The sequence below is a fragment of the Embiotoca jacksoni genome, unplaced genomic scaffold (assembly GCF_022577435.1).
Source record: "Embiotoca jacksoni isolate LCO1_2020_lvr unplaced genomic scaffold, fEmbJac1.0.p SCAF_2, whole genome shotgun sequence".
NCBI lineage: Eukaryota > Metazoa > Chordata > Actinopteri > Embiotocidae > Embiotoca > Embiotoca jacksoni.
Window position 1 is genome coordinate 3,858,556 of NW_027185340.1, and position 223,034 is coordinate 4,081,589.

Genomic DNA, 223,034 nt, shown 5'->3' on the forward strand with positions numbered 1-223,034 from the left:
CATCTAGAACACACCAGGGACAAGAGCTCTGTTGTTGTGTCCTCACCTCGTTTCATCTGTGTGCGAGTTATCAGGATCCCTCATTTAAAGGAATTGAAATGTAATTTTGTGTGTTGGTTATTGTTGGTCAAATGCTCTTAGGAAAACATGAAATAACACATTTTCAATCGAACGGATGAGTAGATCGAGCTCTCAATTCTGTCTCCTCTCAGCTGAATCTTTAATCCTGAGCTCATCACACCACACGTATGATGTCAAATGGATCTCCAAGCTATTCATCAGTATATTCATAAAATAACATGTCAGTTTATTAATAATGCCACTGAAGTTTTATTGGGTCTCCGTTCTGCTCTGATAATCCCATCAGGTCACCTGAACTATATTAAACAGATTTTCAAAAAAACCAGCTGATGCCTGATGTAGCAGGTCTGAACTACCGTGGGGTTCCGTTGAGACAGATGACATGCTGAGGCAACACGTTTGGTCTATGCTTCTTGTATTTGGTAAATCACTCCTTCATAACCGGGGACGGCGCTCTCCTGTTCCGCCTCCGAGCGTCTGCGTTCCGGGCTTCCTCTCCTCTCCTCTCCTCTCCTCTCACCAGGTCCTGCTTACTTGTATAAGGGCAGACCCAATTTTCCCCGATTCAGAACAGCTGTGTCAATTATCCTCCTCCCAGCACCGTTCCCTGAACCACTCCTCCCACTCTCTACCCCCTGCAGCTGAGCTAAACCACACCCCGCCACCACACCTGATAATAAATGGAAAAGAATGACAAGATCTTATACTTATGATGTCGTGTTCCTGCCGTGTTTCCAATTGTTGCAGATGTGAAGAAGGATAATTTATATGCATGCTCTTCCAATAAAAGATTTAAAATAGGATGGACAGCAGGATCCCTCAAAGTGTATACTAACTGTTCCCCAAATATGACGTCAGCCTTTCAACAAAAGTGTATTTATTTACTTGCACATATGAGCAAACATATATTCTTAAACAGAAGAAAGACTTTGGCACAGCGGGGAGAATTGTTTCCTCCCGGCTTCCAATGTTGAGTTTTGTTTAGACATTGTCAATCTCTGTACCTAATGCATGGAAATGAAATTGATCACACAGCTAGGTTAGACAGAAAATAAGAATAGCGTTTCATTTGGCTTCAGCAACGGTAGTCACGGGAAACAAGATCTGTGGATGGAAAATGTTTCCATTCACCTGTACATTGCAGGATGCGTTGCTTGAATGCAGAACGAGCGGTGTGAATACATAATAAACTGCATAGCAACATAAAGTTGTAGTTCCTAAAGTTTCCAAAAGTAAAATCAGAAACAGGCTCCTCTCCTGTGAAACCAGCTCCCATGATGCACTCCTCTCCTCTGTCTTTCAATCATCATGCATTTATATGTCACCATTGCATCTCCTTATCTTTATGGGCTCTCTCTCCCATAGTTGTCTGCTTTCAACTGTGACCCTGGAGCTGCGTGTTTCTGACCTGCGGTTACTGGCTAACTGGTAACAGCCAACCCAATGTTTATCATTTGTTGTCTCTCTATGCTGTTCTTTTCTCTCTCCGCTCCCCTCTCAATGCAACCGAAGAGATGACTGCAGATGACTGCCCACCCCGGAGGCTGCTTCTTTTGAAAGCTTTTTTCCTGTTAAAGGGGAGCTTTTCCTTACGAGTGTCACTAATGTGGGAATTGTTTGAATTGTTGGGTTCCTCTCTTGTTGTAAAGTTCTTTTATAAGTACATCACTGTGTTAGTTGCTCTGAGATGATTTGTGTTGTGATTTTTGCAATTCAGTATAAATACAATTTAAAATTTTAATTTAAATACAAAAACAAATTAAATAACCGTATTTAACTGCCATGCTCTTCAGAGTCTCATTATAGGATCTTTTTGTTCCAAACCTATTTGGTAATGTTCAAATGAAATGTTTGATTTGTTTTTTTACGCTGCGGTTACATTGAGGTCTGGAACAAACCCGATGTTGTTGTGTTCACAATCAAGCAAACTGTCATTGTAAGAAGGTGGGGGGGCTTAAAAGGCTTCAGGCCGGCACTCTTGTTGGTAGATTCTCTGTTTCAGTTCAGTCCTGTCATCAGTCCATAAAGGGCATAAGGCACACAAGCACACACAGACATGAAAACACACATCAGAACCATCCATGCAAGCATCCCCTTTGATGTCTATGTAAGCTTGTGACAAAGGCACTCCTGTTGAAAATGGCATTATGGGAAATGGCTAAATTATGGGACCTGCTCTATCCAGTTTGATGTTGATAGTGAGCAGTATATCTTCATAAAGCTGGTGTTTATCAATTTAATAACATCAACACTGCGAATATTGTCTGTTCCTTTCAACTGAGTATTTCTATTTCAATTAACAGTGTCAAGTTTTGGGGTTGCACATCAACTTTTAAAGCCTATTTATCTGATAATGGATGATTTTACAATTTTACTGCATTTTGGTCAAAATTATGTGTTTATGTGTGGATTACTGTAGATCCATGTAGAGACTACTCTGAGTCCACATAGAAACAGACGACTACAACGGAGAAAGACTGTACGATTACGTGAGGGGATGAGAATCAACATGGAGAGAGACAGAAAACCAAAGTGAGACAGCATGAACTCGCTCAGTCGTTATGTTTTCTCACATGCCAAGAGATGTAAATTGAGTGTATGGGGAGGTGAATGCAGCAGGAACATGTGAGGTGTGAGATGTGCGCACGGTATGTTCGACTGAGGATGCATGCTGGAGAGAGTGCTTCTGCCCGGCAACCGTGCACACGGTGATTCATGCCCTGTAATCTGCCCTCTGACAACACAATAAAAGGTTAGACAGGAACATATTTACAATTTCACTGTGTTCAGAAGAGTCCACAGATTGGAGCACTTTGAACTGAAGTATATTCATTCCAACTGCATTCGCACGTGGCTCCTCTTGTTGACCCAATCAAAGGGCTGCTGCGATCTCCATAGAGCAGCTCCACCAAGGAGTCAAGATTTCAGGACGACACGCGTCAATACTGAGCGATGTAGCTGTGGAACTGTGCAGGACAAATGCAAGACACGTAAATACCTCGTGTATCAAATTACCTCCTGGGCCACAGAAAATGGTATATTACACATACTGCTGCCTCAAAATGTGAATCAGTCATTTCATATTATTATGTATGGACTGGTTCTCAAGGTTCTGTAGCTTCTTGGTGCTTATTTGCATTTAACCGCTCTGATATTCTCTCCTTCTTAAGTAAAATCAAGGGAGAACTGCAGATCGGATGTACCTTATCAGCAGATGACTTCTCTGGCTGTGACTGACACTTGCCATAATGCCACTCTGACCCACTGTCCAACTCTGCTCGAGTAATCAACTGCGCTTAAACATCTGTTTAATTATGCCTCATTCATTAAGCCTTATGACCAACAGCGACCAAACCTGATGCTCGTGGATGGGGAAGAGTGCAGCAGAAGGAACCCTCGTTTGTTTTTTTTCACATGTCGGCAGTGATGTGAATGAGACTGCTGCGTCTGATGGGTTGGAATTTCCTCTCAGGCAGATCATCTCCCATAAATCCCCGTAGTCCTAATATTGCTTTCCTCCCCTCCCTCTTGTCATAAAGCCTAACTGCACACAGTAACACACACTCTGCTGCAAAATCAAGTGAGAAAAAACAACAACAGGAGGATGTGCCAGGAATTTGGCTTAAAAACAGTTATGAGGGGACAATTACATAAGGACCTCAGAAGCTTTAACTTTGCAAAATATTAAACCAGATTGACTTTTCTCAACTCATCTCAAGAGAAGATTATACTGGAAGTATAAGTAGCAACATTTCCATGAAAGATACAGGAAATAAGTGAGGCTAAATTAAAACTAAGTGGTGAAATATCATGTGTGCAAGCTTTTATGACCCATATCAGTATTTAATCTAAACATTGTCCTCTCGTGGCTACACAATGGAAGAGTGACTTAGCTACAGACACTTTTTCACTGCATCGTACGACTCCAACTCGACTCACTAATTTGAAATGAACACAGGGAGTCGTTGCTGTGAGCTGACGAACGGTGTAACTTTGATCACTCAGGTCTTTTTCTCAGTGAGCGAAAGTCACTGGCGGTTATAGGCCTGCCTCTGCTGTCTCGCCAAAATCACGTTTTCTTTACCACAGAGTGGGATTGATGTTTATTGTGGATTTATAAACCAGCATAAATACTATTTACATTCACCACTGGTACATCCAACCACCCATCCACACAGAGTCTGTGGTTTGAGTGACAGGTGGAATATTGGATGCTGACTATTGGCGGGCTAGTTGAGGATTAGTCAGTTGAGCACTTCATCCCCCCCAACAAACTGAAATAGAAATGAGGGCTTTAATCCGAGACGGGAGGGCCAACGGCACAGAACGGAAGGCAAACAAGAATATGCAATTTGTTATTGTACTTTAGTTTTCATAATCCACCATTACAATTGCAATTGAGTTTTGAGCCTGTCAGTAGTGAAAAGTGAAGCTCAGGCAGAACATCTCGGTGACCTGCATCATTTATTCCACACGTAGTTAACAGAGCACAAAAGGCTGAAAAGGAAACCACTTTCAGAGCTTGGCACATTTTTTTGCAAACTCAGTAGAGTCATAATGTCACTGATGCTCGATAAACAGCAGAATAAATGTATGTGCCGTGACATTGAATATTAAAAAGATGAGTGTGTATGCAATTGACCTACAGTAAGTGGCCTCAGTGGGTCTTGGTCAGCAGTTTCATAATGTATGATCGGAAAATGTATCTCATCCGCTGCCTTACCTCTGAGCTCCCTGTGAAGGTATCCGCTCACTACTTAAACAACGTGGTAAATACCTAATGAGGTGAACTCATCTCTCTGCTGATGTGCACATACGCTTGAGTTGAGCTCCGTGAACGTGTGTAGCTTTCATTTATGATCCCTGTGGTTATGCACTTTTTTTTTTTCCACGGTCTATTTTTATGCTTTTGGAGTGACGCCAACACACACTACATGTAGTATGCGTTCACTGCCATCTCAAGGTTTGTGGTGGAACTGCATGCAACGTCTGCGTAAAATACTGTCAGATACTACAACTGTAGACTGGGGGGAGTTTGTTTGAGGTACTACAGCCTGAGAATGTGGGTGCCATTGAAGAAATATGGTGCTGAGAGAAAATCTATTATTTGCTCGATTGCTGTGGCTTCAAAACTTTTTCAAAATAGCTGTCAGGGTTTCACTGGCATTGTCGGTTTTTATGTCTGTTTTTTGCCAGTTTTGTCTGGCATTGTCCATTTTTAGTTCCCATTTATATTTCTGGACCTCTGCAACACAAATTTTGATTTCTAGAAAAGCAAATAGTGATGTTAGAAGGGAATCAAATGTTAAATGAATCATAACTTTTTAAGTTGATGTGATGATTAAACGGTTGAGCATGTGAACTATTTCTCTAAGTTTTGTTGTTTTTCTGTTGCTGCCCTGTAAATAGCCTACAAATGTGTGACGGCGTGACTGACTGATGAAGTCACACTGTTAGTCGGCTTCACGCCGCGACCTCTTGTCTTTGTTTGAAAGTAAAAGCCCTCGAACTCTCATACACCTTTTATTCTTTTTGTGCCCAAGCAACTAGCAAACATGTCCTTTGTTGAACGGACAACCGCAGAGTGCTTTAGGTTATTTTAAGACACCAACACTTCTGAACATCATCTATCATATTAATGCACTCTGTTTCCTCATACTTCTGAAAACTGCCTCTGTTTTAAGACTCTGCGCTTTTGAACAATAGTTCATCCTCCTCTATAAAAGTACAAATGTAGCTAGTAGATAAAAGTTTGCTCTCTTTGTGAAAATCAGTTTTGTGTAGCTAATAAAATCTTGATTAAAATGCTGAGACTATTTTTGTTGCAGACCGTGACAAGTTGTTTCCAGCGCTGTTTTTCTATCTTGATCGGAACAAAGTCACTTCATTCAAAACCACAACAGAGGAACAGATTATATGTCTGTATTTATTTTCATCAGAACACAATTTTAATCATTGTAGCAGTAGTTTTCATACTTTTCGAAAAGATCATGACTTGTGAGACTGTTTTATAAATCATTTCATCAAAGTTGTTTGTAAAAAAATTAAAGAAGTTACTTGAACTAAAGCATCTATAATATTACAATATACTGGTAGTATAATAGTAATCATAATAATCATAATCGCAATGATAATTCTATATGCCTTTGAACCTTTTTCATTTCTATTATCATAAATCTTCCGCTTTCACACACACAGAGTCACAACCTTTAACAATAAGGTTGCGAAGCTGAGGACAAGTCTATTGGTTAAACCTCACCACATTCTCTTAACATCAATGATTTCAGACGCTCAAAGTAAACAAAAGGATTAGAAGAAGAAGAAGAAGAAGGAGAAGAAGAGGAAAGTAACAGCATGACATCAACTGAAAATACACAAGGAGAGACATACATTGTTCAGCATACTAGGGAACGTATTTACAACCAAAAAAGGAATGGGCTTCTGCATAGATCCACAGGATAGAGAACAGAACTATTGTGAAAACAGAGAGGCTGAGAAAGAGTGAAAGAGGGCAATATTTGTGTACATAACATTTGGTGGTGGGTGCACAGGGGCGTGGGAAAGGGGTATAGGGGGGGCAGGAGGCATACATAGTCTACATGTGCAGGGGTCAGACACAAAATGAGCTTCTGTAGGTTGGCGTGTTATGGAACCTGACAGATCATAGCCTACGACTGCTACAGACCGTTGTCGGGGGATCAAGACTGAATCTGTAGGACCCTCACACATATTTCTTCTCAGTGTAACGTACAAAATGTACAGAGTAAAATTATCACAGAGCAAGTGTTGCACGCATGCCTGCATTACCAACACAAGTCAAATGAGAGATTTACATCAGTCTGATCTAATTCTAGTATCGTTTGGAAGAAACCTTCGAGCACAAGAATGTCCATCCTTGGTGAAAACGTGTGTGAAGGGGTGTGATGGACGACACGCATGAAAACAGCCTTCGCACCCATGCAGCCGCAGCAAGGACGCATTCCTGCATGTCAAGGAAAACGCGGCCTCTGAATGCAGGTGTGTTGCATGAACGCATGTCCGACAGTTGGCTCGTGATGGTTGTTGCATCACCACCGACATGACAGGCAGGATGAAATCACGTACATGTCATCTCGTACATGTGCTTGTGGCGTGGGTTGCGTGACGCACGTGAGCTGCAATCCACATATTGCTAACATGGCACATGTCTACAGCGCTGGCAGACCCTGTATTAAGTTTGATCACCAGATTTGGATTCGGTTTAGTTTACTCAACGCAAAGTATGCTTTGGCACCAGTTTCGGGTTCTTTCGGGTCCGATTCATCCACCTTGGGCTCATCTGCACTCTTTCTGACGTCTTCTACCTCATTTCATGGTAAAGATCGGGGGGCATATTCTGTTAAAAAACAGGAGCAGGGAAGATATAAATCATCCCTGGTCTGTTTTAGGGTCTTGGGGCAGTGATACTGTTATTACACACTGTGTGGTACGATGGCTTCATACTACAGTCCAGTGCAGCTTCAGGGCTGCAGTGAATGATGGGACAGCTAATGCAGCAGGTCCCTGTGGCGGCTCTCCACGTCTGTCCCGCAGTCCCCAAGGTCACGGCAACGCCAGCAATCTCCCCAGAGGACACACAGCAATTGGCTTACGGACATGGACACACATCTATGTATATGCACTTAAGCGGAGGTACGCACACAACAACACACTTTTACCCACAGACTGGCCGGCAGGAGACTCGCTTTCTCTACCAGAGCCGTTCTGATCCCTGTATGTCTGACAGGACTGGTGGGCCTTCAGCAGCAATATCAGTGTAAAAGAATAAATATATTTCCATCTACTGGTGGACATTGGCATAGCAGCATTTTCTTTTTTTTTTTTTTTTTTCATCACTGACTGCAGTCATCCAAGATGGACATGGGTGTGCTGGGCCAAATGAGCAGCGATAAGTTTCATGCAAGCAGGAAAGAGCTAAATAAACCAATATGCCCTTTTTTTTGTTTTTAAAATATAGACATGATGTGAATGATGATGAATTTTAAATCTTCATTTATAAGGTGTGTAATAAAACTCTTGACATCAGATATTTGATTGGACATCTCATATCAGTAATAAACGTACTTGAGAGTGGGAAAGGATGCACACATCTGCTTATCTTTGTCGGATACCTGATCTCAGCCGTGTTCATCAACAAAATCAAACTGGAAACTAAAGAAGAAGTCAGCCCTTTAAGGTCACACCATTCCTTCCTGTTCGCACACTGGTCAACATTTATAAAATAAGAGTCAGCTGACTTGGACGATTATCCGGTAATGCTATTAACGCTCACACAAAGAAGGACGTGCTCCTCTCTCTCTGGATGTGTTTCTGTTCGTGCTCTCTAGTGACGGTCAGTCAAATGCTTCCAAAAAAAAACAAGAAAAAAGAATCAAAACAACAGAAAATGAGCCATGTTTTTACCCTCTGTCTGTGAACAATTTGGATGCACGTGTTTTTTTTTTTATGTCTGTGTCGATGGTAATGTTTGTTCTGTATATCTTAATAAGCCCTTTACTTAATGAGACATTAGTTTGATGTTTGGAGGTACGAGACAGTGGGCATGCTACAGGAGCTGATTGGGGATCAGATGTGGTGCCTACAGGGAGCGCAGCTGAGGACGATCAACAGAAGAGGCTCGTCATGACCTCGCAGATCCTCCACATGCGGTCCGAGTGTCGCACAACAGGGATTCAACAGAAACAAAGTCTTTTAACCAAACTGCCTCGGTGTTGGGGAGAAGGAGGATGTCGCTCAGGACGCAACGCAACGGGCCAGGGAGCCGGGTTATGATGTCATACACATGTATACCTGCAGATAGACAGCTACCTTTCCTCAAAAGATGTTGACATTTTATTCTCTTTATAACTGCATGAATGTCACAGTTTAGAAATGATGAAAAGTCATTAAAGGCAACATCCAGTCATCATGCTTTGAATAAAACGGCCTGAGGTTTAAATCCCACCACTGATGTAGGTTCAGTTCAGGGACAAACAGTAAATTGAGTTTTTGTTTTCAAGTAGGTGTTGATATAATAAAGTGATTTATTACTCACGCTGCAGTCACGTTATATTATAAACCCCAACAAGGTGAAGGAGAGGAGCCAAGGCTCCAGGCTGAGAGTAACCTTCAGTAACTATTATATGTTGACTGCAGACACTACTTGACTGGATGGCACCTTTACAGCTTTTTTTGTCTGGAGCAACAGTGGTAAATATATTGATTATTATAATTATTATTATTCCAATCTCAGTTAGCTTTGCTGAGCCATTTGGCTGAAAAGTGACCAGAATCTAACAAAGGGGTTTTGGTAAAGAACCTGAAATAACAAGCTTGTAACAGTTACACTTTTGTTTAGTGAGATAAAATGATCCTATCTGTGCTTTTTTTGTTGTTGTTCTGCATTAGCATTATAAAAGCTTGAACTTAAATGAACCCTTTTCACTGACCCTCTTTTACACGTCAGTACGTTTAATAAAAGCTCTTTTGTTCATCGTCAGTCAAAACATGACGCTTATAATCCAAATGCTTTTCTTTAGTTTCTCTAGCACAAGCAGATGTGTCCGAGAATCTGGTCGGCAGTTATAACGACTTTTATTTCCACCTTTTAAAGATGTAATGTCTGTTTGTCATTATTGAGGTACATCTGTTAAACTATTTTGTTCACATGGCTCAGCTCTATCACAGTGTTGGCCCGACGCCTTGACGATCATTCTGGCTAATTACAACTTGGGCTTTACTTTTGTAGTTTTAACCATCAACTTTCTATTCATAAAACTAACTGTTAAGATGTTAGAAACATGTCAGCGTTGCTAAAATAACATCCGGTTGGGTAAGAAAAACAAAGAGCTAGAAGAGTGGACATCATCATTTTCTATACGGCTTCACTTGGTGTAAAACTAAGTGATTGCTCCTGAAATGTTTATAATAATTCCTTAAATGAAAAGTGTGCACTGAGCCTTAATTGTATTTTGTAAATACCTTTGGATGAACAGGACTTTGTGGAAAAAGAAAGCTAGTTTTTCTTCGACCCTGAGATGTAATTTTATAATTGAAGTTATTGTTGGATTGTTAGTACAATGCTTTGCCGGAATAACAGTCAAAACTGAAACAAAAAGACCCAAATTATGATAATAACAAATGTAGATATCATTTTGGGGGAATGCTTCCTGTTTGTTTCCTGATGTTTTAACAGCTGAGCCTCCTTGAAAAAAAGTGTTAATAGGTCAATATTATCTCACAAAACAAAGTGAGGGGAAACCATAAACCTGTGTTAAACACAGAATTTATTGTGGACATCAGAACCGCATCCAAAACCCGGAAAAGTTTTAATGGGGTTGTGGCCTAAAAAACAGCATGGCGGAGCAGAGACATCTGAAGGTGGGGGACGGCGGAGGGGGGGGGACGGGGACGGCTCTGAAAAATCATCAGCTGCTGTTAGGTAGACTTTAAGGAGACGTGTCAGCAACACACACTCGATCTCTCACATCACAGGTGGCAAGACATGCATGCAGGCACGCCCACACACACACACAGCAAATCTAGAAAACAAACCCACTCTCACTCTCACACACACACACACACACACACACACACACACACACACACACACACACACACACACACACACACACACACACACAAATTTGTAGCTAATTATTATGTTTTTACACATTATCTGTCTGATTTTTGAGAACACATTTTCTTCCTGTATGAGAGACCCAGAAACAAAGACAAAGGATGAACATTAGAAAGAGAATATGATTGTGTTATTCCATAGTCAGCCAGTGCAACAGAAACCAATAATTGGAACACAGTGTAAAAAAGCGTAGTGAGAGAAACTCAGCCGTGAGGAGGCTGACCTTCCCTCTCAACAAAGGCTGTGGCGTTGTCCCCTTTTCCTACCGAAGGGACCGGTTCAATCCCTCAGTATGTCTGTTTGTTTAGTTATTTATTAGTTTTGATTGATTTGTGTGTTTTTCCTCTCAAGGCGTCCCACATTTTCCATTTGCCAGAAAGCGTTGCAGAACGTCCACCGGCGCGCAGCTCCAGCCGTTTGCACAACTGTGGCTGTATTTTTCCACAGCGGTTGCCATGGTGAGGGAATCCCCCCGCCCCGACAACCTCACCTCCTCCCAGCAGCTCAGTCACTCCTCGTTGCCAGGGCTCTCCTCCAGAGGCGTGATGGCAGGGAGGCCCAGTCCAGTTGCATTGTGGGATGCAGTGAGGCTGGCAACAGTGTGTAGGAGGACGAGGACCAGCAGGCAGAGTTTGAGCCGGCAGTTACACAGTCTGCAGGCTGCCGAGGAGCTGAGGGAGGTACGGTGCTGGCAAGGCGGGTGAGTTCTTTTCAGGGTACCCCGGGAACGGTTGTCCACTTTTAAGTCCCACCGCACGTCACAGCACTGTGCATCCGGGTCCACACCTGATGGGTAGTCCTCCAGCAGCCCTGCAGGTGGTTTGGGGGGAGAGAGGGGGTGTGGAGGTATATAGAGTGAGATGCACCTTGAAATATGAAGCGCTTTTAAAAAAAAGTGTGATATTGTTGCGTCCTGTAAAGGGAGAACCTTTCTTTCACCAAAGATTTTTTTATATTTTTGTAATGATTGATAATTAGTTTTTCAAGCAAAAATGCCAGAAATTCGTTAGCAGATTCTCAAATGTTAGAAAGTGTCGATTTTTTTTTTTTTTTATGATAGTGAAATGAACAATGTGTGAATATGCCAACATCTTCAATTCAGGTAATCAATCAGGAGTAAAAAAATATTTTTTAATACAGGCCTATTGTGTTTATTTTTTAATTTTGTATGTGACATACAGAATGTGATTGCAAAGATGTTTTCTTTACTTATTTATATAGTCTATATTCTGCACTCAGTGTCTCTCTCGTTAATTAAATTCAGCTTTGCCTTCGCATTTAAGCCTTCTGTTGTATGGAAGCGCCACAAAGATGCTTTTGATGTATGAAGTCTGTAGAAAACATGTCTAAAAAAGCACAAACAAAAGATACATTCAGTATATGAAGAGAAACATTGCGTCTCAAAATTGACTGCATCAGATAAGAACAAAAATCACAGACTAATATCATAAGCGATGGGATCACAGCCTGCGTGCATGATAATGTGAGGAGTGAACTTTGAATAATTCTCTACCCACTCAGTTTGACTGTCAACAGTTTAAGTGTGACAAGAGGAGCCGTGTAATTACTGCAGGTCTCTGACAAAATCTGCATTTCCTTTAACGTGTTGACACAGTCAGCCAAAGTAGCAGATTTAGCCTGAAGAGCTACAACAGCTGCTGGCACTCATGACTGATGATATTAACTTGTATATTTCATCACGGGTTCAACGACTATGTATTTTGGAACGGGCTGCCACTGATAAGACTGTTTTACTGTGATAAAAAAAAAAAAATGTCACATCCACCATCCTGATCCTGCAAACACTCATTAATCCATCGCTGAAGTAGTCCCAAACATATGTACGATGAACTCCTCATCTAAACAATGTGGTGACAATATTAAAGGAAAAAAAGTTGATATCCAGCATCTGTTTTTCTTCAGATTAATGTTAGCATGAGAGCCACAGATCAAAAATGAAAAAAAAAAACAAATATTTATAGATTGACGAGCACATAACTGGTCCTCTGGTCTTCATTTCTGGGATTCTTATATCACATAATGATGAATATTGTCACATTGCAGAAATGTAACCTGAAGATCAACACGACCAGCAGAGGGCAGCATCAACATGTGATAGAAGTCTTTGTATTAATTATGTACACCGGGACAGAAATCTGCTCACACAGGCATAATGTGGGGAACAAAAATCAGTCAGTTAGGAATAATGCATGTTCTCCTGTATCCTGAAAGCATGTGTGTATTCACTAACACTGGTCAACTTAACGTGTGTTTCCACAAGAACCTGTTCACAAACAAAGTTGAATTTAATTTTAATTCTGTAGGACCAGGAACTATCGGGGGGGATTCCAGCCCTGAATGTCCTCTCACAAACCTGCCGTTCTGCAATACCTGCAACTGCAAACACATTGCACATTGCTTGTAGTTTGAGGCCAGATGGAGCCGCTCAAGACACTTGACGACTGATGGACCAATGAGAAATGTCCAGTTAGTGTTCTCCATCATCTTCAGAGGACGACGACGACACTGGGGACGTCACACTTTGCATATGTCAGTCGACTAATTTGCTTTTTATTCCCAACATGTGGAAATGCAAATCACAAAAGGGGGCTGCTGAACTTGTATCCTTGAGCCTGAACACTAGAGTCAAGGAAATGAAATGATTTTGTTGGAAAAGTACCTGGAGTGATACAGTATACGCTGTTCAGGACAGACACAGTTATTGTCACAGTGCTCCACTGGGCGGCTGCCTCTGTGCTGTAAGTAATTGGCAATCATTTGTCATTGTGGTGTATCACCCTGTTGGTCTGATGATTAAACAGAACGTCCTGTAACTGTAAAGTCACAAGTGTCCATCAGTGGTGGCATGTCCTGTTGAAGTAAGCAGTGAGCCCGTGTGCTCACACATCCTACCGTGAGTTAGTCAGGCCAAGATCTATTGTAAATGAAGCAGTAGAGGTCAGAGTAGCTTGATACTGGAAGCTTTGCATCCCATCATTTTGGAGAGTTTATTTTCCAGACACCTGCATGCACTCTACTGAGGCTAATCTTTGAAAAAAAAAAAAAAGATTGAAAAAGATCAAACACACGATAAAATTACAGAGAGAATAATGCATGAAATGAACAATGATTATTTTGTACCTGTGCATATAAAACTGGGGCTGCCTCCATGAATGAGATCATCATTGTCGGGCAGGACGAAGGGGCACCGCTGCTGCACCTCCAGGCAGTACTGACCACAGGGGATTCGATTGCTGCAGTGCATCTGGGTGGTCTGGAAGTACTGAGAACACAGCCAGGGCTTATAAACCATCTGGGTGGAAGACAGAGAGGTGAGAGGATATTGATGAGTTAGTGGAGGGTTGTGCCGGATGATACGCGCACACGCATGAACACTCGCGCGTACGTGCATCATTGTGACCTCTACAGCTATCGATCCACACAGGACCGAGCACATACCCTGGTGATTCTAATATCCACTGTTTAATGAACGTGGTCGCTGCGGTCAATATACAGTATTACCCAACCTCCTCTTCAGAACAACACAGTATTTGGCTGTGTACTTCAGCTGCTTCGTGTCCTTCTTAATGTTTTTATGGATGATCTTAAGTGGCATCAGTGCTCCAGGAACTGGTTTTACATTTCTTCAAAAGCTAAATCTGTACAATATTGTATAAACAAATTGGTACCACCGTCTCCATCAATGTACAGCTGTATAAATATATTAAAATAATGTAAATTATAAAGTCAGATTCCAGCGCTTTATCATCCATGAGATGTTTAAGTGTTGACTTTTACCCATGAAGATTGTATGTTTTCTGTGCTGTATATGAGTTGCTTTATAAACAAACTTGCCTTTTCCCAAATTCAAGCTCTCACTGCTGCTGTTTTTGTTTAAAGGATAAATTGTTACATTGGATATTTCTATCTAAACTGGATTAAAATGGAGGCTCTTCTCTGTATTTACCCGTTGCCATGGTGAATCAGAATATTGGAGCTCCATTCATGATGGCTTTTTTTCATTCATTATGCACACACTTAACTCTGAGAGTGAACATGATCTGAGCTGATAGAATGAACACTGATCAGCTGATCTGGAACCACTTTGCTGTTGTTAGGTTTGTTTACATCAATAACATTCGTAAACTCAGCAGAAAATAAGTTCCTAAAGTTTTAATAACACAAAGGCTGGCGTTTGTGTTCACACAAATTACGTTGTAAATCATACTTTGTATTATGTACTCGACAGCTTAAATTATACAGCATTTATTCAAAACGGTTTATTGCATAATGTTAATGTTTGTTTGCGGTAATTTGTTTAATTTTTCTCACCCACTCTGCAAGTGCACAAGTGGGGACAAATGATTTACTTTGCACCTTATTGTTCTTTTGTCATGTGATACGGTGGTCGCCTCATCGTGTGGTTTTATCACCGGCAGCAATTAGTTTGTTTCTTGTGAAGCAGTCCGGCGACCGTGAGGCAACTCACACCTGCTGTCAGCTACTCATCACACTTCAAACTGGGAACTAGGGAACTGCAGATCATATCACTGCACCATGTACACACAATACATGTTTCCAGTGTGTGTGTGTGTGTGTGTGTGTGTGTGTGTGTGTGTGGGGGGGGGGGGTGACAAAAGATGTGCATGTTGATATATGTTTCTCTGTCTATATAAGCAGTGGCAAGTCTTTTGTAAATCACACTCTCTGACAGTCCTTGAACACAAATGAGAGAAAATAGAAATCCATAAACACAGGAACATTATCAAATATAATTCTAGTTAGATATGCTAATCAAGGACAAAGTACTAAAAATGGCCTTTTCAAAGTTTCTAAGGGACGCTTTTAAGTCTGAGCTGAACTTTTACTCGCATATGGTTGAATAACAGACATGGCAGCTGATGACTGGCATAACTTTCTAAGGACAAAATTGTGTTCCTCTTGCACACTCTTCACTTCAGATGTCTTGACTGCTTTGTGATATGGCATTCATATATGTCTGGTTTTACAAATTAGCCTCAACATCTTGAGACGAACGACAGGGAAACAAATGACAATGTAGTATATTATATATTATACAGTATACTATAATTGCAGGATTATTAATCTGTCACAAAATTGTGCTGAAATTGCTCTTGATCCATTTTAGCAAATTATTCCCAATTTTGTGTGGGTGCACATTACTCCATTCTGACAAAATACTTATTGTCTGCTGCTGAAATACTCGTTGATCTTACAACACTTCATCTGGGATCTCAAACTGTAGTATTTGAAATGTACAACGTAACATTGCTTTAAGATAATGGAGTAAGTGGTGGGTTGCAACATCTGTCATGCATATCATAAACTGAGAGGTATGTAATGTATGCATGACTGAACACGTGCACACAATGTGAACACATTCACAGTAAACTACAGTAAATTGCAGCGTGTCGCCCCCCCCCTCCCACCCACACACACACACACACACACACACACACACACACACACACACACGCACACAGCCCTGTTCTCTCTAATCTGCCATCCCTGTGTGAATCTCATGGTAGTCCCGTGGTCACATGACTTTATGTGATTTATCAAATTATGCGAATATTTCTGCTTTATCAGCACATTTATGTGTATGTAGAGTACTGTGTGAACGTTTTAGGGATTTTAGATGTTCGGATGGTTATCCATCGCACAGCGCCAACAGGGAGGTGTCTGAACATCCAGCTAGAGTCAAGAAGAAGAAGTCATAAAGAAGTATCTTCAGCGAGAAAAAGAAGAAGGAGTCCTGCAACAGATGGTGATCTCAATATATAGTTAGTCTGGAATGACGCCAAGAGACGGAAACAATAGAGTCAGCGTTAATACACAGAAGATCTGCGGCAAGTCCTCCAAGTAAATCGGTAGGTATTCATGGTATTATTTCTGAAAACATCCTTACTTTACTTTTAGTGCTCAAAAGCTTTGCACAGAACTGCATACATACAGTAAGTGTGTGTGTGTGTGTGTGTGTGTGTGTGTGTGTGTGTGTGTGTGTGTGTGTGTGTGTGTGTGTGTGTGTGTAAACAAGACTGTCTGGGAATGTGTGAGGCTGCACGGTTTTTGCATTATGCTTGTGCAACAAATGTCCTGTCCTCTTGCTCTTGGTGTTTGGATAACTGCTCATCCTGTAGCTGACAGCCCGGGAAGATAAAGACAAACTGGGTGAAACTCTGGCTTTCCCCTCATTCTGCACGGTATCACATCACATGGTAGAGTCGGTTTTCATATTTGTCAGATATTTTCTCCCGACTTAGCAGAATCTCAGAAGGCAATGTTAAAGTGCAGGTCTGTCTGGTCATCTGCACCACTGAGACTCAGACATGAAGAAAAGTCAAAAGATGAATAATCAATAACATCAGATCCACAAGGCTTTTCTTTAAATGCCGCCTAAATCAGCCTCTTAGTCTTGACTTGAGCTCAGGGGAAAAGGTCTCATAAAAATCGAAACTATTTTCCCCTCCGTTTCATATTTTCTTATATTGGAATCACTGTTAAGTGATGCTTATTTATAAGATCAGAGAGCTGGTAGGCCAGTCAGCGGATCATCTGTCTGAAATGCAAGAGGTGTGATGACGGATGTGGGGTAAAAAGCGCAGCTCTTTTTGGCCCTATGCCACACAGTCATGTCCTTTTGCACTCAGCCCCAGTTATTGAAGCCCACTGCTGCTGCTGCTGCAGCTGCTGCTGCTGATGCTGCATGCCAGATCTCTCCCCGCTCGACCATCAGTCCACTGCAGACCCAAGACTGGTAATTTATCATCCTTCAGTCAAATCTCTGAGAGGACGAAAGAGGCAGGGAGAGTGAGTGTCTTCATAGAGACAGTGGTTGGATGGACTTGTTCTCTCCTTTATATAACTTTTGTGTTCCCTGAGACCCCTCGGGGAAAGAATAAAATACTGCCTTCTCCTCAATCACAGACTCGGTGAGTTAGAGGTCAGCCAGCTGGCGCTCAAATTTTATATTCTCCGTTTTCTGCCACCGCTCACTTCCTTTTATGTCTCTTTTGCTGTCTTAGAGCTCGTCATTGCGTCGTCTCCCCGGTTGATGACAGTACTGTGATACAGTCTCACTATACAGGCCTCAAGGAAGAAAGCGCAAATAATGAAACTACAAAAATGATTTTCAATATTCAAGTCTTAAATATTAGCCGGATTTACTTTAATACAACAGCTCAAACAGCCAAAAGTGACTGAATCTTTCCTATTGGCAGGTAGATGCCACATAAGTGATTATGCCCCATGAGTTGCTCCTAACCAGGAGACAATGACATGAATTGACACCAAACAAAAAAACGAATGTGCATGGCCGGAATGAAGCGTTAGAGGGATTTACATTTCAATAGGCTGGGAAAAGCGACAGCAGTAATCCGATCACTGCGCTGAACTTTAGTGTTTACCAGTCAGTCTACGTCCCTACCTTCACCTGTGGTCATGAACTCTAGGTCATGACCGAAAGACACGATCATAAATACAAACAGCTGAAATAAGTTTTCCTTGCGGGGGAGTCAGACCTTACTCTCCGCGACAGGGCGAGGAGTTCACTCAGAGAAAAGCTGCTCCTCCTTTGCGTCAAGGTGGTTTGAGGACCTAATTAGGACACCTCCTCCTGTCAGAGGCCTTCCAGGTACCGCCGACAGGGACTACTACATGATAAATAAGGTCCTTTCAGTATACAGTTAAAGAGCTTAACTGAAAAAAAAAGAAAAAAAAAATCCTTATTTATCTGCATAGGCATGAAATATTTTCAGTCTGCGCATAGTAGACTATCAGATCAGAATGAAGAGCACACTGTAAGTCAACAAGCTAATGACAAAGTGCCTTGCATGCATGTGTATGGAAAACGTATGCTGCTTTGGATTAAATAATATTTCAAATAAATACTGGAGCACATGAACTGAGAAGAAGGAAGGTATAACCCGAATGAGAGAGAGTTACACATTTTTTTGCATCCGAGTTGCACATGCTTTTGTGAGCCGCGGTCTGAGTGCGTCTGCAATGCTTTACACACCTGAAACTTGAAAAGAGAACGCACATAAAAGATTGAGACAAAGTATTGGAGAACAGAAAGAAGGAGCAGGAAGCAAATCCAGCGAGTCGGGTTGAAGAGTGACGACTGTGTTGTTTTTGGGCAACTAAAGCAACTAAATTCAGAACACTTACTTATTCGGGTTTACCTTCCACCTGCTCTGTGCATGTCATGGTGCTGCACATATTTGGCACACAACAGGAGCAGTCTCAGAACTTATTGATCCAACCTCGTAAAGACAGACTTTCATGGAAAGAAGAGGTTCGGGAAATCAAAGGAACCGGAGGTCCAAATTAACATCAGCCTGTCAGCTCTGAGGTGTCACTGAGTCGGCGCTTATTGTCACAGCAAAAGTCAGCCGGGGAACTTGTGGTCAGAAGGCTGAGAATACTCCAGTAGGTACAGTGAGATACAAATGTGCTACTAAGTGAGAAAAACAGTCAGGTTGTAAGATTTAGCTGAACTTCCTCGTCGGCCCTACAGCATGCATCGATTTTGTAATGGAAAAGTGTCGCAGCCCAAATGTGGTTGCAGCCCACTCCCATCCCTCCTCTCCCCTGGTTGGCTATGCCTGTTGGTGATCTGCAGAGTTGAGACTCAGCTGTCTCCTGAATTAGATTATTTCATTACGATTAGGGCTAATAAGGTTGTAATTGATGGAAAGCCTTATACCCTGCCCTGTGGCATTGGTTTTAAGTGGCCCCAGATGGCCCTGCCTTGTCAGTGCCTCGTCTTTAATGTTTTATCTGGACTTGTGGCCATGGCTAAACTGCTGACAGAGGCTCAGGCAGGTGGTGGAAACACACAAATTCACTGAAACGTATTCCTCTTTAACATCGCCTTGTCAATTACAACTAATACAGCCGTTCACTGCCTCGCAGCATTCAGACTATCCTCTTTCCTTTCATCCTCTTTTCTGCTCTGTTTATTTAAATTACCTTTTGCTTTAATAATGGATGAGGACAAGTGCACAGCACAGTAGCCTGGAATTGCATTACTTTCAGGTTGTATGAGACTGGGCCTTGGGAGAACGGTAAAACAACAGAGGGCATTGATGAAGAGTGGAGTTAAAATCGCATCATCTTTCCCCTGTTTTTTACCAGAAAATACATTGATTTCCTTTTGTTCTCTGACTTTTACACTGATTTAAACTGATTAGCATCCAGGTTTTGTTCCCATACAGCAAAATGTTGTTATGTTTCCTGCTGCAAACCTTCCTTTACAGTCACAGCGAAGAAATCCTTACAGAGAAAACCTAAATGCACAATATTCCTTCTGGGTACATAAAGGAACTAGAAATGGTTAATGTAGTCATCGCTTTTGGATTTATGCGTCTCTTTTCTGTTAATTTTGAAATAGTCCAAATAATAATCTAATACTGAAATGACTTGATGGGCCCTATATACACCACTACATACTGTCCACTCAAGGAAAACATCCAATATCTTGTCCACAGAAGCAGAGATTATAATTCTGCATGCTCTCCACAGTGTTGGATGAAATGAGCTGTCCATTCAAGCACTGAAACTACAGCAGTCGAGAGATACAAGAGGTCAAATGGAAGTCGTTCTTATAGGAGCCGACGTGTAAACTATCCCTTTCAATCCTGCAGCAACCCAAGCAATGCCTCATGGGAGCCCCACATAAATATGGAGCTTGAGGGTCAAATAGCAAAGGTTACACCAAATATGAACTGGGAAAAAAAACATCCACATTCACATGAGCAAACAAACAAGTGTGCACAGTGTAACATGCCAGCAAGTCAATGAATGTGATCAAGCGTGAAGTCAAACACAAAGGAAAAACAAACCACTGTTCTCAGCAAGGAAAGTGCCTCTAAAATCAATACAGCAACATTTTATTGCTATCATGCAAACTTAAGCAGATAACATTTAATTGGCTGTTGTGTGTGTGTGTGTGTGTGTGTGTGTGTGTATGTGTATGTGTGTCCATTTCCTTGTGTATACAGTTAATTAAGGCATGCTGAACAGCCCGGGGCGCCCAGCACCTGGCACACATACAAACCGTGTCAACAGTGGTTATTCAGAGAAAATGTAACGTAACTAATGACCTGTAACAACCAGACAGACATGAAATAAACAGGCAGGTTTATCCAAGATGGTTTGAGGAGCCAACGAGAATGTAATAGTTAAACAAAAGCCCGAGCGCAGCTGGCAGCAAACTGAAGCCACATCACACTGTCTTGATTGAAGGGAAGTAGAAAGCACTCGTGCAACTCGCCAAGAGGCGCCCATTCAATTATATTCATGTTACATTTGAATGAATGTGCGGACACATAAGGCCCAGTTCCTCAATAATGACCCACTTGCTGCTCGTGACGGACCCGCAGCTAAAACATATGCACGTACAGCAGGGACACACACCACCTCATGTCTTTTAATACAGGCTGCTCGTTTGGTAAACAAAAGCCAGTGCTAATGTATTTACCCCACGCAAAAGAACATACAGTTTCACATTGAGTGTGATTGTTGAAAGGAGACTATACACATCTAAACAAACAAACACAGACAGAGGATGGGACATGTGAGTAAAAATAGAACGAGCTCAGTCTACAGGCAGCACAAAGTTCATCACACTGTTGTGCCGGGACACTTGACAGGTCATGTTTCAATGTAGTGATTCTCGGTGAAACAGAAAAAAATACAAGCATTATGAGCGTTGAATGACAAAACAGCAGCGGTACAGGCTTACATGAAAAATGAATCACGGTCATGGCAGCATGTGAATTAATGAAAGACTGAATTTCGTCCATGTGTCCAGACTGCTGGACGAACTCCACCAAGCTCCCATCACACACACACACACACACACACACACACACACACACACACACACACACACACACACACACACACACACACACACACACACACACACACACACACACACACACACACACACATTATAAAAATGAAATGAGTGTCAACAATGGTGCAATTTCTAAACAAAGTGTCTTCCCAGAAAGTCTGTTCAGGTGATGTCTGTGTTAGGTCCCTTTAATCTTCCTGTTTATCAGCAGTGTCTGCACCTGGTATGGAGCTATTTAACTCCTCAACCCACAAGCTTGGGTTTAGTTTTTAGGTTTTTACTTGGTTGGGGATGTTTCTCTGGTCCAGCACTTTCAGGGATCTCTCGTTGTTGTCAGATTAAAGTAAACAGCACCAAGAAATAAACACAAGAAGGACGGTCGCCTTCCAACTCAATGGTAATCAGGATTTATTGAGCACTTCAATAAATCTGGTACATTTTCATCAAGAATGATCAACATATCTTACGACACTTGGCCCTTTTTATACTCTTCCTTCCTTCCTTGCTTGCAGCCTGGCCAAAGTTCTGCTAAACAAGTTAGTACTTAACTTCCTCCTGGCACGTCAGGGAAGATTTGGCATGTCACTACAGCCAAATATGGACTTGTTTCTTCCAAAAAAACTGCTCTTGGATAGATAACCCTAACAAAACATGAAGGAGGGGAATTTGCTTGCAAAGTGCCAGTTTTAGTCTCAGTTTCCCAGACTCGTTGAGCAGCTTGTACCAAAACAGTATCATTTATCACTTTTGGGAGACAGCTAGGTCTCCATGTCCTCGAAAACCCCTCATTACTTAGATTTCATGAGCATCAAACGTGGATGTTATCATTATTAAGGGTCACTAATGCACTAAGTTTAATTATTGGATCAAAGACCCATTGTTTGGCTTTTCCCCCCTGAACAGTTTGCACACATTCCCAGTACATTCAGCCACACACTGCATTCATTACTGACCTTGATGAATTACATTATACTCTGTGTGTTACTAACTCTGGGCTTTAGTATGCACATACTGTATTTAATGTTTTGATCTAAAAGATCCACAAGCTGCAAAATTCTGATTACAAGGGCAAAAAAACTGGTCTTTGAAAGGTAATTTCTGTCCCAAATACATTCAACACGTGACAAAAGAAGTCTAATACACTACATGTATTAGAACAGCAGACTGTCCTGTCCAGCAGAAAATAGTAAAATAATATAGAATTAAAGAACAACACTCAGAGTCTCCATGCTTGGTGGCTGTAATCAGGCACAGTGGGGCTTTGAGCCAAATGTCAACATTAGTTTACTATACCAAGCTGATGTCTAGCAGTTTAACATGTTCACCAAACTTCCATGCTGAGCCGTCCAATAGCTGTTTGGATTTTTCAGTCTGGACCAAAGTTTACATTCACAGCTGGAGGCACACGGTCCCGTTTTCAGACACGAAGGATAAGAGGCAAAATAAGTCCTCGATGAGAATAAAATGAGTAGAGACAGTGGTGGAGACAGATATGAGGAATTATGGATGCGCAGAGATGAAGATGGATGAATATGGGAGAGGACATTTTGTACAGGGAGGACATCCATAAACACAATACATTTCCCCCAAAACTTATTTTTTTTGATTAATCAAGGTTATCTGGATGTAATTCATCGGCACTGTCATGGTGACACTTACACTGACAATTAATTTGACAATGATAATTATCAACAAGATGGGCCCACTGTGAGTGAGACTGATGAATCAACACCCACTGCAGTCATACAGCCTGCTGTTAGCTCTATATCGGACCACGCTTGTCTGTATGTCTGTATGTATGTGTGTGTGTGTGTGTGTGTGTGTGTGTGTGTGTGTGTGTGTGTACCTGCAGCTCAGTTATCAACCCTCTCTGCCTCTGTGGGGTCCCATGACTGTGTTCCCAGCCATGAAAACCTGTTCAATCACAGTGATCCCTGCGACTGGTCAGCGTAACTGCACAGTATCGCATCATTATCGCTTTCTTTTTACAGCGCCGCAATCTCTCCGGCTGATATCCACGCCACCTCCTACCTCGCCTCACCCCCCCAATCTACCCCCCTCTTGTCTCCCTCTGCAGTGTGTACTGCAGCAGCTGGATGAAAAATGGCCTGGAAGGGGGAGCTGGTGCAAGGTTGCCAGCAGAGACATAACAGATATACACACTCACCTTCAGACACACACTGTGGTTGCTCTCTCTCTGGCTTGCCCTCATCTCTCACACACACGCACACACGCACGCACCCACGCACGCACGCACGCACACACACACACACACACACACACAGGCATGGAAGTAAAAGAGTGACTAAGAGAAGGGAAAGACTTAAAGACAGATAAAGACGAACTGTGGTGTCAGGAGGTCTTTACAGGATTAATACCTACAGTTGTCAGTGTCTTCTTACTAGAGAGTTCTCTTCCCACGAGGGCCACTGACCCAGCCGGGCCAGCCATGCCAGGCGCTGTGGAGCCTCTTCAAGGGGGATTGGTAAAAATTGCGCCCATGTCATAAACTGGCATGCTATACTGTACTTTTTCAGATCATGAATCAGACAAACACACACACACACACACACACACACACACACACACACACACACACACACACACACACACACACACACACACACACACACACACACGCAGTGTGTATCTGCAGCATATTCAGCTTCTAGAGTTAAGACTCATGAAATGTACCCTGCAGGTAATGGATTTAAAATGTATATATTTTACAACGTACTTGACACATGCATATGTCTGCATGCACATAGACAAAACCTCAGCTTCAGTAATTCCATCAGATATTGTGCTTGCCACATCTGCATTAAAAAGATTCATTCCATCCATGTTCATCTGGCACAGACGTGGGGGATAAAGTCAAGAGAGAAAAGGAGGGAGGAATCTTCAAAGGGTGTCACTGAAGTTTATCTCTGCATTTGGTTGGGGGGAGGGGAACCACAGCATTCTTCAAAGCAACAGAGGAGAAAAAGAAGCTGCATCTTTTAATTAAAAGCAAATATAAAAGGCAGGACGGACTTGAGGCAGAGGAAGGTAGAAAGTAACAGAAAGAGCTGCAAAACAACTTAGAAAATTCTGGCTATTCTTTTGCAGCACTGGTAACGAAGGGGGTCACCTGACTTAGAAAGAATAAAACCCTTTAACCCTTATCTAAAAATAAAGATATCCTGCTCCTGCTGTTAAATATGCCCATTATAGCACACAGCTCCTGAAGGACCTGAAGGAGCGAGAGGCAGGCAAACACGCCGACTGCTCTGCACACCTGTGAGTGCAGAAAAAAACCCAGGAGCCCATTAGCAGCGTGGTGCAGTGAATACTGTAAAAGTTAAAAGCCACCGATTTCTAAACATCAATGAAAAGACGTCATAAATTCTTAGTGTTTAATACACCGTTAAAGAAATACCAAAATTATAAGTACCTATCTCACTTTTTTTTTTTTTTTTTTTTGTCAAAAATGAGTTGCTCACATTATTGTCAGTTATCAATGTTTGTGCAGGTTAATTTTAACTTTAGAGCATTATTGGCCTTAAAGTGTGAAAAAGGAAGAGTTTCTCCCTGAAATCTAATTTCACCAGGTAAGAGTTTATCTGAAAATTATCTATCTGTCCTCCTAATGTACACACGAGGACCTCTTTGCCTTGTCACTGTTACTGAGATTAAAGGAGCTGAAGTTAATGATTTTATGAAGGACACTGAGTTCAATTAAGAGTTGCTTTTAAAATCTTGGTTAAAATGCAAGATAACTGGTGTTAATTACAAATACCGACATCCTACTGTGTTGTTAGCAGGAATTGCTGTTATGATTTGTAACATGTGCGCCGAATCCAATTGATAAAAGTTCCTAGGACAAAATTTACAACAGATTGAAATGTCACGTTTCTGTTCTCGCTTGACTTCAGACTGTTCTGAACAGACCAAAGCAAAGATACAGCAAGCAGCGTTTTCACTTGTCAGCCGTACTGGACTTTGGGCACAAACATACACGAGTACGGCAAAGTAGGAGTGGAAACAAGCACCTTAAAGTTACGAGCTGATGCCCAGATGACAGCTGAATTAATAAGCAATCTGAAATAAACTCAGGTTTCTAGTAAACTAATTGCTGTGGTGAATAGTAACTTTACTCAAATACTTTTTCAAATACAGCTATTTATACTTTTACTGCACAATATTTATTTGACAGTTTTAGTTCATTGTTACTGTGCTGATCAGCAAATAAATTATGACTTATTATTGTATGTTTAGAAAAGATGAAAACAACCATTTGCGCCACAGCAAAGGGTCTGAATGCTTCTATAAATGAGAGATTCAGTTTTGCTTTATTATACATTTTCAAACATTTCTAAAAACACGTTTTCGCTTTGTCATTAGGGGTTACTGAGTGTCAACTGATAAGCAGAACTGCCCATTTTTATCTATTTAAACTTAAACAACACAATGAAGTGTGATAAGTGAAGGGTATGAACACCGTCTGAATACACTGTGCAGCATCACAGTCATTCAAATAAGGTCATGTCAGTATGAAAACTATATATTTAGTTTAATGGCATTGTAATGCTACATACAAAACCACAGACAGACAGACAGACAGACAAGACACACACACACACACACACACACACACACACACACACACACACACACACACACACACACACACACACACACACACACACACACAGTCTCTTGGCACACAGCAGACAATCAGAACTATCCAGTGTTTAATTATCAGGTGAACAGCTAACAGAGAGTTTCTGATAATGGAGGTCTTGTCTGGGCTGCACACGCACACACACACGCGCGCACACACACACACACACACACACACACACACACACACACACACACACACACACACACACACACACACACAGTCAGTCAGCCATGCTCTCTAAGAGGTAACCCTTTTTGCCTTTTTTAATTTCAGTGTGATAAATCTTATAATGTTTTTGACACTGTGTCTGAGAGGTTTTCCTTTTCTCTATAACTTATTGGTCATATTATATTGTTATATCAGACTCTGCTACAGTAAAAAAAAAAGTTTATTTAAATACAATAATGCTTTTAAACAAAAAAACAAAACAAAAAGCACTGTAGGGATGATTGTAAATTTACTGTTCTTTAAAATATGCACAGAACAAACCCACAAGTAAGACTTTCAAGATGGTATAAAGATTCATGCATATTTTCATTTTTTTAACCAATTTTCTTTTTAGCAAATATGTTTCAATTTTGATATTGTAGTTTAAGAAAAAAATTATTTCGTATAAATTGGAGACAAATTCGGCTCCACATATTCTCACACTGATTGGAATTGACAAAAATGAGCAATTAAACCCAATCTTATTTAAAAAGTGGGCAAATTAAAGGGTGAATTGAATAAAAAATATTGTTCAAATTAAATGATGAATCAAATTAAATGCAATTAAAATAAATAGTGAAGTGTTGGAACCAATTATCCAAAGTATGTGATTTCATGGTATTAAAATAAAATTGTCAACAAATCATTTCATAATTATGACTGATTAGCTTGACATTTTTTTAACAACATGAAATTTAAATAAGTTGCACCACATCTTAAAAAAGGCTGCTGTTCTTAATTCAATAAAGGAACCACATCTAACTTCATTATCAGTCGAGCCGTGTGTCAGATCTTCTTACCAGCCAACCATGTGATGTTCCCATGCACGAGATAGTATGGCATATCTTTCCATTTGCACATGCAGCTTTACATGCATACTTGAGGGACAGAGACCAACCGTCTCAGATTTTTGAGGCTCAATTTCTAATTAATGACCGAATCATTTTTGGATAATCCAGTCTGAATCATCTGAAAACAATTCAAACTGGATTATTTATTAGTTTTCTGGTGGTCAGAAAACTAATAAGAAGGAAATTATTGACTTGTTCATGAAAGAAGTTGAAGTCTACGGAGACTTTTTGGAGCCGACCCCAAGTGGCACTCAGTGATATTGCAGTTTAAGGAACTTCTGCATTGGCTATATTTTTCAGACCCGGAAGCTACGTCCAATTTTATATACAGTCTACAGTTTTGTATCTACACAGAGTGAAATGCATTTATCCCATTTCGTCCTTCATTAATAAACATTGACATGCTTAGAAAAAGTAAAATGGTGCTTCTTTCAACACAGAGGCTAATTAAAGGTGTGCATGACAGTTTAGGGGAAAAACATTTCCTAAACGAAGGTAAAGTGAAGAAATGCCGTAACGCAGTTTGTGTCTGGTGAGTTTTCTTCAAAGAAAGATTTCCTACATAATTCTGATGTTTCCAGTTTGTATGGCCTCTGTGTAGCTGAGGTCCAACAAAACGTGCTCCGTCAGGAATTCTACCGAGAAGATGAATTTTTAATATTACTAGCCCACAAAGAGGGAGCAAACGCAAGGGCAACTGTATGCTAAGCTTGTGAGTGTTTATATACGCACCTACACACAGAGATATACAGTAAGTACACACGTCACACACGTGCACACACGTCACACACGTGCACACACGTCACTGCGGTAGATTCTTGCTCCCTGTTTTGCAGCTGCTGCAGTTCAAAGAGGAGGATTCCATCGTCCTCACGGGATTCATTCCTAAATGTGCGGGATCTCCATGGAGCAGAGAGGTCAGTGGTGCCTGCATTTGCCTCAGTGACTCATTAATCTCATCTGCAACCCACTCAGTCCTTCACCACATTAATCCCATTCTCATCTACGCTGGTTTCTCTTGCTGCACCCCGACATCCGCTGAAAGATCACCGATTTCTTCTCTTTCATGCATTCATCCTCATCCACAGCACGCGTGTATTAAGCCACACGAAGCAAGCTCTCTGTCCCTACCATTTATACCTATTTTCCTCTCTATCATCACAGCTTTCCATCTTTTCATGTTCTCTTTAATGTTTCTTTCTTTTTTTTTTTTTTTTTTTTTTTTTTTTTTAATCACACATATGGACAGGAAAGTGGGCCAGGACTTGCCAGTGTTTGAAACGTAGGACAAATTTAGAAAGGAATGGCGGAATCCGATGGGGTCACATCGTCTGGGCCAAGCCAGAGACGTCGGCGCTTTGCTGCTCCCAATTAGACTAAAAACGACAGGCAGAAGGTCTGAGTCTCATATATTCAACCAGGCCACATTCTGCCCCGGCGCTTCTGCCTGTCATCGAAAGAAAGGAAGTAGGGAAAGCAGGAGAGAAATGGAGAGATGCAAACATTAGAAGAGGAGGAAAGAGAGGCTGAAGATAAATTGGTCAACCCCCTCCTCCCTCACTCTCTCCCTCCCTCCCTCCCTCCCTCTGCCTCTCTCTCAGGACTACTGTGTGCGAGACTGCAGATAGATTCTGATGTTCTCATTTAAGTCTTAATGATTGGGTTAGTATGCAGCTTGTGCTCTGCAATGCCGCGCTTAGACAGAAAGCAAGATCACAGAGGCAGACAAGCATACATGGACACTCATACACACATACACTGAGAGATGAAAAAGTTAACATCTAATGCGTGCAATTGCAAATACTTATTTGTTTGTTAGAACAGAACCACTGACATTATACTATATTTTTTTATTTTGAATGTATACCTGAGTGTACACTAAGGTGGCGATGGTATCACAGCATTTCATTATTATTATCATTTTTATTATTATTGTTGTCGTTGGTTTTTATGATTTAGAATATTGGAATAGTCGCTAAAATATTATTTTTTTTAAAATCGCACTCTTTTACTCCTGTCAGTAGGTAGCGGTAAAGCACGTAAAAGCTGTCTGCCAACCGCATTAGGATCCTTATGATACAACATAAGGAGAAGAAGAACATGTTGCTGCTATGTCTGCAACTTTTGCCAGATAAAACTGTGTGGCGTTGTGAGATTAAATGCCACGGTGCGAAACAGGAGAAACATGCAAAGAGGACTTCAGCCGTCAAAAGATTCCTTGTGGAACTTTTTTAAATAAACAAATGAAGATGAGATGCAGTGCAAACTGCAGGTAAAGCTAGCAGATTGTCAGTCTACCGCAGCTATGCCCTCATTAGAGGGAAGCACCGGCCAACGGTGATGAACGCTGATCGATAAGGAATCAATAACTACTTGGGGGTGGGAGGTAAATAGTCGAATAGTTTAGTGATTATCGAATAGTATTTTTGCTTGAAATGCCCATCCCTACTTAGTATCCTGCAGTATATTATTCTAAAATATACCATAACTGAAATGACATGCATGTCACAGACTGCCTCAGAGTGGACTCATGAAAAGGGGGAAGGGGCGGGAGGGGGGGGGGGGGATGATGGAAAGAGAGATGGTAATTGTAATGACATGTCATATCATCATGGGTGGTTAATGCCTGAAATTCCAGGATGAACATCCTTTTAGTAAACAGCCATATCATTTGAATATTTCATTGGCGCCAATTACTAGCTTGTTTACTTATTAATCTGATTGCTGCTGCCAGAATAAGCTCTATCCCTGTATCAAGGAGAGAATGAGAGTTTGTGCAAGCAGAGGAGAGCAGAACAGAGCAGCCCCCGCACTGCTTTTAGGCCTGCTGCAGGGAAAAGCATTGCATTTACACTGAATTATAATGATAGCTTGGAGAATACTATCATCATCGAGTTAAGCATCCAAGGTCCTGGAAGATCCGCGGCCAAATGCATTCTGCATGTGCATCTGTGACCACCACAGACAGAGAAACAGCATTCGGGTAAGAAAACACTCAAATAGTAATCAGCTGTGGTTGAAATGCTAACATTGTAGAATTACACCAATGAATTGACAGCTTGAAAAAAACAAAAACAAACAGCAATTGTCCAACTATAGTTAAACAACCGTGACAAAGTACGGCAAACCTGTCAGCGTTTGGATTTCTACACACACGAAGGTGTGTTTTGGGCTCTAACGAGAGTGATACTTGAAGCGTAAGTCACTCATGAATGGCATCCACCGCATGTGAGTTATTGTAGCATCAGTTCCAGATGTTTCCATGTCAGATTCAGTGTAACATAGCACAGCATAACAGTATAAATTAGCATCACATTAGCAGCTTTTTCATAAGTTTTTGAAGCCTTTTCTTGACTCAAAATGAAAATTATTATGAAAGAAAACTTACAGCCAAGCTTGAGTTGAAACCTTTCTGCAGATTGTTTAAATAACGTACATGTTTCTGTGGTATTTGAACACCATACTATGCGTATCTCACTACTGCAGCTGCTAATTAGTGGTGGCCGGGTAATATGAGGCACCTGGCCACTTCCTGTCATCCAGAGAAGAAAGGCTACAGCTCTTCAATATGTTAAACATACTTTAAATGTATTACATGTATGCAAGATAGCTATGACATGAAAAAAATTATATTATACTGTGCACCTTGTGGTCATGTCACCATACATTAAAAAACATTTTTCAAATGCTACTTGGTTGATTTCTGTGTTGGCGCTGGCCAAATGTGTGTGAAGGTCTTTAAAACTTTAGTGAAGGACTTCGACTTTCCCACTTTGGTTGATAGTGCCTTTAAATATTGTGTTTTTTTGTATCTTGTATTAAGAAAAACTGGTTTTGAAATTGTTTTGAATTGTGTAAGTTCTGAAATTCTACATGTTTCTAAGGTGAATGAGGACCACATGTTGAGATCAAGTGATGACGGGTCCATTAATCTGAGCTGCATATCCCATTACAACAGGCAGTGTAGGAACATGGTGGCGTCCCGTTCCCTGCTGGCTCATTACAACTTAAGGGCGCACTCAAACACCTTGGCTGTCGACTCATATCATTAATCTATGCCACGGTATCCATGTTACACAGCACACATATCCCGCAAATGCATCTAGGAGTTAAAAGAGGAAAACCGAGATAATGGCTGAGAGTGACAGAGAAAGGCACACAAAGCTGTTTTTTTTTAAGGCGTCCTTAGACACATCCAATATTTATCTGAACAAGAACACGGCTGTTATTCCACCGGGCTGTGATGACAAAATAGACCATCTAATGGCATCATTGGCTGGAAGAGAGCAAGCCTCAGGGCCCAGCTCATCACTGCTTAGGGGAGTTGATATGGGAGAGGATGAGAGGAGAGCAGAAGGGAGAAGAGCACCTTCGGGGCAGCGGCTGCTTCCTATAATAGCAACACTGCAATACCTGCAACACCCATGATCACTATGTTGTGTGTGTGTGTGTGTGTGTGTGTGTGTGTGTGTGTGTGTGTGTGTGTGTGTGTATGTGTGTGTATAGCGCAGGTGCAGCGGCATAGCAGAGTTTTACATAAATGGGGTGGGTGGAGCATAGCGGTGGGTGCTTATGTACATGTCCCGAGGTCAGTCTCTTCATAATCCAGAGATTTTCCACTCTGTTGCCTCCATTGTGAGGAGGAGAGAACACAGGAACTCTTGGCGCTCTCTGCTCCACTTCCGAACACATGCTCTGTGTGACAAAAGCTAATACCGCACTTCAGCCTCATCAAGTGCATGTGTCCTCTTCAGCTTTAATCACTGTCACCCACTCATAGAGGGCCTGCTTAATGAAGAACATTCTCACCAACTGTCTGCTGTGATGAAAGTACAACACTCTTTTCTGTGCACAGCAATAATAGATAACCCATATCTCACTTTCAATAATTAATAGGCTATATCTCAGTGCTGTTCAGGGTCTGCTCAGCTAGACGTTAGAGCTCAGGGCCCTTTCACATTAATCTTCGTTGGGTTTGGTGACAAGCTGTGGTAGTTGGACAAGTCCAGCCATATGACCACATTCAACTCAGATTTACCTTAATTTTAAATGACTGGTAATATTCCATGAAATGATATAATGCAAGGGCCTTTTCTTCATCTGTGCCTATCAGCTCTAAGCCCATTCATCTCCACTGAAGACATAAATATTTGAATGTGTCTGAATACTGTATACTTTCATTTTTAAGGACACTGTAGCTTTTAGAAAATGCTACTCAAACTGGAGTGACTAAAGCATTTGTTTGACACTATTTTTAGCAGTGAGTTTGATGGGCAAACACGTTTTACGGCAGCAGAATGGTGCATGCAGAAATAACTTCAAACAAACTACAGTGCTTATGTTCATGGTAGTGAAGGAACGTGTCACTGAGTGCTGTGGTATCTCTTCTGGACAACAATGGAGCTCTATAGCAAAAAGTAATAAACAACACCAAGCTTTGCCTACACAGGCAATACAACTTACACTGTGAATACAAATTGCAGGTGCAGGAGAATAGCTGCACATTCAACGATGTTTAGGCCACATTTTCTGAAGTTTTGGGTCGACGTTTGTCCATTAATAAATTTGTTTTGTGTGTGTGTGTGTGGAGCTCAGTGTGTGTGGAGCAGCGTGTGTGTGTGTGTGTGTGTGTGTGTGTGTGTGTGTGTGTGTGTGTGTGTGTGTGTGTGGCTCATTGTGTGTGGAGCAGGGGCTGAGCCAGCCCCATGTGAAACACAGAGAGGACAGTGGATAAACAGGAGAATTAGCACAACCGTCAATTAAACTCACAGAGCTAAAAGCCTGCACACTACGTTGACTTTTAGCCAGTCTTGTTGGATAAATGCAAACGTGCGTCCTCTGGTAACGCTGTATATCAGTATGACGTCACCGTTTACAGCTCAGATTATTGCCATTATCACGTATGAATTTTATAGTGAATTCTTTTGTATTCAAAATGATACCAGTATTATTGTGAATGATATGATATGTCAACCCCCCCCCCCCCCCCCCCCTCGATACCTGTTGACACTTGGTATGAAGTTTGGCCCAAACGGTGTGCACGAGGCCATTCACTGTAGGATCCAAATAATCTCTCCGAGATTAATTCTCCGTTGGTGACACACTATACATTAGGCATCATCTAGAATCATGCACCTCGCTTATTCTGTGGATCATGACCATATCGGTGTCTGTTTTGGACTATTACTCTGCCCTCTCTTCCCAATTTCAGCTCCATTTCTCTTCACCATTTTGTCATCTCCTTCATGTTTCCTTTGCTCATTCATGCCCATAATCTGCTACTCCATTCAATTTTACAAATAAAGGTGGGCATAAGTGTGATAGATTCTGTGTCGCTAAGAAGTATCTGAGTATGGAGATAAGGCTTGCTCAGCCACGACAACCTGTTGTATGAAATTGAAAATTTTGAGCATATTTCTGCACAGTCACAATCCCCAATGAGTCTGTTCTATTCCATTATGTAAATGAGTCTGTAAGAGTTACTCCTGGGAATTTATGAAACAGGGGCAGACATTTATATAGAGTGAACATATGCCGTGTCCTCCACTGGCTGCCGAGGCCCAACTTGTAGCGAGTAACAAGAGTTACCATGACATTATGAATGGACGGTAATAAACAGCTTTTAAAAATGGGATAAAGCTGCGCATGCTGCTGTTGGCAAGACAATGCCGACCTTCTTCAGTTCATTCTCTGGCAGAAAGATGTAATGATCCCACCAGATCATGCCCTTGGAGTTCTTACCAACAACAGTCAATAGTGGGTAATACACTCAGGCCTCTAAACATCCTTGTACACACATACATACCCCACTTCCTTGTCCTCTCCTAGTATCTCTGCACACTTATAGAGGCTCACATTCCCAAAATTTGCATTTAAATCGAAAACAGAGAAAGTAATTCCTTAATTCCCTGAGTATTCACAGTCCCAGATGACCCCCCCACCCACTCCACAGTGTCCTCCCACACACATCTACAAGAACAGAACAATCTTTTCCTGGATACCACTGTGCTTGACACCTCCTCTTCCTCCCCCACATAATATGCACAAAAGGGTGTATATACACGTGTGCACGTGCACATATATGGACACAAACTGACCGCACACACTGGAGTGTGTGTGTCAGAGTGTCAGAAGAGGGTGTGTGAGGATCTGCGCTGTTATTAGGAGTAACACAACGACTGATGCGCTGCTCTGAGCTCTGAGCTCTCTCTGCGGTCACTTTATTATGTGGGCAGTGGCAGCTGTCTGAGGACACCCTTTATCTACTGCAGTTTATTAACCGGGAAATTATGCTTGCGAAGACACAATTAACTGATGCAATAAAAAAAAGAAAAGAAAAAAATAGGGAGTCCCTTTCTGTGATAACACTGCTGGGTGACACTACTGCTTTTGATATAACCTTCCAGCAAAAGCTCATCTTAACTGTTTCATAACAGCTTGTCAGTCTCTAGGCTTGATATGTGTTGACAGATTTTAAAGCCCTCTAACGGTCACATCAACATAACTGACTTAATTGACTTAATGAAATGGATCCAAAGGACAACTGGAGGCAATTATCGTGCATTTTGGACGGGAGGATTGAAGTGTGAGCAGTTACCTGTGTTTCATCTTGTGGCATGCAGTTGTACTATATAGTTCCATTTAATGGGGCGACTGTGGCTCAGATTGTAGAGTGAGTCGCTACTAATCAAAAGATCGGTGATTTAATCCAGTTTCTTCTGTCCACAAGCCAAGCTGCCCTTGGCCAAGACACTGAACCCCAAGTTGTTCCTGACTGCAGGCGAGCACCTTGCATGGCAGCTCTGACACAGTAATAATTATTCATATTTGGCGACATTTGGTAGAGCTAATGGTTACTGTGTGTTTAGTGTTTATATTTATGGCCACTGATCTCACGTGTGAAAACGTTTTTATGCAGAAGATTTACAGAATTCATGTTTTGCATCTAGGCTCTGACCACCAGGAAAAAAAATCAAACTCATCATGAAGGGGAAAGTTAACAACAATACAAACTTCCCCTTTCATCTGTGTTTTTTTTTTTTTTTTTCAGCACAATTTCCATATAGATGTGTGACTGAGGCGTCAGTCATCAAAGGAATAGCCATGCAGGACCGTGACATGTAGTGCATGGTCCTGGATTAAGCAAAGAGCAGCAGCACTGCGGGGCTTTTAAATGACACGTGACGGGATTCTTCTATTGCTCATTGGGACACCAAAAAATATTTAGGGTGTATGAAAGCATAAGCATCTGCTGCCTTGGGTGCAGCGTGCCCTAAAATGTTCCACAGTACACAAGTAGCATACACAGAAATGCCTGATGTCTATTGCCTGCATAGTCTTTTTCTGTGCCAGTTTAGCAACATCATGGCGGATTGTGTCATCTGTATTTGACTAGCAACCCCCCCCCCCTCCATCTCTCAAAAACACTGTCTGTCGACCTGCCAGCTCTGACCTACACGATAAACACCAGCAGGCTTCACTTCTCTTATCATTTAACTGCACAATGACACCACGTCTAATCATCTCAATCACAGGGAGTGTTACCATGCCGATATATATGTACAATTTAGCTATATTAGGACAGAAACAAATCATCTAAGCTGTCAGAAATGCCTCCAAACTCAATCTATTTCCAGCTCTGCCTGTCATACAAAACTCATATATCCTATTTAACAAGTAGGGTGTGAAAGACGTTTGTCAAGTTTTCAAAAAGAAAAAAGAAAAAAGAAAAAAAAGAAAGCAATATAAACCAGGCACTGATATATAATTATTTTCCTCTTTGCATGTGCTTCTTTTTTTACACTACCTCTGTAAAAGAAGCAGTGACGATAGTATGTTAATCGAGCAAACAGGCGTGTCTCTTAGGGATTCACTATACTTCTCCGCGTTACTGGGTTTGATTTTATGACTTTGGTCTGCCAGCTTACAGCACATGTCTTAATGTCTCCATCATCTAAATAAGGTCCCCTGACTCCCTGCTCAGCTAAATGTCATCAGCATGCGAATGCAGTAGCCACAAACCTCCCATAAGTGACTTCTGCCTCTAAGCCTTGAAGGAAAAGGTTCCTGCCTTAATATGCGAACTAAAGATGAGCGCCCCAGTGCTTTCCCTAGCCTGTATCACTTATTAATAAAAGAGCTAAGAGGTCCACTCTCTGGGGTTCTGATCAATGCTGAATCGTTTAATGCAGTTCAGTGAGCTTATGTGTGTACGTGTGTGTACGTGTGTGTGTATGAGCATGTGTGTGTTGTGTCTTTATGCTAACTGGCTAAAATATAAAAGCTTGTTTATGTTGTTTACATTTGTTTACTTATATGAATTTAATAGATGATTATAGTGATTGAGAAGATCAGGGCACACAACATATAATTGCAAATAAGGTCCTAGGTACCACTGAGAAAATTGAGGTCATGACCTCAGTATTTGGGGATTTTGGGTGTTGTAGTGGCTTGAGATACTCAAATTCTTATTTTCTACAAGCTGACGCTACTATTGTGAACTCAATTTTGTTTACTTTGAAAAAATAAACAAGTAAATTATTCAATATTTTCCCATGAGAACCTTTATACAAGTTTAAGCATATTCAAACTCCTTTACTTTAACAAGTTTTTCAACCTAAATATGCTTTGTCTCTACTATAATCCGTTGGAGAGTAACACAGCACAGGTATTTGGTTAGCGTAAGACACAAAACCACTTGGTTGTTCCTGGAAAGATTGGTGTTTGGGTTGAAAGAGATGACCTTTTTTGTCATGTTACAAAAATAAACATGTGGTTAAGGTTATGGAAAGGTCATGATTAAAAGAAATGCTGACCTTCAGTTTGAAAAGGAAAAAACAGCAATCTTCCTCTTTAAAGTCTGATGTTTTGTCAACCCATCCTTCCAACCCGACCTCCTCCCTGTGAGAACACAGTAGTTTTATAGGTAAACCGGTATTATACTTTCCATGACCTCAACAGTCATCACGAAAGGCTCTATGTGGAAATCCGCGTACCTCAAATCTTTCGTGAGCACGCTGACTCGTCCTTGCAGCCACGACGCAAGAAGTTTACCAACTGAAAATCCATTTTAGAAAACCAAAATGGATGATGAATTTGAAGAGCGGCTGCGTGAACAGTTCCATTGCTACTCCTACATCTCCACATTTCGTCTTTAAAATAATAAGCAAAAGTGCGACAATTCTTGGAGGAAAATTGCCCAGAGTTTGCGAAAAAATGGGCGTGCGTGCCATCAATGTCTTCCTGTGGACAAGAGCAGGTGTGAAATACGTCCTCCAGAGTTGTACCAGTAGTATAAACAACGTCTGCGGTCTGTCTACACATCTGCCAGGGAATCCTGTATATTCAGGCCCTCTATGTCACCTCGGCCACTAGAGGGCACTGTCACAATAAAACTTAAGTATGGATCCTTATAGGCTGAATGCACAAACTGAGACCTTTTTTACGTGTTTACTGTAAACGCAAGTGTACCATGTGTCTGTCTATATGCACTTATGTTTACACAGGCTCATACGAGCTTTTGTCAGTGGCTGATCATTTTCCAGCTGACACTTCAATGTCTATTGACATTAAACTGACTATGTTTCGTCTCATTTTCTGATCTGTGAGATTTGCCCTTTATCTCGTCTGTTCCCTTTCATGTGTTGCTCTCCCACCAAGAGTCATTAGTCTTTTATTTCTCTTGTATCATTGTCCTCTCGCAACAATGTGAAGGCTCTACTTCTTTTTTCACTCATGGTCCTCTCTCTTGTGTGCTTCAAGTAAATTATTGTCATGGTAGGTTTATAACCAGGCCCTCCAGTAAATAGCAATCAGAAATATTGACTCAAATTTAAGAAATCTCTGCAATATTTCCGAGAGCTTGCAATATTTTTTTTTAAATTCCCGAGATTCCTTCTGCAAAAAATAGGTAAATCTAACCTATAAATTACATCACAATAATTTAAGAAAAACTCGCAAAATCGCAACAATCAAGAAAAACCTCTCAAGTCTGGAGGGACTGCATTATTAAAGTTGATTTGATTAATTTCTTAATAAATGTCTTTGGCTGCGGCTTTTTTGTTATCGGTAGCTCACTTCAAATAGTAACGACTTATACTTTTGGACTTATCATCCACAGTACCAGGAAAACAAGCATGGAGTAAAAAAGTGTCCTGAAGTGAAAACCACTCAAAAGAAAAGACTTCAACGTGCGACTTCACCACGGCGAGATAACAGAGATAACAACTTCTGACAGCTGGTGAGGGGTATGATGTGAAGGAACAGAGGATAAGGATGCAGCATGGTCGAGATAAATAAACCCATGGGTGTTTTCTTAGCGGACAAAGAGACCAGTTGCCTCAAAGTCATCTTTCTGTCAAACAACTTAACTCAGGTGAAATCGGCCCATTCATTTTCTCAGTGTGAACTGCCACTGGAGCTGTTTAGAAATGTTACCAACAGTAGCAGGTTATCACTCCCTCGGCACACATAAACAAGCATCACAGGCCAGCGTAATACAAGTTGCTTCCAGCTCCTGAAGGTGTGCAAATGTGTGTGTAAACGAGGTGTGTGTGTGTGTGTGTGTGTGTGTGTGTGTGTGTGTGTGTGTGTGTGTGTGTGTGTGTGTGTGTGTGTGTGATGCTTATGAGTCCTACTTTCTATTTTAGTCCATTTCAATTCCTATTTTCAACTGTTTATATAGTTTTGCTGTTTGTTTCTCTTTCCATTATTTTATGTATTATGTTCTGGGGACAGAAGACAAAATTATCACGTCACATATCACATGCATGTCTTTCAATATAGCACCTGTAGCCCTAAAAACGAAATGCTGCCTGTTTGTCTCTGGGCTGAGGAGAAGACAAACAAACAAACAAACAGATCACAGTTCCAGGACCAATATTTATTGAAGTCTGTTTCTCTGTTGTTTTGTGTCTTTGTCTTTCCCAATACTCCCGTGCAATTGTTGGACACGGCTACTATGAGTTTGACTGCATTACAGGCTTTGACTTTACTGTGGCTGGTAAAACGTTTGTTTCCCACAGCAGCTCCTGAGCTCTAAATTGGCGACAGTATTGCAAATATGTTCTGTGATTTTTTTCAATTTTGTTTTTCTTCTTGTTGGCACCACAAATACCTTAACATACGACAAAAATCTGTTCTTACTTCTGTCTAAGGGGGGGACCACAGTGTCACACTTTGAAATCCCCCACACTCTAGAAATCCTTTGGTATTTACTGGGAATTTTCAGCCACAACAACAAATTGTCATTGTGGAGCTGGGTCTCAAATGTACTGTGATTTTTTTTCTGCACTTTAAGGACACCTTTTTGGATCCTGTAAAGATGCAAGAAAAACCTTTTTGATGTTTAATAAAATGAACAAAACCTCTCAAGGGCAATTAGGAAAAAAAATTGTTATTTCTATTTAAAACATTTGTAAGCAAAACAACCATAATAAACTGCCAGTACTTCACATTTGTAGAAAAGCTTGTGTCATGGCGATGTCACTCCACCAGACTGAAACATCTCAACAACTACTGCATGGGCTGCCTTGAAATTTGCGAAACACGTTAAAGCTCCCATCACAATGAATTGTAATCATTCTGGTGTCCTGCTGACATTTTGTAGTGCAGGGTCATCAGGGCAAAATTCAAGTTATCACCAAAGAGCAGCAAAACTAATGACATTTCAGTGTCAGCTGTACTTTGTACTCACCGCTATTTTGCCATCAGGCAAAACGACGCTGGTCAACATGGTAAAAACATTACACCTGCTTATAATCAGCACGCTAGCTCTGTGACCACTGTTAGCAGTAGCACCATAGGTAGAAGCAGAACCTGACAGAGACACTCGTGTGGCTGTAGACTGATTAGTATTAAGTCAGGACTTATCGACACCAAGCCTCGACATCAGTGTTGTTGAAGGGGGGACTGACATCATGATTAACTGACACACGGACTAATCAGTCAACCGCTCACATAAATAAGGTCATTGAATCAATGAGTCTTTCAAATATTGCCTGTGCACCGTAATCACGGTGTTTGCACATGTGTCTGTGCCCGTTTTATTTTTTGTGTGTAGCCTTGCTGTGCTCCAAAGCAGAGTGTGCTGAAGATAATAAGTCTGAAGCCCCGAAGAGTGAGGGAGAGACAGAGAGATATAAAGGGACTAAGAGGGAGGGAGAGGGAGGGATGGAGGGTTTGCTCTCACAGAATGCACAATGGAGCAAGCAATGAGACAGGAATGTCAATACACCCTGTGAGCATTGCCTGGAATACCTAAACGTGCTGTCAAGTAGAGACACAGTAGGACAGTCTCAGCCTAGAGGTGGTGTGTTTGATGTGTGTTGCAGTAGTGTATCCTCCGTGTGTGAGTCAACAGCTAGCACCAACAGCATTTCGCAGACTCTCAGACATCACCTGCACACGCACGCACACACACACACACACACACACACACACACACACACACACACACACAAGAGGGAGTGACACCCAGGACTCTTCAAGTATGTTACAAGGTCAACCGATAATTTCCCTGTCATCAATACTGTAATAGATTCAAACTGTAGGACAAACTGCATTAAATCGCCGCTGAACACAGTCAGAGTTTGTACTGATGAACACACAAACCAGCGCATGTGCAGCGCTTGTGGAAATGACTGAGTGAGGGAGACAGATGGTGACTCATACCCCACTTTAGATTGCCAGCACTACATTTCCCATGAGGCCACTCGTAACGCCTTCTGTCAGAGGCAATGTTCTTCCTGTTTTTCTGTGATTGGAGTGCGGACTCAAGGGAAAAGGTCAGATGTCAGAGCGAGAGAGTGTGAGCAGAAACACTACGTTACAGAGCAAGATTATAAACAGCAGCAAGTTGTTTTGTTCACATGGGTCCGTACAATATTTTCAAATTACGTAGTCAAATTCTTTTGTGCCCGCTTCATGTGCTTCTCCTGCAGTACTTTCATTTACTACATTTCCCAGAATGACTTTCATTAACCTCTAAAGCTAACCTTGTTCCACTTCACTGCCTGTGACTGGGTAGTTAAATCAGCTGGATTTCAGATACTTGCTATTGTCTGATTATAAATTTCCTGTCCAGTAATCAGGGATGTATCCACATTTGATTTGTTTAGGATTTGTTCATAATCAACATCAGTCCGATGTCAAACATGTGCCATCAAGGGAACAATATCGTGGGCAGTAGTTGCCAGTCCAGAGTGAAGGTCACAGCCCTAAAGCAAAACACTGTATGTCTTGTTGATGTGTCCTCTGAGGCAGCTGTCAGTTTTAAGATCAGTATCACTTCCTCTTTTATGAGGACTTTGTTCCTATTGAGCCTTGATGCAGAAGACAGTCTGAAAGAATTCCTCATTTTAAATTTGGTTCATGATTATTTTCATGATGAAATGACCTGTTCGGAGTGTCGCCTTGTATTTGTGTCGCACTGCCAGAAAAGTTACTCTTGAGTAAAATCAATATATTGATGAGTCAATACATTTTCTGTGACTGACATTAACTTCGGACTTTTGATTCTCAAAGTCAGTATCCTACTGCATGTCGGTGTCACTGCTGAAATCTCTTCAAATATTAACACAGTTAAATGCATCTTAATGGCTGTTTCACTGTAATACATCACCAAATACAGGACAACAAATTTGCATTATTGCTCATTTATAAATCCTCTCTGTAACTGGAACATCTACAATGGTTTGATATAATTGTTATAATTGTATTTAAAAACAAAAAAAAAACACAAAAAAAACAGCTACAAATCACAGCTTCGAGTTCATATTTGTCTTTTTATGTTCATCTTTTCTGTCTTTTGTTTACTCCATGCCTTTTTCGATTCCTGTCACTTCACTAGCCTACTTTTTTGTTATGTCAACAGCATATTGTGCTGCTGCGGTATCATTTGAAAATCCGATTGGATTGGAAAGAAGTTTCATCTGCCGTTTGCCAGTTATTCATGAGAATCCAGCGAACAACAATGTCATCTTGTGGCTGTTTGTTTGACAGTTTTGTCAATGACAAGGGTAACTATTCCTTCTCGATCATTTATCATTCACATATTCTAACTGATGGAGTCATACTGGTTGGCTATGGAGGGGCTGAAGGCAAGCTGAAAGGCCTTTCTAAACATTTTGTAAAGCTCTAAGCAATAGCCCCGAGGCTATCGCTTAGAGCTCAGACAGACAAATCCTTACCTTCAGAACCGAGAGCTGACAGCTGCTGGTCAGATACTGTGAGCACTGAAGAAGACATCATGTCTACCTCCATCAAAGAGAGTGAGTCAGCTGAAGCCAAGAGAAACAGTTTCTACAATAACAGACGAGACAAAGAGCTAAACTGCTACATCTCATCCAACTTCACGTGTTTGTCCTCCTCAGCTGCAAAAAGAGAAGCCAAGCAAACGTAATGAATGCAATTTCTTGCTGTTTTAAAGTTCGGCCGTGCTACCGATTTACTGTAGCTTCATATTTTCACATTTGGCCTGTTTCCAGGTGAATAAGCTGAAATGTCCAGGGAGAGCGCAAACAGGAAGCAGCCGTACATCACCTGGCATGAATAGAGCGGTTTCCATGACAACCGCAGACCTAGTTCCACCAACAGCACTTGATGGGAAGTATGAATGTAACCACGTTTTCCATGGTTATACTTTTCTGTAAAAAAGCTAAATTGATAATCTATTAAGAGTGCGTTGTAGTATCCATAGAGGCTAAATATAAACATTAATGTCGCACAATCAATATTTTCAGTTCCACTGTGATGCTCTTTGAACTTTATAATCCATTGAGCTGCATTTACCAATCCAAAGCTTTCAGATCAGATTTATTCAATAGTGTTATATAACATATGACATAAAGATGAATTTAAATCAATCCATACCAGCAGAAAGAGTTTCTATATCCACGAGGTAATGGAGGTATTACTTAGTGCAAATAGGTCTTTTAATGCAAGACTATCACAGTTATATCATCCTTAGATTGTATGGTGCACGAGAACAAGTTTACATGACACCAAAATGGGTAAGATGATTATTAAAATATGTTTTAGAAGTGATGGCATGGGTCAGAGGATTTTTCAGAGGCTATAAGCCCACTGTGCACTGCATGCTCAGCACCAAACGCAAAGTTTGTAACTAGCCAGTGAACACAGTGAAGTCATTTGCAGGGAAAGAGGCCGACATCTGACTGAGGAGCTTGTACCAAAATCCCAGCTACAACCGAGTGAATGTGGCTTTTACGTTCATTAGATGGGCCCAAGCAGCATGAATAATAATATTCCTTCATAGCTGTTTAATGTGTAAATAAGCAACTGTTTGCCAAAAAGTTCAGGTGGTCATATGATGGTGATGAGTTCACAAGATGTTTCAACTGCTCCCAAGGGGTCCAAAAAAATTAACCGTGAATCTTCATAAACTAAGTAAATGTATTTATACACACTCAACATTTACTTTGCATATTTCGCTTTTTTCAGAGTTGGGATATGGGCTTATCCAACACATTGTAAATAGAATGTGGTGTTTTTCTAGTGCCAAGAAAAATACAAAACATTTGCAACACCAAAAAGTAAATATGTGTGCAAATACTTAATGGCAGTCATACAACTGGATCTTCCTGCAGTCTGGGTTAAGTTGGGAGAGGCTCAGGAAGGGAGAGATTTCACTTGAACTGATCCTAAAAACAAACAAACATTTTACAGCTTAGATTTTCGAACAGATTTACGGAAAATATTTCTCTTTTGTGCTGTAAATCAGACAGACAGCCATGTGCCACAGAGAGCCCACAGTCGGCAGGTTTTCATTCCACCAGAGGCGGAGAAGTTGCCAGGTGATTTTACTGACAAGTTCTCCCCCTCCACTAGAACGAGCGCCAATCGGTGGGTTGAGTGTTCAGTTGGAATGAAACCTGCACACTTCTGTTTCTGGTTTACCACGCCTGCTTTGAATTAATTAAAAACTTTTTGGGAAAAAAAACAAAAAAATTCCCATCAAACCACAAAAAGTCCAAACCATGGAGGTAAAATAAATTGGAATATTGCTGTTCTGAAGAAACATTTCACCTGGATCTGGTTTTATTTCTTGCTCGTGCAATGGCACTTTCTGGGGTGTGGACAAATTTGATGTGGGATAATCAAGTATTACCCCCTAAGCATCTCTATCGACCGCCCTCGGGACTATCAATAAAACAATAAGGCGGAGAAACAGGTTTGCAACACCTGGCTTTACATGTTTTATGAGAATTCAAATGCATTCAACACAGTTGGCCTATAAGATGCACGCAATCTGTTTCGCTTTGAGTAAGCATATAATAATAGTTACCTTTAACTGGAACAAATCTTAAAATCCCCACCACAACACTTTGATGTTTCACTTCACTTTATACATGCTACTCTACTTTGGTTGTTAATAACAAGTAAAAAAATTAATTAAAAAAAAAAAGGCCGTCCAGGATTCCTTTTTCAAAGTTGGCAACAGAGCTGTTACAGTATGTTTCCAAGCCAGCGAGTATGCTCCTGATGTTCAAAGAACATAACAGCACCACTGGTGATAATGATACAAGTAAAGAAACAGTAAATGAGGCACATTTTCCATTAAATATATAATGGTTTGCTTAAAATACTCTGGAGCTGTGTTGATTTTATAGTGATAAACAAGTCCATTGCACTGTTTCATGCAATGAGATGCAAAAGTAAAGTCAGTGGTTGCCTGCAGTCCGTAGAAAGAGGAGCTAATGATGAATCAGTATGATGTTATTATAGGGATAAAACTTTGTTGTCTATAATGTTATGATCTCAAACTATACTAAAAAGCATACCAAAGATATTGTTCAGATATTCTGCTTTTACTTTTTTGTGCTTACAGACTTAAAGGTGCAGAGAAGAAGGTTCAAATGAAGTGAATCACATTATATTGAATGATTTCACACTGTTCATAGACACTTATATTGGTGTTGCTTGTCTTTTTTTTCATGCACATTACTCATTTAACACTCTGACTGACTTCTACTGAAAAAATAACCCTGCTGCTTGCGTTATAGACTACAGACCCACATGTGTCTGCTCCCACTGATAATCAAGCAGAGGGACATTTATCAACACATGATAAAACTGCATATTGAATAACATGGTTCTGCTTAAACACAAGCATTCACACAGAAAGAAACACATACTGCTGATCTTGGCCTTTCTAGCAATCCCCACTTAGATCAGTCTTGATTTACACTGCAGTCCCCATTAATGTCAGTTCACCAACTAAACCTTAACAAATGCACTCTACCATTATCTCATTTGCCCTCGTTTGTGTGTGTGTGTGTGTGTGTGTGTGTGTGTGTGTGTGTGTGTGTGTGTGTGTGTGTGTGTGTGTGTGTGTGTGTGTGTGTGTGTGCAGTGAGAAAGGAGGGGGGGGGGGCAGCGAGAGGAAACGAGCCCAATGGTTATATGCTGACATAAGCATTTATTTTGACCTCATTTGCCTAGTATGGCTGTAGACATGGATACTGGTGTGGATTTTATGTTTGTTTTTTGGGCCACGGTTAGTGTCCTTATGTTAAATTCCATATTCTAGTTATGTTACATGTGGCATAAGTATTACCAACAGAGAAAGAGAGAGAAAAGAAAGGAATATGTAAAGATGTCGCTTGCTGGGACCAAACTGGAAGAATATGAAAAATGAAAAAGTTCCTGTTCCTTATTTGATTTAGTCAGACTGTGAACACCGAGTTTCTACTGTGACATTTCTAAGACATCTGAGTCAAAACATGTTCCGCAAACGACCAGCAATGTGACACAATGGCACTTTGGCTCTCCCAAATGACAACCCATCAGTTCACCACCTTTATTCACCAGATTGACCTGCCTGTGACTCTTTCTGTTCCTCAGTACAAGCTGAAGGATGAGAATACAGCAGAAATCGCATATGGTGCTTGACACATTTACAGAACAGGCAGGAAACAAACTCAAAATACTTTGTTCACACAGGTTCAAGCTGTAGTGGTTTTTTTTGTCACAGAAACATGCACTGATTAGACCACTGAGACCTCTTATACGTAATTTAAAGGGTTTTCTAAAAGTCTACACAGGCAAGCCTGAAAAACCTACAGTTAAGACGCTCATTCATTTAAATGGTTGCCATATTGAATTTACATGTTGGAGAGACCACTGCTCAGAGGTGAGTAGTCAAAAAATACTGATCTATGCAATAAGTCATCAAAGCAGCTATAACAATTGTTTTTTTTAGTCAAATATATTTGACTTATACTTTTTAGAAATATATTTTAGTCAAATATATTTCTAAAGCGTCAATAAAAACCAAAGACAGGTGATAGAAGCGTAAAAATATTTGATGGTGTAAATAGATAAGCTTGCCATGTCATCTTTAAATGATGATAATATGTCAGTGTTGCAACTGTATTGATAACTTTCTATTGTAAACATGTACTTAAGAGTCTTACCTCCTGCTCCTCTAACACACAAAACTGTGGTTAGTCGTGTGTGTGTGTGTGTGTGTGTGTGTGTGTGAGTGTGTGTGTGTGTGTGTGTGTGTGTGTGTGTGTGTGTGTGTGTGTGTGTGTGTGTGTTTTGCTAACTAGCTGAAAGATTCACAGAGTTACAGACTGAGGTAAAACACTCCGTCAAAATCTAGAAGCAGCACTGTCAAATTAGGACAAGCTATTTGATTCAGTGTTTATAAAACAAAGACTAAATGAGAGTTGGAAATAAAAGAACATTTTATTTTCTATCAGAGGGATGAAACAATTCCGCTCGTGTCTGTTGGAAGTGAGCAATTAAAAACAAGGCAGATCACAATGAGCACTTGAAATGAAAACTCATTTTCACACACCAAAGGCAGAGTATTTTTTATTTCATTCAATTACAGAAGTTTGTTTAGTACGAAAATACACAAACACACACAGATAAACTACACACACACACACACACACACACACACACACAAACGCGTATTTACCCAAGTGCACACAGGTGCTCTAACCGGTAACTGATTGAATTTACGGCAGCCTAAGCCTGGCGAGCGGAGCCCAGAGAGCATCCATGGCGTGTGTTTAGAGGTCCCCCCAGGACCATTAAATCAGCCCAGAGTGGATCAGGAAGTCATTGCCATAGTGATGGGGAGGAGAAGGATCCTGATTTACGGTGGCCTCACCAAACGTCGTAAACATATCGTGACCAATCACACACAGACACACATCTGGCTCTTTCTGCTTTCCTTCCACTCAGCCATTCAATCATGCACAGCACATTTCTGGAGTGAAATATCCTAGAGTTAAACAAAGAGTTTGATTTTGGGAGTTTATCTTCAAAATTAGACTCCAGCTTGTGTTCGGTGTTACTGTCTGGTGAGGTAATATTGTGGTGTTCATTCTCTAAGTGTTGAGGAACATGATTCAACACGACTCCCGGTGTTGACTGCACAGCTTTGTTGCCGTATTAGCATTTCCCAGGTTGCCTCAGTTATTTCTTCGTAACTTTTGAGAATAAAGCAACCAAATTAAATCGAAGTGATGGGCAGAAATTATATTTTGTTTTGTTAAAACATGCTGTTTATTAATATTTCAATGAAGACATAATGATAAATAAAATGGGGCTATCAGTGTACAAGGTAGGAATGTAACATATATACCAATCACAGTGGCATTAATACATTGGTTAGTTTGCAACTTGTTACACAAAGTTTTCATGCAGCATTAATTGTTGCACACTGCATATAATCCCTGCATATATTAATTAAATATAAATTTGCAACGAATATGTTGTTATCTTGTTGTCAGTCTTACCTAAAACCTTAATAGTGTGATAAAATTTTAACTTCATGAATGTCAATCAATATGTACTTTTAAGTGTTGACTGTTAACACTGAAAGAGTTTCACATTCAAACAACTCAAGGTTAAAGTAAAATGTACTCTTCACGGGAGTCGAGTTTTAACTCCCAAAGATTTCAGGTTCAACTCCTGAAAAGTGTTAAAAATCAACTCCAAGAAAAGAGTTACTTTCACTCTGCTTGAGAGTGAATTCGATGGTCTCACATGTACAAGCAAAAAGAGTTGATTTGAACTCAAGAGTTTATTCCAAAGATGTGAATTTGCTGTGTGGGGGTTTGGTGTAAAAGCTGAGTTCTGTTCAAAACCCCTAAAAAAAAAGAAATCAGTCAGTCGCCTGTCACAGTTCAGTGGCTGAGGAGACCACAGTCTGCCCATCCCGACTCTGCAAAGCAGGCCAAGGCTTTTTGATATAGAATAGACTGAACAACACTGTAAATTTCACGGTTTCAATGGTGCAGTAAGGGCGAGCATCAGTAATGTCTGTGGTTTAACAAAAAAAGGGTCGTGCACCTCTTTGAGACCAGAAGTTTATCAGCACAGATTCAGTCTTTGTTTCTACTCTGAGTCTGCTTGAAGCACGAGTTCCTTGAACTAACTGCAAGTTGTAAACATCAGGGCGATTGAATATAATATCTTTTGCTACCTGACATTTTCCTGAAAACAAAATGTTTTTGGTGTTTATGGTGAGCAAACACTATTTTCAGAAATGGCAATCATATTTATATGTATATATATATATATATATATATATATGTACATATATGTAGCTTTTATCATACAGCACTTACAGAAATTGAAATGTATCTGTCACTGAGATTATTTCTGACCATTTTCACTTTCTACATTTTTGGACAGCGCCTCAGTTTTATATACTGCACTAATGGCACAAGAAGGAGCAGCCACAGGAAGCTGCAAGATGAAGAGTTGCGGGAAACAGGCTGCACTCCTCCTACTCGGATTGACAGTTGAATTAAAACGACATGAGTTTGTTTGGCTGAGCTGTAAAGTGACCCATCCGTGGTGCTGCACGATGTAGGCTATGTTCCAAACGCCATACTTCCATTAGTACACTAACAAATAGTGCTCTTACACGGTAGGTCTTTTTCGACAGTTGTTTCAAACTTCACACAAACGCCACTCTGTCCCAGAAATAACCACAGCATGCGAATGCATCACCTGCCAATTTATATGCAGTGTTTTAATTAATTTACCCAGAAACAAACGTGTTTTTGTGCCCTCCGTTTCACACACTCAATAAACACACTGACTGCTTCTGTCCAACAGCAGCATGGTGGTACTTAGTAAAAAAAAGATAAACACTTTGTGTTGTGTTCTGCAACAGCTGCAGCTTCCTCAGACGCCCTAATGTGAAAATGCTTTACGTCAGTGGTCCCTCCCTTTCCTCTAAATAGCCATGCTGGCAACCGTTGAGTGTGGAAACTGTCCAATGTTTTGCACAAAATATTTGCACTATTTTGAGTGCATCATATGGGTACTTGTAGCGCACTGCATGTTTCCACACTACTCAGTGTCAACGCACTTATGCACTCAAAATAATGAGTGTTAGTACATAAGTACACCACGCAGGAGCAGTATTAAACCTCACTTTTCTCTCACAGTAGATTGTCTTTAATTCAATTTTTTTTCTCCAACTGGAGGATTATCAGCCTTCATTTGCCCTGAGGCCAGCCCACACCTGAGCACACGTGAATCAACCCTGCAGTGTTTACCAAGAGAGAGAGAGAGATAAAGGGACAGAGGGAGGACAGGGGAGGGAGGAGGGAGGACTCCAAAGCACTGAATCTATAGGACAGAAGGAGATGTTAAGTTGGAGGTGAGAAATAACTGGTGCAATGCAGGTGAGTGAAGAAGCGGTTCAGCGGGGGGGGGGGCAGGAGGGGTGAGAGGCGCAAAAGTCAGGCCTCTGCAGTGCTTTACTCTACGAGAACATCAATCCAGAGCCCACTTAGCTGCCATCTCTGCCTGCAGACTCCAATGGGACCCCACATTCAGAGAACAGGGAAGGACATGATTTGGCCCTGCAGTACTGTATACCACTAACTGCACCGTGCAATGGTATAACTCACTCTTATTATTGAACCGACATGTGCATTGCAGTAAACGCAATTATCTTCTGTTTGTTCAGCCCCTTAATCACCCTTCAGGTTTATGCAAACATTATTAAATCTACTGTACTGTGACAAGGGGGGACAAAGGTGATGAAGTTTCTTTTTTCCATCAATACGTTGCCATGGAGTTTTTAACCTCCCCCCGCTAAATGGTTTTGTTGTTGCAGACATTTGGTTTCTTCTTTGTTTTGTTTTATAGAAGTCGCTGCTGTAATGACCCTCTAAAGCTGGCCCTCCTCTTGTGATCAAGCTGCAGCATTCATAATCACATTACAACTGACAGAGTCTCTTTACACTGAAGTAATGATGCTGAAATGTGACACAAGGAAAAGTCCACTTCAGCTGTCCAATGCAGATTCTCAATGCTCCGATATGTAAAACCTCTGGCCTCATATCTGTTTATCTCTGTGTAGTTTGTGTACATTCGTGTCCCATTCCCTGTGTGTTGTTTAGTTTGCCTCCTATTAGAGTGTTGACAGACACTGGATGCTCCCATGCTGTGGAGATGCCGAGAGCGTGGGAGTTTGATGGCCAGGATTATGCCACACAGCGCAGTAGATGCCTGCTTTCTCACATTTAACCATTAACAGGAATGCATTTTAAAGATTGTGTGTGAAACCACATGTACCTTAATTTCATTATGTTTTTAATTTCAGTTTGAGGTAGTTTAAAACATATACATTTATTGTTGTGCGTTATAAAGTAATATAATTTGTATTCTCTCCATGAACTGAATACTGTGGTGCATCCAGTGGAGCCCAGAATATGCCTGGTACCTGATATTCCTAAATTGTTTGTTAAACACGGTGATCAATACCCAGCAAAGCCCAAATGTAGTGTTGTTCATCAGATTTGTTTTTGAACATCGTGTTTTACCATTTTTCACAGTTGCTGATTTTCAGCATGATAAAATGCAAAAACGTTTGTGCCAAAAACATCTGCGTTAACGCCTCACTTAGATTAGCCGCTCATACACCTACAGTGCAGCTCTCCATTTTTCTTGATCTCCCACACTGCAGATTAACTGAAGCTGTTTTTCTTAACATTTCTGTCCACTCTAATTTGCCTCCTTTGTGTTTTGTTTTTCTTCCCTCTAAATGGCTGTTCTGCATTTATCCAATTTTATTCTTATACAACACTCAAATATAAAAACAAATTGCAAATAATGGAGTAATAAACGGTTGATAAATCATATGTTTCAAAGGCTACTGAACTGCGAATAGACAGGCTTCAATGATGCAGCCTCTCTTGAACTCTCACAAACAATAGAGCGCTCTTAAGAAACCAAAGACGTACCATCGCCGGCTTAATTTATCTGTTGAAGTAAAGGCTTTTTGGCATTCATTATCAGCCTCTGTTGTGTAAATGTTCCGTACTGGAACTATCTAATTATGACAGGACAAGTACAGACAGAGTTGGAATTCAATATTTGGCATCTGGTGAGTGAGAGAGGAGTTGGAAAGTAGAGATCAAGAAAGAAGAATGTTGGCAGTTTTTAAAAACGTATTTTGCAATTGAATGATTGTTTATTTCCATGAATTAAATGTAGCCTGTGGATTTTAAGATCACCAGCAGCGGTAAGGAGCCAATGTCAATCCATGGAGCTGATTTCAGGCTTAAACACAGTGAGGTTTGCATATATACAACGCACCAATAACAAAATGCAAAGTTTCAGAGACAAAATGAAGCAAGTACAAAAGATGATATCCTACACAGACAAAGAAATATCACGTGAATTTTGGCCCAGTCTTTAAACCGAGAAAGATTAAATGATGAAGATTCGCTTATAAATGTTGTGAGTAATTCATCCTCTGCAACAACAGGTGGCGATACGTGTCAGTTTAAACACACCTGAGTTATGCCTGCAGGCCCGTCGTGAGACTGTGCACCGCTAAAGTAGCAGACACATTATAAAACGTCAGGACATATTAATGACTCACAAGGCAAAGTACGTGTGTTAGTGAATTGGAGGGGATTTGTTGGTTTGTTAAGGCTATTTTTTTCCAATCGGTTCTGTCTGAGTCGACTTCCGTCTTCGACACGGTTGCCAGAGCTGATCGCCGTCATTAAAGTCATTGCTTCATATCCCACCGGTGGCACCGTGGCACCCGTCAGTTGTGGCCCAAAAGCTAAAGATAGGTGGCGAGTCTATTTTTGACGGAAGCCGCACAGAGATTGTGTCAAGCTGAACAGAGCACATCGGCCGGGCAGGAAGTTAGACAGAGGAAAGAGAATCCAGTCAATTTTCAAAATAAAACACTCATTCGCATTCTTCCAATCATTACAACACATCACTATGTCAACATTTTAGATTTAATACATTTGATACGTTTACCCATGATAGTAGCACAAACATCAAGGAAACATGACCAAATCAGGAAGAGGGCAGACAAAACCCTCTGCTTCTGAAACGCTGCCGGTGGGATATGAAGCCGTGAAGAAGATAGAACAAAATTGCGGTGCACACGCGACGTGCAGGACGGTGGAAAGCAAACGTTTGGTTTTGGCAGCGAATCAGCTTCGTGCATTACATATCACAACACTCATGCATACGTAGCACAATTCATGTTCTGACCTTGAGTTCCCACTATTTTATTGATTGACAGTTGGTGGCGGTAGTTCACCAAGATACATTGAAATAAGCTGACAAAGGACACAAACCTGCAAGGCATTAAACATTAATGTAAAAAGATTTTTAAACTGTTTTGGGTGGGCGGAAACTAATTCAACACGTTTGTTATACCGCAACCATGGACATTAAGTGTTTTGGTGAGTGACACTAAATGTAAGCATAACTTCTTTTCTTTTTTTTCCAACTAGAAAACTCCACAGGGCACTTTTAATTCGCGACATCGCCTCTTCTCAGACGTCCAACCAACCCACAACCCATAAAACATTTTCTTAATATATTCTGCTTAAAATCCAACAGCACTCAAGCAGAGTTAAAAAAGATAAGACTTATGAATCACATATTCCTGCATGCTCACACAGTACATGTAATATTTTGCCAGACTCACAAGCCTACAGTGTAACTTTTTTTCTTTTTTTTTGCTTCACAAAGAGGAACATTTTTACAGACTTGTACGACATGAGAGGATCTTCCTGTTCAATTTGAAATTGGCTTATCTTCTCTATCCTGTGGTGCATTTGACTGCTTTTCATAAGATAGTGATAATGCCTAAATGGCATTTTTGAAGATGCTCTTAAAACAATGAACATGATTTACATTTTAAATCAGTTTACTTTACATTGACTGTACTAGACTTGTGCTGTGTTGGTCGTGTTACAGAAATGTTAGCACTGTTTTATGTATTAAGATTGCATTACAACTTTTATAGATAAGTAACTGAGACTTGAGACAAACATGCAACATTCTCAACAAATTGACTGAACTATTGTTTATCTCAAAGGCCCTTTAAAGAAAAAAAGCTTTCCTTCCCTCCTACCTCAGCAATAATATAAGAAGGTAGCATGTCTAACTCATTGCCAAAACACAAGCAGTTTCCCTTCTCCTAACTGGATTATCAGTAATCAATAGTGATTATGGGGTGGAACTGTCTTGGCCTACAGCTGGCTTGTGTGTGCCAGGAGTCAGGAGTCAGTAATCAGTACAGTGGAGGGTTGGAGGGGGCCACAGTCTTTTCTCAGCCAAATAACACCCGTGCCAGGTCATCACTGTCCAGTCCAACAGCCAAAATCATCCCAGTCTCACACCAGCGTGCACACACACACACACACACACACACACACACACACACACACACACACACACACACACACACAGGTATGCACAGTGCTATGAAAAGCTAACCACATATTTGGGCACATTTAATTTAGGGATATAATGCACATAAATTATTCAAAACATAATTATCACTCACAGATGACACATGCAATGTTGATTATGTGACATTATAATAGAACATGTCCATGTCTGGGATATGCTCGCCGGTACGTGAGTCACTTCTCATAATCAACACGTTGGATATGGGAGATATGAGCAGGCGTGAAGATCTGAGCAAGTCTGTCAAGGGCCAAAACGTTATGGCCAGACGACTGGATCAGAGCATCAAAACATGTGGGGTGCTGCCAGTCAGCACTGGTCTGACGGGACCAACAATGAACCAGCGACGGGTAAAGTCCGATTCATGGTAGCTCCAACTCCCAGCTTACAGGACTTAAAAGCTGTGCAGGTAACATCCTGGTGCCTGATACCACAGGACACCTTCAGAGGTCAGAGCTGTTCTGGCAGCACACACAGGACCAAAAGCACATCGTGGAGCAGTGGTCATTGATGGTTTGGCTCATCAGTGTATGTCCTGTAGAGAAACACCTGAAGTACAGGCGCACACACACCGTAGGTCGCATGATATACCTGGAAGCAAAGGTCTGATCTAAAAAAAAGTACGAACGTGAGTTATCACTCAAGGTTATTTTCTGATGCCCCTGAGGCTTCCTTAGTGCCATGAAGACAATTAGTAGTCCTGAGTCATAGCTGGCTATAACCAGGAGTGTAGGAGTGAACGTTGCTAAAAACAGCAGCAACAACACCCTGATGTGAGACTGAAAGCTACTGTAGAATGTTAATTCTTCAATGTGAAACTAATTCCTCTCAGTGAAACACTGCGAGTACGTAATGAAAACGTGCCCACTAGATCTGAGTGGAAACTTCATTTGCACTGAAGCACTTGAAGTGCAAAGGGGACTCAGGCTTATACAGTTGCAGCCATTTCAAATGCTGAAGGTGTGATGCCTATGAAAGTGTTGCCTCGGATACTCTAACAGTGTGGTGGCTCGGTTGCATAAACCCCTCAAACTCCTCACAGAAAGACTGGCATGCATTTTGTTCAGCTATACATTTCAGGTTCACATGAAATGCATGAAACACATAACAAACTGAAAAAAATAGCTCAAGTAATGGAAGGTTAAATAAAGTGACTGAACCAATGCAAATGTAACACTGTTGGAGTCTATGGAATTGTGAAAAATGTAAAACTGTCCAACAATTGTTAGTGTGAATGTTCAATTGTGTCATATTTTTTGTCAAAGAGTAGGGCTGGGTATTGTTGAGAGGTTTTTTTCAATATAAATTTTATAAAATCCATTTTAACCACGATAAAATTACATTACACATTACAGTACTAATCTTTGGTTTTAATGCATTTAAGAGGTAGAGAATGTAACTCAGGTTATTTTCTGTAACTACAATTAACAGATGCCCCCCAAACGCCTCACATGCAAGTTATCAATAGACGCTACAAGTTATTAATGTCCCATAAATGACCACTAGTAGATGCTAACTGACCGGCTGCACACAAAGAAGCCTCCTTAAAGCAGAGCACACATCTCAGACAGGTGTAGGGCCACAAAGTATTTTGAAATTTATGAAATAAGGTTTTCTAATGTAAAATTTAAGTTACATAAGTTGAAACAGTGATTATAAATAGGGCGCACCACCTGAGTAGAGGCTATGTATTGCTTTTGTTCACTGACACCAACAGAGTTTATTAAAATGGAGCAAAACACTAGAGTTTTAAAACCCCTCTGTTAATTAATGACTTCCTTGAGCTTCCAACCTTTACTTCATCTTGTATAGGTGCAAATTATGTGAACCTTGTTTAATCTTACACATCTCGTCGATATGCTTGTTAACATGCAGACTTTAGCCTCTGCCTTCTTTGGTTTTTATTTCTCTGGTCTTGCAATGAGAAGAGTTGGAGAATTGGGTATCCAGTTCACCTCTGGGTTGATAAGCTCAATAAAGCATCAACCAGAGCTCACGTGCATCAGTCTTTCTTTGCTCTGCTCTCGGCGGAAAACTGGCAAGAAGTTGTTGCACAGGGGACTTGCAAAACAAGACTTAATGCCATATGTGTACAATTAGTTTCCAGAATATTTCCCATTCAACTTGTAATGCTTATTTATTCTAGCACTACAGATGTACTCTCTATTGTGGTATCGATGACTCATTATTAAGAGATCTGTATCTTTTTTTGGACCCAGAGTGATATTATCTCATCACAACAGGCTTTATAGAAAGAGAGGACATATTCTCACCTCTGTCTTAACCTCCATCCATTATCTATACCCACTTTATCCCAAGTAGAGTGTCACAGCAGCTGGAGCCTAATTAATCTGACATTGGGTGTATACCATTGGAATACCCATGGACAGGTTGTCAGTCCTTCGCAAGGCTAATACGGAGAGACTGACCATCATCCATTTGATTGACTGATCAACCTAACAGTCAACTGTAGAAACTCCATGCAGACACAGGGAGAACACGCAAACGTTTCCACAGAAAGGTTTCAGCTGGCCAGCAGCTGCGAACCCAGAATCTTCCAGCTGTGAGGCGCCAGTGCTAACCACCACAACACCGTGCGCATCGAGGCCTCAAATTATAATGAAACTTAATTAAGAACTGGGAAATATTAATCATAAAAGAGACTTCTCTTTTGTCTTTTTTAGCATGCCATGTGTCAAGAGCTGAATCTCTTTCTCCAAATGTTCCACAAACAAAACACATTTTCACTTTCATGTCTCTTTCAGTGCTCTTCCCCAGAAGCCTGAGGTAACTTGTGGCATTTCTATGGCTTCTCTCGGAGGAAGCCAATGCCTCCCACTGCTTTTCTCAATGCCCCTCTGTCCTTGGTTATCCTTACTGCATGTCCTCACTTTCTCTCAGCTCTGTTTCTGCGCAGAAGCAGAAAAAAGCAATGTTTGACAGGCAAAGTTGTATTCCTTTGCTTTGTATTTAATTTGGAGGCTTTGCAGTTGTGAATGCATTATTGACAATCCACACAGCACATCTCGTGTAATTATGATCATTGTGGATTGTCTGCCAACTACCTGCTGAAAACAGATGAACAGTGCACTGCACAGAGCACACAATGGTTTAATTTCTAATTATGTCACATTAAAGTGAAGAAACACTTATATGTATCCCTCTACAATCAACTAACCCCCTCATGTACCTGTATGTCACGTTTTTATGCTTAACTTTGACTATAAATCAGTAAACACTCGTATAACCACAACAAAGTATATGCTATCAAATGCACATCAAGCTAACTGACCTTGATGAGTTGGAGCTATGACAGCTCTGAAGGACTGACAGATCATGAGGCAGGGGAGTTATAATTTTCTGTCTCATTAGTGTATGTACAGTAGAACAGCTAATGTGTGTTCTAAAATTTCTACGATGGTAAAACCTGAATTGTCAAGAGCGCTGAGTTGGCTGCTTTGGGTGCAATTAAAAAAAAAAAAAAAAAAATCAAAGAAGATGGTTTCAACCTGTTTTTGCATCTTGCTGCCAGCACTTAAAGCTATTCCACATATTTATGTTTATGTTTTATAGGTTATTTTTTAGCCTCATATAAATGTTATCACCTCCGTAAAAGTATCACCAGAGGTTGACCTCGGCTGTGATAAACCCCATAACGTGGTGGAACACATTACATGAAGCTATGTAAGTAGTCAGTAAGTCCAGCATAACTGAATCAGGCAGATTAAATTTCTGCATGTCTATTAATACACCACAAATTTATGGTCCGCCTGTTGTATTCTATAACATTAGGACTTAGAGTCTCCTGCAGAATAATACCGCTTTCTTAAAAGGGCAATCTGTGCTGGACTTTCATTACACAATAACAAACTGATGCCAACTGTATCCCACTTCTAGCATGCCTTCTGACAGTCTTTAACAATAAGTTAATTCATATTCAACACTCCATTCGAGTTGACCTGGATACATTGGCCAGAGGTGGCCAATAAGATACCAACACAGCACAATGTTTCACAATACTCAGCCTGTTACCTGTTTTACTGTTTCTGACTCCTAAAGCACTACTCCAGTCCATGTATTGTATTTGTTGTGAAGTACAGGCCATCGGAAATAGGCTGGTACAGTAAGTGATGACTGTGCCAGCCACAATGACACCCAGGAGCCTAGAGCTACTGCACACTCGCTCGGAACGTAACACAGTCTCTAATTAACTAATGAAATATTAACCACCTCTTCATTTTCCTTCTATTCTGTCTTGCCTCCTTCTCCACTTTTCTCTCCATGTTTCTTATTACCCATCCTCTTTACCTCCATTTTTCACTAATGTCTCATGTTCTTACATGCTGTATGGATGAAGTCAAACCTCTGTAAAATGAAAAGATGAACATGAGAATTCCTGGTCATCTTTTTTGGCAATATTGTCATTATTTAGATGGAAGAAATTATGGCATTTCAAAAATGAGAGGCAGCAGCATTAAGAAAATTACCAAATCAAATCTACCGACAGACACTACTGTTTATTGAAATACCATATGACCATCCTATGTTAGGTGCAAATTAATGTCAATGTAGGCATGACTTGGCTGTCAAAAAGCATTTTTCTTCCATGCCCATTAGGGACTTTTACAATGACTGAAAAAGAAGAATGCAAAAGTGCCAAAATACAGATACGCAGCACACAAAGGAGCTCTGACATACAAAAACACACGCTCAACGACAGCCCCGAGGTCCGTGTGCCGCTGTGATATTGGCAGCTCGGCTCGGTGCCTATCAATAAAACTGTGGAACAGGCCAGAGGGCCAAGACCCCATGCTGCTCTCCCAGGTGCCTGATCTATTAAGGTGGGTTTCCAGACCAGCTGAGGCAGCAGGGGGTGCGCAGTGATGGAGATAAGGCAGCCTGAACAGTAGTTGGCTACCTCCTGCCTAGTCTCTCTCAAAGGAAAACACTTCTTTGCCACACAGACACAAAAGAGCAAGTGGGTTTACACATACAGTCGAAAAATGTCCCTTTCTGTAATTTAACAGCGGTTTGGCAAAAAAGACGCAGCGGCAGAAGGAAGTGAAGCATCACTTTCTATCACAACTTATTGTGATAATGGGAGTAAGGGTAAGAAAATGCAGTGTTGATATTTTTAGCTAAATATGTAATTTGACCGCAACATTTTAAACCAATGAGCTAACTGACCAACCGCTCCCCATATGCTGTTGCTCCTTTGCTGGTAAATCAACTCCAATCCTCCAAGCCATGACTCAACAGGACCTCTGAAGGTGCCCTGTCGTATCTGCGCCAAGACCTCAGCAGCAGAGTCCTCTAAGTTATGAGGCGGAGTCGCCACAGATCAAAGTTGCTCCAGCACTTTGCCCAGCACTGTCTAACCAATTCATCGTTTGTCTCAACTCAGGCCAACATTAAAGTAAGTCCTCACCACAGCTCGGCTTCCGAGACCCTCCGACCCAGTCATCTGGTCATAAAAATTTGACCCTGGTCAAATTTTTTCAGATCTTTGAGCCTGCTAATTTCTCCTAAACCTAAAATGCTGGCAATAACAACTGATTGCTTACTTGGCACCCAATATATCATTGACCTTGACATGAACCATAGTTACAGTATTTGTTCTCTCTCTTTAGGGTTATTATGATCACTGCTTTAATATCATCAGGATCCGCCATTGTGATAAAGATCACTGATTCATTCAGACAGCTTGTACAAAAGCCACCACAGGTAATATTTTGCCCATGCTGTTTTCTTACTTTTTGTTCATGCATTTATCCTCAGAAAGCCTCCATGTGTGTTTAGTTCCTTCCTCATCGATGTGACTGCACACTACCAGGTGGGTCAGGGAACAACACACTGCACATGCTCAAGTCTGTCTTTGAGGACACTGAGTTTACATTTGGTAAAAGGTTTGGGTTCTCTCTCCTTAAAAGCAGAAGGTCCAAGGTCTCTAGTTAGAACAGGCTTAAATTAGAGAAAGATCTTGATGCCCTAATGTCTTGTGAGTATCCTTCATATTTTAGTTAGATATCATTGTTCGTTGCAGTTAATTTTACTTTTCTAGCCTTGCTTTGCCCAACTGTTGCTCACAGCTTCAGTCTTCAATGTGATGAAAGTCTGGAAGTAGTTGGGGAGACTAAGAGCAATGACGTAGTTCCAACAATCGCGGTAGTGGGAGAGTTTCGGCAGACGACATACGATAGATGGTGGTCAATACCCACTGGTTGAAGGCTGCTCCAATAGTTTCAAAACTAACCCGAGTTGAATTTTGCTCTCTTGAAAGCATCACATCCTAATTTACACTGAAAACATACCAAGCATTAAGGCAACTCAAAATAAATCTCCCACAGGCATATTCAATAAAATAAAAAACATATTGAAATTCTTCAATAGTTCTGTTAGCACTGTTAGCTTTTAGCCTACAAAGGCCCAAGCTCTAGCAGGTACTCGCAGCCCAAAGATGCGTCATTTACCAGCATAAAATTGAAATTACTGAATGCAGAATACAAATACAATCAAAAATGGGATTTGCATATGACTTAGTGAGCAAATGTATACTTAACAGCAGGATTTATTCATCATATTCGACACACAAACCCATGTGTCTAATTCCATTGAGAGATGCTGATGTTGTTGTTGTTTTTTCAATTCAGTGCTAATAAACAACATGCAAATTAATGTAACTGCATATAGTATATAAAGGGCACCTGGAAAGATACAAGAAAACAACAGGGGCCCCTAATTGCACAGCCGAACATCTGGCATCTTCCAGGTAAAATTAATTAACAGTGGTCATGGTCCTTGGTCTGAATCAATCACTTCAAACAGTGCAGGTGTGAAAGCATACAGTGTTTCCTCTCCGTATCCTCAAATGATTCATCCGCTTTAACATTTTCCTTTCCTTTGTCATCCTTAAAAAACCTCCAGGTTTGTGCGCGTCTTACACAACTTCCCCGCATCTGCGTGTGAGGTTGCAAACAACTGGGCAGGCCAGGGAACAACACAATACGCAGGCTCTCTGACACTTTTCAGGACACTGAGTTTATATTAGGTGACAAAGCCTCTGCTGAATATTTCAGTGATACTGCCTTGCTACTGGGAGGGATAATATTTGAAATGAGGAAGCTGTAAGAAAGAATAGGACCATATGTTACTGAGTAATGCCTGAACAAGCTGTTTGTGAATAAATGTAACAGGTTATTATCCAGTACAATAGTGGATATACTACTGTTTATATTTCCATTTTTTTAATGAATGACTCTTAAATGGAAGGCACACAGTAAACAGTAGTTGTCAGTCTTGATGTTGCACTATGCCACTCTTGCTCTGGAGTCAAAATACCCTAACAATTTTATTTCATCACAGTGATATCAGCCTCACTGTGTACTGTCACACTCCTACAGTCATATCAGAGCTGTATTAACTTTTTTCTGTTACAAACAGAATATTTCCTACTGTTTCTGCTTCACATTAAAAGCATTCTCCTGGCAAAACACGGGTGGCTTTCATTGTGTAGCACTCTGAGGTTAGCCATCTATATCCATTAGCTTCACTTCAAGCAGTCATGTAAGACAGGATCTGCCATTTCAGTAAATGTCCTAAAACAACCTGTATGTTTACAGTCAAATGACAAAGCACTCTAAAGGCCATGGAAGCTGTGACAGGAGCAAAGAAGGACATGGGCTGGCGTTCTTAGAGTGGATGTAAACTTTAACATGGGTGGCCATTGTTGTTGTTGTTGTTGTGTTTCCAGTTCAAACTGAGAGTCTTTTAATCACGAGCCTTCCATCACTGTAACCACATTTTTACTATTACAGCTATGACAAATGTCCTCCAACCTTGACAATTGACCTAAACCAAACCATGATCGGTCCCCAAACCTTACCAATTTGTTGTTTTTAATATCACCACACAGGCAACTAAGAGTATACTCCACATGTTTCACCACATTAACTGTCAGTGTCCAAAAAATATCAAAAGGTTGAAAGAAAAGCTATTCAGCCAATTAAGACCAAATTACTCAATCTCCAGCCACAAAGTGCTTCATTATCATGGTGACTGTTCAGGGCCCTTGGTCCTGTGAGAGATTATACGAAACACTGATAATAAATCCAAAAGGGATTTAAGATTTGATTTACATCCATGCCCAGACTTCAGGCCCAATTTGCATGAAAGTGCTTAGTAACAAGCCGGCCTCCAATGTTCACCAAGATCCATGGAGAATTTGTGAAAGCTCTCGCTCTCTCTCATATCAAGCACACCTGGAAAGTACAAAATCTACCTTTCATCACCAGAGTTTGATAACATCAAGCTTCAGATAGGCCACGCTGATACAGGACAAAACAGACACAGGTGCACTACTGACACGGGCTCTCACTGTCTCTGCTTGTGTTTGTGCAAAGCCACAAACATACTGACAAAACCCACACAAGCACTTACTGGGGCCAACCTCTGACAGCGAAGGGGAACCTTTACAGCTGCAGGTGTGATATGTAACCACAGCTGTTTTTCTGACAGAAACCTCCAGACACTTTGGTACAATGTGACCTTGAATCTAGTAATAATGGTTTTAGCATTTGTTTTGGTTGCTTTGAAAAAACTGAAGTGCATTATAACCTAATTTGGGCTATTGATGAACAGTCAGAAAATGGTTTTGTTTAATGTGAACAATGCATTTCTGGTAGGCCAGCATCTACATTGTATTCCTTGTCGCATTTGTGTTCAAACCCTATTGTCCTGTAGCTCCTACATCTAGATACGCCCCTTTTTTTTTCTTCCATCTTCACCACAAAGAACCTGACAACAAGGTCTCAGTCCATATTTGTTTTTTGTCACCTAATTCGTGTTAGAATCTCAAAATGAGCTAAAAACTGCACACAAAATGAGATACTTTTAATATAACTGATGCAAACTGAGGTTCACACAATTCAAGTTGAAATTTAGTTTTTTGGAGCTGTATGACACATCAGAAAATACAGGAAATAATCTCAAGGACACCCATGACAACAGCTGCTTTTGTTAAGGTTTTGAAATATGTCTATATCACAAACATATCATTACCTGCTGCGGCATACTTGCAAAATGTTTGTTGTTAGCGAGTTAACTTTTGCTCTGTTGATGCAACTAACTGTAATGTGAAAACAAGATGGCTGAAGCTGGATAACAAGCTTCTAGAAAATGCCTCGCAACACAAGCTTTTGTCTAGTTGACGGACAAATGCTCAACTAGCTGCGAGGCCATTCAGTGTCTACTCCCTCTGATAACGTAAATGAGTTACATCTGTTAAACTGAATTTACAGATGCAGCAATGTACTACACATTAAAGATCTGCCTGTTAGAACCATGGACAGCCTCAAAGTTAAACTTCATTAAGCTGTAGCTGGCTCTAATATCGAATATTACAAAGGAAAATAAAAAGATTTAGACCTATGTCTAGTATCATAACTGATTTGGTGTAAAATTTATTTGTTATTGAGTGAAAATAAATTGCTATGGGAGGGAGTTAAGATTAATGGAATAAAAGCAGCCTACGAGGCATGATAAATAAAAAGCTTCCTACATGCTATGATATAGGACATATAGACAGCAGATAAAATCAGTTCCAGAGCAGAGCTGCTGTGCACATGCATTTAAATTTATCAAAAATAGCATAAATAGATGTTAATGAGACGACATGATTTTTTTTTTTTTTTTTTCGATCGTAATCTGTAGCATTAGAAAAGTTGATCATTATTTATCAGTTTTTCAAGAACCATTAAAACTATATGTAAAATATTTTGGAAATACATTTTAGTGAAATGTATAGTTGTATCTATTGCAGAGTAAAAACAAAAGTCACAAGATGATAAAGTCCTGAAGGCAAATCAGTCGAGAAGAACCTGCCAACAAACAACAAAAGGCAGCAGTCGATGTCAGACTGGTGCTACTCTGCACTTCATATATTTATGTTCAGTGGGCCGGGTATAGCAGTTTGTTTACAGTCCAAAAATCATGCTAAAATGGTGGACGTTGGTGGAGTGCTCATCCAGCTTAGTGTCTTAAAACTTTGAGGAGAGACAGGTTGAAGGGACTAAATATATAGTAAGAGATTGAACAAGCAGGGAAGTTGAATCTGAGGCAGACAGCAGGAGTTAATGGAGCACAAGACTTACTGAGTGACTTACAGACAGGTGAATAGATGCAAAAACACTCACTGTATGAGAGAAAGGAGGCCGTAAACAACCAATGCCTTGCCCAGGAATGTAAAATATTTTTAAACTGTATGCAAGAATTGTGCAGAGTGTCTGTTTGCATTGATGTGTTATTGTGGTAGCTGCCACTGTTCAGTTTATATTGCTTCTAAATCTCTGTGTTTTCTGCTTTAATGATGCTCTAGTCTGCTGTTAACCCTGGCCATTATATTTATACAGTGTAAAATTGAGTCTATAAACTTCTGGTTTCTAGTTGGTCCTTTTTTGTTTAATTGGTATCCCAGTAAAACAATAGGAGGGCAGCTGTATGATGTTACTTGGGATTGCCGTTATTTGCGATCAGCGGTGCAAAAAGCCTGCAGATGTCAGACTTGACTGACGCAGATGTTGAGCGAGATCTGTCTACCACATAACTACTAGAATTATATCAATGGTGTCAATCATAGTATTAAACATAGTTTACAGTTGTCATGGCTTTAGATCAACAAGTTAACCCATTGTGACCTCCGCGGGTGAAATACCGAATGTTGAGGTCACAGATGGTGATAAGCAACGGATCAAAACCTCGTTCCAACTGTTGCAGCAGTGCAACCCCGTTCATAAAAGTTACATTTATACACAACTAATTTGAAACAAAAAATATGCACTGAACACCGAATTCTGAGAGAAGACTGCAGACACACTGCTGAGGGCTCACTCTCACATTCATATTACTTCCTGTCTGCCAGTTTTCGCAATCCCGTGGTTCATTTGCATCACATATAAGTAACCAGGTTAGTTATGTTCCCTGCAAACATTATGGTATGATCCACACCCGCATAAATAACAATCAGCAGACAGATAATAGTGTCACACCGTGGTGCCCTAAGCTCGAGTCACAGCAGTCAGTGAGTTAACCGATTTAACAAACGAAAGCCTATGGTGATATTTTTATCATTATAATCTTCAGACTGAAATCAAAACGATGTCGTTGCAAATTGAGGCATTCATCAGCTATGAATCCAGATGTTTGCTCCTGAAATGACAGCTGTCACACTGCACTCCAATAAAACACTGAAAGCAAGTGTGTTTGCTGGACAGTTAATGAGAAGCTGAGAACTGATGAGAAGAGGAAATCAGAATAATTAATATCCTTTTTGAACAAACACTAAAAGCTAGTTTCCTTAAATGTATGATTTAGGCAAATACAGTACCAAAGTCAATTGTTGTAATCAGGATCAACTGAAATGATACATGTAAGTCAAGCAAACACTAACGTCTTGTTTTAAGTGTGTAGTCTAAAAGTAGAAAGACAAGAGACAATATTGCTTCATATTCTATTCATATTGAAACCTGTCTTCACACATTTTGATAATATGGTAGCCATTTTACTTTTATGACTGCATAAGTAAACCTAACAGTCATTTCATCGCTGCAACGGGGAAGGAAACTATTTATTTATCTGGAGCTTTGTGGCAACGAGCTAACACTGCTCTTCCAACATCAGCCCAGTGATGTAATTCCTAACTGGTTTACAGGGTTACTAAAGATTACATCAACCCTTAAATTGATTAATTTATTTTCTTGGGATGTTGCCTGACGCTACTGATGGCCACCCAGCCTCGTAAAGAAACAGTGTTTGTTGCAACTGAATCAAATAATGTCCATTTTTCTACTTTTACCTGTTGTGTTCATATCTAGATTCAGAAACTAGTGAGTCGTCATCGGCCTCTGTACGCACACTTGTATTAATAAAATAGTGAGAAAAGAAGAATAAAATGCTTAATTCTATGGAAGAGCAGATTTGTTAAAGGCCTGGAAAGCCCATTTAAAATTTCACTTAATTTTCTACATTAAATATTGACGAAACTGATATCAAACATACTGAAAGTGAATGTTCAACCAAATGCCCTTGTATTGCAGGATTAAGTGTCCCATCTTGAATGCATTAACCTTTATTAATTAAGCAAAAGTTTTCTGTGGTCCATTTATAGACCCACTCTGAATGGATTATCTTAAAAATGGCTGGTTAAAACTTTAACAAGGCAAAGAGAAAGCACACATTTAATGAACTCTCTGTGGACTTTGGATAAGTCATATTAACAGGACTTGCTTCTTCTACAAACAATAATCTTTAATAAATATGAGCTGTACTTACTAGCTACATTAAGCATGTGATACATTTTTTTCTGAATGTTTATTTGCCAAGTTTCACACCTGTCACCTCTTTCCAGGATTATCAACCAACATCAGCTTTCTGCATTCATCCTTTAATCTCAGCCAAAACTTTCAAACTCAACATCAAAACTGCAGCCCCGGGCTTACTCCCCCTTCCCTTGCACACACACCATCACCCACACACATATATACACACACCATCAAAAACAAAAATGCTGCCTCCATGAAGGCCATATAAGAAATCTATCTGTTCCAACACCAATAACAGGTCGAACCCTTGCTTTGTATTTTAACAAACTGAGTATAAAGACGATATTTGTTAACTTTGTACTTTGCAGCAGAGCTGGCATTGCAGCCAGGATGCTGCATAATGCAAATCAGAGACCCCATTTCCTCCAAAAATAAGAATGACTTCAGCAGCCAAGTCCCACTGCAGGTGTCGAATGTTCACTCCCAGAGCTTCAGTGTTTGTCTCAGCCCCTGACCTTCCAAATGTATTCTCTTTTTTTTTTTGTTTTTTATCATTCTGTGTCTCTGTCTCTCACTCTCTGTTGTTACTGCTGCAGAAAAACTGCAGCTCTGCGTCACCAAGGACACAAGAGACAGAGTCTGATGGATCTGCTATCACTCCTTTTTCTTGCTTTCACTTTTTGCTGCCTTTTTATCAAAAAAACCTCCCGTTTCCGAAACAAAACATCCAGGCAGGGAAATTGAGTGTGTTTCAAATCAAGGCTGCAGTTAACAGGAGAGAAATCAGTCTGCACGTAACATTGCATTCAAGCATTTCAGACCATCAGTTTGCAAAGTACCAAGACCATACGAGCCTGCTTTGAATGAACACAATACCCTCCGTAGGATATCATTTCTGTGTGCGAAAAAGATGATTAGCTCTGTGTTAGCATCTTACATTGTCCTCTCCCCCAAGAACAATTAGTGATGTGGCGTGCTTGTGTTTAGCATGTTAGAGCAAGTGAGGATGCGTCGTGTTAGGGGCTGATTAGCTGGGACGTGTGAAATCAGACAGAAGAGTGCAGACGCCCATATCCTCCCCTGACCCACTTCTCTCACTTGCTCTGCTTCTTTTATTTAATATGCTTGCTGCAACAAACAACTCAGACAAACTTGGTGCAGAGTGCTCAAAGCCATTCGAACAGCATTCAGAGGTGGGTCAAGGGTTGGTTCCAGAAACGGGGGGCTCGGCTGACAACAGAAGGACACAGAAGAAATTCACACAGCAGCTGAGTTTACGATGGCAGTGGTGGAACTCGCAATGTACCAATTTATTGTGGTTTCCACTCAGTAAAAAGGTCTACACCACATCTTTCACTCAATTCCAACCCGTTTCCAGTTACCATAGCAACCCGTCTCTTCCTTCTTCCCAACTATTCCTTCTGTCCACCTCATTTGTATCATTCATTCAGCCTTACTTCAACTTAGGCCACATCAAATATCTCTGTAAAGAGAACCGTTAAGATGCTTAAGGAAAAAAGAAATGTTCCATCTCACCTGGTAAATCTGTGGTGAATCAATCTTTCCCCAACTTTTTCTTAACGGTGCGTTCAATTAAACGAAGCAACCGTGTTCTGTTTTATCTAATGTTGCCTGCATGTGTAATGAAATCAACAGCACATTCCCAACGACTAAGAAAAGAAAATGAGGAGAAGGGGTGCGAGAAATCATTCAAACTGTTAACTTAAGCTTTTACACTGTCTTTCCCTCACACACACACACACACACACACACACGCACGCACGCACGCACACACACACGCACGCACGCACACACACACACACAGGGTGGGTAGACTTTGCTGCAGTGGATGTGTCGCTGGTGTCTTCACAGTGACATCGGTGCTGAGTTACAGTGCTAATGAGAACTTTAATGTCACCCACACACAGAATCCCAGCAGACAGATTAGAACTGTGATTACACTGAGCCCCAAGAACACAGAGACGCACTACACACACTACACACACTACACACACAGCACACACAGCACACACGCCCCCAACACAGTCGCACATGTCTACAAACAAGCATAAATGGGGTTGAAGTTTAACAAGCAAAGATTGGTAATAACATCTAGTGCTTCACTGTGATCTCCTTCTTTCTTCTGATTCTGTTGCCGCTGAAGGAGCAAGACTAAGTGGGACAATGTAACCTAGCTAGTTTTCTGTATCTACAATTTACTGATGTCCCCCTAAAAACGCCTTGCATGCTTATCAGTAGACGTTAATTGGCTAACTTGGCTGCACACAGGGAAGCTTTCTGTTCCTGCAGGGCGTGCAACTCAGACAGATGTGTGGCCAAAAGTTAGTTTGAAAAGAGTGAAATAATGTGTTCTCATATAACATTTAAACTAGCTGAGTTGGATTGGAGTGTTTTTATCAAGGCTATAAAGGCTACGTACCGCTGTTGCTCACTGACATAGATTAGATTTACTCTGACGTAAACGGTGCAAAAGTTAGGCATTTTGATTCAAAAAAAGTGTTTGTGTGAACATAACTTGGGTATCGAAATTTGGTATTGAGTGACAAGGCTTTTTTTTTCAGTTAGATACAACCGAACCAAATCAGCCTGTGCCATAAAAGTATTGAAGTTCGATACCCAGCCCTAATGCAAAGAGGCAGTGGAATAGAGTAGCAATGCACCAGTCCAAACTTCTGGATCAAACAGACTGAAGCAGATTGGGTGTGAGTCAAAAAAAAAAAATCATTGATCAAATTTTTTTCTTTTCCAATGAGAGGTCAGAAACATCACCACTCTCTGTAAATGCATATTAATTTGAAGGCAGGGGCGTTTGGTGGTTAGCTGACATTACTTCAAGAAGGCTTCATAATGGGATTAGCATAGCTTGATGAAGAACAGCTAAAAAAAAAATGAGGACTGATTTTGCATCTAATAGACACCAAACTTTTAGCAAGTGGAATTAAAACACTAATGAAGGGGCTGCATTGTTTAACATGTCAGTTTTGGTGTGGAGAATAAAGAACAGAGCCACACACAGGTGAAACGGTTTCGTAAAGAGAGGTAGAAGCATGTAATTATCCAGAGGGAAATCCCGCTGCTGAGAAAACAGCAGCTCAGCGCTGTTTGTCAGGTCTGTCACAACAGCAGTTATTATACTGCACTATCTGTGTGTGTTGGACAAGAACATGCTGATGTCTCCTTTTTTCAAGAAGTTGACACGTTATAGTTTTGACAGTTTTATAATCCTTCTAAACAAACATAATATGATGGATATTTTTTAGCTCTGTTTTTCAGCTTTGCTTTTGGTGGGAAAAGTCAGATAACTGCATTTTTTTTTTTTTTTAAGTAAAAACAGAGATGAAGAAAGAGGCTGAGCCGGAGAGATGATGGCATGCTGGGTTGACAGAGGTGACCAGAGGACTGACAGACAGGGGAAGATGTGAAAGGGAGGAAGAAAGAGCCAAAGTGACTCTTTCAGTAATAGTCCTGCTGTTCTCTGTCCAGGATATGACCCTCATCATCCTCTCTCGATCAATCACCATCCTCTTCTGTGCCTCAGTTGTGCTTCTAGCATCTGTGTGCGTTGGCTGAAAGCATCAATCTCAGATGGGGGAGGGGAAGGGTCATGACCCTTTACTTCCTCCTACCAGCCCTCCCCCAGTTTGTCCACCCTCCTTCTACATGCGAGTCCAGCGCACTTGGTTTTAAATCATCAGTTTTATTCTGTTGACAATACTGCACACACACACACACACACACACACACACACACACACACACACACACACACACACACACACACACACACACACACTAATATGCCTCCCCTTGTTTCCCACCAAGACTGCTGTTAGTACAAAAACAAATCATTAACACAAAAGTATGAAATTTAGAAAATCAGTTGGACTAATTCACATTTCCGTCTCATCCTGTCCTGATCAAAGACACTTCACTGCAGGGAGGAAATGACACACATTCTGGATTACACCGGCAGAAAGAGGGGACATGATGCGAAGGTGCTGAGAAGAATAAAACAACTAACCGTCACCACCAATGAGAAGTCTACAATTATTTGACAAATTAAAGTGATGAAAATCAAATAGTTTAGTTCATATAGTACACGACACATTTCATCTTTGTCTGGCATGTCTGATGCTGCCATCAAAACAGTCATATATGACTATTACAATAGCCTGGAACAGAGAGGTCACTTGCATTAATTACACCAGTGTGTCATAAAGCCAGTTTACAATTCAAATGTCTCCACTTTCAAAATGTCCTTCCGTCCCCTTTCTCTCTTTAATATGTCTTGATCCCACAAAGCACAACTTTCTCAATTATATTTCACATTATGGTTATTTTTTGTTTTTCCGAGACCCCTGTGGGATTTCTTTTCACTGAGCAGCTGAATTATACGCTCTCCAAAGAGCATGACCTTGCAACAGTAGAAGCTACCATAAGAGTGCTAAAAGGCGGATGTGAAGGGGTACTGCTGTAAATCCTGCCACAAAGAGAAAGGATGGGGGACAGCTTTATCCAGCTAAGAGCCTGCACAGGAGGATTAGGGCTACAGGGAGCAAGATAGGAGGAGGTGACGGACGGGGGCAGCGGCGTCTGTGCGACGGGTAACCACCTTGATAAAAATGGAAGAGGAACGGAATAAATGCAAAGAGGAAATGGGTAGTAGGGGGAAAAGGGATACGACTGTGTGGAGAAAATGTCAATACAGAGGTCAGAGTCTACGGGATTACAGTGGAAAGGCGATATCTTCACCAAAACACATGCATGCCCTCTGGGTTAGAGCAAAACAAACACGCACATAGTGTCTGTGGAGAGCGTTATTAGCTGAATTTTAAGTGAACCTCATTCCAGCCATCTAAATATTGAACAACTGCTGTCTCAGCTGTGCTTTGTCAGACACAGGACACACAGGTGCTGCAACACAGATGAGAAGTTGGTGTTTTGCACATGAACAGGCCCTTCAGTGAGATGAAGAAGGCCCTGGAAGAAAGTCAGCAACTGAATGAAGAGCTAAAAATATGTTTATGCATGTGTCTTTATATTTCCAGCATCAACCCTGTTTGAGATGAAATGTTTGTGCTGAGACGCGAGTCATCAGTATGTTTTTATTTACCGTTGTGCACCTGTGATGTTCGCTGCTGGAAATATGATGTGCAGAGGTAGAAAGAAAGACTGAAGATAATGATGCCTGTTTCCAAAGTGAAGAGGATCTCTCAGGTGATTCTTATTGTGCTTTTCCGCTTTAGTAAGTAACTACAATAAACAGTTTAGATTCTAAAAAGTCATTCCTCTTTTTCCTGAATTTGTCAGAAAATCATAAATGTTTGTTTTAACACCAATAATATTCAACTTCTATTCCAAATCCTAATATAAATACCTCCTAAACCAAGCGCTCTAGAAGCTAAATTAATGCTGCACGAGTATTTTGTAGCAGTCACAGAAAATCAGCATCAGACATAACCTGAAGATTTTTGGACAATTTGAAAGTATTTCCTTTGACAGGAACGGTTCCTGCCAGTAAAACGGCTAAAGGAACATCTGCCAATTACCTCCTGGTTTTGTGCGTTACACTTGCAGTGCCCATTGCGTTCTGTTTTTTTTGTTGGTTTTTTTTTTACTTGCTTTAATTTTCACGAGTGATACAAGACTGAAACGGAGTGTCATCCCGAGTTCTACGCTGCTCCTCGAGCAATGTCCAGAAAGCCGGAAAAATAACACTACAATTGGACAAGGTTATGCAAAAGAAAAACACCCATGTGGCTGATAACTATGTCCGTAAAGGAAGGCTCAGACTCCATTCACAAAGGTACATTCACCACAGGCATCCTAAATGGAAAAGTGTGATGTGACATGGATAAACAAAGAACGATCCTTTCAGCAGCCTTTCCTTCGTTTCGTTATATTCCTTTAATTTCTGTGTGGATCAAATTATTTGAATAAAGCATCTTTTTGTGCTTTTATGTTGGCTGACATCGCCCGTGCCACATAAAAAAATAAAACAAGCATAAACAAGCGGAGTGTCACAAGTTTGGGTTCATATCCAGATGACATGGACAACTGGCCCAGAAAGGAGGATTGTCTGCCTCTGTGTCCGCCATTTCTTCTAGGCTGGGGGACGTGAATGATTGAACAAATACTTAAAACTCTGTACACATGTGTGGTACAAATTGGACAGCGATACTCAAGAGTTCCCAAGTGCACTGATTGGGAAGTCGGCACAGATCGGGCACCGACATCCTTGACATGAGGAAATATTTCAGCGTGCACGTGCCTTTGTGAACAGCAAAAAGTGAGACACAGCACGGCGTCACAGCGTTGTGGGAGCAAAGGAGAGGACTGTTCTAGTTCCTATTTTGTGCTTTTGAAAAGTCAACGATAGATAAATAATTTAGACAGAATCACTGATGCGCCGTCAGTGCCACTGTAAAGAAACACTGCAAAAAAAGAGTCAAATGAGGACATCCATGTCACACAGGTAGACTGCAAGCCGGAAAGAGACAGAAGAAATACGATTCGAAAAAAAAAAAGAAGAATAAAGCACAACAGTCGGGGAAAGATGGCGTAAAAAAAAAAAAAAAGTTGAAGACACACAGTTGCATTTGACAAATGGCAGATGGGGACTGAGGACAAATGGACCAAAGGGTTTTAGACAAAGAGGTGAACTTGAGTGGGTGAAAAAGCCCTCTGACCCTTCCACCATCCGTCCACTTTGCACACAGAGCAGCTGGAAAACCATTACGAAGAGGTGCTGATAATACCTTCATCATCAAGTCAAGCTCCCCTCCATTCCTCTTCTGTCATGTCTTGTTCCTTTTCCTTGTTCTATCTGTACCCATCAATAACCTCTCTCTCTCTCTCTCTCTCTCTGCCCCCCCCCCCCCCGCCCCCCCTTTCCCCTCTGCTCTATCACAATCAAATTACTCTGTCAGACTAGGGGTGTGGGGGTGGGGACGCAGTTTGCTCAGCTTCCGCCCACTCGCAAAAATCCTCCGTCTGACCACACAACCAACTGTAAGTCTTACATTCTTACAGACAGGCGTGTATCACGCTACAGAAAAGGCTCTTCGGTGGCGAGGTGGTTGCTAGGTGCCACTGGAGGAGTAATGATGTGAATAATCAGCCTCTTTGGCTTCATAATGAGGGCTGTGACAGGGACAGCACAAACTCATTTGCATTGGTTTTAATGGAGGCGTTTAGTGTAATATGGTCGACATGCTGTTTTGGAGGTTTTTCCACCCCAACAGGAAAATTCTTTTTTTTTTTTATTTAAAGAAACTCTCATTTGAACATGACTAAATTAACAAAGATCAAATGTTCCACCTTCTAAATTACCAAACACATAAAAGAATCCATTATGACTGACACTATTTAGAGCAAAGCATTGTCACTTTTTTTTTTACCCTTGTTATACTCCAGAAAGAAGAACGGCTGCATCAACAACCTCACTGTGCTTTTATGTGCATCACTGGTCAAATATGTATCAGGACCCTACAGCTAAAGTTTATACATGTTTTTTTATTGGTCAGTTCATTGAGAGGAAGTTAATTTGCTACCATATAAATCAGGGGTTCTTCATTTATGAGTGTCTACTGGAATCTTTAAATTTGGATTCATTTAATTTGATGAATAAAACAAGTTAATCTAAATGTGTTGCCCAGAATTGCTCATGTTCTTCTGACATAAATTTGTGATATGAATAAATGCCTTTAAAAAAAAAAGAAATAGGAATTAAATGGCTGATTACTTTAGAATGAGAATCAGTTGCAACATATACAATTAAAACATTTCCAGTTTCAAGACTCCATTGTTGGAAAATATGTTTCAGCAAACTTATGAATTACAGCAAATAGTTTATGGGAAATCTGTTTATTTGCTTTCTCGGTGGGAGTTAGATGAAAAGAAAAATGAACTCTCATGTCTGTATGGTAAATATGAAGCCAGCATCAGCAGCCATTTAGCTGAAACAGCATATTGACCCTGTCCATAAGGTTAACAAAAATCCACCTCTAAAGCTCACTGATTAAAACATTGATCGGCACAAACGATGAGTACAAAAGACTAAAACAGCTGGTTTCCCCTGCCGCCAGCAGTTCCACTAAAATAAGTAAATGGTCATCTGTTTGCAGCTTCCTTCTTAACAGACAGTGATAGTGATGAGAGTGGCATCGATTCTTTCCTCCACCTCTTGACAACAAAGTGGCATTTTTTCCATAATGTCAAACTGTTCCTCTAAAGCTCCTTTTTCCAGTAACAATGGAAACAAATACAACGTATTGTGGCATCCCACTGTGCATGTACACGCACTCGGTTGACAAATACACACACACACTCATTGAAAGACACACTAGCCTGATTAAAATGGAAAGGATTACGCCAGACCAGGTGCTCAAATCAATTGTTTCTACCAAACCCTGAAAAATACAGTATGTCAGGGGATGTCCGACACAAGCCCATCACGCTGCACACATCACTGGGTATTTCCTCTAATCTCCCTGTTCATTTGTCATTCTCTCTCCCTCTCCAATCCTCTTCTATTTGCATCCGTCAGCCTCTCTCCCATGTTTGCTCATATGTTCACTTTTTAACTATGCGTCTGCATGTGCATGACGGTTGCCTCGTGCATTCCTGCATCGGCTGCGCAAGACACGTGTGAGCTATGAGGCAGTGCAGGGATATGACAATGTCGTCATGTTTATCGGTTACATCATAAACATCCAGAAGTTCCATTTAACATTCTTTGTTCTATGATGAATGGAGTTTGGTGAAATCCTGCAGTAACATGCAAAGTACACAGGCCATGCTGTGAACAACGTTGAGTCTATGCATCATTAACAAAGAGAGTATATGTCCAGCCTCTGTGTCTGCTCATGCGGTTTATGTGCAGTATAATATGAGTGTATAAACAGAGACTGCACGTATACATGTGCGTGTCTTTTCTCCCTGCTCTCTCTGAATCAGGACATGCTGTGAGCGACTGATGATGACGATGACTCAGTAATGTGAGAATGTCACCAGAGTCTTGGAGCTGTGACTGGTTTCTGTCTCTCTGCTCAGACTGCAGCTTTCTCAGCACACTTCCCTACTGCTGTATGAAGTTTTCTTTTTTTTTTTCAACCCCACTTCAACTGTCTCTTCAAATGTGGACAAAATACAGGTATATGATTTTATACACTTTGTTTACACTTAAACCACTTTAGGCTTCAAGGAAATCAAAGTTGGTACTTCTCCAGGATGCTGCTTCAAAGTTGGCACTACTTTGGCTCAAAAACACATTAGAAGCAGGATATTAGACCAGTAACACATGGCTGATCTAAATGGCTGAAATACCCAGACAAATGTTTTACTCTGGGCTCTCACTCTCGATGCCTCCACAGCTGTGAAAATATTTTAAAGAGGGATGATGTCAGTCAGGATGATGCAATATGTGAACCCCACACCTATATGAAAAAGATCTGTATTAATAACATCTGCTGTAAAATGTACATCAGTTCAGCATGCTTTCTTGCATGAAATACATTATTATTTAATAATAATGAATTTATTCAATAAAATTAAAAAATTAAATACAAAAATTAAATTATTATTTAATAATAATTAAATAAATACATTTAAAATAAATTATGCATTTCTTGCATAAAATGCACTGGCTCAAAGGAAAGCCAGATTTACACAAGAAACGGAAATGACAAAACTGCATCCAATGACGCTCATTTACTTGCAAAGGAGGTGATGAGCTGATCTGATAAGCATACACAAAGTACAAACAACAATTAGGGTCAGATTTACAATATCTACAAGCAAAGTAATGGCGCTGGATCAATCTAACAACTAACAGGCTAGTTAATGCGATACGAATCAACATGCCTTGTCTCGTTATTCTCAGCTCTCCTCGTGGCACTCGAAAAACGTAAGCTCCCTGCTCTCTTAATGGAAAACATTCCATCGAGTCTCGACCGTTATCTTTTACCTGCTTTTAGGGTGTTGATTTTGGTCCACTGCAGTTTGCTTTTTGGCCGCCATTTTCTTTCTGTTGGTTCTGTTTGTCCTTCGTCATGAGAGGCTTTTGACCAGATTGTCTGACCCTGAATGTCACTTTCAACCGGACTGAAAGTGTGAAGCCTTTATTTTCCATTCTTAACCACTTATTGAAACCATAATATTTCTACACAATATAACATAACCAACAAAAATCAAGTTAAACGTTTTTTTTTCTTATATTTTTGGAATGCAGGTCCCCTGTCATCCACCAGGGGGTGCTGCAGCGGCCTTGATTGCGCCCAATAGATTAATAACCTCGGACTGGTGCAGGGAGGTTCAAATACACCTATTTACCTAGAGCTATGGTACGAAATGTGTCAGTCACTCACCGTCTGCATGACTTAATACTAGCTGAAATTATAAGTGCTGGGTGAAAATAATTATGCGAGTTTGAGACACGATTGAATAAATCTTAATAAATCTCATAAATTTTCATATATGACTTGGCTATATGATTCACAGAGAAGAAGAAAGCAAACACCAGGCAAAATTTTGATTAAGCATATGGCTTTTTTCTGGAGGAACCGGTGTACATCCCCGATACAAATCAAACTCACAAAAATACGGGTAGAAAATATTTGTAACCAGCACTCATAGATAAAGCAGAATGTATGACCTCATGTTAAAATCACTGTCCTGGTGTCTTTCGGTTGCTTTTAATGTGACAAGAAAAATCTCCCTTGAGCTTTCATACTTACATCATATAGGCCTTAACTTTGCACACCCTACTTCTTATACCTTTTCAACATCTACAATGCTTCTTTAATCAGTAGTTGCATTATATTTAGATTTTTTTTTTTATTATTATTTGTCTGACTGTTGTTTGAATGCTCAGGTTTATCTTGAAAGGTATAGGGCTTAGCTTTAGGTTAGATTTTGACAACCTATGGAATTTTTCCTTAAATATTGTGAGGAGATACTGCCTCAGAAGTGAAGCGCATGGGAAGAAAGTACCCTGTGGTGGTTTGATTTGATAAAAAAAACTGTAAGCTTGTTTAAGATGAATCCCTTCTCGCCTGGCGAGAGGACAAGAGCTGGTGACTGCAGCCGGGGGAGGTGACAAAAAGCTGCAGTCAGCTTGGACGGTTTCCAGAAGCATACACAGGGAGTCACATGCACATTCATCAGAATCAGACTGAATAAAATGCTATTTTTCTGCCTATTCAACTTTTGCAGTTATCAGTAATTGATTTTCTTGGTTACATAGGGATAATAATTGCCATAATCATGTCAGTGTTTATCCTTTAACACTCATTTATTTATTTTTTTCATACTGAAGACCGCGTCCCCTTTAAATTATTTTATAACTCAGATGCATTTACATGTAAATAAAATGTCATGGTGCTGTTTCCTTCCATTTCTTGTCCAAGATGAACGTCATTGAAACTAACTAATATTACTCTAAAAATACTGCCCAAATATCACATACTTCCACTCCCTGCTTTTATAAATAGCTTCCACAGAGCTGCTTCAATGAAGTTCTGATTAAATGGTTTCCATTTTTATCAATGACTCATTCCATTGAAAAGCAATTTTCTCATCCTTTCATATAAACAATCCAGTCTACAGATCTTTGCCAGGCCTATACACAAGAACTGAATTACCATGAGCATCTCCACACAAAGGAGAACTGACTGTCATGACAGCACTTGCATATATCAGATGGTTCGTGTTTCAAATCAGAGTCCTAACATTACTGATTGAGTTAATTCAATAGTCATCTTCCTTTTTTTCACCATCCGCTAACGCTGCATAAAATTTAATGGACAGATGTCAACCAAATCCCGGACACAAGTTCAAAATCTAAATGGTCATTGTTGTTGCTGTGATGCTGATGTTTTCATATAAATATGAGATGTTAGACACCACCAAATATTACCAGCTTAAACAAATAAATTCCTGACGTCTACCGATTTGATGCCTCCAGCATTTAATGCATTTTGTATGGCGTTATCAAGCCATTTCCGCTCTCTCTCTCTCTCTCTGCTTCTGTCTCCTCGCTTTGTCACAGAAAATCGAACATAACACATCACCCACTCGTCAACTCATTCAGCTAAGCATACCAGAGAGACAGAGGAGAGAAGAGACAGATAGCAAAGTGTGCATTTGTAAAAGTCCTAATTTGTTTATGTCATGGCTTTTATTGAATTGGACGCATTAAAAGAACTCATTTAAACTTTTATCTCATTACGGGGGGGCGGGAGGGGATTTGGCTTGTGTGATTGGCTGAATATGTGCAGCTTGTTTTTGCACACAGAAAGTCACACACATGGACAAGCACATAGGTCTCCTCCAGTCTTTTGACTTATTTAACTGCACCCAACACCATGCACCAGAGAAATGGGACATGCATTTACACTGTGAAAGCATAAGAACTCTTTCAGAGTACTGGCATGCAGAAGACAAAGGGGAGAAGTGCATGGAGAGAAAGAAGCGGTTGTGAATGTGTTGATTGGAGTCGAGGCTCAAGGCAGCAAAGGCAGGAGCCGTACGGTCTCATTGTGTAGTGCAGGCGGGGGAATAGAGGATGACGAGGAGGCGTTTCCATGGGAGGGCTGCTGTGTTCTTCTCGAACATACGCATCCCCTTATCTCCTGCCTGGGGAGAAACAAACACTGGCAGCTCATACGAAGGGGAGTTTCCCTGGATCTATTGGAGCTGTGGAGAAGCAACAGAGCCCTAATTGAATTTGAGGAAAGAGAGACAAAAGTGCAGGACGTCTACGAGGGCCAAGCCGTCTGTGTTGATAGCAGAACCATCTGTACATTATGTGCTTTGACAAAGCCGTTTTTAATGTGACTTGTACAAAAAGCTGTTCAGTTCAGCAAATGTGCAGTTTATACCAACATGAATATGCTGTGTCAGTTTGTCCTCTTATAGTTCTTCTACCTAGTTGTCTCAAACAATCAGGACTAAGGCACACACACCCAATGCACCGCACATCGCTCTGACTTTGACTTGTTATTTCTGTATATTTTTAGCCATGCGTGCTGTCGGTCTCTTGCACTTGTTTGATTGTTTAATTATCTGGACATATTCTGAGGATTGCCCTGTAATTTTGCACAGATGTTCGTGGCATTTTATCGACTCCAGATCCACCCACTCACCCACTTTGGTTCTCATGGGAATATCTCCACAACTGTTGGATGGATTGACCAAAAAAAACAAAAAAAACAATTTCACCACAAGGTTCATAGCTGTTGAAACGTTTGTTTGCGTCATAGAGTTTTGCTTCAGAGACAAGGAATAATGTTTCAGACTGGACCCTTATATCAAAATATAGAAGAGTAGAAACTTTAACAAACACAATTATCATAAATGCAACTCCAATGTTCTGGGGATATTAATGCTATTGAGCACATTGCCATGGAATTTGTTAAAAAAAAAAAAAAAACATCTGTGCTCCCTTTAGAATGAATTGTATAAAGTGCCATCATCAGGTCAAAATTTCTGTTTACCCAACATTACATTTTGACCAACAGCCTCAGCTGTATTGTTCACTACTGTGGATTTAACACATAAACTAAATCAAATAGGGGCTGAAATGAATAGTCTTGTAGAAATGGAGAGTGATGGAGGAGAAAAGGTGATTGAATAAGCAAACGACCAGAGAGGCAGGGTGGAGGAGCGCACAGAGGGATTAGTGTGGACAGGCCTGTAATTGAAGGGAAGGGAAGGACCTCAACCTAGATCAGTATCTATCACTCCAGCAGGAAAAAAGAAAAGAGCTCAACACCCACATATTTCCAGAAAAGCAGAGGGAAAGAGAAACCAAGGCCCCAGATGAGAAGAAAGGCCATAAGGACGAGGGAGAGAGGGGTGAAGGCGATGCAGAGACAGACACTGGACATGTGTATGTGTGATGTTGGTTCCTCAGAGCTTTGACACAGATGGGAGGAAGACAAAGAGGGAGCGGATGTGAAACTAAGGGAGAGACAGTGACAAATAGAGGGAGAAAGGAGATCAACATGTAGAGACAGAGCCCTGGAGGCACAGCCACCAGAGAAGCAGAGAATTATGGGAGTGCAAATTAAATTACACCGGAAGGAACAGTCAGGTCTGGACCTGCAGGAAACACTGTGCATGGGGCTCTTTGTTTGAGCGCGCGCGCGCATGTGTGTGTGTGTGTGTGTGTGTGTGTGTGTGTGTGTGTGTGTGCGTGCGTGTGTGTGTAAACATATACGTCTAATCATGAATATTTCATGTACCTAGGTCCCTCTTGAAAAATAAATCTAAATCTCCGTGATACAACCTGATTAAACAAAGTTTATGTGTGTGTGTGTGTGTGTGTGTGTGTGTGTGTGTGTGTGTGTGTGTGTGTGTGTGTGAAAGTGAAAGTGAAACAGAAGAATGGGGGGCAGGGGGTTTACTGGGACACAGTATTTGGTTCTGTATGAAATATGCCGAGCACCTCCACATTAAAACATCATACATATATGATCCAGTAAAACAGTTCTTCCACGTCCCCCTTTTTCATCTCATAATAAGGCTTTCTTTTTGCCGTGATTCTGTGCTACAAGGACTTGATGAACTTTGAACCCGGTGTGTGCTGATCTTTGTCTGTGCACACAATGGCTCTTTTCTTGGAACTTTTCTTGGACCACAACAGAAGTATTAGTTTTGTGTTTGTGAGATTTTGAGTGAATGCGGAGCAGTAATGCCTGTTGGGAGTATTTTTCTACCACATGAAGAGTGTTTAAAATCACTTTTATGTTGTGATCAGTTTTACTTGCATGTTCTTAACTTTCTGCTGCTGGACATTAGACAACACTCCAATCCTGCACCTGGTAAAGCTTTTACAACCCTAGAAGAACGCACAGTTCAATGGACCTGTGGAGAGATGAAGCATCACAGCACCAGAGACAGGAAGTTAACCAGCTGCAGGGAAACACAAATGGAGCAAGCATGGGAGGAGAGCGAGGTTGATGAAGCAACACGCAAGGCCACAACACAGATCCGCGGAGATATCTGACCGAAGCAGACAAGAAACAGGGTCGTCTACCCAGAGGACAAGTCACCCGCCGGAAGGATAAGCATCCTATGTCGTGCCGGGAAGAGTGTAGAGTTCTGCAAGAAGCTCTGGGCAGTGACAGTCATCTGATGAGTAGATGTGCTTGTCGGCAAAGAACTTTAGAACTTGTCACTAGTAGTATACTCTTGTCCCCAAGATATCTGTGGAGGTCAGTCTGACCCGCGATAAAAGAAAGAGGACCAACTCAACAAACAGCCGAGGACAAGCTTCAGCAGTGAGGTTTATGGACACAGAAGTACTCAGTTATCTCTCTTGTCTTTATAAAGGATCCTGAGAAGAGATGTCGCTCTTCTGTCTTTAATTGCTGTGTTGTTTGTCTGTTGAAAAGTTTATTTTTAACTGATATTTTTATTATTTTCAACAGGACTTTGAATAGGAATTGCGGAAGTTACTTATTTGGTATAGTTGGTTTTATCAAATGTTTTTATTAAGTTAATTATTTATTGGTTGTAACCTTACACTGTCACCCATCAGTTTTGACACAGTTCATTTCATGTTGCCATTCTTCCATCTCAGATGACTGATTTTTGAAAACATAACAACCTTGCTTGTTTTGATATAACATCCTAAAAGGGCTTTAAGATGGAGCAGTGGGCTGCACCAGACAAGGCTGCCAAAACTCTGCATCAATAGGCCTTTTTTCCAGTAAACATTTTGACTTGTCATAGTAGGAACATCACGGGTGTTTAATAACCTTAACAATGACTCTGCAGTATTAAAGTCTCCCGGTACGACATGATAGTATGCCAGTGACACATCATGCACAATAACAACACCCTGAGAAGTTGAATGGAATTCAACTGGCGTTACTTTGATTGTGTACATCTGTGCTCATCCAGCAGTGACATGTCAATGCTTCTTTGGCAAAAAAAAAAAGAAAGGCCAATCAAATCATCTTGTTTAGTTAATAGCAGGATGCTGGTGGATGTCATCTGGGACTGCTAATTTAACAGAGGTTTGTGCACAATTTCATCAAGTGGAGCCAGAGAAGCACCGACCTGAGTCAAAGGCAGCATCGGCGACTGAAACTTCCATGTCCTGTCAGCGGATCTCAACTCCAAGGCCCTTTGTTCCTTCTGATGAAGTCGTTTTTTAAAAATCAGTGACAAATATGGTTTCCTCTTGTTTGAAGTAATTTCCAACAAAAATCAAAGGTTACTGAAATAGTAGTAAACATGGGATTAATAGTAGATTCATACACAATTGGAGTACTAATAAGGATTTATAATGTCTTGTCCTTTGAATAACTACAAACTTGTATAACTAAACAGTGGGCTACAAATACTGTAATCGTGACAGTTAAATAGTCTCTGACAGTTGATTTTAAGAAAAGCCCTTCAGAGCATTTTTTTTTTCTGCTGACTATGCCTCTCTTTGCATTTGTCACACATGCGGGAGGTTTGTCCATTGAAGCAGCTCTTTTCCCTCCTTTCACTCACATCCAGTACGTACTGTATACTGAACTAATTCTTGTAAGATATTTAGTTGACCTTCTCACTCATACAAACCCCTCACTTAGCTTTGCAATGTAAAGTTTGGTTCTATCTTAATATAATTCGTTAATGATATGATAGGGTGCCAAATGTTATGCATGTTTTATTTTTGCTATATCAGCTTCATTACACCCACCAAACATCCAGATATATTGGTGTTCTGCTTTTTGTTTTCTTTTCTTTTTTTAATGAATTTAGATTTACATTTTTTTAGCATATAACTAACTGCCAAACTATCATTCCTCAGACAGGGAAATTAGCTGGCCCCATGCCAAACACCATCCAGATGAATACCATGCCTTTGAGTGAAGATGAAAGCCCCTAGTTTACCTCTTTTCATAAAGATCTTTTGAGCTACTTATGCCTTATTATGCATGCAGTATGCTTGTACTCTGGATGTATATTGATACCTGTGCCTAATTGTGACAGTTTCCCTCCTTCAATGCATTTTTTGTTTTTGTTATCTCCTTTATATTCACTTCTTAACCTTATGCCACTTATTTTATTATCTATAACAGTGACAGCAAACCAATGAAGCAAATACCATTTGATGTTTTTGTTTCAATTCACTTAATGTTTGGAAACAAAAGTCTTGAGTAGCTGCTTGAAATGTGGAGAAATAATGCTGAGATAACAGTGAATAGCAATAATTATTGTTTCAAGCTGCTGAATGTCTTTTTATTGTCCAGCAGAGAGGTTCTTCAAGGAGCCATGACTTGTGATGCAGGCCTGGGGTGCTGTACTTTGGTAAAGGTCACACGAACACTGAAGCCGATTAGCAATTCAGATTGGGCTAAAGGGGCAAAAAAGTAGCCCTGCCTGAGTCTTATTGCATTAGCAGAGAGTAGGAGTGCAAAAGCACACTCGTGATTAGATGGCATAATAAGGAAGCAGCTAGGAGATGTCATAAGAAATAGATTCATGCACATACAGAATCTATATGTGACCTTTCTTACAGTGCTGTTGTGATGATGATGCACCTCAGCTGGCATGAGACACATTTGATACATACATATGCATGCACACACTCTCTGACAAACAAGCATAACAATAAGGTATGACTCACAGTAAGCAAACAACATATTACAACACATGATTCCATTGTGAAGGTTTATCCTTGGTATTTCCTCCCACTAACTATCCCTCCACACACAGGGATGATCAGTACTCACAGCCCAGGACCCTGACCATCTGCCCTCTTACAACATCTATCTTGCAAACACAGTATGGGTTGCAGGATCATTAAGACAGATGTTTTGAGGGAACGCTTCCTGCTTTCCAAGGTTCATTCCCTGACCTTTCTTACAGCACTGTTGTGATGATGATGCACCTCAGCTGGCATGAGACACATTTGATAACTGTTTTTTGCTCAAACTCAGTGTTTAGGATGAAGAAAATCTGTGAAGTTATGGTGCATTAAACACAAAAAACATCTCACAGCACACGTGAAAGGGGACAATAAGGCTATACAGACGATGCAGTGTAATGATGCATGTACTGTATTTCTGCCAGATACAGTACAAGCAAGGATAGCATCATCAATCTCTACTGTCCTTGTTAGGCTTTACTCCCACATCCCCAGTGTCTTTAACCATATTGTACAGTTTCCATACCACTGATCTTGTTCTTGGAAGACCCTCACACTGCATATTTTGTGCCTCTCGGGGTGTAAAGGCAGGCAAGACAGCACACTCTTAGAGAATACTTAGAAGAGATGCAGAATATCCTGTGGTCAACTTAGTCAGAGAAATAAGGTTGAACATGACATACTAATTAAAACAATAGATATAATTGAATATGTAGAGTATTAAAAAAAAATCTGTCCCACTGTAAGGCCTTTTTCCTTCATTCAGCACCATGGACAGTGAACACAGGAGCATGCACTTCTGATGCAGAGACGAGCTTCTGCAACAGTCCAGTTAACAGCAAATGAAAGAGATTGAAGTGTGATCTAAAACGATATATATTCACCCTGTTTCACTTTACAGGCTTTTGTTGTTCACCACAGCAGAGGTGGCTTTAATACCAAAGTAGCACAAGTCCAGCTGAGTGTGTGTGTGTGTGTGTGTGTGTGTGTGTGCGTGCGTGCGTGCGTGCGTGCGTGCATGCGTGCGTGCATGCGTGTTTGTGTGTAGATGGTTTCAACCCTGTTTCTACTATGCTTTTGAAATCCACAACATGTATGCAAGTGAAGAGCCTGGGATGCGTGCTCTAAGGCTGCTGTGCTATTGGAACGACAAGTGAACAGGGGACAATGCAAAGCCTGGATTAGGTGCAGAAATCACTGGAGTGCTATTAACAATATTGAAATGGGCACCACTCTCTACCCTCATCTCAGAGAACTGTGGTACAAGCTTGGACCTTCCTCCAAATGTCAAACGTCACTTCTCAGTCACAGTTCACAAAACAGTCAATATTAGAAAGATTAGGCTTAGAGAGCAAAAACAAAGGGAGAAGAGACAGAGCATGGTGGACTGCAGGAGTATGCGTGGACCTGTCCTCCAGTCCTCCTGTGCTGCTTGCGTGAGATGCAGTTGTGTATTTGTGAAAAACAGATCAGAGGATGCAGTGGAGGCACTGGTGGTACTCTGAACTCTGAAAAAATAAATAGCAGTATACTGACAGATATGCCCAACGGTTGCCATGACGACCGTGAACCCACCCTCGTTAAATGTACCCGCGTGTGTATGTGCGCGTGCGCGACCCGGCCTCGTTAGTCCTACCTTGCACTCTTCCATGCACGTCCTAACCGAGTATGCATCCGTCTCGTATTTCTGAACCAGCAGTTCAAACTCCCGGTAATTCTCCTCCGCCTCCTTGTCAAGAAGCTGGTAAGCCCGGACACACTCACTGCATCCCAGCACATCCACCCCCGTGGCCATATCCAGGGTGCAATTCAAAACGTCCGGACTCGTAAACCCGTAAAACAAATCGAAAAGTGAGTAGGAATTACAAAAAGAAAGGTACAAATCGCTCAGATTCACGTACGCCAACTGTGTCCCGTTTTCCCCTCCACCAGAGAGGCCCAGGCACACGGTCTTCGCGTCCGTGAAAGTAAAGCAGTCTTTGGACAGGCTGTCGGGGTGACAGGTGTCCATTCGCCACAGAGGTTTGGTAGAATTCCCTAGAAAAATAACATCTTGCTCTCTGGCGAGATGGTTGGGGTCGGGTGATGTTGGGATATGGTGTCGGTTTAGGGAGTTTGGGTACTCGCCCATGTCCGTAATTCCAAGCCCTTCGTCCGACCGCTTGTCTCGGGTTCGCGTCAGTTTCGCCTCGGCGCAGAACCACAAGTGATCAGAGAGCAGGACGGTGATGAACAGCAGAGAGGCCAGCGACAGTCGCCATCTCTGGGCCCGCTCTGACTCGGTAAATGGCTTCTCGTTCTCTCGGGGTGCAAACCAGTATTTTAAGCCTTCGTCATGCTGCCGACGCATCCAAGCACCCCTGGTCATATTTTAGGAAAGTGCTGCCCTGGCCGACTCCACCGCGGGGGCTGCTCTGCCACAATACTCATTGACTTGTTGGGAGATGGACTCCGGTTGGTTCTTCTCTGTAACAGTGGGGTGCCGTGCCTCCGCCGGTCCAGGGCGCTCCACTATCGCGCCCGCAGCAATCGGTGCTATTCCGAGCCAATTAGCGTGCCCGCACAGATTAAGCTTCGCGCTGCCGCATCCCGGCTCTCCATGGCTCTCCGGGGGGAAACGGCGTCCTCTTTGACCGCATGCCCCCCTCTCCTCTTACCGTCCCTCCCCGGGTTTGTTCTCTCGTCAGGGGCGCAGGGAGACCAGCTGTTGCGAGCCTCTCGGTACTGATGCTGCGCGTCTGCCGCCGTTCGCTTTGCAGATTCACTTAAAGGACAGCAACGAGCCCCTTTGATGCAGGCAGGCTGGTTTCTCTGTCCCGTACCTGGGCGGAAAGCCTAGAATCCTTTCTCCTGTTGTCCATTGTCATCTTGGACCGCGGTTAAGTTGCCGCCATGTTCGTCTTGAAACACTTTTTCGGAGAGCTGGGTCTGTTTGCGTCATCTCCATCGCTGCGATAGCTCCATCGTTGCGCAGTGGCGGAGCAGCTTATTACCTATATGCACGCCACACACGCACTCACACACACTCACACACGCGGACAGAGGGTGAGGGAGAGACCACAGACACAGAGAGGTGGTTAATGTAGTTCTGGCTCTCCACTCTGCTGTTCAGAAGTAATAGTCGCCAGATATTTCCCTGGTAGGAAACAAACACACACTTGTGGCGACATCTTGCTTTTGGTGCAGGATAGATGCATTTCTTTCACAAGAACAACAAGGCAGTTAAGAAATCACGCTCACCGTTTCCATGTCCTCATTAAAAGTCACTGATCCGACCCATTCTTTACACAGTGTAGGCCTGAGCAGTCCCATATGTCGAACCGCAGGCTAAACTGTTCATCCTCAAATGTTTGTCTTCTTGCCCAGAGGAGAAGGTGAAATTGAGATGTAGGAAAGGCTTTGACAACACCGCTGGAAACGAGTCAAGCTTAAGCCTCTGAACACGTGCAAAGCAGCTGAACAAGCATGAGGTTTGTGCTGTAACAATATCATTTGTTTTTTGCATGTGAGTCCAGTCTTATCAGCTCCGTTGTGTTTGGTCAGTGGGTTCAAAACAAGCACATTACATGCAGTATGGATGTAGGCAACGTTCAAGCGTGTGTGACAGAGAGAGGGATGGGGAGATAGATAGTTGCTCTTCGGGTGCTGAAAGTAAATTACAGTATTTATCCCTATCTTTAAAGCTACTAATCATTGTCAGTGGCATGGCTTGCAGTATAACCAAAGAGACAAGAGAGTGTTGCCTGATGTTAATGGGTTGTATATAGGGGAAAAGAAAAGAGATGATTACTTGATTAATTAGTTCTTAAGGCTGTGCAGGGGGCAGCTTATTCCACAGTTTGTTGTTTCGGAGGGAGGAAAACTGCTGGTCGAACACCAATCCAATTATTTTTTAGCGCAGTTCGTGTCCCTCTGCCAAAAACCAAAGATGTAATTGTTGAAATCGTTGGAAAACTTTCAGCTCTGAATTTCAGCACCATGGATAGCTCACCACTCACTGTCGCCTGTGAGAATGGAGGCTGTAGTTTCCCTTTTACTGAGGCTTTTGTAAAAGTGCTCCCAAGCGCAACAAAAACAGGTGTTTATTTACTCATGTTGGCTTGTTGATGGCATTACACCTTCCACTGAGTGCTCTACAGACTTATTTAAGCTCCAAAAGTTGGTTGAATTTAGCAAATTTGCATCTAAAAAGCTCTTAATTAAACAGCTTGACAAGGGCCCATGTGTGTGATGCAGGTACCTTCTGCCATGCTGTCCTGAGTGATCCAGGGATGGTGGTATGGCAAACATCTGTTGTGTCGTTGCTAGGGGTGTTTTATGCATTCAGCGCTCATATATTATGTCACCGCAGGAAGCTGTGATCATGCCTTGTGGGGATAGATGTCTTACATCAGCTGCGATTCTCCGGTCCGCCTATCACTGTAGTCGCTCTGTCTTTGACCCGGATCGTGGTGTGTGCGTGTGGATGTGTGTAATTGTTTCCCACCTACTTCTTTGGTGGACATATGGTGATAAGGACGAAGACTTGCGTCTCATGACACTATCTCCATATCTTAACACCTGACTTATGTCATCAACTGAGAGTTGAGAGGAGACCAATCAACAACAGAGAGTGTGTGTCTGGCACAGCAGAGTTGTCAGTTTCACACCAACCGCCTACATTTCCTACCTGTGTGTGTGTGTGTGTGTGTGTATGTGTGTGTGTGTGTGTGTGTGTGTGTGTGTGTGTGTGTGTGTGTGTGTGTGTGTGTGTGTGTGTGTGTGTGTGTGAAGGAGACAGAAGTAGTGCGAGGGCAAGAGTGAGACCGAGTGGAGAGACAGAGGGGAGAGCGAGAAAGGGAGTGAGTGTGAGATGAATGCAGATTGCTGGCCCTTAAATCTGGAGCCATCACAATAACAGTAAGGGCTGGCAGACATGACTCATCCACTATGAAAGCTGGGGAACGTGTGTGTCTGTGTGTGTCCTCTCTGAAACGACTGTGGCCTACATACATGCGTAGAATTGATTGTACTGTCTCACAGTACTGATAGCTCTCGCTAAATCAAGGGTAATTTGAAGAGTCAAAGGTTTTGTCTCTTTTGCATATTCAAATTTGAGGAGTTTAAAAAGTAGGCAACACGTGTCAAAGGCACTTGAAAGTGTATCTCTGTCATTCATACATGCCTCAAAAATGTATAAATATCTGTTTAAAAATGTTGAGTGAAGAAATCAAAAGTGGACGTCTCGGTGCCTTTTTAGTAATTGTTTCAATGCTTTTTAAGTCAATCTCCCTCTGAGTTCAAACTATAAAATTAACCACATTCGATTTTGTGTTTATGAGTCATATAAGGAGCTTAAACTGATGCTAAAAATGTTTTTTATTTAAAAAAAAAAAAAAAAAACAGGCTTAATAAGCTTTTGAAGTTTGTGTCTAGACTTTTTTTTCCAACATGATGTTCATCTGTTTATCTCATCATTGCAATGTGTTTCCCGCCTATTTGCATTCCTCATCGAGGGAGATGGGGAGAATGAGAGAGGTGGATGCCAGGTTGGACCTACAGACAATCAGAGGAGGATGAGAGTGGGGCGAGAGAAAAGAGACAGGCAACATCATCTAACTGCACATGGCCATTTGCCAAATTGTGTCAAATCACCAACCTTCACACCTCCTACGCACCGTGTCAGCACAGATATATACCTCTTAATCTGTTGCCGTATCTCATTTGGTGGGCTTCAATATGCATGTTCTTCTTCTCTTTGTCTCCTCATCAGTAAAAAGTATTTGTTTCTCTCCTCTCATGCTCTATCAGCATATCATTCCTGTTTTCTACTAACACCATCTCTGTCCTTCCTTCTCTCCCGTCCTGTACTCAGCCGACCCTGGACGACTCTTCCAATGCGTTTCTTTGTTTCTCTGTTCTCGGTCACCAAAAGCCTGTCTACCTCTTTTCTCGCTCTTTCTGGCCTTTCATCTACCTGACGTCAGAGAGGAAAAAGAGACAGGCCAGGCATCTCTGATTGGTTTAGAGAAGACAACCCTCTCGGCCCGAGCTCTATCCTGGGGCGATGTTACAAGCAGACAAGACAAGTGTGATATAAGGTCCACTCAAGAGCATTTGTTTACCATCTCTTACATTGAAGTGTTACATATTTTAACTGCATCTCAGTCTTCATCAGTGAAACGAGTTTGAGCAGTTGTTATCACATAATGCAGGTAAGTAACCTTGGCCATGTGATTACAAGTCCTACGATAGCTATCTCGTGTTTCCACTGTTTTAGCACCTTCAGCTCATAACTACTAACTTACACTTACATGAATATATAGGCCTAGTTGCTAATTTATTTGATATAGATGTCCAGCTAAAGGCAGTTAAATACAGAAATCATGCTTTAGTTTGTCATGGCGTTGTACTGCACTAACATTATATTGAGTGTTTCTAATATTCTGTCCCCTCACGTATCGACAAAATGTTACAAACACATCTTAATGTAATTTAGTGCAGTACAACAATGCCTTTAACTATAATCTCAGTAAAGAACATTTAATAGAATTTACATATTTCTGACATAGTCACCATATACAGTAACTGACACATTAAATGCATATAAATAAACAGAGGTTATGGAATGTTGTTCTGGCTTGTCTTTAGTTATACAGGTGTACTTTATAAAGTGCTATTATCTACTATGGAAGTCTATATGTTTAGACATGTATGTTTTTGATTTTCCAGGCAGGTTTTTAATTTTATTTATCTCTGCAACAAATCAGTGAACGTTTTTATTTTTTTATTTGATTGACTTGATTCTGTAACATTCTATGAGAAAAAAGTCAATCATTGCATAAATAGTTTTGATTTATATTATTGTAAACTATCAAAGCATTATATCTCCTTTTGTATTTTCCACCATTATTTCTAATTGCTGTAAACTCCTCCTCAGAACTATACAATAACTTTTACGAAAAGAAAAGGTGGTCTGTGTGTGTTTTCAAGGGGAGATGGACCAGTTTCCCAACATTGTGACTTGTCACTGTGGGGAAAGAACAGGTGTATTAATGATGGCGGCATTCTACCGCCGGGAGGTCCTACTCTTGTGCATGCTGGTTCATTGTATTGACTTACAGGGACACTTAATGGATCTGAGCCATCATTAGTTCCGCCTGTATTTTCCCTCTGTGACAAGCCAAAATGTCGGCCGTGAAAGAGGTCTAATGATGAAACAAATGCTCAGAGTGGTCAAGTGGTCATTGGACTCGAGGGGGATTAGAACGTTGATGGAGATACAATCATGCCGTTCCAGCTCCCATCCCACCACGCACCACTTCTGCTCAGCCTCAGGGTTCTACTCTCGTGATCGATTGGCTCACCCCATTTCCATTCCAGGAATCCCTAAGCAGCTTATCAGCGCAGCTCACTTTCCAAAGGACACTGCCCATTCCCATATCCATGAGCTGGGATTCCTGACCTGTATTCCCATTGTGCAATCTGGATCTCTGCGTTCACTCAGCCCCCAGCTTCAAAGGAAATGTGCCTGTCAGGGAAGACAGCTTTTACCCTGGCAAGGAAACATACAGAATACAAATGTACATAGTGGAGCAGACTCGTTTATGTTGGTTCTTGCATTATTATGTGTATTATCAGTGTTGTGGAACTAAGAAAAATCAGGTTATGAAAAACCCTCATGACACTATTTCATGGTACACATTTAATTTTAAATATTGTAGAAACTTAAATATTTAAAACCTTCTTGTTAAGAACATCTTCCAGAGGCATCACAATCACAGTAGTTTGCAACGGCTGCATGCATAAAAAACATAGTTGAATATGTGCATAACGAGATTAAACATATTTCCGTGTGTAAGGGTGTGTGTTTGTCTTCATCCTCTCTTACCCTGATGTTACATCACTGATAGCCTGAGACTGTTTCCCAATGCTCACAGAGTCTCTACACAGTCTTCTACATGGGGAATGATTGCTCTCTCTGGGAAAGGACCAGAAGGCGGTAGAAATGTTAATCACACAGTGGATTAAATATTTCACTTCACAAGATTTTTGACTCTTGTGAAGTAAATGTGTAATAAAAAAAAAATGTAATTTAAAATGTTAAATATTTAACTGAAAATGTATGTTTTCAAGGTGGTTATTAAGAATTGATGAGTAGGGTATGATAATATTTTGTTGTTTCCTTGAAATGTTTGATTTTGGTGCACATAAGATAATGTTTAGCCATGCTGGCAGCTTGGCTTTAAGGCTGACAGTGTCGCTTTGTCAGTCTCCACTGAAATATGTCAACAACTGCTGGATTCTCATGATCCACAGGCAGAAAAAACAAAGACATTTCCATTAGCTTCTGCTGTACTTCATTTATATGACTAATTGCTGAATGTAAACGTGCTAAACTAAGATAGTAAAAATGGCCAACACATTATTCCTGTTTAACATCATAGCATTGTTGCTGTGAGCGTGTCAGCCTGTTGATATTAGTTCAAAGCAGAGCTTCACTGTTGCTGGCATGGCTATCGACTTGTTGATTTTACAACAGGGGCACGTGACAAATCTTTGAATTCAAAACGAAGTGGCTTTAGGAAAGGTGAAAAAGCAAAGCAACCCAATTTGCTATGTTTGATCAAGACAGAGATTTGACCACATTTTTGAGAAGATCTTAAACTCAAGGAGTGTCTCGATCAGCGTGGAGCCCAGCATGGTTCTGCCTCCTCCAGATGGAGCGAGCGAGCCCCTGTAACATCAGCTTTAGCCAAAGTGTAAACAACAGAAGGCAGGATTTACAGGAACTCCAGGGCTGAGACTGAGGCTCCAGACTCCAGCTGAGAGAGCTGAGGCCCAGCCCAAAGTGTTTAAGCCACCAAGCATCCCTACGGCCATCAGCGACCTGAGCTGTACCCAGATTACCTCATTTGGTCTCAGTCTCTACATCAATTCTCAGTCTACTCGATTCAATTTACTTAATACAGATCAAACTGATTTGAAGTGTCTGTTCCTCTGCACCCACAGAAGGCCCCTGGCATCATTTGAATTCAGAATTCCTTGTGTGATGTGAGCGAACATACATTTTTTATATGCTGACTTTAATAGGACCAACAGATAGAGGACCTCGGATGAGCCATTTATTATTGCAAAGCATTGGTAAAGGCTCGGTGTGTGAGGAAGGAAAATGAGGCTGGCATTTCTAAATGCATTTGCCTCTTACTAATCTGTGCTGTCAGAGAAAAGCACCTTCTGATGAAAGGGATATGTCTGCTCCTGTATCCAACAGGAAAGTGGTGGGGAAAAAAATGCGCACTTCAGCCTTTGAAGAACTGGGAGTGAAGTTAAATCCTGGCAAACATCTGAGTAGCACCCAGTACCGAGATCCAGTCACCTCTCATCCTGTAGGAGTTATATGTTTACAGGAATAAGCGCCCATCTACTACCCAGATTGTGCTTGGGATGGGGCTGGAGGACAGCCAGTTTAGTGCCGCTCCAATCCCCCAGCTTCATCTCTCCTTCCCTTTCCTCCTCTCCTCTGTTTTGGAGTGTTTAGTATGCTGAGGCTCAGAACATCACCAAGCAGTCACTGCCACTGTGTTGAAACACAGCTCACAGGGCTAATCACACAGGTCCATACCAATTTCTTCTCTTCAATCTTTGTCTCACTGTGTTACTGTGTAATTGCAAAAATGATCTGCAGTGGAAATTGCTCAAAGCAGCTGCAGTATATGAGCAAAAATGTGTTATTTTTTGAATAAATGTTCCATCGCAGCTTTTTTGGCAGCTGTGTTGCCTCTTATTTGGTACTTGACCGGTTTAGCTATCATTTTCAGCCATGCTAGTGGTGTCTATCTGTATGCTGTCTGACAATCAGTCGGCTGATCCAACAATTTGGTTCAACCATTTCATGGATTGTTGTCAAATGTTGTACAAATTTTGTACTTTTTCCACTAGAATGAATCCTTTGGTGATCTTTTAGCTCCACCACAGTTTTTAGTTAAAGTGAAATATCTGAACATACATCAATAGGACCAACAGTTTGTTAAACATTATTCGTTTTCAGACAATGAATCTCAAATCCCAAAGTAATCCTCTTTGGACTCCACACAGGATGAATTGTAACACGGGATGAATTGGAAATTGGGTGACCCCCTAATTTTGTGTGTAGTGCTGTCATCAGGCCAAAATATGAATTTCTATCTGTTTAGCTGACATTCCCATCAGCCTCAGCTGTACTGTTTAGATAGGAAATGTTTTCACGCTGACATGCTAAACTTAAATGGTAAATATGGTAACAAGAGTGTAGGTCACACTTTGCAGATGAGCATCAGATTTCACCCTGTGACATCACCAATGCATGTTTGCTGGCGTATGTTATTATGTCATGTCATACTTTGTATTTCCCACAATAACTGTGTTTACATTATTTCAGTGACTTTGTGCCATTGATTTGGCCGTTTGGAGATTGTAAAATAATGTTATTTTGCTCACACCGAGAACTAGTCTCGGCGTGATTGTTTTGTCAGATGTTTGTGACAGAAAGAGTGACAACTACCTCTAATCTATTTTCTTAACTTTTTATGTCTCAACAAATTTCCCTGACATTAGAGACATGTAAAGGGAAACACAAGCAGCCATTTCCACTTCCTGCCATCCCCATGTGGCATGTCCATCAGCGCTGTAGCCCTAACGTGAAGTTACATTTTGAGGTGCACATTAAAGCCTACATGTTGAATAAAAGCTCTCCTCCTGCACATGTGGGCAGTGGTAGTTGTATAAAATGCAGAATTTAAGAGCACAAAAGCTGCTAGTGAGACAACAAGGTCAGAAAAATCTGTAATTTGTTATCCAATGTTGAATAAATTGGTAGCCCAGGCTGATGTTGTTTGTTTCATTCTGGAAACATGCCATGTGATAGGAGCACAATGAATTAGGGAAAGGGATGCCATGACTGATAAGACCCAATCAGGAAGTGATGGTGGATGTCTGCGTCATTCTTTTCAAAAGTCAAGTCTATAACACAATCTCACCATTTTCAAAGTAAAATTGGGTCAGCAGCATTTTAAAAAGTCTCAGTTTCAGGGCTTGGAAAACGTCAGAGTAGTGGGAACGCTTGGCATTAAAGTAGCAAAGGTATTTTAAAATGAAAACGTATTAGCGTGGATGTAGCCCTACCCGCCACAGGAACCACATAGCTGTTGCTGCAGTGGAATAAGTTTGAATTCCTCCCTTAAGTTTCTTGTTTGTAAATAAAGATAATGGTTCAATTGTTATCTGATCTACTATGTAAAGTGCAAAGCCTGGGCCTGTGTGGCACTGTGCTGTCCTCAGCCTGGGCCCTTTACTCTGAGCCTGCGTCATCTATCTCATCACACAGCCTGACCGACCTCAGATGACTTTGCAGACACACTCTGCAGTCTACCAGTCACGTGCAAATCCCTCCCTCTCCCCCTGTGGTGGCTTGCTCCACTTCTGATCACAGCACACATCTGTGCTTCTCCTGGCAATCTAAAATCTAAGCCTAAGTGAGACAATCAAAGACAGAGTGTCATCCATTAGCAACAGTTCACATGTTTTTTTGTTTTTTTTTCCAAATTCAATTAGCCCGGGCCCATGTTAAATGTAAAGATGGTGTCACTGTAAATTGTGTTATCCTCCCATTTGCAGCTCTGCAAACCGCTCCCCAAAAGCAGATCTGATGTGATGGAAAACCTGCCTTCTCCACAGCAGCAAGTCACAGTCCTATAAACAACCGTTTTCCTCTCTCTCTCTTGGACTCTTCCTCCTCCTTTCTGTCCATCAGTCATTCTCCTTTCTGGGAGACTCTGTAAATATCTGTCACAGACAGAGTAAAGTTCAGGAAAAGGTCAAAAGTGATCAATTCTGCGCTGGCTCGTTCTGCTGTGTCTCAGTGTAAAACCGCAGCTCAAGAATGCGGCCAGTTTTCCTCCTCTAAGACGGCAGCAACATGATCTGCCTACATTTTTTTTAACACCTTTCTATCAAGCATGTAATCCATTACTGTAAGCCTTTAAAAAAGACCCTTTTAGCAATGATGCATGGAAGAGCATCAATCTCGCTCACTGTGGTCCTCTAGGCTCACTGGAGCTGTGATGCATTGCACCACTGAGATGTTCGATTTGGAGGCAGAAGACCAGGTGAGCATAAATGATATGCTGAAATCATGCCTGTAGTTAAATCAATCAGCTCAAGTAGATCGGCATCATCTGATTTTGCCAGCTCCCGTCATAGAGTGGGGCTAATTTATGAGATCACAGGGGGGTCATGGCGTTAGCTGCAGCGATACACTGTAATCAAGCCGGGGTCCAGAGAGCTGAGGCCTGAGGAACATAAATCAGTCGAATGAACTGCAGCTCTACACTGCTGGGTGTTGAACGAGAGCACACATGCACACGCAACGCGGCACAAATAAGCTGCAGCTCATTTAACCAGATATCATACACTGTCATCAGGATGCACATGTTCACACACAGATACAACAACCGGCTCTCTGCTAATTCCTCCCATTAACAGTGACATTTAAAGATATCTCCCCAGTGAACAGCTGCCAGTGCAAAGTACCTTTTCATTAAGCTCTTATTGTGTGGGCCCCGAGGGTGAGGAGGGGAGGTGCCTGGGAGTGTGTACCTGAGCCTATGTGACACAGACGGCAATAATGAAGACTCAAGTGTGGAGATAAAGAGGGGAAAATGAGGAGGTGAGCCAGTGATATACTGTCCAGATTTACAGGTTAAAAGTATTGTCTTTAAATCACGAGGCTGCCAGAGCAAAGGCCGCTGCACTGACTTACTACACCGTCATATAACAGAAAACAGAGGGATATAGGAAGCTTGATGCGTACATCACCTCAGCTGTCCTTCCTCTCACTCATTCTTGCTCTAGACCATTATCACGTAACCTTCTTTATGCAACCCTGTCACTATAGAGGAGTGGCTATGTATGAGTGAAAATGCCATGCTCTGAAAATTGCATGCTGCACTACAGTTACTCCCGCATCATTTCCTCCAAATGTATAGCAGCCACCTTGTGTGACTTTTTGTGTCAGTCAGTCCAGTGTGGAACTCCACCAGGGCTGAAACATTAAGCCAATGCAAAAGTGCCAAAAACTACAGTTCCCCAAATGGCCACATGAGGCTCATAAACTGTATATAAAAGTGGATGGAGCTTCCAGGTTTGAAAAATGAGGCAGATGCCTGAAGCTGCAATACCACCGAGTGCTCCTGGAGGTTGGCTCCAAAAAGTTCCTCCGGTTTCATATACTTGCATTCAACTAGTCCCATAAAATTTTAAATCAATAAATTTTTTCCTCGAGTTATTTAGGTTTTACCAACTAAACTCACTCACACAAAGGTTCAAATCCGCCCTTCAGGAAACCTTTAGGTGACGAGGCTACGTCCATTATTTATGTACAATCCTGTTTGCTCCAAAGCTTTAGGTGGACGACTGTTAAGCCCGAAGCGACTACAAAGGAATGTTTGGTGTTAAAAGATCTATTTGCGCCCAACTGGCCCATTGGTCTTTATTTGCAACACAGTGCTGCAGGAGCTGTTTAAAACATGACCTGCTGACACACACTGATGAATAAGCACCTTTCCATGGTATTTCCATGAGTCTTGTAGAGCGTGTAAGGTTTCACTTCAGTGTCCATAAGTTTAAGCAATTCATTATCTAATTCATTGTTTCACTAATTCTTCCAAATTTGTGAGCTTAGTCATCAACCTATTATAGTTATCGTTGGCTGTTTTACATTTTACTGTTTATTTGCCTTCAAATCCAAATGAGACCATTCTTCACTCTCTCCTGTTAAAGCTACCATCCTCTTGTTCAAAACCCACACTCCTGTGCACAAACACACACACACTTATTAAATGAGAAATGAAAGATGGCCTTTCGGTCCCCCAAGGATAAAACAGTAACCTTTAATCTGGACCACAACCCTGTCTGTTTCTACTGGCGACCAGACTCCACATGTCCTCTGGTATCAGCTTAGTCAGGAGTGATCTCCCAACACAACTCAAACAATCACTTATTACTGGTCTGACTGACCTTCACAAAATGACTTGGATTTCTCTAAATTGAGTGAATTTGCTCTTTAAGTGGACATCGGTTACCAACATGACCCGATATGCACTCACATTCCTTCAGTTTGGCCCACCTTTGGAAACCTCTTGACTTTACTCAGCCAATCTGGTTACATTTTCAAGGACAGTTGGCTCTACTTGTCTGCAGAGACCTAAGTCTCCACAGGCTAAAACAAACACATTGTAATTACAGTGTGCCCTTGATATTGCACTTTTTCAAAAAAAGCCTTGCTGCTCACATTATATTGTGGTTGCACCTCCTTCAAAAAGAGAATGTCCTTCACAAGGAGACATGCTTTGGTTTCTCCCAAATATAAAGAGCTCTTGGCACAAAGTTGCTGTTCACATATTGTACTGTAACTGGGATTAATAATGATGGTCATGATGGGGATGATTACTGTGGTTATGACCTCAGAAGAATAGTTTGACATTTCATGAAATATGGTTATTCGCTCTCTTGCTAAGACTCAGAGTAGAAAATCAATAGCACTCTGATGTCTGTCTCAGCAGGTGATTATCTTAGCATAAGGACTTGATGCAGTGGAAAGGAGCAGTTCAAAGACATGTCTTCCAGTGTTTCTAGAGCTCAATATTCAATACTCTAGGCCACTGTTCTCCAAGAAATGCATTAGTTTCAGCATGTAATGTTGCATAAAAACAAATCTTGTAATCTAAAAAATGTTTATGCATATTAAAGGTCTCTTTTCCATTGATTCATTTGTAGTCTTGATAATAAATAAAACAACTATTTGTGTGGTTTTAAGTACCCAAAACCATCTTAATTTAGTTTAACATTTCCTCTCTTAAGTCTCTGTCATGAGATCCATGAAGAACATGCTGTTTTGTGTCTTTAAGGTGCGTTGATCTCCTTAACCCTCTCTTCTGATTGGCTGATTCTTTTCTGAGTGTTGCACACCCAGGCCAACCACAGTACCACGTGAGATATAAGTGTGAGTTTGTGACATCACAAACTTGCAGAAGTCCAAACGATACAGTTGATGAATACGGCCTGTGTGTATTTCTCCTTTGAATTAGCAATTTGATATGTTCACAGTATTTATAGCACCAAGACCTGTCTTAAAGAAAAGAAACGTAAATCTGAATTTATACAATATGGGACCTTTAAACACCTCAGATACGCTGTTAATTTATAGCTTCAGAGATTCTTGCATATTTTGGAACTTTGGATAGAGCCAGGTAAGGTGTTGCCCCCTGCTTTCAGTCTTTATGTTTAACTTGACAAATTGCCTCCTGTCTCCAGGGTCTGCTTGACAGGCACAAGACTGACATCACTTTTTGATTCTCGGCAAGAAAGTACATCTAAAATGTATATTTTCCAAAATGTCTAATTACTCCTTTAACTTCAGGTCTGTGATGATCAAACAACAGACCACTGAAGACAAAAGCTGGCATTTTCACTTATTTTAAATAAATGTGGAAAAAAAACATACTTGGATGAATGAACCACTTCAACACTGCTTGATGTAGTAACTCTGGCAAGTAATGTTACCACTTTGGAGGCTTTTCAAGGTTGTGGAGAGCCAAAGAAAGCTAAAAGTCATCTTTTCAGCTTTATTTTTGGCACAATGGGAAAATGTGCTAATTATCCATTTCTACCATCAGAGGATGTTGGGTAAAGACCAGAGGATTGATGATGCCTTCGATGACATCATTCACGCTCTAAAGATGCTGACGATATGATTGGAGTCTTTTAGGGAAAATGTTGACCACTCTTCCTTAATGCCCTACTTATCACGGTGAGTATACACACAGTGAGAAATAAAAAAACAGGAGCTACAGGTTGTGTAGAGATTTGATTGTCTCACGCTGCTCATCATTTCACAAAACCCTCACATTCAAATCCAACGCAACGAGGAGACCATGTCCTGTCCACATGTAATTACCCCGTATGGCTGTTACTCCTCTATTGTTTCACTTAATGGTGCTTTTTTTTGTAGCCACAGTCTCCAGCTCATCACCACTCCAAGCACTTTAGCAAGACGGGTCCCATATTTCATATTACACTCAGGAGCACACACACACACACACACACACACACACACACACACACACACACACACACACATGCACGCTCCAACCTATATTGGCAGGTTAATTAGAGTGATAGATATGATCATATGTGTGACAGAAGGTTTATTTGCAAGGGAAATGAGGGAAATGTAGCCTTTATTAAATGTCTACCTCCTTGCCACAGGAAGCCTCCTAATTGCTGCATGAGCCATGCAATTTCCACCCAATTTATTCCTGGCAGGCATCATGTATAGGGGAACTCTTTGCTGCAGGCCCACAATGCCAGGTAGGCGTGTCTATTTCCCATCAATATACAAGCTCATTAAATCTTGTTGATTGGGACTACAATTGAGTAATAAGAGTTACAGTAACTCCTGTTTTGTTAATCATGAATCAGTACGAAATAAAAAATAAAAAAATGAGTTTAATGTTTCCCCGAGGTGACAGGTAACCTGTAACTGTATTTGTCCCCTCTTTCTGTGTCATGTTTAAAATGAAGAGTTGCCATTATGTAGCTGTCCTCTCTGACTCAAAGCAACGCTCTGTCTCCAAGGTGACAACACATTTACATTGTAGTCATGGACACCACCATCTATCACTTGATGTGTGGCATTCGGTGACTTGCAAATCAAAAAGGCATCGCTCGTGATAGTGTCAGATGAGCTCAACTGTGTCTTTCACACCGCCAGCAAAAAAAAAGAAAAATGCAGTGATGGCAACTCTCACACATGGATTTAAAAACACAGCATTGGTCATGAAAGGTGATGACTGACGGAAATATCAGTGCCAATCAATAGCTTGGCTTCTGCATAAAAGCTGCCTGTCAGTTTTCATTTTATCAATGGGAACCATGGGTGCCTTGTAGAATTGTACTCTAGTGTTCTGGTGTCCCTAGGAGGCCACTGAGTGCATGGTGTGAGGTGAATGATAAGCATGTCCCTTGGCCTGATGATATGATATTCCCTGCCGGGTCATCACAGTCGCTCCTTGTCCTATAGCTGCTCTGACTTTGTGTTATTGAGCCTGGGCCCTCCAGCTGTTTAGAGTGCTATATTTCAAGTAATTGAGTCAAGGGATACGAGAATGGAGCTGCAGTGTGTGTGTGTGTGTGTGTGTGTGTGTGTGTGTGTGTGTGTGTGTGTGTGTGTGTGTGTGTGTGTGTGTGTGTGTGTAATAAATGTTTTGACTGACATGTCAAAGGTAATTGAGTCGTAGGTGAGAGAGTGAACTTGCCAGCTGTCAGTCTGAAGCTGAATCCTTCAGAATGCAGCTCTCCATAACCTACAGGGACAAGTGTGTGCAAGTGTGTGTGTGTGTGTGTGTGTGTGTGTGTGTGTGTGTGTGTGTGTGTGTGTGTGTGTGTGTGTGTGTGTGTGTGTGTGTGTGTGTGTGTGTGTTTTCTACTTATTATGTTCAGTATCTTATTCCTATTTCATACATAATCTGAATAATGAATGGAGTTTGAACACTGACATAATCTTAAAATCTGTTCAAGTTGAAAAAATACAGTTGCTCAGCCGCAGTTGTGAGTCGAGATGATGTCGGTCACAGTGACAGTTTCCCTTTTGGAGGCTGTCTTCTGACTGAATTCTTACGTAGAATTGAACCCAGTGAAGCGTTATACGGACAAAAAAGATATACTGAACATTTACTGAAATGTCATACAATTTTTTTGTGTCTCCTTGTTGTGGTAGAAGCAGCAGTGCTACAACACTCCTGCCTCGAACAGCTGTAATTCTGAAAAGACAACGGCTTTCACCAATGTCACCAAAATATACAGATTACCTATATCTTTCTATTGAGATAACAATTTGCCCACCTAGCATACAGTACATTAAATACATACTACATAGTATACGATGATGACATACAGAATGCCGTCACAGTGTATTCAAAATTGCATCATGACCACTTTCTCCAAAAGCACACATATGCCAAACCTCTCCTCACCAACTTGGATGTTGTGGCTTTGGGGTTCATTATTTTGAGTGTCAGCATTTTTACCTTCTCAAATATTAAGACGGAAAAACACACAAGCTTTTATACGCTGGCTATACTTTAGGTGCATTTTTTTTATGGCAGCTTATGATGCAACAAAGTAAAGGATCATGCTCTGTCAAAGGTTTCTAATGCCGACTTGGTCAACAAAGAATCAAATCAACGAACCTCAAGGACAGAGCTGACCAGCCAACAGCTGTGCTCGTCCGCACATAATCTATCTGTCTCCTCCATGGTCACACTAAGTGTGAGGTTAAAAACAGCAATGCCATTGGATGACCTAGAAAGAGAGAAAAATACCAGCATAAACAAACTCAAATTTGCAAATAGGAATCCTTGTGCATGCTATTCTTCATGATATTTGTTTCCTGGTTAGTTTAATAGATCATCGTATAACTACATGAGATGTAAAGTTGCCAGTGTGAGCACACACAGTCACAATCTATCACTTATACCCCCGCCTAGGTTGAGTTGTTCCTCCAGGTAAATAGAAACAGACGTGAATGTTGTTTGTAGGTCGACATGCTTCTTACCCGGGCTCAAGGACATTTTCCATCAGCAACCTTTCTTCCCAGGGTGTTGTGACAACTCACATCTACACTTTTGTGGGCTATTCGATGTGTAAATTCTGACTCCAACAACACACATACACACTTTTTTTTTTGTAATATAATATGCTGTTTAAATCACAGCAGCAAACACATAATTTATCAAGCTCCATATATGGATCCCTCTTTAGGAAATGAATGAATTTGAACAGTTTTCATCTTTGAAACACTATTTTCTGGGAATGTAGCTTTTTAGTGGGTGGTGCTGATTTGTAAGAGCCTACATCACCATCAAATATACACCATAAATATAACTTGGTGTGATTTGGATTTGTGTCATGAATAAGTAGACTATGATACACTGCCTATTTGTACAATACAACACTGCATTGATCACTTTCAATGTTCACAAAACACCCTCAAGCCAATTTGATCTGAGGAGTTCACGTTTAAAATTCCTCTTGATATATTCTTTCTAATAGCAGCACCTGGTGGGTAAAATTTGAATAACACCTGGAATGGTGATTGGCAAAAGTTTGGCTCAAACCACTGTCTTTAACAGTCTTATGCTGTGCATGACACGTAACAGGCTACTTATTATTATTATTATTTTTTTTTTTTTAATCAATATTAACGTTAGTGGCTGTTCCTGCTTTCTGTTGGTATTTTACCACACTGCAACACTGTTGAAACGCATGCGTGCAGGCCATTGGTTTACCAGGAACCCTCGTCCTTGCGCTTTAAGCTCTACACGGACCGAAAAGAAAGCTGCACCAGCGATGCTAATCAGCTGTGCGGCTAACCTCGCCGGCTGCTGCTGACAGCCAGTCACCTACCTTGCGACCGCAACTATCATCCCGTTAACTTTCACAGAGCCGAATGACAGTGGTCGGGCTGTTTAAAGGTCGTTGTTTTGAAAATATTTCATGCGGCTGAGACGCTGAAAATGAGAGAAGGGTGAGTAAGGTGGGCTTCTTCGCTAACCCGTAGACGAGGCAAGCTAGGTGGCTAACTTCAAAAGCTACATATTGCAGCGCGAACAGCAGCAGCGGAGTAATGGGAGAAAAGGGATATCTGAGGAGATGTAGTTGGATCCCCCGGTTCTTCAAAGCTCGGTGCCGTCACCGGGGGTGGGGGGGGTGGACGTTCGTTAACATTAGCTCGCTTAACTATCAAAGCTGTCGTGACGTCACCCGACGAGCTCCTTCATCAGCTGTCACCAGCTCTTCTTCGTGGGTGGGGTCGAGGCTTTTTTTTTTTTAGATTTATTTATTTATTTATTGCACTGTACATGTTTCTTCAGTCTGCACCCAGCCTCGTTGACGTGTTGTAGGACTGGAGAACCGGGGTGGTGGTGGGGTGGTGTTGGGGGTTTGGGGGGGGGGGGGGGGGGGGGGTGTTATCCACCAGCTGTTGATTGGCTGAGCACACTTGAACCCCCAAAGTAACCGGGTCAAGAGGGTGCAGCACCTCTGGTTTTAGCCTGGGCATTAAAAGGACAGTTTATTGTACCAAAATATCGTCTTAGATTTTGAATATTGGTTAAAATCAGAAGTGTTGTAATGTTCCCGGGATCTAAAGGCTCCATTACAGTGGAGCGATGTCATTTTCTGAACTTACCAGACTCTTCAGAGCTCTTCTGTTATTTGCCCACTTAGTTCTTGTGTCCACGGTTATTTATTGAGAATCAATTGTGTGTATATTTTGCGAAAGCACCAATTCAACGTCTGCAATGGGGTTTTGGTTTTTTTTTTGCAACAGTGACGTTGAAGTATTTGGTCCAAAAGATAGTGTTATGTGATTTTTGTCCATATTGCCCAACCCTAAGTAATATTATGAAAATGGGAAGTGCTGCAAGAACAGTTGGCACAAAGGTCATTGGATGGGGAGTACATTTACAGTTGTTTTACTTCCTGCATCATGTAATATACCATATTCTGTAATGTTTACACACTGGTTTTTGGATTATTATATTACACTAACAATTTGTTCAATATTGTGGGGGAAAAAGGTATATTAACAAAGCAGCTGACAAACAGATGATATGAAGGTGGATCAAAAAAGCGAGCGAAGCAGGAGGAAGCTATAACTTTGAAGTATTTCAGGTTTCAGCACCTGAGTTGCGCACATAACTTCCTCCCGCTCCATGCCCGTCATGGTGGTGCACTTGTTTTGTGCGATCTCTGAACTTTTTGATGCACCTTTATGAACGTGATGTGCAAATCTATTTACTGTATTATATGGTTTTTTTTTGTTTTTTTTAAATAGATCATTTCTTTGCCTGACAATTTCTTTGCAGAGTCACTCCAACATTTTCCCTTTTCTCACTCTCCTCTGTGTATTTGCAGAGTGTGTGTCTTGTGACTCAGCTCTCGTGAAGCCATGGAGAAGCCCTGGAGGCTGTGGGGGGCGATGGAGCGTTGTACCCTGACTCTGGCCTCCTGGTCCTTGGGTGCCTGTCGAGTCTCCCTTTTGGCTCTCATCCTCACCTTCCACCTGTACGGGGGATTTTTTCTCCTCGCTCTGATCCTCGCGTCTGTGGCGGGCATCCTCTACAAGTTTCAGGATGTTCTCCTCTACTTTCCTGACCAGCCCTCCTCCTCTCGCCTTTACGTTCCCATGCCAACAGGAATACCACATGAGAACGTGTACATTCGCACCAAGGACGGCGTAAAGCTCAACCTCATCCTGCTTCGTTACACGGGAGGGGACGCACCCCCCGGAGTCACCTCTGGCAATCAAAGCAGCCCCGCTTCCTCTGCTCCACCTACCATCCTTTATTTCCACGGTAACGCCGGTAACATTGGTCACAGGGTGCCCAACGCCCTGCTGATGCTGGTGAATCTGAAAGCCAACGTGGTGCTAGTGGACTACCGTGGCTACGGAAAAAGTGAGGGTGAGCCCAGTGAGGACGGCCTGTACCTGGATGCCGAGGCCACGCTGGACTATGTCATGACCCGCCCCGATCTGGACAAGACAAAGGTAGTACTGTTTGGTCGTTCATTAGGAGGTGCTGTGGCTGTGCGCTTGGCATCAGTCAACCCTCACCGTGTAGCAGCCATCGTTGTTGAAAACACCTTCCTCAGCATCCCCCACATGGCAGCGACGCTCTTCTCCTTCTTGCCCATGCGCCTGCTGCCCTTATGGTGCTACAGGAATCAGTTCCTGTCCTACCGGCAGGTGGCGCTGTGCCGCATGCCCTCGCTGTTTGTGTCTGGTCTGTCAGACCAGCTCATCCCGCCGGTTATGATGAAGCAACTGTACGAGCTGTCGCCCGCGCGGACTAAACGCCTGGCTATTTTTCCTGAGGGCACACACAATGACACGTGGCAGTGTCAGGGCTACTTCGCTGCTTTGGAGCAGTTCATGAAAGACCTGCTGAAGAGCCATGCCCATGAAGAAAGCGCTCAGCCCTCAGCGAGTGTCACCATTATCTGAGGGCACAACAAAAATAAAGAAAAGAAAAGAAAGCAGTCAGCGACTGACGAGTGAATTGACCGGACGGACTTCACTGATTTTTGGAAAGAATGTACATTTTTTTATGCTTTTGTCTGGGTTTGTATTTTATTTCACTCTTTTTACCTTTCTGTAAATTTAACATGTTCAAATGTTTTGACTATTTCAAGGTTTTAAAAGAGGGTAAACAATGTCCTCCAGTGCTCTTTTGTGTTGCAGCTATGAATGCATGTATTTGACCTTTGATGAATGAAGCCAGAGCATACATACGCACACCATAAGACATGTCACAACCACGGAGATGAATTCAAATCAATAAAACAATGTCTTATTGTATCATGACCAGATAAGGGCCTACGGTGTTTCTGTGACAGTTGAATCCAAATGACACTTCTTCTGATATACAACATTAGACACTGATAGTATGTAGGCATATACTGTAAATATATACACCTTTGTTAATACATTGCACTTTTCTGTTTATATTTACCCGAGTGTTTCATCATGTGGGGTTGGCATCTCCTGAGCAATACTTTGATCAACATAAGGATGTTTTTTTTTCTCTCCCCTTTAAGCAAAGAACACGAAGATCACGTCCGTGCTGCCGCTTGGTTCATCATGTCATTGTTGTGATTAATATTTACATATAGCCTTGGAAAGTTTTGTCTGCAGTAGCGTAAAGCCCCGCTGTCGAGTGATGATTATATTCAGCTACAAAAGTGTCGGCTGGTGGTTGGGAAGATAAGGCGACGTGTGTGATAATCTGCCTGTCAGAAATGACTTCTTGATATTTTATTTCCTGTCACACTTCTGTTTCGTTGCGATTAGGATGTTGGTACAAGCATTTCTCCCCGGTACCATATCCTGTTAAAACACCACTAGCACACAGGACAGTCTTTGTCTTTTTTTTTTTAATGGGCTCCAGTTTGGTGACCAGCATTTGTCCTTGTGGCGTGTTATTTACAAGTGGGTTCAGATTTTTACAAGTCCATCTTAGTCCAGCACTATAATACATGTTTGTGCACTGAAAGAGTTATTGGTTGCTGTAATCCTCTGGTCCCCACTGACATATTCCAGAATAAATCCACGGGAAGAGATTAAGGACAAAATACAGTGTTCGTTTGGTGCAGGAAGTTGAGCTAATGAGATAACGTGAGACCTCAGACAAGCGTAGTGGGGAGTTTCCTAGGACACAATATGTTGAGTAAAAGACAAAATCACTGTCACTATTAACAGATCAACAAGGAACTGCAGTCTGGAAACTTTCAAAAGCAGAGAAAGTCCCGAACTTTACAAAAGTATTTGTGAAAGTGCTAAAGCCTCATGTTAACTCCAGCTGGACTTTAGAATGAATCTTTTACAAAAACAGGACGGTGGATTTTGTTTCCCATCTCTTACACCGAGGACCAGTTGTTTTTTTCAGTTTTAAATCAGCTGTTGTGATCATTTGTTAGCTTTACTCATCATTACTCGGCATTGTAATTGTTCATGGGAGAATTCTGTCACCCCCATGCTCATGTGGCACAACGGCTTTACTCACTCGGAGGGCTTTTAATGAGCTAATTAACCTTTCCTGCATGTCTTCCACGGGATGAAGAGAAGCCTGGCGATTCAATCTCGGTCGTCTGCTCTCGCTCTCTAAATGCAGCGCGCTGCACTGCACTGCTTTTCAAAGCCATTTAAACACACTCACCAGATCTCCTCAGCCATATTTGAATGCTGTTGGTAAACAGTACGAGACAGAGAATTTGACAACACTGGAATACCAAATTTTTGTGTCAATGTGAAGACAACTTGAAAAATGGTGTAAAGGCTACTATGAATGTAAGTGGTGGTCTTCAATGAACATGCTTTATAATTATTTGTGTATTGATCGTCTTTTCTCTCTTCTGTGTCTTTGTCTTCAGTTGGGTTTTTTTTCTCTCCACCGGTGGCACTGAACAGTTTTGTATTATATCAAATCCGTATGCTGAGTTAGTGCACATTGAATTCAACCATGTGAATATACACTCATTTTGTTCCACTAGCTTTGTTTCATACATCTCTGCTTTTCGTTAGAACCGCACCATCTCTTTCATTCGAGGATATTTTTTTTTGTTGTCGGCCTTCTGAGACAAATTTATCAACCGTAGATTATTCGCCAAACGTATTGTCACTGTCCAACACCCTGTTCATGAAAAGGAATCAAACTGAATGTCTTTTCTTTTTCTTTTTTTTATAGAGTATCATTAGCCAGATATTGTGAAAATGAACTCCTGAACATATTTATATATGTTCATATGATTGTGACTAGATTGTTGAAAATATTGGCATTATTTGGAATCAAAAAGTTGCATTTGCAAACTGGCATCTGATTACAATGAAATATCTCTAATGAACCTGCACAGTGTTGATAAACTTTGTGTACATCCACCATGACTCCACATAGAGGAACCATTCATGGGACACCTGAACAGACAGACATGTGAATGATTTGTCTTTATCTTCAGTATGAAGCAGTCAGTTTAAGTGATTTTCCATTTCAGTTTCTTTTCTATTTCAAGACAATGTTGACGACTTCTTTTGTAAGCACTCGTTTTCACTTTCTATTTTCTGTACTGTAACATGCAATAAATTGGTACATTAAAGTTTCTTGTTTGATTTTGTTTGTTGTAAATAAGCTTCTTTTGTTTTGCTTTTCAAAATGTAGCAGTCCCAAAATAATTTGTAACTTTGCAGCACTTCACTTTTTTCATTCTGGGAATTGCATTTTTTTTTTTTTTTTGTTGCTGTTATTTTGCCGTTCAAAGTTCAATATGTTTTTGCACTTCCCTCTTTTTAGTGCATGTCAAATTCAGATGAAACGGTGCCATTCATAATATGTATTTAGCACTCCACCTCGTTCACCATCAGGGCGTTTCTCATGGTGCTGTCGAGCCTGCTTCCGGCGCCTATTCACGGGGGTTATTTGTTCGAATGTGGAGGGGCTCAGATGTGTTTTATCGTGATGAAGAGAAACCGGGGAGAGAGATTTGTCAGGGCTTCTGGTCTGGCAGGAAGCTGTTGGTGTGGTTAGCTGAGCGGAACCATAGAGGGGAAGCTGGTTTGCCCTTTTTTGTACTGTCTGTGTTCTGCGCAGTCCCTCAGATGAAACTAGATCCAGCTACAGACGGACAAAAGCGAGAGTTCAGGAAGTCAGCCTTGCTTGTAGACAGGAATTAAAGTAAAGCGAGGTCATCTTGAGGGAACTTCATGCCAGGAGAAAACTAACAAAGATCCTGATCCGAGTCTGTCTGAGGAGTAGTTTACGCGTGAGACCGGTCATGCTGCCCGTGTGAGCTCTCTGGAGATTATATGGGCCCTGCAATGGCGGTTCTGGTCGGTGGGGACCCGGGGACTGGACAAGGGGCCGGTCAAGGAAGGCTGTCCTGGCCGGTTTTCCTGCTGACGCTGGCTGCTGTCACCTCCTCCTCTCTTTCAGCTTTGTCTCTGTACCAGCTGGTGGCTCTGAGAGCGGAGGTAGTAGGACTCAAAGCAGACGTCTGTCGCAGGAGAGTAGAGGGACAGGAAGCCAAGGACAGAGGCCAGGTGAGACGACACCAGTCCTCAGGGACAAGCATGGCTGCACGGAGTTGTGTAGACGTGCAAAATGTTGTGTTTGACTTGCGTGTGTTGTGTCTCTAAGGACTTTATTCCGTTTGTACAGACTGGAAATGTGAGTAGCAGGAGAAGCAGCGAGGAGCCCCCGCACCAACCTGCGTCTCAACATGCCTTCACTCTGCTGAGGAGGAGGAGGAGGACGGTGTCTGAACCGGAGACGATAGGTAAGACACAAATGGTGCGCATGAGCCTGACTGATCACTGGTAACGTGTAACATGGAGTTATTACTTGCAATTTGTTCGTGTTTATACAAATATATCGGTTCACCTGCAAAACCAGTAGTGATATATACAATTTATATGTAACCGACTGCCTCTGGTGTTTATTTTTTTTATACCATTATCATGTCCAATATATTTACATAGCTACAAATCATGTGATTGTCTGAGAGGGTTTTACACAACGATCCACACTGCCTGCCCTCAGAGCATTGAAAAGTAATGGAAAAGTTCCCCCAAAACACTGAGCTCTTCCAGACTAATAGGCAAGCATGCCTCACTTATCAGCTTTGGTGATAACCACACCTATGATGTCTCATGACTCATGAGTCATGATATCTGGTGAGATATTGTTGCCATCCATGAGTCGACTTTGTTTATTTGTGGTGTAACTATACACAATTTAACAATCGAAAAACGGTCTTGCTGTTGAGTGCTAACACTGACGCTGAAATATTGCCCGAAGAGAAAAAAAAAAAGGAAGGAGCAGAAGGAACAAGAACGGTAAAATGTTCAGACTGTAAAGACACAGCTGTCCAAATTTTCTCTCATCTTTTCTCACAGTTTCTCAGCCCTGCCTGCAGTTGTTGGCAAACAATAGCAGAAAAACCATCAGGAAAGGTACAGTATGTCTGACCTCGGCCGGGACAGTTAAGTCTGTTTTTTGGTGAATTTCATGTCGATTTTATTTACATTGTACTAGTTTTCTTGGTCTTTGTGCTTTCAGAGATTTGACATGTTTTCTAATCTGATGTTATGTCTTGGATCAGAAATTTCCTCAGTGGTCTACACAGCTATCCCTTGGCAGGCTGGGCTGAGGAGAGGCTCTGCCCTGGAGGCCGACCAGGACCGCATGCTCGTCAGAGAGGAGGGCTACTATTTTGTGTACAGTCAGGTGCGTCCATCTGTGGTCATTTCAATGTTTTTCCACAGGGAGGTGCTGCTAGTCTGTTAGCAGATCACCAGATTTCTGTTCAACACAGTGCAGAAAAAAAAAAAAAAAAAGGGTGTGCTCCATCAGAGCGTGCAGCTGGTGTAAGATAAAGAGAAAATGCAAATTGTGCATGTATGATTCATGAGGTAGTAAATGCTGTATTACCAATGCCGGTACTATACCTTGTGGTTTTAACGCAGTAATTCTTATGTGTGCAGGTCTACTACAAGGACAGTACCTTCGCAATGGGCCATGTGGTGATCCGGTGGAAGAGTAACGTTGTGGGTGATGACCCTTCGTTTGTGTGTCTGTTCCGCTGCATCCAGAGCATGGACCCCGTCTTCTCTTTCAACACCTGCTACACAGGAGGTGAGCCTGTGTTATTGTTCCTGTCCAGCTATGTTCACCCTTTCAACAACAGCTGTTAAGGGTGTGTGTGTGGAATGACTGCACGTGTGTGTGTGTCACTAGCTGGGTTAAGGGTCATCGATGTTTTTCTGAAGTGACCATTTAAATCCTTCAGGTATTGCAAAGCTGGATGTCGGTGACTACTTGGAGCTTCTCATTCCTCGGTCTATGGCCAGCGTGTCCCTGGATGGAGAGTCCACCTTTCTGGGTGCTATCAAACTGGCTTAAAGTGTGTCACCGGACAATGGACACAGTGGATGCTGTTGTAGGAAAGAGGTGCCACCGTTGAAGGTGATAGAGCAACACGACACAGTTCTAGCGACCTTGTCTGACTTTCAGTGTTGTGAGAAAAATACAGGAAGCAGTCATTTCTCCACTGGCTGAATGATAGACTGTGTAACTCCTGACTTTTTCATGCTGAGCCGACAGGAACGGGATAATGAGTTGAGGCCATCATATTTACTCTTTAGCTTCAATTGTGTTCATTTGTACCACACATCAAGACATACATTTGTATTTGTAACTGTCAGAATCAAGAATGCTTTTTTTTATATATATATATTTTTTTTAAATAATCAGAAACATGACAAGGTCCATTTTTCTTCATTGTAATACTGTAAGGATCAATAATACAATCTTTCTTTCTGCAGCAGTAACATGACTGTGCCAATTAAACAGTTCCCATTTTTATAGTTAATGATGTAGACATTTTAACATAATAAATGTCAAACCGATATCAAAATTCAGTTTCAATAAATTGACAATTCTTGCACAAGAGATTCGGGTTGGAGTTTGTTGGTCCATTGTTTAACCACAAGAAGGAAAGACTTATGTTTTGCAGAACTTAAATCTGCAATAGAAATCAGGCTGAGGTTGAGCAGGAACAGTGCCAGCATGTCTACATTTTACTCTTTTGCTGTGCCGTGACTTATTCTTGCGTCCCAGTTCTCTTTTCTTCCCACTCCATATCCGGTTGTCTGTGCTTTTCATGTATTTGTATTGCCCCCAGTGTTGTGTTTCACCAATAAATCAACACACAATTTGACTTACAAACCTTAGCGCCACAGTGGCCAAAAACGCTTTGCCTTTCGAGGGTCAAAAACAGTGACCTTCCCTCCTGTAGCCTATCGGAGCTTTAGATATTAGTACAGCAACACCCAATGTACACTGAGTGAAAATTAATTTGGGATTATCCCAGCAATGTATTTGTCTACTATGTGGCTAAAGTCACCATTTGTCAGCCAGCTTCCTGTATCCATTTCGAATGAAAAGCCTTCCAGTGTTGAATTCATGGTGCAGTAATATACTACCAGGTTTTGAGCTGATCCTGTTCCTTTCGTATTTGAAAGTGTTGTGTTGACATGTGTTGTGAACATCAGCAGCTCTTCATTGTATCTTTTATTCACTGTAAAAATACAGAAAGTTATACACAATGATTTGCTGATGCCAGTCGATACACACACCACCATGTGAATAGAACTGACTAGGAACAATGAAAATCAATCATAAGAACATATCTTTTAGCTTGAGGCAAAAGTGTAGGCAGATGATGTCTGTACTTTCAAAAGGAGCTGATCAATGAATTTGTCGTGCCTCAGGAAATAGTGAAATATCTTCAGTGGGTAATTCTTTGGTTTATATTATGTATGGAGGCAGAGAAAGAGTTACGCCTGGGTTATACTTATGGACGATGGATTTCCATGACTTTTCCATAACTTTAAATCTATTTTCATTCCAGAATATCTTATGAATTCTGTGTATACAATTAAAAATCACTCGGCAAATTTTTTTTTTTTTTTTTTTTTTTTTTTTTTTTGATACTTTTGCAAATCCTGCTGTGAAACTGTTGACTGCTTAGTATCAATACATCCAAAAGTAAACCATAATAAACTTCTCACTGTCATTATAGCCTCGGTGTTTGACGATGCTGCTCCATACATTGTCCTTGAGATCATTGTCTTTGTCTTTTTTTGCTCTTTGTCATATAACCACTAGAGACACGAACCATCAACTTTGTCATGAGGGGTTTTGACGTGACCTCCGTTCTACTTCAACATGATTGGTTGATTCATTTAATGAAAAGTAAAAGTGCAAGCTCTGAAACATTAACCTCCTTACAAAAAAAAGTTGCTTTTTTTGCTGTGGAATGTTCATGTTCTGTGAAAGTTCTCATGACAAAAACAACATTTAAAAAAAAAAAAAATTGATTTGTGAATTGATTGCCGCAAAAAACACCCACAGTTTCTATTAAAATGTACTTTTTTACCTTTTAAAACGATGTTTATTTAAAATGCTCTTGATTAGACAATTTAAGTTTTTTTAAATAAATGTATCATTTGTTTTAACTGTAAAAATAAAATTACTCTCGCAGTTTATTTATTTTTTATTTTATTTTCTCTTCTTTCATTACAGAGGCTGGTTATTTTTGTACTAAAGTTTTCTCCTACCTGCCATACTCTGTCTGTCTCTTTGTGTAACTCCCTCTCGCTAACAGGCCTTCTGTCCGTTGTGGCAAAGAGTTAGACAAAGCCCAGTGGGTGGTCACTTCTTCACCAGGCATTTTGCCCTTGGAGTCATGGCTCCATTTGACAAGAACCGAAATCAAAGGAGGGGGAGGGAAGTAGAAAGTCTAAAATTGAAGACTTCAGAAAGAAAGATTTCCAACAGACTTAATGGATGGCAGTAGATATTAATGGGAGAGGGAGTGGAAGAGAAGCAGGGAGACCATGATGCTAAAATGTATATAGAGCAGGCCAGACACGGGGACCCAGAAGTCAGAGCAGCTCTTTGATGATCTGGTAAACAGAGCAGGCGGCTGGACAAACAGCAATCGAGAAAAAAAAAAAGAAGGAGGAGGAGGGGAGTGGAGCACAGACCTCTCCTATAAATGTGTCAAGCATGATGCTCCCCCTCCCTCTGGGCCAGAAATGTCTTTGTGTGGTACCATGGTGACGGCTTGTGTGTTGGCGGAAGCTGATGTCATTGTAGGCTCGGCTCTCAAAAGAGAAACCAGCATCTGACCGGACAATCAGGAAATGAGACCTGCTGTGTACACATGCTGGCACTGTGTATAGTTCACACACTCACACACATGTGAGTACACAGAGTTGTATTATCACAAACATCTAAACATTCAAGGAAATTTTGAAAAATATACTTCTTTGCTTTCTTGCCAAGAGTTCATTTGAAAACAGCACTCTCATAATCCTATTTTCATGCTCGTGGGGTGAATATAAATCTAGAGCACCTAATTTAGCTTAGCACAGAGACCTACAGCAACTCGCTGTTCAATCTCAAAACAACCAGGCCAGCTGTAACTCTCTGTTTCCAGTTTGTTTAAGTTAAGGAAGCTGGCTGTTAGATATCAAATTGTACAGATAATACAGTACCAATCTTTCAATTTAATCTGTGTATTTTGTCCAAAAAAGACCTATCTAAAAAAATTAGCCAACACAAAAAACAAACATTTTAATAATATCTTTTTGAATTTTGTTTCAAAGCTACTAAAGGCATAGTCTAATCTGCAAACAGTTCTTCATAATTTCTTCCACTTAGTTGGAAGAAGTTGTTTGTCAGAAACAAATTATTTCTCAAGTTTTCCTGTGATGTCTATGGGCAAATTCCAAGAAATCATCAATTCCAGTTTCTATACTGTCTACTTAAGAAATTGACATCATGTTTATGGGTTGTTTGTCCCTCTGATCCAGGAAAACATTCTCCACTCTCAGTCTTTTGAGCGCAAGACTTTCTTTAAATTTGGCACAACTATTCACTTTGACTCAAGGATGCACTAAGTGTTTGGGGTTCGAAGGTCAAGTTCTCCGTGACCTCACGTCCCTCCATCTGTCTAGACAGGCATGGATGTAAACTGCCACTTGACTGGCTGACAGGCGCATGCAACCGCGAGGCGGTAATTCGGCATTATGGATCTATAAGCATCTCTGTGTCCCCATCTGCACTCTCATTTCCTCCCTCTCTCCCTGTTTGGTAGCTTGGGTACAGGTCTGACTGATGAGAGGGGCTGAAAGTGATCCCTGAATCCTGATTATAAAACTGGGCATTCACTGTGTTTGCAATAAACAAACACGTGCTGCAGCATTGTACACTGTCATACACATGTATACATGCGCGTTCACTGCCCTTCGATAAATACTATAAAATCTGCTGCGCTCACATCGTCTCACTATGCTTTCATATTCTACATGGTTGTTTCATGTACATACTTGTGTAAAATTTGGGGATTACTTCGATCTGCTGCAGTCTGCCCAAAGTAATCAGGCTGATCCTGAGCCCCTCTGGCAGCAGCCCTGCATGGATTTCTCATTTAAGTGAGGATTTGGTTTATCAACAAACTGGATTGTGCCATTCGTTCCTCTAAATTCTAAACACCATGTTCTGTGATTGCCGTGGTGTTTTGTTTTTTTTCATAATTGATTCAGCAAGGAGACACTAAGTGTTTTTGATCTGTAAAACGTGACCGACCCTGCAGAATAAGAGGTCTATTTGTTTTTAACAGTGTTACCATTTGATCGGGTTTAGTTTTCTTCCTCTGACTACATTAGATCTGCTCGAATATAAGCTGATCTATAATTCATGTGGTTCTGCCTCTGCCCAGAATCAAACCATGATAAAACGGCAGGCGCGCAATCTGCACGTGTACGAGAAGAGCAAGAACAGAAAGTTGTCTCCGTTCAAGTTCTTCTTGATGAATCTTGCATTTTTTTCCTGGTATATTTCTCAAGGACTTGAGCCTCTTACAGAGCAGATGAAAAACATCAGATGAGTGAGAGGAGAGAGCGAACAATTTTGGTTTGCCTCAACGCCCCCCCCCCCCCCCCCACCCCTCCCCACCATCTTCTCCATCTCCTGACTTCCACTCTCTGTTCTGCTTCATCGCTCCAAGATGGAGCAGTGGAAGGCACACAGACAGACAGAAACATTTCCCTACATGCACGCACGCACGCACAAACACGCACGCACACACACACACACACACACACACACACACACACACACACACACACACACACACACACACACACACACACACACACACACATTTGGGGGCTGCTAGACTGACTATAGTTTGTATACACTGTAAATATAAACTGCGTTTCCTCATGAATGACTGGCCAATTTCACACTGATTGCTCCACCGGTTTAACAGTAAAGATGCTGAATGTACAAAAGCACTAATAACAGAAATAACTGTGCTTTACTAAGAAGCCAGATGAGTGTAGATGTATTATTTTTTTATTCAGCTGTGCTTATTTATTTATTTATTTTTTCTCTCCACCGTCTCTGGAAACGTCTCAAAATGCGCCACAATTTGAGAACTCAGAGCTTTTGGAAAATTTGGAGGTCCAAAGTCGTGAGTAGTACGAGTGGGTTCATAAGGACTCTTCTCGTGAACACGACATACACGACCCCTTCTGAAGGTCGGCCTATGTTGTGTACCATTTTCACCATAAGTTTTGCCTTTTAGCATGTTAACATTTGCTAATTAGCACTAAAGGCAAAAAAAGGCTCTAATTTTGCTGGTATTTTACCAGTATGTTATTATAAGGTAGGTTCATTATAAAGTAGGTTTACTATAAAGTAGGTTTATTATAAATTACTAGGCAAATAGAAATTATGACCTAATAATAGTGTTTCAGGGAAAGTCATTTAAATCCATCCTGAAGGTAACTTGAATGTTTGTACCAAATTTAACGGAAATCGATCCGATAGTTGCTGAGAAACTTCAGTCTGGAACGAAGTGGTAAAGTAGCTCTACTCCGAGAATGACTTTAAATAAAACAGCAGTGAAATATTATTATAAAATGAAGATAGATGTGGATTAATATCACCCATGTCCCTCTGTGTGTGTGTCTCCTCTCTCCATGCACCAACCAGTCTTTGCCACGCTGATGAGGAAAACCACAAGGAAGGCTAAACGAAGAGGAGAAAGAAGTTGGGAGGATGAAAGCGGGAGAGACGGCACGTAGCCGGTAGGAGATGTCCTCTTGTTCGCTACAACTGCTTTCTGCTGCTTTTTGTCCTTCTGCTTTACTACGCGGTATCACCTTCAATCCATTGTCTGAGTGTTTGAGTACTCCTCCCCTACTACTCTACAACACACACACACACACACACACACACACACACACACACACACACACACACACACACACACACACACACACACACACACCCAACAGGCGTAGTAGCGGTGTGTATGAAGTCCTGTGTCACTCATTCCCACCATCTGCTTATGGGCTCATGATAAACAGATGTAATTAGAGATTTAAACTGCTGTCTCCCTCACTTTCTGTTTCTCTCACACACTAACACACTCGCACTCATTAACTCCTCAATCTTTTTTCTCCCTCACACACACACACACACACACACACACTTAGTAATGCTGTCTCTTCCTTTCAACTACTCCCCTTTTTTCCCCCAAACTGGCACCCCTTCCCCCTCCCCCCCGCCCTTTAACTCTCTCCCTCTCTGCCTCTCTGATGGGATGTCAGTGGAGGATTTTAGCCTATCGGTGTAGATGTAGAGGGAGCCGGGAGTTGATTTCTCTCTGGCTTTCTCTCCCTGAGTGTTTCAGATCTTTGCAGCTGAGACCAGATTGTCTCTGGATTTTATAGCTGGGAAGAAGTGCGGGGAAATGCCTGAGTAAGGTATGGTGCTAATTATCTACTGCTTCTGTGTGTGAATAGGTGAGAGTTTCTGTGTTTCTATTGGTCACATAAGGCCTGATGGCACACTGTTGGGCCTTTGGAAAATAGTTTGGATTAAACATTGAAATATATGATTTTTAATCATCTTTTGGATGAATGTGTTTCTTCGTCCGAACAAACACCTCAGAGTCAAATGTCTACTTCTGTCTGCATTCATTCAGGTTTATGTATTTCCCAAAGAAAATACTATGTCTTTTCCTTGAATGTCGTTGTCTTTGTTCACTGTCTGTAGACTGGCCTTTGTTTCAATTCATTTGTTTTCACTCCTGTGTGCTGTTGTTTGCCCTGAGATGTTCATGTGTGCCGACTGGCAGAAAAAGGGAAACAGGTTTGTTGGCTTGTTCCCTGCACACACTGCACACACACACACACACACACACACTCCCCCCTCCAAAAACCCTTTGGGGTACTGAATGTCAGCTGGGAATCGTCCCAGTTTCAGAGGACCTTGGGCGACGTTCACCTACACACTGTGTGGTTGTGTGACGTGTCCAATGTGTGCCTGTGTGTCAGTGTTTATAAAAAGTGAAGGGGGTAAAAGCAGGGAAGGAAAAATTAAAGACATAGGATTAGAGGCATACTATAGTAGTGGGCAGCCAGGAAAAAAAAACACAAGCGAAGACACAGAGAGGAGAATGGATTTTATGGCCTGTGAAGCTTTTTCTTGGTGTGACATAGCTGAGCATCAGACAAGAACATAACTCTGGCCGTGTCTCTGAAAAACTCTGCTTTTGTTTCTCAGGAGCTCACAGATGGCTTCATTCAGCCCGATAGCCTACACACCCCTGTGTGTGTGTGTGTGTGTGTGTGTGTGTGTGTGTGTGTGTGTGTGTGTGTGTGTGTGTGTGTGTGTGTGTGTGTGTGTGTGAGAGAGAGAAAGACCGTGTGTGTATGTGGGTTGAACTTGTTGGTGCTAAACCCCTGAGATGATCTGATTCTGAGTTGTGACTGTTAAACACTGCGTAAAAAAAAAAAATCAATCATGATGTGCAAGGAGGATCGGCCATTTCGGTCACAGCCTCCCTTTCAACAAGATGTCAAGAAGTGTGCATGTGTGTGTGTGTGTGTGTGTGTGTGTGTGTGTGTGTGTGTGTGTGTACTACACCCATCTGTCTTGCAGGTCTCTGTGTCTAGCAGCGCTGCCTTGAGGTATCATTCTCTTTTTAAACTGAAAAGATTATCTACACCACTCTGCTTCAACAGCACCATTTTCCAGCAGTAGCAATCCAGTTTCTTTCTTTCTTCTTCTATGCTTTTTCTTTTTGGAGTATGACTACACATGTTGCAGAGGTCTTTGGGTGTAGCTAGAATGAAGCTTACGTCTGAAGTCTGCAGTCTGCAGTCTATTGCCTGCGTCAGGACGCCCAGTCCCCTGTGCTGTGGTCAGCTGTTGAGCCACATGGTCTCAAGATTTAGTCACCAACCCCTCCCTGATAATTATGGGTTGATTTATGGGCTGGAGGGGACGATGACGAAGATGAGGATGAGGGGGAGCTGGGACGGCTCTGTGTGACTTCTCCTTGCAAGAGAGGTTTTTGATGGATCTGCCGTTGCCAGAACTCCTTAGGTGATCAAGGAATATACAGGCCACTCACTGTTTCACTCATGTAAAGCATTCCACCGGCTGTGCTGCAATGAGCCCTGTCGCTTCAGCGAGACTTAAATGACACCATTCTTGTATGATTAAGGAGGGGAACACTTAACCGCAGAGGTCTGTGAGAGAGAGCTGTGAAAGTCAAGGCTGCATAAAATTGAGAAAGGTAGAAAAAAAAAAACGCCACCAGCATAACCTTGAGTCTTCTAATCTGCTATCCGATGAATCAAATCAAACTTTACAAGAAAATCCTCAAAACTGAGAGGGCCTTGTGTCAGCAAAAGCCTTTGTCTACATTTTCTACGTGTGACCCGTGGTCTGTCCACCAGCCGATCTATTCTTAGGATTTGGGATTTGGGACTGGAGCGTTACCACGCGTACTGGATTTCCCTTGCAGCTCTTCTGACAGACAGTCTCCCAGTCCCTTAGAAAAAACAAACACACACACAGACACTGAGTAGATAGATGCATTTCATGTGCCTGATGTCAGAAGGCAGACAGCTGACTGGGCAGACAAAAGAGGGGGTAGGATGGGATTAAGGGGGTTACCGCTCATCTGGGGAAGCCATAGATTCATTTCACCCGTAATCTGATTAGTGCAAACTGTAATCCAAACCAATATGTGCTATTTATAATTAGTGAACTATGCCTTGAGAGAGATGCCTGTGATTTTTTTATTGGAAGCCATGAGTTGTGTTTAAGACTGCAACTACGTTATATAGACTGAATTGTTCAGTCTATAATTTTCAAAATAAATGAATGAAAACATTCCTGAGCCATGGGAAATACCGTAATGTATTTTTTCTGACCAACAGCAGAGCTATTTCATTTACACTTTATAAATGAGATAAAATCAGCAAATTTGTGAAAGAATAATCCACTGATTTAGCATTACTCTTGTGACAGACTGTTAAAAAAAAAAATTAAAAAAAAAAAAAAAAATGAAGCTGTAAAAATAGATATAGTCTTCTTCCTTGTCAAAGCCTTGCGCCTACATTACCCACAATGCAACACACAGCTTAGTTGGAGAGATTTGGGGAGCGTGTAACCTCAAGCCAATAGCCTCAAGCAAAGATGAGAAGCGAGCTTCATACGCAGAGTAAGCTCATTAGGGCACGAGCACCGATGGTGAGAAAGCCCTGATGTTCTTCAAGGAATTATTATTCCGCATTATTATTATTCTCCGTAAACAACTACATTTTAAACAACTCCTCCTACAGATTTTGTCAGACCGACTTGAAATTTAGTCTGTGCACTCTTAACATGATTGGAATTAAAAGTTATAGCATGTCGTCCAAAAAGTGACCCAAAAATGACTTTTCAGTCACTTTTTGCTATTGTATGACTTTTTTTTTTCTTAAATTATGACAAAGGGGGGATGGAACCCTAAACCTTTGTACTAGAAGGAATCAGCATGTACCACTGCACCACCAATCTTCCCAGGGTCAGTCTGCATTGTGACAAATCTTTGGCCCACTACAATCTATAACTCCACCGTCCACAAATATTCATTCAAATGCGACCAAAATTGCCAAAGAAATTCTTTGGATAGTAGATATACATCTTTTCAAGGAGGTGATATGAAATATCTTCCTGTAATGTGTAGTGGATGCAAAACTTTTTCAATTTCTCCAAACGTTTCAACTTCACTAAAAGTTGAATCACCATCAACAGGCCAAGGTGGAATTTGAGCCATTAATAGCAACCTTGGTGAAGTAGAATCTTTTACTTGTTGGGTTAACCAGACTGTCAAGGTAATACACATGGTCCACAGAGGGCGATTCCCCCTAAGGGTAAACCACACAGTTTAAGGAGTGCCAGGTTAATGGTGGGCAAATCCCTGTAAGGGTAATCCACACGGGTTCTGGTTTACATTGTGAATACACTCATACTGATACTAAACCAAAGTTCAAAAATACAACTCAATAACAAAAAATGAAGGGTGTGAATTTCAGTCTGAACTACCTCAAACTTTATCCCCCAAAATTCCTTTAATACATTTTAATGCTATAGTATGACTTTTTTTTTTAAAAATATTTCCAACAACACCACTACAGTGGTGCAGTGGTTAGAGCTGTTACCTCACAGTGAGAAGTAACTGGGTTTGATCCCCACTTGAGGCAAGTCAGTTCAGAAAAAGGTCATTCTCCAAAAAGTGATAAAAAAAAATTAAAAAAAAAAGACATATCATGTTTTCCAAAAAGTGACCCAAAAGTCATTTTTGTATGTAGTATACAAAAGAGCCGGTGGCCCCGACCCGCTGGATCCCCGACATGCACCATGCGAGGGCCCACATATCACTGCTTGCAGTTTTAATTTCTTTTTACATCCACACGCCTGATGTTCTTGTTTTCTTTCCTTTTCAGTCTTCAGCTACGATCAAAGCTGAATCAACTGACATCACTTGCAGTTCATCAAACTTTGTGCAGCTCCTTCTGGAGCCGCAAAAGACTTTATACAACTTTTTTTTTTACATTTTCATTTTTCAGCATGAACCCGTCCCCAAAACCTTACAAAGCTGTAATCTATAACCTTTCCTCTCATTTGTCCGTTAAAAAATGATCTCGAGAACAGGATGAAATCCTGCACTATTCTTATAAGTGAAGCCCGTGGGACTAGACAGTTGGTTGACTCAAACAGCAGCAAACGCTAATGACAGGTGGTTGGAAGCACTGCTGGCAGCAGCAGCAACAACATGTTATTTGGGAGTGGAGCACTTCCAGCAGGCTAAGATTAAATCCAAACCTTTGGTCTGAGATTTCCCCCCCCAGTCTGATGAAACAATATCATCAAAGCACAGATTCTTTGCACGGACTCTTACTAAACAGGTGGAGTAGCTGACATGAAGGTTGACCAAGCCCTCTATTATAGTAGTTTTTGTCATAGGAGGGAGCGGGAGGCTGTTCCCCATGTGACCTCATTTTTCTATAGAAGACTTCCTCATAATAATGCAGGCATGCTGCTGCTGGCATGTGACTGGCAGCTTTGCAGACTTTGTTTCCCCTCCAAGGCTGTCATTGAACACATTCAATAAGGGACATCACTGTCAGGGTCAGTGTCTGGGCTTGCCAGGACTTGTTACGTGTACGTGTACGTGTGTGTGTGTGTGTGTGTGTGTGTGTGTGTGTGTGTGTGTGTGTGCGTGCGTGCGTGCGTGCGTGCGTGTGTTCTCCTCTGTTTGTACCTTGAACTGATGCTGTGTTTTATGTGAAATTGAGGTACAGTGAACTGTGCTAGAGTTTCTCCTCATGCAGAGAAAAAAAAAAAGCACTCCCTAAGTGCATACTCGGATGTTATGAGGGTGATTTAGTGTGCAGCGTGGCCAGGAGGGTGCAAGCGGAAGGTGGCGAAGGTATTTCTCAGCAAGAAGAAAGAGGAAAGAGAGACAGAAAAGAGAGCAGCTCGTGTAGCAGCTGGTTCTCTCCCCTTTCTGGAATGTGTGTGAGGGCAGGTGCATGAAATGGAGCCGCTCCACCGCTCCCATCACTATAAAGCCTCCGACACACACACATAAACACACACGCACACATGGACCCTCCCCCTTCGCACACAAATACTTGTCCACCTACCGGGTTATTTTGCCCGTAGTTAGACAGTGTGCATTAGAGTGCTGAGTGTGAGCCCAGCTGCAGAGCCATGCCGATGATTTGAACAGGATCAGTTAAGCATTCCCTTTAAAAAAACATTGCTTTGATCTACTCGAGAAGCCATGGGGGGAATTTATGCTGAGATGAAAGATAACGTCTGGCTGTGATGTTTCTGCGCCTGATTTCAAATATGTCATCTCTTACATTTAACCCTAATCAAATCAGGCCAATACCTAATCGGGTGTGATACCCCCCTCTGACAATGCTATGATACACAGTTACAATCATGCTTATAGACGAATGTCCACAGAACGACAGAGACAGACGATAAATGGATGAAATAGTACGACAAGAAGCTCAGCATGTGAGCCAAGTTCTTTAGAAAAGGCTAATTTACGGCATAGCTGGATTTATGGGGAGACACAGCGAAGGACAGGAGAGAGGATATGAGGTGAAGTATAATGTGTGCAGTGAGGAGAATGTATGGAGGGAAAAAAGCCTGTTGGACTTGTCGTACTCTGCGTTCATGTCTGCAAGTGCAGATAAGAGTTCTGAAGTGAAGGATAACGTGCAGGTGAAGTAGAATCTCAGATCATACTGTGGAAGGAATTACTTCAATTTTGGATTACGGGTTCTCTCTTTAGGTGTGTGTGTGTCTACGTGCGCCTGTGTGTGTGTGTGTGTGTGTGTGTGTGTGTGTGTGTGTGTGTGTGTGTGTGTGTGTGTGTGTGTGTGTGTGTGTGTGTGTGTGTGTGTGTGACATCCCACTAGTCTGGCAATTTAATGCTCCTAATGGACCTCAATTCGAAGATTTAATACACACTCACCCCTGAACATTTCCCATCCCTTCCTCTGGTTTCCTACTTTGTCTCCATCTTCCACCTTCATTCCTCTCTCCAACATCTTCCAAATGACCTACCAGAGTAGAAGGAGCTCAGCTCAACTAGAGCCATAACCACACACACTGTGACCAGAAGCAGATAAGTGCAATAAAGTGTCATTAAGTCAATGTAATGTGTGATAAGTTCAAATCATTACAAGTCTGAACCCTTGCTGCAGAGTATGAGTTCATACTGGAGCAGTTCCAACAGATTAAGGAACATTATGACAAAGTGCTGTTTGTTGATTATTAGCAGTGACACACTGACTGATGAAAGGAACAATTTTCTGCTAATTATGTGGCTGTCTGATATGGTCATTTACTCATTAGAACCAATAATTAAGTAATTGAAGTCGCTCATTTCTGTTGTGTGTGTCCAGCAGTGCACTGTGGAAAAAACAAAAAATGTTGTTTCCCTATGAGGAAAACACAATCTGACACAGATGGTGTTTGGTTACAATTCAAAGTAACACAAGTATATTAAATTATGCATTTACTCATGCCATCACGCGTGTATTGTTCCATTTAAACGGTATTCCGATAAATAGGATTCACTGTTAAGACAAATTAGTGACTTAATAGTCTAAATTTTAAGATAATTTCAGATATATATTTTTTCATTAACCACAGATTATAAAATGTGGATTGTGTAACACAACAAAAAATAAATGACAAAATGAACCTAAAGAATATAGTATGCTACCTGTCCAGGGTGTAACCCGCTTTTGCCCAAACTCAGCTGGGATGGCTCCAGCCCACTGGGACTGTACAGGATTAATAATGGATGAATGGAATATGCTTGGAGCTAACACACTAAAATGTGTAACTGTGTAATGTTCAAAGTAATGTTAACTAATCTCACGAGTCCAAATTCATACGTCACTGTGTAGCTATGGCCTTGAAAAACATACTGCAGGTTATAATTGAAACACTCGTTAACTGTTTTCTTGTTCATTAGCCAAATTTTTTTGTCATCTGTCACCCCCTGGGTTATAACCTGCTCGCTTGGCAACACAATATCTTTAAAGTAACCACACTTTTATGAGATATGTGCTAAGGAGCAAAGTGTGAGGAAGTAAGGAATGAAAGTTGAGGAAAGCTGGAAGTGTGGCCCTGACGACAATGCAAAAAAATCTTCACAAATATGCCAACATATGTAAATTTAAACTGCTGCATAAAGAGAAATGCTTGAAAACGTTTTTTTTTTTTTTTTTTTTTTTTATCCCAGTACAGGTCATCTGTAGGAAGGTAGAGGTTCCGGGCTCTGCTGAATGTTAGGAACGCTCAAGCAGGCAGTCATTAAGAAAAGCAGAGAGGTCTGACCTGTCCCGAAACACCTTTTTCCATCAGAAAGCCCTTCAGTGTTTTATCATCGGTGACGTCATCAAGGGGCACGCCATTGTAAAGGGAGAAACACCCATCTTTTAATACTTTATTGCCTTCATGATTTAATTTAAAACACCTGTGCAACTTTATTGTCCGTTTTTAATCATCTCAATAAGTGTTTGCATTGTGTTGAATAATAAAACTACACTTTTAAAGTGGCCTCGTATTGTGACTAGTGGCGGTCCAAAGTAACACCTGTGCAATAATCACGCTGTTTAATCAGCATCTTAATTTGCCACACCTGTTTGTGTGTGGAATAGCTTGGCTCAAGTGAAGTGCTCACTAACAAGGATTTTAACAAATTTGTGAACAAAATACCTTTGGTTTGCATGGCAGAAGTCTTTTCTTTGAACCCATAATAAATGCGAGCGAAAACAAAAGTAGGCTATTTATTTATTTAGTTTTGTCGAGTAGTTAGCCGTTTAACTAACTCGCGCGCTTTACTTTGAAAAGTAGAAGGAAACCACTTCACAACAAGGTCCGGCAGCTTTCCGTGTGTGTGTCGACGTTGCCGTTATCGACGTTGCATTGGTCGGTTCTGTCTTTTTTTCTGTCTAGCTTTTTTTTTTTTTTAAAGTGTTTTGTAGAACAACAACAACAACAACAACAAATAAATCTGTTGTCAGATGATTACTGGGAGAGGAAAGAGGAAAAAAAAAAAGTTCTGATCTACAAATCTGTTTTTAGTTTTTGGAATTTTTCTTTCATCTCAATTCTTTGGTGAGATATTGGATTGCTTGAACATTTATTGAAATTAAACCTCGTGAGAAGTTTAGAGTGAAAATCAACAGCCTCTTTTGTGGAAGCTGTTAATAATCCATAGACATCTGAAATGTGACCCTTGTTATATTATCCATTGTACCAAATCTTCATCTTAAAAGTAACTATGGCCGCCAAATGAATGTAGTGGAGTAGAAAGTACAATATATCGTATAGAATTGCATAAAATGAAACTAGTAAAGTACAAGTAACTCAAACTTGATTAAATGCACTTTGTTATTTTCAATTACTGCTTACTATGCATATAAATAAAACTAAGAAATGAAAATGTTGTACTTTCTTGGTTTTCGGGCGAGACCACCATTAATAATATGAGAAACAACCGAGAGATTAAGAATGACAGGCTGAGACTGACGCAGACAGATGGAGAGATTTTCCAGGAGAAAAGCACAGGAAGCTAATTAAGAAACAGATGATGTGTTAGATATGCAACAAAGAGGAGATCCCTTTTTTTTTTCAGTGGTACCCTCCTCTGTCTTTGATGTCCTTAAGAACTTCTTTGTTTATTCTGTGATTTCTTAATTCCTTTTTTTTTTTTTTTACCCGTCTCTCTTTGTCCTTTGTCTCGTGAAATTGTTTTCTTTATCAGTGATGGACCGACAAGTAGATGTTTTATTGATTTTTTTTTTTTTTTTTAATTCACATGTCTGTCTGTCCCCATTTTTTTGTTTTATCTGTTCCTCTTTACATTTGTGGTTGAATACCTGTCAGCTCTCTCGGTCCTAAACGTGAAGATGCAAGAAACAGGGAGAGGAGATGCTGACGTGAGATTTAAAATATGAAAGCAGCAGGCTGGTGAGTGGTTGGACTGCAGAGTGAAATGGTTGAAGTAAAGCGTTTCAAGCCCGTGGAGGTGGCGGAGACAGGGCTTGCTCAGGGAAGTGGTGCTGGGGAAGGTGGCTTGTAATTGAATCAAGGAGGTGATGATGTGTGTATATGTCTGCTTTGATTTTTCTATCAATGACCAGGTTCTCCTCCCCCTTTTCCAAGGGCAATATGGGGATTATTAGCTGTAAAGAACTGCAGTAATGATGATGGTTGACATTAACTATTCATCACCACGTTCAACACTAGTGTGAGTTTATGTGCGTGAGTACATTTAAGGTGTTGTGTGCCTTAAGTCTCTCTTGTATAGCAGTTCTGTTTGTCTGCCGTCTGCGGGTCACCTTTACAAACTATGGCTGTTTGACCTTTAACTAATCGGGGCATGCAGTCTGCAGGAGGGGAATCCGGGCACCTCCCCTACTCATTTTTTTTTTTTTTTTACACACTCTCTTCGATGAAGAAGAGGGGGGTGGATGCCTGAGAGGTTGGGGGCCGGGGGGTGTTACTGCACCCCCGTCGGATGGAGTAAGTGGGCTGGGCTCTCTTGGGTCTGTAGGGGGCGGGGGGGGGGGGGGGGGGGGGTGAAGACAGATGTAAAAGAAGGAGCAGCTCCAAGCGGCGGAGTTGCCATGGCTACGGGGAAGGGGATGAATGAGTGACATCACAGTGGCGAGGAGGTGAGAGAGTGTGAAATTGATTTGGCGGTGGAGCACGGGGGAGGCGGCTCTCGTCTGTTTTTTTTGTTTTTTTTCAGGCGGACACATTTCTCTCTCTCTTTCCGCTGTACGCTGGGCTCTCACCGGTAAGGCTCCGCTTTTTCTCCCTTTACACTGGCGGTCCAGTGAAGATGACGGTGTGTGTGTGGAAGAGTGATTTTTTTTTTCTTTTTTTTTTTCTGTGATAACTGTCCTCAGGTCCTCAGCATGTGAGACAAACGTAGGGGGGGGGGGGGGAAACGTGCGTGCTAATGTGCATGGATGTCATCTGACGCTCCCAGGTTGTGTCACTGGGAATGAAAGGAAAAGCAGATGTGCCATGCAGTTGTCATGGGTCTAAATATACCACGAGATGCTTAGTCTATAGGAATGTGTGTATTTCTGCCTGGGAATGAACAGCTGATTGTGCAAGAAAGGTTTCGGTGTTATCCACTCCGTCATGAGAATTATTACACGAGTATAGATAGTCACACTTGTTTCACGCTCTTGTTTAACACGAATGTATTATGTGTATCTTTATGCGTGTTATAGAGACGCATGCAATCGTGTTGTGGTTGTCACGCAACTACATGTGCTGATGCTCTCAGTTGTCACGCGATCACTTTTTGGGTCCTCAGGGAAATTGTTGTTACTTTTCTACCGCGAGATCGGATTCAGCCACTGAACAGCACCCTTACAGTTAGTCACATTTTCAGTAGAGGAGCTGCTTTTCCACTATTGGGGCGTGAACTTGGCTCCTCTGCTGAGGGTGGTTTTCCCTCGCAGTGCACCACCATGCTGCGACTTTATTGGCAAAGCTAGTGGTTCATTTGGCTCTGTGATAAATGAGGAAGTTGACCTGCATTGACCCCTGAGGGACAAACGGAGTTGAAAGGTAGGGGCTGCACATCAAAAACCTCTGCTCAGCTTCTTTTCCCTTTGGTTAGCATCCAGAATTGGGACAAGAGATGGGAATGTAACAGATTATGTTAGCCATCAATGGATCAACATTTTGGCGATTTGAGAAGCATAATCCATGTTGTAGGACTAAGTGGGTTCACAGATCTGCTGATAACCCGTCTTGTACTTTTTTTGGGGGTGGGGGGAGGGGGGGAAGCTGGTGTGTTCATACTGCCTCTGTTTTGGTCTAGGGGGAATATGCAAAAAAAGACATTTACATATGAATTTGCATGAAGTCATTTTGCTGTGATCCTAACCAAACATTGCTTTTACACTCTGTACTCTCCGCTAAATAAAACAGCTGAGTTCAGTAATGCTTAGTTTCAAACACGGCAGGAGAAGTATTATTCACAGAATTACCAGTGTGACCAGCCCCAGCACTATTGGTAGGCTCAGAGCATCAATTATTAATAAAGAGGTGATGAATATACATGAGGCTATTTGAGGCAGTTTAATTTAATTTGTCACCGCCAGATGTAACTGTAGGTGTGGGTCACTTGTATACATGCATATCAGGAAACCTCTTGGCCTACTCGATCTATTGTTAGAAGAAACCAGTGTGGATATTTAGAGGCTCCGGTGCGAGCAACATAAAGCCACGCAGGCGGCATGTCTTTTCAAGTCGGTTAAAAAGCTCCGCTGAGTGAATGAATGTGAGTCTGCCAGCTTTTTGGACGGCATGGTCGGGGGCACAAGTGGGTCAGTTGTAGCGAGTCATGCAAAATCTCTTGTCTTTCTACTCTGAGAACAAAACTGCCCTGTAGCAAAACACAACACAACATCGTGCTTTTTCTCTGTGTTGTAACTACAACATCAATAATCTGAAGTCGGTTTTGGGCTATTCCACTTCGTGCCTGTTATCGTGCATCTTTTCTTCTGGGATTTGGTTACACAATGAGTTTAGTTTGTATTATAACTTGCACTTCTCTTTGCCTCTTCCTCTCTGTTACTGACCGCTGGAAAGGTAGTTGCTTAGCGACATGATGAGTCTATACCATGCTGAAGTTAGTTTATGTGTGTAATCATCACTTCTTCCTTCTTGTTGTACAGTATGGATTTTGACACGTTTGAGCTCTTTTAGTCTCAGTCTTTTAACAAATTAGATTTTCGTTAGTTTGTTCTTTTAATCAACATGAACTTAGTCTGCTTTCACACCTCCCTGTTTGGTAGGCCACGAATCACTTTCTGTTTTAAGCACCACAATCAGATAACATTACTTACTGATTAGATACAAGCTGCTTCTTAATAATTAAATAACTTGGATTAATTGGGGTCTGGTACAGTTTAGTTATGCAGCATGTCAAGCGGCTAAATCATCTACTAAACAGGAGATGCTTTGGGAGGCAGAGGGTCCTGTTTCAGTGTTCAGGAGACGCATGTTTGTGATTCCACAGATGCACGCAGATTGTGATACAAGACTTTCACGAAAACCATTATTAGTTCAATTTTCTCTTTCACATTATTGCTTAGTATTTATCCATTATTTAAAAATGTAGTATCTTATTCCACAGTCTTTGTTTTGAAATTATACTCTTTATTTAGTTTTGTCTCAGTTTCAATTGTAATCTCTATTGCACACCTTTTTCTCTTTTTCATATGGCCTTTTTCACTGCAGGAAGTTTCATCTGCGTTTTTACCGCCGGATCATCCTTTTCAATAAGCTTGACTTTACTTTTATGTAAATTAGACGCAAACACACATAATTAACACTTTTTAGCTGCACAGGTTCCAGTTACTTTCATGCTAAATTTGTTGTTCAGCTGGGAGGCAATTTTCTTTGAAATGAATTGGAGGGAAAAAAAAACTGTTAAGATAAATACACATAGTTCAACAAATAGCTTGATTTGCAGGCCAGTGAGAGTGCAGAGGGGCATTCAACTGGTGAAGCTCCCACACTTATTATTTTTTAACTGCGGGGGATTGAGACAGAACGTACCTGCCTGTGTTCCACTGCAATTACTGTATAATCTAAATTAGAAAATAAAGATGTACAGACACAAGCAAAAGTATTCCATAGTCCCTGGGAACTATTCAATTATCATTCCAGGAATAATAGTCACACATGCACCAAGAGAGAACGAGAGACAGACTCACTCACGTTGTAAACTCTGGCTTGCTTTCAACAAAACGAACGAAAAGCATGTCTTTAGGCATCACCTTTGAGCTTTGTCTGGTGACATAGCTAGCCATCGATTGCTTATCTGTGGATGGACTTTCTACTCGGTGCTTTATTTTCAAATCCCTGTGCATAGTTGTGGAAAATATCTGATATGCTTTAGCATTCAGAGTTTGCACTGCACCTCATTTTCATTTTTTTGTTTGTACCTCAGCATCTAATTTCACAGCACCACACTTGTTTTAAGGACTCCTTGTCTGTAATGTGTGAAATGTGTTCTTCTTCTGTTGCTTAAGGACTGTTGGCAAACATCTTAGGCGCATCACTGCCAGCTTCTGGCAGTAGTAACACATTACTACCAGGCATCGGGATTTTTTTTTTTTTTAAGACGACAGTTTGATTTTTATTTTATGATTTAATGATTATATATATATAAAAAAAATTAAAATCTTGAACCATCTTCATTAAAAAAAAAAAGAAAAAAAAAAAGCTGAAGAACATTCACTAGATCTCCAGTAGTTCAGAGACAGGACGAGTCTTCCTGTCTTTTACAATCTCACTGTTCACCTCTACACACCAACTGTTTAACACCAGTTAGACATCATTCAGTCATGCAACATTAATGTTGTTGCTGTGCGTGCCTTTAGATCTGCCTGTTTAATGACACTCAAATCCAGATGGGAGAACATGGAAATTGTGGGGATTACAATAAGTGAGGTTGTTTTTTTTGGTTTCGTACAGGGTTCTTCTCACCGTTTCACCAAATCTAGCTAGTAAATATAACCCATTTTATTAAACAGCAACAGACAAAAATGACACCTGAACATTTATTCCTTTTAGAATGTCCTCTCTATTTGAAATTATTACAACTGAAATATGATTATTATTAAGACTGTACCCGACTCAGAACTTGCAGATTTGGCTGATCAATATGAAGATTTAATTACTCGTTTCTCTCTTCTTTTTTTTTTCCATATAGATAAACTGTCAATCAGAAAATCCTCAGCATGCTCTCTTTTGCCGATAGATTGCAGACGGTCTGTGGTCTGGACCCCTTTCAGTGGTGCATAGCAGAGGTGTCACCTTCTGTCACTCTCGCTTAGCTTCTGTGCTGAAAGCGTGAGCCCGCTGCTGCCTGGGCTTCTAGTCGACCCTGTCCGCGCCTGCAGACCTCACCTGGTGGAGGCTGAGGGGTCTCCGACGGATGATTTGACTTTCAGGGGCCAGCCCTAATTATTACAGTCTCGTCTTTCTCTTCCTACTGTCTCCTCTCTCTTGTCTTCATCTACCATTTTGTGTTACCACATATAATTGCTTTGGCACCTATCTCTGATTTGCCAAAAACAGCTGGTTGAGTGTAGTTGTGCATGTATAAGAGAGCGTACGGTACAGCGTGTGTGTGTTTGTGCACATTTGTTCACATAGACAGCAGGCATCTTAGGGAACATTGGTACTTGAAATTGAGCAGCTGTGAGTTTAGCATGACAACATAAGCCAAATTTGTTGTGGGTTGGAGGTTGGAGCCAACTGTGCCTGAGTCTGTCAGCTTACTGACTAATAGCGTGTGTATGTCAGGCAGTGGTCATCGGTTTTATCCTCAGTCCGCTGGGAACAGAGTACGGTAAGAGAAGGATGCTGTCTGTTTACTGAGTGCTGCTTGATTTAGAGCTGTTCTCATGCTGGCTTGTGCTATTCTTTTATTTGTCTGGTTATTGATCGTCTCTCGCTGAAGGTTGCTTGCATCTTTTATATTGTCCACTGTGCCAGCTGCTTTGAGCTGGGAGTTAGGGGAGGGAGACAAAGGCGGAGACAGAGCCGGACTCTCTTCGAGTTTGGGGGATTCTGAAGTGGATGAGAGGAGGGGAAGGGAGGTGATTTCGAGAGGGACACATAATTATATGCAGAAAGAGAGACACACAGCTCAACAATGTATGAGAGTAGAGAAACTGACTCAAGTTATTAATCGTTATAGCGCTCTACTGTCTGTCTTGCCTCCGTCATACACTCATTTACGTCATTTGTCTCTCAAATTCTCCTGGCTCGTCACAGCTTTTCTCCCCTCTCTCATTAAACCATCTTGTCCTTTCTTTAGATCCTGGCCAGTGGTGTCAATGTGCTAAATCAGTCTGCCAATCATCCAGCAGTCAAATCCTCTCAGTCCTTCTTCGGCACCCTTTTTGACAGCTGTTGACTTTAACTTTGAAATGACAGAAATTCAGGTTTACTCAGCTCCTTCATGGTCCAGCCAATCTATGCCACAATATAGTTCTTGTTTAATTCTAATTCTGTAGTTCTTGATCAGCTGTTCAATGCGGTTTTTCTTGTCTTGATTGTCAGTTTGAATAATGACTTTGTGTAAAATAAATAGAATGTGTGAACATGACTACAAATCTGATAAGATCTCATATTTTAAAATCCATTTTTGATATTTAAAAGTTATATTTACACTTTTTTGGTGGATAGCAAAAATGTAATATATTTCAGAAGTCCAGAAACTGTTGGACTGACATTTCATCCATGTTTTGTTTAGTTTAGGAATTATTCAACAGTAAGCTGTCATTTTAATTACCGGTAACCCTCGGTATAAACGCTGTCAGTTAGTCACTCTCCGGCGACAGTCAGTCTAAAGGTTCAAGATTTTCTAGTTCGTCATTTTGCATTGTATGCTTGAGTTTTTATGGAATACGTACCAGCACTAAATTCCACATGACAGAGCCGACTGTGTGCCCATGTTCGGCAACTGAACTCACTTTTGTTGTTTGCAATTAGGTTTAAAATGATTCGGTTAAAGGTGACATTACCTACCGTGTGTCAAACCCATGAATCAGCTTCACAAAGGAGAAATCTGTAATCGTGCAGTCCTGACTGTTTAGTGCCTGTGGACTGCTGAAGCAACTCTTGGCTTGTTATCAACTGTCTGTGACTGAGTCACACTGGCAGAATTCTGGTTTGTCCAGATGGACAGTGTCAACTGCTTTTTGCATGGACACCATTCTTACCTTCATCTGTCTGTCCATTGTCTTGCGTTTCCACTAATGTATTCAATTTGTTTTCTACTGAGAGCACCGCAATGCAGCACTGTGACAGGCTAAGCTGTGTATCTATTCAAAAATATCTTTGAAAACTAATTCACACATCCTCTGTATGAGGCGAGTACAAAATGAAAAGTGAAATAAACGTAAAACAGTTATGTTGCAGCTTCGTTGTCTGGAAAAAAATGTTTCGTCACTTTAAATTGCCCCCCTTCTCAGTTGCATTAATTACAATTGCTGGTATAAATTTGAAAGATTTGCAATTGCTACTAGTACTACAAATCAGAATCAATGAATCTGTAAATATAATCAATAAAACAAACCAAAACAAGGCAGTTTCTTCACAGCATAATGCAGAGAAATGCTTAAATCCTCCCTTTGCGGGCAGCAAGCCACCTTGGAATTGACCAACATCGCTGCCAGGCTATTAACTCGTATTAAGAATATTAGATAGTAATGCCGGCTGATTCATTTAAACCTGGACTGAGCTACCAATTTGGAGTAAAAAAAATAAAAATGGTTGGAATATGTTATAATTTAGTCCACAGAGTGATTAAAACAGATTTCTCACACACTGTCTTTGAACAGGAAACTGTAGTTATCTTGTAAGTAATTCATTAATTATTAATTAATTTAGTCCAAAAAATGCTTGACAAACATCTAAGTGAATTGCAAATTTCTTTGCTGTTTACAGTCTTTGCATCGAAAAAGTCAACAATATTAGTTAGAAAAGTATAACGTTCCTGCAAACAGAAAGTCTAAACTGCTTTAGTCATGCTATGTATTACACTTAAATGACTTCTGTGTTTGGAGTTAACAAAGCAATGTTTTGATATTACCACACAAATGTGAAAACACACACATACACAATTGCACTCGTAAAACACTGTCTAAACAGTACGGGAGGCAACCGGTAAATCAACCTGATCTTAAAACCAGGTGTGACAACAGCGAGTGTGAAACTACATCAATATGTGACTCCCATAACTTCAACAGCAAGAAAAGCAGCATGACATCTGCCTGCAGTCTGTCAGTCAGAGGGACAGTTTGTCTTAACCACACTCACAAAATGCTCTTGAGCAATGAAATAGGACACGCATTTAAATCAGCCATGATCTAAACTTTGCTGGCGTTTCCAATACTAAAAGTTATTCGTTCAGGTTTTTTGACTACCACTTAGTTGCATTTGATCATACATTTTTCATTTGCACATTTAGTATGCACATTTTTCCCTTTCATTAGATAAATTATGGCAGTAAATACATACAATACATCATTCAATATGTCGTCTTCAAGTCTTATTCAGATCTATTAAAACCTGAACCATAAAGAGGATCTTAAATGAAGTCTCACGTAACAAATATTTACCACTAAAGTAATAAACAATAGTTCATTTAAGAGTGTTTTGTCTGTACCACAATTACGATCATTAAATGTGATACTATAATAAACAACAACAGTGCCAAGCAATATATCAATAAGACCTGATGTTTGTGACAAAACCACAGTGTTGTCCTTCAACTGAGGTGAAGCTGTCAGTTTGACAACCGCAACACCTGTAATTACAGATTCTGTGTATATTTACTTGAGAACTTTGTATGAAACAACACAACACATTTTACACTATTGTTGCAAGTTTCAATGCTGCTGGAAAATGGCTGCAGAGCAATCAAATTTCTTCGACAGAGCAGATTCAGAGGGGAGGCGTTAAGATATAGACAAGAGGAGGCAATGGAAATAACATAATCAATTGGAGTGGTGTGTGTGTGTGTGTGTGTGTGTGTGTGTGTGTGTGTGTGTGTGTGTGTGTGTGTGTATATTTCTCATTAACAAGAGATGGGCATTATGTAGACACAAGGTCTTCAAAAATATTACAATTTTGGCTGGTAAATTAAATAAATATTTATTTGTGTAAATATATCACATCTGATTAATAATTAATTCAAAGAGGTCTCTTTTCATCCATAATGCATCACCCCCAAACATGCCAAGTGCCTTTGGCTTTGCCGTAATTGGGAACATTTCCTTCGTTGGGCATCCTGCACCATAAGTGGAAGTTAAGCAGATCGCATGCAAGCAATGCGTTCGCTCAATGGTGGCCACCACAGCAAATCATGATGGTGACACGGTCTCAGTATTGATTGACACGTCAGGGTAATGATGGCAGAGTGACAGCTGTATCAAAGAGAATGAAATCTGTCATCTCCTGTGAGTCAAAAGCTTCTATAGTGAGAATTTGTCACTATTGTACAGCAGCAATGAGGCACAATCTGTACACAGCCAAATACATCTTATACTACAGTTGAAGCTATCATTTATTACATTTATTCTGAAACTATTTTAACATAGACAGATGACACATCTAGATTATGGAGTGTGAACGCGTGCTAATTCTTTACACATCAAAGATTTTCTCCTTACATATACTTTAAAAATCAGTTAAACATTAAAAAAAAAAAAGATTTCCATGGCTGTCAAACAAGAGAAGCCCTTCTGTCATTTCCCTTTATCTATTTTCTTCTCTCTCTCTGTGCCCCCTGTCTGTCTCTCTGCTTCGGTGCCTGACCTAGTTGTAGCTGTAGAGTGTTGGAAATTATTAGTACGTGACACCGACCCATTATCCTGTCGCTGTTCGACCAGAGATGAGTTCACTTGCCTTCTAGCGGGATGTCACACTTTGAGACCCGGTCTTACCTTTTGTCCCAATGTTCCACCTTGTCACCGTCTCCTGATGCAGAATCCTAAAAGTCTGCTTCTGCAGGCACAGATAACTCACATTAACATGAGCCATTAACGCTAAACAACATTGAGATGGAAATGCATGACATTTTCTTGTCAGATCTACTGCTGTGAGGTCTGGATGTCATGTTTAAAGTCTTAACAGCGCAGTCAATGTGTTATCCTTGACCAAAAATACAACACCATCCAGCAAACGAGGGCAGAAAAGGTGTGAATGTGTCTGTTGTCTTTGTTTGCGTGAGCCGTCTCATCGCAATCTGTGCAAACACTGAGTCCTCTGCACATAAACCCGGCATCTGATTTTACTCAGGTAGATTTCGGTGAAGTTGTTCGAGCAGTGTTTTGCAGAAGATGCTGCGAGTAGTTTCTTTGACCTGATTTCGGATGACAGGACTTACTCGAGCATCTAGTCTCACACACACACACACACACACACACACACACACACACACACACACACACACACACACACACACACACACACACACACACACACACACCTACACCTTCCAGTCTGACATTTTCTCATTCCCTTTCAAGCTCTCTCTGTTGCTCCTCTGTGCTCGCTACCATCACAGGATGAATCTCACCTGCTTCTCATGTTCTTTTATCCCATTTCCACGCAACCATGTTTGACAGCAGCGATAACATAACAGCTCATAATCTCCCACAGAAAATTCAGCATGCTTTATTACCTGTAGGTGTGCTAGCAGCGTGCCACAGATTTGTAAAATGTGTGTTCCCATTCTGCTTTAGTCACCCGCTGCACACTCTGACGGTCATCCGTTTCTTTCAGGTCTTCTTTTTTCTTTTCCTCTCTACCATTTTGCTCTTCCTTTTCTCGTTCATTCACCCTTTCTCGTTCACCCTCACATTCTAACTTCTTGTGCAAATCCTCTTTTTAATGCAGAGCTTAGTTATTCATATATGCAAATCAACCTTAAAGCACAAAGTCATAGAGATTGCCCTACAGACACACTAACACTGCAAGCATATAGTTCATATTGCGTCACACTCTGTGTGTGTGTGTATGTTGCGTTATGATAAGTGCATTACAGAGTATGTGTCCTGATGTCAAGCCTTTCCATCTTGGTAAACTATACATATCTGCAGTTAATTTGAGGCCAGTTTAAGACCCTTGATGAGTACTTAACCTGTCACCGCACCAAAAGCCGCACTGCAGCAGCTTCGCCTCCCTTTCTCTCTCTTTCTATCAAATTTAACACTCCCCCTCTCTGCCTGCCTCTTGCCATCTCTTGCTTATTTCTCTTTCTCTTGCTCCCCCTGCTGTATCTGCATTTCACTAAATTTTTCACTCTTTTATTTCTGTCTTGTATCTTTATTTTCTATCCTTTTTTTTTTTTTTTCAGGTAACCTCCCGGACTATGGCTCTATTCATGCCCTGTTTTATTTGGCTGAGAAGGTAGAGGATTTTCCCCCCAAAAAACGTGTGCATCTGAATGAGTCACTGCGTATGTGTGTGTATCTGTGGTAAAAGGAGACCGGGAGGGGGTGTGTGAGGAGGTGAAGAGCATTGCGTCATTGGGGGTGTGTTGAGCGAGAGGAGGGCTGAGCCGGCTGTCAGTCAGTGACGCCAGTGGAGCACGTGCGTTGGGTATGGCTGGGGAGACGTTGTGCAGCGGTTATCTGGCTGTAGGCGAGAAGAGTTAGAAACAGCCGCAGCTCCCCGTTGCCAACGGGTTGACCGAGGGAGTGTGTGTGTGCGTGCGTGTGTGTGCGTGCGTGCGTGCGTGTGTGCGTGTGTGTGTGTGTGTGTGCGTGCGTGCGTGCGCGCGCGTGTGTGCGAGGCTGGGGCTGTGTGTGTGTGTGTGTAGATGCTGCATGGGCTGCAACCAGAGCTGCTGCTGCTACTGGTGGTGAATAATGCAGACAGGGGAACGGAGTTTGGATAGCATGCAGGAAGCCAGATTAATTATGCATTGTGCCAGTTACAAGCTCTGCATTAGTTCATTTTTCTGGAACCTGTAGCTGCCTACTACCTGCCTGCCTGACTCAGTGACTCCCTGCCTACCTTTCTGCCTGCCTGGCAGCCTTTCTACCTGACTGGTGGACTTAACTCAGAAAATGTCTCACTACCATTTCATCAAATGTTGTAAGTAGCCATTCAGCAGCTCTGTATTTCTGCATGCAAGTGTGCTTGTGTATGCTTCAGTCTTGGATGTTCCTGTTGTATTAGCACTTACTATATATCTATGCAGGTGGTCATACTGTAGGAGTTCACATGCTTGAGAATTCTGGTCGTTTGCTGCAGACACGGCAACAGAGTCTAAACTTCAAGTGTGTGTGTATGTGTGTGTGTGTGTGTGTGTGTGTGTGCGTGCGCGCGCGCGTGCATGTGCAGTAAGTGGGTGTGTGAGCTTGCTGCAGATAGCTGCTGCAGATGTGTGAAGTTGACCGGTGAATGCGGCAGGTAGCAGCAAAAGGAAAAAAAAAAGACAAAATAGAGGCACAAAGATTGCAGATCCCGTGAGGGTCTGGCGTGTTCATGACACTCTGACAGACTGACAGAGAGAGAGAAAGTGACTGCAGTGAGAGGAGGACAGATGGAGACATACTGAGGGTGATTTAGAGGAGCATTGGAGAGAGGGAAGGAATGGCAGGATTGGTGAAGACGGGATGAGTGACACATCTAGAATGCGGCCAAGTGTTGCAAAGAGTGATGAGCAGACTCTGCGAGCATTGGGATAGAGAGATGCTGATATAAAAAAAAAAAAAATAGTGGCATGGAGAAGAAAAGGAGGGGAAAAAAAACAAAAAAATCTGCTGATCAGTGAGTTCTATGATAAAGGTGATACAGGCTGTCAAAGACTCTCCTTGAGTCTGGGAACCCTACGTGTCTCACTCCTTTATCTATACATATCCCTCCCTCAGTATGTCCTGCATATTTGTGGTGTCTGCAGTTTGCATCCTGTGTTGTGTAATTGTATACGTGTGCTATTTTCTAATTTACAAGCACCTGCAGTGGTGTGTGTGTTATTAGCTGGAGCCTGCATGGGATGTACTACATTCAATCAATAACTGATAGCCTGCAGATGGGATGGCAGTGTCTCTCTGTGTCTCCTCTCACTCCAGCTCGCTCAGAGTCATTCAGCCCTATTTCCCATTAGACCTACTGTCATTTCCCACTCTCTTATTCACATTTCATCTATTTGCTGAGAGACATTCATCACACAGTATCAATTGCCAGCATTATTTTGTATGACTATTTTGTGCAAATATTTGAAAATGATTTGCAAGGTTAAGTGGTAATCATGTGTGTTTTCATCAACTAGGTTGATGTGAATTTGCATTAGATTTGTATGAAAAATGGAAAAGTATTCATTGTATTTCAAGTATTCATTGTTTAGGGGTAAATCCTAATTCTCTCCTATTGATCCTTGATGTTTCTATCAAAAACAGAGGACAAAGAAACGCTCCTTGGAACGTACTGCTATAAACCAGTAAATGTTTTCACACACCATTGAGCCTCATTGCATACAGCAGGTTTGGAATAAATAAATAAATTGTGAGTGACAGCTTCTTTGAGTCGTAACATGTCGCAACATCTAAAGCCACATGTCAACAGCTATGCAGTTAAAGTGAACCTTTTAGCGCACATCATTGTTTGTTTAAACAGATACATTTTTCATGACTTCATCTTGTCTTACTTTAGGATGTTCAGCTTCTCTTGATATAGTCTTTTTTTTATCTAATGTATATCCATCTTCTACATCTTATGCTTTAATATCTTGTGTGTAAGTCGTGTCTGTACCAGTGTGTCATCTGGTGTGATGTCTGTCATGTGCTGGGAGTTTATGGGTTTATGTGACTAAAGCCTTGAATATATGTTTATTAGATGAATGTTTTGGGGAGACAAAGAGTGTGAAGGATGTAAAGTAAGCAGCCAAACCAAGAAACAGATTACAGTTTCAGTGAGCACAAGGATGGAGACAGCATTCACCATACTGCTGTCTGTTTGACAAAACTGACTGGGCTGATGCATGTGTTTCATCTCTTCTCTTTACTGTTGCTCATAATACAAACCAAGTATTAAAAAGGAGACAGACAAAGGAAGAATTAACTGCAGTCTAAATTATTTTTCTTAATCTGGAAAATTTGTCACTCGTCCTCGTGCACTTACAGTTTACCACTAAAACACTGACGAAGGCAAATCAGAGGAAAAATAAATACGGTGACAATTTGTTATCCTTGTGTTTGCAGCACTGCCAGTGCCAGTTTCATTTAGTTTCTTTTGAATGAAGGTTTTGTTCGGAGTTGAAAAGATTAGTCAATTAATCAGTCTGTCGTTTATAGACAAACTGTTTTGGTAAATCAAAAGTTTTGTAGCAGAAATGTGAGTTTTGGCAAGTTTCAACTTCTCATTTGTGTGCATTTCTTTGTGTTATGTGAAAGTGAATAATTGTTTAATCAAGAAAGCAACATGTCAGCTGTATTCATACTTAACATAAATCATTAGTTGCTGCCTTGGTTCTTTATAATTGAATTACTTCCACATATCTGAGTTCTTCCACTGAGCTTTGTCCTCACAGGTGTGTGTGTGTGTGTGTGTGTGTGTGTGTGTGTGTGTGTGTGTGTGTGTGTGTGTGTGTGTGTGTGTGTGTGTTCGTGTTCGTGTTCGTTTAGCCTAATGCACGTAACAAGTTTTGCTCTTGGTGCTCTGGATTTTTGCTTGTCACTATACTATATCTCGGTACAGAAAGCATCAGGGCAACTTATATCAGTGCACCCACTTCAGTTGGTGTCTGCTGTGGACAGAGAGGGAACAAACGCCACAGCTGCTGCTGCAAGAAATATAAAAAAGGACTGCAAAGAGGAGAAGGTGAGAGGGAGTAATATGTGAGAGCCGAAGGAAAAAATGAGGCAATAACATGGCACTGGGAATGCTTGACTGTAGAGAGATGGAGTGGTATGTTATTGGAAAAAGTGGTAGGTTGAGTGTACTTTTGTGTTTATATTTGTAAGTCTCCTCGACCTGCAGCCAAGTTCCTCAAATAGAATACAGTTGAGGCACCTGGCGTGAACAGTATAATAATGACCCCCCCCCCCCCCCCCCCCCCACCGCCACCACACACACACACACACACACACACACACACACACACACACACACACACACACACACACACACACACACACACACACACACACCTCCCTCTCTCTCTCTTTGTCTGAAACCTGAATACAAAAGAACTGTTTTTGCATGTCTAACCAGAGCAGATGGCACTGATGTATTGTGCAGGAGGTGTATGTGTATGTGTTGGGTGGAGGGGGCAGGTGTTTGAATGAATGTGTAGATGTATATCAAACAGAAAGGAGAGGCACATAGAAACACTGCAGCTCCTTTTGTCTGCTTGGATGTCTTTGTCTCTCGTCCAAACACACCTCAGCCCTCCAGATGAGAAGCAGCTGTATACTGTATTAAGTAGACTCAAAGTAGCAACACGCACTTGTGTCCATTGGGAGACTGTTGAGGACATCTTTTATTGTTGTGTCTGCTTTTCACTCCTGAATGTTATCATTGTTCAAAGCAGAACTCTAGACTCAAATTTCACACTGATGGCACTCGTGCCAGCGAGTCTCTCAGCAGCCATGCCAGACTGGGTGGCACCAGTTCTGGTTTGTGGTTTAATGTAAAAAAAAAAAAAAAAGAAATCCATTATCCTAGATATGTTTTTTTGTTTACCTTATTTGAGACAGTGCAGCACTGCTCAATGTGGAGAATAATGCATCATAGACAGATGATCAAGAACAGACAGTAAAAATAGCCCCAGGAAAAATTAAAACAACAACAGTTTATTAAAGATTTTGAGAGAAGATTTGTACTAGAAGGCATCTCGTCTTTATCGATGTGATGTGGCATCTTGAATTTGGCACACGACTCGGCTTTCTCACTCGCCATGCGACAGTGGTTCTCTTGATGCTGACAGCTTGCAGGAACACAAGCTGTTTCTTGGGCGATGCAAAAGCACATTGTGTAGTATTAAAGTTTTGTGCTTAAAATTTGTTGGGGCTTTTCCAAACCCGCCCGTGACTCTCCCAACTTCTCCACATTGCTTTGTGGCTGTGGGCAGAGCCCTTTTAGATGTGCTCGGAGTAAATAAGACTCAATTGTATGTTTTGTCACCGACTGTTGTTAAATGTCACCAGTAGCTTTACCATACTAACTGCTATGTGCCAGTGCAAACACTGGTATGGCACGTTTGCATAGATAGTTTTGGCATAATTTGCCTATATATCCTTGTCTATGGCTATATCTGTGACTACCATTGCTGAAGTGACATTAGACTACAGATGTTTGTTTACCAAACACCTATTTATTCTCACTGGTCCAATCAGTCACAGTCTGCAGCCGTGCGAAGATTATTGCATATCAAGCATGTTTTAGGAGATGATGAAGTAGTGCGACCGAAACAGAAGGGTCCAAACCTTTGACCTGATGAACAGACTGATGTGTGCTTAGTCACCCTAAAAGAGAAAGAGATGATAGAGACACAGTGCTACATTCAAGCAGCTCTGTGAAAAGACAGAAATGCTCCAAGGAGAGAAAGTTTAAAGCAAAACGGTCACAAAAGGACAAGAGCAACAAAGGAGCAGTACAGTTGAATTTGATAAAAGAAGGAGAGATATACAGACAGCAGGGCCAAAGAGACATGAGTTGGTGAGTCACAAAGAAAAAACGAACACGGTCTCTGCAAAGACATCCTTGTCTTCATATTTATCTTGTCCTCTGGGCTGGGTATGACCTGAATTTGTCAGATTATTAGTACGAGCAATGTCAGATTGGACGCTCAACATACACACCCAATTCCTCTGCTGATGTTTGCACTGCAACTAAAATCCACTGTTTTTTACCCTAAAGTGTGTGTCTTTTTTTTATTTCTACATTAGCTCTCTGAGTGATCTCATTCTTAGCCCACCTGCTGCACGATCCCTGTATATTCTAATCATCCATACAGACCATAATAGGTTCAGCATCTGCCTTGGGATGAGATCTGTTTGGCGGAGTTCCACTGAGAGGCAGGGAGATTATGCACAGTCAGGAGAATTGCTACACTCTTGTCGGGACTGGAGAAACAACACATAAAATGCTGTGATGCCTCACTCAGCCCACCCCGCAGGGCTAAACAGACAGCAAATATCCTTCACAGTAAATATGCTAAATTATTGCCCACATTAAACCCAACTGGGCAAACTGCTGACACAGACATGCAAGCACAAGCATACATGCGCATACACAAAACAATAACACAGACGCACAGTTAAACTTGGAGGTGAACCTGACAGCGTTAGCTGTTTTTTAAAAAAAAAAAAATTATTGTTGGAGCGCTGTTTCATTAGCTCGGCTTCAGAATCTGTTGCGTAAATATTATGAGCTGAAGTGTTTCCACTGATTCACTCTATTGCCCTCCTCACTCCCATAGCATGGACAGATTGCCATCAAAGCTTAAATTAAAACAAATAATTCACAAGTAAATTACGTTCGCATTTAGTTTTATGCAACTATTTCATGTTCTATTCATCACTAACATCATCTTGCTCTCTGTCTCCCTATTTTTCTCACCAGGTTGTTTCCAGCTATGTAATGTCTTTCGTCAGAACATGGAGATAGACCAGTGTCTGCTGGAGTCTCTCCCCATTGGCCAGCGCCAGCGGCTGGTCAGGAGGATGCGCTGTGACCAAATAAGGGCATACTACGAAAGAGAAAAGAGCCTTCAGCGCCAGCAAGGTGGTATCAAGGTTCGAGCCCCGCCCACCCACCGCAAGAAGCACCGTGTCCGCTTCAGCCTCGCCGACGTCATACAAGATGCCATCATTCACCATGACGACAAAGAAGGTGCATGTGTGTGTATGTACGAATGAGTGTGCATGTCTGTCTGTGGTTCATTGAAAATGTGGTTTTTATGTGAATGTTTACACAGTAATTGAATGAGGACGACAAGTGGCCACCAGATATGCAGTGTTGTCGCATCGATGTTGACTGATCACAAACACTCCCACACATATAGCAGCGGTGGGCCAAATCAGTGCTGCTCACTGCGGGTCACATGATTTGTTCTGCTGGAAGCTGCCCACTCGACTGAGGAGAAATCAGTGATGCTTTTATCCACATACAAACACCTCTCAAGGACAAAAATACCTTGGCAGAGATGACCGTGTCTGCTGTTGAGAGCCAACAATCATTTCACAGAATTTAAGTCACTTTTTCTTGAACTGTAGGTCCTACAAGCCCCTTTGCTTTTATTTTCTTTCACCGACACTGTTCAGTGGCATCAACAGGGGGGTTGAAATGTTCTTCAGAGATAAACTAAAGCTCAACCGGGCTGATACGACCATTAATACTAGTGCTAGTCTGTAACATAAATATTTACCTTTTTATTGATTCATGTGGGTTTTTATATCTGTATCACAAACACAAGTAAAGCCTCAAAATACACATTAATGTATTAGCTCAGGATCACTGAATGTTGGGCATTGTTTCAACCATTCAGCCTTTTGTTTCAAACAGTTGATAGCTTTCCAATACATACTTGAACACTTTTTATTGTCAGAAGACCTTGAAGATCATTTTAGTCAGAATACATGCAACAGAGCATTTTCTTAAGACTTTAAGGCTGTTGACTTTTAACTGCTGACAGTACAAAATGTCATTGTGTGCCTTTCTGAGTCTGTTTTTGTGTCTGGAAATGTTTCTTTGTTTCTGTCAGTGTATGTGAGCAGACATTTGTTCATATAGCCACGATCAGTCAGAGGAAAAGCTTTTCTCAGACAGACTATCATACCTGCCCTTAAGCCTTCGGTGTAATCAGGATTCCAGCCTGGCTCCCAGTAAAAACACACTCAAATACTCCGTTTTTATCAATTAGTCAATAAACTTTAGAGAGAGAGATTTAAAGGGACCACACACTTTACTCTAAAGGGCACTGATTTCCGTCCAACCTCACTGTCTTTCTTTTTGTTTATGACAGTCGGTTGCCAGTCTTTTACCCAGCTGTCTGGACGTATCTCTGCCAGTCTTTGCAGGTCAATGTGTTAATCTCTGCCCCCTTGCTGGTGGTGAGATTCAGCCGGGGTCTGTGGGAGCAGCTGTGCCATTGCAACAGCCAGACTGAAAACAGTGTTCCTTGGCTTGGCATGAATCAGAAACCCCTCTGCCTAATCGCCCAAGCTCCACCATGGCACTGAACTGGTACTAGGCTACCATTTGCTTTGCTCTGTAAAGGCCTTCTGACCTTCTGGGGGTGTTCAAGGCAAGAACTGGATCTAGATTAAACAAAATAATAGACTTATGCACAGTAGCCGCTGTATGAGGGACAGATTCAGCTCTAACAGACTCTCTGAGACAGGGACTGCTTAAAAGCTTTATTGTCTTTTCATGCCATGTTGGCCGGTCTTGTTCATCTGACCTGATTTCTGCGTGTCTCTTTGTGAGGACTCACAGATCTGTTTAAACCACTTGGAGGTAACACAAGGATGAGTGGATGAACATCTTGACAACACATCTCAAGTATTCTTCAGTGGTGCTGGTGCTCTGAGTGATAACAGTTTCTCTCACCATCGCAGCTTGACTTAGCTCTCTTCTTCTTTTTGTAAAGAGTGGTAGGATGTGCCTTAGGCCAGGACCCTCCCCAGAGTAGTGTGGGAACATTTCTGGATCTTTTCCCCTTACTACAGAAGCATTTGAAGAGAAAAAGGAATGTGTACCTACACGTGCCCGAAGGGATTTATCTGGTGGATGGTACGAGTTGTAACTCACAGACAATGCCAGGATAACCTCTTGCCTGGAAAGCATACTACAACAGAAATACTAAGCTGGCTGATTTTATGATTCAAACACTTCCATCATATCTACATCAGATATGACAACCAGAAAAATATGTGCATTTTGTGATTGTTTTATGCTTTCAGTATTGTTATTAAACCCTAATGGTATAGATATTTTTAAGAATGAAGTGTGAAATGATATTGATAGACTGTTAAAAAAGTTTAACAAGCCAAAAAAATGAACAGCTTTTAGCTGATGGACAATTATATATTTAACATGGCTGTTAACTCGAAAAAACTGTGCCTGTCTCAACTCTCAATTTGTTATTATTTATCAGCACAGTTACCTCCAGATGATGATGATGATTAATGGAAAACTTCATGGAAAGATGTTTTGGTGACTCATTTAGGAAGTTGTGAATGTGCAACACAGAGAGAAAAAAAAAGATAAGCAAATAAGACTCTGAGATGAAACGGCAAAAGAAACAAAGAGCCTGACAGGAAAATAGAAGGAGAGATGGGGAGATTGGGTGAACCTGTGTTGTCCTAATTAAGGCCTGCTTTATGCGAGCTGGCCTGAGGTTTAGATTAATAGATAGCGCAGGAACTTTGTCTGCTGACATGGCAGCCAGGTAATCAGAGATACCAAATACCCGTACAGTAGCAAAAGGATTTATTTTCTTATCGTTTGTCTCGTACAGGAAGTAAGATGAAGGAGAATGAGATAAAGAGAAGCAGGGAAGAAAAAAGAGGAAAAAGTGAGCACGGTGAGAAAATAAAAAATTGGATCGCAAAAGAAATTGAAGAGCAGCAGGGAACAAGCATCAGGTTAGAGAGGATATTGTAGGGTTAAGGTGAACAAATAAATAGCACACAACCCTATAGTTAGATAAGAGCATACTACACCTCATGTCTCCTCTCCATTCCTATCTGTCATGTGCAAACATCTGGCTCATTTGTGTTTTGACATTTGGTGAAATTGCTTTTCCCAAACCAATCTCTGAACTTCATCAAAGTGAGACACAAGAGGAGCAGTTGCAGCTGTTGCCCTCGTAACCGCGGAATCAACAATCGGTTTTTATTAAATCTTCCCTTTTCAACATAACAATTATATTAAATGCCATTTTGTGTCTGTGGGTCTAAATTAGATGATGATTACTGTCAGAACACAATGTGACAATTGTTCTGAGTCTACGTACATTTCCTAATCAAGTCTTAAGAAAGGTTTGCATCACTTCAAATACATTTTGTCTGAGAGATTTTCTCAGTCATCTGATGCTGATGGTCTTTCAGTCCAACAGTTTGGCCCAGAAGAAAATGATCTAAAACCATAATTTGTATTATTATTATTATTATTATTATTATTATTATTATTATTATTATTATTATTATTATTATTATTAGCCATGAAAACAATTATGGTCCCCAGAGAATGAATCCTCATGTTGTTTTATATTCCTCTGACCTGTGTTGCACAGTCCTCGGGTAAACCCTCCAATTTTTCCCCCGTGGCAGAAAAGATCACCTTTACTACATGAGCATAAGCATTTGTATTCTCCTCAGTGTGAACACCAAACCAAACCGAGAGTATTGTTAGGTGCGTTTTACCCAGGTTTCTGCATCAATGTGCGTTTCCTCTGTGCTTGTGTTGTGTGTCTGTTCTGTGTACACTTTATGGAAGTGTAATTACTGCATGAAGTATGTCTGAAAAGCCACCTTTCATTATTGGATCAATCCGAATAGATCCATCCTGCAAGCACAGCGCAGGGACTTGCACTCCAATCACTTCTCCACAGCCAGGAAGTGAAGCAAGTCGAAGTAATAGTAATAGGTTACAACCGGAGTCAAATTCCAATAAAGCCGATTCTGATTCTGAGTCTGATTTAAGTCTTGGTGTTGTGGAGCTCTGCTTTGGAAGCATACCATGGCTCAAATAAAAACACCATGTATACCATGTGCATTGTTGTTCTGTGGAATTTGTGTTGATTCAGATCGGTGGAGCAAAAACTCCTTTCAGAGTTTGAACAGCCTTGTTGACTCGAGCCACCTAAATACCTCGTAGCTCAGAGGAATTCTGTGAAAAGGTGGCACTGCTGCTCAATCCATCTACCACTGAATTGACAATATTCTGTATTGGTAAAGTTCAGGCTTTTAATTGTCTTTTATTTATCAGTTAGCCTTCCCTCTATACAGTATACAACCTCCCTAGATGATAAAACTCTAACCAGAGAGGGGAAAAGAGAGAAATAAGTGAAGACATGGTGGATGTTAGGGGAATACACTGATATTTCTCTGCAATACACCACGCTGGGATTAAAGACATTTCAAACACCTGTCATGTTTTTGACAGAACAGGGCCTCGGCCCACAGAGGTGCTCGAGAGAGATGTCATGATATCTTTTGCTGCAATTCCATTTAAAACTTTCTTGACTTTCCTTTCATGCTAACTGCGTCATCAGGCAGTGCATCAAAACTTTTCTCCAGCAGTGGTGTTTATTTAAGCTTCTAATATTAAACTTTTGGTCCCTTCGATGACTCATCAGTGTTCCTTTAGAGGTTTGGCTGTACAGTTTAATATGAGAGGGAGCAAGGAATGCAGAGAGTATGAAAAACAAAAGAACTTTGTGAACTCATTTCCTCACCGAGGTCTACAGTGCTCAGTTTGAAGATGAAATGTTTAAGCATTTCAATTCACATTACTTTTTGCCCAAATATAGTATTTACAGAAATATATACAGAAAACTCATTAGAACACATTCACATTCACTTTGCTGTCCCAATTTCCCTTTACTGCTCACAAACAAGCATTTACATTTTTCTAGGTAGTCAGATTTTATGTGGAGCCCTCAAGAACTTTATAGAAAAAAAAGGAGCAAAGAAATATCCTTAAATAAATAACTTGACTAGTAATTGCTAGTCTGAAGAGAACACTGCTGCTACAATATCAAGTATATACTACAAAATTATGCTACTTTCATGACCTTTGATGAGAACATAGGAGTCTGAATAATCTGCAGTTTATTGTTCCAACAAGCTGTAGAGTTGTTTTCTTGCAGATTTTTTTCCTTTATCAAGGAGGATATTTAAGTTATAAATTCACATTTTTGGAGGGGTTCTGTGGCTTAAACCTTTATTTTAGGTCATTCAGATTCTTTTTCAGACAGTTTCGTTTGTGAAAACACATTACCACCCTGGTGTGTTGCATGATATTGTTACAGAGAAATATTCGTGAAATCACCTCATCTCGGTACAAATGGGCAGGATAAGCCTGTTCCATTTATGGAGGTCATTGTTGAAATAATCTGCATTCTGAGTTGAGCGTTATTGGGAAAAATGTACAGTACCTTTTTTTCATCAGCATTGAAACAACGGAAAAATGTGAAAGCTCATTTCAGAAACATGGGGCACTGAGGTGAGACGGTCCCTCTTGTGACTATGACTGTGTGATGAGGACCAAAGAGACAGAAGCATATATAAGGTTGAGAATCTCATACAGGCCTGCTGAAGGAATGATGCTTCACATGGGGAGAATATGTCTGGTCGCTGTAAAGAAAATTGGCAATGCTACTGTAATTGGCATATTATGGAGTATGCATTACAGAGATTTGATCAGATTCATAGAATATTGAGCCACCGAAATGAAAAAAGAGGCGTAAGAAAGGTTAATTTAATCTTGTACCGTGTGTGCGGAACAACCCCGATCAGTTTGTGCATCAGATCTGTTTCAAGAAGTTCAAGTTCAACCAAAAATAATATTAGTGTTACTTACATGGCTTGCTGTGAAGGTTAGTCATCTTTAGCATAGGAAGAAAGCATATCTAAAGTAGACGTTTTATGTTTTTAACTGTGAAGTGCTCTGACTTTGCAATTTTCTGTGTAGGCAAGAGATCCTGAAGAGCTCTATTCAGGTGCTAAACACCAACACAGGTTAATGGCTGCATCTGAAAGAGACTAGTTTTTTACTTGAGCAGCTACATTCGAGTACGAATCTGAAAGCTACTTATTGACTTTTTGTACATGGTTGTAGCTGTAGGCTGAGCTTATCTGCTCTATACTTTACAGGGATGTGGTAAAGTAGCTCTTTCTTTCATCGGAAAGATGGTCTGATGGGTTTTTAAGAATCTGGATATGTAGACATAGGGAGGCCATCAAAGTGATTTTTCCTCATTGGTATCCTTCTGTCAATCTATACCTAATTTAGGTTTCTCTCTCATTCTCTCTCTCTACCAGTTTCTATCTGGTTGCCATGGAAACTCCACTTATGTCTCAAACAGCTGTTTTGCAATTTCCCACAAAATGACAGCCAACTTTGCTTTGCGCCCACTCTCCTTCTCTGTCAGCAGCCTCCTGATATAAGGGTTAAAAACACACACACACACACACACACACACACACACACAATTATTCTCTCTCTCTTTTTTTCTCTCTCTCATGACCAAAGCCTGCGATCACCATATAATCAAACACCAACTGACATATAAAGATTAAATATAGGACGGAAATTACTGCTGTTGCTGTGGGACAAGCATATAGTTGTTCTACAGTATCTGTGTGAAGCATCCAGTGGATATAAATCTCTAGGATTCTTGCTTTAGTATTTATCAGACCTGCTGAAGTTCACCTTAAGCTTAAGCCATTTTCTGCAGCTTTAGAGCTTTAAGCCAAGAAAGACATTTTTACCCATAGAGGTATTGACTTGTTCTCTCTTTTGAAATCCCAGTAATGCTTGTTGGAAGTATGGAATTATGGAAAACTAATTTTCACTGTCAAGCTAGGTTCACAGTGTCTAATCTTCCATCATTCCTCTTTACTCCTTTTCATACAGGCATTTAAGAGATCTCTTCCTGAGATGCTTCCGTTGGAAGAGATGGAGAACAAACTAAACAGTTGCTCTGTGCAAAGCTACCTTGTATTTCAAGATTTTTCTGTAGGTAATGTAGTCTTCAAGGTTATGAAATTTGCTCTTGGTGTTTCCCCGCCATGGTGTTTCTGTGCCGTGTTGCTGTGGAGGGCTCGCGACGTGAGGAGGGAATGTTATTGAAAAGACTATAAGTTGAATAACACCTCCTTGATTTGTCGAAGTCAGACTGCTAATATTGGCTTCATGTGAACTCGGGGAATACCTTTGTACAAGGTCTGTTAATTTTGTCCTCCATCTTCAAATCTTTTGATGGACAGCGTAAGCAAGAGGAATTATTACAGCAAAGAAAAACCTGTTTTAGTGTTTAAAAACAGACATTAAGATATTTAAACCCTGCGCCTGAATTTCACTTTTCAAGCTGGGGGGGAATTCTCCCCTTATATCCTTCACATAGGGGGGATTTATAGACTTTGTGGGAGACACTATACTTGTGAGCTTAGCTACAGGTCTTTCTTGTCCTACTTTTACCATAGATTGCATTTCATTGCTCTCCTCCAACTAAAATTCTCTAAAGTATATACATTGCTGTAATTTGTTGTCTCTTTCTCCTTTCTTAGTGGTCATCTTTTTCAGCTGCATCAGTGTCCTTATTCTTTATGAAATGAGTCGCTTACTGTTACTTATGTCTGTGGGCTCATCCAGTAGTCCTAAGGTAGCTTCCATAATTTGATGTGTCTGTGTTCTGCTTTTAGAAAGAAGGACACTCCACATCCGTCATGAAATTAATTACATGATCAAATTTGGAATTTGATTTAGTTTTCTGCGATAAAGTGGTTTTGAGAAGCCCCTTCGGTTCCTCATCACACGGCAACTGAGCAACTTTGATAGCATTAGCCGTCGTATTCTTTGCTGAATCTGCCTCATGTTTCCTTTTCAAGGTTGCTGTATGAGAAGCGCCATCTGAGTGGTGACTTTGTAACATCGGCTGGTGAAAGGTGCAGCATCGTACATTTTAGAACTTAAGCAGCTCATCTCACAATTAAGCTGAGCTGCAGATATATTTTAAACCAGTTCGCCTGAAACGTATCTTTGAACGGCTGCTTCCACAGCTGACCTGTTTGAGTTTCCAGGCGCCGATATTTGTTCTTTCGGGTTCAGGTTTTTTTTTTTTCTGAGTGGGATCCACTTCAGCCAGCCGTCCATGTGGGCACGTTCTCAAGTTTACATTAATGAAACTTGTGTGTGTATATGCCAGTCAGAAATGCTGCAGCAGCAGAGAGTGCTCGTAGCCTTCTAAGGAGGGACACACAGCACGCTAAGTACTGATCGGAAGTCATTCTGTCTGATACAGCGTTCTGGGCCATCAACCCTCATTATGCACTATTAATTAGCTGAACCTAATGTGTCTTTGCTGCAGATGTGTGCGGGGAAGTTCCCGCATTATAAATGCCAGATTTGCGGGAATCTATGAAATTATGCGCTATACCCCCAATCCCTCAGCAAAATTCAGGCCCCGAAAACCTTTCATTAGGTTAAAGTTAAATTAAAGTCTTTAATTTCAATGAAACATGCCTAATATTGCTGGTGCCTTCACTACTAATCATGCCAAATGGACATGGTTGTTGGTCTTGAGGGATCTGCCAATGGCGCAACAGTGCTATTGATTCCTGATGGCTTTATTGTCAAACAAACACTTTGCTTTATTTTATTTTACAGCACTGAGGGTCAATATGCACCTCTTGACCCTCAACCTCTCTTCAGACACGTTCAATAATGTGTGCCATAAAACTCAGACAGGTCTTTCTGTCATCGACTCACACTAAGTAGCTCTGACAGATTGAATGTTTTTTCAGTCCAGAGACCGTCCTGACCAATGGCATGCACCAAATGTCAAGCCATAGTTTATCTTTAATAAGATGCAAACCATGAGATACATTACACACAATAATTGCTGTTCCATGCTCAGTAATGAGGACCCTTGTGATATGCCTTTTGAAAGACAGGAAAGTACAAGCATTATCTATTCCCTGGTAACTACTTCAGCATTGGATGAGCCTTAATAGGTACTTTGCAGTCCTGAACCCTCACAGTATATTGAAAAGTGAAAGAGATAATTGTGCCGATTGGCTCCAACCATTTAAAGGGCATTAAGCACTGGAAGCTATTAGAAGACTGAAAAAGGCTCTGTGTATAGTATGTGTTTGTTGTGTGTGCATTTGTAGAACTTCTAAAATCTAAAAGTCAATTATGTGATTGCTAAACTGACGGAAAGTAAACTGCAATATTAGTGATGAATACATGTGTAAGTAATTTGTAATAAAAAGCAACATCCACAGGTTACAGTTTTCTAAATGTGAAAATGTGAATTATTTTGGAGACTGTAGTTTGCGGTTCTGCTGAATGAATGACCACGTTCAACCATTAAGCCTTTTTTACACTTTTAACAAAAATTGTAAAAAAAAAAATATATATATATATATATATACAAGAAATGATAAGGCAAGATTTATGCCAGAGATGTTGTATAAGACTTTATTAGCTTAACTTATTTTAGCTTTGCCTTGGTCAAACTGTACCATCCTCATGCCTGCGTGTCCATGCAGCAATGATTAAACATGATGTCGTATATTGTAGAATCACAGGTTGTTAACAATAGCTTGTTAACCAAGGTTAATGAGTCATAAATACAGAGGTTATTGCTCAGTAGTTATTAAGACAAAGCAGTGTAAAATGTATATTTGTTTTGTCAGTGAGGCCATATTGTTTCATTGTACTGCATTGTAGATGTTTTACTCCCTACATACAATACTGGTATGGGCCTCCAGTTCATGTGTAAAATTAGTAGGTGTAGTATTTTTAGATGAGAGTGAGATCACCAGCAGTTTTAAAACATGCTTTGTCTGTATGCACAAACGAGACATCATATATGTCTCGATCACAGTGCTTCACCTCCCTCTCTCCTCACCCTCTCTTGTTTTCCTATCACTCTTTATTCATGTCTCACACACTGCTGTATGCAATGCTGTCTCTCAGTCTTTCTTAATGTCTTCTGCTCTGTTCTCAGTTATTCCATGTGTAATCTCAGTTGTATAGTGAAATCAATATGACCTTCTTTAGCCCACAGCTGTCTGCTCATCTGTTTCTTGCTGACAACATGAACTTGTATGTAAGGGTTTGTGTTTTCTTCAGTAGATCTGTGTCAGTGTGTCAATAACACTTGTGGCTCACTGAAGCTTCGAGTATGTGATTTGAATGTGTGTAATCCAGAGGTTCTCTGACCTGCTGCTACCAAGGGGCTACCAAACACGCACACACAGTCTTAACAGTGATCCACACTGACGCATCAAGGGCAGTCAGAGGACACTCGGCACAAACTGGTTGTGATAGTGACAGGCACAGATCAATGTGTGCTTGTGTCTGGTCCACACGCATGAAGCCCACTGCCCGTCTCCACATACAGCAGGTGTTGACATGAGGTTTGTTGTGTTGCAGTATTGCGTCTCCTGAAGGAGGGAGCAGACCCCAACACTCCCATTTCCTCTGGGGGATCCTTGCTGCACCTGGTAAGATGCACCCACAGGTTTTGATGATAAAGAACATTGTACTGACTCGTATATAATCCCCTGAGTTTTACCTGTAATTCTTATTTTTCTAATCTTAACCTTTACCGACATCCAAGCACAAAGCTAAACTTAACCAAAAATCTATCTAAACCCAAGAATACATGATCATTATTTGTCTTAACAGCATGGTGTTGTTTTGCCATACATTTTTCACATACATTTATTATTGTACCAAATGCAGTGAACCAATCGTGTACTGTTCATACCGATAATACATGCCTCAGGAAATATATAATTCTGCCAACAAACAATACTGTAATAGCTGTCTCTTCTTTCTGCAGTGCGCTCGCCACGACAATGTGTTCGCAGCAGAGCTTCTGATCGAGCGAGGCCTGAATGTGAACCTGCAGGACGAAGACCTGTGGACAGCACTGCATGTAGCGTGTGTGTGCGACCATGCAGATGTGGTGCTGCTGCTGCTGGTGGTGAGAAAACACACATGCAAATGCGAAGAAATATTAAGGATATTATTTGAAGGACTGGTTGTTTTTTTTTATAGTACCACAAATATGCAAAGACACACTTTTTGGACGGAGTTATAATTGTCTTGTTCTGCCTTGCTGGTCCAAGTGTGTCAGTGACTAATTAAATTAGTGCTTTGAAATTGGTTGGCATACAAGCATAATTGGGAATTAGCTTTGAACTACTGACTGTATTCACATTAGTCATCAATAATTTTCTGTCCACCTGGAGCATCCTCCATTGATGAGGGGTTTTGTTTTACTGGGGGTTTGAAAGACAATTTTGCATTCTCTCACAAACCCAGCTGAATCTGTAGAAATGAGAATAATTAGAAATTCTGCATTAGCATGATATCAAAGCGAGAGCCTATTCTGTGGAGGATGTCATGACAAGAGCTGTGGTTGTACTGATTAGGTCCATAATGAGAGCGGTACCAGCTGCAGGGGAGGGCATGCACATCCATCCTAGTCACTCAGTGAGCTGGGCCTGATCTGCTGGTGTTGATTAGACCCATGGAGGGTTGACTGTAGTTTTGAGCTCTGTAGAATCCCATACAGCCTGGTCCTGCTGATTGGGTCCTGAGTGATTGCTGTAGCCTGTCTGTGGGGCAGGAAAGACATGTTCCTGATGGGAATGGATACGTTTGAAGAGCTCATAGGCAAACGGTGTACACAATGAATGTCAGCCAGCACCTGACTGTTGAGTTCATGCATGTGTCGTGTTTTAGTGTGTGCATGCATTTAACTCCCCTGCGAGCAAAGAGACGTGCAGCCTGGTTTGTAGGGGAGGGTGTGATATAGATATGCCAAATGCAATTTATGCAGTGAGTTATGCTTTCATGATGGCCACAATACTGTGAGAGGGAGAGAAAGAACAACTTAATACTGCTCCCTCGGAGGCTGTGGCTAAATGTTTCTCATTCAACACCAAGACAGAGCTAGTTCCTAGGAAATTGGGTCATATTGACAGACTGTTGGAAGCAAGCAGGGGGTGAGGAAAGGAAGAGGAAAAACATTTCGAAGAATTTAAAAAATGTATTCAATACTGTTACAGCGTCCAATGCCACAGCTTCCACGGCTCGATTTTTATTTGATACAAAGGCCTTTTTATTTGTCACTATTTCAAATTATGTGATATATGCTTATGTGATGGTGACAGCATTTAGTTTAAAGGAGACAAGCCAAGTAAGACAACACTCCAAAACATTTCAGTTTCCAAAATGGTGTGAATTTGCTTGAGGTGCATTTTTTTGTTTCTTTAGTGTAAGATAAACACTTAAGTTTCCTTTCTTGGTAATCAGCAAGGGAAGATGGTTACTGAAAGGAGAGCCCGAGGCGCTTCCTGTCTAGCATGGTAAAAATAGCTTCAGTCAAGCCGTATTTCCGATAGAGATGCAATATCCCTTTTCTTCTATTTATTCGTTTTGACACCCATCTCCTCCACCACAGACCCTGCCAATGCCCACCCTCTCTGCACTGTTTTCAAGCTGCTGCCTCATCAGAGCTGGAAGTGGGAGAACTCCGAATGCAAAGGGTTTACATTTTAATGAGAAATGGAACAGTGGTCATGCTGGAGGAGCCTGGCTGGCACCCTTATCTTTGATTGGCACATGAAGCAATAGTGCTGCTAATATGTACTAATCTATTGTGTCCCACTCCATCATCTCTTTTTCCATTTCCCCTCCCCTCGTCCTCTGCTACTCTGTCCTTGATTTCCTCTCTCCAGTTTCTACATGGACGAACAGAGTGTTTTTTGCTGACAGAGATGTTACCAAGCTTGTCTTATGGGAAAAGTAGGGGGAGGGGGTTGATGAAAAGTCTGGGTGCATTGCTGCTCTGCATCCGGATTGGCAGTAATGTTAATTCTCTTATCTCCTGCCTCCAAACAGCAGGAGAGCCAGCCATTTTTAAACTCTTGTCATTCCCAACCCATTTCCAAGCCCATTCCTAAACCTACATAGCTCCAGTGCTGGTTAATGTTTGTTATTGAGACCCTGGTGGGTTTAACTATCAGTTCAGAGGCCCTGTGGATTGTTGCTTAGCAAAAACATGTCAGGATTTGCAGTCTTTATAAATGTGTCTACAAAATATTAGTGCTGGGGAAAATAGTCTGATTACCCTGGGCAAAAATGTTTACCTTTTCTTGTCCCACAAACTAAAATAGATCACCCTTGGAGTACATTTTACGCTGAATTTTCATTTGTTTTTATGATTTTTCTATCGGGCCTGGTTTTTAAGTGATATTGTATATGCTTACTTACTTCTAAAATGTGCAAGTGTAGGATTTTCAACTATATTTAGATTCAGCAACATCCCACTTATGTGTCCAGCATTAGTCTGCCAACACAGAGGATCCCCACTTTCCTTGCTGTTCTATGCCCTTGTGAGTACATTGGAACAACATAACTATGGATGATAAAGACATTTTGAAAACACATTTGGATTCAGCGTTCGAAAAATCATGAACAGGTATTTGTTTTTGCATGGGACAAAATCTTTGTTAACCACAATTATCAAGTTAAACCAGACCAAACTTTTTGTGTGCAGGACTTTATTAGATTTTGCTCATGTGCATACATCTGGATGCCTTAAAAAAAAAAGTTCTTAATATCCATCCGTTACATCTTGGCTCGTCTCCGATTGAAAGCCACAGACCATAAGGTACATATAAAATCTTATTTTATTTCTTCTTTTTAAGCTTTTTTTTTTCATCTCTTCTTTTTTGAAACTGATTTTCTTTCCCGTTGTTTTCTATCATTATCTCTGGGAGATTCTGGCTGTCAATCTCCAAAACTGTGCAGGCGTAGATGACAATCATGTGATCCACAGGAAACAGGTTCTATTCCAAAATGGTATTTCCTGTCCTACAGTTCAAAATCTAGTGGGGGTACAGTTGAAGAGTTGACCCACTTTCCATGCGTGTAAATGATGAATTTAAAACTCTTAAGTCCTTTGAAGTTAAACGATTACCAGCATGCCCGTGGGTGCACTGAACTCCACTTCACACCAGTTGGAATCTTTTAGGTTTTTTTTTTTGCTTATAATGTGATTCCCTCTCCTGCAAACAGGACAGCGGTTCATCAAGCAATTGTTGCCTGCTGTTTGTGCAAAAACTTTTGAAACATTATCATGAAATGCAGTAGAATACATTTGTGAACAAAATAGTGAAATTAATCCACTGTTGTTGCTGATGCACTTGTAAATACATATTTTCAATGATGAAGAATTTGTGTTTATAGTGCTTCTTTATCTTTGTAACAGAATCTGCTAATGCTTAATAATACAGAAATACAAATGTTGTGATGATTTAGAAATAATGTGATCATGACATATTTGGTCTATTAGGCTATATTGTTTTAAAAAAAAACACACACATTACAATACTGGAGGCTGCTGAGCAGATTGTGTGCAATCACTTGAGAATAATACATTGATTTGTCAGTTGTAAAACACGCTGCCTCCGGTACATTTCTTTATCACAACTCTTGTCAGGTTTGAAGGTTTCTTTGAGATGGGATTGTACTCTGTGGGAAAACTCAAATCTAACACGGTGTCTACACAGAAAGCACCGCGAGCAGCAGCAAGTGCTCCGTCTGTGTGTCTACATAGGACTCCGTTTAGGTAGTTGAGCGTGGGTCACCTGCATTTTGGAGGCACTCAAATCCCAGTACACAATTAAAACTGCGCAAGCAGTGATATGCGGGCCCTCGCACGCTGCACGTCGGGGATCCAGTGGGTTGGGACTGCCGACTCCCCGACGTGCACCACGCGAGGGTCCGCATATTCCCACTTGCAGTTTAATTTTTTTTTCTCGATCTCGTTTCTTATTCTTCTTTTAAAAAAAAAAAAGCCTTTTTTTGGCGGCTTTAACATCTTCAAAAACTCATGAAAGTTGGTGCCTGACGCATGTTTCATGAGGTTTGGAGCATCGTTTGACCTTAAACATCAACTTCCTTTGTCACGGCAAAACATCAAACTTACCCGCATCGCCCTGACTATACTATATAGTCTATACTCTATACTCTATAACTCTTGAAACACTTTCTCCAGCCGCAAGTCTTGCTCCGGCACCGAAGATAGTCCAGCGGTCTACTAGCTGGAAACAACCTCATGAAGACACGGGTTCGAGCCCCGCTCAGGTATCACACATGGTTCTTGGTTTACAGAGGGTAAATCTTTATAAGGGTAAGCCACGTGGTTCACAGAGGGCGAAACCTCCTAAGGCGAATCCCTATAAGGGTAAGCCACATGGTTCACGGAGGGCGAGACCCCCTAAGGCGAGTCCCTCTAAGGGGAAGCCACACAGCTATGGGTTTGTACATGCAGTTAAACCAAAACTCAAACAAAAAATAAGTCCAAAGAGACTTTTTTTTTTTTCATTTCATTTCTTTGGATATCCAAAATATCAGCGGCCCCGACGTGCAGCGTGCGAGGGCCCGCATAGTTTTAATTGTAGTTACAACTTTAAAACTGATACAAAATAACCATGAAGCCTAAAGATATGTTGCAGGTTGCGGTTATGTGCGTATGTAGTGGTGCACATGTCGTTATTCTGGTTGTTTGGACGACTGTATAGGAGCCTCTTGTTCCATCAGACACACATGACACAGATGACTCTCGTGTATGGGAGCTGTTTGTGTTGGTGTTGTGAAGGTGTCCAGCTCTGCAGTGACTTCCCCAGGGACAGCTTTCAGTGCATATCTACCAGTAATTGATTTTCTAGCAGTCACAGTGTTTAAAGACTGTCATTATGAACCACGGGGAATGCGGTGTTAACAGCTTTCCATCTCTGGGATGTCTGAGGTGGATCCATCATATTGTGGCTCGGCTGTGTGGGGTTCAGAAGTCAACTTGTTAACCCCTTGAATCTTGCGTGACTGCCAACCATCACCAACTCATTAATAACTGTCAGCACTTATCATGTGAACTGACACATGATTTATGTCTGTGGATCAATGGACTACACATAATGCTTCCTTCACCCCTATTTGTGTCTGTTGGTCTTGGAGCTTTATGTGCCATAAATGAATTGTATCCATTATTTCTTTAGTGACAGTTTTCTGTTATTTTGTGCAATATTATTGTCACATTCATTTATACAATTTTTCACAGAGCATCATTATGTTGTTGACTGTCTTGTGACTGTTTCTGAAAAAAAACAATGTCACTCTGGGATAAAAACCCACCTGACAACAATATCAGTCTGTTGTAGCATTATGTTCCACTGTAGAATCTAAAATTTGACTAAGAACACTTCCCTTTCTTAGAGAACAGCACATACATTTTAAGGTTTCTCCAGCTGTTTTTAGTACAGCTGTAAGTGAAGGTGGTCAGTGGTGAGAGTGGCCTTCGGGCCGAGCAAGATATATCTGTCTCCCATCTGATAACTTCATCCTGCCAGACTCCTATTGACTTTTACTGAACCTTGAAGTGAATTGCCCAGGTTACTACACCTCTTTGCTGCCCACTGTGTAACACACACATGCACCCAGAGACCAAAACAAACACACCCTGAGAGGAGCTGTCAGGTTTATGAGAAGGTTTTGCAGATTGGTGTCGGGCAGCAAAGCACAAATCTAAGAAATATAGATGGAGCAGTCCAAATTTGACATCAGAGCATTAAGGAAGGGATAGGGAGGGTTGAGTGTGTGTTTGTGTATGTGCATGTGTGTGGTGGAGGGCAGAAGGCGCATAATATTGCTCTCCTAATATTGCTCTATCGCTCATCGTCTCATCTCTTGCTTTTCAAGCTGTGCTTCATGTTGTGATAAGGTTTCTGGTATTTTCATGAATAGTCATGAGCAGCAGTTGAGCAAGGTTAATGTTAATTAATTCCCTTTGTTAACCCCGAACTAACCCTTCATACTGTAAGCGAGAGAATACAGCTCCCACTAGATAACACAGATGGGTGCACAATGAAACCTCCCAAGAACAGATTCTCTGATATGTAGAATTGAAAACGTTGTACTGCCTCTATCAAATTGGAATTTCTTGGTATTTCTTGAAAGAAAAATGTTTCTTCTGAATATCTGCAAAACGTATTTTGAAATTGAAAATAAAACCAGTTGTCTAAATTAGAAATCAAATAAACAGCTGGATGTTGCTATTTAGGCTGAGTATTATTGTGGTTTTCCTGATTGGCTTTCAGAGTACCGAGGTCAACTGCTCTTGTGTTGTTCGATCAGCTGGCTGCCTCCTTGCATTTTCTTCCCATTTTTTTACCTTCCCCACCCTTTCCGTCTCTTGACTGCCTCAGGACTGGGTCATAAATCTCTTTGCCGCACTGCAACTGGGTCATTAGAATTCTATTAGCTGTAAATATTAACAACGGGCCCTGACTTAGGGTCCCCCATTGCTGTTATCAGACCTCGTCCAGCTATGATCGTTACACTGGCTTGTCTTTTATGGTTTAGTCAAACAACAGGAAACAGTTTATAGCTGGATGCTGACAACTTCCACTTGTACGTTACTTTTAGGGGATGATAAAAATGAAGAGGACATCAAGAAGGCTCTGTCACTTTAACTGAAGTACATATTGCTTTGCTTGCACATCCTTTCTGCTTTACTGGTAAAGCGTTGCGTCATTTCTACGAATAATGAGTGCTGTAGTCTTCCCCAAAGAGAAGCAATCAATTATAACCATATTGTGACCACAGACTGTGTTGTCGTCACAGTACCAATCATTAAAGGAGCCCGAGGGAAAGTCTCTTGGGTTATCTCATGCTATGACAGAAGTCTGCTCTTGTAGGGTCCTTGTTGAGTAAACACACATTAATCTTGTCGCACACACACTAACCGATGATCCCAGGTAATGGTAACCAATGCCGTCACTCTTTACTGCCCCACCCCCCAGGCAGTATTTTAATGAGTTCTTTAATTCACTGTATTGTATGTTAACATCTCCATGGTTCTGTTCAGGTATACGCCTCTGGGAAGCCAAGATAATTACTTGCACTCTATCATTGACTCAAGTCTGATGAATGGCCCCAGCTAAAACACAGTTTATTTGTGTCCTTTTTTTTGTGTTGCCCTGTGCCTGGAAGGCCGGTGTGAACGTCCTGCTGCAGGACATCAACGGAAACATTCCTCTGGACTACGCCTTCGAGGGAACAGAGACCAGCTATATCCTCCGAAAACACCTGGAGGAAAATGGTAAAGCTCTGCACACCACCTGCTTATTGTGTGTCGCACAGAGACAGAGATAACTTTGACATTTCAGATGTAATTAATCATGAGCTCTTCTCATTCAAATTTAAATGGATGGCTTTCATGGTATCAAAGCCTTTTTGAAAGAGAAAACTTCATCTAAACATAATGAGTAAATATTTAAATGAATCTTGTAGTATTGGAACGATGTAATTGGTTAATATGTCATACCTGCAGTTAAATGAGGGGCTATATTTCAACAGTTTCATTGAGTGGTCTAAAACACATGTTGCCAGTTTATTTTGTCCAAACCCAATTTTGCTAGTTTAACTGCAGAGAATTTGAGTGCAAAGAAATGCATGTCTCTTAATTAATCATACACATAGTGTCATCTGCCATTCCCTTTAAGTGCCAGGTATGCTTGCCTCTTGGTGGTTTGCTATTGTAAGGGTGGATTTGCCAAGTAGTAGAAAGAATGCTTCTCTGCAGAGAAAACTGATCTGCAGATAGAGCAAATTAATGTAATAATGTTTGAACTTTGTTTCGTTTTACTTTCAATCTTTAGTACGTTTGTGGGCTCCTGCATGTCTCTGTGTGTGTAAAAAGCAAAGTATGCAATCACTTATGTAGGGGCATATTACTGTCTTAATAATGCAAACAATCGATCACAGAATCATTTCCAGCTGCCTCAAGATAGCAGTGCACCAACTATGTGCCTGACCACACTTCATTCAAAGACCAACACACCCATGGGTGCTAAAATGGCCACAAGCACATTTGCTGTTCAACGTGTGTGCGCTGATGTGAAAATGCCAACTGCGACAGTCTGAAACTAACAAAGATACTTGGTTGCACTTGGAGCCACTTTTTGCCGGGTGTGAGATAGAGCCCGCGGTGTGTGTGTGTGGGGGGGGTGTGAAGGTGAGGTACACCCACAGGCCTCATGATAGCAGATTGTAATTGGGGCACTGATCTCCCACAGAGAAAGGAGAAGGTCAACATTGGCGCTGGGAATAAAAGAGATAAAGGCACAGGGAGAAGAGAGTGAGAGAAGCAGACACAGAGTGACAGAGGGAGAAGCAGTGAAAAAAGACACAGAGAAACACGCACAGAAAGAGGAACCGGAATCATGCTGACAAAGCCAGACAGAAACCGTTATAGACAGGGATGGAGGATTTTCCTCCATCCATCTACCATTGGCTCCACATGTTCCTTCACTGAATCACATGACAAATGCTAGAATCTGACTGCCGACAGCTAACTCATCAAAGCTTAGACCAGCCTACACATACACGCACACACACACACACACAAACACAAACACACATATTCTGTAACTCCCCCACCACTGACTTGTTTTGAGCCTGCTTTTGTGTGTTGGCCCCTGTGGTGATCTCTTCCCTCCTGCCTACCTGCAGCTCCTCTGATAACCCCCTCCAACCTCCCCCCACATTGCACTGGGCTTCGCCACCATGAAGAATATTCTTACTCATGCAGGCGCTCTGTTGCTATAGCAACTTGGCTGCAAGCTCTATATCCCCATCAAGTTTGTGGATATAGGAAAAAGACTTTGTGTCGCTACATTAAAAAGTAAAAGGGGAAAAAAGAGACGTTTTCTCTTTGCAGTAATCTAAATTCATATTATTCTTTATTTCCGTTCCACTGATCCAGCTGAGTTACTTGTGGTTCATGTATGGATTACCATAAGTTTTTGCACTGTGGAGGCTACGAATTCTTTTGTGTTGCAATAGTGCTCCTATGAGTTTGTCGCGTATACCTCCACACCCCGAGGCTCTCATTTGTTTGGAAAGACACACTTATTGACCAGCTGATTCAACCAGTCTATCTGGAAAAGTCCAATTAGTTAGTGGCCTACAGCTTATCTCAGTGAAAGATGGATTGATTGATAATCAATTTACGCTATTACAGCAACCAAAGTTAGGTCCTCTGTGTGTATATGAATATGGAGCGGTGTATTGATCCTTCGTTAGACCTCTGTTTGTCCGCAAGTCACAGTGGCCTTGAATCGTTTAGGTCTGTGTTTCAGTGAATGTTGTTCCCAGATCCAGCATCCTCTTAAAATCATACACTGTAGTTGTACTGTAATTCAGCGCAGACACTTCAAAACCACTATCATAAAACAGCACACACAATTCAAACCAAATCCTCTTAAGCAATTTAGTTCAGCAAAAACTGGGCAATTTTTAAATGCACACGTCAGAACCGTGCACTCCACTGTAACTCGTGTCTACATATGGCAAAGTCACTGATTTACTTTTTTGGCATGACAAATAAAGACTTCCTGTAAAAATGAGTCGTGAATTGTGTTGGTGTTTTTGTAGGCGTGGATGTGTCATCCATGCATGCCATGAAGACACAGAGACCTAGCACCATGTTATCTGACGTGAGGCAGCTCGTAGCCACAGGGGGAAGCCTCAACCAGCCCAATGATGACGGGGTCACTCTGGTAAGGGAGGTCACGTGTGTTAACGTGTGGGAGTTTACTTTTTTTTTTTTCTTGTATAAGTGGTTTGTTCTGTTTCTTCAATTCATTCTCAACCAGATTTTGCTGTCTTCTCCTTTTCACTATTAACACTCAACTTACATTTTACCTTTGTTTCTCTCCCTCTCTCTCTCTCTCTCTCTCTCTCTCTCTCTCTGAAGCTTCACATTGCTTGTGCCAGTGGTTACAGAGAGGTGGTGTCTGTGTTACTAGAGAGTGGAACGGACCCTCATCCCGCTGACAACAACTTTTGGACCCCTCTCCACCTGGCTGCTAAATATGGACAGGTAACTGACAGCCGCACAGAAATGTCAGAACGTCCCTGACATTAATCAAGTCGACCCCTAATTACAACTCATCTACCTGTATTGATCAGTGTGATTACAGCTTTTAATGAAATAACCAGGAAATTATTGATGGATTGTTTGTCAGAGAAATTTGCCTCCAGTTACCTTGCGCACACTCTGATAAACTGCTCTTTTTGGGCCTATTGATCAGAAGCAGTTTAACTGCCGGCACACAGGAGCACTGTATATGCATTTCTTACAGCCTTTTAGATTAGCAGTTTAATGGTCTCTCTTAGAGGAGAGGAGATTGATTTCCAGATGAGCTGTGGGAACAGCATGTGAATGGGATCTGGTGGTTTGGGAGCGGTCCAGCTATGAAGAGAGGGAAGCAATCACATTCAGATCTTGCTGTCCCAACTAGTTATTTCATTACATTTTGAGCCGTGTGCTTGGCTGCTGACAAAGAGAATGTATTCATTTGATATTTGGAGTCACTCTCTACATCTTTGCCTTATCCTCAAGCCATGTTTGTTCCTTACTAGAGTGTATTTTATAAATTATTTTTGTCCCCTCGGTTGCCCCGTAGCTGTTTCATTCATACAGATCTTCATCCCTTGTCCACCCCCCCCCACACACACACACATACACACACACACACACACACACACACACACACACACACACACACACACACACACACACACACACACACACACACACAATCCTTCCTGCAGTTGTTAGATGATCAGATGATATTTAATCAGTTGATTCACATGTGCATGTTCAGAGAGTGGTCCTGTCAAATTGAATATTAACCTCATTATGTCTCTTTGCTTTGACTCTCTACATATGCAATTACAGTGTGTGTGTGTGTGTGTGTGTGTGTGTGCGTTCGTGCGTGTTCGTGTGTGTCATATGTAAGTGTATCTGACTGAAGAGTGGCAATCTGGAAGATTGGAGAATCGATCAGGTTTCCTTGCAGTGCTAAATCACCTCAGCCATCGGCTCTTTACTGGAGCCAGTACTTTGCCACCTGCATACAAACTACTCCCTGAGTCTTCTGTACATTCACCTTCTGTCACCTTCATCTTATAGCTAGACAGTGACACGTCAGTAACACAGGATGGGTTCAAGATATGTATGTGTGTCCAGCCAATGATCCAGGAATTGCTAGCTCGACCTATAAGAAGAGATTTTGATATAATGCGGAAGCAAACTGTTTCTTGGAGACACTCACTGACTTCTGTAAGACCAGCTGATACATTAAACCCAAAGACCCCTTGTGCAGTTTGGCAAACGTACTAGACTGACCTTTTAAGAAGATGCATGACCCTATTACTGCAGCTAATTAAGCTTCCCTCCCTTGGTCTTGTGATAAGTGCGACCCTGGCTCTTACCTTCCCTGGTTGGAGTTGGGGCTTTTCAAGTTGTGTTCTCTTGAGGGAAGAATTTTTAAATAGTTTCGTGTTGGATTTTTTTCAAACAAAAAAGACACAGTATTGAAGTACAGTGCTACTGGGATTGGGTTAATTTATTCAGTTTTATGATGAAGGTACATTTGAAAGCTGTGGCAATATAGCAATGGCAAGTTTCAGATAACAGTTAAAAAATTTAACCACCACTTTAATCTCAAGATAAATTTTTAAGTGTGACACTTACTATTGAAAGGACAGTCTGGACCATTTCACATCCACAGTGAGGTTGCGATGTCCCTGCTGATCACATGTACTGACAACATTTTCTTGGTCCTTCTTTAAACTCTGACCCACTGAAGAGTTCACATCTTGTGGTGCTACTGACGTGTTGTCTGTATTTATAGAGTGTGAGTCTGGCTGATAGGGTTTGTGGGCAGCAGAGACACTGTAGACTCACAGCTGAACAGCTGTTGGCGTGGGTCACAGTCAGTCTGCTGAATGTGCTGAGTCATTAAGTCCCCTGTACTTCGATCATGTCGTATTGCTGTGCTACATTGCAAAGAGTCTCTGCTACTTCCAGAGCAGTTCAAACTGTCACTTACAGCAAAGGATGTTTAGTCCTGGACTTCCATAAAGTTGAGACTCACGGGAGTTGTTTGAAATAGAATAGTTGAAATCAGTGCAGAAAATATCCTGATTCTAGTCACTGGCAACTTGCCAGTGACTAATGAATGTCTATTTTCACCCTCATTTTGTTATGTGGCCGTTATTTTGAGAACTTAAAGTCCCTAAGCCCAGGCTTAGTTGTCGCCAGACTTGGAAACTTAGTTCAGAGCTAGAGAAAACATCATACAACTGTGTTCACAAGCTGAGTAGTGCTGCCAATTATGAGTAAAATTACCTTAGTGTGTTAAATCAGTGGAGTTTCCTTCAATTTGTCTATTTTTTCTTTCAATGTAGGTTTGGTTCTACTTAAGTGTCTCAAGTGCCTTTTGATTACAGTGTTGAAAATCGATAATAAATTCGATACAAAATTATTTCATTCTCATTAAAGGACAGTACATTTTTTACTGGATGGTAATTTAGCTCAAACATAATTATCTGGTTCATTGCTGTGTAATATATTGTATGCACCAGTAACTGCAAAACAATGTAAATATGTTTGAGGTGTCCTGATAATCGGTTAGCTAATCATAAATAGTTATTCTGATCACATAGGGATTTCATGGGTTTGATACAGTAGATGCTCCAAAGAGGCAACTAAAGGGGTGATAAAAGAGACTAAAAGATAAAGAAGTAATGAGAGAGAGCGGAAAACAAGTCAGAATTCACAGAATGAGAGCTTGTGTTAGTCTCAGGAAAACCTAGACAGAACAACAGAGGACAGAGGTGACAGCATGACGTGTCCCTGTGCGTAGAAATGAGGGAAGACAACTATGGGGCTCCTCCACTTTGACATGTGATGGAAGATATCTCATTATTAAAGGATCTCCTCCGACAGAGGCACCACTTGTGTGGACCTGTCATGTTTGACACACACTGTATGCATCATCTGCTTAGTGTTTCAATTCAAAGTCCGTGTCACAGTGTGCCATACCACATTTTCATATCCACTCTTCTCTTCACCTTAGCCATAGATGTAGAAATACCCACCATATCTGTACCCTTGAACAGGAGGTTCCTCAAAAGCAATGAAAAATCTGCAGTGAAATGTGTTTTTGTTCCGGTGCTGAGTTTTTCAAGGAGTTTTTAATGAAAATGGATGTTGGTGCTTCTCCCATCTCTTACAGACAAGCATTGTTAGCCAGCTCCTCAGGCACAGAGCGAACCCGACTGTGTTGAACCGCAACCAAGACAAGCCCTCCGGTAACACATTTACACAATCACACAAATATACATGCATGTGCGCAGACACACAAAATGAGGAGGTAATGAAGCAAAAAAGCGTAGAAATGAATTTTGCCTTATTCGGCTGAACTTCTTCAAATGCAATAAAAACCAAGGTGATAGTATAAAACAGGCACGTGCATATACATTCACAAAATACGCAGTGATTGAGGCGTCCTCATAATCATTCTCTTGTGAGCCTTTTTTTTTTTTTTGCATATCTCTGCTAGTGAGACCTCATTTCTTAATGACAGAAAACATTCACACCTAACTGATGCTGCACACAAATAAACCCCTACATGCACTGGTTAAATTTAGACATTAGCAGTAATTATAATGGGGTGGTGTGAATAGTATGCTAATGGAAATAAAGGTACCATTATCCAAAAGCATGTATTGTTGTTGCAATAATGGAATAATTCAAGATTAGCAGAGGTCTAAACTAATACAGTTTGCACTGGTTCAATCTGGAGGTAAATGCATTTCCTTCCTCACAAAAGACTTGCATGAATAGTTAGTTGTCAGTTGATACATTTACTATCAGAAATTGATGCCCACTCCTAATGTGTAGTTACAGTTTCATCCCTTCTACATCCCACCCTCGTACATTTTATTTGTACTGAAGACACAGACACACACACACACACACACACACACACACACACACACACACACACACACACACACACACACACACACACACACACACACACACAGTTAGAACTTCCCGCATCTCGCGTATGAAAAGAGCCATTATATTCTTTGAACCAGGTGACTATAACAGTCACTGTTAATGTTCTTTCTTGTGTGGTAGTGATTAAATGGGTCGTAGACAGGAGCTCCGGATTTACCCTGTAAACTGTCCATTGTGGGATGAAATGCCATAGTTGCCATTTACTCCCGTGGCTTAATCACGGGTCTGACTGCCTCACACGGGTCTTAATCAATAGCCCCTTCTAGCATGTAGACTTGCGCGACAAGCCCTAGAGACTGAGACAGTCCCCCTATTTTGTACATGGAGCCCCAGAGTCCTTCTTCAGCAGCCACCTGACGAAGGAAAGACAGAGCAAGAGATGGGTGTCTAGGGGACTGTCTGTCACATGGAAATAAAAAAAGACAGGATGAAGCCATTCCCCTCTCTCGTGCCCTGTTAGACCTCATTACAGATAGTGGGATCTCTTCCTCTGAAGCACAGTTGGATTAAACCACAGTGGGGTTCACATTCTGCACCAGTAATGCAAAATGCACATGGACTGTGAAAGAGGTTTAGCATGAAAGAAGAACAGAGAGGTGTACCTGGTTGTTTTAGAGTGTAGAGTATATAGGCTTTTGCTAAAAATATTACCACCATCTCTCAGTCTCTTTTCACTACGCAGATCAACATTTGAGTGGATGCAAAATAGTAATAAAATCTATTTTGGAACTTGCAAATATGTGTTTTAAAGTTTTTAAATAAACTTATCTTTGAGATTTCCAGATTTTACAATAAATCACTCCACTGATTGGCCCATCTTTTGTATCATGCCATTAGATATTGCCGTGTCAGAGCCGATAGCAGATATGCTGCTGAATGCGGAGGAGAGCTGGCTGCAGAGACTGAAGGATCCGTCTGCTCCTCTACCCTCCACTGACCAACGCTATGACAGCGGCTCACACGACCTCAACACTCCTGTCAAGAACTTGTGGGTTGACAATTTCATAAGTACTAATGTTGTGTTACGTTTACTCCACATATTGTAAACCCTGTTCTTTGCTTCACTTTGCCCCAAATCTGCTCCCTGTCCCACCATCCACTCTGCCTTTCCTCCTCCTTGCCTATCCATTTATCATACAGGAACCCCCTGGGCATCTCTATCTCTAAGCGAGACAGTCTGCTGGAGAAGTGTGCCATGTTCAGAGAGGCAGGTGGAGCACTGAGCCGACAGCCCTCTCAGGATAATGGCCTAGATGGCCCCTTCAGCTCCGGATCCAATAAATTGGAGCAGGTAACTTGTCATTTTAGAGCATCCAGACTACAAAAAACACTCTTAGACAGTAAGCACTCAGAGTCCCAAATGTCCATAAGGGTTACTCAAAAGGTAAGATTTCATATTCCATTTGTTGCTTAGCCTTGTTTTTCTAGATATATGAAAGGCTAGGCATGATTCTTTGTGCAGCATATTTCAACAGCAAGGCAATTCAAAGTGCTTTACTTAAAACAAAAAAGGCATCACGATAACATAGGTCAGCAGCTTAAGACCAAAAAAGCTTTTGAGTAGAAATTAAATAAGAAATACAACGTCAAAGTTACAGTGCCCTGTAAAAAATAAGTAATTATTTTATTTAATAAAAGGCAGTGGCAAACAGTCTTCAGCCTTGACTTGAAAGAACCAAAAGTTGCAGCACAGCTGCAGTTTTCTGGGAGTTTGTTCCAGATCACTGCTTCTCCTTTAGTTTTGACTCTGGGGACAGAAAGCAGACCTGTCACTGACAACCTGAGGGGTCTGGATGGTTCAAACTGTAGTGGCAAATCAGAAATGTATTTTGGCCCGAAACCATTTCGTGCTTTATAAACTTGGGAGTGAGTCACAAGCCAAGAAAACACACCTGTACCATCTTAAATTTGTTTAATCTGTTGTCTACTTCAAATTTTTGGCTGCAACTTTCACATTACAAATAAAATGTGTGCCCATCCTGTGGTTTAAGTCACCAGTCATCTGTTTAAGCTTTTTAAGTGAGTAGAAAAGTGGGCAATGCATTTTGTGTCTAGTTCAGAGATGGTATTTGTACATTTCTCCAGACATGTGCATTTGAGACCCAAAAGCATTACATTCACAAGGCAGTTTCCCTGTCTCAAACCGAAAATGTTCTATTAGAAGAAATCAGTTGGATAAGATTTGGGTTGGAACAAAATTAATTCTGCAATACCTGTTGGCTTCAGTGGAGAATAACTAGAAAACACTGTCTCAGAATATAAATCTAATAAATGGTATTTTCCTCAGGTTAAGCTGATGCCTCCGGCACCCAATGATGACCTGGCATCCCTCAGCGAGCTGACTGACAGCAGCCTGCTCTACGAGATGCAGAAACGCTTTGGCAACGACCAAATCTATGTAAGACTCCACAGTCCTTGCGCCACTTGACAAGAAATCCCACTCAACATTAAACATGCAACAAAACCCAAAGCACTCAAAGAACACAGAGAAAGATAAAAACACATTCCCTCACGGGCAGAACTGGGATGCTAGTTGTTTACTTGTAGTGGAGTGTTGCATACGGTCTGGGAATTTCAGGGTGTGATGTTTGGATCACATCAGGCATTTTTTTACCCATGAGCTCTGCAGTGTGTCTCCCTGCAGCATATGTACATAAAGTTTACTCAACTATAAACATCACACAGCGTGCATTACAAATGCTGCACCTCCTCTCCTGAAGAACATGGTGAAGAATATATATTGTTTGTCACATCTACTAGTAGTAATTGTTCTGAGTATAGTTAAAGGGTCATGTTGTGGGTGGAATATACCTAAATTTGTCTTAAAAATCCATTTCAAAGACCAAAACAAAACTAGGAAGTATTGCATGTGCAGCCAAGGCCTGACAATGAGCCAGACCGTTTAACTGGGTTACATGTTTCTTGATTACAAGGAACATAAGGACACAAAATTACATTGAATCTGCAGCTGAAAATAGTTCCCAACAAATGCACCATTTACTTCTGTTTGACTTACTTTTTTCTTTTTTTTTCTTGAAATGAGGGAAGTCAGAAAATATTAGAAGGACTAAAACAATGTTTGTGTTGGTCTTTGAATAACAAATACTGAAAATATAAAACACAAGTCCTAACTTTTAGCTGTTTTTTTGTTTTTTTAGCTAAATTCCTTCCCTTCTCTGTTCCGGTCTGCTGACTTGTGTAACACTGGTACTTAATTCTAACACACACATATACTTACACTGGTGACAATTGCAAAATCAATGCCATTGAGATTGACCGGAGAGAAAAATCCATAACTACATTCAGGAGTGAAATGCCTTCATCTCCAACAACCGGTCCATTTTATGTCCCCGCCCTTTTCTCCTATCTTTTAAAACTGTAGTCTGGCTCCACGGGGACGGAGCTCTATGAAGACTGGAACCAGATCAATGTGGCGCTATCGGTGAACTCTCTTCTCTTTGAAGAGGCGGTAATAGTCTGTTATTACAGAAACCCAGATGGGCGACAGACAGTAGGTTTAGCCACAGCAGGAGACTAAGATAAGGGGATGACAATGAAAGGAAGTACAAGTGGTGGATGAAGAAAAGAGAAACAATTAGATTTCTGAATAATGAGGCCTGGAGGTGCAGTCCATTTTGGAAGAAGTGGTGAAAAGAAAGGACACTGAGTTAACAAATTGCAGCTGTCATTGGTGTGTGTATATATAAATATATATCGCAGCATGCCTGATCTGATAGCGTGACACCGGTATGCATCATGCTCCTTTCTGACTTTGTTACAAACATATTCCTAAACAAAGTCAAGGAAGCAAATAATGACTCACCTTGGCTTAAAAAAACACAAGGTTTGCAGCACTGTATCAATCAAATGAGCAAAAGCAGAGGTCATGTTATTCCCCTTCATTTCATCTTTCTTGTTTCTACAGTTAATGTCCTTCGTTACCTTTAGTGAGGAATATAATTTTAAGAAAGAGGTGAAGAGAGCAGAGACATGGTGACGGACAGAGATGGGGGGAGAACAAAGGCAGTGAAGGCTCCATATGTTCCCAGCAGGGTGGTCAGAGATGGAGGCTTTGATGAGTGGTCGCTGCCTTCTGCCAGGATAGAAGGACCAGTCCACCGCTAAACCCCCGAGGAGAGCGGAAAGGAACCGGGGGAGGATACAACAGAAGACACTGATGAAGGCTGGATTACTGACAGTCATAAGATAAAACTGGGTGAAAATGGCTCAAATTGCAACCAGTCAAGTTTTATCCAGTTAGTAAAAAAAAAACATTCAGAAAGTACTGAGTTCTGCTCTGTGTCTTTGAGCAGTGGGAATTTGTTCAAGTCATTAACCTTGAACCATGGCCTAAGGACAGATAGGCATGTAGCAGAATGTTAACCATGCCTGCGCTCTCCCAGGGGATAGCGCGTTAGCTTTCAAACAGAGGAACAGAGGGTTAGCGGTTTAGTGGAAAGGGTCAGAAATTGGGATTTGGTTATTTTAATCGGAATGGCCTCGGGGTCTGTGTGTGGGAGGACTGATTTGTTGTTTTATTAGAGTAAGGTCATTACTGAGGTTATCATTAGTGGTCACTCTTTGACCTTTCTGTCCCATCACATTACCATTTTCTTGGGGACAGAAATTGGCAACACCGTGAATATTGGCGTTAAGGACGGAGTGGGAAAGCACGTCTGTTTCCAGGTCAGTGTTCGCTTTAGCCAGCATGTTAACCCAGCCTCAGTCTGCCTACTTAAAGCAGAACTCTGCCACGTCATATGCAAAAGATGAATGTTTATAATAAGTCAAAGATGATTTAGTTGTGTTTCTTTCTGCTCCTTTGTAGACTTACATTGGACACATCCTCCTGCTGGTCAATCCAAACAAAGAGCTGCCCATTTATTCCACTTTGGTAAGCACGCCTTTACATTACCTGCAGTTCACATTAAACTTACAAGATATGCTGTGCTTAACCATCTTAATGTGTAATTTATAGGTAATGTTGAATTTACACCATTAGCCATGCTGAAAATACTGTATGAGGATTTACATATGAAAATCAGTGTACTGTACATGCAGAATTATGTTGTAAAGGAGACATTTGCTGTCTAATAAGCAGGGCATGAATGGATGAAATGGACCTTGCGGTTGATAAATAATGCAGTCTTCCTGTCAGTGATACACAGCATAAGGCTTTCTGCATCAGCCAGGGAGGAGAGGGATCCAGTTTGGGTAGCACATGCACGCACACATTCTCAGACTCAAACAGACTATATTACACTACCTCTCCACATAAAATATTTTTTCTTACAAATATCAAAGGATATTTAACATATCCAAAGCTTAGATGAGCCCGTCAGTGGCTGACCGGAAGGCTCTACTTCTTTATGATCATGTGTTTGATGTTTCAATACCAATCAGCGACAGTTTGTGTCACCTCATTTTGAATTGCACATAACTAATTTTGAAATAGCTGAATTAATGCCAGTTAGAGGCTTGCCCATGTGGACCCAGGAGGAGGCATCATCTCCTGGCCTGACAGATGAAGCCAAGCCACCCTCTGGCTGTCCCATCCCTGCCTCTGTCTGGAGTCACTCCAGGCATCTCGGGCCAACTGAGAGGATGTGTGGAGGAGCAGGGAGGAGACAGTGTGAGAAGGACATATGTCACAACACGTGTGATCTGCTGGCCGTCTGTCACCCCCTCTGGTCTGGTGGTCCAAAACCCATTCTCCTCCCCTTTTACCACAGCCACTAATACAACACTGGCACACGTCTGGGACTGGGCCAACGCAGTGTTACACTCAGTTTACCGTTCAGTAGGATAGACATTAGAGGGCTCACTGTTTTATACTGTGCAGGTTTACAATGTTTTCAAGTTATTCCTTTAAGGAATGTATTGTGTTTTTAAAAGCTACGTCTAATGTAAAATGCAATCTCCGAAATGACTTAAACTTTTAAATAACTCATTTTTAGAAGCAGATCTTTGTCAACATAAAAATAAACTGAGGAAATAGGAATGACCTGATTAGAATTTCTTAAGTTGATTGTAGTGACATTCACCTTGTTGATCACAAGCCCCAAAATAAACATCTTCACAATTACTTTTAAGTTTTCTTGATTAAATCCTTGTCATTGTTTTAGCCGGGAAGTTGAGATGTGACAGCTCAGTGTCAGTAGAGGATTTTTTAAATTTAACCCCCTGGTATTAATAACGAATGACATTTGTGCCTTATATTTGCTTTGTATTTTATATTCGTTTAAGTCTTATAATGAACTTGACACACAGACGGTGACACTCACTATGGTTTCACTGTTTTTCTGAAACATTATCTTCTGCGTTGCTGAACTTTGGTGTGTTTCCATGTTGCATTAAGGTCTACCTCTCTTTCTCAGGTGAGTCAGTTGTACCTGAGCTCCACTGGTCGTCTGTGCTCTTCTCTGCCGCCTCACATCTTCTCCTCAGCAGAGAGAGCTTACCACATGATGCAGCAGGAGAGGCGCCCACAGTGTTTCATCTTGAGGTACACTGACTGCCCATTCCACATCCAAATACAGACTCTCACAGTCACTGAAATACAGGCCTCAGAATTATGAGACATGAATGTCAACGGAGTTAAATAAACATATGGGTTATAGTGGATAATAGTTTAGCAGGCCACCTGGCTTGTCCACACCCTTCAGCCACACACCTGTTAAACACTCCCAGAGAGATTAATAGCTCTCAGCCTGAGCCGAGCTGGAGACCTTTTCGGTGTTCACACAGAGATGGATGTTTGCTGGGAGCGTTGTGCCGTCTTGCTCTTTGTCCTCGTCTGGACCAAGGCAGCTCCCTGATTGCAATTAAATCCCGTTCCAGCTCTCCAGTGACATTCCCACTGAGTCGTAACCAATCTGGCAGAGAGTTAATGCACCCTGGCCACAGGCTATTCGTCTCACTCACACACACACACACAAAGTGACATTGTTCGGTGCACTCGCATGTACACACCTTCTCGTTTCCTCGATCCTTTCCTGAACGCACTCTGTCATTCCTTTTCTTGTTTCACTTTTGGTCAAGCTTTCTGTTGTACTGTGTATGTCCTCACTCACACACATATGCCCAGAAGCGCATGCGCACACACACACACACACACACTTACTTGTACACATTTACAGGCAATCAGTGGCCAACATCCCCTGAGGCAAGTGCTCTTACAAAATGCCCTTGAAACCTAATAAAAACTGGTAAATGAAAAGACAGTGGAAAGACCTCTGGACTTCACACTCAGCAGGGCTGTTAGTAGGAAATATAGCTACACACATACAAACAGCGCACCACAGCATACTGCGGTCATTAGTAAGGGTTTCTGACCTTCTGAAGCCATCTGCTTGGTGTTACTACGCAGGTCTCAACTCTCTGCTTGTCGGTGTGTGTCAGTGCATGTACTGTAGAGGTACCTTATGTCAGACTTAATATCCACTCAACAGAAAATTGGAAACAGGCCTACGTTGCCAGATAGATTTCAACATTAACAGTGTGCGAAAAGTGTTGGTCAATGGAGCAGTGTTACGGGCGTTGGAGGGAAAAGGTTGTAAATGTAATGGGAGGTGGTCCCTGAAGGGGTGACGTCAGGTGGGTGGAGACATTTGTCTGAGGTGACAGATGTAGGAAACACCCTGATGACAAACATGTCACACCTATTCTTCTCAGACAAAGATATTTGATTTTTGTACTATTATGTTGGCTTTTTATTCTGGAGCTCTGTCTTTAATTGTAATCTTTTCATTTTTGTTTTTGTTTTTTGAATGCCCTATTTAATCTAATTTCTGTATCTATTCATTGGTACATGTTTCTAAAAGAATTCAAAACATGGATGGTTATATATGATTACACAAACAAATTGAAAGCAACAAAACATACAAACATTTAAATATATGATATCTATACAGTTAATAGTTTATAGAATTAGTATTATCTGAATATTGCAATGTCTCTCACTATTGTATTGGTGCAATAAGTGCAATAACTTCTTTTACACAATTCAACTTTATTGTTCATCATAGTGGAAAATGTGTGACCACACTTGATAAAGCACTGGAGCAGGACTTGAAACAATTGGGACAATGACAACAACAAGTACAACAATGATGGGACCACCTAAGATTTGAATTACATTAAATTTACATCTTTTTGTTTCATTTTGTTTCTCTCTAGTGGGGAGAGTGGTTCTGGGAAAACAGAGTCATGTAAGCACATAGTGAGACACCTGACAGCTCGCTCCAGCCCCAAAGGATTTGCACTGGAGCCCAGAATGAAACACGTAAGTCTGGACGTGCCTGTCTGCAAGATAAATGTTTTGCTTTATACTTCAAGTAGTTAGTAGGCCGGGTGTCCTGCTGGCTTGCACAACCAAGGAATAGCTGATGACTGTACATCCTAGGGATGAGTCTGGAGTCCTTAGTTGCTTTCAAAGGCAAAATGCGAGAAGAAACATCTTGTAATACACATTTTTGTCTGTTTATTGTTTACATCAGTCCTCATAGACAAACCAAATTTGTGTATTTCTCTTGATGCTTCTTATGTCTTACTGCGTTTATTATTTGTTTCTCCATGCCATCTCTGTGATAAAAAAAATCTGATAGATTCCCAGCCTAAAAAAGGAGTTTTGATTAAATAAATAAATAAATTGTAGAGTACAAAAGATCCAGAAATACCCATATCCCCTTCACGGCACAATTTCTTTTGAATCAGTAGAAGCTGCAATTATACAAATCAATTAAGTTTTTCGTTGAAAAGATTGAACAGAGAAATAAGTTCAAGGATGGTCAGAATTCAGTCTCTTCCTACACAATGACTATGAAAAAGTAAAAACATGTGTCTGAAAAAAGCAAAAGTCCTTCAGGTCACCACTAAATGTATTACTGCTTCGTGTGTCCCCAGTTGCTGTGGTCTAGATTTGTTAGTGATGCTTAACATATGATTCACCTGCTCTGTACTCAGTCTGTCCATCAGTTGTGTAACAAAGCTGTGTGCAGCCTGAGAGAGCTGATGAAGTCATCGTTATTGTCAAAATCTGGGTCAACTCACTCTCATCATTATGGGACACAGAAAATATTGAGTGCCCAGATAATGGATGTACACTGACATCTAGTGGTAGAAAGTGGAACAGAAGTAGGACTCTTTTCGTCTCGGGCCTGAGGAAGAGATACTATGTTTAAGTTGATGCCATTAGTTTAGAAAAGAAAGGCATATTTACTGCACAGTAAAATGTATGCTATAAGGCATCGTAAAATCCAGGTAACATGTGCTTTGGTTGATGGAATATGCAGGTGAACTGTATTCTGGAGGCCTTCGGTCATGCGAAGACCCCGAGGAACAGCAACTCAAGCCGCTTTATCAAGCTGCTGACCATCCAATACTGTGATAAGAGGAAGACACTCCTCAGAGGTAACCTGCTTTTCTGTTACTATATACACTACATACACTTTATAGCACTATGCTGTCTGTCAGTAATCTATACTTTCAGGTTCATTCAGGTTTTTGTCCACATGTCAAAATATAGTAGTTGAATTTTCCAAATGTCTGTAGTTTTGTTCAGTGTTTCTATACTTTAAATGAAAATGTTTACTCAGAATGGTTTTAATGACACACATGTATTATTGATGTTTTATCAACTACTTTAATGTTTACCAGGATGTCTGAGTAAATCATAATTTTCACAGATCTCGATCACTATGGTCATGGTACATTCACCTTAGACATAAAACAAACATATTTCACAATATATACAGTACCGTAATGTAGTTTATCTATTTAAGATTAGGTGCACAGTAGTGAGAGACCAGCAGGGGGCAGTAAAAGCCCATTTGTCCACTGTTGAGCTGTTTCTTGTAAATGTTCTATTTTGTCACCTTATTTTACCCCCAGTTAATTGGATCAGTGAGCATTGGCCATTCAGTTGTGGCTACAGATTGATGTGGTCACTGCTACTATTATCAGAAACACTGTAATGTAATTTACACACTCCTGTTACTGAAGTATAAAACACATCTGATGTTTTAGCCCGGGTGTACACCTACATGTTGGAGAAGACTCGTCTAGTCCACCTGCCACCTCAACAACACAACTTCAGCATCTTCTATCTGATGGCTGAAGGCCTTTTACCCGAGGACAAGAGTGCACTTTATCTCAACAATGTCCTGGCTCATAGGTATGTGACTGTTAGGTGCTGTTTATACCGTTTATTTATAGTCACTTTAATTGATGATGTGGTCCACATACACATACATTCTTGCTGAACACATAAGTATTTATTTGGAATCAGGCTGGGCCTCACCTTGTTTTCTAGTTGTTGATATGGTTGTCTGAAGTCTTTATTCATAGTTGCCACCATCTTTCTTCCCTTACTCCAGATATCTCAGCGGTGGACTTCTAGGAGACAACCCTCCAGTAGCTACAGCTTCTACTCAGAGCAGGGAGTGCCTTGTGGCAGTCAAACAAGCCCTGCGAGCCCTGGGATTCAACAAGCAGGTATTGATTGGCACAGCAGCCACCACTCTGTTGAGCCAAAGGATACTCACGGCAGCCAAAAGTCAAAGTGTTAATGTCACAGACCCTCAAGTCATAGACCACTTACTAGTTTGCTCGTGAAATTTTAACCCAGATTTTTGTCCACCTATTGAAGGTGGGTCCTTCAAAAGGCTTTGAACTGAAGGCTCTACCTATAACTTGTCTACTCTTTAAAATTACACATGGCAAATCTAATGGTTTGGGTCCTTTGGTCAAACTATAAAGTCAAATATTCCAAATTTTGTCACTAAAATACTAATACTTGGCAAACAGTCACAGGAATTCACACAATAAGGATTTCCCACACACCAATACATAATTGACCTTGAATAATGAATTGGTGGATACTGAGGGCTGGCGAGTACCCAAGAGTTATGTGCTCCAAATTCAAGATGCCTTTGATCAAGCATCTATCTGAAGACCATATGAAATGTGTGACCAAATGCAAAGGGCAGGATGTTGATTTATGTGTGCATGTGCATGTGTGCGTACTGTGCATTGGTACAGTTCGTCCTGTGCACCACCAGCTGTGCTGCCGGCCCATTATCAAGTTCTATTCTTAGATTCCCAGACAGCTTCTATCAGCAGTGAATGACCATCGTCTCACCTTTTAATCCACCAGCAGTCAATACACGCATATAAGTAAGGGACAGAGGAATAGAGCACTAGATAATGGTATTATCAGAGGGCACTACTGTCCACTGGATAAGAGAGAGACCTAGGGACAGAGGAAGGGGTGGGGGAGCTGGAGTGCAAGTGATAGACCACCCATTGGGCTATGTCTAAGCTCTCATCAAGGGCCGATTCCCAGTCCAGACCCAAAGGTCAATCATCATTAACGCTCCCAATCGCTCCTTTTCTCTCCCTCGCTCCCTTTCTTCTCCTCCCTAAGCTGGGGGTGTGGGGGTCTCTTCTGTGTGTATAGCGTGTCAGACAGAGAGTAATGCTTGTGTTTATCTTTGAGATATCAGCTCCGATATCCTGCCTTGAGAGAGTGCACACGCAGACATATTCACACACACACACACACACACACACACACACAAATGCTCACACACCCTCTAACTCAAACATCCCCCTCTCAGAGAATCAGAGCAGTGGGTGACGGGGTATTCCATTAAGAGTCCTCTACTCAAGGGCACAGAGGAAGAGAGAGTGTGACAGAGAAAGAGAAGAGTGTGAATGAAGGGAGGGAGGAGGGCTGACGCATACAAGTGTTGGATTTTCTGATATTTGTACTTCCCTACCCTATCTGTCACACTCAGCCCATTCATTCCTATTGAAACTGGAAACGGGTCATAGACAGTTTTAAACAGTTATACTTTATTTGAATTCCTAAAAGGGTTCAGCAGTGTTTCATTGTTGTTTTAAGTAACCAAGTAAGTAATCAATTCGATGGGGACTACTTTCAGTACCAGGATGGCTTTAGGAATAATACAAAATAAAGTCCATGAGTCATGTTGATGGAATGAATGGCCACTACTGTAAAAGTTGAGTCATTTAGAGAAATGAACTTTATTTGGCTTCGTCTCGATAGGCTTGTTATAAGGATATTTCAGTTTGTGGGATTAGCTTTTGGTCTTTTCATGGGATTTATTGACATCAAGCTAAAGAAAAAATATCACCACTCGTGTCCTTTAAAATAGGTTTGACTTGGCTTCATGAAACATTGCTCCGCCATTAATGTAGGTAAGATTTATATTGAGTGATGCAAAAAAAAAGATTTTGATTGATTTAACACTTTTTTACCCTGTCTAACTCCACACCTTCTCCTCTAACTCCTTCTTTTCCACTGTGTCTCTCTCTGTTAGGAGGTGGACTCGGTGTTTACTCTGCTATCTGCTCTGCTCCATATTGGGGACCTGCGTTTTACCGCACTGACAGATGCCGACACGGCCTTCCCTTCTGACCTGCAGCTGCTGGAGAGAGGTCAGTGCCCCCATCACATCCCCGGCCCACTTCCCCACCCTGTGTGGAGGTGGGATTGGATGAGGGAGGAACAACACACCAACTCGTCTTGTTTACCTCGCAATCATAACTCGTTCCTCTCTCTTTCCCTTGGAGTTCTGCTTGGCAGCTTGCCAGAAATAGCCAAAGGCCAGACAGTCACCTGTTTGGTGAGCCATATTTTCTATCAAAATGTAACCATGGTGAGGAGACATCGCTCCTATAGACCTTTTCTCTCCATTAGGGTCGATGGTTTATTTTTCCCTGTCTCTTCCTCTCATTATGCAACCACTGCATGTGCTCCTGTGACCTGTGACCTCATGTGAGACGGTAAACAAATGACATCGGCGCCTGAACGGGAAAAGAGCCTGTCGTTGTCAGGGAGATGTGATGTCATGGCCAGTGATGTCGGTAAAGGGTTTCTGTGTTGCTGTCACCTGTTTTTGCTGCTTGTTTATGGTTTCTGCTCAGAAATCCAATGATGACTAATTGCTGCCTTCTCCACCAATCAGTTGAGCGGGAGTCAGCTGTGGAAGAGTTCAGCTTGTTGTGCTGTCAGCGTGATATCATCATTAGAACAGTGCACAGCAGATCGGGTTCTGGGATGTTATCAGCTCTGCCTTTCTGATGCTCAGTGAATGATTAATACTGTTATTTTGATGTTTTTCCTACTGTCATAATGCAACTGTTGTTTACTTGGTCTCTTCCCTCTCTTTTTGTCTTTCTCGACACAGTTGCTGGATTATTGCAGGTGTCCTCCAATGATCTAAGCACGGCCCTCACCTCTGATGTTCAGTACTTCAAAGGTATCGACTTACCAGCTTGACTCCCCATTTCATTCCTGCAAAATCATGTACTTTTACTGCTACTGACATGTAGAGGACAAACCTCAAAATTGTTGAAGTTCTGCTTTTAATACGGTGCAGAAAGTAAAATTTCAACAAGCAGCAGAATGGTTCTTATGTGCCTGTCTAGGGATGATAGCAGGCTGCCTGCTAGGTCTTCCTGAGTGGTAGGAGACCTCAGGGTAGACCCAAAACATGTTGGAGAGATTCAATATCTTATCTGGCCTGGGAATGTGAAGACCTTGGCAACCCCCAGGAGGAGCTGGAAATCATTGCTGGGAGAGAGATATCTCTAGCCAACGCAGAGAATTGATGGATGGTTAGATGTAAAGGTCTTTTGGAAAGAATTTGTTTTTCTTGCAGGAGAAACTAAAAACGATTGGAAAGACGAGGACAAATCTCAGCGAGTTTTTTTTTCCTCTCAAAAAATATAAATATTTGTCTTTGAAAACCTTTAAAATGGGGCTGTGCGGCCATCTGAATTGTCAAGTGCCAGAAATTGTATTTTCATGTCCTCTTTTTGTCAGGTGATGTGATCACTCGGCGCCACACAGTAGAGATGTCAGAGCAGTACAGAGACCAGCTCGCCAAAGCCATCTATGGACGCCTCTTCAGCTATCTGGTCAACAGTATCAATGAATACCTTCAGGGACAAGATGACAGCACTGGGTATAGCTGTGTGTATGTGTGCGTGTGTGTGTGTGTGTATATGTACGTGTGTGTCGCAACACGTGTACCTCAGGGTGTTTTTACTGTAAACCACAAGAACAATTTCTTTGGAAGCGCAGGCCGTTGATATCTGTTATCACAAGCACAACCAATGAAGTATATCTATTATTGCATTCAAGCAGTGACTCATTCAGGGCTCCTGGAGCAACAACACTAATATTGTAATAGGGCGCATAGTTTAGAGTTGAGATGTGTAATAGTTTACATTGCATGACATGCATGTTTAAGCAAGTACAAGGTAGAGATGGAGGACACATCCAAGGTCTATTCGGAGGTCTCAAATACATACACGCATTCAGAAACTTACTTGTAAATACACACACACGCACACATTCCCAAGTGAAGGTCATAGGATCCTTGATGTTGTTAATGTTGTGAAGTCTTATCGCACTCTGACAGATAACCCAGGCTACATCTTCTGGAATGTGTTTGTGCTTTGCCTTGTTTACACATCAACCACAGAAAGCAATACATTTCTTAACCAAGCACTCATGGCACACCCCTTTCAGATGTTGTTGCACACACACACACACACACACACACACACACACACACACACACACACACACACACACACACTTGACAAAAGCATGATAGTTCTTGTCAGACTGACACAAGCAAAGCTCTCATGTTGATCCTTTAAAATAAGTGGTGGTTATATAGTAAATCAGGTTTCTATGTACTTATTTCTTTCAGTGACCCGGCCTTGGAAATTGGGATCTTGGACATTTTCGGGTTTGAAGAATTCCAGAGGAACAGATTTGAACAGGTGGGACAGTGGTTTTGGTTGTTGTTTTTTAGTCCTCAATAAAAAACAAACAAACATAAAAACATCAATATTGTTTTTCTGTCCGCTTCAAACTGACACGATTTCTCCTATTCAAGCCAAAAGCATTCCCTGCAGCTGTCCTGAGTTATAGAAGTCTCTCAGAATAGTGTGTGGCATTGTAGTTTCAAACAGATCTTAATCAAATTTTTCAAATATTTTGAGCTCTGTTTTAGCCCCGGACATTTTTGTCTGTAATTGTAATGAATGAGGTGAGGTCTGCGGCTGACTGTGGCGTGATTTTCAGCTGTCCTCAAATGAACCGACGGCGGACACAATGACTGTCTGTGTACAATGTGAAATACAAACCACTTTGTGTTTGTGTGTTTGTTGGGGATGGGAATCCTGCTTTTACAATATTAAACGCTGTTGTAATGTTTAACAATATTTAGTTTAGATTTGTGTGGTCACAATACAAATCAAGACTGATTGCTATACTTCAGACAAACATCGACAGTTACTTGAATACTTTAAATTAAAGAAACTGCATGAATCCACAATACTCTCTTTGTTTTTGTTAGCTTTGATTCAAATCAAGTAAATCTATGTTGTATTAGTGCTACCTAAAATTAGCAAACCAACAGCCCCTTCTTTTGTTAGAAGAAGAACAATCAGTTATTAAGTCATTCAGTTGGACTCAGACTGTTTGACATAATTTTTCCTTCTTCATAGCACTCAAGCACCACATGTGACAGCCCTGTGCACTGTATTTACTAAGGAGAAAAAGGGAATTTTTTTGACTACACAGGAATCATTTTTGGGGAATTTATTTATTGATTTTTGTCAGTTGTCTTTTTCGGCAACCCTATTTTGTATTTTGTGGCGTGCGCTGTTTCTCATACATGTACATGCACATACATGGAGTTTGACAGTTTGTGTGTGTGATTATATTGTTTGGTGTACAGAGTACAGCATGTGCAGCTCTATACAGCTCACCTGTTCCTGTTATGGGCTGTAACTCTACAATGTGCTCATCAAGCATGCAATGTTAATAGACTACTCCATTGTAAGACCAGCAGGGATCAAACAGTGAGGTGTGTGTGTGTGTGTGTGTGTGTGTGGGTGTAGGTCTCAGAGTTTAATTCATAGCGCTCAAGAGGCTAAGTGCTTATTCCTGCCACTTAGAGCTTTCACTTCCTCCCTGTGGAGCTACTGGTTTCTCCCAGCTTTTATTAAGGGAAATGTGTTTGTCTTTGCTTTTGTGCATAATGTGTGACTTGGGTGTTTGTGTGTGCGTGGCTTTACTCATCTGGATTTTCTCTAATCCAAGTAGAATAGAAAAGAGGGTGGCAGGATAACTAAACCAACAAAAGAAGAAAACACTTCTCTAACATCATGTATTCTCTGTTGAGAACTACCTATTAATGTCACCCTGTTCAAAACACAGACGCCACCCACAGAAGAGAGCAGAGGGGAGGATCAAGTTCTGGATTAGCAAATACAATGATCTCTTACAGTATATGTGGCACATCAGTGACAAACAAGCTCCAACATGTTTGTACACACATGCACACACACACAAGAACGCTTCTCATGCGCAGCATGATCAGGGTCATTAGAGCTTGTTAATTAGAACTGTGTTTGTCATGGTTGTGTTCAACTGCTCAGCACTTTGCTAATGAGCTAACTCAATCAACCACCTGCAGGGACTACGCTTTTAATGGACTAGACTAGGTCGAAGACAAAGAATAGACAAACACAGACAAAAGAAAAACAGGACTACAGCCGCCTGCGCCATGGAACTACACACTAAGATCAGCACTTTTCAGTCGCAGGGGGGGGGGCGCACTGTTCTGATACGTCACAACTTTCTTTTTAATGATCCAGCAAATCACCTTTTCATCCGGAGCCTCCAAAGGGTCACTGGTATTTTCTATAATCTACTTTTGTCTTCCTTCGCAATAAGTTTTTCATTTTCCTGATCAATGGGAACAGTCATTGTGTTGGTCCAGTCTCGTTATAATTCAGTGAGTTTGGAGAAACTACAGAAAGGAAGGATGATTTGACACTTTACATGATGCATTAATCACTCCTTACTCTTTTTAAAAGGCCAAGTTGTGACAGTATGTGGCTGCTGGCTAGGGCGCAGCTGCTTTGTCTGGCTGTACTGATTGAAGATGTGGCTGTGGATATGGTTACTGCTTCGACCGGCTGCATTTGGTGATTTAATCCAATGTTATTATGAATATGTCTCTGGATGACATTGTCATGACTCTTCCCTGCTCCTATTGACAATCACAATTACAGTACCACTAAGTCACACGGGATTTGAATCTGTTGTGCTTCTTTCTGTCAAATCTGACAGATGGATTAAATAGGAATAAATTAGCTATAAAACAATACTCAGCCAGCAAGGACCATGTCAGTTCACAGTGTAGGTAGTGTTTCACCCATTCTTATAAACTGAAGTTTTATAGCCATCATCAAAACAAAGCACATGCATGGTTTAAGTCAAACCTCACTGCAGTACTTAAGTGTTATAACATTGTTTAAATGCTTTTGTGCGTCCCGTTTTGGCTTCAGTAGTTTAAACAGGCCTGCTGCTGCAGTCTTCTACACACATATGCCAGACAAACCCATTTGATTGACTTCTCGCTGTGATGTTATAAGGTGACTCCTCAGTCAATACAACTTTGTGTCTCAGCATGAACATTTCGTCCATAATGCAGTGAAACAGCAAAAAGGCCACACAAAGAGTTTTCCATTAGTGTGTACGCCATGAATGAGGTGTCCCTGTAAACAATCCTCATAATGTTGGGGTCAGCTGTGTTACAGAGTAGTCCGTTTATGCCTCACTAACTTCCCTGTTAGTGCTACAACGGCTGCTTTTCGAGGTTGTATTTCTGTGTTTGTTTGTATGAAAAACAAACATTCAGCAGCACGTCTCTGAGGAGTTACACCACGTGCCCTGAAGTGTGTGTTTGAAGGTTGGTGTGTGTGCTGTGTGTATTCCAGCTGTGCGTGAACATGACCAACGAGCGGCTGCGGCAGTACGTCTCTGAGGTGCTATTCCAGCAGGAGCAGGCAGAGTGTCTGCAGGAGGGCATCGCCATGGAGACCCCACGCTCCTCCAGCAACCACCCACCCGTTTTGGACTTCTTCCTTCAGGTACTATATGTTTCTGGTTTTGGCCATGCAGTCCAGACCCCTTTGGTCTCTTGATGTAATTGTCAGAGGTCTTCCTTCTGTTAAAGGGAAGTTTTTTTCTTCCAACTGTTGCCTCATGGGGATTCTTGAATTGTTGGGTTCCTCTCTACAAGGTTCTAAAGGTTTGTTGTAAGAGCCTTTCTACGTTAATTGTCCTGGGATGACTTTTGTACTGATTTGGGGCTATATACAACATACATGAAATTAGATTAGATGTAATTCAATATATCAAGCCCACCAGAGCTTTGACAGATCAAGTCAAATTCACAGACAATTTCAGCGCAAATGTGAGTTGTTGTTTTTTTTCTTCTTAGAAACTGAAATGGTTTCCATAAATGAATCGCTCTTTTTCTTGTTTTTCTAACTGAAGTTTAATTTAAGATGTCCAGCAAAACAATAACATGTAATACACTGGAACATGACTGTAAACGCATTGGTTGAGATGCAGATCACATTACTGCAACATGGCCTTGGTTCAATTGTGGCCTTTGTTGATGTCTTACCAGCACCCAGCCCCAACCCCACCTTGTCCTGTCCATATTATTTTTATCAATAATGACCCAACAAAATCCAAAACCAAGGATTAAGGCTGAATGTACTTTACATCAGAGGGTCACCTCTACCCTCTGAGGATCAATAGAAGTGTCACAACAAAATAATGTATTACTGGTATTATCAGTTGTTCTTTTTAAACATAACCAGCATATATAACATTTAAGCATCTATTTATCTCTCCTCCAGAAGCCTCAGGGACTGCTGTGTGTGTTAGATGAGGAGAGCCAGAGTCTGCGGCCAGTGGAGCAGACCCTGTACAAGAGGCTGTCCGCTCAGCTGGACTCCAATCCGTCTCACGGGCTCTCTCTCACCACCAAGGATGGCAACGGGAACCCCCCACCTAAAGACCAAGGCCCGGCCTTCACTGTCAGCCACTACGCAGGACAGGTCTGTGTGTATTACAGAAAAAAAACATCTATGCATATTCTGTCCATGCAAGTGCTGTGCATGGGACAATAGATCGTTCGGTCTACATCACGATCAGGTCGCGCTTCCGGCTTCATGATCTCTGAAGAAGGAGATTGAAATGACTCCCACAGTATTCTTTCCACCTATTAAATTTCTTCAGCTAAATGAAAAAAATCAACATTTCAAATCATCATCTATCCATGGTAGCATATATGCCGTTCAACCAAGTCATGTTTGGCCTGTTATATATTTATGTTGAAGATTCATTTAACATTTGTCACACATACAAGTTGACCCTCTAAAGCGGAAAAAGATTAATTAACTTGCTTAATAAACCGACTGTATTTAAATATAATTTCCTACTGCATAAGAAATAATGTTTATGTGGTGTAAGTAAGATTGAATGTGTTGTACAAGAGAATATCTATGTATGATTTGTTTCTCTACCAGGTTTCATATGACCTCACAGGTTCACTCACAAAAAACAAGGACTCCCTCCCTCAGAATCTCCTGTTTACGATGAAGTGTAAGTACCCAATGAATAACACACATATGAGCACATTGTGGCATCAGAGCACGCTTCATCACAAAGATGCACTCTTGTATAAACAAACAGCGCACAAAACCACTCCTTGTCTAAGTGTGTTTGTGTGTGTGCACTTCATTCCATATGCAGCAGACAGCTCCATCTGTGTGTATATTGTCTATAGAAGGTGCCAGATGTGGGGTGTTGTGGTTAGCAGGACACAGGCAGTCGTTGTGTGACTGCCAGGCTAGTCGCGCGTCCAGCAGCCTAATTGCTATAGTTTCCATGATGGGGCTAATCTCCTAAAGGCCAGCCCTTCACTCACACTTGGCTGTTATCCCTCTGCCTGAAGAGTCGAATCATTGCTGCCTTTCATCCACACACAACTATATGTTGTTGTTTTTTTTTAATGAGAAACACACGCACACTTTAAATTCATGCCTTTAAGCTTGGTGGAGGATAACGGAGTCTGTTTATGGCACTAAAAGTGAGATGAGGATGCTTTTAAATCTAATGCATAATATTTTTTATTATTATATAACCTCATACAGTGCAGTTGAAGTCCTTGTTTTTCACATCGCTGTAGATAATTCTTCATGAATCTGGCTGTATGTTTGGGGTTGTTATGCTACAGACTGAAGCTGAATCAATCAGACACCTTCCTGATGGTTCTGCTTGTTCAAAAGAATCTAAAGTGCCCACAGCTTTTGCGCAGTACTGTAAGTCAATATTCAGGTGGCGGTGACGATTGCTGTAAAGACAGTTACCCCCGGAGCTGTGAGTAATTAAGTCCTTAAATAAGTTCTGGACTCACGTTTGTTTTTCTTCGCTCAAACGCCCACCTGCCATCATCTTTTAACCTCTCGCTCTGTCTCTGTGTTTCTTCTTTCTCTCTTGCTCTGTCTCTCTGTCAGCCTTGGAGATAAGAGCCACACACCCACGTCCACACACATGTTGTTTGGCTTTCTGAATGAGCTCATTGTTGTTGTGGACCGCTCCACGTGTTGTGGAGGGACATGGCCTGTCCCATGTTGTCTGATTGTTTACATGCTGCCTAACTTTATGCTTCCTCCACATCCTCACTCCTTCCCTGACCCTTCTCTTCCTTCCTTATTGTTTCTTTCTTTCTTTCTTTCTTTCTTTCTTTCTTTCTTTCTTTCTTTCTTTCTTTCTTTCTTTCTTTCTTTCTTTCTTTCTTTCTCTCTTTCTTTCTTTCTCTCTTTCTCTCTTTCTTTCTCTCTTTCTTTCTTTCTTTCTTTCGTTCTTTCTTTCGTTCTTTCTTTCTCTCTCTGTTTTTCTGTTTGTTCATTCCAACTTTCATTATTCTCCTCCACCCCCTTTTCTCCACCAATGCTGTTGCTTCTTTTACCCTTATTTTCCTCCCTCTCCTGTGTGTGTGCTTTGTGCCCGGCAGCCAGTGAGAGTGTGTTACTGCAGCAGCTCTTCCAGTCCAAGCTGACTCAGACTGGTTCTCTGGTGCCAGCAGCACATGGCCGCATGGGGCTGAGGGGGCCTAAAGCTGCCTTGTTGCTCCACAGGATGTCATCAGCCTCCCTTGTCAATGCCAGCTCCATCCCCCAACAGCCCCGGAGGTACCATGATCTTACCAAGGTACAGTGCCTTACTCACAGTGGGGTGAATACAGAACTACAGTCTGTTGTTGAACTGGACCTGTAGCTCCATCCAACTTCAACACACACTTGAACTTTATGACTTTAATTTTCTGTCCTTTAAATATTATTAGCAGTTGGTCAGTAGGTTTTGACTCAAACATTACTCAAAAGTACAATTCTCCCACTACCATTTTTAACTAGATAAATAAAATGTAGGAACTGGTGACTTGAAGGACCACAGTCATCCACAAAGTGACACTGTCAGTCATAACGTTTTTGTTCCAGCTGGCAAATGACTGCTATGACAATCAATGGGAAAACAGTGGCAGTATTTTTGGACAAAACACGTTTAATTTAAGCTGCTTCCCACCACACAGCTATATATAAACCTCTGGGAATTGGATTGGTTTGTGTGACCATGTAAAAGATTTTAAAAAAAACTCCACAAGCATGCATACACATGCACATAAAGTCAGGGCATGAGTATGTATATACTTTTTTTATATACTTTTCTTATGACATGCAATCATTAAAACACAAATGGCACACTTGATGGTATTCGTTATTCATTTTCTCCTTTTTCAGTCTATCCTTTTTGTGTCTCTATTCTATCTGCCATAGTGTTTTAGAAAATACCAAAGTAGTGGTCCACATATGTTGGTAAAAAAGCTTGCTGATTGTGTAACCTCGAGGAGGTCCTGTCTGCTGTCTCTGTGGCTCATTAGCCATGTAGAGCAAAGGCTTACATCAGGCCCCTTTCTCCTCCCTGGTCTGTCCCAGCAGCCTTATACGGTAACATTAGGTAAGAAGGCTGTACTGCCCAGGGTGTAAGACTATAAACAAGACAGTAGAACACAGCCAATGCCACGGGTCTTGTTTGGTCATATAAAAAAATCATAACTGGGGGACTGAATTATCCAGCGGGACTATTTAGTAGGATTGCAAACACACTACAAGGAATCAAAGACGTCATCGTCATGCTTTGTTCACTAGTCAAAGCCACACAGCCAAATGTAATGATAATATGTGTTGATGATATTCCATAGTCCTCAGTGGCAACTTAAAGGAAGATGCTCAGTTGTCTAATACTTTCTTTCTCTAATCTTTTTATATTGCCAGATCTTGAAGAAAAAGGGCTCAAGCTCCTTCCTTCAACGACTAGAGCGTTGTGGGCCCGTCACGGTGGCTGTCCAGCTGAGGGTACGAACCATTCCCATTGCGTAATTATGGAAAAGATCCAAATCTTCCGACAGCAGGATTCTTCTGTGTGACTTTTGCGTGTCTTCTGCATGTTGATGCATGAAATCAATATAAATATGTACTTTGGGATTTTGATGACAATCGGAAAGAAACCAGTCTGTACCTTTTTATTTTTGTATTATTTTTTTACTGACTGTTTATCTACATAGTTACCTGTAGGCATTTGGATTAAATTTTACATGAATACAAATATATGTTGAAACTCGTGGGTTTATATGAACTTAGTCCTCATCCCAAGCAACCACTATAGTTTGTGTCCCTTACAATAGTCGTCACAGCCTTCGCAACAATGCAATCACAAGACCTATTCAGAGTAGTGCACTGTGATTTCATAAGTATATAAAGCAACAATAATATTCAGTTGGAGTGGAGCCGTTCAGTGTCTTCTGGTGACGCAAGAAGGCTGAAATGTGGTTCAGAGCAGCAGTACCTTCGGTTTGAATGAAACCAGTGTGTTGCACAATCAGAGTTGTGGACTTGTGGTTGACGAGTCCCTAAGGGAATGGCAGGGAAGGAGAGAGTAGGCTGAAGAATGATGCTGTACCAAGCCAAACATGAAGCCCTCCACATGAATGAATGAACAATGAACAACACCCACTGTGTGCTGTGCGCACGCGTTTGTGCATGTGCATGCGCATGTTAGGGGGGAGGATGGCAGTCTGAATGCTGGTTGTGGTGTTTAAAAATGAGGGGTGAGGTATTGAGCATTGTACCTAAGCGCATGCAAGGCATAGATTGACGTCACTTTGAGGAGTGGCAAATTCACAGATGTAAGAGTTGCGTGTCTGTGACCTTGGATGCAGCATCTTTTTAATTCAAGGTTTGAATAAAAGCTCTTTCACACTGAGAAAGAGCAAAGAGCTCTTTGTGTTTTTGTTTTTGCTTCCTCCAGAGGCAAAATGCACACCCAAAAATCAGACCACTTTGTCACAAACAAAACTTTTTCCAGTCACTGTAGCTCACAAATGAGGTTACAACATCAAAAGAAGCCAGAGGACCCTCTGTTCTCAAACAGCCACAGGGCTCGACTGACCCAAACACTAAAAAGTCCAATTTGTTTCTCATTCTGTTGTAAAATGACCAGTGAGTGACTTTGAATGTATCTCCTGTCCTTTTCCTCCTTCAGAACTCTCTGTCAGAGATGATCAGTAAACTGCAGGCTTGTACTCCCCACTTTGTGGAGTGTGTGCGTCCCAATTCCAGCGGTCAGCCAGACAGTTTTGACAGCTTCCATGTGTCGACCCAGCTGCAGTACATCGGGGTGCTGGAGATGGTGCGCATGATCCGTTATGGATACCCTGTCCGCCTGTCCTTCCCAGGCTTCCTCAGCAGGTCAGTGCCGGAACACATTGTGACAGAGCGCTGCAACTGTCAAAAAAAACTGTCCTCTGAAGGTACAGTTTTATCTTTGTATGTCGATTCATTGGCTTCAAGTTCTTCTTCAAGGGGGAAGTCTTAAAGAAGATGGACTGCTCTGCTTCTTCTTTCTGTCTTTCTTCACTGACCTCAGTAGTTCAGACGCATTACGCTCCCAGCAGGTCACTGGCATCTCTGTCACTTTATAAATGACAGATCCAGCAGGTCAGAGCAAGTTGAAAGTTTGACAGCATTCACTGTCTCGCCATCTAAACAACAAATGCCTGAGCGTATACCGTACAGGATCAGGCAATCACAGACTGACATGTTAGCATTTAAAAGTCATAGCAACCCCTGTTGTTAGAGGTTCAATTTGACCTTAAATGTGTTTTTTTTGTCTGTATGATGGGAGACCATTGCTGCAAATGCATGTCACTATCACATTTCCCATGTCAGCCTGACAAGGTCACTTTGTTCCGCACTTGAATGTCTGATGCTGTTATTCCCCATTACCTGCTTTCCTAATTCTTTTACTACAGTCCTGGCTTTTTCCTGCAAAGAGGTAGATCCCTTGTACCCTATCTCACTAGCCTTTTTTTGTGTGTTCGTTGTTTCCCACTTTTTGCTGATAACTAGAGAGAACGAGGGGATTCTGCCATACCACCTCCCCCCATTGCTTTATCTCATTTATTGTGCTCACAGTTTGCCCATTTGTCTCAGTGTTTCTCTCCTGTTCTTTGGATTCTGAGAACCAGCGGAGTACTGAGGGGATTTAGCTTTAAGTCTCGCGCTCTCTTTTTCTCCCATCCTCACTCTGTCTCTCAGTCTCTCTCTCCCTCTCTTTTTGAGGATAAAGGGATTAACATGAACATTCCTGCCAGATAATAAGAGAGGACAAAGCTGGTCACATGACCCCCCCCAAAAGTTTCCACTACTCTGCTGTAAACATCATCTCATCACCCCACACACACACACACACACACACACACACACACACACACACACACACACACACACACAGTATACTTTGCCTATAACAAAAACATCCAAGAAATTAGTATAAATGTAGATCCCGTTAAATTCTAATACTGAGTTTTAGCAAGGAGACATAACAAAAGTTATGGTTCACACTCTAATTTGGTAAGCATGCAGGTTTCCCCTCAAAAATTGTATGTTGTTTTATTTTCTAGTTAACTGGTAGGTAACAGTAGGGCTCCATAAAGAAGAAAAATGAAAGCAGCTTCTCAAACACAGTGTATTGTGCAAACAAGAGAATTTTTTTTTTTTTTGGCTCAAACATTCATACTAGTATGTGGAGTTCAGATGATAAGCTTTCATGAGTGAAAACCTAACAGAGAATTGAATCGGGAGAAGTAAACCTTTGTCAAATGATTAAGTGAATCTTATATAGATTGCATATATATATATAGATATATATGACCATGAGCAACACTGACACACAGAGGGTAGCTTTTTATATATGTGTATATCTATCTATATATATATATATATGTATATATATATATACATATATATATATGTTTGTTGAGCTGTGTGTGTAGGCATGTCTATATGTAAGTTCAGTATGTGAGTTTTCAAGATTGTAGGCAACAATGTGTTATATGATAATCTCAGTGTTAGTGCAACCAGCAGATAACTAAGCATTATAAGGGTCAGTTGATTGCTAGAATGGGGAAACTCAACCGTTGCTAGGATGGACATAAACCAGGGGTAGAGGAGTTTGGAGGAGAAGACACGCAAGGAAAAAAGTGTAGATGTCAATTGTGTGTGTGTGTGTGTGTGTGTGTGTGTGTGTGTGTGTGTGTGTGTGTGTGTGTGTGTGTGTGTGTGTGTGTGTTTTTTTTCTACAACTCTGTGGTGGCGTCTGCCATCTTCTATGCAGTGATCTGCTGGGACTGTGCAGGTACGGACAGGAGGAGAATAAACAAGCTGATAAAAAGGGCTGGCTCTGTCCTGGAAAGTCCTCTGGACTCCATAGAGGAGGTGGGTGAGAGGAGGATGTTAGCTAAGCTGACATCGATCATGGACAACACCTCTCACCTCCTCCATGAGACTGTAGGAACTTTAAGCAGCTCCTTCAGTGGCAGAATGCTGCACCCTCAGTGCAGGAAGGAGCGCTACCGCAGGTCGTTTGTTCAGACAGCTGTCAGACTTTTCAACACCAGCCTTAAATAACATTGCACTGTACTTCACTTCATTTCATTGCAACTGACACTTTTCCACTTTTCCACTCATCCCAAGCTGTATTTATTTATTTTTTATTTTACAGTGAAAAATTGGAAATCATGCATAAGATGCATTTATTATGAGCTGAAGATGAAATAATATTTAAATGAGTCAGGTCGGTCAATAAAAAAATGTAGCCCAATGAAAAGTGTTGTGTGCGATTGGTGCAAAGATAAAGCTGTTTTGAGAAGCTTTAATATGAGAAAGAGGTAAGATGTGAAGCCACCCACAGAAAAATAGGCTGAGACCAAATTCACTTAGGTGTATGCCATTTTCTGAAGTACCTTCTCAATGGGCTCTGTCCATTATCCTGAGACGGTACACCAAAGCAGCCATTCAGACAGCAGGCAGAGAGGAAGGGATGTTACAATATCACTCTTGAGCAGATTGTCTAACATTGCCGTTTGCTTCCAGTCGGTTGTCCATTTCCAATTAAGGCTAAAATGACACAACATAAATTTAAGGCAACTTATATTTCAATTGAAGTTGTATTCCTTCCAGTCCCAAAGCTGAGTTAACATGACCCCAACAGTCTGTTCAGTAATCAAACTGTCACCAAGGCTCCTCTCACTGCTGCAAAACAAGCAGAATCCATAAATCTTAAAGTAATGCCAAATTACTGAGCAACTGTCATTGTAATCCTACTCCTTCCTGAAAAAGGAATCAAATGGCGTTTTTTTCTTTGTGTTTCTGTATGTTTGTTGTGTTTTGTGTTCATACAAATGGATCTTTTGTGTTTGTCTTTGTCTGGTATGTCTCTGTTCTGCTGTTTATACATTAAAGCTTTGCTTAATTTGAGTGGCTGCCACTCACAAAGACACCAGTCAACCCAGCCCAAGTGCCATTCATCTTTCGCCCTCTCTTTCTCCTCCACTCGGTTCAGCACAGACATGGCCAATGAATGAACACAGCTTTGGCCAAGCAGGGAGCTGCTGCAGAGCGGGGGTGGACTACACTGGTGCCTCCACAGAGCTCTTTCTCACTTGATTTCTCATTCTTTCCTTACATGTTCGCTCCAATGAGCCACCATTTATTTCTCTCATCGTCCTCCCTTTTCTTCTCTCCTCTCCTGGTCCCAATATTTTCAATTTTTTTTTTTTCTTCCTTTCAGTTTTTCCATTTCAGTCTTTCATTTTTTTTCTCAGCCTATTTCTCTTGTGTGGACACACTAATTCCTATTTTATTCTGTTTTGCCCATTATTTTTTACTCATTCAAAACAAGCCCTGGCCCTTGACTAATTAAAATGACAGGCCAATAAATCAGCCATGAATCTTGACGTCGCTATATTGTCATGAATAGAAACAGACCAGCGTGTATACACACTTGCACACGAGAGCCACACAGGCCACTTCACTAAGCCATAGTGGCTGCCTGAAGCAAATTACATTAGTGTCCTGGTAACCAGAGTGATTTATGGGGAAATCTATTTTACTGTTGCTTTTATTTGTCTTTTATGATACACTGTGTTTTGTGGCTAGGTTTATTTTCTTCCAATGTGTAAGGTCAAATACAGCCACTTGAACCTTGTTTCTTCAAATGTCTGCCCTCCCTGTGTGTCGCTCTCCTTAGTTCTTAATTCTTAGAAAGTAGATGGGAGAGATGCCTCAGTATTTACTGAGCAGGTCACAAATCCAGTTGTAGTGTATAGGTCATATTTTTATTTAGCTATTTTCAAGTGGATCTTCACCTTCCACTGACAGATAAATACACTCATATATAGGCCATTAAATGACCTGCAGAAGAATATCCGACCGCTGTGGGTAAATAGCCATGACTAAACAGTACCAATAGGCCCTGAGAATGCAGCAAAAGAAAGTTCATCTAAGGAGCCGCTCCAGAGAGGAAGGGGTGTGGGTTTAAATTACGGATGCATTTCCATCACCACCTTTGTGTCGCCCAGTCACAGTGGTCGGTGATGGCACTTTGGTCACAGCGAACCATGTTAGCGCAGTGTAGTCCATTTAAACTTCTATCAAAGGAGTTGTTTCACTTCTTTGACTCCACATGAAGTCCCCTTGGGTCTTGTAAAAGCAGGGACCATCGATGGTTTTCATATCCTAATAGGCGAGGTCATGGGTTTACAGAGTTCCTTCTTCCTTCGTGTTTTATGGGCCCGGGGGGGGGGGGAGAGAGAGATTGGTGGGGGGGGGGGGGATGGACATGGGTGGGGGGGGCTGTCTGCAGGACTGGTATTACCATACAGAGGAAGGTTAGGGAGAGTTCAGACAGACCCCCACTTCTGCAAATCAAATACATCCCACATTCACGTGCACTCACTTGCTCACTATTGACAGCACTAATGGTTTATGTTTCCAGCCATCTGCTTGTTGTATTTGCTTCATCCGATGTGTAACATCATCAGCTGGCCTCTCATTAACAACAGAAGAGACAGAGCACTGACCAACTGATGTGATTTCAATTTCTAATTCAGAATTTTGAAGCTATTGGAGCAGCCTTTTAACATTTAGGATTGACCATCATACACGGTATGTTGTAAGCTGAAACTCTACTACTGCTGCCATTGTTGAAACTACTTCAACATCATTGCACTTAGCTCCCTCCACTGCTCACTGATTGGTCTGTGCTTCAGACTGGCTGAACAAACTTAATGCAAACAAGGTTTCCAGACTAAGATCACAATGATGACTGTAGCTGTGTGCAATAGATGGGCGGAGTCAGGCTGGGAAAGCTCTGGAAATACAAGAGTACAATCTCATAGGGATAGAAAATAACAACTAAGTAGACTTTTTGTTATTCATTGTGCCTATTATTATTATTATTATTATTTTACTAAGAGATGCATTATATTAGAACATGACTCCTGAAAAATATGACTACATAATTATAATATAATTTTCATCTAATTTTCATCTTGTTTTATTTCTTTGTATAATTAGTGTTTTGTGTATCAGCGTAGCTCACTATCTGTTTTTTCAGCCACCATCCCCGGCACAAACAAATCACTAACTCAATCCAACTGACCATTCATAGCAGTGGTTGCCAAGGACATCACCAATAGGAGCAGATGCTGTTTGGCTGCTCTGCCGTATGACCCCACCCAGTGACCTTTGAACCCATTGTTTCCAAAAGAAGCTGCCGCTATGTCTCCTCTACATTCCTAAGTTCAGCATGCTTTTCTCTGCACCTCTAATGTTTTCTGTTTCTTTTCTTTTTTTTGTTGTTGTTCTCAGATATAAAGACCTTGTGGTCCCAACTTTGGGAGACAAAAAGAAATTGTCATCAGAAGAGAGATGTCGCTCAGTCCTGCAACAATCAAAACTCCAAGGATGGCAGGTGTGTTTGGAGTCTGTGTACTGCGCCTTTTTCTGTCTTCATCAATAACAAAAGATTTGCCAAATGACTTAATCCCTGAGCCGCTGTTTGAACGATCCCATGGAATCTTGACAACTCGTTCCAGCTGTCCCACCTCATCACAATTCAACTCACACACACACACACACACACACACACACACACAGCAGCTTGGAGCCTCTCCCCCTCCCCATCCCCTTCCCCTCTCTGTTCTGTCTGCTAGACTGCTGTTGTGTCTGAGGGTGTGACCTTGCAGGTCACACACACATACACACTCCTCCACAATGCCCCGCAGACACTTTTTATACAGCCCTGCTTTAAACACACACACACACACACACACACACACACACACACACACACACACACACACACACACACACACACACACACACACACACACACACACACACACACACACACACACAGAGTACCTCTCCAAGTAGCATGTGATGGAATGGATAGCGTTATCTGTGGAAGTATGTCACCCTCACAGTTCCATGCACCTGGTATAGGGTGACCTCTGTCGCACCCCAAATGCTCCCTAAAAGTGAATGCATTGTCAACATGCAAACCCACACCCTGCCCACACTCCACACCCACCAATTATCATAAATCATTGCTCTATCACTGATCTCTCAACTAGTAAGCCACACTTTTCTGATATTTCCAACAGGAAACAGTGTCTCCTGGCTACTCCTACAAGATGATGATAATGGCAGTGTAGGGATTAACCATACGTATATGTTTAATCAGACTACCTGTTTCGTTGTGTGTATAGATGGGCAGCAGTAAAGTGTTTCTAAGATACTGGCAGGCAGACCAGCTGAACGACCGCTGCTATCAGCTTAATAAAAAGATCATCACCTGTCAGAAAGGTAACATCCAAAATAACCAACATTTTATTTTCGGGTTTGTCTGTCAATCTCTGACACCTCTGATGTGTTTGTCTCAGTGGTTCGTGGCTGGCTCGCCAGACAACAGGTCCATCGCAGGTTGTCATTACAGCACAAAGAGGAGTGCAGTGTGCAGCGATTCCTGCAGGGGGCAGAAGACATGGGGCTGCGGACCTACGACCAGCTGGTCATCCAAAATGCTTCTGACATTGCACGAGAGAGCGACCGTCTGCGCTGCCATGGCAATAGCTTCCTTGGCAGCAGCCCACCGCTTGGCGAGAGGCCTGAGCCGGTGGGCAAGGAGGAGGATCAGCCAGTCAAGAGGTAAATCAGCAAACACCTCCACAACTCAAACCCCTTTAATCAAATCTGAAGGCAAAATGCATGATCACAATTTTCAAGCAAAATTAGATGCAGTTTTTTATTTTATCCCAATTTGTCTTATTTTGAAATGTTGTTGAATGAATGAATGAATTAGTCCATGGACGGATCAATCAATTGCCATAACATAAATTGGAAACCACTTTGATTAATGATTATTATTGTTATTTCTAGAGAAAAAAATATCCAAACATTTCCTGGTTAAAGATGTGATGATTTCATGCTTTTCTTTTTTATGTTGATGAATAATAACAATAATGATTATTTGCAGCCCTTTTTACTGCTTACTTATCACCAATGTGATCAATCAAGACCATATTCACACTAAATTAAGGCGTTTTGGAGACCCTTTATACTGTAATTCGTAATACTAAATGTGATCACCTCGAGGGGACTGTTGCATTATTTAGCCGGGAGAAAAGCAAACAATCTGCAATTACTGTCATTCACAGGATTTATAATTGTATGAAGGAATAATTTTCCTGCATGTATAAGTGTGTGTATGTGTGTGTGTGTGTGTTCATGTTAATTTATGTGTGTGTGTGTGTGTCTGCATACCATGTGTTTTGTGATTAATGATGTCATTGTATACCTGTGCACTGTAGACTTTTAATTGTAAGTTTCATGATGGATAGTCAGATAATGAGCCACGTTATCAGATTGTATTCGTATTGTGTTGCACCTATGGAACACTATCCACGTCTCCACCTCACCCACCTCGTTCATAGAGCAGATTACTCTTGAAGAAAATGAAATGAGGAAGGATAAGCTGGAGGCTCTTTAGAGGTGGTGCTAAATGAATGACCTTCATTTTGAAAGTTACCTACTAGCTTAGAAATGATGGCCTTTGTTTATGGTAATACCTGAGATGTGACTTTCAGCACCTATAAACCCGTGAAGCTGCATATATGCTATATTTGTATGCTTTCTGTGGTGTGCTGGATAATGAATGCATTTATTATTTTAATATGATTTTTCTCTCTCTGTAGAGGAAGTGCTCTGTCATTTGTGATCATTATTGCAGTTATATAATTTTCCTTTTAGCTTGACAGTATAGGTGACTAATATGCTAACATCATAAAACTTTGTGACAAAATGTAGGAGGATTTTTTGACAGAAATTCTCATAGCGACTCATACAGGGTTTTTTTTAGTTGTTTTTTTTAAAGCACAACTTTTAAGTGCCTAAAAATGCCAAAACAGTTAAAACAATTTTACATGTAAATTCATAATTTGTTTTAATGACCTCTAGAAAACTGAGACACAAAAATGTGAAATGTTACCATACAACAGTGACTACAACAGCAACATGAGAAACATACATGATTTCTGTATCCTCTATGTGTCCTTGTGATTTTAACATCTGCTGCTGGAACCGCAGACACGAGCACAGGGGGGTTTCAAACAAGAGAAGGGTTGTCAGTCAGCGGACTGGGAGAGGAGTCATGCTTGCCATATTTTTGGGGATTAAAAGGCTCTTACAAGCACACATTCGCCCTAACTCACCTAACCTCTGCAGTTTCTGCAGGTTTTTAAAATGTCTTCCCTGATCATCTTCACATACAGTCCAGCAACCCCCCTCCACAGTCGGGGAACTAACAGATGGCTCACCCAGATTAGCCAAGAAAATATCAAAACCGATGCTATCAAATTACCTCAAGGAGATTATGTATAAAGCATAATCTCTTTGCTCATTTTCATCCAATTTCCCCCTTTAGCTCTTCTTATAAGCATGACAGCTGAAGCAAGTGTATATTGAATATGAATATAAAGATGATCTAAATTATATAATTAACTCAATCTGGATTAGAAAGTGATTGGATGGAAAAAGTTGTGCTTTTGATTCAAGAATTCAAGCTACTTTTGTGAGAAAAATGTATCACAAAATCCAAATGAACACATTCACAGAAATGGTGGAAAACAACAGAATCAGAATCACCTTTATTGGCCAGGTATGTTAACACATACAAGGAATTTGACTCCGGTTATAACTTGTTCGCTTAGTGTGCAAAAACAAAAACAGACTGACATAAATAGATAAAATAAAACATAAATAGACATATATATACAACTGAGAAAGAAAGAAACATCTATCTACATATATACACCAAAACATATATATATACAACACAATCCTTTTTTTAATTATTCAAATATAAATTCTGTTGTTTACCAATTTTTAGGTTGGTGGAAAAAAATGGGAAAGTCCACGAGGGCCCTGTCAACGGGGGAAGTCGAGTTATTCGCCACTTTCGTTCCAGCTCAGTGCCCATCCCCCTCGCCATGGAGAACATGGTCCACTCCTCTGCCACTCCACCCATCAAACCAGGTTTGCAGCCTGTAGCCCATACCAATGAGGACGGAGCAGGCGGGGGAGGTCTTTCCTCTCCTCGGAAGCAACCTCCTCCCAAACCAAAGAGGGACCCCAACACCCGTCTGAGTGCATCTTATGAAGCAGTTAGTGCAGGCCTGACGATGGCCGCCAAAGAATGCTCCACTCCAGAGGGGTACGGTTCGCCATCTGGGAGCCCCCCAAAATCCCAACTGTCCCCCACGGACCCTGCAGGTACTCCTCCTCCACTGGTCTTAAGAAGATACAACAGATGGTTATATTTTTTTGTTGCTTCTTTGCAGTTGAAAGACTTCCTCTGTGCCTAATTCCATTTTTTGTATTTCCCTCAGCTTTGTCCAAGCCCCGTCCCCACAGTGACGACTACACAACTATGAGAAAGGTACCACCCCCCAAACCAAAGCGCAGCCCCAACACTAAACTAACAGGCTCCTATGAGGAGATTAATGCTGTAGCTCCCCATTTCCACCAGCTGCGCCCCGCTGATGTAAAGCTGGCCTTGCTTTCCCGTGGCGGTGGTGGATTTGGAGGGTTTGGAGGTTTGATGCAGAGAGCAGCCTCTTTAGATGCTCCACAAGGGGTAGCACTAACCCTGTACAGGGGCCAGGACGAAGAGGACGTATACATAGAGATGTTGGGGTCCCAGCCGCGGGCTCGGAGCCTCCAGGAGCCCCCCGATAGCCCAGAACAGATTGACTCCGAAGCTGTCTACGAGGAGATGAAGTATTTCCCACATGAAGATGGTGGGACACCTGCTGCGGCGGTCAACAAAGCAGCCAAACTGGAGGCTCTTGGCTTGGGCCTGGGCCTGGGCCTGGTGGGACTGGGAACGTCTCCTCCTCAGAGCGGAGAGACCAAACGAATGATATTAGGGGACATTGCTCGCTCACAGAACTCGTCCAACAGCGGAGCTCCTAAAACTCAGCACGGTAAAGAAGGCAGCTGCGACATCCCTGCTCCTTTCCCCAACTTGCTCCCTCACCGCCCACCTCTCCTAGTCTTTCCCCCCTCCCCCGTCACCTGTTCCCCTGCTTCAGATGAGTCACCCCTCACCCCCCTCGAGGTAAAGAAGCTGCCGGTATTTGAGACAAACCTGAACTTTCCTACTGGCCCAGACAGCCCACTGTCCCCACAGTATGCCCGCCAGAGGGCTGACTCTTCCCCTAGCCTCACTGTCCTCATGCCAGAGAAGAAGTCCACCCCTCCACTCACCCCTCCACCTCCACCTCCTCCTCCCAGTGCCCCGCCTCCTCCCTACAGACCCCCTTCACACTTTCCCTTCCCACCCGAGGCCAGCTTCCTGTCTCTGACACGAGCAGCATCTGTTACTGGGAGCTCGGATTCCCCCAAAACATCCTCACAAAGGGCAGGTGGCGAACCCCTGGGGAAGCCGCCTCCCTACTCCCCAGTGAAGGTGTCTCGTCCTGAGCCTCGGAGAGCCCACTCTTGCTCGTCCTCTCCCTTGCTATTTAACCCAGCCAATGGCCGACCCCTGACCAGCCCCCTGGACGAACTCAACACTCTGTTCAGCTCTGGACGCAGTCTGCTGAGGAAGTCGACATCTGGCCGCAAGATGAGAGATGGAGGTCTGTCAGTAATGCTTATACACATAACCACAAACTCACTCCTAGTTACACACATGAGACACTAGTAAGAAGATCAAAGTGGAAGATCACAGTATAAGGCCTGGAACACACTGCCTGTGTGATGTGTTTTACCTGCTGCTGCGAGGCATCATTTTATTTTGGCATCCATCTTCTCATATGAGAGCAGCTACACTGTCCGCTGAGACACGTGTCTTCAATGCAAAAGTAATGTGATCTGTGTGTATCACGCCATCCGTGCATACACATTTAACTATCTGTATATAGATACAAAATAATGTATTTTTAAACACATTTCAAATTTCAAATTGCACATTATACACATTTGTAAATTATATTTTTCATCGAGATTATTTCATACACATTTCTAACAATTTTCATCCTAATTTCTCTCAGTACATTCATGGGTAAACTGTCTCGATGTAGAGATAAACAAGGCCAGGCCACCCGTTTATGAACTTGTGTGTGTGCGCGCGCAATAGTGCACGTGTCCATTATGTGTTCTATCTACTGCAATGAGTTGATGAGCCTCAGCCTGGTTTGTGCCAGATGATTTATTGGATTCTGGGTGATTACTTTCAGTGCAACAGGAGTAATGTAGGGCTGTAGGTAAGTAATAACCCCCTGTTTCCTCTGTGGGTGAAGGTCTATGACACACATGTTTTGTATTTGAGTGGTAGGGAGGTGAGATGCACCAGTACTCTACATTTGGAAACCCCTTCAATTAATTCAGGTGTTGTAGCCAGCAGCCGCCCTCTTTGGCCTACTTGAGGTAGCCCATTTGTTTCAGTCTCCAGTGCAGTGCCCTTTGGCTGCTGCAGCTGCCTCCTAACATGTTGGCCCATGAACTAACTTGTGTAGCCCACTTAGCATCAAACTGCACTGTAAGTATTTTGGAGCTGTGTTGTTCCTTGTACTACATGCAGAGCACATACGGACTGTGACACTGATGCAAAGGTTGACCTTTGTAAAAGGAGGACAAACATATTTGTCACACATAGTCAATGGAATGGGTGGATCCTCAGGTCAAAGGTTTCAATCCCAGGGTAAGATTACTGTGCAGTGCTCTTATTAAAAGTAAATTTCCATTTGATACTCCATCTTGAGACAACACATGGCTCATCAAAGAAGATAGAAACTGTTATCCCAGTGTTTTTATCCGAGTCTCTGTTTCCTCGAAGTGTATTAGTTGTGGCTGCATTAATAATACATGAGCAGCACAACGATGAGGATAGGTATCAAATATTTAACAGCTCACTCATGTTCTACTGAAGGGAGTGTGTCTGCCCGGCAGCGGTGCACAGGACATCCTGGACAATTATCCAGGAGACAAGGTAGAAAAATTTAGGTCAAGTGAAAGTATTAGCCGTCGTAAATAATCAGTCATCCTGCTAGAGATTTATTGTGGAGCCTCTTGATTTGTAAGAAACTGTAGTGTCATCATTCTATAATTGTAACAAGTTCAAAGGGCAGGAAGCTGAACTCCTTATAAGAGACGGTATGAGAAGAAGTGCAAATGCTTACGCAAAAGCCTCACGTGACATCTTGCACTTGAGTCCTCGTCAGCACCTGGACCCGTACAGGGACAGTGCTGGCGTCATGGAAATGGTGTGTGTGATAGGGAAACCAGGCACTGGTGTATTTTGAGTGGGCAAAGTGAGGCGGTCCTGTCAGATCCGAACGCAGAGGGATGCCGATGGGCTTAACACGACCGCCTACTTCCGTTCCATCTTGGCTGTTAAATGACTGAATGTGATACCTGACGCTGTGGGAGTGGCCACGAGTTACAGTTGCTATCCCAGACATCTCTGTGATGAGCAGCTGACTCTTCCTCCTCCCCCGTCCCTTCCTCATCTTCAGGGAATGAGAAAACCACAGGAATGCCAGTGGAAAGAGGGCAGGTGGTCTTGACAGGCTTCAGGAAATCAGTTTCAAAAGACACCTCATACCTCAGCAGCAACATACTATAGTCCTGAAAACTGTCCAAAAATCCAATTCTTTTTTTTTTTTTTTTTAAATAGTCTTCATTATGCAAAACCTCACAACACTCACTGTGACAAAATGTTTCACTTGTATGGACTGCCTCTCTACCTGGCTTTTTGTCTCTTACAAACACAAACCTACCCCATGAGACCGATAGTAGAGTTTACTCAGTTTATATTTAGACACCTTGTGACGGGCGGGGGGGCGGGGCACGCATACTCAGTGTGGGACAGCAGCTGATACATTCCCATTCACACTGCCACACACATATCTACCCACAGTCATTTACTAATGCAGAGTGAGAGCATGTGAGGCCCAATGAGCAGCAGCAGCAGCAGCATTAGAGGGCAAGGACAGGCCATGTGGAGTCACCTTCCCACCAGACCAAGCTAAATGAATACTTTTTAAAAGACTAGGATACATCTGCAAAGAGGGGTGGGACTAAGTGGTGAAAATATACTGGAAATGATTAGCTAAAGTATTAGATTATAATGTTTCAAAAAAGTTATAAAACTTTGCAAGATTATATGTTAAAAATAGATGTGACCTGCTCTGTTTTTTTTATTTTGCTGTACCCCTGATGATATTATTCATGGTGGAATCTAAATAATGTCTGTGATGCATACTGTATGTGACATGTATTGATATGGGGTGTGTTTTCCTCTGATCATCCTGCGAACAGGATTCAACTCAAATATCAATCTACCCGGGAGGGAAGATTGTGGCTCTGCTCCCACCTCACCATCTCTGCAGCTACAAGACAAGAACGCCAACAATCACTCTCCCCACTCCTCAAGCCCCGCCCCTGTAGAGAACGGCAACCAAATCTCCAACGGTAACAGCCAAGCTTTGTATAATTTTTAGCAGCCATGACTTGCAATATTGTCCAAGTGAAACTGGGTCAAGGTTGAAGCACATAATAATTCACCAGGCCACAAACACCTGTTAGATATGAAAATGTAAATATAGACAGCCAAGGGTGCACACATATACAGTTACACAGAAAATATGAGCTCCATGTTGAAACTATTTCAAATAGGATTAGTACAGTCTGTAATATGTGTGAAAAAGTAAGGTAACCTTGTGTTTTGACAAATGTCTAATGCTGTGTAAAGATGCCACCTCACAGTTCAGTATGACAAATGATAGCGCGCTGGCTTCATGACAAGACAAGTTTTCAGGGGCTAAAGAAAATCTGCTCTAAAGAATTCTATTGCAAAATATCATTGAAATACATGCCGTATTGAAATACATTGTTCAGCCCCTCCCAGACACCATACTGTTACACGAGCGGAGTAACTGTTAGATGAGCAGCGTTATGGACATCAGTATGCTAATTGTTTCCAGTTCAAAAATGGTATAACAAATATAGCTCGACTCACTCTACATGTGGGGTGAATTTTTTTGCAAACTGGAGCATAGCTGCATGTATATTGTTGCCACAGAAACCCATGCAGATACGTTGGTGATGACTGTACACACCAAATTCAATCCGCTCACTTGCAAATAACAGTAAGACAGACTGTCTTAAAGATCTGATTTAAGAAACAAACCCAATTGGGCTGCAGTCTGAACAAAGCCTTAGAGATATCTGAAATAAAAGCACTGTGCAGGCAAGAAAGTTAAGCCTGTGGAGATTGAGTTACAAATAATACAAAAAAAAATGTCATGCCATAGTCAAGTGACCTGAGAAATTAGAAAAGGAATTATAAAAGAGGATCCTAAATGTTTTCAGCTGCAGTTAGAGAGTAATCACATTATTCCTTAAAAAACTCAGAGCGATCCACAGCCACATTATCTTTCCTTCACATTTTCCTCTGCGTGAGAAAGCGTGTTGAAATCCCTCTCCAACTGCTTGTGTTTGAAAAGTGAGGTGTCCTTCAGCCTGCACCTGTCCATGTGTGGGAGGACTTCCAGTCGTCGTGAGTTGTAATATGCTTTTGATATTGTGTGTTCAGGGTCGCTGGAGGAAGAGAGTCACAGCAAGTCAAACTCTGCCAGCACTGCCTCTCTGCACAGACACATGGACAGCCATCATACTCAGGTAACCACACTAACACAGGCACTTAAATATCTATTATCTATATCTAATGTCTGATCTGTCAATTTGTTTAAAACCTGTGACACACACGTTTACACCCATACACTCACACTAGCACACACACAGGTGAAGCACAACTGTATGAGGTTTCTGTTGCGTTTGGGTTTGTTGACATTTTGAATTCACAGGAAAGTGGCCTCCTTTGAACAGCGTGGATCACTCATGACATGTGAGCTTTTTCTGGCTCTGCAGATGGGTGTATGGTTACAGGATTGAATTTATTGTCCTGTGTGCGTGCACCCAAGCTCACACACACGCTTACATGCACGCAAAACACACACACATGTTCATTATATGGAACTGATAAAACTCTGATGAGAAAGTGGAAACCATTGCGAGTGGAAGAGCCTTTTGAAAACCGTGATATTACGCTACCTGATAAACATGTATGTTAGAGAGACTTAAAAATGTAAAGATATAACAATATACGGTTTACCAGCAAGATCACTCTCACATGATTGACTGAGCGTACAAGATGTCCACAGAGAGCCATTCACAACCAAGAGATAGACTCTTTCAGGAAAATCATCATGTGCTGTACCTTCACCTCAGGCAAAAACACTCAATATATGTAAAGACCAGAGTCTAATTCTCTTTTGATCTGTTCTTTCTTTCATCTTAATTGTTAATCATCAAAAGGTAAAAGACCCTCGTGAATAATAGAAAAATTCAACTACTTAATAGAATAACCAAGTTACATTCTGAGAAGGCTCTTCATCCGCACAGCATGTATGTTAACTTTGAACATTTCTGCTGCACTCACTGGAACAGAAAAGAGAAGCTATTATCACAAATAATGCATTCACAACTCCTGAATGGCCAAAGTACGCAGAATACAGCTACATTATGTTCTGGCTGCATCACATCCAGCTCCATGACCCCTGCCATTTTACCCAGTGGTTCCAGGCTCGTGACCAATGTGCTGCTATTTTCACTGATCAACCATCTTTATATGATGGATGTGTTTTACAGGATGGGCCCGTGTCTCTGAAGCATGAAATTTACTTGTGGAAGTCTGTACATGTCTGTATACATTGACTTGAATGAATTTTGAATGATGTATTCCATTTGTTCTTCAAAGATCCACTTTTGTTAGAGAGAGAAGGAGAAAAGCGAGCGGTAGATGGTCCGTTCACCTTCAATCAGGATGTTCAGCAGGGTATTTCTCTCTGAGAACAAAACAAATATGAAATTTGATCATGGCTCATAAATACTTTGTCAACCATAAATTATAACCAAGCTGCTGAGCTGCAGATAAAAATCTTTATTTACAACATTATCAGTAAAAAAAAATACAGAGTAATGACAGCAGCTGTGCTGTGCATCAGCTATATGAACATTTGAACTGAGTGATGCCACAGAAAGTTAAAAGCAACAAAAGGCGATGATTTTCATATACAGACACAAAACTGTTACAAATTTAAACACATATTTGCAAATGTGCAAATATACTTAAGAAACATAAAAAATGTGTGAGAAACACCTCTAAATTGTTAAAAAGTGAGGCAGCTGAAGAGCAATACTCTTTTTCATAGCGATGACTGAACCTGAGTGCAGCCAGAATGTGACACTGCTGTTATCACATTCAAACACTTTCTCCACCGCAGCTGTTAAAAGATCAAGTCGGCAGGCCTATCAGTAAATCCACAGAAGTTAGATCTTTTTAGGACATGAGCTTCATACAAATAATTGATCTGCACATGTTGCCTTTGCAGCTTTCCTGCACATGTTTTCCACCCCTACGTTGGTTTCATCTGGAAGTCATTCTATAATTATTGCAGGTTACACGGTTAATGGTGTGCACGCTGTAAATGCTCTCCTCAGTAGTTTGTGTGCCGCTGCATCGCGTATTCCAAGATGCAGCTCTCTGGTCCTCCCCGCAATACAAAGTTTTATCACACGGAAACTAATTGAGATTCATCAGAGACTGCATTAGTGAGTGACTGAGTGTTACTGTCAGTGGTGCACGAAGCACAAGAATGAGCGAAGGACATGGTATCCCAACTTTAAAGGAGCTCAGGACACACTGTTCATAAGACATTTCCACTCGAAATTTGAAGGCACGCCGTGTACCCACTTCACAGTCCTGACGTTGATGAAATGCTGTACCCCTGTATTTACAGCTCTGGTGAGTTCACCTGATTCATCTATTTGAAGCCCGTTTCTTGATGTAGAATAAAACAGTGATGTGCCAGCACACCATGTTTCCATACTGCATTATGAAGCACAGCACAGCTGCTTTTTTTTTTAGTTTTTATTTTAAGATGGTTTATATCAGAATATTTGGGCTGTTCTCTTGCACCAAAATTTCTCTCTCTCTCTCTCTCTCTCTCTCTCTCTCTCTCTCTCTCTCTCTCTCTCTCTCTCTCTCTCTCTCTTTGATTCTTTGATGAGTTTGGCTGTTTCTCTCACTCCCTCCTTTATTTTCCAGAGGGGTCATCTCAACTTTTCTCCGTTCGGTGCGGGGGCTGCCCTCTAAAACAGCGAGGGGGGCAAGGGTGGGCTCACTGGAAGCCCTGTCCACATGTAGGGATGTGGTGAGTGTATGTCATGCCGCGCTGCTCTCCACCCGTAATAGCAGTGTTTTTCATAGACCCAGTGTGCAGTCACAACAGTAATGATCCTCCTTTTGCAATAAAGGCTTCAGAAGTTTTGTCAGAAGCTAAATTGAAACCACCCAAAAGTCAATTTTTTTGGAGTATGGAAGACATACTTCCTGTAGAAGGCCGTTTTAAATAATTTTTTGTTTGGTTTTGTGAGGAGATCAGAGGCTGTGGTCTGAAATTCATTGTTGTTACAAGGAAATTCAGTATTAATGGCAGAAAAAATAAAAAATAATATATGATCCAAGTTTCTGGTAGTTTTGATCCAAAGATTCAAATCTTTCTAAAATATGGGTTATTGGAGAATATTTCTTGAAAACCACTGCTTTCACAGGACATTCTGTGCTTGTTGAATCAAAAAGTCTGAAACAAGAATCAGTGATGTTGCTGCATCCCTCCTTTTTTATCCTTCATTTTCTGGAAAAAAAAAAAAAAACCTGCAGCTCTTGAGTTGATATAGACTTTCTGCTTGAGCATACTAACATTGGTGGATGAGTCTAATCGTTACAGGAGTTCCTTTTGATGCTGTCCTTGGTCCAGCATATGCTAACGCATATGCAAATATGCATAATATGCATAGCAACATTGACACATGTGGACTTTACTGCTAAGAGACACTCGAACTTGAGCTGCAGCTTTTCTTTTTGCATATCCATCCGCTGAGATTTTATGTTGCTGAATCCATCACTTAACCCTTCCACCGTTCTCGTTACATCGAAGAGTTGTACAACCCTCGTACGCCTTCAGATCTGTTGAGTCTGATATCGCTGTGAAAGTGCGACGGATAAAAACTGTGGCGTCTTAATGTATGTACGCTGTTACCACGGAAACGTGTTAAGAGAGACCCTTATCTTGGCTCCATCCTTCAGGATCAGAACCATGATTTTATTCATTACCTTGAGATTCTGTGACGTAGAGATGCCTTTCAATTACTTGCATTCCAGACTGTGTTTATGTAAGACTCGCAGAACTAATGAGATAAATGAACATGAAAGGGTGAAGGAATATCCGGGGTGGGGGAGCAACTCCTTTAGAAATGAATGGACTCGTTTGTTTTGGTCCCTGTAGTGAGTAAACATCAACAGTCTCGACTAATTATATAAAGAATAGAGAGACGGCTAAATGATTGAATGATACAGGGATTGATAGTTTTGTTTCTCTCTTCAGATGATACCCAGGCCAAAGGAATGACATTTAAATTATAAGGAATACTCACATGGTTCTAAGAAAGAAGGGGCAGACTCATTTTCATTCCTAAAGTGTATAGGAAGGACAGACAGCCACAGCATTGGTGTCCCTGCATGAATCAATGTAATCTTTCCAGAGAAATTTCCAGTAAAGAGCTGACACGTACAGTAGGGCATCAGCGACCACCGACGTAGCTTCCTCCACCACACTGGTTCAAACTAGATCTAGAAATACAAGCCGTTTAGTGACCTCTCTGTTTCAGCTGCTTAGAAAAACACATGGAACAGGCATTGCTTTTTTGTTTTTTGTTTCTCGTGTTAATGTTTGTTTAAATAATGAAAAATGAAATGTATTGTAATTTATTGATATTTTGTGCCACTGTGTGTGTGTGTGTGATGTACATATTTAGCATTTAGATAATATAAATCTGAAAATATGGTATTTTAGCCCCCTGATGTTTGTCTGTGTGTGTGTGTGGGGGGGGGTGTATTCACAACAGCATGCATTGTTGCCTGGACAAGAGAATGTGTGTTTAATGTGGAAAAGATCAAATATGATATATGTCCTCAGGACATCCAGCCTGTGAGTGACAGTTTGAAATGACCACTGGTCAACCTACATTATCATATAATTACCATAGCATTACCAATATATTAGCATGTTGTTATGGATAATAGGACCATCCCCCACATGTGAGGGTGTGGTTAGGATTTTGTATGTGGAAGGGGGGTTTAGAGAGTTTTTGTTTTCTCAATCATTCAATGATTTATTCAGGCCACTTCATGAAATTTGGGGGTTTGGTCAGGTTTATTGATCTTTTATACCATTAATATCAGTTTCAGCACAGAAAATCTTATAAGGGAATAAAAAAAGTCAGTTTTCAGATAGCCATGCATTTACAAAGAAAAAAACGATTGAGATTATTGATCCCAGATTTTGAATGTGAACTGACAATTGCAAAACGCTGCATGGCAGTTTCTATTTCCTATGACATTGTATCGTGTCAGATTCTCAGCAACGTTTCTTTTTTTTGTAGTTGTGAATGCAGAGTTACCTTCTTTAATGTCATGACATTTTAATCATGAGAATTCAAATGTTTCACATTTTCTGGCATCAAGGCCTCAAACGATGAATCTCTCCACATTATTACCTGTCAAAACTATATCTGTATTTAATGCTTATTGCATCGTGTGTGTGTGTGTGTGTGTGTGTGTGTGTGTGTGTGTGTGTGTGCGCATCCATGTACAGTCATGGATTGCAGAAGGACAGTGTTCCTACTTGTCTACTGTTCCAGTAGCTGGTGTTCCTGGCTGGCGCCAGTGCAGAGAATAGCCTGGCAGGGGGGGTGTAAATTATGGATTAGGTTCTTGAGTATTGTGCTTATGTAGGCAATCAATCTGTACGTGTGCACATGTGTGGGTCCAGAACATATGGATACTCATTGGTAGTATAAGTGCTGGGGACTTGATTTAGCCAAGTGATATCAGACCCAAATTCGGTGAAGATATGGGTCTGGACACGACTATAATCACAGCGTAGAAAAACAAAGCTATGAGCAGTAGTCAAGAGGGCTCAGGGTGTAGGGTAGGAAAGTGACAGTCACATGTTCTGATTTTGGTGTTTTCATGGAATTCGTTGACACTAGGAAAAATATACAGCTGAGTAATGCCAGACTTATCTTAAATCTCATTCCAAAGCATGAAGGAGCTGGTTTTTTTTGCCCTTTAACAGCCCATCAGCTGCCATCATTACACTCCACCCCACCCTCACCCCCTCAGTTTCTAATTTGGCCTGGATCACTGGATCATCAGGGCTCGGTCCCGTTGCTGGTATTACTGACTGAGGGAGATTGGAATTCCTGTTGATTTACCTGGATATTGACTCACGGATGACTGATGATGTGCCCCATACAGTGTGTGTGCGTGTGTGTGACCTGAGCGTGTGTGTGTGTGTGTGTGTGTGTGTGTGTGTGTGTGTGTGTGTGTGTGTGTGTGTGTGTGTCTGTGTGACCTGTGTCTGTGTGACCTGTGTGTGTGACCTGAGTGTGTGTGTGTGACCTGAGTGTGTGTGTGTGTGTGTGTGTGTGTGTGTGTGTGTGTGTGTGTGTGTGTGTGTGTTTGACCTGAGTGTGTGTGTGTGTGTTTGACCTGAGTGTCTGTGAGGAAACAGATGAGGCACTTTAAGATGCTCGTTGCACAAGGGTCCCTACTTTCACATGATCTACTTGGAGGTGATGTACGTTCCGTGACGGAATATGGAAATGTGCTGCTGTTAAAGCTGTCACTCAAAGGAAGGGATTCCCCTCCATGGTTTCCTGTTGTATTAAGATGGCTTCTTCTTCATGTCTGTGTTGTTAGAATGATTAATGAGGAAAAAGGGACCCAGTTCAGGAAGAGAAACTTCTGCCTCTTCTAAGATGTAGACTTGGACAAAGCCGCATCCTGCTTTTCTTGCTCTGTGGGTGGAATTCTCCAAAGGAAACATGAAAATTAAACTCTCTCTCCTCCATTTGTGTAACTCTCACACAATAATAGTAAGACTGGCATTCTTTTACAACCTTCTTCTTTTACAACGCGGATTCCCAAAAAGTTGGAACGCGGTGTAAAATGTAAATAAAAACAGAGCGTGATGATTTGCAAATCATGTAAACCCATATTTAATGGAAAATATAACAAAGACAACATGTCAAACATTGAAACTGAGAAAATATATACTCAACATGTTGAAAAAGAGTTGGTACGGGAATGTTTACCACTTTGCTGCATCACATCTTCAACATAACAAAAAAAACTCTATTTGATATGTAATCCTTGTTCCATTTTCAATTAAAGATGGGTTTACATCTTTAAATCATCACATTCGGTTTTAATTTACATTTTACAAAGCGTCAAAACTTTTGGGGAAATGGGTTTAAATATATATCCGCTGTTTCTCACTTCCATTCCCCATAGCTTGGTCATCTCCGCTTACTGCCATCAATGTTGCCGAATGTGATTCTCCAGTGTGTGATGGAAACATAGACGTGCTGTATTTATTCTTCAGCTAACCCCGGTTTCCTTTCCTAACCCTAATCTGCTCCTCTATTTCTCCATCCCTGCCGCAGGTGTTCCAGCGGCTACGTCTGTCCAACAGGGCCGAGAGCGCCGCCCTGGGGGAGCTCCTGCGTTGGCGGCGAGTGCAGTGTGAGGGGCGCAGTGACTGGAAGCACCGCCCACCTCAGTCCCCTCCTCTGCCCCCCACGCTGCTCTGGACCAACAGGAAGGCCTCTCCCTGACAGGGGTTGTGTGATGCAGTCTCATGTATTGGCGATGAGGTTGCTCCCTCTATGTTCAGCCACACTCACACAAGCTCTTTTTTTTTTTTTTTTTTTTTTTTTTTTGTCATTTAATGTGGGCCCATAACCTCAATGCCCATGGACTAATCTGAAGCTCCAAGCTCTAAAGCATTAGCCTGGTCCCTGAGCAGAAGGTCCTGGCTCTCCTCTTTGTACTCTACTGTGAAAGAGGCCCCAACCTGTATGATAGAAACTCTGCACTATGCGAAACTGACAGGTGTTGGAAAATAAGTGGTTAGCAGACACAGTAGACATTCACGTGGAGGAGGGGGTTATTTTGTGATCGAATATTTTATTCGCAAAAGGAGACCGACAGAAAAATAATGAATATCACATGACTATTTATTTTCAGTTCTTCTGAGATCAAATCTATGATGTCCATCAACTGGAGGCAGAATTTAATAGCACATTAGTTGTGTTTTTGTGGTGGTTCAATTACTGAATGGCCCTCTTATTCTGTCTGTATCCAAGCCTATCATGACATACTGCTGCACACAAAGGAGCTCCACCTCAATACATGGTGCTGATTATACTCGATGTGCTGTGCTGTGACGTTCCCATGAGTTCTTATGTGTGCAACCCCCCAAGTCTAAGACCTCTTAAAGTTTACAAGTCAACCAACGCCTTTGGAAAACCTCCAGGTTTTTTTTTTGCATCACTGCACTGGCTTCGACATGGGAACTTTTTCAGGTACACAGCTCTCACTTAGCCTCTCATGTTCGGGCTCTTAAGTGCTACTGCAGTCCTGGTAACGAGCGACCAGGGGTCAGGGTAACCTCGTATTATCCCAAGGTGCACTTCTCTCCCCTCTTGTTACCACCAGCCTTTGAGGGACAAAACCCTCTGGCCAAACTACTGCACTTACCTTTACGATGAAAAAGGGATCCAACAAATGAGCCTGCATTGGTTTAATGTATAAAGGTTAAGCTAATATTACAAAGCTTTAGCTGACAGGTATGTAGTTCATGCTGTGAACATGAAACTCTGTGCCAAAGTGATACAATGTGTGAAAGATATGTCTAATCTAACGAGTACAGTTCTAAAAACTGATGTATACAGTAGTCTTCTACTCATATGTGTACAGACTGACGTAAATGACCAAATCATAGCTGTTACTGCGGTGCAGTGGTGATTCTTTGGACTGTTTCCAAATGGATCAGAAGTACATGTTGAAAAAAGGGGGGAAAAAAAAGTAGCAACTTAACTGTCACTGTGTCTCATGGACACTTGAACAGGTTGGTGTGTTTGGTGTTGTTCAGGAGATCTCACACACAGACGATCATTGTACAGATTCCTCCATCGTGGGTGTGTCCTCACAGTCGCCAATTACCTTCTGTGTCTTCTTCTCCTTGTCCTCGTTTGACCTCCAACAAACGGACCCCTTTTTTCCCCCATTTGACGCCCCCATCCTCCCCGCCCCAGTGGATCAAACCGGCTTTACGGGTGTTTCCATAGTAACTACAATGTAAATAGTGACCGGTGTCGTATGTTCTTGCTTTTACTACAGCAGAGGAGTACAGAGGTTGAATTGAAAGACAAAGGACGAGGAAGAGGTGAGATAATACTGTCTATGATGGTGATACTGAGATTTAAGAATGTCTTGGGTTCGATGCAATGACCGAGGTAAAGAGAAGAGGTTTATTTTAACATGTGAATATCTTTTTTTCAGAATGACTGTCTATGGCTATGAAATTCTTTATACTCTATTTAATATTATTTGTTTATTCCCCTCTCGCCCCTGCTGTTCTGTTCCTCTGAAGCGAGGCAGATGTTTTAAACGTATATGGATGTTTTTATTGCACAATGTTTATGTGGTGTTGTGTTGACTTCTGTAATGGGCTGGGTGTGTCTCGACAAGCTGTTTGATTTCTGAAGATCGCACCAAGTATCAATAGCTCTAATGGATTTCTCATTCCTACTGATCACCCTCAATGTGTCTGATTGATTCAGCCTTACAAATTAGCAACACCATCACAGGATCGATCTCTGCTGCTGTCAGCACGTGAAGGTGCACAAATATTCGTGAGGAATTAGAGGAGAGCGAGCTGAGCTGCGTTTTTGAATTGACTGGCTGAATGTATAAATGCAAATTTTTATTCCACGACCTGTTTTCATCATTGACTCCCTTCTTATCTTATTACTGGAACATGCACCTGTATCTAAAGAGTGTACCTAACTGCTTAATGTGATTATTGTCTTCAGAAGTTATGTATGCAGTTCATTTTTTAAAGCAAGTTAACAACAATAAGGATTTGCTCCATAATTCACACCTTGTCTGCTGTGATTGGGGCTGCATGAGCGCTGCTGTGGAGAACTATGTCGAACATTTCCAGACAAGGATTTAAACTCATCTGTGATCAAGCTAGTTAGCCTTGCCAATGACAGAACTTCTAGCCTCTGTGTTTGTCCTTCATTATGAACAGAGTTCTACTTCGTCATGTGCAGTTATGTGTACTCCCATGTTTTCTGGAAGTCATGAAATGAGGACATTGTTGTTATTGTAACTTAAAGCATATCAGTGCTTTTTACCCTGCATGACCACACACCGGGCCCCGCCCTCCTATAATGTGCTCGTGCTGAAAAGATAAAGGCTGTCTAATGTGAAGAACCGCTTCCCACTGCACTGTGAATTACCACACTGTCCCCCATTTCTCATCTACACACTCGTCCTCCACCTTTAACCGGACATATCTGCTCCATCACAGACGAACCTTGATGAATTAGCTCACTCTGTCGGAAGCTTACCAAACTCTGGCAGCCACATTACTGCCGGTCATCTTTGTTAGTCAGGAATCTATAAATCCTCTGCTCTGAGATCAGCTCTTTGGTGCTGCAGCCAGTGTCCCCAGTCCATGTATAGTTGTCCAGAGAGATACACTATTTCAGCACCTCAAAAGGGATATCTCACTGCCTTTCATAATGTCGTTGTTTTTTTTTTTTTTTTTTTTAATGTAACCTTTCTTTTGTACATGACATACAGTATATTTTAATCTGCATATATGTTTGTGGAAAGATTGTGATATTTCATAATTATTATGTTCCCAATGTTTTATAAGTACTGTTACCTGTACAGCAATAAAGCACAATTGTGTCAATGACCGTCTTTCTCTCTCTCTCTCTGTGTGTGTGTGTGTGTGTGTGTGTGTGTGTGTGTGTGTGTGTGAGAGAGAGTGTGAGAGAGAGAATCAGGGTTCTCAGGAATCAAGATTGGAATTCCTGTCTGATAGATTGATGCATGCATGAGCTTTACAGTGTTTTTGATCTGAGTGTCTTATGAGTTAGAAATACTTCTCTCTCTCTCTCTCTCTCTTTGCTTGAGGCATGTGGCTGAACGGTGACTTGACTTGTGTGCACACGATGTGCTATGTAATAAAAAATTTGCATACATTCAAAGGTGTTGTATAAATGCCTTTTATATTTTCTTGTTTGTAGCATGATAATCTTGGCATGACTGTTGCAGAATTGGCTGCTGATGGTATTTCTTTGGAAGACTCTCAGTTTTCAACACATTTCAATGAAAACATTTCTTTTGGTAAGCCTGATTTCGAGATCTTACAAACAGCAAAAGATCACAAAATCAACACAGCATGCGAGTTGAAGGATGATTTTTAGATTTTGGACATGTCAACGTGTAAACACAGCAGAAATCTGCTTGTGTCGCTCTTCAGATGTTCAGAAGATCTTATGATTCATTCTGACACGCAGATATTTTGTGAACTAAATGGTGAACCATTTGTAACTCCTCTCTAGAGAAAATTCCATGAGTGTGAGCTTATTTATCTGCATGCAATGTACTACAGGAGCTCAGCAACTGAATATTTATACTGGTAATAAAGCTGATATACTGGACATCTGCTCTAATGTCTGGAGTATTTAACTCTTGTGTTGTTCTCAGACTGGAGAGGGAATCCTGCTGAGGTGGAAGGTGGATGTCATTGCCGTTGAGTAAAACGTGAGCATTGATTTCTAATCCGTATTTTAAAGTCATGTGTGCATGTGTGGATGCTTCAGGCAGCAAAAACTAGTTGGTTTACTGAATGATCCCTGGTTGCAGTTTATTGTATCTCATTGCACGTGTTAATGTGTGTAAACTGTTTTTCTCAAGAGCAGTGAATCACAAATGAGCCATTAACTTGGGCACCTGGATTATTTGCATATTTCTCTGTTGGCAGCTCGTTCTCTTCTGTGGGTTCTTGGAATCAACATGTTTAATGTTTAACATACTGGAACACCAAAAAGAGAAGGAAGGGAGGAAGAAGTTTGAATGCTTTCACTTACAAGGCCATATTTACTGTATAAGACTCAATTTATTTATTTTCTGAAACATTATTTAGTTCATATAAGAATGTACCGATAAACACTAGATCTCCATGAGTTGTTTTTTTTAGTATTTCTGTGATATTTTAATTGCTTTTACAACATATTTTAAATATAATATGTATCAACATGCAATATATTGTGTGTCCCAGTGTGTTCTCCTGGGATAAACTGCAAGTTAGCTATCAGTGTGTGTTTTGTTGCAGATTATAAATTCAAACCTTTACATTTTCTTTGATGGGAAAAAAAAGACTGGAAGTTTATTGAAGACATATAAGCAGTTTTTACTACTTTACCACTGTTCTGTACATTTAGTTGTTTTCTCTTGATAAAATTAAAATTTTTAGTGTTAACAGTGACGCAAGTGTTCTTTTTAATTGGTTGACCATTAATCTAAACCAGCAGTAAAGGAGGGTTCTTCTCTTCTAGATATCCTTGAAACTACCTGTGGCAGCCGGACCATTCTGTCATTTATTGGGGATTGAAGAGGTCCACCATGACTTAGGAGGAAGGGGGTAAATGGCCAAGAGGTAATTTAGACCAAACTGCCCCCTGACGCTTCACCAATAAGGCCTGAATGAAACTCACTGCCCCTTCCTCTCCGGCTCCCATTAAGACCAGTGAATGTGTTCACCTTTGCCATACATCCTGAGTTTCTCCAGATTCTCTTTGGTCTCCATCACTCCCTCAGGGATCCTTTAGAGAGCAGTTGAAACCCAGGTGTGTACTGTGTCTATTAACAGGATGTATGTACATTGATGTACAGGTCAAGAAACCGAACTAGAACATGATGCTGACAACCTGACACCTTTCAGCAGAGAGCTGTGATTACAGACACATGTCCTGAATTGACCTGATGCTAAACTCCTCCTCTGAACTGACATTGTAATCCAGGCATAACTTAATAAACAGCACAGGAGGTTGGTCATGTTCTGGATCTAATAACAGCAATAAGAGCTTTGAGACTTAAAGACTGTTCAGAAATGGAATATTAGCCATGTCAGATGTGCGGCTTTCACTGTTTGAAAACAAAAAACAAAAACAAAAACAAATATATATATATATATAGCTATATATAGCCTGTAAACAACCAAATTTTATCTTAAACTCTCTCTCTCTCTCACTAATATGGTTGGATGGATTCCATTTAGCTGCTTTTGTTTCAGGGTCCTAATTTCAAGCATGCTGCCTCACTGTCACTGATTTTCCTACTTTGACGTGTGAAAAGAAGGCCTATATAAGTACATTACATGTTAGACTTGGATCATCATTATTTCAGCCAGTAAAATATGCCAACATAAGTTTGTGTGCCTCTGTCTGATATCAAAAATCAACGGTTTTGAAACATACTGTGAATTTAGAACAACACATTTTTTTAGCACTATCATTATACACTCCATACTAGAATAGAAAGATTGACAGACAAACATGAGGTAAAAGCTAAAAGGTAACAAAGTGGGACTTGGTAAACTCCTAGTTGGCAGCTGGATCGTCCTACAGTTGCACCACAAGAACCAAACTATAAACCATTTTTTTGTGCTGTATTTATTCATGAGAAACAACAATGCCTCTGTAATAAGAGGTTTTTTGTTTTTTTGTTTTGCATGTGTTTTGTTGAACTGAACACAAAGTTCCCATTCACTGAATCATGGACCCCAGCCATTCAGACAAACAAATAAATGATGCTTGCAATCAATGTTTGCATAAAATGTTTGCATCATCTCATGCTGGGTGAAACCAGATCTTTCTTTTTCAGAGGAAACACTGAACGGTTGCGCAACAGAGTGGGCGTGTGGGGAGAAAGAGGGAGCTACTGTATGTGGCATGCACAATGGGGAGGACGAGGGAAAGTATTGATCACATATGGCTGTTTTTCTCAGAGACACGCTGACATTCAACCCTGTTTGTGTACGGTATATGTTTGTGCTAGAGAAAGAAAGAGAGAGAGAGGAAGCAGATGAAAGCTGTGAGGGTCCGTCGATCTGAGACATTTCAAAGGCCGTGAAACACAGGAGTAAACACAATTCCCACCTCTATTGATTACTTAAGCACTGGTTGGAGGGTGGGTAGGTTTATGTTGACTTACAAACAGCCTGACTCGCTCCAGTCTGATCGATGCTGTGAAAAAAAGATACAGGTTTAATGGGGTTATTCCCTCAGCTGTGTGCCTTCACTGACTTTATGATAGTCAAAGGTTTAGGGTTATTCTTGTGATGTACAACTTTCCAGGCATTTAAAAGCCCCATAATGTCCATTTTCATCCCTACTTTACTGCCCAGTGTCATGATCCTCTCCTCACCTCCTCTTTACCTCTCTGCTCGTCCTACCTCCACATTATGACCCCACTGTTGTTCCCTCTTCACCTCTTCACCCGGCCCTTAGTATTCACACAGACTTCCATATACGGCTCGCCAAGAGTGTGAAAATCAATAGCATCATCTCAACACGGCCTCGGTTTTCAATTAACAACTTTGAGGTCTGTCTCTCCAGACACATCCGTCACATCGGATCAGCCTCTGACACGTCAGATTAGACAGAAACTCACACATGAGGAGACTCGTGCACTCACATCATGTGAGCACAACACCACTCAGGGGAAAAAAAACAACCTTAAATCACATTGTTAAAGGTGCACCAGTTAATATTTCATGTAAACAGTGGATCAAGATGACATGTTGCATTAAGAGGTATATAGAGATATATATTCAGCTCTGCAGTTCCTCTCAGTTGTAATCGACCTTTAGTGTGAGACATCTTGTTTTGGTTTTATTTGCGAAAGCTTTACTGTAATCTACGCTTTCTCTAGCCGTGAAACCTGCCCCGCACCAAGCTGCAGACAGACAAAGTTAGCTATTTACTAGTAAATGTGGGGGGGAAATGAAAACTGTAGCTACTAAAGAACCAAATATTGATTCTAAGGAGTTGGTGGAGACCAAAACAGAGTAAAAGGAAAATGAATTTATCACCTCAGAGAAGGGTCAGTTTTATAGGTCATGTTATGTTTTCTGCCTCCTCAACTTGCCAAAAAACAAACAGTATGATTATATCATCTTTCAAATTCTTATTATATCATGGGGAACTTTGAAGATACAGTATTTCATCAAATGTACTTTTTTTACTTTCCAATCTGACCAGCTCTGAAACTATCCACGGACAGTTTTCATGAGCCCTGCTTGGTGAGATATGTATTGTGTCAATGTTTCAACAAACATGCAAACTCCCAACATACCCATCATGGAAATTCCTTCCCCCATCTGAAGTCCATAAACATCCAGTAAACTCTTTAATGTAGAAACACAGTGATCCCATGTCCATGTGCTTTTAGAAAAGGAAAACAAAGCGATAAATCATTGACAGCAGATCAGAAACACAAAATGAACCCTATTGGCTCCACCCTCCCTGAATCCAGACATCAGCAGCTCAAGTCGTCTTCCTTCCATGTTCCTATTAGCCAGCAGTCAACAGAGACTCAGCCTGGCTTTGATGGAGCTAATTAACATGGCAATTAACAAAGCTCATTTCTGCTGACAGTGTCAGACAGGCCGAGACACACTTTTTCACTCATATAGACACGTGGACATGCACTTACACATATTAATGTCTGTCAGGTAAGGTACTT

At 41.4% G+C, this 223,034-nt stretch overlaps 4 protein-coding genes across 8 annotated transcripts; 3 read left to right on the forward strand and 1 right to left on the reverse strand.

Annotated features, from left to right (window-relative positions):
* Positions 1-5,989: 5,989 nt before the first annotated feature.
* Positions 5,990-87,353, reverse strand: LOC138200980 (NALCN channel auxiliary factor 1). Its single transcript, XM_069154032.1, has 3 exons — positions 85,704-87,353; positions 13,880-14,051; positions 5,990-11,548 (listed from the first exon to the last, which is right to left on the reverse strand). The coding sequence occupies exons 1-3, from the start codon at positions 86,433-86,435 to the stop codon at positions 11,247-11,249; spliced, it is 1,206 nt and encodes a 401-aa protein (XP_069010133.1). The 5' UTR covers positions 86,436-87,353; the 3' UTR covers positions 5,990-11,246.
* Positions 87,354-103,492: 16,139 nt separating this feature from the next.
* On the forward strand, positions 103,493-108,431 carry abhd13 (abhydrolase domain containing 13). The gene is made up of 2 exons (XM_069154033.1): positions 103,493-103,670; positions 105,062-108,431. The coding sequence occupies exon 2, from the start codon at positions 105,096-105,098 to the stop codon at positions 106,149-106,151; it is 1,056 nt and encodes a 351-aa protein (XP_069010134.1). The 5' UTR covers positions 103,493-103,670; positions 105,062-105,095; the 3' UTR covers positions 106,152-108,431.
* Positions 108,432-109,103: 672 nt separating this feature from the next.
* tnfsf13b (TNF superfamily member 13b) lies at positions 109,104-112,146 on the forward strand. The gene is made up of 6 exons (XM_069154034.1): positions 109,104-109,736; positions 109,855-109,972; positions 110,592-110,648; positions 110,798-110,922; positions 111,180-111,330; positions 111,485-112,146. Exons 1-6 carry the CDS (start codon positions 109,503-109,505, stop codon positions 111,595-111,597), a joined length of 798 nt encoding a protein of 265 aa, XP_069010135.1. The 5' UTR covers positions 109,104-109,502; the 3' UTR covers positions 111,598-112,146.
* A 5,832-nt stretch (positions 112,147-117,978) lies between these two features.
* myo16 (myosin XVI) lies at positions 117,979-218,193 on the forward strand. 5 transcript variants are annotated; one of them, XR_011178448.1, is made up of 36 exons: positions 138,206-138,807; positions 144,280-144,549; positions 154,831-154,901; positions 155,243-155,386; positions 162,466-162,574; positions 164,911-165,035; positions 165,233-165,358; positions 168,564-168,639; positions 170,192-170,342; positions 170,495-170,645; positions 171,642-171,752; positions 174,183-174,248; positions 175,732-175,859; positions 177,533-177,638; positions 178,648-178,765; positions 179,381-179,528; positions 179,731-179,848; positions 181,699-181,816; positions 182,569-182,640; positions 183,207-183,348; positions 184,105-184,177; positions 187,190-187,342; positions 188,123-188,323; positions 188,795-188,870; positions 190,285-190,481; positions 191,603-191,683; positions 192,870-193,075; positions 198,539-198,641; positions 199,441-199,537; positions 199,615-199,879; positions 202,119-202,501; positions 202,618-203,871; positions 206,555-206,707; positions 207,831-207,916; positions 210,405-210,510; positions 214,868-214,957. XR_011178448.1 is itself a non-coding variant. In XM_069154037.1 (35 exons), the coding sequence occupies exons 2-35, from the start codon at positions 144,315-144,317 to the stop codon at positions 215,036-215,038; spliced, it is 5,814 nt and encodes a 1,937-aa protein (XP_069010138.1). In that variant the 5' UTR covers positions 117,979-118,040; positions 144,280-144,314; the 3' UTR covers positions 215,039-218,193. The 5 variants fall into 5 exon arrangements, 4 of the variants coding, with proteins under 4 accessions (XP_069010138.1, XP_069010140.1, XP_069010139.1 ...); XM_069154037.1 differs by lacking the exons at positions 138,206-138,807; positions 210,405-210,510 and adding an exon at positions 117,979-118,040 and having other exon boundaries at positions 214,868-218,193; XM_069154039.1 differs by lacking the exons at positions 138,206-138,807; positions 210,405-210,510 and adding an exon at positions 127,870-127,954 and having other exon boundaries at positions 214,868-218,193.
* The last annotated feature ends 4,841 nt before the right edge of the window (positions 218,194-223,034 follow it).

What these genes read in the sequence shown, in the direction of transcription:
- myo16 (XM_069154035.1), top strand. Translation starts at nt 138,780, where the DNA reads ATGTCTCACTACCATTTCATCAAATGTT. An exon ending in TGCCCATTTATTCCACTTTG is followed by an intron (nt 174,249 to 175,731) that starts GTAAGCACGCCT and finishes TCTCTTTCTCAG; the next exon opens with GTGAGTCAGTTGTACCTGAG. An exon ending in GATCATCACCTGTCAGAAAG is followed by an intron (nt 199,538 to 199,614) that starts GTAACATCCAAA and finishes TGTTTGTCTCAG; the next exon opens with TGGTTCGTGGCTGGCTCGCC.
- abhd13 (XM_069154033.1), top strand. Translation starts at nt 105,096, where the DNA reads ATGGAGAAGCCCTGGAGGCTGTGGGGGGCGATGGAGCGTTGTACCCTG.
- tnfsf13b (XM_069154034.1), top strand. Translation starts at nt 109,503, where the DNA reads ATGGGCCCTGCAATGGCGGTTCTGGTCGGTGGGGACCCGGGGACTGGA. An exon ending in GTCTGAACCGGAGACGATAG is followed by an intron (nt 109,973 to 110,591) that starts GTAAGACACAAA and finishes CTTTTCTCACAG; the next exon opens with TTTCTCAGCCCTGCCTGCAG. An exon ending in CAGAAAAACCATCAGGAAAG is followed by an intron (nt 110,649 to 110,797) that starts GTACAGTATGTC and finishes GTCTTGGATCAG; the next exon opens with AAATTTCCTCAGTGGTCTAC.
- LOC138200980 (XM_069154032.1), bottom strand. Translation starts at nt 86,435, where the DNA reads ATGACCAGGGGTGCTTGGATGCGTCGGCAGCATGACGAAGGCTTAAAA. An exon ending in CGTGCATGGAAGAGTGCAAG is followed by an intron (nt 14,052 to 85,703) that starts GTAGGACTAACG and finishes TCTTCCACCCAG; the next exon opens with ATGGTTTATAAGCCCTGGCT. An exon ending in CCCCAGTTTTATATGCACAG is followed by an intron (nt 11,549 to 13,879) that starts GTACAAAATAAT and finishes AACCACCTGCAG; the next exon opens with GGCTGCTGGAGGACTACCCA.